Raw genomic sequence first — 288358 nt, 5'->3', positions numbered from 1 at the left:
CTCTCTCTCTCTCTCTCTCTCTCTCCTCTTCCCCTGCCTGTGCTTTCTCTCCCTCTTATTAATAAATAACCTACACACACACAAAAGTAAAAACAAGAAAGAAAGGGGTGTCTGGGTGGCTCAGTTGGTTGAGCGTCAAACTTTGGCTCAGGTCGTGATTTCATGGTTCATGAGTTCAAGCCCCACATCAGGCTCTGTGCTCACAACTCAGAGCCTAGAACCTACTTCAGATTCTGTGTCTCCCTCTCCCTCTCTGCTCTTCCCCTGCTCATGTTCTGTCTCTCAAAAATGAATAAAGATTTTTAAAAAATTGAAAAAAGAAATTAGGTAAAATAAAAGGTTTAAATGAGATCCAGGGTCTCATAATACCCAAAGTTTCAAAGTTTCAATGAAAAAATTCACTCACCATACCAAAAAATAAGAAGATCTCAAACTGAATTTAGAAAAAAAAATCAATATATAGCAATACAAAATGGCAGAGATACTAGAATTAAATGAAAAAGATTAAAAAATATATATTTAAATGTTTATTTTATTAAAATATATGTATTTAAATGTTTATTTATTTTTGAAGGAGTGAGAGAGCATGAGCAGGGGAGGGGCAGAGAGAGAGGGAGACACAGAATCCGAAGCAGGCTCCGGGCTCTGGGCTGTCAGCACAGAGCCTGACATGGGGCTCAAACTCACTGGTTGTGAGATCATGACCCGAGCTGAAGTTGGACGCTTAACTGACTGAGCCACCCATGCGCCCCAAACATTAAAATATTTTAAAAGCTATCATCATAAAAATGTTTCAGTGAACAAACACATTTGAAACAAATGAAGAAAATAGTAACTTCTCCTCAAAACAAAATAGAAAGTCCTAGCAGAGACAGAGAAAATACAAAGAACTGGGGCATCTGGGTGGCTCAGTCAGTTAAGTGCTCAACTTCAGCTCAGGTCATGATCTCATGGTCTGTGAGCTGTGATGACAGCTCAGAGCCTGGAGCCTGCCTCACATTCTGTGTCTCCCTCTCTCTCTCTGGCCCTCCCCTGTTCATGCTCTCTCTCTCTCTCTCTCTCTCTCTCTCTCTCTCTCTCTCAAAAATAAATAAACATTAAAAAAAATTAAAAAAAAGAAAATACAAAGAACCAAATAAACATTTTAGAACAAAAAAATACACTAACTAAAAAAACCAAAAAAACCCAAAAAAACAGTGCATGGGCTCAACAGCAGAATGGAGGGACAGAGGCAACAATCAGTGAACTTGAAGATAGAACAATAGAAATTACCCAATTTGAAAGAAATATACTGTATCCTGATAGAAATTGTCTTGTCTGTTCAAGTGGCTATAGCAAAATACCACAGATTGGGTAATTTATAAACAACATAAATTTATTTCCTATAGTTCTGGGTGCTGGTAAGTCCAAGATCAAGATGCCAGCTTGGTCAAGGTCAAGTGAAGGCCTTCTTCTGGGTTTCACACTTCCAGTTGTATCCTCACATGGTGGAAGGGGCTAGGGATCTCTCGGGAGCCTCTTTTATAAGGCACTAATCCCATTCATGAAGTCTACCTTCATAATTTAAGCAGCTTTCCAAAGCCTCACCTCCTAATATCACTATCGTTAGGGTTAGTTACTTCAACATATGAATTTGGCGGGTGGGGGTGGGGGACACATTCAGTCCATAGCAGAAATGTACTGTTATCTTGACTATATCAATGTCAATATCGTTGTGATACTGTATAGTTCGGCAAGATGTTACCATTGGCATAGTTCGGCAAGATGTTACCATTGGCGGAAACTGGCTACTCTGTATTATTTCTTGCAGAATGTGCATGTGGATCTACAGTTATCTTAAAATCAAAATGTTTTTTTTTTTAATGTTTATTTTTGAGAGAGAGATAGGGCATGAGTACACACAAGTGGGGGAGGGACAGAAAGAGAGAGGGAAACAAAGAATCGGAAGCTGGCTCCAGGCTCCTAGCTGTAAAGCGCAGAACCCCATGCGGGGCTGGAATCCATGAACCATGAGATTGTGGCTTGAGCTGAAGTCAGATGCTCAACTGACTGAGCCACCCAGGTGCCCCTAAAATCAAAATATTTTACTTAAAATAATTTTTTAAAATGTTTTATTTTTGAGAGAGAGAGAGAGAGAGAGAGAGAGACAAAGAGAGAGAGAACGAGCCAGGAATGGGCAGAGAGAGGGAGACACAGAATCCAAAGCAGGCTCCAGGCTCTGAGCTGTCAGCACAGTCTGATGTAGAGCTCAAACTCATGAATGGCAAGATTATGACCTGAGCCGAAGTTGGATGCTTAACTGACTGAGCCACCCAGGCACCCTTCAAAATGTTTTATTCAAAAAAAATCTCAGATGGGGCTCCTGGGTGGCTCAGTTGGTTAAGCAGCCAGCTCTTGATCTCAGCTCAGGTCATGATCTCACCTTTCATGAGTTCCAGCCCCTTGTGGGGCTCTGTGCTGACAGTGCAGAGCCTATTTGGGATTCTCTTTCTCCCTCTCCTCCTCCCCTGCTTGCGTGTGCTCTCTTCCTCTCTACCTCAAAAATAAATAAACTTAAAAAAAACATCTTGGGGGTGCCTGGGTGGTTCAGTCACTTGAGTGTCCAACTTTGGCTCAGGTCACGATTCCACGGTCATTGAGGTTGTGAGTTCGAGCCTCGTGTCAGGCTCTGTGCTGACAGTGAGGAGCCTGGAGCCTGCTTCGAATTCTGTGTCTCCTTCTCTCTCTGCCCTTCCCCCACTTGTGCTCTGTGTCTATCTCTCTCAAAAATAAATAAACACTTCAAAAAAATTTTTTAAGTGACCAACTCTTGATCTTAGCTCAGGTCTTGATCTCAGAGTTGTGAGTTCAAGCACTGTGTTGGGCTCTGTGCTGGGTGTGAAGCCTACTTTAAACAAACAAACAAACAAATAATGAATGAATGAATGAATGAATGAATGAATGAATGAATAAATAAATATCTCATTCCATAGGCACTTGGTTGGCTCAGTCTGTAGAGTGTGCAACTCTTGATCTAGGGGTAATGAATTTGAGCCGTATGTTGGGCATGGACTTAACTTAAAAAACAAATAATAAAGGGGTGCCTGGGTGGCTCAGTCGGTTAAGCGTCTGATTTCCACTCAGGTCATGATCTCGAGGTTTGTCAGTTGAAGCCCTGCATGGGGCTCTGTGCTTATAGCTCGGAGTCTGGACCCTGCTTCACTTCTGTGTCTCCCTCTCTCTCTGCCCCTTCCTGCTTGTGCACATTCTCTCTCTCTCTCTCTCTCTCTCTCAAAAATAAACATTTAAAAAAATTTTTAAATAAATAATAAAAATAAAGATGAAAAAAATTTATCATTCTGGACAGATTTGAGTCAACCTTCTGTGCTTTCATTCAGCTGCCTCTGGAATAAACCCTTTCTTTGATGCATTAAAAAAAAAAATCTCATTCTGACTGCTTTGTACAGTTGGACTGAGGGAGAGCAAGAGTGGTTGATCAAGTCTTTCATTTTAAAGAGGTCATGTGACTTTCTAAGATTTATAGGATCAGTAAGTGAAATGGCTGGGCTATTACACCCAGATTATCCAGCAATTTTTCGGGATGACTTTTTATGATTTCTGCCTTCCAAAGAATACTGGGACAGTGTGGGTTCCAAAGGGTAATAAAGGAACTGTTGCTGGTAACCAAATCCAGAGCTAAGGTGGAGGGGGGGTAGTGTGTGAGGAATGCCAAAGGCATTTAACCCCATTCATCAAACACAAGTTTTGTTACATTGTTGTGAGAGTTTTAACATCTGAGTGATGTGCAGCACACAGTCCCAGGAAGAAATTCTAAGGGTCCCTCCCTGCTAAGATTTTCATTTCTGTGACTTTGAAGTTGGGGCAAACCACCCCCCCCCCAAAACAAACAAACAAACAAACAAACAAAAAAACCTGGCAAAAACTTGTTTGGCAAAGCAGACATTTTTGCTGTTCATAAGATCGTATCTCAGAGCAAGTGTCTGGCTACTTCCGTTTATAATTGCTATCAATTTTGTTTTCTTTAAAAAAAATTTTTTTTTAACATTTATTTATTTTTGAGACAGAGAGAGACAGAGCATGAACAGGGGAGGCGCAGAGAGAGAGGGAGACACAGAATCTGAAACAGGCTCCAGGCTCTGAGCGGTCAGCACAGAGTGGGGCTCGAACTCGCATACCGCGAGATCGTGACCTGAGCCGAAGTCGGATGCTTAACGACTGAGCCACCCAGGCGCCCTTCAATTTTGTTTTCTTATTTACACTCTGGTAGATTGAATTATTGACCATTTGTCCCAGTTCTTCACACCTCCCTGTATTAAAATATTCATGTTCTTTCCTATATGGCTTTGTGATTCTTCCTATTATGGGTAGAATATTTTCTTCTGTTCTGCTGATGTTGAGGTTGGCCATATGATGTTGCGGTTGCTCCACAGAGCAAGGAATGATATGAGGAGAGCAGAGGCCTTAAATGTGTTTGTGTGGTCTGGCTAGGCTTTCTTGCTTTGGGGAGCTATTGGTGCAAGGAGTGTGAGAGATCCTAAACGAAACTAAACTAGAACCTAAACTATGGCAAAGCCCACCTGATCTGAAGTTTGAAGCAGAACCACTGAACTGAGCCCATTCTAGATCAGCCAAACCACAGTTAATCGACAGCCCCATGAGCATGATAGTAAATGCTCACTGTTGCTTTCCACTAAATTTAGGGTGGTTTGTTATGCAGCAATATCGCAACAATGGTTCACTAATACACCCTAGGAATGCATGTCTAATTTAGATTTCGTACATACAATGTATTCAATTCAAGTTTATATAGTATTTTTATGATTTTTCTTTCCAAAGGAGTTCTTTCAAAACCTGTAACTTTTTATCTTGCTCATTTTTATTTCAGCCTTAATCTTGCCAAAAATCTTAACATTCTGGAATGGCCGGTTTGTTTTGTTTTGAGTTTTGATGGGGATTTATTTTTGAGAGAGATACAGAAAGTGTGCATGCATGTGGTGGGGGAGGGGCAGAGAGAGGGAGACAGAGACTCCCAAGCAGTCTCAGTAATGTCAGCGCAGAGCCCAAAGCGGGCCTCAATGCTCAATGTCACAAACTGTGAGATCATGACCTGAGCCAAAATCGAGGGTTAGATGCTTAACCAGTTGAGCCACCTGGGGCCCCTGAGATGGCCAGTTCTTTAAAAGAAAGTTTCCTCTGAGTTTTGGAGATGACAGATGTATCACATTTCATCACACCCACCTGGAGTGTCACAGAGAAATGAGTCAATCTGCTAAATGAGGAGGTAGTCTCTTACTTTGAAAGTTCTTTTTCTTCCAAGGCCAAGAAGAGGTATCAAGACTTTGACCTCTATGTGCATATATTCATAATCCTTAATTGGAAAACCCATTGCCTTTCTAAAGCAGAAGTCCCCAGACAATTCCTGCTCTCCTTCAGTAGACTGCACCATCTCTCTGAATCCCTATTGGTGCAGAAATTCCCCAATTACATTTCTATGATGGTCTACTCTACAGCAATGGAAAGCAATGACCTAGATCTATGTTACCAACCTGAGTAGGTCTCAAAAATGAAATGTCAGTTGAAAATAACCAAGATGCTAATTGACACATACTAAGTATATGATTGGTGCATTTTATTTTATTTTTAAAATTTATTTTTATTTAGGGGCACCTGGGTTGGCTCAGTTGGTTAAGCAACCAACTTCCTGGTTTGTGGAATGGAGCTCCATGCCATGCTCTGTGCTAACAAGGTGGATGGAGCCTGCTTGGGATTCTCTCTCTCTCTCTCTCTCTCTCCCCGTTTATTTTTATTTGAGAGAGAGAGAGAGAGAGAAAGAATGAATGAATGAATGTGTACGAGTGGGGGAGGGACATAGAGGGAGAGAATCCCAAGATGGCTGGGAGCTATCTGCACAGAGCCTGACCTGGGGCTCAATCTCATGTACCATGAGATCATGACCTGAGCCCATGACCAGAGCCGAAATCAAGAGTCAGACACTTAACGAACTCAGCCACCCGGGCACCCATGATTGGTGTACTTTAAAAACAAAATACCTATCCTTTCTGCCCTTGGATGCCAGCAAGTAGGCATTGTTCAAGTTTCTCCTCCTTCTGTGCTCATGTCTAAGTCAGTCTTCCAAAGATTCTGAGCAGCTGCAGAAGCTCTTCATGGAAACTTTGAAACAATCAATGGGTCTGAGGAGCCATTTTGAGCAATGGGGAATGCTCATAGACTGTGTGGTAATGGTAATGAGAGATCCAAACACCAAGTGCTTCAGGGGGAGGTGGATTATTTAAGAGTTGTGGAACTAAAGAGAAGATTGTCAAAGACTTGTGCTCACTTAACTGTGAAAAGGATTTTTTTGTCGGTGGCATTAAAGAAGATGCTGAAGAATATCACCTAAGAGATTATTTTGAACGATATGGGAAAACTGGAGTGATTGAAATCATGGCTGACTGAGACAGTGGCAGGAAGAGAGGCTTTGCTTTTGTGACCTTTCATGACTGTGACTGACTAGACTGTCACTTAGAAATACCATACTATGAATGGCTACAACTGTGAAGTGAGGAAAGCCCTATATAAGCAAGAGATGGCTAGTGCTTTGTCAAGCCAAAGAGGTTGAAATGATTCTGGAAACTTTGATGGTGATCATGGAAGTGGTTTTGGTGGGAATGACAACTTTGGTCATGGGGTGACTTTGGTGGCAGCCATGGTGGTGGTTGGATATGGTGGCAGTGGGGATGGCTGCATTGGATTTGGTAAAGATGGTAGTCACTTTGGAGGTGGCAGAAGCTATAATGACTTTGGCAATTCCAATATTCAATCTTCAAATTCTGGACCCGTGAAAGAAAACCACTTTGGAGGCAGAAGCTTTGGGCCCTTTGGTGGTGGAGGACCATACTCTGCCAAACCACAAAACCAAGGTGGCTATGGCAGTTCTGGCAGTAGCTATGGCAGTGACAGAAGGTTTCAATTTCTGTCAGTAAATAAAGCTTAGCAGGAGAGGAGAGTCAGAGAAGTAACAGGGAAGATACAATAGATTAGTGAACTCAGCTAAGCACCACTGTGGCAGAGCCTAGCTGCTACAAAGAAGATACGTTTTAGATAATATTCATGTGTATGGGCAAAAAACACAAGGATTGTATTTGTGACTAACTGTATAATAGATTATTTTGGTTTCTGTTCTGTATAGAGTTGAAGTATTCCAACAAAGGGTCTTAATACGGATGTTTTGTTTTGTTTTTTTGCGCCCGTACTGTTGATTGCTAAATGTAATAGTCTGGTAATGATGTTAAATAAATGTGTCTTAAAAAAACCCCAAAAGCCAATATAGGGGTGCTTAGCTGGATCCATCGGTAAAGCATGCAAATACTGATCTTGGGCTGTGAGTTCAAGCTCCACATTGGGAGTAGAGCTTACAAAACAAAAAACAAAACAAATAAACAATGTAAAAATATTAAGTTGCTGATGGAGAGAGACAGAGACAGAGACAGAGAGGAGGTAGGGCACTGAGGGACAAATACTAACCTTTTGATAGTGGCTGTCTCTAGGGAGTGGAGAGGGGATATAAGAGGGACTGATAGTTTTGGGACTTCAGTGATCTGTAATGTTTTATTTCTTTAAAAAATTTTTTTATAAAAATTTTTTTTTAAACGTTTATTTATTTTTGAGACAGAGAGAGACAGAGCATGAACGGGGGAGGGTCAGAGAGAGAGGGAGACACAGAATCTGAAACAGGCTCCGGGCTCCGAGCTGTCAGCACAGAGCCTGATGCGGGGCTCGAACTCACAGACCGCGAGATCGTGGCCTGAGCCGAAGTCGGCTGCTTAACCGACTGAGCCACCCAGGCGCCCCTCAAAAATTTTTTAATGGTTATTTGAGACAGAATGTGAGCAAGGGAGGGGCAGAGAGAGAGACACAGAATCTGAAGCAGTCTCCAGGCTCTGGCCTGTCAGCACAGAGCCTGATGTGGGGCTCAAATTCACAAACTGTGAAGTCATGACCTGAGCTGAAGTCAGATGCCTAACTGACCGAGCCACTCAGGTGCCCCATGTAATGTTTTATTTCTTTTAAACATGACTGGAAGCAATTTGGAAAATATTAACCCTTGTTAATTCTGAATGACAGAAATATGGGTGCTTGTTATGTTGTTCTTTTCTCTTTACTGCAAGTTTTACATTTCTTAATTAAAAAAAATCTGTCTTGGGGTGCCTGAGTAGCTCAGTTGGTTCTTTTTTTTTTTTTTTTTAACTTATTTATTTTAGAGAGAGAGAGAGCAAGTGGGGGAGGGGCAGAGAGAGAGAGAGAGAGGGAGAGAGACAATCCTAAGCAGGCTCTGCACTGCCAGCACCAAGCCCAACATGGGACACGAACTCATCAATTGTGAGATCATAACCCGGATGCTTGGGGGCACCTGGGTGGCTCAGTTAAGCGTCCGACTCTTGATTTTGGCTTGGGTCATGATCTCATGATTCCTGGGATCAAGCCCCACATCTGAGTCTGTGCCAACAGAGCAGAGCCTGCTTGGGACTCTCTCCTCTTTCTCTGCCCCCCACTTTCTCTCTCAAACTAGATAAGCATTTAAAAAAACCTCTCTATCCCCACAGCACTTCTCTCTGTATTCTAAAACTCTCCAGTTGGGCTCCTCTCAGTTCCTGACCCATGTGTCTGTCTCCCCTACCTGTCCATGCCCTTCCAGAGGACTGGCTTGATAGTTTTGTGCCCATGGTACATTGATCTGTTCAATAAGCAGTGACTGAGCACCTGTGTGCCAGGGATGTGCAAGGGGCTAGGGATGGCAAACAAGACTTCACTCTTTTGAAGCTCACTGGCAAAAGGGGGAACCTGAAGAGTGAGCAGACAATTCAGAGGGTGGAGAGTGCATGGGCTGAGGAAGCATCTAAGAGGGGTGACTATCAGGGCGGTGGCAGGGGGCAGAGTGGGAAGGGGCTAGGGAAAGCCCCCAGAAATCTGAAGTAGAGGCAGTCCAATGAAGGGGTGGGAGAAAGAACACTTCTGGCCAAGGTCACAGCTTTCGTGTAAAAGCTTCAAGGCAAGCGACAGCATGGAGGATCTGAGAAACTAGAAAAAATTCAGGGTAGTGGAGCATCAAAGGGAAATGAAATAGAGAGAAAGATGTGGACAGAAACGTTGGGTTTGGTAGTACCATGGTCAGGAGTAGATGTCAGCTTTAAGCCTGTTTCTTCATCTACAAAGCGGGGATTAAAAATACCTACTTGAGAGGTGCCTGGGTGGCTTAGTCTGTTAAGCATCTGACTTCGGCTCAGGACATGATCTCGCTGTGAGTTTGAGCCCCACATCAGGCTCTGCACTGACAGCTCAGAGCCTGGAACCTGCTTTTTCTGTCTCCCTCTGTCTGCCCCTCCCCCACTTGTACTCTCTGTCTCAAAAATAAATAAACATTAAAAAAAACCCCCAAAACCTACTTTAGGTTGCTGTGAGAATTCATGGAGGTAATAAGCGCAAAATGCTTGGCCCTTGGTCAGGGCTCAATAAATGGTAGTTACTATCTTTATTTGGGGGCGAGGAGAAAGGAACAGAGAGATTTTAAGAGGTGGTTCTGAGAAGTGTGAAATTGTGTTTTACCAGGATAACTTAGGCAGGCAGCAGTAGGGGAAGGACGAGGGGCAGCCAGACTCATCCCATTCTTTGGGGTATGTTCGCACTATTTCAGGGACCATTTCACCATCTTCAAGAGTCTGACATTAAAAATGCAAAACAGGGGGCGCCTGGGTGGCTCAGTCGGTTGGGCGTCTGACTCCAGCTCAGGTCATGATCTCACAGCTCGTGATTTGAGCCCCGGTCTGTGCTGACAGCTCAGAGCCTGGAGCCTGCTTCGGATTCTGTGTCACCCTCTCTCTCTCTCTCTCTCTCTGACCCTCCCCCGTTCATGCTCTCCCTCTCTGTCTCAAAAATAAATAAACATTAAAATTTTTTTTAATTTTTGATATATATAGAGAGCACACAAGCAGCGGAGGGGCAGAGAGAAAGAAAGAGACAGTTGCAAGCACGCTCCAGGGTCTGAGCTGTCAGCAGAGCCTGATGAGGGGCTTGAACGCACAAACCGTGAGACCGTGGCCTGAGCCAAAGTCGGACACTTAATGGACTGAGCCACCCAGGTGTCCCACAACAGAGGACTCTTAAATCAGCTTGGATCAGTCCTCTTATTCTCAGGAAGCCTTACCAACACTGAGACTCTATAATGGGAGATACTAGAGAAATAACACGTAATAGATGATTAGCCTTTCCCTTCTAAACAAAGAAAATGTGCTCTTCTCAAAGAACTGTGAAATCTAAAAAGCAGAAACATAGCTGTGAGGCAGAATGCTCCCCAAATTCTGTTGTAGAAGCCATGAATTGGAAAAGGCCAAGCAGGGACGCTGTACACTGCTTTTCCTCTGGACAAAGGAAAACCATCCTCAGAAATCATGCTTCTTCCTGGGACATGTCAGTATGGTGTTTGAGAGCCATGTTTTTAGTCATTCTTTCACTAGTTGCCATCATCTCACTAGAGAACTGAGAATAGAAGACTCATAGCCTAACCTTGTGTACAGCTGGGAGGATATGTGATAAAAGGCAAGCCTCTTTTTTTTTTTTTTTTTTTTTTTACAGCAAATGAATGTACTCCACCACATTTACACTCTCCTTAGTAGTCTCATTAGCAAGTGAAGCTCTTACTCCAAATAGGTTGCTAATATTTGAAACATCTTATGACTTGAATTTATAACTGCTTCTTCCCCCTTTGCCAAATGAGAAAGTTGCACTATTTAAAAATCACACCTAAAATACTTACTCAGCAAACCTACTGCACTTAAGTGGGTAGGACTCAGATCTGAATGAGTATTGGCTGTTTCCAAATACCAAATTCCCTCAAAGAGATGATTTGCTGCCACTGAGTAAATTTAAAAAGATTCATCGAAAGCTCAGAAGGCCACCCAAAGGTGGAGGCCTATACATGTTCTGAGCACAGGACAGTCCTCAGAAAATGGTGAAACCTCATAACGTTATAGGTAAACTTTTAACGTAAAATAACAGGGGCACCTAGCTGGCTCAGTTGGAAGGGCCTGCTACTCTTGATCTTGGGGTTAAGTTCAAGCTCTATGTTGGGTGTAGAGCTTACTTAAAAATAAAATCATAAAAAAAGAGAATAGACTAACAGCCTTGACAGTTATTTGAAAGGTTTTCCCAAAAAAAATTTATTTTCATAAATTAACACACATAACAGTGGGAATTTAGAGTCACAAACTACCAAACAGAAAAAGAACTGCAGGGGCATCATGTATGCCAATGTTACCAAAAATGTACAAATTTCACTGAACTATATTGACCATGATAATATATAAACACTTCAGGCAGCTATTTACTGGCCCAGACCAGCCCAAGGAGATGCTGAGGCCTCTCACCAAGAATTCAAATCCAACTCAGCACCAGGGAGGGGCTTGTGAAGACACACAATGAATAAGCATCAAATCTGAGAATATGCTGTGCTAGATGGTGGGCTACATGGGGACCCTTACTTTATAATCAAATTAGCGTCTGCTGCTCAATTTGTAGCTAGATGATATCAAACTTTGATTTTTGTAAAATTAACTCTTCCTCTGCAGCCAGCTTTTTATATCAAGAAGTGCAGTTGTGGTAAGGAGCCCTTCTTTTGCATCAATCCAGGAAAGGCTACTCCCTACCTCTGGCCAATTATCTAGACTTTGGATACAGCCACCCAACAATGTGGTGTTTAAGAGGTCCTTTCCATGATACGAGGGGAAAAGCTTCCAAAACAAAACAAAAACAAAAACAAAAACAAAACAAGGGAATTAAAAGAAAGCACCAACTGCATACTTCTCCCTCAGGTAATGGGAGAAAAGCATCACTGACTAAAAGTTGGTCTTTCACGGATCTCCATGTATGTGGTATTAGGAGATGGAATCCCAGCCTGGGGACCAAGTGCCAGCTGTGCTTTCCATCAGGCTGCACTAGAGCCTTGGTGCTGCCGCCCCAGTACTGCACACCCTATGCTGCTCTTGGTCTGGTGGGCAGGGAGTGAGCCCTGCGGGGGGAGGGATCGTGCCCAGATGGTAGGATCTGGAATTTACCTCAGGTTGGCTCTGGCACCCGCGCAAAAGACCCTTTCAGGCAAAACTGTGACAAAATGTCATGATTTTCACAGCTCTTAAAGGAGCGCTGAGTTTTGGGATTCACAGCATGAGTTTCTAAGCTCTTCAGGCTCCACGTAAGGCAAATGCTACATGTCTTTCCACTGTACCTCCCTCAGCTGTAGCTCTTAGAGTAAGGTCAGTAAGAAAAAGTGGACATAATCTGTTTTAATAGGTATGATGAGGTACATTTAAACTAACGAAGAAATGAAACTGGAAAGGTGACCAAAAGAGAAGGAGAAAGGGGGCAGGAAGCAGATGAGGGGCAAATATAGCTATAACTGAAAGATGGAAAAAAAAAAAACATAGTTGAAGTTTCAGTGAAAAGCTGATAGGCAGAACCCTGATTGGACCTGAGATTTCTCCTCTCTTTCCCATATTAAAAACACTAAGCCTCTGGAGTTGAATTATAGTTGAGTAAATCATAGTTAACTGTAACTTCCCACCATTTGGGGTGGGAAGTCCCCATACTCAGAAACTACCAACCCCCACCCCAGAAAGAGACCTCCTGTAGCTCTGAGCAAGTGGTGTGCCAGCAGCCGATGCCCCCCCCCCCCCCCCCCCCATCGTGGGCAGGTTCCACAGGCTCCGAGGACCACAGATCTAGCCTTGCAGCTGGCCAGGCCAATGGTGAAAACAGATGCAAAGACAGGTGTGGCTGAGCACAGCTAGAACTTGCTGTATCGGTTTTAGGCAAGCAATTTCACGTTTGCAATGGGGGCCCCTTCTTAACTTTGGAGCAGGGGAAGGCCCCGAGCCAGAGGGCAGGCCAAGAATTTCAAGGATAGGCAGAGATGCCTCAGAGCTGCTTCTCTTCCACATTGCCAGGACAAGGAGGGAGCCCAAGCCTCCACTTACTCCATGCCTCCAATGTTCCAAATCATTCTTCCTGGCTCTTGCAAATACCGTGCCTACGTATAAGGGCAAACTTGAAATTATATCTCTGTAATGGTGGTGATGCCACAGCTGTGCCCGTTCAACTTCAGTCTGCTGGATGACATGGGTTGTTGCCGCATTGCTGACTCGTCTACACCAGCAACGGAGCTGGCAAACAGGGCTCTGCTGAGTTGCTGGGAGTTTGCAAGCTGTCCAGCAGCACTCCCTAAAAATGTTTGTCAGAGGGTAAAATGGAATACTAATCCCCACTCCCTTAGGCAAAAAGACAGAGAAAAACATTTAGTGTCTAAGGACCCTGTCCCAGGATGGGAGAGGTACTGAGGTGAAACACAGGTTGTGTCTATACAGTCTGGGCAAAGCAGATGTAGAACAGCGGAATCTGGTTCACATTCCAAGCCAGTGTGGAAATGCGGCTCTCTTCAATGCTATTTGGCCATGGCCTTAGAAGCCTCTATGGGTTACCAGATGTGTATTTCACTTACTAAATGCTATGTCTGAGGCAGCGGGCCTAGAAGACAGATGTGGCATTTTTTCTTGCTCATGTCAGTTCTTCTGCTCCAGTGTGGCACAGACTGTCAACCTGCAAAGGAAAGGCACATAGAGACCCCCTGCCCCCACCCCATCTTCCCACCCACTCACAAATGGGGAGACAAAGGAACCCTAGGAGACACACCAGGACGGCACCACTCACTCTAACAGACTGACTTTGAAAATATCTCTGGAGCTCTGACAGTCTCCTTGGGTGGCTGCTTCCTAGCAGTGGTTCCTAGGAGAATGGGAAGAGGTGACCAGTGTCCTGAGGCTGGGTGTAGCATCCCACTCACCAGCCAAGGAATGTTAATTCTCTGAACTTTTGTAATGAAAGCAAGAGAGAAAGAAAGATAAAACACAGGGGATGGTGGTGGCGGGGGGGAAGCAGGGCAAGGGCACATAGGAGTTAAGTGGAAAACAAATGACACCTCTGGGCCTGGCCGACCCACACAGCATCCTTCTGCCCACAGACTCAAGCAGGCACAGATGAAGGAACTGCCAACTCTGGCACTCTGCAAAATTTCCAGTAGGTTTGACATAGGAGCCCAGAGTACGATGGGTGTTCTCAGAGAGGGCTGGCCATGGAATTTCATGATCCCCCTGCAAGGATGCATCACTGGGTCTGAACCACGTGCCATCTCACTCCCCACTCTTGGAGCAAGTTGCTCTGACAGCTGCAAACACTCTGGGTCGGCCTTTTATCACCACCTGAGCTGCCGTACCCAACTTTGTTATAGACTACCACTTCAGATAAAACCCATTAAGACCACACCCAACCTTCACATTTTTTTAAATGATTGGGAGGAAAACTTGCTCTTACTTCTATCATTAAAATAAACACATCTACTTAGTGGGCAAGAATGAGAACACAGATGAAAAAGTACTCCTTCTAATGAGCTACACTGGAAGGTGGAAATGGGGAAGGGACTGCTTGAAACACATAATGGGAAAATGTCTCACCATTGTCCCATACCATGCACTGATACACTGGGTCAAATGCCTGTCATATATTCTTAAGACATTATTGTCTTTCTCCTTGATGTCTTAAAATTTTGTTTTAAAATCACATTTAAAGGCTCCAAACATGCAGCAATAATACAAAAAAAAAAAAAAGAAAGAAAAGAAAAGAAAAGAAAAATAAAAACAAATGAAAATAACACCACAACATTAAAAAGTGCAACTTACTTTGAAGGGGGCCTGGACGGGCTCCTCTGGCACTAGTGACCCATAGTCACAGAGGGGAGAAAATGATGGGGAAAAGCCACACACAACCACACACACACACACACACACACACACACACGCACACGCACGATTCTGGGCAGACAGACTCAAAAGGATTAGGAAACCCAACAGCTCATCTTTCCTCAACTACTGAAATGAGCTGGTGAGACCACAAAGAACAGGACGCCAGGTCCCCCTCCCTAGGCCACGTCTCTAAATAATCTTGGTCTAGCACCACCGTAAACAACGCAGAACTTTCACACGGACGTGCAAATGCTATGAGTCCTTGGAATTCTAGTGTTACTGAAGGTATGCTGAGTCCTCCTCCTGTGGATGGCGAGTGTGAGGAGGAGGGGGCCAGATGGTTTTCAGGACCATTTCCAGGAGAAAGGGAACATTCCTGAGGTTCAATACTCAGCAGTAGAAGTAGAGGACCCTCCTTCACCATTTCCTAAAAAGGTTGCACCTTAAAATAGGTAAAATCCACGGACTGCATTTTGAGTAGTTTGGGCGGTAGGGCAAAATTAGGCAACTTCTTCCAAGGAGACTGGAAAATCTAAAATTGAGACCCCTAAACCAAACTGCTTTTCAACAACCAGATGATCGCTCCTGCTCCTCCTCTTCCTTGGCAAAAAAGGTCTCCAATTCCATTAGTTTCTGTATCAACAGAGCATCCAGCTCTCGACTCTGCAGAGCTGCCTTCTGGGCCCTGGTAAAGCTGCCTGCCACCTTGACTTTACCACGAGCTCTCCTCTTTCGTGGGACTGTAAAATCCTGAAATTCTAGAACTCGTTTTCTCTTCTGTTGGCTGATTGAGATTAGCGTACCATTTCGTTCCTTAGGTTCCTCAAAGATGGTCTCCAAACACCTAAGGGTGGAGCACAAAAAAAGAATCACCAATACAATGACTCACGTGGCCCATCTCCTAGGTCACCAACCCTTCTGGTCAACTGGGGCTAAAACAACTAATGACTACTTACTTGACTGCTTTCTCTGGCCAGTATCTTTTTACGTACGAAGAAAAATATGTATTTATGGATATGTAATATATGAACACCCAGTGAAAAAACTGACACTGAGCAAAAGGGTAAGGAATAAAGACCAGACCCCATAGGCAACACGAGCCACTTTTTTATGTATTCACAAAGTCATTCAATCAGAGACATGCATAAATAAGCATATATTACCAGAGATCAGCCCTTTTGTGTGAAGGGACAGGTAGGAAACATTTTTAAATTAATGAGCACATAGGACTCGATTATATTTTTTGTTTTTAAACAACCCTTTAAGAATATAGAAACCTTTTTTTTTTTTTTTTCTCACAGACTGTAACAAAAAAAGAAAGGAAATGGGCCACTCGCTGAATGTGGCCTATAGTCTGCTAACCCACAGCATATATCCTCCACTTTGGTTTTCTTCTTGTGTTCAAATGGTAGCAAACCACATACACTGCCCTATACACTGTGCCTCTCTGATCTGTCAATAACTTTTTTTTTTTTTTTTGTCAATAACTTTTAAGATTATTCTAATTCAGTAAACAGGTATCTGATTCATTCCTTTTAATGGCTACAGTGTATTCCATTATAAGGCTGAATCATAATTCAATTTTAAGTTGTTTCCAATTGTTTCCTATTATTTAGCAATGCTGCAATGAATAATCTCGTACAAAGGTCTTAGAGCAAATGCTCACTTTACAGGATAAAATCCTAGAACTCTCCTGCTACAACCTGGACACAACAGGAATTTAATAAATGTTCCCTGACTTGAACTGAATTCACACTCAAAGGTAGCCATGTGAAACACTGTCTGTGTTTGGATTTGGAATCATATCTGAAGATCAATGATTACTAGTCCTGAAAAGGACAGCCAGGTTTTTGCTAAAAACACAAATACAAACTGAAAGGAAATGGTGTTTTCTGTACCTACCTAACTCATCACACATTTCTGTCCCATCCTACCACCAACCCCAGTTCAAGCGCTGGGAACTAAAAATACCAATTCTAGTTATTTCCAATAACTTCCTTTCTAAAGTGAATGGATTGGAGATTTGCATCGATCATTTCAGAAGCCCTCCCAGTCTATTCACTCCTACTCATGTACCCACCTGTTTGCAGGAGGAGACTTATAATTCTTGTTGGTATATATTTCTTCTAAACTAAACTCCTTTTTCTTTAATCTGAAAAGAGAATAAAATAAATTCTTCATGTTCTCTTAAGAGAAATAAAATTGGCTTCCCAACTTGATGAGTCCTTTTCTTACAGGCCCTCTGGATTGAGATTGATCGATTTTTTTTTTTTTAATGTTTATTTTTCAGAGACAGCAAGACAGTGCGAGCATGCACAAGCAGGAGAGGTGCAGAAAGAGAGGCAGACAGAGGATCCCAAGTAGTCTCTGCACTGACAGCAGAAAGCCTTACATGGGGCTAGAACCCACAAACCACGAGATCGTAACTTGAGCCGAAGCTGGACCTTTAACTGATTGAGCCACCCAGGTGCCCCTGCAATGAATTTTGGATGTGTCTCACATGTACAACATGTACCAGATTTTCTTTTCTAGGCTGCCAATCTTCAGCTTTATGAAATTTAGTCCATTTATACTTACTGGCAATGATATAGCTGTATTTGTATCTACTATTCATATTTTATAGCTTCTTTTACCTTTTCAATATTTCTTTTCTTCTCCTTAACTGACTGCTGCTCACTTCTCTTTTATCCCCCTTTCCTGGCTTGGAAATTATACACTTCTCTTTCAGTGGTTGGCAAGAATTTTAAGAAGTTTTCTTGACTTGGAAACTGGACTGCATCAATATTTTTACCCTTCTCCCAAACACCAGTCCCTGGAACTTTTTAATTCCAATCAATACCATCTCAATTTATACATTACTAGTGTTCTATTTTGTCTCCTTTTTTATTTTGTCATTTATTTGAAGAAACCAGGTTGTCTGACCTGAGGCTTCCCCAGTCTATATTATGATTACACCCACAAAATATTATTTAACCCGTTCCTCTGAACCAAACATATGGAAAATATTACAGGTATTTCCTATAGATTGACAATTAGATATAAGAGGCATAATCAGATTTAGGTGTTTTGATAGGAAGATTTTTATTTTCTTCTTCTTCTTCTTGTTTAATGTTTACTTATTTTTGAGAGAGAGAGACAGAGCATGGGCAGGGGAGGGGCAGAGAAAGAGGGAGACACAATCTAAAACAAGCTCCAGGCTCTGAGCTGTCAGCACAGAGCCTGATGTGGGGCCCTAACCCATGAACTATGAGGTCATGACCTGAGCCAAAGTTGGATGCTTAATTGACTGAGCCACCCAGGCACCCCGATAGGAAGAGTTTTAGATGGTGGTGTATACTTTCATCCCGAGGGAAAGGATACCTGTTGTTGATCTTTTTAAAATATTACTAGCCACTGAAGAACACTGACTGTATTTATTACTTCTTTAGGGCCATACTTAATGATAGTCTAGCACTCCTTCTCAATTCATTTGCTAGAATTCTTCTGTCTAAATTGAAACTTCATGTTCATCCATTACTTAGTAACCCTGTAGTACACTTTGCACAGGAAAAACAGCTCATGCTTGGTTCTTTCCCTTTATTTACTGATTTCCAAACAATTACTTGGTTCTCTAATCTCATCCAAATATGGCCAATGGATTGTTTTAAAAGTGTCATTATAGGGGTGCCTGGGTGGTTCAGTCGGTTAAGCATCCAACTTCAGCCCAGGTCATGATCTCACAGTCCGTGAGTTCGAGCACCGTGTTGGGCTCTGTGCTGAAAGCTCAGAGCCTGGAGCCTGCTTCAGATTCTGTGTCTCCCTCTCTCTCTGCCCCTCCCCTGCTCATGCTCTGTCTCTGTCTCAAAAATAAATAAAAACATTAAAAAAAAATTTTTAAAAAGTGTCATTATAAACTATTCCATTTAAACATATTTCTTATGCTCCAATCTGTTGCAGTTATTATTCTTTTTGATGCTCTGTTTCATCTGTGGCCAGTGGGAGTTCCAAATTGGTTTCTGAGTCTCTTTGACATGACTTTAGTAGTCTTTGAGAACTTCATCACTTTCTGGTAGGACAAGATATTCTACACTCATCTTGTGCATTTCCTGCTGTAGACCTTTGATCAGTCCTCAAAGAGTTTTGGTTGACATACCATAAAACTTACCCTTTTATTTACTCATTTGTTTATGAGTATACTCAATTCATTTGTTTATTATTCATCGTTGCTACGATGTGGAAGATAATAGCTTCAACCCTCAGGTCACCACACTTATATCAGTAGAAACTTACTGTGATAACTTTTATATTAACTATTAATAGTGTTAACTTATCACCACAAAGTTTCTGTATTTTAAACCTGTTTCATTCAGATAAGAAAAGCAGAGTCTGAAGAGCATGTTAATTAACTTTTTGGTGTCATGTTTTAGTTTCTTTATGAGAATCTTAACTGAGATTCGGTTTGGTTCAATTCCAATTCAGCAAAGAACATGCTTGTGGAAAATATACATAAATAATAATATGTATACAAAATATCATAGTGACTTAGCACTGGCGTTCCAAAAGAGGACAACTACTTTGCTTCTGAGCACTACATTAAAGATGTTGGATGGGCAATCCGAGAGTGAAAGATGAGCCTCCCAGTCATTCTGACTTTGCAAATCAGGGTAGTATGTATCCACATTGTTTCCGGACTGAGGTGAAGGTCTGTGAGCAGAGCTCAGATTCTGGAATTTCTGGCCTCTCAACAAACTGGCTTCTTCAGCGAGACTACATTCACTGGAATGGCACAGTCTGCCTCAAAAGCACAGACACTTTCCGTGGAAAGCCCATCTTGCCCAGGGTGGTTTTGGAGAAAGTCTACATTTGAGTGTCTTCCATCTGCTGGGTCCTCTCTCCCTCATCACTTGATCTGTTTTTTACGATTTCCATCATAAGGAAGGCAGTTTCAGAGCTAACATCAAAAACTCTTTGCATAAGGTGTGGTCTTGAGCCAGAGATATGCTGATATATACACTAAGCAGAATATAGCAACAATTTTTGAAGGTATCTGTTTTCTGGCCTAGAAAATGACCAGGGGACACTTAATACCTAAGATGACCAACTGCTTCTTGAGTAACAATGGCTTTTATACTCTCAGGTAGAACAAATCTATAAATATGACCAAAGAGAAAACATCAGGCATTTGGGGGTGGGTTCAAATTCTGATTTTGAGCAACCATGTCTCTCATTTACAAATGTTTATAGAAGTCATGGCTGCAGAAGTGGTCTATATAAAATAGAAGTCTTAGGGAATTTCTATTCCCCTGAAACCTCCACTATTTTACACAAATGACAGCACTCTATAGACAATTTTGGCTCTAGCATAACATTATCTTAAGATACTGATTATACAAATATATAAAGCAGTGCATCTTGTTTTGTGTGTGTTGTGTGTGTTTTTTAATTTTAGAGAAAGAGAGAGCATGTGCGAGCAGGAAAGAATCTTAAGCAGGATCCACACTCAGTGCAGAGCCCAACACAGGGCTCAATCCCACAACCCTAGGATCATGACTTGAACCGAAATCAAGAGTCTGCCTGGGACTTTCTCTCCCTCTCTCTCTGCTCCTCATCCTCTTGTGCATTCTCACTCTCTCAGAATAAATAAATAAGCATTAAAAAACAAAAACAAAAACAAAAAACAATGAAATTTCCTGTGGGCAGGGGCGGCTGGCTAGCTTAGTCAGTGGAGCATGCAACTCTTGATCTCAGGGCTGAGTTCGAGCCCCACGTTGAAGTTGGAGTTTACATAAAAAAACAAAATTCCTATGGTTTCGTTAAGTATTCTTACAGTCTGATTTGTTTCTATTTAAATTTGATTCATTTGGGATTTTTTCTGGTGAAAGGTCTAAGGTACAGATCCAACTTTATTACTCTTAAAATGGCTACCCAGTTGCCCCAATAGCACTTTACTGAACAGTCAGTCCATCTTTTTACCACTAATTTGAGGGGATACCTTTGTCACATTCTATATTTCTCTATGTAGTCATGTCTACTTCTGGACTTTCTATTTTGTTTTACCAATTTGTATGTTTCTGCTGTGGCATCACACTTCTATTTACTTAGTTATATATATGTATATATTTTTTAAATGCTTATTTATTTTTGAGAGAGAGAGACAAACAGACACAGAGTCTTAAGCAGGCTCCAGGCTCTGAGCTGTCAGTGCAGGGCTCAATGTGGGATCCGAACCCACGAACCATGTGACTATGACCTGAGCTGGAGTCAGAAGCTTAACCAACTGAGCCACGCAGGCATCCGAGTTTACAATATGTTTTAACGTCTCTTAGGATTAACACCTCTCTCATTTCACTCCTTTTCTGAATTTTCCTGGCTATTTTTGCTTCTTTATTTTTCCATGTTAACTCTGACTGTGTGAAACATAAACCTTTCCATTTATTCAAATCTCTTCAGCTCTTGGTCGAGTGAATATATTCAAAGTTTTGTTTACTGGCATGCGCCAGTTATATTATAACTTCTTAGCTCAAAATGTACCCTCCAGAACCTGCTCTGTGAAAATGGAATCCTGGACTCTTGAAGCATTTCTTCTTTAGAGTAAGTATGATGCTAAAAGCTCCGGCAAAAAGAAGGCATTGGGGGAACACTGCTAAGAGGAAAGGAGCTTCTCTTCCTGGTTCTGGTGAACTTTTCCCCCCCATCACTGGTGTATGTTTGTTGGCGTGTCAGGAGGGGGTCATTTGGAGGGGGCTCTGCCCTAGCTGTGTGGCCAGAGTACGTAGTCCCTCAGTGCTCTGGCAACCCTAGCCTGGTGATCATGCCACATGCTTCCTGACACATGTGGGGCACTCCAGGCCATAAGCTTATACCCCAACTTCCTGAGGGCTGTTTCCTGTGGCCCTCCTGAAGGAAACACCACATGCTCCAGGCATTACATCCACAGAGACACCCCTAGTCCTTTTGCATGCCTGCCTGCCTCAGCTCATCTGCACCCTAGAAGTTGTTTGCTATTTCCTGCTTGCCTAGATCTGGCCTTAGCAACCCAGCCATCCAATGGGCTGCACCCATACCCTCACGAACAAAGTCAAAATGCCAACACAGAGGAGGTGGCCCCCCTTCCAAGTTTGTCCTACCTTGAGTACTTTCCCTCAGTCTTAGGGTGCCCTTCAGAATACTCTGTACATCTTTACGGTTACTCTATTTTATATTAAAGTTCCCTTATTTGGGGATCCTGGTTGGCTCAGTTGGTTAAGTGTCTGACTCTTGGTTTCAGCTTAGGTCATGATCTCATGGTTTGTGGGTTTGAGCTCCGCATCAGGCTCCACGCTGGCAATGCAGAGTGTACTTGGGATTCTCTCTCTCTCCTTCTCTCTCTGCCCTTCCCTCCCCTCAAAATAAATAAATAAACTTAAAAAAAATTATTAAGGGGCGCCTGAGTGGCTCAATTGGTTAAGTGTCTAACCAGCTCAGGTCATGATCTCACAGTTCATGAGTTTGAGACCCACACTGGGTTCTCTGTGTCAGCACAGAGCTCACTTGGGATCCTCTGTCTCCCCTCTCTCTGCTTCTCCCCTGCTTGTTCTCTCTCTCTGAGAATAAAGAAACACTTAAAAAAAAGTTTTAAAAAATTATTAAAAAAAAAAAAAGTTCCCCTATTTAAAATACTATGTAGTTTGCAGGGGGACTTGGGTGGCTCAATTGGTTGAGCGTCCAACTCTTCATTTCGGCTCAGGTCATGATCCCAGGGTTGTGGGACTGAATCCTATGTCAGGCTCTGTGCTGAGTGTGGAGCCTGCTTAAGATTCTCTCTCTTTCTCCCTCTGCCCCTCTCCCTTGCTCAAGCTAAGATAAAATTGACAAATAAAATAAAATACCGTGTAGTTTGTCTCCTGATTGGACCCTGACTGACACATGAACTCCCCAGAGCTAAATAAGGTTGCTACTAAATACCCTAGACCAGTGGTATTCACACTAGGGTACCAAGACATGCCAGAGTACATGAAATCCCACTTTTAGGGGAATTAATCTTCCAATCTTTAATTTCCTAGAAGTCATATGTTTGAACACTCATGCAGATTTCTCCATTTCCACAAATTCTTGGGAGAGATGTTGTGTTATTTTTTTTTTCTTTTAATTTTTTTTAACGTTTATTTATTTTTGAGACAGAAAGAGACAGAGCATGAACAGGGGAGGGGCAGAGAGAGAGGGAGACACAGAATCGGAAGCAGGCTCCAGGCTCTGAGCCATCAGCCCAGAGCCCGACACGGGGCTCGAACTCACGGACCGCGAGATTGTGACCTGAGCTGAAGTCGGATGCTTAACCGACTGAGCCACCTAGGCGCCCCGAGATGTTGTGTTATTTTAAAAGTAGGCTTCACACCCAGCACGGAGCCCAAAGCAGGGCTTGAACTCACGACCCTGAGATTAAGACCTGAACTGAGACCAAGAGTCGGATGCCTAATCAACTGAACCACCCAGGTGCCCCTTGCACAAATTCTTTCAGAACAGCACCTATACACCCTGAACTCTGCTTTGGTATATGAAACAAATAACTAATCTTGCTAAGCTCGCTTAGTAAGTTATGAAATTACTGTAAACCTGTATTGGACTTGTCTTTCCCCATTAGGTATAGTTCCCATCACATACAAGAGAGGAGTGGCCTCAGAAATAGGATACTTTGGGTGGTGCCAGAATATTCAGATTTCAAATATGTTGTGGAATGGGTTTGTCAGAGTGACTTTGCCTCATTTATCTCCCGATTATCATCAAACAATGCCTCCTGGCCCTACTTATGAAAGAGAGCTTCAAATATCAATACAGCCGGCTCATGTATTTAATTGTACCCTATGTTTTTTCCAAACTATTCTCAATTCTCATTGACAGTCTGTTACCACTTAGAAAGAAAAGTTCCAATCAACAGCCAATCCTTTCCTTCCTTTTTAAAACATATAATTGAGGGGTGCCTGGGTGGCTCAGCTGGTTAAGCGTCGACTTAGGCTCAGGTCATGACCTCGCCCCATGTTGGGCTCTGTGCTGACAGCTCAGAGCCTGAAGTCTGCTTTGGATTCTGTGTCTCCCTCTCTCTCTGCCCCTCCCCCACTTGAAAAAATTTAAAAAACAACACATATATAGCTGAAATGTTTACTAGGACTATCAAACATTTGAAGATGAAGTGTGTAAAACCCACAGATGAAAAATTTTAAGTAATTTCATTCAGTTAAGGGATAAACTTTTAACAAATTATATAAAGAAATATTTAATCCAATTATTTAATCCTTACATTATTTCATCTTATAAAATGTTATAACTTCTACTGTTAACAACAGCAAAAATTATGATACTGCCATGTCAGTTGGTTTCATAATACACTATTCTCCTACATTAAATACTGAAGCAATCCTAAGATTTACATAAATTAATAGCTTTATTTCTGATTTTTTATGACTCTTAATTATTCCAGAAGTCCAATAATAGAGTTTGTTTCATGCATGCATACACATTTACCGAAGCAATATCATGCTTTCTACCATACTCCTCACTTTGTAATTTATTATTCTAGCTACACATTAGTTTGTTACAAATTCAGGATGAGAAATAGCATTATCACGTTGTTTTAATAATGAATTATTAAAATGAATAAATTAATTATATTTGTTGCATATGATTTTAATTTTGGCTTATGGCTTTCACAAATCTACCTTACAATAAGTTATAAGGATGTGTTCCATATAATAAGGAGTAAGATGTGTTTCATAGTTTATTTCTCAATGGTTTGTATGGTTTTCTTAAAGGTACAGATCAACACATTTACCTGAGTTGGAAAACAAAAGTTAGGAAGAATAATTTGGCAGATGGGCTTGAGTAACAAAAATTGCTTTTGCCAATTAAGTTAATATGTCAAGGGGTAGGGGGATGTAGAAAATGGGTGAAGGGGAGTGGGAGATACAGGCTTCCAGTTATGGAATGAATAAGTCACAAGGATAAAAGGTACAGCACAGGGAATACAGTCAATGGCATTATAATAGTACTGTACTATCGCTTCTTGGCCTTTTGGCTAAGATCAAGTGTAACAGTACTGTACTGTGACAGATGGTAGCTACACTTGTGGGTAGCACCATATATTGTATAGACCTACTGAATCACTATGTTGTACACCTGAAACTAATGTAACATTGTGTCAAGTATATCTATTTTAAAAGTATTTATTTATTTATTTGTTTATTTATTTATTTTTAACGTTTATTTATTTTTGAGACAGAGCATGAACGGGGGAGGGTCAGAGAGAGAGAGGGAGACACAGAATCTGAAACAGGCTCCAGGCTCTGAGCTGTCAGCACAGAGCCCGACGTGGGGCTCGAACTCACAGACCGGGAGATCATGACCTGAGCTGAAGTCGGCCGCTTAACCGACTGAGCCACCCAGGCGCCCCAAAGTTTTTATTTATTTTGAGAGAAAGAGTGTGAGTGGGGCAGGAGCAGAGAGAGGAGAGAGAATCCCAAACAGGCTCCACGCTGCTAGTGCGAAGCCTGACTCAGGGCTCAAACTCATGAACCACGAGACCATGACCTGAGCTGAAATCATGAATCAGATGCTTAACCAACAGAGCCACCCAGGCGCTCCCATTGTTCAAGTATATTAAAAAAAGAAAGAAAGAAAAAGAAAAAAAGTTACATGTCAAGGTTTTTTGATAAATATAATGCATTAAATCTATAACTTGAAGATTTTTTGACAAAAGAGTATCTGAATAGCTCATCAAAAGATATCTTAGGCAAAGGTTTATTAAAAATCTTATTTTTTCAACCCCTTTCACTGTATTAGATTAAAGTTATCTCTAAGTGAAAGACCAACATACAAATTATTAGGCATTTGACACTTACTGGTCAGATCTTTTTGGTGTACTGCCCATACAATGAGATACTTGCTCCTTCAATGCCTGGTAACAGAACCTATGTAAGTCAGCACTTTTCAATCCTTTGCTTTCAAAAAAATAGGTGATAAATCATTAAATATAATTTGATGATAGATCACTGGGTGATTTTTTGGCACTTACTTGAAAGAAGTTCAAAGGACTGAATGTCATTACTATATTAAAACTTTCTCCACTCCCAACTACTTACTTATATATACATAAAAGATTTTTTAGAACTTCTATCTACATATACATGCAAGATAGAATATATCTGATTCTGAATCCTATTTCATTCACTAGTAGTAAGTACTATTCAACCTAGGATATCTGAAATATTTTAAACATTTCTCTTATAAAGACTTGATAGGATGATCAATAAAAGCAGTGTGAGATAAAAATATATTAAGACAAGACCACTTGGGAAATGTGGAACGTCAATTATGATCATAGTAACAGTAACTATTGCATTTGTGTTGTGTGAAGCAATACAATAGGTACCAGTACACATTTTTTTTCCTTTTTCTTTTGAAAGTAGGCTCTATGCCCAATGGGGAGGCTTCAACTTGAACCCTTAAAGAGTTGTAGGCTCTACCAACTGAGCCAGTCAGGTGCCCCCACATTTTTTACTCAATTGGACTGCATAGTAATCTTAAGTGTTGGGAATTCTTACCCACATTTTACAGATGTGTTCTTGACACTCAGGAAATTTCATTAATTTACCCTGGGGTTACTAAGGAACCAGTGTTAGGCTTCCATTTGCCAATGAGAAATGGAGTGAAAACCACCACAAGAGAATATAACTCTGGAGATCTTTTTAAAATACTTATAATTTCACAGTGTGTCTGTATAGTACATATTACAACAAATACTAATTTGGTAATTTTTTCTTTCCACTTCTCTTTACAGGATTAGCAAATTATCTCTGTCATAAAAAATAAATCTTGGGGCGCCTGGGTGGCTCAGTCAGTTGAGCGTCCGACTTCGGCTCAGGTCATGATCTCGCGGTCTGTGAGTTAGAGCCCCGCGTCGGACTCTGTGCTGACAGCTTGGAGCCCGGAGCCTGCTTCGGATTCTGTGTCTCCCTCTCTCTCTGCCCCTCCCCCACTCATGCTCTGTCTCTCTCTGTCAAAAATAAACAAATACTAAAAAAATTAAAGGGGCGCCTGGGTGGCTCAGTCGGTTGAGCGGCCGACTTTGGCTCAGGTCATGATCTCACGGTCCGTGAGTTCAAGCCCCGCATCGGGCTCTGTGCTGACAGCTCGGAGCCTGGAGCCTGGAGCCTGTTTCGGATTCTGTGTCTCCCTCTCTCTGACCCTCCCCCATTCATGCTCTGTCTGTCTCTGTCTCAAAAATAAATAAACGTTAAAAAAATAAATAAATTAATTAAAAAAAAAAATCTTTAGAAGCCAAGTTTTTAAAGGTCATGATATAGACCATAGCATGGATTTGGCATTTTCTGAAAGAAAGAAAGAAAGAAAGAAAGAAAGAAAGAAAGAAAGAAAGAAAGAAAGAAAGAAAGAAAGAAAGAAAGAAAGAAAGAAAGAAAGAAAGAAAGAAAGAAAGAAAGAAAGAAAGAAAGAAAAGAAAAGAAAAGAAAAGAAAAGAAAAGAAAAGAAAAGAAAAGAAAAGAAAAGAAAAGAAAAGAAAAGAAAAGAAAAGAAAAGAAAAGAAAAGAAAAGAAAAGAAAAGAAAAGAAAAGAAAAGAAAAGAAAAGAAAAGAAAAGAAAAGAAAAGAAAAGAAAAGAAAAGAAAAGAAAAGAAAAGAAAAGAAAAGAAAAGAAAAGAAAAGAAAAGAAAAGAAAAGAAAAGAAAAGAAAAGAAAAGAAAAGAAAAGAAAGAAATTTAACTTCTTTCCCTCATGACCTTTAGGTCCCTCCTCAACTTTGCATATAGAATGCTGTGAGCTTGGGCTGTGGGGTCAGGTAAAACCTGTGTGAGACGGAAACCACCTGTGCCATGACTGATACATGGCCTAACACAGGTGTCATAACCACTCAGCCTCAGCACCCTCATCAAAACTTGGGGGTGACAATAGTGCTTACCTCCCAACACCACTGGGGGATGACCAGACTATGTATGCGAAGGGACAGCATAATATCTAGCATAGTGAGCTTGATAAAAATGATTAAGAATGCATTACAAAATCCCTGGCACATAAACCTCTGGCCACATTACCAATTAATTCTTTTGGATAACTTCCTAGAAGTATGATAAATAGCTCAGAGTATATAATTATTTAAAAGCTCATTATATTGTGCCAAACAATTTTCCAAAAATGTGAACCTATGTGTATTAGAGAAGGAACTCACCTTTTGGGTCGAGGAAGGCCCATGGGGGTAAGATTAGGGTCTGGTTTAGGAATGGTTTTCCGGATACGAATCTGTGAGACTTTCTTTGGCCTCTTCTCTGGCTCGGCCTATTTTTAAGGGTTAAGAAGAAAGACGGTCAAGTTATAAGACATTTAAAATACATGAAGTCTCTTTTGACACTCAAGATTTTACTTCCTCAGTTTATAGATGGCTCTAGTAAGTAGTTGATGACAAAGCTCCCCTTACTCCCGCTAACAGTGTTTTCAACAACTGCTCCCTTATACTATTGGAAGAGAATCACCCATTCAGCTCAGATATTGAGATTAGCAATATGAAAGTCTATCAACTGCTGGAGACAGAGACAGTTTGCAAAATTGAAGAACATCATTGTTCACTCATCTTTGAATGCATGAAGCACCTCGTTGGTCCAACTCACTCTCTAAACCCTGTTAAATGTTATCATCAAGAAAAAAGGATCTGGAAAACAATGCAGATTAAGAGACCCAATGTAGCTTTGGTGGCTAAGGAGAAAAACTCCTGCCTTGGTAATCTTCAGCACTCAGCTGAAGCTAACGGTGATAAGGAAAGACACTCAGAGGCCTGTGTACCAATCATGTGATCTGTAGTCCTCAGTGGACATGCCCAGTAGCACTCACAACTCCATCAGCACTTTACATTTACCTCCTTCTGTTCTGGAGGACTGCTCTGTGGATGGGGGCATGCTGCTGCCACATCATCTAGCTCATCAAATCCAGGAACCGGGAACTCGGAGGCTGAAAGCAGGAGCTTGGTGACAGCTGAGTCTGTTACTAAGCAAGACTTTGGTACCAAGGCAGGGAACGGAGGCTCTAGTCTAGCACCATGGACAGAAAAACAAAGAAGAAAATATGAGATGGGTTTCACTTTCTATCTTGGCACATTCAACTTCTTAACATCAGACTAAGGTTGAAGATCTTCCCTTTTTCAGCAATGACATTTCCAGTCAACCTGTTTTCTAGTTCCTTCTGGACACCTCCTGTGTCTACATATGTAAAAACTTCCAAGAATGCAATCAATTTCATTGGTATGGAGCAGTTTTATAAGGAAAGATATAAAAGGACAGACTTTTTGGAAGAAAAAGACATTTAGTGAACTGAACAATGAACTGTGCTCAGATGAGATCAATCCCATCCAGACAATGAAGTCGGTTGCATGATTAAGAAATAGCTTGAGAGGGAACTTGTAGTACAATGAGCTGACTAGTTTTTCTCTTTTTTTTTTTTTCAATAGCTAGTATTGATTACATATTCTTAGTTAATACTTATAAAACATGCCTGAATCTTGGACCAGGTTTAGGAGAACAAGACATCAGAATCATGCTACACCAGACCCATGCCATCAGCTAGTGTGCTCTCTCAGGTGCTGTGCTCGCTTGCACATTCACTTTCCTCTCTCTCTCTCTCTCACACACACACACACACACACTGCAAGCCCTTATGTTCCAGGCACTGCTGCAGGCTTACCTCATCTGACTGCCATTGGTGTTATAAGTAGCTTCCATGCCTGGAAGAGGCACATACGGTAACATGGTGTGGCTGAAGTGAAGCAAAAGTACAGAAGCAATTAGGGCAGTAGAACAACAGGAAAGTTTTGATGCCATTGGGGGTACTCAAAAGGTTTTGATGCCATTGACGGCACATGATGCTTGATTAGGCCCTAGGAAGATAAGAAATGTCATTCACTCAGAAAGAAGCCCACCCCCCACCCCCATCCCAGTGATGAGAATTACATTTACGTGCCCATCACTGGAATGGAGGCAGGCTGACAGAAAGATTATTTTCTAACTTACCTTAATTATTTTCTAACTTAAAAAGAAGGTAGAGAGAGAAATAAAGAAAGGACAGTAACAGGAGGGAATAAGAATGACTTGGAGTCTTATATCTTCTAATGAAGTTGTTGAATACATAAATTAGAGATTTAAAAAAATAATTTACAGCTAAAAAAATTTGTATTATTCATCTCTATGTTAATACCATTAACATAAAGTCTAACTTCTATATCCTTACAGAAGAAACTTTTTTTTTTAAAGTTTATTTTGAGAGCACGGGAGTAAGCGGGGGTAGGGGAGGAGCAGAGAGAGAGGGAGTCAATCCCAAACAGGATCTGTGCTGTCAGGGCAGAGGCTGATGCGGGACTCAAACTCATGAACAGTGAGATTATGATCTGAACTGAAATCAAGAGTCAGACGCTTAGCCGACTGAGCCACCCAGGAGCCCCAAAACTCTTTTCTTTAAAGCCAAGTTCACGTAAAACATGGTTATGTAGAAGAAAACTGTTAACAGGGTTAGCTCCTTTGTAATCAAGCTTTTATTTTTATTATTGAAGCAATGGTATTCATCACTTATAGCTACATCAATATGTGATGTTGGAGAGCTTTTTGTGCCTCTCAAAGTAAAACCTGCATCAGTTTCTATTGAATTTGGAACTCAGTATAGGTTTAATCAGTGAGGCATTGGTATGATGACCATAATACAATCCATCTCCTCTTAGAAGTAGATTTGTTCAAGGTCTAGGAAACACAAATAATTCAGATTTTTAGGATGTTTAGCACCAACTCAGGATTCCTTGAGGGCTACTGATAAAAGGAAAGAGGTGGAATGGTACACTGAAAAAGCAGCTGACCAAATCAGCAATCAGGAGACCCTGGGTCTAGATCAAGCTCAGCTGAAATACTAACCAGTTGAGTGATCCGGGTTAGAAAAAGCCACGTGTCTTAGGCTCCTCATCTATAAAAGCAGCAAAAAGGAGGCCAGTTCAACCTATATTATAGAGTGCTGAAGGTCCAAATAAGAAAATTCTATTGGGGAGGCGCTTGGCTGCCTTTGTTGGTAGAGCATGCGACTCTTGATCTTAGGGTCCTTGAGTTGGAGCCCCATGTTGGGTATAGGTTACTTAAATATATAAAACCTTAAAAAAAATTCTATGGAGGGCACCTGGGTGGCTCAGCCGTTAAGCATCTGATTTCGGCTCAGGTCATGATTTCATGGTTCGTGAGTTCGAGTCCCACATCGGGTAAGCTTGAGCCCTGCTTTGGGTGAATCCGGGCCCCAATTTGGTGAGCACAAGCCCTGCTTCACGTAAAATAAGAGCCCGCTTTGGGTGAGCTCCATTCCTCTCTCTTTCTCCCCCTCCGTTCTTCCCTCTGCCCCTCCTAGGATTCTTTCTCTCGTTCACTTGTTCCCCAACCCCCCCCCCCCCCCAAATCTATGGAAACATAAATTAGCACAGAGCCCGATGTGGAGCTTGAACTCATGAACCATGAGATCATGATCTGAGCTGAAGTCAAGAGTTGGGTGCTTAACCGACTGAGACACGCAGGTGCCTGTATCATGTGTAACATTTCTAAATGTGTTTAAAAGCAGCAAAGTTCACGGGGCGCCTGGGTGGCTCAGTCGGTTAAGCGTCCGACTTCAGCTCAGGTCACGATCTCGCGGTCCATGAGTTCGAGCCCCGCGTCAGGCTCTGGGCTGATGGCTCAGAGCCTGGAGCCTGCTTCCGATTCTGTGTCTTCCTCTCTCTCTGCCCCTCCCCTGTTCATGCTCTGTCTCTCTCTGTCTCAAAAATAAGTAAACGTTAAAAAAATTAAAAAAATAAAATAAAATAAAAGCAAAGTTCTAAACTCAAAGCCAAGGTATATAATGTTAAGGCACTTCTAGAGCCAACAAGAAGGAAAAGTCCCTACAAACGCTTCCATTAAAATAAAAATTAAAATAAAATAAATAAAATAAAAATAAATAAATAAAAATACTAGAGATAGGAAGGGGGAGAGAATATATTCCACACTGGAATACACAAAAGTCAGGAGGGAAAGAGTTCTCAAGGAAGAAAGAGCCAAAGGGCCACACATTTTCACAGGGTGAAATGAAGAACTAGTCTGTACTCTAACCTCAGGCATGAACATAGTTAAAAAAAATTTTTTTAATGTTTGTTTATTTTTGAGAGAGACAGAGACAGACTGCAAATGGGTCAGGGGCAGAGAGAGAGGGAGACACAGAATCTGAAGCAGCCTCCAGGCTCTGAGCTGTCAGCACAGAGCCCGACATGGGGCTTGAACTCACAAGCTGTGAGATCATGACCTGAGCCGAAGTAGGATGCTCAACCTACTGAGCCACCCAGGTGCTCCTGGCATGAACATAGTTTAAAGAAGGTAACATGATTTAAAGCTGCATGTCACACACTGACCAGAGAGTGCTTATGAGAGTATAGAGGCATACTGACAAACTAGACAAAATAAAAGCAGTATACCATCATTTAAAACAATTTGATTCATTCTAATGTATTTTTTTTGTGGCTGCATTATAAGAACATTTTTCTATTAACTATAAGATAAGTAGTTATGGTAGCATTAGTCTTTCAATTTCAATCAGCCATGTTGAGGTTCTGGGGTGTTTTTCTGAAACGTTTTTATTTACTTAGGTTTCTGCTAAGATGCTCAAGGAACTTTCCAATATGTGCCAGACAGCTTTATAGTGACAGAGAATGACTCTACATAAGAGATTGCACAGATATACAAAGAACAAGGCCTCTACCAGGCTGTTTGGAATTTTGAGGCTTGGTGGGTGTTGAATTTTTAAACTATAGCAATGATAAGGGCCAATTTAAAAAAAAAAAAATTAAGTTTCTGTTTATTCGAGGGATTACAAACAGGAAGATTTATCTATCATGTCTAAAGCAGATTTTTAGGGATATAATTCAATAATTTTTTTCCTATTATTTCTAATAAGAAGGTAAAATGATATTGAAATCATTTTCAACTATTCTAAGGGGTCAAACCACTCTTTTCCCGTTCACTTAAAATTCTACAAATTGTACAACTATAGTATGAAAATGCCAATCTTTGAAGCCTTTCTGCTCTAAAGAGAAATCCAGAGGTTCAGGAACTAGATTTGGTGATACCTACATAATTACTTTATTTACTTAAAGAGTACTTATTCTGTGCCCTAGTTATACACAAAATACTCAATTAGGTGCTGACTGTATATTTTATGAACAAGGTATCATAAGCCATTATTTGTCACTACTTGCAAGTCTTCTAACTTGTAATGGTATTTGTTTTTTGCAAGGTGTGGGCAAGGATAGAAAAGCAGAGAGTCAAAAGATTTGATAGTTTGCAGAATGAATTGGACAGAACAAAGAATGGTAAAAATACAGGGGTAGATCCTGCAGGAAAACTAGAGGGGTCTATGCTTAAGAACTATGGCTACATTTTCTCAGCATAGATTTGGCACAGAAAACAGAAAATATAGGCACGAAGACTCTAAATAGCCTTGCAGTTCCAGCCCTCAACTTTCCTCAGAGGTTGGAAAGCAAACATGGGACATTTGCAAAGAACAGGAGATGGATTTTACCTGTTTGTGGTGCTCAGAGTTGGCTGCCTCTTGCTGTGAGTGGAATGAAAAGTAGAGATTTCAAAGGGGCAGGTAGAAGGCCCACGCTGGCTCCAAATGGATAGCACTCGGCCCACCGAGTAGGGCAGAGAACAGAAGACCTTGTCTGCTATGGAGGCTGGAGATCTTAACCCCTTTAAGCCTTGTGTAAACTGGGTCATGAAGAGCCTCTGCATTGTAGGCATGTGACTGGAGAAGCTCCGTTTTTTTGTCCAGATTCGGTAACATCCAGGAGAACAAAGTGCTAGAAGTGTGTGAAGGCCAAGGACAGAGCAGCCTGCTCTGGTCTGGACTATGGCGGTGCCTCCATAGTCTTGGAGAGGACCTGGAGGCTGTGAAGGAGCCTGGGCATATGCCTGACCATGGGGGCCAGTGTCTTCCCTGAATGTGGCCATCCCAGGGCAACTGTGGGATAAGAAGAAAGAAAAGGTCCATTTGGGAGGTTGAGACAGGCACCTAGGGGCCTCTCCTAAGGCGAGCCTGGCTGGAGCACAGTGCTCAGGAAAAGTCCTTGGGGACTCAGTCATGCACTCAGAGCCCGATTTCATGTGAAAAGACATCGGGAAAATTTCGGAACCAAATAGCAGTGATGGCACCTTGTTGCTCAAATCTATGAAGCTCATTTTGATGGCTTCGAGCGAATAAAGTGTCAAGGGCTTACTGTTAGGTCTCTTATCCCATCCACTAGATGCCAAATATGGATTCAGCTGCATTGTATTGTATGAAAATCCATCCAGAAACCTTTTGTATCTGAGCCGCTTGTAGCTTTTAGCCACTGGAAGAAGTTCAGAGGAACATCGCCGATATCTTAGTTTCTGGGTCTTTGTGGCGGGGACCAGTCTGGAGGCAAGAATGGACAGCTTGTTTAGTAAGGCTGATTCTTTGGTAGGCTTCCTAACATTCAGGCTCCTCAAGGAATGGCACGGAGTCACCTTCTGCTTTGGTATGTGGCTCATTAAGCTCCTGGTTGGTACTGTTTCAGGTTCCAATTGTGCGGGTGCAGACATAGCACATGAACTGAGAAATCTGTGTGCTTTTGTGGGAATGGTTTCAGAGGAACTCTTTAAAAAGGCAGAACTTCTGATTTTACTTATTTTTTTCCCAATGTTGACTTGCTCCTGATAGGAAACTTTCTTACATGTTCGATGGGGCTGCTTCTTTAAGGGAAGCACTCTTTTCTGATATGAAGTGTTCCCAAAGGCACCGTGTATTTCATCACATCCAGCAGAGTTGGGGTTTTGTGCTTTCTGAGGGGCACCACGAAGGCAAGGATCTGTGTATGACACCATGTCTGTTTTTAATGGATGGCACAAGCTTTCCTCCTTTGGATTTTCCAGCTTCTGAAACTGTGCAGCAGTGCTGCCCTTGGCTAGCTTTGCTAGAGTGATTTCCTTCATCATGGTGGACTCACCTTTGCAATCCTTAGTTTGGTTCTTATCTTGCACTTCATCTGACAACACATTAGATGATGCACATTGTTCCAATATCCTGTGTGCGTCCTTTTGACGTAGATATTCCTCTTCATTCTGTAACATGTAGTCCAAAGCCCTCTGGCTTTGTAGCTCTTCAGTATCACCAAGCATCCTCTGGGATTTAGAGTGGGTCTGAGAAATCTCTCTCCCTTTATTATTACCAGCTTCTCTGGTGATCATCTTCTCAGACTCTTCACTGACAGTTAAGTAACCCAGGGGTCCCCTCTGATGTGCTTCAGTTTCTTCTCCTTTCAACTTAGTTTCTGTTTCCATTGTCAAAGGCAAATTTTGCATACTGCTGTCTATTCTGAGTCCTTCACTAGAATTACTCCCATCCCCTGGCGCTCCTTCCTTTGTCTCAAGCAGGACTGTGCGGTGCTCTATGTTTTCACAAAGGATTTTACCATCTTTTGGTTTAAAAGGTTTTTTCAGCTCAGTTTCTCCACTATTAACATTACTTTCTGAATTTTCTTGAGAAAACAGATACAAAGGCATTGTCTCAATGGATTTCAGGCTCCCTATGGGAACAGGGCTCTCATCCGGGCATCCAGAAGACAGTAACTCTTCTGAGGAAATTCCAAAGGTATTTTCCTTGTCAAACTCAGAATTTATTTCCAGTCTTGATCCTTCAATCATTCCTTGTGTTTCTCTCAGGGATGCTTCTTTAACTTGCTCTTCATGATAAGTATTATCTAAGGACACATTTATACCATCCAATATTTTTGTATTTGATTCATGATCTGCAACAGACTCTATCTCACTGGCACAAGAGTCTGGACACACTTCCACTTCACAATCTTTTAATGATCTGCATACTTTCTCTTCACATGATTTTTTCATTTCCAGAGGCTCCACTTTAGAGGAAGTAGCATCTGGAAAATCTGAGTCCTGGTCAATCATTCTGATAAATGCAGCATTCAGTTCTCCTCTCTGAGGCAGAGTACTCACTGAGGTATCCTGTAACGTCAGTCCATCTTGTCCTGCACCACCATCAAGGGTACTAGATGTCTGTAAGTCCAACATGCTTTCTGTAGACTTATTACCACAGTCTGTGTAGACAGTGTCTACCATGCCATCTGTGGACTCCTCACAACCAGAAATATGTCCATCGTCTCCTTTCAAATTGCCTTTCTTTGAACTACCACCAGACAAAGGGTTGTTACTGCCTGAACCAACTAACAGATCCTTTTGATTGTTGCTTACCTCTCTGTTAGGTTCTGTAACAGTCTCCCTCTCATCACCATGTAGTGTCTGCTTAGCTGGTTTATCTTCACTTCTGCATTCATCTGGTCTGTTTTGGTTACTCTGGCAGTCAAGAACTTTATCTCCTTTTTGATCAAGAGTTTCAACTGCTTGGCTCATGGTTTTGAAACTGGAGAACATAATAGTAGGAGACTGGTCCAAAAATTTTTCAGGGCTTGGAATGTTTGCAGATAAATTTAGTTCTGGTGTGGAACAGTCAGAGATGTTATACTCGCAAAACACGGTCTCTTTAGGTACATCCCATTCCTTTGCTTTCAGACTTTCCTCACGGGGCTGGGTGTGACTGGTGGTAGGAATGGTTTTGTCTGAAGCTTCACTACTTAACATGCCTACTGGTGTATCGTTTCTGATCTGATTTCCTGGGAGGCTGCCTTTAGTTTCTCCCCTAGCAAGTTCACTTTCTTCTGATGTGTAACCCACTTTATGGGTGCTACTTTCCGTGCAGACTTCTCTTCTTTGGGAGTGGTCACTGCTGTGCTGAAATGCATCTTCACACTTGGTTATTAAAGAGTTTTCAACTTCTAGGATGATTCTGCTGGACTCAAACTCAGCACAAACAGAACACATGCTCTTTTCTCGTGCATTTTTATTTACACAATGACAGCTAGAGAGATCCTGAGATTGAACACTTTGACATTCCATAGCAGAGACCTCCTGAGGCAAGACTGCGGATTCTTTCTTTCTTGAGAGAAGGCTGGAATGTAGATGTACTATTCCTGAATCAGCCATCTTGTCTTTTCTTTCTAGGCTTCCTGGTTTGATGTTTAAGGTGGGATTGTTTGAAGAGGCACCACAGGTTTTGTCACCTGATGGAGAGATGTCTTTCATTTTTGTTTTGATGGGAATGGTCTGGGTATCAGCAGTGACATCTGCTCCATCCTCTAATGGAGGGTGATGGCTCTGTTGGGAATCCTCGCTTGTTGCTAAAGACATCTCTTTGTTAGCTGACAACTTTGCATGGTCTTGAGAATTAAGCGGCACTTGATTTAAAGCACATTCACTTTCTATTTTGTTTATAACCAGTTCATTGGTACGAGGAAGTTCATTCATCTCACAGGCAGTGCTCTGCTCATCTAAATGTGAACTATCGTCCAGTGAGGTCTGTACAGCTTGTTCTGACTCAGGTCTGTAATCAAGTTCTAGGGATAGTGGTAACTGAGCAGTATCTTTCTTGGGTTTTGACACCTCATTCATAGGACTTATCTGGTCCTCTGGCATTAAACTCACAAGGGATTTTCTTTCATTCAGAAATTCATTACATGATGCTTCATTTAACGGGGTGTTGCCTTCCAGATTTTTCTGGGTGCAGACTAAGGAGTTAGAATCTTTACTGTAAATCTTTTCAGTTACCATATTGGGCTCTATAGTGGTTGTCTGTTCTGGCTCTTCAATCTGCATTAAGGAGGAAAAACTGTTCTCTTCAGAGTGTCTGCCTGGATGGCTCATATCTGTAGAAGTTCCTCTATGGTCCTCATGGTTTGTCAAGCTACCTTGAGTGTCTAAAGTGATTTTTAAGTCATTTTTTTTTAACGTTACTTCCGTGGCTTCGGTGAAAGAATTGGGCACTAAAGAAACAGGGCTGTCTGTATGGATACTGTCTTGAATGCAACAGTTACCATGAATATTCACTTTTGGGGAGGTAACAGTCTCTTTTTCACCAGGACAATGACCATTAGCATCCTCTTCTGGTTGCCTGGCATTAACAAGAAAGAGTTCCCCTCTTTCACTCCTAAGGTTCAAAAACTGTTCATTTTCTCTTCTAGTAGCCAAGTTCTTGCTTTGATCACCCCCATCAAAACAGGAATTGTCTGTCTTCTTAGCAGATCCCTTCAGCAAGCCATCAAAACCACATGTTTCTAAGGATGTTGTTCTGGATTCTGGACCAGACAAACTTGATGAGAAATATGAAATGTCAGAATTTTCTTCTAAGGGTTCTACACAAACTACATTTCTTGTGGCCCTGGGACTGCCATGGGCAAAACTGTGGTTTTCATTATGGTGGCCGAGAATCTGTTGGTGATTGTCATCTGCTTCACAGACAAGGTTTAACTTAGACAACTCTTCCTTCTCACTGTCCACTTTGGAAATGGCACTGTTCCCTGGTAATAATGACAACCAAGAAGGACAAGTTTTTAATTCTTCACATTCTTTTTCTTTAGAAGATGCTTCTGTTAATCCAGGGTCCACAAAGATTAAAGGCTCTAGGGAAACTAATGTGCTGGTTTCTGAAACCTCACCACTGGTCATGGTTTTGTCTACTTCTGGGTATTCGCTGCACCCAGCTGAGAGACCTTTACTCACATTGCCATTCTTGTGTCCTTCATTATAATCCGTCTTAGTCCCATTGACCTTCATACCTTGTACTTCTTCAGTAGATATAAGCAGAGTTCCAGTTGTAATTTGTACATTTCCTTCTGCCCAAGAGAAATAAATCCAAATAAGTATGCAATCATAAAAAAAACAAAACCGTGTGCTATACTTTCATGAATTTAATCATGCAACCAACAGTGACAAAAAAGATCCAACTCAAAAAGCAAATTACAAAGTTAGTACACTGTACCATTGGTTTTGTTCTTTTATGCAAAATATGACAGAGGGCCACAAGTGTACTTGGCAGAAAATAGATAATTTTGAACTAACACCCTTCTCTTGGTATTAGTAATTTAAACGTACTTACATACCTAGATAATTAACTATAATAAGGAAACTTATATGTAATCCAGAGTCTTAAGAAGCTTCCATTCTAAAACATTAATAAAGAAGACCCACAATAATAGCTTATATTATTCAATGACCATCTTATTACCTGAATAATACTAAATTAATCATAAATAAATTACCTCTTTGAAAAAGAACAGTTACACACAAAACCTATGTTAAAGAGATTAACATATAAGTTGAATATTAGTTTTGAACCAAATTACTTACAGTAACTGCTTCCCTACAAGGCTGGTCATGAGCTGGTAATTATTGAAGCTGAGTGACAGATACATGTGGGTTTAGTATACTCTCCACTTCTCAATAAATTAAAAACTTTCTACTATGAAACATTAAAAAACAAACAAAAAACTTTCTAAGAATGTAAATGCAATTCATAAAGAAGTTTTATTGTTCAGAATTTCTCTGAAATCCTAGGTATAAGATGCAGTATGAAGTTCCCTGAACTTGTTAAACTACAAAAAAAATTTTCTTCCTTGCTCTTTTTAGAAAACTAGCACAAAGTTATATACATGTAAATTATGTACATATTTGCATGCATACACATATGTTAACAAAATACCTGCACTAAACAGATAAAGCTAAATGCAAATCAATCTTCAACCTAAAGAACTAATTCTCACTAGAATATAAACTCCATGAGCGTAAGGGTCATGTTTATCTTGGTCTCTCCCTTTCCTTATTGCCCAGCCTAATACCTGGTATATAATAGCACTCAATAAATCTGTGGAATTAATAAATGAATACAGTTAGGTCAAACCAACAAATGCTATCACTAGTGTCTTCCTAGAACTTCCTTATCCATTTCTCAACTGATACTGACAGCAGCAATTCTGAGAGAAAGAACAGCAACTCTGAAGGCAGGTGGGTTCTGTGATCTTACTTACCTCACTGAGTCTGTTTCCTCCTTTGAAAAAGAGGAGAAGTACACTTACCTCAGTGCTACTTTGAGGATTAAATTAAATAACACATGTAAACCACCACCTGGTACAGTGCCTGCCATTTAAAGAAAAACTGCTTTTCCTTTGCTCTGCTTTCTTTCTTATCTTACTGGACCTGAGAATAGTTAAAATGATAAACTTAATGACTATGCTAGGATAGGACACAATGTTTAAAAATGTTTGGAGTCAGCAAATACTTGATGGATAAATGCATATTGGATTCCACAAGTTTGTACAGATTCCAAAAACATAAGGTAGTCTCAAAATCCTAATGCCCTACATGGTATTTGTCTTTTTGAAACCAGCCTACTTTCTACATCATAGCAGACAATTCTACCCTATTTAGAAATTCCTAACTGCATTTACCCCAAATGGTTTAGTGTATCTCTTCTCCAGACACTATGGCATTCATTAAACCATTTGTGTAAATTCTGGGCTTTTCTACTCTGTTCCAGCACCATCTTAGTTGAATCCTTCATTATAACTTCTCAGGAAAGCTGTAAAACTCCTCCCTCTCCAAACTGTTCACTGTGCAAAGCCCTTAAGGCAAGATTCTCCCTCAGAGCCCTTACCTGCTGGAAGAATACCTGTTCTCAACTTAGTTGAGAATCTTAGGGAGGAGGTAGGGGAACACTCATTTCCCAGGTGGTATAATGCTGAAGGCTGGCTGGGGAACAGGGGTTGTGTACTGCTTGAAAACAAAATGATACTCTGCTTACTCCTTTACTTGACTGATTGACTGACTGACTGACTGACTGACTGGGGGAGCAGGCAGAGAGAGTAGACAGTCCCAGGTAGAGGATGTGGGACTTGAACTCACAAACTGTGAGATCATGACCTGAGCTGAAGTCGGATGCTCAACCAACTGAGCCACCCATGTACCCCTCTTTTACTTGTGGTTTTTTGTTTTTTTTTATGTAGAGACTTTTTTTTAAAGTTTATTTATTTTGAGAGAGGGAGAGAGGGAGAGAGGGTGAGAGGGTGAGAGGGTGAGAGACAGACAGACAGACAGACAGACAGTGGGACAGGGGCAGAGATAAGGGAGAAAGAGAATCCCAAGCAGGCTCTGTGCTGTCACCACAGAACCTGATGCAGGTCTCGAACTCATAACTGCACGATCATGACCTGAGCTGAAGTTGGACACTTAACCGACTGAGCCACTCAGGTACCCTCTTTTACTTTTTAATTAACCACATTGACTTTGAAATCTCAAAGAATTTCATTTCATTTTATTTTACACGTTTATTTATTGACAGAGAGAGAGAGAATGCAGGAGAGGGGCAGAGAGAGAGGGAGAGAGAATCCCAAGCAGGTTCCACGTTGTCAGTGCAGAGCCTGACGTGGGGCTTGATCTCACCAACCATGAGATCATGACCTGAGCTAAAATCCAGTGTCAGATGCTTAACTGAGCCACCCAGGCTCCCAAAGAAGCAGGAGTTTAATGATCACTGAGGACCTAATACCCAACACTGACCTAGGCACATATCAGGTCAATGATAGATGTTGTCTGAATGAAGTTAGGAAAGTTGTTGAAAGTATTAGGTATACTCCCATCCAGCAACTTCACTTCTGGGTATATATTGAAAAGAAATGAAATCACTATTCTAAAAAGATATGTGTACCCCCATGTTCACTGCAGCATTATTTACAGAGTGAGACATGGAAACAACCCTAAATATCCACTGATGAATGAATGGATAAAGAAAATATGGCTCATAAAAAAAAAAAAAGTACATATGTATATTGGAGGGTGAAACGTATTCTGTGAGGTATGCGCCCATTTTAGAATCACAGGCATTTCATTACCTCAGCTGAAGGTCCTTAGATTTGTAGTTTTATAACCATTGAAAAGGTGTTTATGTTTGCAGAATTTGACAAACTAACCCTGAAACTCAAATAAAAATGCAAGGGAAGGGCACTTGGATGGCTCAATCAGTTAAGCCTCCGACTTCGGCTCAAGTCATTATCTTGCGGTTTGTGAGTTCCAGCACCATGTCGGGCTCTGTGCTGACAGCTCGGAGCCTGGAGCCTGCTTCAGATTGTGTCTCCCTCTCTCTCTCTGCCCCTCCCCTGCTCTCACTCTGTCTCTCTGTCTCTCTCAAAAATAAACATTAAATTTTTTTTTTTTTTTAAATGCCAAGGGACACATAATAGCCAAAATGATCTTGAAAAAGAACAAAGATGGGAGACTCATGCTTCCTTTTTTTTTTTTTTTTCTAAATTTTTTTAACGTTTATTTATTATTGAGAGATGGAGAGACACAGAGCATGAGCAGGGGAGGGGTAGGGAGAGAGGGAGACACAGAATCTGAAGCAGGCTCCAGGCTCTGAGCTGTCAGCACAGAGCCCAAAGCGGGACTCGAACTCACAAACTGCGAGATCATGACCTGAGCTGCAGTTGGTCGCTTAACCAACTGAGCCACCCAGGCGCCCCTCATGCTTCCTGATTTCAAAAACAAAGTTGCAGTAATGGAAACAGTCCAGCCCTGGCACAGGACAGACATAAAGAGCAAGAGAATTAGAACTGAATGCCCAGAAATAAACTCTAACACATATAGTTAGTCAACAGATTTTGACAAAGCAGCTTTTCAACAAATGGTGAATGGTGCTGGGGTAACTGGATACCCACATGCAAATGAATAAATTTGGATCCTGTCTTATACACAAAAATTAACTCAATGTAGATCAGAGACGTAAATGTAAGAGCTGAAACTATAAAACTCTTAGAAGTAAACACAAGAGTATTTCTTAATGATATTGGTAAAGAGTTCTTAGCTAAGATGCTGAAACACAAGTGATAAAAAGAAGACTGATAAATTGAACTTCATCAAAACTAAAATCTTTTGTGCTTCAAAGGAAAACCAAGAAGTGAAAAGGCAGGCAACCCACTGGTGGGGGAAAATATCTGTAAATCATCTATCTGATAAAGGATCTATATTTAGAATATATAAAGAATTCTCATAACTCAATAATAAAAATGGGCAGAGGGAGTGTAACTCCCCATTCCTTAGGTACAGGCATAGTGACTTCCTTACAAACAGAACAGTATGGAAATGGGGTGAGGGAAGTAACCTGACAGTGGAGAACACTCACAAACACTACTTCATGTTTATAGTATGTGCCCTTGATATGATGTGATGAAAATGGCACTTTACCTGTGTAATTTTCCTCCCCCAAACCTGTAACTCCACTCTTATGATAAAAACATAAGATAATCCCAATGGTGAGCCATTCTACAATATACCTGACCAGTAACCTTCAAAACTCTTAAGGTCTTCCCAAAACAAGGAAAGTGTGAGAAACTGTCACAGTCAAGAAGAGCCAAAGGAGACCTGAGGACTGAATGCAATATGGTACCCTGGATGGGATTCTAGAACAGGAAAAGGATATTAGGTAAAAACTAAGGACACTTGATTAAACTTCAGTTAATAATAATGTATCAACATTGTACAATAACAAATGTATTTACTAATACATTAACAATAGAGGAAATTGTGCATATTGGGGGTGGGGGTGTGGTTAATGGAAACTCTGTATTATCTGCTCAGATTCTCTGTAAATCCAAAATTCCTCCAAAAATAAATTATTAATTTTTGAAAAGTTAAAAAAAAAGCAAAGGCTTCAGACATTTTCCCAAAAATATACAAATGGTCAATGAGCACATCGAAAAATGCTCAACATCATTAGTCATCAGAGAAAAGAAAATCAAAACCACAATACCACTCCACATGCATTGAAATGGATATAATTTAAAACAAATCAGAAAATAACAAGTGTTGGACAGGATGCAGAAAAACTAGAACCTTCATGTGTTGCTGGTGGGATTGGAAAACAGTGCAACCATTTTGGAAAATAGTTTGGCAATTCTTCAAAATGCTGAACAGAGTTTCCAATAACCCACCAATTCTACTCCTAGGTATCTACTCAAGAGAACTGAAACCTTATATTCACACAAAACCTGTACATAAATGCTGACAACAGCATTATTCGTAATAGCCAAAGAGTGAAAACAACCCAAATATCCATCAGATAAATGGATATGATTAAATATTATTCAGCCATAAAAATTAATGAAGTACTTCAAAATGCTAGATCATGGATGAACCTTAAAAATCTTTATGCCAAGGGGTGGCTGGATGGCTTGGTTGGTTGAGCATCTGACTTTGGCTCAGGTCGTAATCTGGGTTCATGGGTTTGAGCCTCGCGTCAGGGTCTGTGCTACAGCTCAGAGCCCGGAGACTGCTTCTGATTCTGCATCCCTTTCTCTCTGCCCCTCCCCTGCTTGTGCTCTGTCTCTGCCTCTCAAAAATAAATAAATGTTAAAAAAAAATTAAAAAAAAAAAAAATCTTTATGCCAAGTGAAAGCAGTCACAAAAGACTGCACATTGTAAGGTCTCATTTATATAAAATATCCAGAACAGGCAAATCTATAGAGACAAGAGCAAATTAGTAGCTGGAAGAGATTGGGGGTAAGGAAGAATGGGGAACAAAGAATGAATGTTAAGGGGTACAAACATGTTTCTTTAGGGAATGATGAAGAACTGTGGTGATGGCTGTGCTCTATATTTTTTTTTTTTTAAATATTTTTTTCAACGTTTTTTTATTTATTTTTGGGACAGAGAGAGACAGAGCATGAACGGGGAGGGGCAGAGAGAGGGAGACACAGAATCGGAAACAGGCTCCAGGCTCCGAGCCATCAGCCCAGAGCCCGACGCGGGGCTCGAACTCACGGACCGCGAGATCGTGACCTGGCTGAAGTCGGACGCTTAACCGACTGCGCCACCCAGGCGCCCCGGCTGTGCTCTATATTTAAGAAAACCACTGAATTGTCTATTTCAAACAAATGAACTTTATAGTATGTAAAAATTATACCTCAATACAACTGTTTTTAAAAGAGCACTTACTCCCTGATCGTAATACAAGTAACATAAAAAAACTTAGACTTTTTTTGGTGTTATCTCCATATAACCATAATTAGGGACAGACATGCTGGAGGTTGACAAGGATTTAACAGTATTTCTGTCAAAACCTTTTTTTCCTGGATCAAAAAATCAAGTGGTGAGACTGGGGCACTAAATATGACATTCATTTTGGCATATCCTACATCTTGTCCTCAGAAAAATGTGCCAAGGTTAGCAATATTGTCATGTCTTATAAAATGAAGCTCTCCTGTGGGGAGGCTCACAGTGGTAGGTAGGAGGACAGTGGCAGACAACCCTACAAACTTTTGTCACTTCCTTAGCTTCTTCTGACCACTGAACATGTGATTTTCTAAATTACAAATGAATTAATAAAGGAGTTGAAAAAGGATCCAACTGCTTATCTGGAACTCATATATTGCTGGTAGGAATCCCAAATGGTATAACCACTCTGGAAAACAGACTGGTAGTTTCTTTTTTCTTAAAAAAAATTTTTTTAATGTTTTATTTTATATTTGAGAGAGAGAGGGAGAGCGAGCACAAGCAGGGGAGGGGCAGAGATATGGAGATAGAATCTGAAGCAGACTCCAGACTCTGAGCTGTCAGCACAGAGCCTGATGCAGGGCTCGAACTCACAAGCAGTGAGATCATGACCTGAGCTGAAGTTGGACACTTAACCAACGGAGCCACCCAGGCACCCCTCTTTTTTTCCTTTTAAACTTTATTTATTTACTTTGAGAGAGAAAAGGGGGAGAGAGAGAGAGAAGCGAGTGTGCACTCCAGCAGGGGAGGGGCAGAGAGAGAGGGAGAGAGAGAATTCTCTTGGGAATGAATTTGCGTCCCCTGCACTGAATCTTGGGATTCTCTCTCTCCCTTTCTCTCTGCCCATCCCCTGCTTGCTCTCCCTCTCTCTCTCTCAAAATAAAGAAAAACATTAAAAAATGTATCTATTCCCTCAAATGCTCTTCCAATTTCTTGTGACCCTCCTGATTTCAAAGAATTTCCAAATAAGCTTTCACAGAGATTGCTACTGTGGGAAGTAAGTGCCATATCAACCCACTTCCAAGGAACTCTTAGAAAGAAAACACAACAATAAACCCCTGATAATGTCAGTTCTATAAAATATTACACAGAATTACGAGGAAACAGTCATACTAAAACTCGGAACAGTGGAAAGGAGAGGCACCAGTCAGTATCTGACAGAAGGACACTCTCCCTTTGTGAAATGGCCCCTCAACTACCAACACCCATCACTGCTCCCCCATGCCCTCTTCTCACAAGTCTTCCCTACAGCAATCAAAAAATAAGGAACAATTGGGGTGCCCGGCTGGCTCCATCAGAAGAGCACGAGACTCTAGATCTCAGGGCTGTGAGTTCAAGCCCCATGCTGGGTATAGAGATTACCTAATTAAATAAGTAAAACTTAAAAAAAAAGAAAGGAAGGAACGATGGAAGGAAGAAAGGAGGAACAATCTGTGAAATAGAACCCTACCAATTAAAGATGACTTTTGGTTAACACAAATGTTCTTTTAAAGGGTTAAATTTGTTCTAATTTCACCTAATTGAGCCACAGCAGACATGACTGTAAAGAACCTCAAAATTCTGAATACCATGCTAACTTGGAAGTATCGTGAATGGGACATTTATTTAGAGAAGAAAAAACAACACAGCATAGGGAGAATGTGGTAGCCTTAGGTTCACCTGCTGAACACCTCAGTGCAGGGGACCCAAATTCATACCTCAGCAAATTTATAAATTACTGCATAGTGCTGACCTTTGAGGTGCCCCCCCACTCAGAGGAAGCAAAACCAAATATAAATAAAACTACGTAAACAATTTACAGTGTACCACAGAGCAGACACTTAAAACAAAGGTATCAAGGATATACCAGTTTTCATCAGGAAAACTTATATCTAATATGTGCAGGACCAGGATATGTGTGGGCAAAGTGAAAATTCTGGCAGCTGGGGTCCCCAGAGGGAATGTACAACCAAGCTTCCAAGAAACATCATTTATTTCTCAAGTCTGTAGTCAATGACAGGTTGACAGATGCTTGACCTTAACCCTGGCAAAGTGAGCTGAGATGCTGGCCACACTACAGCAAAGTACGTGCGTCTGTTTGACTGAAATCCACAGTGGCAGCCTGTGTGTTCAATTGTTTCAGAAGCCTACCTTCATAGAACCTTCCTTTCTGCCTTGCTATGACTGGCTAGGTCTCTGCACAGCAGACCTTGTTTCCTCATGTGTAACAAAGGCACACCTTGGAAGGCTCTTTGGGGATTGAATGGAAGAATATATCATAGTCAGGCACTGGGTCACTGCTGCTGAAAACTCTAGTAGAGGTGCTGTTTTCAAGTTCCTCCATATCAAACTGAGAATACTGCACATGACTTTGGGGGGAAAAACAATTCATTTTCCCAATTTAAGTCATTAAAGAAGAATAGTTATCAGGACAGGAAGAAAAGTGCCCCAAAGTAGTTTATCTGAGGATACTTTTCAGATGAGCTCATCTTACCCACGTCCATTGTGGACCAGACTTTTAGGTGGACAGAAACCAGGTAAGTCTGGGAAGGCAGATTTCCTCAGAAAAGTATTCCTCAGAAAATAACTGATTCTTCTGTCTCCTCTCCACCTTTTTTTAAGCATTTATTCATTTTTGAGGGAAAAAGAGACAAAGTGTACGTGAGGGAAATGCAGAGAGAGAGGGAGAACCCAGAATCCAAAGCAGGCTGCAGGCTCTAGGCTCCGAGCTGTCAGCACAGAGCCCAACATGGGGCCCAAACCCACAAACTATGAGGTAATGACCTGAGCCAAAGTCAGACACTTAACCGACTGAGCCACCCAGGCACTCCAGTTTTTTGTTTTTTTTTTTAAATTAAGTAATCTATGTGCCCAACATGGGACTTGAACTCACAACCCTGAGATCAAGAGTTGCGTGCTCTACCAACTGAGCCAGCCAGGTGCCCCCTGATTCTCCTGTTTAAAGGCCAGTTCAGTGTTAAATGTAAGTGTAGTTCAACAGACACTAAATTTTGTGCTAAGATGTGGGTGAAAATATACCAATATACCGAAGACTCAATATAGCAATACTGAAGCCCCACTGAAAAGATATTTGGGGGTCGTAGTGCTAAAAACGGTCCCAAATAAAGCCCTAGGAACTGGGGGAGACATGTAAAAAGAACATTTCTGATCTTCAGAATTTTAACCTATATTGGACAGCCAAGCCTTTAAGCCACAAAGGAAATCTCCAGCAGCAGGAAGCAGGGTAATAAACTGGGACAAGTGCCCTTTCTCATAAGGACGATTTGTGCTTCCTTTTCTGTCTGGGCTGCCAAGAAGCAGAGTAGTCAAATCTGATGTTTTATCACAGTAACAACATGTTCGTATAATCAAACATACTTATTGTATTTTCTCTTTTTTTGGTGGTTTTGATTACATTTTTAACCTTAATTGCATAATATATACACATAGTCCTCTCTAAAGTTACCCAAGATTACTTTAAGCTGGGGACTGGGGAGAAGAATTTTGGCTCAGTACTCTGTGTCTCGGCTTCCTCCTCAATTAGTCAATCTAATCAATCTAATCAATCAATCTAATCTAATCAATCTATCAAACTAAAAGTGGTATCTCAGATGCCTATATCTATTCATTGTTTTGAGGAGCAAAACAATATTGGAAATATAGTTGCTTTGACAATTCTCAAGGTGGCCTGGAGTGAACCCTTTCTCCCATCCCTGCCTAGGGGAAGAACAGAATGCACTCCACAGCACTGAACTGGGCAGGGTCAATTCCTCCCCATCCATGTTAACCCTTCCGAGGAGGCAGTTCAGTTTTATAAAATCAAATAAAAGATTTCACATCAGCAATTAAGGTTCAACCCCCCATCAATAAGGACTCATAAAAAAAAGTGCGAGGCAAACTGCTGTCAAAACGAAGGCACTGCTTTGGGTGGCTGGCTGGCTTATACAGTAGAGCATGTGACTCTGTCTCTGCTGCAAGTCCCACGCTGGGGGCAGAGTTTACTTAAACAAACAAACAGGGGCACCTGGGTGGCTCAGCTGGTTAAGCGTCCAACTCTTGATTTCGGATCAAGTCATGATCTCATGGTTTGTGGGATCGAGCCCCGCTTCACCAAACCTGCTTGGGATTCTCTCAAAATAAACAAACATTAAAAACAAACAAACCCCCCAAAACCTAAGACATTGCTAGGTGTCTTCAAGTATGTCCATGGGTAATATCAAGAATTTCTACAGTTAAGTCCATCTTGCAAGCCAGGGACTTGCATTCCCAATGCACAACAGAAAATGTGAACTAAAACAGTGTGTGTAATAAGTGGAAAAAAGAAAAGAGTGGAGAGAGATAAATACCTTTGTTCCTCAAACAGTCTTCAGGGAGCCCTGTGCATAAATGTTCTTTGCTTGACTGCATCAGGAGGTCTTCCTGCAGGAAGAAAATCCAGTGGTCAGGGAGGATTCAGAGATGCCTGAACTCATGAATGCAAATTACCATCTGAGAAATTTCTTTATGATTCCTGGAAATCCGCTAGCAGTCACAAAGATTGGCAGCTAAAAGAAACCTCAAATTTAAAGAAATAAAATCAATAAAAACTTCCACTTTTGGGAGCACCTGCAAGGTTCAGTTAAGCGTCTGACTCTTGATTATGGCTCAGGTCATGATCTCACCATGGTGAGATTGAACCCTTCATCGGGCTCCACTCTGAGTGTGGAGCTTGCTCCCTATCTGCCCCTCTCCCCCATTCACACTCTAAAATAAAAAATAAAAAATAATAAATAAATAAATAAATAAATCATCAACAACAACAACAGAAACCTTCCACTTCTCTAGAATTTGAGCTCGAAACACCAAGTTTTCTAAGGTCTGGACAATAATAGAGGCTTATTAATATGTTGACCTGCAGGTCCAAACAAAACCCCATTAATACCTTCTGAATCAAGAAACAAATTGCTGCAACATAATTTTAATTTCATCTGAAAGGAAAATAGCAACAAATTGGATTTATGTCAGTCCTTAACCATTCTAAAGATCATGTACTCATTTTCTTTCCAAACTTCTTAAAAGGGTTATTTTTTCTTTTCATCCCCCTTCATTTAAGGGAGAACATCCAAAAGAGGACACCATCACTGATAACCAGTTTTCTCCTACAGAAGGAATTCAGGAAAACGGGAGGGGGTAGTGGCAGAAAGTGCAGGTTGCAACAGCAAATGGCCTCAAGGCCTATGAGGTAAGGGTTGACCAGCTAGGAGACACTGACAGACCTAAGATGGCTGTTACACGAAGCTCTCCTGAGTCACCTCTTTTCCCCTGCCTTAAGATTACATTTTTTTCACGCTGATTTAATTGGTAAGTACAAGATACTGACATGCTATGTATCTAAATCTATAGACACTGGTATTATTACTACTTCTCATCATTTTTACAGCACTTCAAACCAACCCAAAGCAAGCAAAAGCCATTTGGAGCCTGAGCAAAGTTCTGTGGTGGAAACAGAACCCAGAACTGAGAGGAAAGATAAAAGCAATGGTAAGCACAGGTAGATACAGGAAGAAATAAAACATTATCATTGCAACTGAGAGCATAGACTATTATATGTGAAGCTGGACTATTCTTTCATTTCCTTAGTGTGGAATACTTTTGCAAAGCATGAACTTAAAAACAAGTATCTCCCAGATAACTTATGGTAACACTACCATGTTTGACAAAGAAGTATGAGTGCTAGCATGATGTCAGACCCAACTTATTTGTAAAAGAGAACGGAAAGCAATTACTTACCACAGAAGGAATGATGGAATTAGAAAATCACCACTGAGCGACCATCATAGTAATAATTACCTCAACCAAGAATCACCAATGGCTGTTAAAACTAGTGGTTAAAAGTTTGAATGAGAAACAAATATTTACATAGTTTCAAAATATCTCTCCACAAGATACTTAATAATTCCATTGGGGAAAATAGTAAATTCACAGTGGAGAAACCTGGCAGACCCCACTTGAACAAAGTGATGGACTTCATCTCCCCAGGAATGAAGCACCCCAAAGCCATGTGCCTCCTGAGAGGATATACCAAGAACCAGCATCACTTCTGTGGGAATCCTGCTGCCAAAATGCAAAATCAGAATCTAATCATGAGGAAACACCACACAAGCCTAAATTAAGAGAAACTCTACAAAATAAATGGCCCGTACTCTTCAAAAGTGTCAAGGTTAGGTTGAAAAACTGTTACATATTATAGGAGATTTGAGACATGCCAATTGAATGCAACAAGTTCTAAGGATTTTTCCTAGACCAAAAAAACCATTTTCTTTTCTTTTGCTATATCAGTGCAACAATTGGTCAAATCTGAATATGGTTTGTAGATTAAATAAAAGTACTTGGATCAGTGTTAACTGCTTGATTTTGATCACCATACTGTGGTCACATAACAGAATGTCTTTGTTTGCTAAGGAAATACACACTGAAGTATTTAGGCATCATATCTGCAACTATGCTATCAAATTACTCAGAATAAAAAAAGCAAATGTGGTAAAATGTTAATATGTGAGGAATCTGCATGAAGGGTATATGGGAATTCTGTGTATTATCTGCAACTTTTCTGTAAGTCTCAAATTATTTCACAATAAGAGGTTAAGGAAATATCTTTATTTGTAGTTACATTTGATCCTTTTTCCAAAATGACACTTCTCCTGGCTCTTCCAGTTCTCAGGCTGAATGTTTTGGTGTGACATTAGATGTATTTAGAATATTTTTTCAGGCTAATACCTTATGGAAAAGACAGAGTGCTGGAATAAAATATTACGGGATGAGGAATCAGACAAGGCTCTGTTCCAACTTCAGGACTCCTACAGACTAGCTATATAATACTAAAGTACAAGCTAAGGTGGCTTTAAGAATAAATGGGGGCCATGTAACACCTAGCAACACGTCCCATCAGGACTGGATGCTCCAAGAACAGAAGCACTGATCATCTGTTAGACCTTAGACACTTGTTATCCCTTTCTGTGGGAAAAGCCAAATAGGACTATCACCAATAGATCCTAGTATATGTCATGTGGAGTGACTAAGCTTTTCTGGGCCTAAAAGGACCTCTGCAAAGTGAGAGCTGAGCTCAGGTCAGCAATGTACAGGTTCCATACAGTTCCCTCAGATTGAACTGTGATGAGTTTGTACAACTAACCCTATCAGCTCCAGCTCCTGGAGCGGCTGCTGGGATTTTAGTTTTGTTCCACCTGCTGCTCTAAGGTTCTTAGCTGGAGGACCTAAAATACCCTGGTGGAGTGCCAAGCCAACTGCTTCAGCCATGTCCCTTTCTTCTTGGTTAGTTACAACTTATAACAGGGAAGGAGAGAAGCAGAAGCTAAGAGTAAGTGATTTCCTTTTTCCTCTGCCTTGCTGACTTCTTTTAAAAAATTCTGAGTTAAGAACCCTCAGATGGTTGGAGACCCTGTAAAGTTTAAAGTCTCAAATATGATCAGAGATTGACTAGGTTGACAAAGAAAACAGAGTGTGAAGCTGAGGTCAGAAGTGAGAGACGCCTCCTAACCACCACCAACACAGTGGTGGGTGATCTCCATATTAGGCGGGAACTCTACCAAGTCTGGGCCTCAAGTGTGGATAAGAGGAACAGAACAGCCCACCTGCAAGCAGTGGACATAATGATCCTGTGACTCCCCCGTGCCCTCAAGGTCAGCTAATAATATAATAAACACTTGTAGAAATTTATCAAATTTTTTCCTATAATATTTTACCTGCTACATATTTGAACTTTCAGGATTTCTAGATGTAGAGTCCTAAACATTTTCTCTTCCACCTAAATTCTGCAAAATCTATTTTGAATGAATCAACTTCCAAGATGAAAGTTTACATGGATCCTTCTTTCAACATCAAGTGAAATAACCACTATAGTTTATAACACGTTATTAACTGTATAAAATAAGAAATGCCACAGGACAGTACAAAGTCATTTTCCAAACTGCCAGCAAACAAATTCTCTGCCTTGCACATCCAACAGGTCATCCTTCTACCCACTGCTTGGAATCAAAACCAACTTCTGATACTTCCAAGTTTTGGCAGATTTTAGAAAGGTCTTGAAAAACCATTCTTACTGTTCATCTGTAATCTTATTTCCCATTAAAAGTTTTATGTCCTAGAGGGGCGCCTGGATGGCTCAGTCGGTTAGGCGTCCGACTTCGGCTCAGGTCACGATCTCACGGTGTGTGAGTTCGAGCCCCGCGTCGGGCTCTGTGCTGACTGCTCAGAGCCTGGAGCCTGTTTCAGATTCTGTGTCTCCCTCTCTCTCTGACCCTCCCCCGTTCATGCTCTGTCTCTCTCTGTCTCAAAAATAAATAAACGTTAAAAAAAAAAATTTAAAAGTTTTATGTCCTAGAAAAGATGCAATTCTCTGATTCATTCCTGTGAGACTCGTTTGCTTAGTGTAGGAAACACAAATATCTAAAGGAAGAAAACAAATATACATCAGACTCTTCAGCTTTTCTAAACAGGGTAGTTACAAGCTCCTCAGGGCCTGATTTATCTCTGAGCTGTGAGCCCTGCTTGTAACTGAACTCTGCTGAGCTTCTCTAAACCTGAGCTGCAGGCAGAAGCAGATGAATAAGGAAGGGCAGTGACTGCCCCATCTTCAGATGGGACTGCCCATACACTGAAGTGTGCAATGATGGGGACAACAGTATAGAGCAAAGGAGATACTTCCTACTACCTGGCATTTGTGGAAACGGCCATGATTAAGTTCATACTGAAGAACACTCTGAAAATAAAAGAAACTTTTATATCTCTAGATTATTCTTTCCCTTTCCTACCCTTGCATATTTAGAAAGGAACAGCTGTAGAAGAGTAATTTTAAAACATCTTTACAGAGCTTAAAAAAGGAATTTTCCGGGGTGCCTGTGTGGCTCAGTCAGTTAAGCATCTGACTTCAGCTCAGGTCATGATCTCATGGTTTGTGAGTTCGAGCCCCGCATCAGGCTCTGTGCTAACAGCTCAGAGCCTGGAGCCTGCTTTGCTTCTGTGTCTCCCTTTCTCTCTCTGCCCCTCCTCCAATTGTACTCTCTCTTTCTCTCTCAAAAATATTTATTTCCTAAAGTTTACATGGATCCTTCTTTCAATATCAAGTGAAATAACCACTATAGTTTATAACATGTTATTAACTGTATAAAATAAGAAATGTGATTTCTTTCTCAAAAATATTTTTAAAAACTCTCAAAAATATTTTTAAAACTTGTTTAAACATTAAAATAAGTTGCTTCATAAAACAACACATATTTTGTTGATTTTTCTTTTAACAACAAAAAACGATGTTTTGTTTTTTTTTTAAGTTTATTTATTTTTGAGAGAGAGAGGGTGAGCAGGGGAGGAGCAGAGAGAAATAGGAACGAAATCCAAACAAAGCAGGCTCTGCTCTGACAGCAGAAAGCCTGATGCAGGGCTCAAATTCACGAACCATGAAATCATGACCTGAGCTGAAGTCAGAAGCTCAACCGACTGAGCCACCCAGGTGCCACAATGATGAGTTTAAGAGATTAGATGAAGGGTGCCTGGGTGGCTCAGTTGGTTAAATGTCTGACTTCAGCTCAGGTCATGATCTCACGGTTCAGGAGTTCGAGCCCTGCGTCGGCCTCTCTGCTGTCAGCACAAAGCCTGCTCTGTATTCTCTGTCCCCCTCTCTCTCTGCCCTTCCTCCAACTTGTGTGCTCACTCTCCCTCTCTCAAAGTAAATAAACTTAAAAAATATATTAAAGACATTAGACAAGTGAATGAAGTGGATATTTAATATGACAGTTCATCAGAAACCACGATGTAGAAAAGCGCTTTTATTCCTAAAAACCAATGTAGTTCTCCTTGAACTGGGAAATTCACCAAGCTGACTGAACTTAGTCAAATTCATTTGACTCCTACAACGAATGCCCTAGAAGCCTAGGTGGCTGTCTTTCAAAATTACAGCAAGTTCTTATTGCTGGAGTCGGGCTCTGTTGAAGTCACTACCTTTTCCGTTGTGACAGATTTTGGTCCATAGGAAACAGAGAGGAGCGGGTAAGTTGTAATCTTTGAGTACTCTTTCCCAAACCCGAGTCAGTGCCCAACTGTGGGCCCCCTGCTGGTTTGACATGAGGAACAGCTGAAGGAATAAAACTTTGAAGGAAAAGAACTTTGTGGAATGTTGCTAAAGGCAAATCAAAGAAAAATCACAGAATCTTGGGATGGGAAAAGAACAGTTCTGAGATTGATTGTCTAAACTAGAATCTCCTCTGCTTTATTTCTGACAGTCACTCAGCGTCTTCATAAACATGACTTTCCCGCACAACCTAATCCATTTCTAGACTCATCTAGACTGGTCTAGATGTTAAAATAAAATGTACCTTTCCAATGGACTTAAATTTTGTCTCCCTCAACCAAGAAGGTTTTTTTTTTTTTTTTTTACCATTATATTTTGAAACTTTAAATGTTTTTTAAACAATTTAGAGATGTTTGATATACAAAAGTTTGCAAATATGGTTCAAAAAATTTCCTGTCATCTTTATCCAGCTTTCCTTAGTGTTAACATCTTACATATAACCACAGTATAGTTATTAAGGCCAAAAATTAATATAATACTATTAACTCTAGAATTTATTCAAATCTTAATGGCTTCCTCAAGTCCTTTTTCAGGACCTGAATCCAATCCAGGCTCCCATGTCTTAGTTAGTCAGTCCATGTGTTAGTTATCATGTCTCCTTATGTTCTCCCTTAAATGGAGAGATAGTTCCTCAAGTATTCATCTTTTGTGACTTTGACACTTTTGAAATGAAAGTCCCTCGATTCAGGTTTGATGTTTCTTCAAGATTAGATTCTGATTATGCATTCTGGGGGCAGGAATCTCACAGAAGTGATGCTGGTTCTTGGTGCACCCTCCCAGGAGGCACATGACTTTGAATGGAGTGTCTCATTGCTGTAGAGGTGAACTTCCATCATTTGGTTCAAGTGGGTCTGCCAGGTTTCCCCACTGTGGAGTTACTATTTTCCTCTTTGTATACCTTGTAATGAATCTGTTACTCTGTAATCTTATGGGGGAGATATTTGGAGACAGTGTAAATATGTGTTTCTCATCTACACTTTTAGCCACTAGTTTTTTTTTTTTTTTAATGTTTATTTATTTTGAGAGAGATACAGATAGTGCAAGCAGAGAGGGAGAGAGAGAATCCCAAGCAGTCTCCATACTGTCAGCACAGAGTCTGACTCAGGGCTCGATCTCACGAGATCATGACCTTAGCTGACACCAAGTCAGATGCTTAAACAACTGAGCCACCCAGCTGCCCCTTAGCCACTAGTTTTAACATGCACTGAGGATTTTTGCCTGAGACGATTATTACCATGATGACTGCCAAATGGCAATTTATTTCCACAATTCCTTTTACATTTATTAATTGGAATTCTTCAAGAGCTTTCTTTTCTCAAGTTATTTATTTCATATCAGCACGGGTTCACGATACCTGTTTTATTCTATAGGTTGTAATTCATTACTACCATTATTTAAGCTCAAATTGTCCCAATCTTAGCCACTGGGAGTCCTTTCAAGTTGGCTCCTTTTGAGTCCTTTTGATATGTCTCCATAATTTTCTGAGCAATTCACCACAAACTGTTCCAGGATCATCTTGTATTTTTTCCTGGGCCAGCCCCCAAAACATTTCTCCAAAAAGTCTTGGTTCCTTTAATTGGAAGATCTTATTTAGAAACCAAGAACTGAATGCTAGGTGTGCTCACTGCTATGTGTTGCGGCTTCTAGACCCCACCTCAAATACCCATACACGTAGAGTATTTCTGTTAACTACCTGTGTATATTAAAAACCCTAAGTTCATACTGCTAACTCCAATTCTAGTTCCATACCACCCAGGGTTCATTCTAGCCCTCATCCCCCTATCTGTAGTTCTGTTCTGTTAGTGAGAAGCCTGGCTCTCATCCACAATATTTACTCATTCACTCAATCCTAGAACACATATGCAGTTTAGGAATTGCTAGGCCACACACCTGTGAAAAATAATTTTATTAAAATGTTTTGAGTTTTTTTGGATTTACACTTAGGAAGGTATAGTCAAAACACTATTGCCCAAAGATACTTGGGTTACTTTATTTCTTCATCCCCTTCCTCCCTCAGTGTAGTTTCATTATTCATTTGTAATATAGTTAAGAGTCATTTGCCAGGGTTTTTATTCAATTTTGGGTTCCCCTCCCATCCTGGCTCTCTAATTAGTTATTTTTCAAGTATGGCCTCAGAACTCTACAAAAAGATGTACTCAGGGAAGTCTACTTCCTCCTGTTCCTTCTATCTCATTCCCACTCTTTCTCCCCTGCTCCCAATGGCTTCCTATAGGTAAGTAAACCCATTCGTTTCTGGTTTATCCTTCCTGGGTGTACGTGTGTTTTATACAAATGAGCAGATACTTGTATACTTATCTCACCTTCTTTCTTGAATGGCAGGGAGGATACAATAGATATTTACTTGCCCTCTGCTTTTTTTTACTTAACAGTACATCCTACTTTGCAGAAAAGAATTAACAGAGCAGTCCTGTTATCCTTAGAAAGGCCTGCTTGCAAGGGTGGCCTTGGCTCATCTGGGAACTTAGATTTTGGGAGAGTTTCCAACATTCCTTAATGATAAGAGTGGCTCAGAGCACCCATACAACAATGGGGTTTATGTTGAAACACCTGCTTTCCTTCTGTAAGTCTGGAATTTTGGTTTGTGCCAGGGAGAGGATGCCCATGTGACCAGCCTCCAGTAAAAACCCTGGGCTCTAACAAGTTTCCATGGTAGACCACATTTCACATGTGTTGTTACAATTTGTTCCTGGAGGAGACTGTGTGTATGTGACTACACTGGGAGAGGATTCTTGGAAACTAGCACCTGGTATCTTCTGGACTTTGCGCCATGCTTCCCCTTTGCTGATCACTTTATATCCTTTTGTTGCAATTAATCTTAGCTACAAATATGACCATGTGCTGAGTCCTGCAAGTTCCAGGGAATCACCAAACCTGGAGGTGGTTTTGGGGAGCCCTGACACACCTGGAAAGCACTCCATATCAGTACATGGAGATCCTCCTCAACTCCTTATCACAGGTGCATGTACTGCATATATGGACATAAAATACACATGCTACAGTTTATTCAACGTCTCTCCTCTATGTGGACATTTAAGTTGCTTCAAACATTTTGTAGTAATAAACAATACTGTAAAAAATAACTTTTGGTATATATATTTCCGCAGTTTTGGAGGTGTATATTTGGGGTAGATTCCTAGAAATGAGAGTGCTGGGTCAACAGGTCAGAGCATATACATTCTGGTTAGGTGCAGCCAAATTCCTCTTCTGAAAGGTTGTAATCAGTATGCATTCCCACCAGCAAATATGTGAGAACACTATTCCCTCACAACCTTGCCAACCAGATATGTTTCCACAATTTTTCATCTTCTCTGATAGGTAAAAAGTGGTATTTTGATTGCTTAAATTTGCATTTCTCTAATTATAAGTGAGGTTGACCAACTCTTCATGTGTTTCAGAACACATACATTCATGCACACACACAATGAATCATCTATTCAAGTCTTTCTTCATTTTTCTAATGGGTTTTCCATTCCTCAATCTACAAGTTCTTTATACATTAGTAGGGTACCTAGCTGGCTCAGTCAGCAGAGTACATGACTCTTGATCTTGGGGTTCTAAGTTTGAACCCCACGTGGGTGTAGAGATTAATTAAAAATAAAATCTTGGGGCGCCTGAGTGGCTCAGTCATTTAAGCGTCGACTTTGGCTCAGGTCATGATCATGATCTCACAGCTTGTGAGTTTGAGCCCCATGTCGGGCTCTGTGCTGACAGCTCAGAGTCTGGAGCCTGCTTCAGATTGTCTCCCTCTCTCTCTGCCCCTCCCCTGCTCGCATGAGCGCACGCGCTCTCTCTCTCTCTCTCTCTCAAATATAAATAAACATTTAAAAATTTTTTTTAATCTTAAGAGGCACCTGGGTGGCTTAGTCGGGTAAGCATCTGACTTCGGCTCAGGTCATGATCTCGCGGTTTGTGGGTTTGCCCCACACTAGACTGTGTTGGTGGTGCAGAGCCTGCTTGGGACTCTCTACCACCACCCCCGCTCCTTCCCCTTCCCCACTTGTGCTCTCTCTCAAAATAAATAAATGAATTTAGGGGCGCCTGGGTGGCTCAGTCGGTTGAGCCTCCGACTTTGGCTCGGGTCATGATCTCATGGCTTGTGGGTTCGAGCCCCGTGTCGGGCTCTGTGCTGACAGCTCAGAGCCTGGAGCCTGCTTTGGATTCTGTGTCTCCCTCTCTCTCTGCCTTCCCCCACTTCCCCTGTCTCTCCCTCTCTCAGAAAAAATAAACATTAAAAAAAAAAAATTAAAAAAAAAAAAAAAAGAATTTAAAAAAAAGAATAAAAAAACTTAAAAAGGAAAAAGGAGTTCTTTATATATTAGATAAGCCCTTTATCTGTGATACATGTTGCAAATATGTTCTCCCAATTCACCAGTTGTGTTCTGTTTGTGGTGTTTTGCCAATCTACCAAGAATTCTTGAGGTCCAAGGATGTCTGGTCTCTGCAAACTTTCTCAAATAGTAGTCTGCTTTCCTGAGAGGTCCACAGCATTCATTCAGACTTTCTTAAAAAAAAAAAAAATTTTAATGTTTATTTTTGTGTGTGTGTGTGTGTGAGAGAGAGAGAGAGAGAGAGAGAGCGAGCAGGGGAGGAGCAGAGAGAGAGGGAGACACAGAATCTGAAGCAGGCTCCAGGCTCTAAGCTGTCAGCATAGAGCCCAACATGGTGCTCAAACCCACAAACCGCAAGATCATGACCTGAGCCGAAGTCGGATGCTTAACCAACTGGGCCACCCAGGTGCCCCAACAGTTCTCCAAATTCTTGAAGGCTTCTCTTGATTCTTTTTTCATAGGACATACCCAAGCAACTGGCTTCCAACGGCAGATTTTCAGGTTTTGTCATTAGTGTGAATTCTTTATCAGGAATGCATTCCTGTTTTTCTATACTCCTTCTACACATGAGACATATGACACCAGGCTCAGCATGGGGATGAGGAGATAGGACCCCACTTCAGCCAGTGACGCCAGTACTGATAATTCCTTCCTTCCCCTCTGGCCTCCCTAACCCCAGAGGCATCTTGAGGTCATCTGAGTGCTGGGAGGAGAGGGGACTCTGAGTATGATACTCTAGCTACAGGCTAGCTAGCACACAACAGCATACAACTGCTACCTCTCAAGTCCAGGTAACACATTTCTGTTAATGTGCTAAATTAAGAGCAAACTGGCTTTTCTGGATGGCCATTCCACAAAGTCAATTGTAATGAACTAGCTAAAACCTATAGGTCTTTTGTTTCTCCAAAGACACTTCTGCTTTTTTCCCCCCACTTGTGAAGTTCACTTTTTGGAACAAAGTAGAAAATCTTACATTTATATCTATTAAGTTTCATTTTGGTTTATGTAAATCAAAATTGTATTTATCTCTGGTGGAGCTGGGAAGGACAAAGGACAGTAATTTTCTTAGATTGGAAGACATATATGTATACCTATTTTTATTTTACACCAAATATTACATGAAATTTTCAGTAAATTACAAAAAATTTTTACCTTGTTAGACTGAGCCCACCAGATCAAGAAACTTTTAGATCCTCAATCTGTTACCTCACTTCTATTTTTAAGGTTAGGACATCATAGCATAAAATCTGATGTTACTTAATTATTCCTACCTGAAAAGATTAATCTGTTCCTAACCTTGGTCAATATATGAAGCCTACTAACAACAATCAACTGTTCTGTAACCTGTGTAAAGAAATGACGTATTTATAAGGTGGGAAATGGAGCCTAGCCCAGAAAACCCAAAGAATATGAATTTATTTGTGGGTCTACAGCAAGGGCTGGCAAACTACAGCCCATGGGCCAGATTCTGTGCTCATAAAAAAGGTTTACTGAAATACAGATACTCATTCATTTTTATATTGTCTATGTCTGCTTTCATGCCACAAGGGCAGAGTTGAGTAGTTTTGACAGAGACCTTATGACCTGCAAAGTCTAAAATATTTACTATACGGCCCCCTACAGAAAAAAAGGTGTCTGAACCCTGGTCTAAGGCACCATCCAGAGGAGAAAGTAAATTTTCTAGTGTACTTGACAGGTATAGTCTTACAGGAACCTGGGTTCCTCAGACTATCACAGCTTGCTAATCATTAGTCTTACCTACCTAACCCCTATTACTCTAATTTCACACTTACAGAAAGAAATTTGATCTTGCCTACAGGGAGAAGACATACTGACCAGCCAGTGTGACCATTCCTACCAAGTAATGATTCCCCTTTTCACTGTGAATTAAACAACTGACTTTGTGATTTATACTTTAGTCTCTCATGAAGTGGATTAACATGGGTCAGTCCTTTGGAGACCATCACCTCTAATATACCAAAAAACAAAAGTCAAGTTTCTAGACCTGCAAAGCTAAGCACCAGCTCCTGAAATACGGAGATTCCTCTAGGGTATCCATCCTATGAAGCAGACTCCCTCAGAGATCTCTCTGTGACATGTCACTCCACCCTATTCATGATACTACCAAAACTTAAGGAATGAGTATCCATCATTTCTTAAAATCAAATGCAGAAATATCACATGACTATCACAGAGACTCAACATTCCACATATGATGGCTGCTTCAGAGAAGTGACATTTTTTCTTTAGGTAAGCACTTCCTCCTCTCTTCAAGTGTCTGCTGTGACACAAATGTTTTTAAAAATTATCAAAAGAAAGTTAACATCAAAATCAACATTTTGGAAGTGTTTCCAGAACAAATCATAAGCTACCTGTCAGCATCTGTCCTTTATTATGTGAAGTGTTATTCTGGAAAGCTGTCATTCACACTCAACTCTTCTGAATTGAGATGTCATGTCTTACCTGACTTGGGCTGATCTTTTCTTCAGCAGCTGTGGAATGTTGATGTGGGTCTTCCTTTGCTCCCTCACAGGGGTCTCTTATAATTTCCGCCTGGTCCCCTTGATTTCTGAAGACCTTTAGCTCCATGCTCTTGGTTTTCTCTTCCCTATCCAAGATCCCAGAAGCCACAGAACCTCCTGCTGTGGTGTCCACCAGCCCACACCGCCCAGGCTCACCCCCATGATCCAAGGTGCCAGAAGTTTCTTCACAACAACTTTCTGCACAAGTCCTCTGCAGCTCCAAGGGCACTGCCCTACTCTGACTTATAAGAGAGCTTGAGGCTGCGGGTTTTACATCTGGAATCACACTTGGCTCAGGGTCAGCATGAAGCTCTTTGGAGACACTCACTGGGAGTTCAGAGTATAATTCCTGTACCACGGCAGACATGGAGGAATCAAGTGGAACTGGCTGAGTCTCTACTCCGGATGACAGCATTAGGGCAGATGGAAGATTATGGAGTCAAGTCTTTTACATCAAACGGTTCACCCTGACACAAATCAAAGGAAGGGATAAAAGTTTAAAACCTTGCAGGGTAGAAGAAAGTTGTTTCAGCTAAAACTGGCTAAAATAAGGACAAAAAAAATTCTACCTCAAATGCTGGCGACATCTGACACCAAAACATCCTCCTTAAAGGCTGTGAATTAGTAGAAAAATAAATGCCTTAAATCTTTAATAGACATCTACCTAGCCTCAATTCAAATACTGCCTTATAAACAATTCTCAGTGTAAATCTGGAGGGCCAGTGAATGTAGATGAGAATAAGACATGTCTAAGCATCCAAGGACAGACCTCATGTAAAGAAGATAAAGACGATTTTCTACTTGTTTTCAGGGTATGAACCTTGCCTGTTTTGTTCATTGCTATATCCCCACTGCCTGGAAGAGGTGCTTGGCACACAGAAGGTACTCAGTAAATATTTGCTGAATGAATATATATTGTAGGATTCTGAGCAATTTGGTATACTGACTTTTCCTCAAAAGAATTGTGTATGAAAGAAGATATAGAGACAACAGAATTCCATTCCTTTACTGCTTACCAAACTTGAGCTGATCTACCCAGACTGGCACAAGATACCACTAAACCAGCTCTTTAGAAGAATCCTGACTTTTATTCAGCATCTTGAGATTTTCCATGTGCCTTCACAAACACCACTTAGATTCTCCCAACCCTGTGAGCAAAGTCGAGCAGCTATCACCATCCTGTTACAGAGCCTAACATCACACTTACAACGTAAAAGTGACCTGCCTAAAATATTACAGGATTATCTGAGGAAAGTGGGGGATGCTCAAGGGACTTCCATGGTGTTGGGAATGTTTCACTTCTTGCACTGGGTAGTCGAAACATGGGTTATTTGCTAAAATATGTATATTTGTGTAGTACATTGTTAAAGTTGTCGACACACACGTGCATGCAGGTGTACACACACACACATAGCTAAGGAACAGTACACCTGGAACCAGGGTTTCCTGGCTAGTAACTTTTCCATTTTAGTTTACCAAATGTGTGCAGTTTCCACAACAAAACCCACTTTGACCCAACCAAGGTGGAAACTGGTTAACCAAGTAAGATACCACATGCTCTCATTTTTGATGCTCTCCTTAATCCTAACAAAAGGTGAGAAATTTCTAGCAAGAGTTCAGAACAAGGATTTATCTGAGGTATTGGTGGCAAATCCCTTTGGCTAAAAGGCCCATAAGAAATGATATTTCAGAAAGCCAACAGATTTCTACTCCTACCACTTTCTAACATCCATCTTTTCCCAAAATACACATATTACAAGCAAAACTCACTGCAGGCTACCAGACTGTTTTGAATATCAAACTGTCTCACCTTCTCTCTACGGACCACATTCAGATTTCTGAGCAGGAGGAACTCTCCTATACACCATGTAAATCTTTACAACTCAGTTTCCTTACCCTGTCTCTATTCCTGTCCTGATTTTCCAGGGGAGCCCACACATGTCGCTTACACAAAAGGCACTTGCTCTGCCTCCAGGTCAAGAAGCACCTACCTGGTGGTCCTTGAATATTTCTAGGTATATATAACCCTCCCTCCTTGCACAGAAGGTCCCTCCTGCCCACTGACCCATGCTATGAAGACTGAAGCTGGGGGCTTAGGTAGGACAGATGATAGGTCCTTTCATTTTGGACCATTTTGTCTTTCCTGGTTTTCCAATCTATGTTCGATAATTTACTTACATTCCTACACTTTCATCCACTGGGTGTCCTTAATGTTTTGAAGGAATCCTCTCCACAAATAAAAGTAGACAACATTATACTACTAATTTAAATACTAGAAATTACAGGAAATCAGACTGCTGGTCCATCAAGTTTAGATAACACAGGAGGGCTGATGAAAAAACTTGAATCCAAAAAGGCAGCAAAGAGAGATAAACAGTTGTGTCCAGAGTATGGTGAGAATCAAATGAGACTCTTTCATAAATGGTACTGACAAAAATCATTTTTGGACCTCCAACCTTCCCCTTTCTCCTCTAGCTCCTGGATATTTCTAGGGGCGCTTAAAAAAATTTTTTTTTTCAACATTTACTTTTTTTTTTTTTTTTGAGAGACAGAGAGAGACCAGAGCATGAGCAGGGGAGTGGCAGAGAGGGAGTCACAGAATCCAAAGCAGGCTCCAGGCTCTGAGCTGTCAGCATAGAGCCTGACGCAGGGCTCGAACTCACAGACCACGAGATCATGACCTGAGCCAAAGTCGGATGTTCAACCGACTGAGTCACCCAGGCACCCCTCTAGGGGCACTTTAGATTCTGGTGTATGTATTGGGGGTCAACAGCTAAAGCAGAATTGCTATTTGATGCTAAAAAAAGAGAGGAGATGTTCAATTTTCATTTGGTTCAGTTTCTCTTTCCCAACAACAAACACTCCGGGTTTTGACTGTCACAACACATACAGACTGGAAGAATAAGTGTAGGAAAGGATACTGTAAAAGAGCAGGTTTGTTGGTGGAGATCAGCTCCATAGGTCTCTCTGCTACCATGTGCTTAAGAGCTCCTTGCCCTTGCCTGCCACTGAGGTGTGAGTGTTCTCAAAAGTTTAATCCTTGACATGCCTCCCATTCCAGGCTTCACTTTTTTGATGACCTCACCTTTTCTTGCAGCCCTTCTGCTATGCCGATGACTCAAAACTATCACTTTAAGTATAGGTGACCACATGACCCAACAATTCCACTCCTAGGTATACATGCAAAAAAAAGTCCACACAAAAACTAGCACACAAATGTTCACAGCAGCACTATTCACAATACCCAAAAAGTGGAAATAGCTTTCACGTCCATCAACTGATGAATGGATAAACAAAATGTGGTAAATCTGTACAACTGGGTATTACTCGGCCATAAAAAGAAATGGAAGTACCGATTTGTGATACAACATGGATGAACCTTGAAAACATTATGATAAGTAAAAGAATCCAGCCACAAAGGACCATTACAAGATCCCATATATATGAAATGTCCAGAGTAGGCAAATCTATGGAGTTGGAAAGTAAATTGCTTAGTGAGAGTTGGAGAAACTGGGAGTGACTGCTAATAAAATTTCTTTCAGGGGCAATAAAAATATTCTGAAACTGATTGTAGTGATAGTTACACACCTCTGTGACTATGCTAAAAACCACTAAACTGTACAATTTAAGTTAGTGAATTGTATGATATGCAAATTACATCTAAAAGCTAATTTAAACAAAAAATAAATAAAAATACCTGTTCCCAACCCCATCATCTCTCAAATTCCTAACCTATGTTTCATTTATAAGAATGGCACCCCTCTAGGGGTACCAGGGTGGCTCAGTGGGTTAAATGTCCAACTTTGGCTCATGATTTCAGTTTGTGAGTTTGAGCCCTGCATAAGGCTCTGTGCTGACAGGGCCTGGAGCCTGCTTCAGATTCTGTGTCTCCCTCTCTTTCTGCTCCTCCCCTGCTCATGCTCTGTCTCTCTCTCTCTCTCTTTCAAAAATAAATAAACATTTTAAAAGAATTAAAAAAAAAAAAAAAAAAAGGGATGGCAACCCTCCCAAACTTAACATGTCCAAGATAGAACCCATTCAACCCAGTGAATAATTGAGTCTTACTACACACAAACAGCTACGAGAAACAAAGATGAATAAAATGTTCTCAGTAAACTTACATGCTTATTTTTTACACTGTTGCCTTTCTCAGTAATAACACCCCCACTATCCTAGAGCTCACGCTTGAACCACCAGACACAACTATATCTGACCTTCCACTTTTGTTCAATTAGCACTTGGAGCCCACAGACTCCACTCCTGCAGTGTCTCCAACAAATAACCACTCCTTTCCATACCCATGGTCCTAATTAAACACGCACAAATACACACTTACTAATAAACACAGTGTATCATGAAGAGGCAATATTGATAATCACACAGAATGCTCCAAGATATTCTTCAAGGAAAACAATGCTATTATGTTTCCTATGCATGCATCTATGCTGTAAACTGGCTTTGGCCAAAACAGAATTTTAAAGCTTTGGTTCTCCCCCACCCCCCTCCAAAAAACCTTCCAATTTACAAAAGCCAGACACCACAATGCCATCATCACTTGAAACTTCTGTTTGGTAGAGATATTATTCTAAAAATTTTCAACCTGTAAAACAACTAAGCACATTGGCTGTTTTACAGGCATTTACAGACTTTCTTTCCTTGTCTCCTAGGCCCATCCTGGGTCCTTGAGTTTCTGAGCAGTATCTGCAGTTGAGACACCCAGAAGAGGTGAGTGCCTTGGCTGGAACTCTCAAAGTTGAAGTAATATTTTGATGCAAGCCTACAGTAGCAGATTAAAATTATTCTCAGCTCACTAGCTTGCATCATCAAACTCTCATTCTAGACATTTATCAAAATACTGGTAATGTCACAAGACTGCAGAAACAGAAGGACATATTTTAAGACATTCATGTTCTTTAAAATTAAATTTCTAAATACATTGAAACAATTAAAAATGATGGTGTAGAAAATTAACTCTACACAGAAAGTTGCCTGGGACAGTTTATCAAACTAAACATTAGAATTCTCTTATTTTGATAAAATATGCACATAGGAAAACTGAAAGAATATATGTATTTTTTTTAACGGTAAGTTAAAAAAAATTTTAGGGGTGCCTAGGTGGCTCAGTCAGTTAAGCGTCCGATTTTGGTCCAGCTCATGATCTCACCATTCCTGGGTTCAAGCCCTTAGTGGCGCTCTGTGCTGACAGCTCAGAACCTGGAGCCTGCTTCAGATTCTTTGTCTCCCGCTTTCTCTGCCCCTCCCTTGCTCATGCTCTGTCTCTCCCACTCTCTCAAAAACTAACTAAATAAATATAAACATTAAAAAAATTTTTAAATTTTAAACATTATTTCCCAAGATCCAAATAGGAATAAAAAATAACTGGTAAATGTATTATCCCTTTATCTTTCCAAACGTCAGCTCTCTGCCTCAACTATAAAAGTTTTCACATTAAAGTGTTAAGTAAACTTGAAGTAAGAGGAAACACTGAGTAACACAGACTTGTAAAATGAAGGCAGGGATTTATAGCTTGATCCTTGCTAACAACTTATAACCAACCTACTGGGTGAGGACACTAGGTAATTATCTAGTTTGAGGCAGAAGCAAAAAACAAACCACAGATTCACAAACAACTCATGCCAGCTGCTACTGGCTTGTCATCTTTACTGTGACACAAATAAGAATTCGATTGTTTAAGGAATGGATTTATCCCTGAAAAAAGACCAATAATTATAAGGAGTATGCAGTAACGTTATCCTAATAAAATTAGAAATTCTTTTCTTTTTGAATTGAGAACAATCCTCTCAAAACCTTTCTATGTCAAACGCAATAGTGAAGCCGGGAAGCAGTCTAGTTGCTGGTCTCCAAACTGGGAGACCTGGGTCTCTATCCTGCTAGCTGCACGACCTTGAATGTATCACTTAATTCTCCTGGGCTTGTTTTTCACACGTAAAATGAACAAGTCAAACAAAATAACCTCAAAGGGTCCTGCAGCCCATAAAAATCCCATGAGTCTAAATAACTTTTCTGTTTCACAGATCTACAGATACCAACAATGGTGGTAGAGTTCTGACTAAGCCCCACTGCACGTACTCAGGGCATAAGAGGTAATTTAAAACACTTTACACACACAAAAAGATGGAACACTTTTTCTTCTTTAGTGGCAGCAGTAGTGTTAATTCCTATCCCACCAAACAACAAAAACATGAAAAAAAAGAAAACAAACTACCAGTGAAAGATTAACCCCGCGGCTCTCAATCTCGTTAGAATACATTTCATAACACTAAAAACCTGACAAAGTGGCCCTTCCACTTTAGTAGTTCAAACACTCCCTAATACAAAAGTTCTGGGAGCACAAAGTTTACAGCAATAAGTGAAACGGAGAAAAAAGAAACAAAGAAAACAACAGAACAGAAAACCATGTGCCCAATAATCCCGAGTCTGAAGGTCTCCCCTCCCTTTAATTCCAATGTAAAAGGGCTGCTCAAAATGAAGAACAGTTAGTAACACTGGGCGCTGCCACACTCGTGTCAAGGGACAATACTCACAATATCGATCAGTCCCTCAGAAGTTCACAACACTCCTTTCACCTTGAGAAAGGGGCTTTCTTTTCCAAGATTCGGACACTGTAGCCAATGCCTCCATGAGGGCATTCGGAGAAGGGGCCTCTTCTTGAGGGACAGAGAAAGAAGAATCTTTTAACGAGATCTCTAGACAAACAGAAAGTGGGGTAGGGAAGTCTATATACTAAACAGGGCCCAGCTCTACAACATGGAGTGTGCAGGAAATCTCAAAAGCATCAAGCACTGTTTCCTTTTTCCTTCCTTTATTAGCATGCACAAAAAGGATCCCTCTGTCTCCACATGGGGAGTGAAACAGCGAAAATGCTCCTGATTTCTGACAAAGACTTTCTGCATAAAAAAATTTCATTTCTTTTTCAAAGGAAGAGGAGAAGGAAACCATCTGTGCCATTCTAAATACACTGCAGGAAAGAGTCCTCCTCTCAAAGGTAGAGAGTCTTATTTTTCTTGGGAGAGCAAGAGAAAAGAAGTTGGACGTTCCCTCTTTGAGGAGGGGGAGGTGTGCATATAGCAGGAAGCTTTTTAATCACTACAGCAGGTAGGGGGAGTGGGAGAAGACATCGCTAACCAGTCAGGAAGAAGTGATAGCTTCTGTGGACAAAGGGAAGGCTGGCTTTTGGTATCAATTCTCTCTCCCTCTTTCAGTACAGACCTGTTTCCAAAAAGTCTTTTCTCCTGATTATTCTGAGACCCTCTTTGTTAATTTGGGGAGCATGGAAGGATTTAAAGGGAGAAGTGCCTCTTTCTCCACCCCAGGGTGGGGAAAAGTCTCCTTTCCAGTGAGAAAGGATGAGTTAACACCTGTGATGTGGGGGTGGGAACGGGAGGAGGCATGCATGGAAAAATCTGGGTCTCTATAAAAGATACTAGTTTTCTTTAGTAGGAGTAAATAGCAACAATTTACCAAAAGCTTACTATGTACTAAGCGCTTATACAAATTCTCCCTTAGCCCTCAAGACAATGCTTTACAAAGAGGACCCAAATTAGAGATAGGCTAACTGAGACTCCGAAAGGTTAAGCAATTAGCCAAGGTCACAAGGATGGGAAGTGGGAGACAGACTAACAACTACCACATTCCAGACGCCATGCTCTTAACTGTGCAAGGGAAAGCTCATTGCACACCAAGAGACTTCAGGGAAGAGTCTTGTGGACATTACTGGGGGAGGGGAGAAAGACTGATTTCTAATACCATAAATAAACTCAGGGTCTTCATCTTTACATCTAGGGGTAGAGGTGAAAAATAAAAGAAGGAAGGTAAGTCTCTCTTTTACAGGAAAGGAAGACCCCCCTCCCTCCTAACACTTTTAGGCAACTTGAGTCTCCCTCTTCACCTGGGGAGCGCTGACCAAATCGAGGGAAAGGTCTTGTTCGGGGTTACGTACTACCCCTCCTTATTAAAATAAGTTTAGAATCGCCCTCTCGCACCCCAGGAGCGGGTCTCGCGCCGCTGACAAACGCACAGGAGCTGGGGAAGAGCGTACGCCCACGACAAGGGGCGTCGCCCTCCTCGAGAAGTTGGGGGTCCCCCGCCGCATCGAGGTTGAAGAGGAGTATCTCTCCCCCGTCGGAGCCATGACTCGGAGAAGCCGTTTCCCCCTCGCGACGCGGGCCTGGTCTCCTCCCTCTCCCCGGGTCGTTCCGCCGCCCGCAGAGCAGCCTCCGTTCCCTCCGGCGCCCCAAGAGGGAGGGGGGCCCGGGCTCCCCCTCAGCCTGCAACACCCGGCGGAGGGTCCCCTCAGGGTGGTGTGGGGCGGGGCGGCTACGCCCGAAGCCTTCCCGCCCCCGGCCTCTTACCCTGAGGCCTGCTCCGCGGCCCGCGCTCGCCCCGCCAGCCCGGCCTTTGCAGCTGCAGCCCAGTCGCCGCCAAAGCTACCTGAGCCTACCGAGCCGAGAGAGCCCGGGGCCGCTCCAGCCACCGCCGCCTCTTCGTCTCTATGGTCTTCTTCCTCCTCGCCCCCCCACCCCGCACTTCCTCATCCGGGGCCCGAGCCAGCCATGCGGGCTCACTCAAGTCCCGCCCACGCGCGGCGCGCGCGCAATCCTAGGGGCGGCTCTTCCCGCGTCAGGCCTCCAGCCAGGGCCCGGCCACAGCAGCCCTCTGCCCCGCCCCTACGGCCGCGATTCTTAAAGGGGAAACACACCTTTTGCCAGGCTCCTACGGAGCCCCAGAGCCCATTGTCTCCACTGCTACTGGCCCTCCCCAGTCCAGTATTTTCCTGGCCTGAATGGCTGCAATTCTAGGAGCCTATCTTTGGAAGCCCAGGAGATCCTTTTATAACTTGAATAAGTATTTTAGGTCATGTCACTCCCCTGCTCCTTTGAATCACACTGATCAGTAAATCTAAATGGCACCTCTGCCTCCAGTCCTGTATGGCATCTTGTTTTAACTTCTTCAAGGCTTTATTTAACATTGGATGAAATTGCCACGTTGCATTCATTTATTGACTAATTCATCATCTGTCCCTTCCCAGGCTTGTTCATCATTCTGTGGTCAGCACCTAGCACCGTGTCTGGCACAAGCAGACATCCAACAGACATTTGAAGGAAGGAAAAGAAGATTTATTAAAAAGGGAATTAAGGAGGTTCAGAGAATTGGGGTGCCTGGGTGGCTCAGTCAGTTAAACGTCTCTTGATTTCAGCTCAGGTCAGGATCTCCTGGTTTGTGAGGTCAAGTTTTGCACCCCCTTCGGGCCTCTCTCTGCCCTGAGAGCAAGAAGCCTGTCTGGGATTCTCTTCCTTTCTCTCACCTCCACTGCTAACGTACACGCACATGCCCTCTCTCAAAAATAAATAAACTTAAAAAAAAAAAAAAAAAAAAAAAAAGGAAGTTTCAGAGGATGGAGTCAACTTGTTCCATTTCACACAGCCTTGTGTTAAACAGAAATATGTTGCTTTTTGGGCTTTATTAACTGGGCAGACTAGAGAGCTAGAGGTTTGGATGTTTGAGAGAGATTTTAATTCTCTCTTCTTTGATCAGGGTATCTTTTGAGCTAGTCAACATTTTTGCCAAAATAGTGGTTTTCCCACCTTTGGTTAGGGCTGGAGATATGTAAACCCAAATGCCAACCCTATTGTTTTATAGCCTGTGAATCCAGATATCATCCCATACACGTGTACAATTAACACAGGCTACTACAGATGATTTAATTAGACATTGTCTCTAAAACATTTCTAAATTTACAGTATCTACATCCTCCAGTACTTTCTCAGGCAACTACCGGCCTATAGAAGCGGATCTGAGAAACCCAGTATTACTAGTTTGTCTTTTTGCCTCAGCCTCTAACATGACTGCACAGCACCATTTTTGATCTTGTCTTTATTTTAAAATGTGATATTTTGTTAATAGTGGATTTTTGTATTATTTTAAAAATTATAATAAATATTATTTATTTTGTTCCCTTGAGGTTTTTTTTTTTTTTTTTTTGACGCTTCCTTAACATTTTGTGCCCTAAGGGAAGTGTCTCACTAGCCTTACCCACCTTATCCTACTCCTAACCCTGCTCCTAGCTCTGTATTAGGCACGGAGAGGTTCAAAGGAAGCATCATACATATTATGCAACCCCCTAATAGTCGAGGAGAGCCAATTTCGTAATGAATTCCATGCTTTTGGTTAGTCAATAATACTCTACATTTGGGGTGCCTGGATGGCTTAGTTGGTTAGGCATCTGACTTTAACTCAGGTGGTGATCTCTCTGAGCCCTGCGTTGGGCTCTGTGCTGACAGTTCAGAGTCTGGAGCTTGCTTGGGATTCCATGTGTCCCCCCCCCCCTCCCCCCCATTAGTGCTTGGTCTGTCTCTCTCCTCCCCAAGAAAAACAAACAAAAAATACATTAAAAAATATAATTCTCTAGGGGCACCTGGGTGTCTCAGTCAGTTGCATGTCTGACTTCAACTCAGGTCATGATCTCACAGTTTGTGAGTTCGAACCCTGCATCCGGCTCTGTGCTGACAGCTCAGAGCCTGGAGCCTGCTTCGGATTGTGTCTCCCTCTCTCTCTGTCCCTCCCCAACTCACACTCTGTCTCTCTCTCCTTCAAAAATAAATAAAAGCATTAAAAAATACATATATATAATGTTCTACATTTATACATAGCATTTTAAATTCTTTTAATTTCAATGACCTAATGTAACACGTTCCTCATTTCATTTGACCCTCAAACACCTTGTGAACAAGGATATACATGTACTTTTTATTCCCATCTGACAAGGCAGAAAACTGAGAAAAGAGAAGGATCTGGTGCAGTCACACTGCCAAAAACAGGCTATTGTGCAGCTGGTTGTAACATAGTGATCTTAGAACCAAGGATCCCCTGGACTAGATCCCCAGTACAGGAGCTAACTGCTCCAGCCTCCCCTAACCTTGACCAGACTTTGACAATTTTTAAAAAGCTCAAAACCTGTCAAAGATTTTTACTAATTTTTGCCAAGTTAAAAAGTGAAGTATTTGCATTTCTAAGATAAAACACCAGTCATGGACATCTCTCAGAAGACAGAAATCAAATTTCCTTGAAGGCCAGGGAGAGAGAATCCCATTAGTCCCTCTGGGATGGAAGAATTTCCTACCAGCCACTGCTGCAGATAAAAGTCTGGGGAGATCTGAGCGGGTCCCCTGAATTAGCAACATTAAAATGTTATTTATATTTAACATTTTATCCCTGAAAGTCTTTTTGCAACTGTTGCAGTACACTTGATTTCATGTTTTAATATAAAAAATTACAATATAGTCCTTCAACTTCTGAACCCTAAAGTAAAATATGGATGTTTAAGGAAACTCTTGTCTTGCCAGAGCCTCTTCTCCCCACTCCTTTGTGGTATGTGACGCTTTTTTCTTTAAACATTCAGAAAATTTCCAAAAGCCGTAAGTCAATTAGATGGAGATGGCAACTTGTCAGGAGCTCTTGGAGAGTTTCAGGTACAGCCGAGGCAGTTCTGATTTTCTCAACAGAAAGATGTCCTGACAGGGGCTTAGACTGAGCTCTGGCGTGTAACAAGGATGCTGGTTAAACGCTCAGCCTTCAGAGCCAAGTTGGACTTGATCGGGTCAGGAGCTTCCTTCCGAGGAGTTTAGTGTCCCCTGTTCACCCGTCTGTGAGAGTATCAGCCACCTAATAGGGACGTGACCATTTCATAAGGGCGTCTGTGAAAGCTATTGTAGCTATTAACAACCAGAGAGGTACAGAATATCGTTTGGGGTTTGGAGGGACTTGAAAAGGGCACCCAAATGAATACTTCCCAGCACTGTCCATCGCATTAAATTGCGAGTGCTCAGCTTTTGCATTTTACAAAAGTTCTCCAGGAAACTATTTTGTGCTATTCACTAGCCCGGTGAGGCCAGGCGAGGGTCCATTAACACCGTTAATGGATCCGGGGAGACTCGCCTGAGTTTGCCCTGTTGAGGGACTGAATCGGAAACGAAGCTCCCGGTACGGATCTATGTGATAATGTCTGGGAATAAAAGGATTTTCTTTCTAAGGCTGGCTGCGGTCGGGTCACCGGGCGGGAAACGCAGGAGGCCCCCGGAGTTAGAGGCCGCACACGACGCCCCGCCCCTGGCGAGAGCCCCGGATGGGGAAGTGGCGCGGACACCGAGATGAGGAGGAGGCCCGGCCAGAGCGGCCCGGGGCAGGTGGGCGGGAAGGGGGCGGGGCCCCGGGGCGGAGCCACCGGAGCTGCGCGGGTTCTCAGGTGAGCGCTCTGTGGCTGGGGCGGGCAGGCAGGCTCCTCGAGGTCCGGCACGGAAGCCGCAAGGGCTGTGGGGCCGTAGGCGGGGCGTCCCGAGGAGACGCAGGGGACCTCGGGAGGGTTGGGGCCTCGGAGTCCCGGCCTGAAGGGGGAAGGGGCTCCGGAGCTGCGGGTGAGTGGGGCTACTCGCCGGGCCCGGGTTTGTGGAGCCTGAGGGAGGGGGCCGTGACCCAGGTTCGAGTCCACTTCCCACTCCCCAGCCCGCTGTGTGATCTTAGACAAGTCTCCATCCCTCTGAGGTGCAGTGACCACTGCTGTGAAATGAGGGTTGGGGAGGAGGAACCGCCGAGAGTGTGTACAGATGGACGTTCGGAGAACGAACTCCTGCCTTCCTCCTGTTTATACTCTCCTTGCCCAGGAGATTGATCGCGGAACGTGGACGGTGGGAGTGTCTCAGTGTCTGAGTGACCTTGGGCAAGTCCCTTGCTCTGGCCCTCACTTTCCTCATCTACAAAATGAATGCGCTAAACCTCTTTCAAGATCTCTTTAATATTTGGGTGTTATTGTTTTAGATAGAGACAAGGTAGTGAGTGCCCAATTCACTACAAGGTTTCCCTTCAGGGTGTGATAGAATATATTCTTGGAAGTTAGAATCCACCCTGGCCTGAATTCCCCTTTGTTCCCAGATTTTGTGGTTGTTTTCTGTTTTTTGTTTTTTTTGTTTTTGGTCCTCCAACCCTCCTCGTAATTGGAGGAGTGATTTCATCCAAGAGTTGGTGCTGCCACTCATCTGAACAGTACTGGTATATTCACTGGCCTAAAACCAAAGAGCAGTTGCAAGGAAAAATCTGACATCCCAGCCTTTTTGTGTTTCAGTGGCAGGGAGGCAAGATGACTTCTCTCCCCCAAGCTTGGAACAGCTGAAGGAAACAACAGTACAAGATGAGAACAACAAAGGTCTACAAACTCGTCATCCACAAGAAGGGCTTTGGGGGCAGTGGTCAGTATTGATCCGTTTTGGGGGGTTGCGTAAGTTGGCTGAGGTTCTAGTGTGTCCAGTGCTTCAAAAATGACACACTGACTCGTGACAATAGAGGCTGGAAGTGACTTAACTGAGCGAAGCAGCAAGTGTAATACAGTAGCAGGGAGGGCAGTAGCATGCGAGAGCACAGGCCCCTTCTAAAAGCACTTGTGTTCTGATTTTTAAGGAACGATGTGAATGTTGCCAGTTTACTACCTTCCATTTATTTGTATTTTATATTATGTATTTACTATATATGTTCTATAAAATCCTAGTCTGCACTGGTTTGGCAGATAAGAAAAACTTACATTCATTGAGAGCAGTAGTAAATATACATTAGGTATGATCAAAGCATGAACCTTTGCCTGGTTTCCAGGCATAGTAAGAAGGAGCAGGACACAGCATATTGTTCTGTGCTAAACGAGATTTTTCAGCTCTGCCTCTAACTTTCCCTGTGACCTCAGGCAAGCCCCTAGTTTATCTTACTTACAACCTCAAGCACATTAGAACAGTTTCTCTGTTTCTCTTAACACCTTGAGTCTATAAATATGCAGAATAGGATGGCAATTAGTAATACGATTTTTTTCTTTTTGTAAAGAAATAATTTTCCTTTCTGTCCTAACAACCTTATTTGCTTCAGAAATTGGAATTAACAATACGATCAGTCATTTAAAAATTATGTTTTACTGTGTATTTGCTCTTATGTATGTGTAAGTCTCCCAAGGGCAAGGACTACCCAAAAGGGAAAACACTAGTTTCTATATCATAAAGTTTGTGGAGATTGAGTAAGATGATGTATGTAAAGTATTTAGCAGAGTACCATGCTCAGTGCCACTCAGTAAATGTAATCATTATAATTACCAGGACAATATATACCAGGCAGTTGCTATATTTAAAATACAATTTTTGGGGCACCTGAGTGGCTCAGTCGGTTAAGTGTCTGACTCTTGATTTCAGCTCAGGTCATGATCTCATGATCTGTGAGAGCGAGGCTCTGTCGGGTCTGTGCTGACAGCACGGAGCCTGCTTGGGATTTTGTCTGTCCCTCTGTCTCTGTGCTTCCCCAGCTTGTACTCTCTTTGTCTCAAAAATAGATATTTAAAAAAACTACAATTTCTGCTAAAATGCAGACCTTTGTTAATATTAGACTTTGTATTAATGTCTATTAATGATAGATGCTGCCTAAACATTTGTGGAATAGAATTGAATAGACAACAGAAATAACTTGTCAGAGGGAAGGATGCAAGGCTATAGTATGTACAGTGTATATACAATGTATGCAAGTCTACTATGCAATGTATAGTTTACTATAGCTAGGTGCTATACCCAGTCTCCTTCAAGACTATGATTAAAAACACATCCAACAAACTTAGCTGCGTATCTATGCTAAACATAAAGGTTGTGAATATGATAAGGTCCCTTGTCCTTAAGGAGCTTTCAGCTTGATGTGACAGATATGCAAAAAAAAAAAAAAAAAAAAAAAAAAGATAAAATGAAACAGTGGAATTTGTGCTCAGTGCTCAGGGAGTTTAATTCAGACTATGGAAGTTAGGGGAAGGCATCACAGAGGATTTGGCATAAAACTTTCAATGGAAGCAATGTACCAAATAAAATTTGGTATTAACCCAGTGCTTTGCCATCCTAGGTTGAATTTTTGTTGGATTTGATTATATTTGAAATTTAGATATACTTATTTGTCATGGATTTTAGCATAATTAAAGACCATATCTTTCTCTCAAAATTAAACCAGAAAAAAAAAATCACTCTGTCTTTATGGTTCTGAGTTTGTTATATAAGAAAGAGTTCTCCCCACTCCCAGTGAGGGTGGGGGGGGAGAAACATATGAAATTATGTCTTCCTTGTATTTTAAGAGTCTCATTGGACCCTAATGTGAACTGGTATCCAAAGTTTCTCCCTGATCAAGTGCTGCCTCCTAAAATCTAAGGCATTTTATTTGGCTTGTTTTTTTTCTTTTTCTTTTTAATGACATGAGAGGTGGTAGGCTTTAGGCAGAAGGAACCCTGGACTAGTAGTCAGTCTTGGTTGTGCTGTTATCAGCTGTTTACCCTTAGGCCTGTATCACCTACATCATTTCTTCACTTCTGTTACATCCGAAGATTTATTATGAGGATCACATTAAGACAGTATTTTTGGAAATTCTTTGAACACTATATAAATGTAAAGGATTGTGCTGTATCTGTGGCACCCAGACGGTTTGTTCCCGGTGTATGCCAGGTATGTGATAACTCAAGGGAGTAAGGTGTCCCAGAGGTTTAATTTCCAGAGAGCAAGGACTGCTTTTTCCCTGGGATCGTTGGGGTGGTAGTAGAAAGAACATGATCTCTGAGGACAAAGGTCCCCAAAAGTTGACCCACTCATCTACTCACTAGCTTTGTCCCTGTATGAGGTTATGATGACCCAACCTGAGAACGTATACCATAACTGGTTGCCCACATGAGTCTCTATTCTAATTGAAATTGCCCAATTATCTTTCAGATGATGAGCTAGTCATGAACCCCAAAGTGTTTCCTCACATCAAGCTTGGAGACATTGTGGAGATTGCTCACCCCAATGATGAATACAGGTAAACCTCTCATTAGGATCAAGGGAACTAATTGGACAGGCTGATGTTTCTGAATATTTTGTTTAAGGGGCTTGATGGGCAAGACAGCTCTTAGCTTTTACATAAAAATGTTCCTGTTCTCTAGGATTTGATAAACCGAGGATCTTTTAAAAAGTAGTCTATTCTTTCGTTTTTAAAGCTGAAATGAGAACTCTGAAAATTGTGTAGCATTTATCTGTTTCCTTGAGTGCAAGTGCATAGTTTCTTTGTTTCTAAGAGAACTTTCTCCCCTTGTTGTGCTGCAGGTTACATTATGTCCAGAGGGATCTATTTGCCTTTTGTTGGGGGGTGAAGAAAGCTGGTTAATTACCGCTTACAGCATCCCATCTCTTTGTTGCTTTTTTCTCCAGCCCTCTGCTTTTGCAGGTCAAATCACTTAAGGAAGATTTACAGAAAGGTAAGAATTCCATCTGTCTTCTCTAAGATTTTTGTACTTAGAGAAACTGTTTCAGAAACTGTAAGAAATGTCTCTTCATAATCTCAGGGAATGTGGGCAGCGTACTTCTTTCCTTATCAAATTGTGTTCCCTTAAAAAAATTGTCAGATATTGAAACTGCCAAGGAATGTCATTTGTCAGCATCTTGAGGGCACTGAAGGAATCATCATCTTTTTTTTTAAGGATTTATTTATTTAAGTGATCTCAGTACTTAATGTGGGGTTCAAACTCACAATCCCAAGAGCAAGAGTTGCATGTTCTACTGACTGAGCCAGCCAGGCACCCCAAGAAGCCATCTTTCTTGTCAGGGGGAAAGTTAACCTGCATAGGTGAAGCTTTATGCTTAACTCCAAACAAAACAAAACAAAACAAAACAAAACAAAACAAAACAAAACAACTGTTGGCAAAGCATGCTTTCCTAAATATTTTTTCACAAGATGTGTGTGAAGTGCCTACTCTGGGTGAGACAGGATAAAGAAACATTGATCATTACCTATCACAAATGCAAGGCATTGTGCTGAGAGCTTTTTGTAATGTCTCTTTCTTTTTGTCTTCCCACACAACTCTTGACTGAGTGAGGAAACTTAATCTCAGCGAGGTGAATTAGCTTGTCTGAAGTCAGTAAGTGGAGGAGGCAGAGCCGCCATTCTACTTTCTCATTCTGGATCTGATCCCCTTACCATGGGGGATCAAAGAACCAAAATGTTAATTGATAGCAAATAAAGTAATTCCTTAAATAGTACTTAAAAGAAAAAAAAATTATAATGTATTCTAAAGGATTGTGATGTCCATTACAATACAATATGATGGGGAAATATTTTATAAAATCCAAATCCTAATAGTTTCTTCCTTACCCTCACCATCCCATTTCCTGCCACCTGTTATGTTTTTTATTTACCAGATGTATGGGTTCATTGAAAAGTTTGTTTCTCTCTTATCTACCTTCTCTACTTTAATTCCAAGTGAGAAATGATCTCCTTCCTCTTCTGAACTTTCATAGTTCTTTGAACTTTTTTTTTTTAATGTTTTATTTATTTATTTTTTTAAATTTTTTTTCAACTTTTTTTTTTTTTTTTTTTAAATTTTTGGGACAGAGAGAGACAGAGCATGAATGGGGGAGGGGCAGAGAGAGAGGGAGACACAGAATCGGAAACAGGCTCCAGGCTCCGAGCCATCAGCCCAGAGCCTGACGCGGGGCTCGAACTCACGGACCGCGAGATCGTGACCTGGCTGAAGTCGGACGCTTAACCGACTGCGCCACCCAGGCGCCCCTGTTTTATTTATTTTTGAGAGAGAGAGAGACAGAGTGTGAGCAGGGGAGGGGCAGAGAGAGAAGGAGACACAGAATCCGAAACAGGCTCCAGGCTCCGAGTTATCAGCACAGAGCCTGATGTGGGGCTTGAACTCACAAACTGTGAGATCATGACTTGAACCAAGTTGGACACTTAACCAACTGAGCCACCCAGGCGCCTCAGCAGTTCTTTGAACTTTTTGAAGTTGCTTCTTAAATTCGTTATTTTCCTCTGTCTCCATTTCTGTCTTATTTTATTTTATTTTATTTTATTTTATTTTATTTTATTTTATTTTATTTTTTATTTTATTTTTTTTGCACAGAACCCGGTGTGGGGCTTGATCCCACGAACCATGAGATCATGACCTGAGCTGAAGTCAGACACTTAACTGGCCCAGGCACCCCTCTGTCTTTCTCGTATTTTAATTGCTAGAGGCTCAGGCTTATTTCACCTGCTTGCTTCACCTAAAAAGCAGAGAATTCAAAACTTTAAGATGCTGGAAGGCAGAGAATATTTCTTGCCCATGTCCAAGGATCATTTGTGTTGCATGTCAAATGAGTATTTATAGATTAGAAACTTGGTTCTTTTGAATATGTTATCTGATCCAGATTTCTTCTGTTTCAGAAACTATTAGCGTGGACCAGACCGTGACTCAAGTGTTCCGTCTAAGACCTTATCAAGATGTTTATGTGAATGTTGTAGACCCTAAGGTACGTTTTGGTTCTGGACTTGAATATCTTTTGGGAATGATTAATACCATTCCTAAAGGTTAGGTCTCTAAGGTAATAATGAGTTGCTTAAGTATAGTGTTGGACTATTAAATATGTGGTTGTATATAGGTCATTTAGATTATAGGTATTATGTAGGTTTCATTTAAAGTCCTCACCCGGGGCGCCTGGGTGGCTCAGTTGGTTGAGCGTCCGACTCCGGCTCAGGTCATGATCTCACAGTCCGTGAGTTCGAGCCCCACGTTGGGCTCTGTGCTGACAACTCAGAGCCTGGAGCCTGTTTCAGATTCTGTGTCTCCCTCTCTCTCTGAACCTCCCCCGTTCATGCGCTCTCTCTCTGTCTCAAAAATCAGCAAAGGTTAAAAAAATTAAAAAAAAAAAAAGCCCTCACCTTTTTTTTTTTAAAGTTTGTCCTAAAAAGATTCTATATATATTCTGCTTGTGAAGCTAATAGTAAAATTTTCTATTGAAATATTATAATTTTTGTATGTGTTCTTTTTTTTTTTCTGAAATGAGAAATGATGTTATAATAGGTAAAAATTATTGTGTATAAGATACTATTTACATTCTCTAGAGAAATAAAGCACAGAGCTCAGTGGCCTGTTTATGTGCCAGAGTCAAGACTAAACACAGAATTATTACTTTGGTACTCTTTTCACTTAATCATGATACAGCTGTTGTAGCATCTGTTGTAGACTTATCATCTGTGCTCAAAAGTCTTTCCTGGCAGGATGAAATTCTGTTTGTCAGGTTTCTGTTATTGGATGGTCTTCCAGTAGTTTTTTCTTGCTAAAATGGTTCTTCATGCTTAGTGTGCATTATCTTAAGACTATGAAGTGTGGCAGAGTAATGCAGAAAGATATATTTGATTATCCCTTTTAGGATGTGACCCTTGACCTAGTGGAATTAACCTTTAAGGATCAGTATATTGGCCGAGGGGATATGTGGCGATTAAAGAAAAGTTTGGTAAGATATGATTTAAAAAAAAAAAGTCTCTTACTTTTCCCATTGTATTAATAATCCGTGTTCCTCATAGAGATAGATTTAGTGGAGAGAAGAGTATAAAATCCTTTCCAATTCCAGCATCATAGATAATTATTGTAAATTCTTTGTGTATCTTCTTCCATTCTCTTTTTGTAGTTTTTTTGAGCTTTGATTTGCTTGTTTATAGATTTTTACTTCACATTTTTTTGTTTGGATGGTAAATTATAATATCGTTTTACATTTGAATGGAACTTTAGCTTTCAGATGTTCACATCACCTCCCTGTGGACAGGTATTTATTACCCATATAAATTTATTAACTTATAGATGTGAGAACAGATTGAAAAGGTAAGTGATTACCCAAGCCAAAAAAACCAGTCAGTGGTTGACACCAAGCTAGAACCCAGATTTTGTTGCTTCCAGGTTAGACTGCTTTTTGCCACATCCTGCTCCTGTTTTCTTGGTTTCTTTATTTTGAATTAACATTTTCCACCTAAAATGATCAGTTCATTGCGAGCTGGTACTGAACATTCTTCTTATTAAGCATTTTGAGTATTATGAAGCAACGCATTGTAGGTAGAATTTTCTTTCATACAGTGTATATTTTCAGAAAAAAATGTTTGCTCATTTTTTTATTGGATGGGAGAGAGTTCCATTCTATAAATTGAGAGCTGAAATAAGAAATCAATGTTCTGTAATTAAATGAGTATGTAAATGTAGATATATATGCAAACATGTGTGAAGATAAGTGTATTAGTGAGCCTAGGCGTTTATTCTTACTGTTGTCTATACTTGCCACACTCGTAAGAACCTACTGTTATACCTGCCCCAGCAGGTTTCCCTATGGGGTAAATCTATTACTCCCACATTAATTGAACCTTGGGTTGTTAGAAGAAATTAGAAAGGCAGGAGACTTTCTTTGTGACCTTTTATGGCCTTGATGTATTGTTGAATCTCATAGTCTTTCTCTTTCTGTCTTCCCTTAGGTCAGCACATGTGCCTATATCACTCAGAAGGTGGAATTTGCTGGCATCAGGTAGATATTACATCACTCGTGACTTATCAGCTAGTAAACGGAAGTAGGATCTAGTGTAGTAACTGGGCTGCATACAGCATTGGAGGCATGTGGATGTCTGTATGATAAAATACACAATAGCTTAAAATGTTAGATTGTTGTTGCTGAAGCAAACTGAAAAAAATCCCAAAATGCGCTATAGTGGTTTTAAGATGAGTGGAAGTTGCTGAAGCCACGTGGTATTCTGTAATAAAGGAGGTATAGACTCATAATTTTAGAACTAGAAAAAGCCTTAGATGAATGTATTTAATCAAGCTTTCTCATTTTACAGATTAAAAAACATATTTGGAGATACAAAATGACTAGCACAGTAGTTCCTGGTTTGCTGCCTTTTTAACCATATTGCATGACTCTTGATTTATTATAATTATCCCTAAATTTCAGTTTGTGGAGAAGAGCAAAAAAGGGCCTTTTAATTCAAAGAGCACATTGTCCACAGAATAAGGCCTTCAAACAGTGCAAAAAGGTGTATAATGAAAAACAAATCCTTCTTAGAAAAAATGGTCTCTTTCCTGAAATTCATTATGTATAACACAAGCATATTTACATCTGGTTGACTCACTTTTAATGCCACTAGAATTGACCAGTGGGTTCTGGTGATGTAGTCTGGTCCTCCATTATGAAGTTCCCCATCAACTTTTCTCCTAATGGTTTCACTCATTTATGATTGTTGCAAGATGGTGATTTTCTTTTCTTTTCTTTTTTCTTTTCTTTAATGTTTATTTATTTTTGAGACAGAGAGAGGCAGAGAGCACATGTGCATAAGCAGGAGAGGGGCAGACAGAGGGGAGTACAGAGGATCTCGAGCAGGCTCTGCACTAACAGCAGAGAGCCCGATGCGGGGCTTGAACTCATGAACCAAAAGAGATCATGACGAGCCGAAGTCAGATGCTTAACTGACTGAGCCACCCAGGTGCCCGGGTGATTTTTCTACTTCAGTCATTTCTCCTACCTTTGTTAGCTAGAATCCTTTTTGTAAAGAACTTTTCTTCCTCAACTAGACCTGTTTGATTAATCTGAACTACTGATCCTAAAGGAAAGAAAAGATAAAGGATTATTTTTTTCCCCCAAATGGGGACGTTTTAAAAGTTGGAGGATCAAGGGGCTCCTGGGTGGCTCAGTCGGTTAAGCGTCCTACTTCAGCTCAGGTCATGTTCTCGTGATTTGTGAGTTCGAGCTCCATGTTGGGCTCTATAGTAACAGCTCAGAGCCTGGAGCCTGCTTCGCGTTCTGTGTCTCCCTCTCTCTTTGCCCCTTCCCCACTTGTGCTCTGCTCTCTCAAAAATAAGTGAAAAATAAAAAAAAATTTTTAAAAATGTTGAAGGGTCAAGATTCCTTGAAAAATCTTAGAAGATTTTAAAGCACAGCCCATGAAGTGACTAAGCCTCAAGCAAAACAAGACATGCAACCTAGATTCATGCTTTCCAGTACAAGCTAGTGTCTCCAAAGTGGTGGGCCAGGAGTCAGGAAAGCTGTAATCTACTCCTGCACTGCTGGTGATTAGCAGGGTGATGTGGGCAGGTCAGGGAGACTCTCGAGTCTACTCTGCAAAATGAAGTGTTTGGTTTAGAATCTTTTTCTGTGAAGGACCAGAGAGTAAAGATTTTGCACTTCAGGCCACATGGGTCTCAGGTCTCTGTCCCAAATTCTTAGTTTTTTGTTTTGTTCAACATTTAAAAATATAAAATCCATTCTTAGCTGTGGGCCATACAGACATAGGAGATGGGCTGAATTTGACCTGCAGGCTATAGTTAGCTGAGCCCTGGTTTAGAAACCCACTCAGATGCCATTCATTCTTACAATTCTTGTTTTTCTGCACAAGTGCCCTTATCCATATGGTACCAGATATAGAAATGAAAACTCCTGACATAACGTCAGGTTTAGACTTTTAAAGATCTGTCCTAATATTTTGCTCATTCATGGTTAAATGTAAGCCACAAAATCTACCATTTCTCCAGAAGATTTATTTATAGTCTTCCTATGCTGAATCAAAAGTCACTTTTTTTTTCTACATGGAGGCATGCAAATTAAAAAAAAAAAAAAAAAAGGAAGATGCTCTGGGACCTCATATAAAAAAAGATAGTCATTATTTATATAAAGTCATAATTATTAAATAATTTTTCTGTAACTTAGTCTTTTCACCCGGTAATTGAGTTAATACATAAGGACATATGAGACAGTTCCATTACCTTGAGACCCTGCCTTTGAAATGTCATTTTTCCTTCGAAGGTAAACATTTTGATTTTCTCTGACTAAATTCTCCATGTATTCTTTAATCCGTACTGCAATCAGTATTTTATTTATTTATTTATTTATTTATTTATTTATTTTTGCAATCAGTATTTTTTTAAAAAAGTAAAGTTTTAAAAGAAAAGTATTGTATGATCTCCTAAAAATTAGCATTTTGCTTTTTTTAAATGTGGAACTTAGAAACCTATTTGATAGACTTAGAAGTCTATTTGATCTCATTGTGAACAAATCTCATTTTTCCAGATAGAGTTTTTGGGACTGTTGACTAGCTAAGGTTTCTTTTTTTACTTAAAAAAAAAAAAAAAAATTGTGTGTGTGTGTGTGTGTGTGTGTGTGTGTGTGTGTGTGTGGTTTCCTGTTGGATCTGCCGTACTGCAGAGGATCATCTGGGATCTTCTCTGATTTGAATTTGATTCTCTGGTGGCCATTCGGTTGGAATGTTTTTCCTAGTTATAGAATTAATATTAAGTACCACTTGTTCATCAAATGCTAGATACCAAGCATATGCTAAATATTTTTATATATAATACTTGCTCATTGTAGACCATTTGAAAAACAGATTAAAGAAGCAGGAAAAAGAAACAATTTACCACTCAGAATCAACCACTGTTAACATTTTGACACAGTTCTGTCAAAATGTAGTACCCTTTTTGGCTTGAGAACATATAGTATATATGATTTTATATACAATTAAAAAAAAAAAGAGCCCAAAACAGTTTTCATAATTAAAAAGAAAACATTTATTCTAGAAAATTTGGGTAATACAGAGAGTATAAAGAAGAAAATTTACAGTGGTATATAAGCCTACTATGTGCAGATAACCATGTTTAAATTTTGGTGTGATCTTTTAGCATTTTCTTTTAAAAAATATTTTTTAGGGGCATCTGGTCACTCAGTCGGTTGGGCATCTGACTCTTGGCATAAAGCCTGCTTGGGATTCTCTCTCTCCCTCTCTCTGTCCCTCCCCTGCTTGCTCATTCACTCTCTCAAAACAAAATTTTTTTTTTAATTAAAAAAATTTTTTTTAATGTTTATTTTTGAGAGGCAGAGCATGAGCTAGGGAGGGCAAAGAGGGAGGGAGACACAGAATCCGAAGCAGGCTGCAGGCTCTGAGCTGTCAGCACAGAGCCCAACACGGGACTTGTACTTACCAGCTGTGAGATAATGACCTGAGCTGAAGTTGGACACCTAACCGACTAAACTGCCCAGGTACCCCTCCAAAAAAATTTTTAAGTGATCTCTGTGCCTATCGTGGAGCTTGAACTCAAAACTCCAAGATCAAGAGTCACATGCTCTACGGACTGAGCCAGCCAGGCTCCCCTTAGTGTTTTATTTTCATATATACATACACATGCTTGTATTTTTACTTAGATGGTGATACTATGTGTACTATTTTGTATCCTTTTTTTCCCACTTAAAAGCATATAAACATTTCTGGTGAAGTTAAAACTCCTTGTAAATATTGTTTTAATGGTTCCATGATACTCTGTTTACTTAACTGGTCTGCCATTGCTGGACATTTAGGTTGTTCAAAGTTGTGCTGTGTGGATGACACTACAGCGACCATACTCTGCATTTATTTTAACTTCATATTCACAGAATGATGAAATTTAGCTGTAAAAGATAGTGGAGATCACTGACTCCCAGCAGCTCACTTGATAGAAAAGGGAGGGGAAGTGCCTGCCCAAGCTGCTACATAATTAAGGACTAGTGCCCCCCAGGTCACCTTTACCCTCCTGGGAGTTGGCCATGTGCCATTCTGCCTCTCTTGTAGGAAGCCATGTGCACTCTTGGGTTTTGCCCTGGGGATATGGATTTTACACTTGCATCTGTCAGTGGCTCTGTTTCTTCCCTTGAATCTGCGGAAAAGACAAGAGAAGCTACCTCAGGGCCAACCTCAATTCCTGTTTGGGTAAGAGCAGATTTTAGGTTTAGGAGCAAAGGTCACGATTACATTTTCTCTGTGTGTTATAAAGAACCATTTCCATTGGAATGATAACTGGTTCATAGTTCACCAAGTCCTCTCATTTATAGTATCTCATTGGATCTTCCCAAGAGCTGTAGAAGATGGATGGGGCAGGGTTATTAACCACATATACTGATTTTTCAAAAACTGGTTCAGATTGTGGCTTGACCTCCACAGGGAGTGGAGGTGCAGGAATCTAAGCCCAAATTTTGTAACACTACTTTGTCTATACATACTAGCAGAAGTTGGTGAGTTAGAGCAGTAACAATGAGCTCCATTTAGAGATCTGGTTAATCTAGCATTCAGTAGCCTGTATGCAGAGTACTTCCTGCTAATAGAACTCAGAGATCTTGGGAACATTGCATCCTTCCTTCTGTTAAAGAAACAGAAGTGCCTTCTCAGATAAGGCTTGCTACTTGTCCACTCACAGACACACTGAGCAGAGGAATGCCAAAAAGCACCCCTGTTGCTGAAAGCAGAGCTGGGAAGCATATTTTAATGTTGTTTTTTTTTTTTAAGTTTATTTATTTATTTTGAGAGAAAACACGAGTCAGGGAGTGGCAGAGAGAGAGGGAAAGAGAATCCCAAGCAGGCTTTGAGGAGCCCTATGTGAGACTCAAACCCACAAACTGTTAGGTCATGATCTGAGCCTAAGTTGGACACTTAACCAACTGAGCCACCCAGGCACCCCTGGGAAGCATATTTTAAAAACCATGGGCTTGGTCCAGCTTTCTTCATTTTACAGGTGGGAGGGAAAGCCAGTAAGGCTGACTGATTTGTCCAGTGTTTCTCAGGTAGGCTGACCTGTGACTCATGGTACACAGCATTTTCCTTGCTTTGATTTTATCTTTTCTTCTTTTTTTATGAGGACTGATTGCTTAGGGCCAGACAGGAGATTGCTTTGGGGTTGGTAGAAGAGAAGGGCTTGAGTGGTTGGTTGAGGGATGATTATGAGGTACTCAGATAACAGCTACCACTTCCTTTCCAGAATAGCATTTTGTGTTAATATTTACCAGTGGTATAGTTCTTGCTAATGCAAATACCTGCTAGTACTTACTTGAGCACCTCCTATCCCAGCACTGTCCAGAATAGTTTCCCCACATTATCTGGTTTCTCAGAACAGCTCTACAAAGTAGATGTCATTATCTCCTTTTTTAAGATAAGGACACTGGGCCTCACAGAGTTATTTCCCCATGGCTATTCAGCTAGTTCAGTGACTCTTAGAACCTAGATTCCTGATGGGACTCATTCCACTCAAGTCTGATCTCCTCAGAAGGCCATGTTCTTTGAACTGTCTGTCCATTTTGTGCCCTTAAAAAGTTGCAGAGGAAAAGACATTAAGCCCCCCAAATGCAATACCAAATTGCCATGAAAACTTTTCAGCAGAATGGTCTCCAATGAATGTGAACCCTGTCCCTATATGCCTCCTGACTGCTTGTCTTCTTTATTAAAGTATTTTTTTTTAAGTTTTTATTTATTTACTTTTGAGAGAGAGCAAGTGAAAGAGAGCAAGTGTGTGCACACGCACAAGCAGCTCCTGGGAGGGGCACAGAGAGGGGGACAGAGGATCTGAAGCAGGCTCTGCATGCACAGCACAGAGCCTGATGTGGGGCTCGAACTCATGAACCTTGAGATAGATCATGACCTGAGCCGAAGGCAGATGCTTAACTGACTGAGCCACCCAGATGCCCCCATGACTGCTTATCTTCTAATTCTGATATTAGGATTGATTTTGTTTCTCTTGAAACTCCATGTTCATGAGAAAGTTCACAGAACTTTCACAACTGTTGAAGGCTGGGATTAGCAAAATTATTCATTAGTTCTTCCTAACTGTTTTTGTGATGTGGACCCTTTTGAGATTTGACAAAAGTTATAATTCTCTGCCCAGAAAACTTTGCATGATTTCAGAGAAATCATGGATTTCCTGAATCCCTCCTGAGAATGACATGTTGTTTATAGAGTCCCAGATTAAGAACTGTCATACAAATTCAGTACACTCTGAGAATTCTTTATGTTGTGTAATCTTTTCATGGCTTTCTGGAAATCTGTAACTGGCCAGGTCATTTGAGGATAAATATGAGAGTACAGTGAGCCACCCTGAAGTCATCCCTGTTTCTTCTTGGTTTATGTAAGACTTGTAATAACTCTTGCATGTATATCTTTTCAGGGCACAGGCTGGTGAGCTGTGGGTCAAGAATGAAAAGGTCATGTGTGGTTATATCAGCGAAGATACCAGGGTGAGATTGATAAAATGCGTTTGTGGTTTTGTTTATTCATACTGTTAGGTCTGAGTCCTGAACTCAAAAGACAAAACAGAGACAAGCAAAAACTTGTCTCCTGATGGCTACTCTTCTCAGGTAGATAATATTTTAATATTGTCAAGGATGTCTGAAATTCTACTGTTTTATAGTTGGATCTATCCAGTTTGGGGTTGATCTTCATTTTCTCTTCTGAAAGAGGTCTAAATGTGGAAATGTTGTGTCTAACCTGCAGGCTTCTTTGCCTACGAATACATCGCAAAGGTTAAACTCAGTAGAAGATTACAGTCAGTAAACATGAACAGAGACCTTTGCAAAGGAAATCTCGTTCTTTGGTTCTTTATCCCAGTTGGAAAAAGCCAAACTGAACAACTGTAAACATTACCCATGCTGGTGAAACCACCTGTCTGCTCTTCCTTGTTCTCATCCTCTGCCTCCCTTGAGAGCAGTGGTTTGAACTGAAGGTGATACTGCCTCCCCAGGGGACTTTTGGCAATGTCTGGAGATATTTTTATATGTCACAGCTAGGATTATGTGAAGAATGTTGCTAAACATGATACAATGTATACGACAGATCTCCAGACCAAAGAATTATCTGGTCCAAAATGGCAGTGTTGTGGTGGGGGTGCTGTCTGGTGTACTGTGGGATGCTTAGCAGCATCCCTAGCCTCTGTGCACTAGATACCAGTAGTGCCCTGCAGGTCACGACAACCAGACATGTCTCTAGAAATCACCAAATGGCCCTAGTTGAGAACCAATGCCTTCATAGGTAACTACTATCTGAATTTTATTTTTGTATTTTTCCTTGTTTGCGTAGTGTTAATACATACGTATGTTACTCTAAACAGTTTACTGTATATTTGTTTTGCTTATTTTTAAGCTTTATTAAAGTGAAATTAAAAAAATAGTCCTTTTTAGCTAGCTTTTTTTGTACTTGATACTGTATTTTAAGTCTATAATTAGGAGTATATGGGTTATAGGTAAAATAATGCCAAACTCTTTTTCAAATTCTTTGGACCACTTAGTATTCCTAGTAGCAATATATAAAAATCTGTTGTTTTTCATTTTTTTCCAACACTTGGTGTGAGATTTTTTAAAGTTTCTTGCAGCTCTAGTGGGCATAGATTGGTATAGTGATCTTGTTTTGCTTCTCTCCAGTTTTCTAGAAATTTACTCTTTTTTTTTTTTAAGTTTATTTACTTTTAAGAGAGAGAGAGAGAGCAAGAGCGAGTGCATGTACGTGCTGGGGAGGGGCAGAGAGAGAGGGGGACAGAGGATCTGAAATGGGCTATGTGCTGACAGCTGAGATTCTGATGTGGGGCTTGAACTCATGAACTGTGAGATCATGACCTGAGCCAAAGTAGGCCACTTAATTGACTGAGCCACCCAGGTGCCCCTCTAGAAATTCACTCTTGGGGCGCCTGGTGGCTTGGTCGCTTAAGCGTCTGACTTTGGGTCAGATCATGATCTCATAGCTTGTGGGTTCAAGCTCTGCATTAGGCTCTGTGCTGACAGCTCAGAGCCTGGAGCCTGCCTCAGATTCTGTGTCTCCCTCTCTCTCTACCCCTCTCCTGCTCACTCTCTGCCTCTCTCTCTCTGTCTCTCTCTCTCTCTCAAAAATAAATAAACATTAAAAAAAAAAGATATTACTCTTAAGCATGATTTACAAAGACTAGGATAATTTGGTGTATGTTTACCTCTTCAACCTTATTCATACACTTATAATAAATAATATGGAAGCGCCTCTTGTGTGTCAGCTACTGTACTTTTTTTTTTTATACTTTGTTTTTAATATATTTTTTAAATTTTATTTTAGGGAGGGAAAGAGAGAATCCCATCGTGGGGCTTGAACTCACGAAGCATGAGATCATGACTTGGGCCGAAATCAAAGAGTCGGACATTCAACCTACTGAGCCACCCAGGTGTCCCTACACTTAATTTTTAATGGCTCCTGGCTGGCTCAGTTGGTAGAGCATGCCTCTCGACCTCTGGGGCATGAGTTTGAGCCCCGCACTGGGCGTAAAGATTACTTAAAAAACAAACTGGTACAGAACATTATCCATGAATATCCTTCATTCTAGAGGGGAATTCAGAGTGGGGAATTCCCATTCAATGGGGATGCACAGGTAAACAGCACAAACAAGATCCCTCCCAGTAAGGAGCTTACACTGTAGTGGGGAGATAGATGTAAGTAGATACCCAGTCCATAAATGTGGTAATTACAGATTATGATGAATACTCCAAAGGAAATTAATTGGGTAATGAGAAAGACTGAGTGTGGCCACCTTAGTAAACAAGTGAGATAAATGAAAACTTCTGAGGGAAAGAGATGGGCATTGTGGTAGAGAATAACAAGAGACCTTCTTTACAAAGGTGGGCAGGGAGGTGTCTCCGAGAAGGTGCCAGAAAGGTGAGACTTAGTCAGTGTATGAAGGTTGAGACAAAGAGCGTTCCAGGCAGAAGAAACAATTGTGAGAGGCCAGTGTGACAGAAGCCTAGGATATGAATAGGGAGAATGATGTCGATATGAAGGTGGTCTGGTTCCAGCCAGTTCATGCAGGTCCTTGTAACCAGTGTAGAGTGTATTCTAAGGACGATCTGCTGAAGGATTTTAAGGGGGGAGTGATTTCCAAATTAGGCTTTCAAAAGATTACTTATTCTGTTGGATTTTTTTGTTGTTGTTACATAAGTTAATACCTTTGTTATAGACTAGTGATGTTTCAAATGGTGGAACTTCTACTGGTCTTTGAATTCTTTCAGGGCTGACTTTGCTGTGATGGCAGAAGTGTTGTGTGTCCAGGCAGCATGGGCTATTCTTTGCATACAGGAACCACAGTGCCAGATCCCCACAACTCATCTTCATCTTAGTTTTGTCACAGAAGGAGCATGTGTACTTGTGCTGGCTTTTTTCAATTTTCTTCACGATTTTCCTGAGGGAGGCCCCATAACAGGTCCTGTATTTACCGACAATTCTGATTTTCGTGATGCATTTAACCATGTTGCCACAAACTGGGGCCAAGCTCAGAGAGCCATCCAGTTGGATTTTGTTGAACAAAAAAACCTAAAGTAGCAATGGCAAGCAAAGTCAACTTTTTTCTCTCTGGTAAAATAAGTCATTAGGTAGGCCATTCACTGCTAGGATGGCATTGTCACAATTATTGGTGATCTAGATAGGCTTTTTTTGTCTTCCTGTTCTGCCTTCCTCAGGATTGGGCTTCCATGGTTCAGTTGGAGCTGCTGTAACCACTTCATATTCCAGGTAGAAGAGAGAGGAGCTACTTAGGAAGCCGGGAGGTTTAGTCTTTTGATAGTCCCTTGCCTCCCGGAATAGTGTTGGCTTCCCATTACGTAGGAAGAAAGGATGTGCCATAGGCATCCACAGTATGTGCTGTAGCCACTCTGGCTCTGTGTAGAGCATTGTTTATAGGGGCAAGAATAGAAGCAGAGAAATGGCTTAGGAAGTTAGAAGACTGTGGCATGGACTGAGGTTAGAGCTGTAGCAACGGAGAGATGTGGGCAGACTTGGGATGCGTTTTGGGATAGAGTCTGCAAAACTTGCTGATGCATTGGATATAAGGAGCAAAGGAAAGAGAAGAATTGATCAGCTCGATAGACAGTTGGTGGTGTCATTTATGAGGTGGGAAAGACAGGAGGAGACATTTGGAAGCATTTGGGAAAAGATGTTTGTGAGATACCTGTTGGACTTCTGAGAGGAGAAATCTGGGGAGGCAGTTGAGTCTGGAGTTCATTTTGTCACTTCTGCCATATGTACCCCTCCCCTCCAAACCCTCCCACCCTATCCTGTCCTGCCCTTGGGAACCATTTGCTGTTCCTTAAACATGCCACATTCTCTCTTGCCTCTGTATCTTTGCACATACTACTCTCTCCTGACTAGAGCACTTAGATCCTGCCTTCCCCCCTTACAAGCTACTCATCCATCCTTCCGCACTCCTCTCAGGTTTCCTTGCTTCTGGAAAGCCTTCCTAGTTCCTGAGGCAGTCTGGGTATGAAGGGCGTGTACAATGTGAATTATAATTTATTAGACTGGCAGCTCATCAACTGGCATATCTTAGCCCAGGTTCTACATTTGTAATGAGCTTTTTTTTTCTTTCCCAGGTAGATTTATTGTCCTTTCTCCTATGTTTCTTATGAGAACCTTCATGGAATGTTCGTATATGTTGCTGTCTTTTGCACATCTTAATCCTCTACTATAATTTCCTAAAAGGCAGGGACAGGATCTTCTCTTCAGAGTTTATGATGTGAGGGATGAAGCTTGCTTTTAGAAATCTCATGCCACAATTGAGAAAATCTTCCATCATTGTTTTTTTTTTGGGGGGGGTGGTTAAAGACATTTAAAATTTACTGTCTTATATTTCATTTCTTTTATTTATTTTTTAAGATTTTATTTTATTTTATTTATTTATTTTTTTTTTTTCAACGTTTTTTATTTTTATTTTTGGGACAGAGAGAGACAAAGCATGAACGGGGGATGGGCAGAGAGAGAGGGAGACACAGAATCGGAAACAGGCTCCAGGCTCTGAGCCATCAGCCCAGAGCCTGACGCGGGGCTCGAACTCACGGACCGCGAGATCGTGACCTGGCTGAAGTCGGACGCTTAACCGACTGCGCCACCCAGGCGCCCCAAGATTTTATTTTTAAGTAGCTCTGCACCCAATCTGGGGCTCAAACTTAGAACCCTGAGATCAAGAGTCACATGGTCTATGGACTGAGCCAGCCAGACGCCCCATGTCTTAACCATTTTAAAGTGTACAGTTCAATAGTGTTAAGTACATTTACATTGTTGTGAAATGAATCTACAGAACTTTTTCTTCTTGCGCAACTGAAACTACATCATTGCTTTTTAATGCAACTATGTTTTTGTTTATTTCAGGTGGTGTTCCGTTCTACGTCGGCTATGGTTTACATATTTATTCAGATGAGCTGTGAAATGTGGGATTTCGATATTTATGGTACTGTCCCTAAGTGATGGTTGTAGCTGCCATTGGGTAGATATATCTGGTTTCCCCCAAGTTGGTATCATTTTATAGCAAGATGTTGACATTCTCTAAAAATGTATCTTGAGATCTTTATAAATCCTCAAATGCGAAAATAAATATATTGAAAGTAAATTTTTTACACACACACACACACACACACACACACACAGACATTTATTTATTTGGTGAATTCCATGAAATGCTGTACAGTATTAATGGAAAATCTGACTTCTCAGATCTTTAATTGTTCTGTAAGTATAGGTTGAAAAGTCATAAAGTCACTCTGTGGGTAGGAACCAACACTTTCTTTGATATCTTTCATTTCTCTTCCTGTCACTCAGAGAAATCTCCATGTTGGTCTCATTTTATTAGAATTACTATGTAATGAGTAGAGGGAAGAAAAGCTGCTATGAGGTGTGGATACTGTGTCCAACACACCAACCCTATAGTGCATGTATTTCATATTAGTGTTTAGCAAATTATAAGCGAATTTGTGCCATGGGTCATCAAGGTCACTCAAGAACAGCAAGAACTGCAAATAATAATTCAGTGAATGCCCAGGGTCCTCTTCTAATCAACTTTGAACGTCATTGTGAAATACTCACATTTAGTATATATTCTTCGTCTCATTCTGAAGATAACACTGTATTTTTCTTTTTTAAAAAAAGTTTATTTTGAGAGAGAGAGAGAGAGAGAGAGAGAGCGCACACACACGCGGGCGCGCGAGAGAGACAGACAGACACCCTAGCAGGCTCCATGCTGTCAGCTTGAACAGTTTGGGGCTTTAACCCATGAACTGTGAGACCATGACCCGAGCCGAAATCAAGAGTTGGACACTTAACTGACTGAGCCACCCAGGCCCCCCAACTCTGTATTTTTAAATCATCAAAGTGTTTCAATCTTGGATGTTACCTTGGAGCCATGGCCTCTTAGGCAGATACTAAATTTGGCTTGGTAGAAAGTCTAAGTTGAACACTTCTATACATCTGGCTTTTAGGACCTTGTTTTAAGATACAGCAGAACCCACCTTCTCTTTGGTCTCATTCCTGCTATTTTACTGAGAGAAGATATTGTGAACAAGAAATAAAGATAATCTTCACCCTCTTCTCATTGCTTTTCAGGGGATCTATATTTTGAGAAAGCTGTGAATGGTTTCCTTGCTGATCTCTTTACCAAGTGGAAGGTATGTTTTTTATACAGTAAACCTCATTACATAAACTTATTCATTGCAGATTTTAGAAATACACTGTTTCTACTAAGCTGCCTTTAGTTAAAGTATCTAAGCTAAAGCCTAAATTGATAAAACTATAGATTTAATTACTTTAACTGCCTCAACATGATAAAGGTCATTTATGAGAAACCCACAGCTGACATCAGACTCAATGGTGAAAGACTAAAAACTTTCCTACTTAAGATAAGGAACAAGGTGGAGTGCCTGGGTGGCTCAGTCGGTTGGCTCATGTCATGATCTCACAGCTCGTGAGTTCAGACCCCGCGTCAGGCTCTGTGCTGACAGCTTGGAGTCTGGAGCCTGCTTTGGATTCTGTGTCTCCCTCTCTCTGTCCCTCCCCTGCTCACACAGTCTCTCTCAAAAATAAACATTAAAAAAAAAATTAAAAAAAAAAAGATTAGGAACAAGGTGAGGATGCCTGCTGTCACCACTGGTGTTCAGCATTGTACTTGAAGTTCTAGCCTCAGCAACTAGAAAAAAAATAGAAAGCATACGTATTGGAAAAGAAGAAATAAAACTATTCTATTGACAGATGATCTCCTATATGTAGAAGATCCTAAAAAATTCACCAAAAAACTATTAGAGCTAAGAAATGGATTCAGCAAAGCTGCAAGGTTACAAAATCAACACAAGCAATCAGTTGTATTTCATCAGCAATGAACACTCTGAACAAGAAATTTAAAAGCAAAGAAATAAATTGTATGTATGTATGTACTTATTTAAGTAGGCTTCACACCCAGCACAGAGCCCAACAGGGGGTTTGAACTCGCAATCCTGAGATCATGACCTGAACTGAGATCAAGAGTTAGACACTTAACCAACTGAGTCGCCCAGGCTCCCCCAAGGAATTAAATTTTAAAAAGAGAATTAAATTGGGGCACCTGGGTGGCTCAGTTGCTTGGGTGTCTGACTCCTGGTTTTGGCCCAGGTCATGATCTCATGGTTCGTGAATTCGAGCCTTGTGTCAGGCTCTGCACTGCTGGTGAGGAGCCTGCTTGGGATTCTGTCTATCTCCCTCTTTCTCTGCTCTTTCCCCACTCACTCTCTTTCTCTCTCTCAGAATAAATAAATAAAATTAAAACAAAAATTAAAAAGAGAATTAAAAAATTCCATATACAAGAGCATCTGAGAGAATAAAATACTTTCAATTAATTTACCCAAGGAGGTGCAATATTTGTTTGCTAAAATCTATAAAACCTTGCTGAAAGAGATTAATAAAGATCTAAATAAGTGAGAAAGAACCAACCCATAATCATAGATCGGGAGACTTAATACCGTTAAAGTGGCAATACTACTCAAACTATAGTTCAGTCCCTATCAGAATCCCAGTGGCCTTTTTTTGCAGAAATGGAAAAGCTGATTGTAAAATTTATGAAGAATTGCAAGGGATCCTGCATAGCCAAAACAACCTTGAGAAAGAACAATAAAGTTGGAGGACTCTTACTTCGTAATTTCAAAACTTACTACAAAGCCAAAATAGTCAAAACCATGTGGTACTGGCATTCAGATAGATTTGTAAATCAATGGAATAGAATTGAGAGTACAAGAAATCAATCGATACATCTGTGGTCAGTTGATTTTAGACAAAGATGTCAAGTCCATTTAATGAGGGAAAGAAGAGTCTCTTCAACAAATGGTTCTGAGGCAACTGAATATCCATATGCAAAAGAATGAACTTGGAGTCTTACTTTGCATCATATACAAAAATTAACTCAAGGGGGATCAAAGACCTAATGTAGGAGAGCTATTTGAGGTCACATTATGTTGTGGCAAAGAGCGTGGGATTTGGATAAAAATGGACAGGGTTTAAAATTATGATTCTGCTCTGATTAGCTTTTTTTTTTTTTTTTTTAATCTTGGAGAAGTAGTCAGTCTTTCTGAGCCTCTGTTTTCTTTTCTGCAAAATAGAGATTATAATAGTCCCTGCCTCACAAGGTGTTTTAAAGCATCTGTACGTAGTAAGGTCTCAGTTGAGTCTAAGTACCGTCTTCCTACCTCAGCAGTATGGGGGCACTATCCATCAGCTGTGAAGGGTATGGAAATAGATGACGCTTGCCTTCAGAGAACTTACGGATCTGCTGGGGAGCTTGCATCTACATATTTGAAACAATAGAAAGCCATATGTTTTAGGGTTTAGAATTTTATTTACTTTTGAATTTGGACCTGAAGACTGAGGAAGGTTTGGATGGTTGGAAAGGAAGATGGAGAGGGTATGTCAGATGAACAGTTTGAACAAAAGGGTGTAGATGAGCATGAGAGTAGGGTATGGTCTTAGGCAACTTCACAGAGGGTTAGTGTAGGGAATAATTAAGTAGTAAGATAGATTCAAAGGATGGGGTCACATCAAGCCAGGCAGTTTGGACTTGACAGGAAGTGTGGGAACTATTAAAGATTCTCAAGCAAGTGGTCAATATGATCAAAGCTGGGGAGAATTTGAGGAAAGAGTAGTCCAAGTGGCCAGGAGCAGTGTGGTGAAGTGACACATGGAATTAAGCAGACCAGCCAGGAGGCTTCTGCAGTCATGTGGCTTAACAGTGATGGGGTCTTTGTGTCTGCCTGAGTACAGGGGCTAAAGTTTGAGATGGACTAAATAATGGTCACCTTGGACCACATAGTGGCCATTTCAGTATTGGGTGTGTGAAAACCTCCATTTCAAGTCTGGCTCAGTGTCCCTTAGATGTTCCCTCACCCTACAGTCTATGAATGGACTTTTGATTAGATATAGGGGTAGGGTTTGGCATAGGCCTAGTCATTAGTTTATAGGACTTCACTCTTAGGATTTGTTAATTTTTTTAAAGTCAAGAACTTGGTTTTAAAGCAGGAACTTGAAAATGAATTAAAATAACTTTCTGTAGCCACTCTGTATTGATTTAATGATATTTGGTGAAGGTGAACGTTGTTTATACCTTTTTACAGTTTTTTTAAGTTTATTTATTTTGAGTGAGAGAGAGAGAGTGAGCAAGCAGGGAAGACACAGAGAGAAAGGGAGAGAGAATCCCAATCAAGCTCTGTGCTGTGCTGCACAGAGCCCAACATGGGGCTTGATCCCACAAACGGTGAGATCGTGACCTGAGCTAAAATCAAGAGTTAGTCACTCAACTAACTGAGCCACCAGGCACCCCGGTTGTTCTTTATGCCTCCTATTGAATAACTTACAGCTAACACTGTGGACAGCAGGATTGAGCATGGGAGTTCATGAATTCATTTCAGAGCCCAAAATATAGTAGGGGTGGGGATAATAGTAGTAGTCCCAGTTAACATTCATTGAGTATTTTGACATACCTAGTATCATGGTATGTGTTTTGCCTACATTATCTCACTCAATCCTCTTGCTCCTGTTAATACTGGTAGGAAAAGTACAGCTCAGTGAAGTTGGGTAACCATGATCAACAGCATGTGAAAGCAGAATGAGGATTCTCATCTGGTGCCCTCCATTCTCCCAGAGCTACCCTGAGATCGTGGCCTCTGTGCTATCCTGTCTGTATTATTACCCCAGGCCATGCCACCTGTTGTATGTTAGCCCCACTGTCACATGAGTTGAGAGGCTCATATACCCACACCAGTCCAATCATTGTAAGGCATTTATCCTTATTTATCACTTACACCAAAGTAAGATAAATTTGGAGTTGAGTTTGGAGCACTGGGCATCCAATAAATTAGTAGGTGACTAATGAAGATTTGCTGTTTCCTAGCACTCTGCTCTTGGTGCTGTTGCTTGTATTTAGGAATTTCTGTCCACTTGAGATATATCCATGGGGGAATATAAGGTGGCATGTTATGTGCATCATGTTTTATATATACCTTACATGGTAAATGCTGAATTGTGTAGTCAGTTAACATGGTGGGTTAGAGATGGGGTTGGTCAGTGGAAGCACTCATCTTCGAAGATCCGGGAGGAACTGAAACTGGGCTTGCTGGCTTACTGGTGCAAGCCACATTTCATGCTATCTGTAAACACCCTGTTTCCAGAATGTTGATTTCCAGACTCCATGGAAATGTTTATTCTCACTAGTCCCCATCTCAATCCAAAGGTACTATGACACCTTGGCTTCAACTGCTGCATCTTGAGCAGCTCCCAACCCTGATTTTATGACAGTGGTAGGATGTGGGGGGTGTATTTGATTCTTACATTCAGCACTATGCGTTCTGTTCTTGTTCCTAAACTATGGTTCTGAAGAAATTTTAAAAACACCATGAAGCAGGTACAAATAGCATGATCCTTTGATATTGGGTTCATCTAGTTCATGCCAAATCAAGAACAGAGATAGTGACCCATACGTATTGATGATTTGCTGTTTTCAAAGCACTTTTTGCATTCCTGGGACTATTGCCCAAGGTTACATAGTGGTAAATTTCCGGGCCAGGACTCAACCTGCATCTTCTCACTCCAGCAGTGCTCTGTTCACTGCATCATGCAACCTACAATGATGTGACATCATCCAATACAGTGTGCTGCCACTGAGTCTCCTAGAATTGAGAATGTTATGTTAATGCAGGCTGCTTCATCATGAAGTGAATGAAATAAACTTGAGCTGCTTTTTCTCTACTCATTCCTAGGAGAAGAACTGTAGTCATGAAGTGACAGTGGTCCTATTTTCTAGAACTTTCTATGATGCAAAATCTCTTGGTAAGTCTTTCTCCTACAGTTCCTTTTTTAATGCTAACAGTTAAAAAAAATTTTTTTTAATGTTTATTATTGAGAGACAGAGAAAGAGCATGAGTATGGGGGGGGGGGGGCAATGAGAGGAGGAGACACAGTATCCAAAGCAGACTCCAGGCTCTGAGCTGTCAGCACAGAGCCTGACATGGGGCTTGAACTCACAAACCGTGAGATCATGATCTGAGCTGAAGTCGGACGCTAAACCGACTGAGCCACCCAGGCGCCCCCTATAGTTCTTTTTATTAAGCTTTCCATCCATTCTTTACCATCTTTCCCTTTTTCATCTTTCCCACTCATCTTTCCCACTTTTTCTCTAATGAGCGTAGGGTAAAATGGAAAACAGCACAGTCCATTAGTGGATGCAAGAAGTCTGTGGGCCATGATTCATCTTAAAGCCAACTTGATATAATTTCATTCATTCATTTGTTCATTTATTTTGGTAATGCAAATCTTCAACCCAGAAGGAGGAGCAGATAAACTGTGAATTTCTCTTCTCAACCTGATCTACATGTGTTGTTTTCTCTTTTTCAGATGAATTTCCTGAAATAAACCGAGCCTCAATTCGACAGGATCACAAGGGACGGTACTATGAAGACTTTTATAAGTATGTTTGAGGCTTTGCTATGCCCCCCCCGCCCCCCCCCTTTTCTTGGCTGTTTCTTTCCTAACTTAAAAAAAAAGTAACCCTTTAATTTTGGCATACTAGGTTTACAGAATAGTTGCAAAGGTAGCACAGAGAGTTCACATATACCCTTCACCCAGTTTTCCCTGTTAATATTTCCTAACTATGGTACATTTGTCAAAACTATGAGATTAGCACTGGTATAGTACTATTAACTGAGTTCAGACAGTTCTCATATTTCATCAGTTTTCCCACTTTATGTACCTTTTTTCATTCCAGCATCCAATCCAGGTTACCACATTGCATTTAGACTTTTCAAACTTTGTACTGTGAAAAATTTCAAACTCACAGAAAAGAAGAACAAATAATATAATAAATTCACACACCCAACACTTAGATTTAACAGCTATTATTATGCCGCATTTGCTTCATCTGTTTTTTGGCTACATTTTATTTTAAAGTAAATTATAAATATGACATTTTGTTCTTATGCATATCTAAAAGATAGGTTGATTTCACATATAACCACAATATCATGGTCACATTGGACAAAGTCAATTCTATAATATCATCTAATATCTAGTACGTATTTAGGTTTCATTAATTCTCTGATAACTTCTGTTTAATCTGCCTGTTAAGTCTTAATCTAAAGCAATTTCACCCTTCCTTTTTGTCCCCAAACACGTGACATGTTGAAGACTCTGAGTTGGTAGTTCTGTAGTACTGTGTTTTCCAAACTTCCGTGTGCCTATGAACCTCCCCTGGGGATTGTGCTGAGTCCAATCAGTTCAGGAGTCCTGGGGTGGGCCTGAGATTCTGCATGTCTAACTAGTTTCTATGCTTGCATATGTTGGTTTCTGTACCCCATTTTGAGTAGGGAGGCTAAGGAGGACCCCTTCTGGATTTGTCTGATTGCATCCTTGTGGTGGTACTTATTTTCTGTAAATCAGAGGTTACAACTGGGGCAATTTAGCTGCCCTCTCCACTCACCCCGGGCATTTGGCAGTGTCTAGAGACTTCTTTTTCCTTTTGGTCAAAATGGTATAGGATAGGTAGGAAGGGGAGGTTGTACAACTGATACCTACTGTGTAAAGGCCAGGGATGCTGCTATGCATCCTGCAGTGCTCACAGGACAGCCCCCGCTGCAAAGTTATTTAGCCCAAGGTAACAATGGTACTGAGGTTGAGAAGCCCTCTCTAAAGACTTGATGGGATTTAGGTTGGACCTTTTTTGTAAGACTTATCAGGAATGCTCATCAGTCCAGATGTGCTGACAGTGCCCCTGAATAAGGGAATGCTTTGTGAGATGATAGAAGCGTAGTAGATACAGTCGGATGGGTTGCACTTGGGCCTGGAGCTGAAGGCCCTTGATCTTTTAAACTCTCAGATCTGTGGAGAAGTTTATTATGTGATTCTTGGCGCTTCAGGTGGAAGCTAGAGTGGATCTCAAAACAGACTTTAAAAACCCTTTTGTGGGTGCCTGGGTGGTGGCTCAGTCGATTGAGTGTCCAACTTCAGCTTGGGTCATGGTCTCATGGTTTGTGAGTTCAAGCGCCGCATTGGGCTGTCTGCTGTCAGCACAGAGACTGCTTAGGATTCTTTCTCTCTCTCTCTCTCTGCCTCTCCTCTGCTCATACTTTCTCTCAAAAATGAATAAACGTTAAAAAAAATAAAAAGAAACACTTTTGCTTTGTAGATTTTAAATGGATTATTTTATTCTTGCCTGAAGTAACCAAGATTTTATGTTAAAGTAAAAACCAAGTCCTTTGAGGGGCGTCTGGGTGGCTCAGTCGGTTGAGCGTCTGACTTTGGCTCAGGTCATGATCTCACAGCTCGTGAGTTTGAGCCCCACGTCAAGCTCTGTACTGACAGCTCGGAGCCTGGAGCCTGCTTCAGATTCTGTGCCTCCCTCTCTCTCTGCCCCAACCCACTCTCATTCTGTCTCTGTCTCTCTCAAAAATAAATAAACATCAAAAAAATTTAAAAACAAACAAACAAACAAGTCCTTTGAAACTGAGCACATTTCATCAACTAACTATACTTGTTAAAGCCCTTAGAGACTGCTTCTCTCAAATGCACTACTCTGTCATTGGTTCAGTCTTGCTTCCTTAGACTGTTTCCTTCTGTAACCCAGAGGAGGAACCCTTTGCTAGTTTCCCTTCCTATCTTAAACTCTGAAATACAATGTCTTTGTGTTCTACAGTAACAGTTTACTTTGTGGGTTTAGTTTTTGTGTCAGATGGCCAATCCTCTCCCCTCCCTCCCAACCTGGAGCCCTAAACATATTTCTTTGTAGCTAGTTCCCTCCTAAGTCTGAAGCCAACACCAAATGCCAATTTGTATTTTTCTCTCCCTTCTCAACTTTGTAATAGCATTTCTAAAGAATAAATATTCTTTAGTAATTATATATATTTTTTAAAAAACCGTAAATTGTGGATAAGCACCAAAGAGTGACAAATTATGAAACTTTTTAAGGCTGTTTTTGGAGTAACCTTTTTAACTTTTTATTTCAAAATCTTTTCAATTATGAGAACATTGAAAGAGGAATATGATGAATCTGTATACTTTTCACCTAGATTTACCAATTATTAACATTTAGTAGACACATGATTATCTTCTACTTCATTATCATCTTTTAAGGACCAAGGACTTTGTAAGAGAATGTAAGATTTTGCCAATTGTCCTAATATTCCTTATTGAAATGTTTTTCCTGATCCAGATTTCTTCCTAGAATCATGCATCATTATTAGCTTAATCTTTTGTGTTTGTTTTTACAATATGAACAACATGGGTTCGAACTGCACGGATCCAGTTACATGTGGATTTTTTTTGATAGCTACAAGACAGTACTATAAAGGTATTTTCCTTATGATTTTCTTTTTTATTTTTTCTTTATTTATTTTGAGAGAGAGAGAGTACAAATAGGGGAGGGAGGGAGGGAGAGAGAGAGAGAGAGAGAGAGAATATCCCAAGCAAGCTTCACACTGCCAGTGCAGAGCCCAGCTTGGGGCTCAAACTCACAAACCACAAAATCATGATGTGAGCCAAAATCAGAGTCAGATGCTTAATCACCTGAGCCACCCAGGCCCTCCCCCCCTCCCCCCTGACTTGTGATTTTCTTAATACCACTTTCTTTTGTCTAGCTTGTTTTATTGTAAGAATATAATATATAATACCTATAACATACACAATATATTAATGGACAATATATTAATGTTTAAGTTATCAGTAAGGCTTCCAGTCAAGTTTTCAGGGAGTCAAAACATACACGCAGATTTTCTATTGCACAGGGCAAGGACATCACTGCCTCTAACCCCTATGTTGTTTAAGGGACAACTGTATTTCCTTTATCACTTGTTGGATTACCTTTTTATATCACTGAAGAAATAATGCATCTTTGTTGTAGAAATTTTGAAAAATCTATAAAAGAGCACAAGATAGAAAATAATAGTGGCTTCACTATTGAGGTGAAAATAAGATGGTAATAATTATCATTTGTATTCAGGACTTATGTACGGGGCCTGATTCTAAGCAATTTAGGCATCTTTGTTTCATTTAAATATCACAACATTCCTTGTGATAGTTACTCATCTCATTTTATAGGTGTAGACACTTGGACACAGAGTTTAACTTATCCAAAGCCCATGGAGGATTAAGTGACAGAGGATGCAGTTGACTCAGTCTAGTTCAGAGTCTGTACTTTTGACCACTGTATTCTTCAACCCCATACTGATCTTACTTTAAATTATTTGTTGATCTTCTTTTGGGTCCTGTATCCCTGTGAGAATTTCATGAAAGGATGGGCCATTTCTTCCCCCAACATTATTACCATTTATCCCTTTACACTGATAAATTCTTTAAAACACTTCAGTGGATTCCTGGAACCTTTTTATTATTATTTTTTAAGTAATCTCTAGATCCAGCATGGGGCTTGAACTCACAACCCCAGGATCAAGAGTTGCATACTCTACCAACTGAACTAGCCATGCACCCCTGATTCCTGGACCCTTGAGAGCTCTTGTGGCTTAAGAGTACATGAAGCCATTTGTACATAATGAGTATGAATTCATTTGAATATAATTATGGACATATTAAAACATTATATAAAACATGAATGTATGAGTTATGAATGTAGATTTATATATGCATATGAATATATCATTAATATAAATTTCCTAGGGTGCCTGGGTGGCTCAGTTGGTTAAGTGTCAGACTCTTGGTTTTGGCTCAGGTCATGATTTCAGGGTGTGTGGAATTGGGCCCCGTGTTGGGCTCTGTGCTGACAGAACAGAGCCTGCTTGGGATTTTGTCTGTCCCCTCTCTCTCCCTCTCTCTCCCTCTCAAAATAAATAAACTTAAAAAAAATTTCCCCACATCATTAAAAAGTCATCCACAACATTTTTTTATAGCAAAAGAAGCTTTGGTTGTGTTTTTCCTTCTATAAAAATGATATAGGTTTATTTTAGGAAAATCACAAAGTATAGTTAAGAGTAATTCAAAACACTTTAAATTCCACCTCCCAGATGCAGTCATCATCACCTGAGATCATCAAACCCACTTCTCTGTTTACAGAGACAAAAAACAGTTTTCACAGAGATGTCATTACAGACTCCCATGCTTTTTTTTAAAACGGCATTTTCCAGGGCATGGGGGTGCTCCTGGGTGGCTCAGTTGGTTAAGCATCCAATTTCGGCTCAGGTTGTGATCTCGTGATTTGTGAGTTTGAGCCCCACATCTGGCGCTGTGCTGACAGTGAAGAGCCTGCTTGGGATTCTCTTTCTCTCTTCTCTCTCTCTGCCCCTTCCCAAATTGCACACATTTTCTCTCTCTCTCTCACAAAATAAAAATAAAATAAAATAAAATAAAATAAAATAAAATAAAATAAAATAAAATAAAATAAAATACTGGCATTTTCCACCTACTATATCACAAATGCCATTTGATGTCAAATATTCTACTTCCACAGCATCATTTTTATTGCTATGTAGACATTTCATTTGATTGCCAACTATTATTGAACATTGAGGTGATTTTCAATTTTTCACTATTGTCAAAGTTCTACCAATGAATGATCTTACAGTCTGTAAGCATAACCTTAGTTATAATCTTAGCATAACCTGATGACCTTAGTTATACCCTTATAACTTGGCATAACCTTCAGCATACACTTAAGATAAGTTCCCAGAAATGGAGGTATGGGGTCAAAGATACTTTGTTTTTGTTCAGACTTTTCATTTTTATAGCCAAATTGCCCTCCAAAAACATTGAAGTGAAAAATCCTGTTTTCCCAGTAACCATGTTATTTCTCTTTTTTTTATCAATACTGAATACTATTTTCTTCCTTTTTCTGACTCGTTCCCAATTGGAGTGGGAAAAAAGTTATCTCACTGAGTCTTAATAGTCATTTCTTTTATTACCAAGAGTGAATATTTTCCTATACTTATTGGCCTTTGTATTTCTCTTTTATGAGTTATATATTCATCTTCTTAGCTAATTTTTTCATCTTTTTTTGTTTTTTATCTTACCCTCTGTCTGATTTTGCAATCCAAAGGGAAGTACTTTTAATACTGTGTGAACCACCTGGGTGGTTCAATTGGTTTAGTATCCAACTCTTGGTTTCAGCTCAGGTTATGATCTCATGGTATGTGAGTTCGAGCCCCGCATCAGGCTCTGTGCTGGCGGTGCAGAGCCTGCTTGGGATTCTGTCTCTTCCTCTTACTTTGCCCCTCCCCAGTTCACTTTCTCTGTCTCTCAAAATAAATAAATAAACTTCACAATATAAAAATAAAAATAAATACTGTGATATATATTTCTCCAGATCTTTTTCTGTTTAGCCCATTTTAAAATCGGATGGTTTCTTTGGCTTGTTTTACTTATTTATTTTTAATTTTTTTAATGTTTTATTTTTATTTTATTTAAAAAATTTTTTTTATGTTTATTTCTTTCTTAGACAGAGAGAGACAGAGCATGAGTGGGGGGGGGGGCAGAGAGAGAGGGAGACACATAATCAGAAGCAGGCTCCAGACTCTGAGCTGTCAGCACAGAGCCCGACACGGGGTTCTAACTCACAAACCGTGGAATCATGACCTGAGCTGAAGTTGGTCGCTCAACTGACTGAGCCACCCAGGTGCCCCTGTTTTATTTTTTGAGAGAGAGAGAGAAAGAGAGAGAGAGAGAGAGAGAGAGAGAGAGACTGAGCATTGAGCATGAGCAGGGGAGGGGTAGAGACAGGAAGACACAGAATTCGAAGCAGGCTCCAGGCTCTAAGCTGTCAGCCCAGAGCCTGACGCAGGGCCCAAACTCATGAACCGTGAGCTCATGACCTGAGCTGAAGTCAGATGCTTAACTGACTGAGCCACCCAGGTGACCCTGGCTTGTCTTATTTTTATTTTATTTTATTTTTTTAACATTTATTTATTTTTTGAGAGACATAGAGAAACAGAGCATAAGTTGGGGAGGGGCAGAGAGAGAAGGAGACACAGAATCCGAAGCAGACTCCAGGCTCTGAGCTGTCAACACAGAGCCTGACATGGGCTCGAACCCACAAACTGTGAGATCATGACCTGAGCCGAAGTCGGACACTTAACCGACTGAGCCACCCAGGTGCCCCTGGCTTCTTATTTTTAATAAAATCAGATGTATTGTGGTGGAGAGAATAGCATTATGAGCCTTCATATACCCATTACTCATATTAAACAATTATCAGAGAATCATATAATTTTTGGTAGTTATATAATAGTTTGTCATAGTCTAAAATTTTATCATAATTTAATTCCTTATTGTTAGATATTTAATATTTTTCTAATTTTAAAATTGATCTATGTAGCACTGTGTATCTATGTATCTATATAAATACATATATAGTTATGCATTTTGAATGTTTCTTGTCTTTTTTTTTTAATTTGACTATTTTTTTTAGAGCTGTTTAGGTTGATAACAAAATTGAGAGAAGTTACAGGGATATCCCATACACCTCTTGTGCCCACACATACATAATGCCCTTCCCCTTATTATCAACATTCCTCACCAGAGTGGTGCATTTGTTACAATTAATGAACCTACACAGATACACCATAATCACTGAGAGTCCATAGTTTACCTTACGGTTCACTCTTGGTGTTGTATATTCTGTTGGTTTGGACAAATATATAATGACATGTCTCCATGATTATGGAGTATTTTCACTGCCCTAAAAATCCTTAGTGTTCCAGTTATCCCTTCCCCCCAACCCCCATCCCCTGGCAACCACTGATCTTTCTAGAGTCTGTACAGTTTTGCCTTTTCCAGAAAGTCCTAGAGTTGGAATCATATAGTATGTAACCTTTTCATGTTGGCTTTTTTCACTTAGTAATATATTTAAGTAATATTCATGGCTTAATAGCTCATTTCTTTTTAGCACTCAGTAGTATTCCATTGTCTGGTTGTATCACAGTTTGTCCCATTCCTTTACTGAAGGGCATCTTGGTTACTTTCAAGTTTTGGCTATTATAAATAAAGTTTCTATACTCGTGTAGGTTTTTGTGTGCACCTAAGTTTTCAACTCATTTGGGGAAATACCAAGGAGTATGATTGCTAGATCATATGATAGGAGTATATTTAGTTTTGTAAGAAACCACCAAACTGTTTTCCAAAGTAACTCCATTATTTTACATTCCCACCAGCAGTGACTCAAAGTTCCTATTGCTCCATATCCTTACCAGCATTTGGTATTGTCAGTGTTCTAGATTTTGGCCATTCTAATGGTCACTTATTGCTGTTTTAATTTGCATTTCCCCATATGACATGATGTGAAGCATCTTTTCATATGCTTATTTGCCATGTGTATTTCTTCTTTGGTGAGGTGTCTGTTCAGGTATTCTGCCCATCTTTAAATTGGGTTGTTTATTTCTGATTGTTGAGTTTTAAGAATTCTTTGTGTTTTTGGATGATAGTTCTTTATCAGATGTGTCTTTTGCTGACATTTTCTTCTAGTCTGTGGCTTGTCTTCTAATTCTCTTGTCATTGTCTTTCCCAGAGCAGAAGTTATTTAATTTTAATAAGGTCTAGTTTATCAGTTTTTCTCTTTCATGGATTGTGGCTTTGGTGTTGAATCTAAAAAGTCATCACCCTAGGAGCGTCTAGGTGGCTCAGTCGGTTAAGTGTCCAACTTGATTTTGACTTGGTTCATGATCTCATGGTTGGTAAGTCGAGCCCCATGTCAGGCTCTGTGCTCACAGTGTGGAGTGTGCTTGGGATTATCTCTCCCTCTTTGCCCCTTTCCTGCCAGTACCCGCACACTCTCTCTCACTTTCTGTCTCTCAAAACAAGTAAATAAAACTTAAAAAAAAAAGTCATCACCCCAACTAGTGTCATCTGGGTTTTCTGGTATGTTATCTTTTAGGAGTTTTATAGTTTTACATTTTATATTTAGGTCTATGATCTGTTTTGAGTTCATTTTATGAAGGGTGTATAGTCTGTATCTAGAATCTTTTTCTTTTCTTATTTTTTGCATGTGGATGTCCAGTTGCTCCAGCACCATTTGTTGAAAAGAATGTCTTTGTTCCATTGTGTTGTCTTTGCTTCTTTGTCAAAGATCTGTTGGGGTGCCTGGGTGGCTTAGTCAGTTAAACATCTGACTTTGGCTAAGGTCATGATCTCATGGTTCGTGGGTTTGAGCCCCGCATCAGACTCTGTGCTGACATCTCAGAACCTGGAACCTGCTTCAGATTCTGTTTCTCCCTCTCTCTCTACCTGTCCCCAGCTTGTGCTCACTAGCTCTCTCTCTCAAAAATAAATGAACATTAAAAAAAAAATCTGATTATATTTTGGGGGTTCTGTTTCTGGGCCCTTTATTCTGTTCCATTGATCTATTTATCTACTCTTTCACCAATGCCACACTATCTTTAGCTTTATTTGTAGCTTTATAGTTAAGTCTTGAAGTTGGATAGTGTTAGTTTTCCACCTTTGTTCTTTTCCTTCAATATTGGGTTGGCTATTGTGGGTCCTGTATGTTTCTTTAGGATAAATTCCTAGCATACACACACATGCAAACCTATATGTATGTATGTATACACACACACACACACACACACACACACACACACATATATACACACACATTTATTTTTATTTTTTGTAATACATTCACATGTATTTTTAAGGTTTTTAAGGTTCACAAGCTCTACAGTAAACAGATTCTCACCTATCCCTTTCTACTAATGTAGTTCCCTGTCATAGATTTGTTTATTAGATATATATGTAAAACCTACATATAGATGTTTTATTTTATGCTTCTTATATACCACCTAATTATAATTCATTGTATGAAGATTTCATGTTCCTGCTGAATACTAGGCATTAATATGATTTCAAGGCAATTTTTAAATATTTTCTTACTTTTTGTTTTCAATCTATATGACTATTGATAATACAGGTCTTTGTTAATGTTTGTTACATGCACTTGGCTTTAATACTTATTATTATGTGATAAATTACCTTAACCCTGGAAATCTCATCTTCTCCTTTCTTTTGAAATTCTGTGAGAGACCTGATGTATGTAATAGCTGCTCAATGTCTATTTTATGACAATATTCCTTTCAGAGTGGTGGTGCAGAATGAGAGGAGAGAAGAGTGGACATCACTCCTTGTGACCATTAAAAAACTCTTTATCCAGTATCCAGTGTTGGTGCGACTGGAACAGGCAGGTACTGCATTCATAATGACAGAAAGTGCAGCAGGGAAAGGAGGTGTAGGATGGAGGCTGGGAGATGAGAGGTTCATGCTTGCTTCTTTCACAGTGCTGGACAGAGTTTCTGCTTCTGGTCAGGTTTCTATTTCCAGTTGGGTCTAATTTTTCATTACATATGCAGTAAGTTCAATAGTATACCTACTACAGGGTAGGGGGACCTATGGAGCCAGACACTTTCCACTTGTTCTTTAAGAGTTCATCTTTCATGGGATACTTTTCCTTCTCTTATGTCTTTTGCTTCAGAGGGCTTTCCTCAAGGAGATAATTCTACCTCAGCACAAGGAAACTACCTAGAGGCCATCAATCTGTCATTCAATGGTGAGTAAGGACACAAGCCGTGGTGATCTGGCATCTTGTTTACCACATGGCTGTGAACTTCTTTTTACTAATGTCCAAAGACCCAGACCCAGTTGAAGATCTCCCCACCCATGTATTCCAAAGATTAACTGAAAGAAGTAACTTCTGATTGGATGGTTTTAATGGCCAACATTTAGCTCTTAGATCTTCCACTGGGAATTAACTTGCTATTCTCATCTGCTTCTCATGGTAACTTGAGAGTAAAGAGCTGGAGGGAATCTTCCTTGGGCTGTTTTACTACAGACTATATTCTTACTGTTTTCTATGCTATCCCTCAATTGCTTCTAAGTAATTTAAAAAAAATTTTTTTTTAATGTTTTTTTGTTTATTTTGAGAGAGAGAGAGAGAGAGAGAGAGAGAGAGAATACCTGCAAGTAGGGGAGGGGTGGGGAGAGAGAGAGAGAGAGAGAGAGAGAGAGAGAGAGAACCCCAAGCAGATTCCACACTGTCAGTACAAGCCTGATGGAGGGCTCGAACTCATGAACTATGAGATCGTGACCTGAGCCGAAGTTGGATACTTAACTGACTGAGCCACTCAGGCACCTCAAATCTTTTTTTTTTTTTTTAATTACAAAAGGAACCCATGTTTTAAGAATTCAAATAATCAGAGGTATATCAAGTAAAAATGAAGATCTCCCTCCTTCCTCTACTGTCATTTCCCTTCTAAGAGGGAACCTTCTTAACAGTGTGGTGTGACTTCTTCCAAATGCTTGTCCCTGGATGTGTTAGCTGATATGCTTTGTTTGCAAACAACAGAAACCTACTGAATTGGTTTACGCAAAAAAGAAAAATTTACTCTTAGGATATAGAGACCTGGTGGGCCGTCAGGAAAGGCTTGAATGTTATGCTGAAGAAGGTGGGGACCAAAGTGGCTCTAGGAACTGCAGCAGCAGGTATTCCTGGAGCAGTGTTCAGCTCCCAGCTCTGCTGTCAGCTCTCTGCTCTCTGTTCAGAATTCCATGTTCCCAGCAGAGAGTCTGATTGGCTCAGCTCTGGTTAGGCATCCATTGACACTCGCCAGTGGTGGAAGTAATGATGTGTGGTCACTTCACACGTATAACCTGCCTGTGCTGGCAATTCTAAAGCATGGGTCTTTTTATTTTTGTATTTAAAAAAATTTTTTTTAATGTTTATTTATTTTTAGGAGAGAGTGCAAGCTAGGGAGGGGCAGAGAGAGAGAGAGAGAGAGAGACAGACAGACAGACAGACAGGCACAGAATCTGAAACAGGCTTCAGGCTCTGAGCTGTCAGCATGAATTCACGAACCATAAGATCATGACCTGAGTCAAAGTCAGACACTTAACAGACTGAGCCACACAGGTGCCCTTCCCCTTCTTTTAAGTTTATTTATTTTGAGAGAGAGAGAGGGAGAGAGAGAATGCCAAACAGGCTTTTCACTGTCAGCATGGAGCCCAAGGAGGGGCTTGAACTCATGAACTGTGAGATCATGACATGATGTCATCATGACATGTCAGTCAGCCCAAGCATGGAGTCTTTTATTTATAAATCTTTTTTTCATATTGGAATATGTTTGGTTTTCCAAAGTAAGGATTGTACAGGACAGAAATAAAAATTAACTTGCCAAATTTACAAATTCACCCCAAGTTTCTTGTCCATTCTTTTGAATATTGTCTTAAATTAATATTTTTGTAGGGGCACCTGGGTTGCTCATCGGTTAAGCGTCAGACTTTGGCTCAGGTCATGATCTCACAGTTCGTGGGTTTGAGCCCCACGTCGGGCTCTGTGCTGACAGCTCAGAGCCTGGAGCCTGCTTCAGATTCTGTGTCTCCCTCTCTCTGCCCCTCCCCACTCACATTCTGTCTCTTTCTTGCTCTCAAAAATAAATAAAACATTAAAAAATTTTTAAAAAATTAATATTCTTGTCAGTTTCAGTACAGACTCATTTATGGATTGTTTAAACTAAAGTCATGAAGGGGCACCTGGATGGCTCAGTCGGTTAAGCATCTGACTTCAGCTCAGGTCATGATCTCATGGTTTGTGAGTTCAAGCCCCACATCAGGCTCCATGCTGACAGCTCAGGGCCTGGAGCCTGCTTCAGAATCTATGTCTCCCTCTCTCTCCACCCCTCCTCTGCTCATGCTCTGTCTCTCTCTCTCTCTCCCTCTCTCTCTTTCTCTCAAAAATAAATAAACATTAAAATTAAAAAAAAAAAAATAAACTAAAGTCATGAAATTTGAGCATTTAAGACAACACAAGGCAAGTAGTAGGCATTAATGAGGGGTGTTAACAAAGGCAACATTGGCATAGTCTTGTGTTCAAGCAGTTCTTAATGTAGAAGGGGAAAGGAAGATGTGCACACGGCTAACTAGAATTCAGGTCAGAACTGCAATTGCTGCAATAGAAACATGGACAAAATAGTCTGAGGGCATAGAGAGGCTTGCAAGTGGCTGGTTTCTGAAAAGCTGTAACATCTGCATTGGAGAACTTTTGCTTTCTTTCAAGTGTTTGACAAGCACTACATCAACCGCAACTTTGACCGAACTGGGCAGATGTCTGTGGTGATCACACCTGGGGTGGGTGTGTTTGAAGTGGACCGTCTACTCATGATCTTGACCAAGCAGCGAATGATAGATAATGGTAATGCTCCCTGGTTTGCACTGTCTCTGAGTGTTTATAGCCTCACTTACCTTAGAGCTCTGAGCTTTCCCTGGCTCTGTGCATCGGAGATCCTGGGGATGTGAATAATGTTAGGGGACAAAAAGCGTTCTGTGGTCAAATCGGTTAAGGAAATGTTGGGTCATAAACAGTTTAGGCAGATTCCCTAATTGTAGGTTTTAATTTGTTAGTGTATCTTGTTTATCTCTAATGGGTGTAACAGGTACTCAGAGTTTTCCAAACATATCTGACACTGGAGAGCTCTTCGGAGGGATCGTTTCAAGGAACCAGTGTGTCATCAGCCCATCTTGGGGACTACCATCAGATTGTATGATCTAGTCCTCCCTCTGTGGTGTGCCATGCTTTCCCAATTTGTAATTCTGGTTCCATTAAATTTGGGCTTCCAAAAGATGGGGGTGGAGTGTAAATCCTGGATTGTCAATTAAGAAGCTCTGTTAAATGGTATGGATTGTTTTGCTGTCTTACTGAAATTTCAAGATTCCTTTTCCTTTCTGGTCATGAAACTTTAGCAATAGAGGCCTGGGTTGTCCTTTTGACAAATCATGGTCTACAAAGCAGTCCAAGGCTAATTGTCAAGCACTGAATAATGTCAGGTGTGATGAGACCTGGTAAAGAAGAAACAAACAAAATGCATCTCTTTTCTTCTTTGCTGTGTAGGCAGCCCTGTGAGGTTATAAATCTTAGGATGGGAAGTCGGTTTTGTTTAGTTAAATAATATTGTTAATAGATTGGGACACTTATCTCTACTTCTTCCCACCCCCACCCCAAACTCTTTTTGTCTTCTCTTTTTTAGGAATTGGTGTGGACTTGGTGTGCATGGGGGAGCAACCATTACATGCTGTCCCATTGTTCAAGGTAATACAATTTTGGATTGCTTACTAAAGGCCAGTCTCTAGTACTGGCCTAGAGTGATCTTGAGAATACTTAAAAACAGAACAGTTGGAGCAGTTCCACATCCTACTTGTTTTCTAGCTGATCTGTGCACTGGCTTTTTCCCTTCCAGCTACATAATCGAAGTGCACCTCGTGATTCTCGGCTGGGCGATGACTATAATATTCCTCACTGGATAAACCACAGGTGGGTGTAACCTTGATTCACAGTTGAATAACTTCCTTGCCATTTTCTCTTCACATCTGTTAAGTTCTTACTATGAAAACTTTTGTCAAGAAAATGTGGAAACTAAAGTTCTAACATTTGCTTAGAGCCTGTGTACATTTAAAGCAGTGGCAGTAACATAAGAACAGTCTAGAGTGAAAGAAAATAAAAGCAAATTTTGAAGGACTTATTTTTATTATCCCCAGCTCCTACTATTTCCAACTCCCACAGACGATAGCAGACAGCATTGTACCTGGCATCCTCTATTTGTAGAAAAATCCCTGTGTCTCTTCTTCACATGGGACAAGGCCTCAGTGTTTCTGCTGATTGGGGCTCAAGGATGGTGTCTCTCATGCCTCTGTCAGAGCCACTGCCTTATCCCAGTCCTCATTTTTTTTTTTAAAGTTTATTTATTTTGAGAGAGACAGAGACAGCCTGAGTAGGGGAAGGGCAGAGAGAGGGGGAAAGAGAGAGAATCCCAAGCAAGCTCCATGTTGCCAGTGCAGAACCTGACATGGGGCTCAAATCCACGAAACTGTGAGATCATGACCTGACCTGAAACCAAGAGTCAGAGGCTTCACCGATGGAGCCACCCAGGTACCCCCAGTCCTCATCTTTTTTGGATGATAATCTTAATAGTGTGTCTATTTCTGATCTCTCTCCTTCAGTCCTTCCTTTAGAACAGGGTTTCTCCACCTGGACTCTACTGACATTTTGGGCCAGATCATTCTTTTGTTGGGGCTGCCCAGTGAATTGTAGCCTGTTGAGCAGCATCCTTGGCCTCCACCCTCTAGATGCCAAGAGCACCCACCCCCAGTGTGACAACCAGAATGTCTGCAGGAGGCATGCCTAAGTGAATTTTCCTATCAGAAAACCTGGAGAGGGGCGCCTGGGTGGCTCCATCGGTGAAGCATCTGACTCTTGGGACTCTTGGTTTCAGCTCAGGTCATAATCTCACAGTTCGTGAATTCGAGCCCCACGTCAGAATCAGTGCTGGCAGTATGGAGCCTGCTTGGAATTTTCTGTCTCCCTCTCTCTCTGCCCCTTCCCCTCAACTCTCAAAATAAATAAATAAACTTAAAAAAAAACAAAAAAAACAACAAAAAAAACCAAAACCAAAAACCTAGAGAAAGTTAAATTATTTCTTTGAAATACTGCAGGTAGAGCTCATACCTCCTAGAAACTTACTATGAGAACTAGAATATCTTCAAGTCTGCAAAAAATGAAAAGCCTTGGACTATTTTTTAATGTTTCATGATTTTTTTAAGTGCTTGCAGGTTTATGGAGAATTCAGTTGAAAATGTTGGAAACTGAGGAGAGAAATAATTTAGACTAAAAACAAAAAATTCAAAAAACTAAAATGTCTGCTGCATTGCCACATGCCTCCTGGGTGGCAGATTCCCTCTGCCCCCATTGACAGTCACTTCTTTAGACCAGTGGTTTTCTTCTTTCCTTTCTAATTTTTTTCGTTAAGCAACAGGGCCCTTTTTTTAAGTAAAGATCTTACTTGCAACCAAATATACAATAGTAAAAAGTTCTTTTTTTTTTAAAGTTTATTTATTTTGAGAGAGAGTGTGAGAGAGCAGGGGAGGACAGAGAGAGAAGAGAGAGAATCCCAAGCAGGCTCTGTATGGTCAGTGCAGCACCTGATGTGGGGCTCAAACTGACAAATTGCAAAATCATGACCTGAGCCAAAGTCGGATGGACACTTGACCGACTGAGGCACCCAGGCACCCCAATGTTACTGTTTATTTATTTATTTATTAAAATTTTTTTTAATTTTATAAAATTTATTTTTGAGAGAGAGAGAGACAGCACGAGCAGGGAAGAGGGAGTGGGGGACACAGAATCCAAAGCAGGCTCCAGGCTGCTCAATGTGAGGCTCGAACTCACAAGCTGTATGATCATGACTTGAGCTGAAGTCGGATGCTTAACTGACTGAGCCATCCAGGCACCCCATTGTTATTTTTTTTAATGTTTATTTTTTTAGTTATTTTGAGAGAGAGAGAGCAAGTAAGCATGTACAGGGGAGGGGCAGAGAGAGAAGGAGAGAAAGAAATCCCAAGCAGGCTAGGCTCCACGCTCAACACGGAGCCTAATGGAGGGCTTAGTTCCACAATATGAGATCATGACCTGAGCCAAAACCAAGAGTCAGATGCTTAACTGACTGAGCCACCCAGGTGCCCCTGCTGTTACTGTTATTTTAAAAATTTGGTTTGAGTAAAATAGTATTTTGAACTTTTTTTCACTTATTTCAGAGACCAATGTATCTTCTTTTTTTTAAAGCATTTTCTTTTTTTTTTTCTTTAGAGTTTATCCACTTGTTCTGAGAGAGAGCATATGCGCAAGTGTGCATGAGCAGGGGAGGGGCAGAGAGAGAAGGAGAGAGATAACCCCGAGCAGACTCCACACTGTCAGCACAGAGCTGGATGTGGGGCTCAATCCCACGAACCGTGAGATCATGACCTGAGCCAAAATCGAGAGGCAGATGTTCAACCTACTAAGTCCCCCAGATGCCCTGATGTATTTTTTTATCAGCCCTCTCATTAGATTTGGATTTATAATCTTATTGTGCATATATATATGTATATATAGAGAGGGAGAGAGAGAGAGAAAGAGACAGAGAGGGAGGGAGAGAGAGTGAGAGTATGAGATGGGGAGAAGGCGGAGGGAGAGAGAGTGAGAGTATGAGATGGGGAGAAGGCAGAGGGAGAGAGAGAATCCTAAGCAGGCTCCATGCTCAGCACAACACCTCAAATGGGGTGCATTCCCATGACCCTGGGATTGTGACATGAGCTGAAATCAAGAGTCAGTGTTCAACCAACTGAACCACCCATGTGCCCCTGGATTTGTAATCTTTGAATAGGTATTCAGATTCTTTAAAAATATTTTTTTTTAAATTTTTTTTTTTTTTACATTTATTTTTTGAGAGACATAGAGCACAAGTTGGGGAGGGGCAGAGAGAGAAGGAGACACAGAATCCGAAGCAGGCTTCAGACTCTGAACTGTCAACACAGAGTCTGATGCAGGGCTCAAACACACAAACTGGGATCATGACCTGAGCCAAAGTCAGATGCTTAACCGACTGGGCCACCCAGGCGCCCCCCCAAAAAAATTTTTTTTAATGTTTATTTATTTTTGGGAGAGAGAGTGTGTGTGAGTGGGGGAGAGGCAGAGAGAGAAGGAGAGAGAGAAGGAGAGAAAGAATCCCAAGCAGGCTCCACACTGCCAGCACAGAGCCAGATGCAGGGCTCACCCCACGATTATCTGAGCCGAAACCCAAGAGTTGTACACTTACCCGACTGAGACACCCAGGTGCCCCTGAATATACATTAAGATTCTTTTGCCCATAAGAAAACAGCTGCTGTTTAATTATACACCATATTTCATTGTTTTACGTTTGGTTTAGGAAATAATTAAGGGAGAGAGTAGCTATCACACACAAAATTGTATATGAATTTAAACACTGTAATTTCCTCAAATGTTAATTAATAATAACTTGAAGGTTTCCTGATTTATCACTGTATTTTTCATCCCAAATTGGCTTTCTGATACCATTTAAAATGGACGATGATTCACACATGTATGACTTCAGAATCTGAGAGCTGGGATGGCCTGAGGCCTGCTTTTCACATCTCACTGTGAATCTTGTTTGCTTGAGCCACTCATAGACAGGAGCAAAGAGGGCTTGTGGCCAGAGGTGCATGGCTGCTTGGAAGGGCCATTGTTCATATCCTGTCCACTAGCCTCTTCAAAATCATTCCACAAGGCCAGAGACCTTACTTGAAGCATAATCAAATTATCTTCAGTGAAAAGTTATTCTCCCAAGTATTATTGGCTAGTCATGAAAATTGATCCAAAAAGTAAATTAATAGCAGATACATAAGAGTTATAAAACAGGCATTTGAGGATGCCATAGGCATCTGGAGTCTGTTTTAGAGATCATAGAGACCCTCCAGTCATACTGTATAGGTGTTCCAGGAGGGTAACTTGACTTGCCAAAGGTTGAGCAGCAAGTTCATGGCAAAGCTGAAGCTGTTGGTTTAAACCATTTGAAATTGTGATTTTTACACTGGGTTTGACCTTCAAACACAGCAATTTCATGTAGATACATCTAATAGAAACCCATTCTTCTGGCTAATATCACTTTAATACTCAGATCTTTTGCAATTAATGTCTGGAAAGCAAGCAGCATCCTCTACTTGTACTTTCCTTGGTACCACTCTGAGGAGTCAAGTCCCAGGGGCTAGTTGGACTCCAGGTCTGATTGCAGTTGGTATTTTTTTTTTTTTTTTAATTTATTCAATTTAAGAGAGACAGAGAGAGTGAGCAGGGGAGGGACGGAGAGAGAGGGAAAGAGAATCCCAAGCAGACTCCGCACCACCAGCACAGAGCCCAACACAGGGTTTGAACTCATGAAACGTAAGATGATGACCTGAGCTGAAACCAAGAATTGGATGCTTAACCAACTGAGCCACCCAAACGCTCCTCCTTTCTTTTTTTAAAGTTTATTTATTTATTTTGAGTGAGAGAGAGAGAGAGCACAAGTGGGGGAGAGGCAGAGAGAGAGGGAGAGAGATAGAATCCCGAGCAAGCTCCCTACTGACAGCACGGAGCCCAGAGGGGGGCTGGAACCCACGAACTGTGAGATCGTGACCTGAGCCAAAGTTGAATGCTTAACTGACTGAGCCACCCAGGCACCCCGCAGTTGGTATTCTTATGTTATGCACATAATGCATAATGTGTTAGTTACTGGATTGCCCTACAGTTCACTGGTTATCTATTGATAACTTTTTTTTTTTTTTTTGCTTATGATCAGAGTTATAATGGAAGATGGGGATTGGTTAGTGTTCAAAACATCTTTCCCATAAGTTAATTATAGATAAAAGAGACTACAGAGACATGCCTAAGATGGAAAAGTCTGTTTAGCCTCTGTTTACTCATTAGACCCAGGGCAAGGTTGGGTTTCCCAATTTTCTTGTGTGTCTGACGTGACTGCATTAAGATATGATTTTCAGGGGCACCTGGGTGGTTCAGTCAGCTAAGTGTCCCACTCTTGGTTTTGGTTCAGGTTATGATCTTGGGGTTTGTGAGTTTGAGCCCCGTGTCAGGCTCTGCACTGACTGTGTGGAGCCTACTTCGGGTTCTCTCTCTCTCTTCTCTCTGGCCCTCCCCTGCTCATGCTCTCCCTCCCTGTCAAAAATAAATAAACTTAAAAAAAAAAAGATATGATTTTCAAAGAGATAACAATTTGATGATTTGTGCCATATTTTCTTAAGACCATTTTTTTTCTTTTCTTGCCTGACTTATTCTTGCTTACCAAGTGCTGTTCAACCCAAGAGTGATAAAGACCACACTTGGGCCCAGCATCGTGCCAAGTATCAAGATGCAAAAGTATCATGGTGTAAATAGATGTAATCTCTGCCAGGAGGAGGAGATTCTCATCCAGTTAGGAATCAGGACTAGTGTGAAACAGTTAACAAGGGAAAAAAGAATAGAACAATAATTAAAACCATATTTAATATTTTGTAGTAATTACAGAACAAGTTAGAATTGGAGGAATCAGTGAAGCCTGAGACATAGGCAGTCAAGAGAGGACTAATCCATGGCTGGGGTTTCAATTTAAAGTTTAAAATGCAAGGAACTTATGGGGTGCCTGCGTGGCTCAGTCGGTTAAGTGTCTGACTTCATCTCAGGTCATGATCTCACATTCATGAGTTTGAGCCTCGGATCAGGCTCTACGCTGACAGATCAGAGCCTGGATCCTGCTTTGGATTCTGTGTCTCCCTCTGTTCATGCTTTGTCTCTCTCTCTCAAAAAATAAATAAATATTAAAAAAAATTAAAAAATATATAAAATGGAAGGGGCTTAAATTAATGACCTTTTTTCTTTCACAGTTTCTATACGTCTAAAAGCCAGCTCTTTTGTAACAGTTTCACCCCACGAATAAAACTGGCAGGAAAGAAGGTAGGTGTCACCAACCTGTAGAGCCTTCAGGGAGTGTCACACACCAACATAGTTATTTTGATCCCAGGATATGCCCTTCTTCCCCATGGTCATGAGTAGAGTTCAAGACATTTGTCTTAGAACTTTATGATTTTCCACATTAAATACATCAACAACAAGACAAACCTCCAGAGTATAAGAAATATCTTTGGGAAAACTATGACAACTCTTTTTAGTTCTTTAATAATGAATATTTTTGTCATGATGTGATTGGTTTATTCAGATACTGGGACTGCTCAGATACCTTTGGGGACAAAGACATGGGCACGCATTGCAGCAAAGGGGAAATATGATGTAAAGATCACATCTTGGCAGTAGTTAAAGAAATGCAAATTCAAACAAGAATGGAGATTCTTTTTGTTTACCAAATGGGTTTATTTTATTTTATCAAGATTTTATTTTATTTTAATATTTCTTTATTTGAGAGAGAGAGAGAGAAACAGAAACACAGAATCCAAAGCAGACTCCAGGTTCTGCGCTGTCAGCACAGAGCCTGATGTGGGGGCTTGAACTCATGAACCGTGAGATCGTGACTTGAGCCGAAGTCAGATGCTTAACTGACTGAACCACCCAGGTGCCCCTAAATATTTTATTTTTAAGTAATCTCTATGCCCAACGTGGGGTTCAAACTTAGAACCCCGAGACTGAGAGTCATACGCTCCACTGACTGAACCTGCCAGGTGGCCCTGCTTATCGAAAGGTTTAAAACAAAACAATTATACCAAGTCCTGGGAAAAGTGGTGATATTGGTGCTTGAGTACCTGGTTGGTGTACAATACTTACAAAAAGCAGTTCAGCCATGTGTATCAAGGACAATGAAAACGTTCATGCCATTTGACCAGACAATTCCATTTTTGGCTATATGGTTTAAGGAAATAATTTGAGGATATTGAATGCAAATAGGATCTTTATTTATAATAGTTAGAAGTTGAAAATAATAGGGAAATGACTAAACCATGAACTACACTCCATGTAATATATTGCCAGTCAATAAAAGTGCCAGTTTTAAGAACCTTAAAACGTGTTTTTGATATAAGGTGAAGAGACACACAGACTGTTGGGTATGTAGGTGGCATACCAGGTACTCTCACCCATCCATCTGCCTGTTTCTAGCAGAGTTAAACTGTGAAAGCTGCTCTATTGTGGTCATGTTAGTAGTATCAGGGCCATTTTTTCCCTTTTTTGGGAGGGGTAATGGGTTAATGTTACTCTTCTAATAAGGAAAATATTAATTGCGAGGACTACGAAGACTCCTTCTAAAATGGGCTTTGTCAAGTAGTGAGGTGCTAGGAGAAGGGACTCTTCCCAGAAAGGGCCACCTCCTGCCCTCTGAGGTTTTATGCCTTCATCTCAACCCTTCTGGGCAAAGTGGAACATGGAGGAACTTCTCTATACATGATGATTTTAAAGAAGAAAGAGTGAGTATTGTTAGAGAAGTTTAAAGGGTCCTGAAAAAGACTTGTTTGGAAGAGGAAAAAAAAAGCTCTTTGTGTTTTCTTTCTACCTCTGTAAAGCATTTCAGCAAACTGGGTGATCTCTTATAGGTGTAGGCAAACCAGTGAGAGCACTGTAGTGAAGGGGGCCATGCACATGAATGGTTTGGGGGCAGGTAGGATACACATACCACTGGACTGACTGAGAACAGGAAGGACTGGGCTTGGATTTTGGCTCTGCCACCTGTTTTGTGACTTTGAGGAAGTCCCTTTTTCTCTCTAGAATTGAATGCCCTCACCTATACGGTGAGGATAGAGTTTTGAGGGCAACCAAGGTGTGAGGTGGGCCTGGTAGGGCCTGACACTGCGGTAGGTAGGCCTCAGGTGTTTGCTCCTGCCTTTCCATCAGCTACAGGGAGGGGTAAGGCATGGTCTCTACCCAGGGGAGCAGCCACCTACATACTGTGCCTTGTGATAAGTTCTATTTTAGCAGAGGAGGAAGTGATTAATTATCTATTTAATTTTACAGCCTGCCTCTGAGAAAGCAAAAAATGGCCGTGATACATGTGAGTATTTTGGGGACCTCCTTTTGTCCCGTTTAAAAAGAGTCTGCTAACCCATGGCAACAAGATTATGTGAGGTCGCATAAGCAGTTCACAGCTAAGTTGGGAGACCTGAGTTTCCCTCGGAAAGTCCTTTAACTGCCTTGTATATTTTCGTCCTGTCAGCTGTGAAACAGATGCTGACAAACCTTTTCTTTTCCATCAGTCAATTGTAGGGATCAGGCAGAAAGTTTTAAAGTACTAACCGTACCACATATTAAGAGGATCTTTTTTAAAAGTGGGATCACAGAAGAGTGAAATACTACCCAAACTTTCCCCTTATTTAGTGCTACACTCTTTTCTATATCACTTTGACATGTTAGTCATTTAATTTCAAGAACCTGATGAATGGGTTATTATCCCACTTTTTTCAGGGAGACATGATGGTGATCACCTGTGTCTTGTGGATTTTGATGAAAGCCCTCTGAAGGCATCTGGTTGAAATGTATTTTAATGACCATTCACTTGATTTGTGTATTTCAGCTCTTGGGACTCCAAAAGAATCTGAGAACGCCCTTCCCATCCAAGTAGATTATGATGCCTACGACGCCCAAGTGTTCAGGCTGCCAGGCCCATCCCGGGCTCAGCGCCTCGCTACCTGCAGGTTTTTTGCCAGATTCACTTTGGGGTGTATATGAAAATTGCTTGGGAAAACCTTAGGGCCTGCAGGGACCTTCATGAGAGCAACCTGGAAAATGTTTTAAATTAAAATTAGCCAAATGGAAACTATACCGTGTAGATCATTAAGGGTTCTGTTTCAAGGTTCTCTGGCCCACCCATTTTGTTAGCTATATTTGTAAGAAATGTTGTCCCCAAATAGAGTGTTCTTCTAATCAAGAGAAGCAATTCACAAATTCTAGAATCTTCTTACTGGGCTGCTATTAATGTATATATATAGATAGATCCTAGGGCCCATAGTTTCTTTGGAGTATTTTATTCCCAGTGGGCAAGAGACTTTTCTGTCTTTAATTCTTGCTTTTTAAGTGTGTTCCATGTTATTTTTGTCATATGATAGTTTTTAATTGTGCTGTAGTTGGATTTACCAATATATTCATTTCTGAGTCTTATGTAAAAAGGCGTCCCATCCCAGGGCTGTTTTTTTTTTTTTTTACACCCCTAGTGGACTAAATGCCATGAGTCCATTTTCCAAATTTCTTAAATATGCACGTTTATTTAAGCACAGTGATTGGAAGAATATTCCATCTCTTTTTTTTTTTTTTAATTTTTTTTTTTTAATGTTTATTTATTTTTGAGACAGAGACAGAGCATGAATGGGGGAGGGGCAGAGAGAGAGGGAGACACAGAATCGGAAGCAGGCTCCAGGCTCTGAGCCATCAGCCCAGAGCCTGACACAGGGCTCGAACTCACGAACTGTGAGATCGTGACCTGAGCTGAAGTCGGACGCCCAACCAACTGAGCCACCCAGGCGCCCCAATATTCCATCTCTTCACATTGGCAGTTGAGCTTATAGTAGCCACATGATTGTCTTCTCTCCTTTCATCTCGTCCCATCTTAAGATGAAAACATTTAGGGGCACCTGGGTGACTCAGTTGGTTAAATGGCTGACTTCTGCTCAGGTCATGATCTCTCTCACGGTCTGTGAGTTCTCTGTGCTGACAGCTTGGAGCCTGGAACTGCTTTGGATTCTGTGTCTCGCTCTCTCTGCCCCTGCCCACTCATGCTCTGTCTCTGTCTCTCTCTCTCAGAAATAAAAACACATTAAAAATTTTTTAAAAAAGATGAAAACATTTAGAGCTCAGACATAAAACATTTCCTAAATGTTTAGAACCTTTAGTGCCATTAACTACAGTTCTCTTATACATAGATCTGCTTAGGGATTTGGTAGCACTTTCCTCCCGAGTATTTAAAAATGCTTTCACACACACACAAAAATAAAAAAAAAATAAATAAAAATGCTTTCACAGTCGAAGATCTTTGGTTTTGTTTTTTCTAAACAAAGATGGCAAGACATGGTATTTCAGAAACTTAGGTCTTATGTTTCCTGAGGGAGCCGCCTGTGTCTTAATTGGTACTCTGTCTCCCTGCACAGGACTAAGCATACATTGGTGCCCAGATATTTACTGTTGCAATAATGTACATGCAGTCAGCCCAGGGGATCTATTTTCAGGCTCCATTTAAGCTCTGACTTAAGACAAAATCCTTCCAGGCGGAAACAGAACAGCTCTGATACCAGAGGAGGAGCCCTATCTGTAGTTGCTAACTCTTACATTCTGAATTTTTGCCTCCCTATTGGGCTTCTCCCTTTTTGATCCTTGCTCCTACTACTTCCAGAAGTTTTCTCCTTAGGGAGTTTTATGTTTTAATAAGGATAAACTTTTTAAAACCTTTATTAAGGAAATGTTCAAACATACTCAAATAGAGTAGTATAATGAAGAGTGATCAGTGTCTTGTCTGCCTCATTTCATTGCTTTCCCTACATTTTACATTTTGTTGGAGTATTCTAAAACAAATCCCTTTTTTAACCTGTAAATGTTATAGTGTATGTCTTTAACAAATAAGAATTAAAAAATAAAGTATCCCAAGTACCAAAATTAACACTAATTCTTTAATATCTTCTAACAGCTAGTCTATATTCAAATTTCCCAATTGTCTCAAAAATGTGTTTTTACAGTTGGTTGATTTGAATTGGGACCTAAAGAAGATGCAGACAAAGCATTTGGTTGGAATGTGTTTTTTCTGTGACTGTAGATTATGTTGCTTTTTTCATTTGGCTGATTGTTTTGTTATAATGTTTAACTTGTCCTCTCTTCTCTGAATTTCCTGTAAACTAGCAATTACCTCTAGAGGCCTGATTATATTTAGGCTCAATTTTTGGTCCAAGAAGACTCCTGAGGTGGCTGTGTACTTTCTCTTGGATCATATCATATCCTGTCTAGTTGCCCCATTTTCAGTGATATGAGATTGATTGGTGGGATCAAGTAGGGTTAGACTGGAATAGTGACTCCTTTACAGCTATGACCCCAGGACTTGGGCCAATTGCGAGCTGTCAGTTCTTATGCAATATCTCAAGCTGGTCGAGGGGGAATACCCCCTACATTATTTCTCACTCATAGAACACAGTGGGGATTTTTGTTATTGGTTTCCCAATTAGCTTGGGCTGGTGACAGGTTTTGGTGCTTTAATTCTAGGTGGGGCACCATCACTTGCTTGTTGGTAACTCATTGTTTCTCACTTGTCAGATCTGTGCGAGAGCGGGAGAGTCATAATCGAAAGAGCGCCAGCTCCTGTGATGTCTCATCCAGCCCTTCCCTGCCCAGCCGCACACTGCCCACTGAGGAAGTGCGGAGCCAGGCTTCTGATGACAGCTCCCTGGGCAGGAGTGCCAACATCCTGATGATCCCGCACCCCCACCTGCACCAGTATGAAGTCAGCAGTTCCTTGGGCTACACCAGCACTCGAGGTCAGAGGGCTGAAGAACGGGCACAGCAGGGCAGAGCTGGGGACAGCTCTCTTCCTGCAGCAGGGGATGGGAGGGAATGTGACCAGATGTGGGGTATAAGTCCCATATCTTATTATTTCCATGCCAGTGCAAAGTGTATAAGTCACCTGAGATGTACGTATGTGTATATTATACTATTTTTGTCTCTAACACTTTTTCCCCCTTCACTGTAACTATATACCTTTCCATATGTTAATGCAGAGCTTTTCTTAGGCCTAGGGTCAAAGGTGTTTGCTTATTTTCTTATCATTGCCATTTGTGTCATGCCTAAAACAGCCTCAGTCCCATATTGTATTTTAAGATTTCTCCTCACAGTTAACTTGCTAACCCGGCTCACATTAGGGAGTACAGGTGCTACTTTTTCTGTATCTTATTCTGCCATCCAGCAGCACCTGCAGCTAGAGTCTACAGGTACCTCCTGACTTTTTAAAAAACTTTTAATTTTGAAATAATTATTGATTCATGGGAAATGACAGATACACACACACACACACACACACACACACACACACACGGAGGGCCTAGGTACCTTTCACTCATTTTCACCATAGCAACATGTTGTATAACTATAGATAACATCAGACCAGGAAACTGACATTGGTACAAGCCACAGAGCTCATTCAGATTTCACTAGTATTACATGCACTCATTTGTGTGTGTGTATTTCTGTGCAGTTTGTTTTGTTTTGTTTTTTAAATGTTTATTTATTTTGAGGTGGGGGCAGAGAGGGAAAAGGATACTCCCAAGCAGGCTCCATACTTTCAGCACAGAGCCCAAGAGAGGGCTCAGTCTCATGAACCATGAGATCATGGCCTGAGCTGAAATCAAGAACCAGACACTTAACCTGTTGAACCACCCAGGCATTCCATATTTGTTTGTTTGCTTGTTTGTTTATTTATTTATTTAATTTATTTATTTATTTGTTAAGTAAGCTCTGTGCCCAATATGGGTCTTGAACTCATAACCTTGAGATCATGAATCATATGCTCTAATGACTAAGTCAGCCAGGCGCTCCTCTATGCATTTTTATCACATGTGTACATTTATTTATTTATAATTATCATCATAATTAAATACAGAACTATTCCATCACCACAGGGCTGTCTTGTGTTACCCCTTTATAGCCACACACTCTCACTGATCATTCTCTTGCTCTATAATTTTGTTAATTTCAAGGATGTTATATAAATGGAAGCACAGCCTTCCTGACTTTTGATCACTGACTTAGGAATGTTGTATACACATAGCTGCCCCCTGTTGCCCTCCTGGAAGGATTCCCAAAGGGTGAGGAATGTTTTCTATGACCCAGGGTGTTGAAGGTGAAGCCATCAGCTCCAGCACCATATATACTATGCCAAGGGCATAGTTTTTGACTATAGAAAAAATTTTGCTTGTTTTGTAACTGGTTCAAAGTATAAATAGGAAATGCTAAAAAAAGAGAAAGGAGCAGATATTTAATGACATGAGTATAGTATATCACCTATGTCACTTAATTAGTTTCAGCACTCAGGAATTTTAATACATTTGAAATTTGTAGGTTAGCATTTCCCCACTTTCTGGAAATTTCTAAGTTCGTGTGACAGTTATCCCCATTTTTCTGCAAATATTCTTAGTAGGATCTGTAACAAAAGCTAAATTACACTAAACGTTAGTTCTTCCAAAACCCTTGTTGCTCTAAAAGCCAGATCTCTGAGGAGATAATGTTGTAGCTTTGAAAGTAGCTTTGAAAATAGTTTTCTTAAAAATTTATCTGAATAGTAGAATTGATTTCAGTGTCCTTTAGTGATATTGGGGAGTTTTTTGGAAAAGCCAAAAAGCAATTCACTAGAATATTATAAGGCAGTACAATCTATAGGCCCTTAGTTTACTGTTTCTCTAGTGTGTTTAGGGGGTCTCACCCATCTACCTACCCAATGTAACATAGAAAACATTTCCCCTTTCCTCTATACATATTTTTTTTTCTATAACATATATTTAAAAAAATTTTTATTTGTTTTTTAAATTTACATCCAAGTTAGCATATAGTGCAACAGTGATTTCAGGAGTAGATTCCTTAATGTCCCTTACCCATTTAGCCCATCCCCCCCTCCCACAACCCCTCCAGCAATACTCTGTTTGTTCTCTATATTTAAGAGTCTCTTATGTTTTGTCCCCCTTCCTGTTTTTACATATTTTTGCTTCCCTTCCCTTATGTTCATCTGTATTGTATCTTAAATTCCTCATGTGAGTGAAGTCATGTGATATTTGTCTTTCTCTAATTTCGCTTAGAATAATACCCTCTAGTTCCATCCAGGTAGTTGCAATCTATATGTATTTTTGACCCACTTTATCCCTTAGTCCTTTTTCTTTTCTTTTCTTTTTTTTTTTTTTTAAGTAGGCTTCATGCCCAATGTGAGGCTCAAACTCATGATGCTGAGACAGAGTCGCATGCTCTACCAACTGAGCCAGCCAGGCACCCTTATCCCTTAGTCCTATTTCTCATCCTTTTCAAAGCGTTAACTTATCTTTTTTTAAATTGGATTTTCTCCTTTTATTTTCATGATAACTAACTAGACCATTTTCTTTTTTATTTGGTAAACCTGAGCATCAACTCATTAATTAACAGTGAAAAAATAGGGGTGCCTGGGTGGCTCAGTCAGTTAAGCATCCTACTCTTTGATTTCGTCTCAGGTCATGATCTCACAGTTGGTAAGTTGGAGCACTGCATCGGGCTCTGTGCTGATAGCATACAGCATAAAGCCCGCTTGGGATTCTCTCTCTCTCTCTCTCTCTCTCTCTCTCCCTCTCTCTTCCTTTCCCTCTCTCCCCCTCTCTCCCTCCCTCCCTCTCTCTCTCTCCCTCCCCCTCTCTCTGCCCCTCCCCACTTGTGCTGTCTCTGTCTCCCTCAGAATAAGTAAATAAATAAATAAATTTTAATAAAACAGTGAAAAATATAGCTTTCATAGATATCTGAATGTTCCCTTCTTGCATGCAAATCAGCTTTAAGGAATTAGCTATTACTATATACCAGGTTCTTTGGTAGGCATTGGCTAAATAATGGTGAACAAGACATATTCCTTGATGCCATGGAATTTGCATCTGCTGGACCCATTTTCTGATGTGGGTGATTGCTTTAGTGAACGTGGGATGCATACCAGGGGAGCTGGTTGTGGGTTTTAGCTCTTTGATCCACTTAGGTTATGTAGCATGTTACCTCCATCTCTATAATGGGAGCCTGTCTGCTGTTGGACAAGACAGGTTGAGTCTGTATGTCATGCCACCTCATTGCCTGGTCAATGCTGGATGCATCCATTTCTTCATTCTTTTCTCCCAGGAATTTTTTTTTTTAAACATAGTAATATTTGCTTACTTATATCCAGGTCACTGAGTCAGTGGGAGGGGTTTCTGATCCACCCAGTCATTCAGGGCCCCAGGCTGGGATGGTATGATCATTAGCACTGGTCTCCAAAGTTAGCACAGTAGGGGAAAAGAGAATGGAGATCATGAGTAGAGATATTTGTGGTCCAGGCCTTCATTGGAGCATGCCATTTCCACCTGTGTTCTATTGCTTGGAACGAAGTTATTATTTTTATTTTATGTCATGTCATGCCATGTCATGTCATGCCATGCCATGCCATGGCATTTCCAGTGTAGTTAACATACAGTGTTATGTAAATTTCAGGTGTACAATATAGTGACTCAACAATTCCATAAATTGCTCTGTGCTCATCACAAAATATACACTCCTTAATCCCTATCACCTATTTTACCCATCAGCCCACCTCCCTCCCCTCTGGTAATCATCAGTTTGTTCTCTTAACAGTCTGTTTCTTGGTTTGTCTCTGTCTCTCTGTCTCGTCTCTGTCTCTCTTTTTCCCTTTGCTTGTTTGTTTTGTTTCTTAAATTCCCCATATGTATGAAATAATGGTATTTGTCTTTCTCTGACTTATTTCACTTAGCATTATACTCTTTAGCTCCATCCATGTTGTTGCAAATGCCAAGATTTCATTCTTTTTTTTTTTTTTAATTTTTTAAAATGTTTATTTAGTTTGGGGGGGGGGGGAAGGCACAGAGAAGGAGAGAGACACCGAATCCAAAGCAGGCTCCAGGCTCCGTGCTTATCAGCACAGAGCCCTACGTGCAGCTCAAACTCATGAGCCATGAGATCATGACCTGAGCCGAAGTCGGACACTTAACCAACTGAGCCACCCAGGCACCCCAAGATTTCATTCTTTTTTATGTCTGAATAATATTCCATTGTATACATATACCACATCTTCTTTATCTATTCATCTATTGTTAGAGACTTGGACTGCTTCCATAATTTGGCTGTTGTAAATAATGCTGCTATAAACATAAGAGTGCATGTATCCCTTTGAATTAGTGTTTTTGTATTCTTTGAGTAAATACCTATGGCGATTACTAGATCATAGGGTAGTTCTATTTTTAACTTTTGGAGGAATCTCCATTTTGTTTTCCACAGTGGCTGTACCCGTTTGCATTCCTACCAAAAGTGTAAGAGGTAGAACAAAGTTATTTGGCCCCAGCGTAGAGGGGCTAGAAACTATAGTCTCATGTGCCTAAGAGGAAAATCAAATGGGTTTAATGAACACACTGGCTATCTCTATCAGGGTCTGCCCTTCTGGACACCAAATATCTATTTTTATCGTTCCTCCCACATATAGAATATACCCACCCTATCTCCCAGGGAGGCAACTCAAGTCATTGCATCTAGCTCAAAGTGCAGGGTCTCTAGGTGATGGGTGGTTCTCTCCATCAGGTTTTGGTGTGGCTTTATTGGGCCAGTAATTTAGGAGCCAGAACTTCCTTCTCCCAAGTATTTAAAAAGTAAACAAACCCAGTGTTTCATTTCATTATAGTTGGGTGATTTTACTTATTTCTTTCACTCCCTAACATGTATGACGTTCAAGATTCTAGTCAGCCTTGGCTGATTGCCTAGTCCTGGTTTCACCATGGCTCTGTGCTTTCTCTTTATGCCTCAACTCCACAATAACTGACAGATGTCCTGGAGAACATGATGGAGCCACCACAGCGAGACTCTAGTGCGCCGGGAAGGTTCCATGTAGGCAGCGCAGAATCCATGCTGCATGTTCGACCTGGGGGATACACACCCCAGCGGGCACTGATTAACCCCTTTGCCCCGTCACGAATGCCCATGAAGCTCACATCCAACAGAAGGCGCTGGATGCACACTTTTCCTGTGGGTAAGTTGGTTGCTCAGGAAAGAGCCTTGTGCTGGGAGCTGCTAGTCCTGGTCCTTGTCACTAACCAGCCGTGTGGCCTCAGTTAAGAATCTCAACTTCTCTGCAACTCCAGTGCCCCACCTCTAAGATGGAGCTATCCATTGCCACTCTGCCTACCCCAGGGGTTCTTGTGGGGATCCTTGAGGACACACTTGGGAAGTGACTGTGTAAACCTAAGGGCTTTTCTTCTGTTTGAAAGGGACTGTACTTTGTCATCTGCTTTCTTTCCTAAGAGTAATGCTGCTTATCCTTGTTCATTCCTTCCTCTCCTGTCTCTCTCTGGATAGTGATATTAATGTCTTGAATACACAGAAGTTATATTATTTTGTTTTTTCTCAGGAGTCTCTGACAACTAAAAAAAAAAACACAATTTTTGAGAAATGGGTGAGCTGGTTGTTTTGTTTTTGTTTTAGTTCAAATAAGTTGAAAAAAAGAGAAAGGATAGAATAAGTGGTTTTTTTAAATACGAGATGCTATACAGAAATGAGAATGAACTACAACCACATCCAAATTTATGTTTAAGTTTATGGACATAATGAAAGAAGCCCAACATAAGAGTGCATTCTGTATGATTCCATTTTTTGAAAGTTTGAAAGCAATCAAAACTTAAAAAGACATTTTCTTCAATCCACTGTTTTTCCTAGCCTGTCCTTTTTGATCTGTGTTTTCTCCTACAGAGGATGACAGTACGGTTTTATAAAGCTGTGGCTAAAATTAACTTCAGCTTAATGGGCTCTGACTGGGCTGGGAAGGAACAGATGCATTAAACTCCAGGGTCTTTTCATGGAAGCCAGCCCGCTGAATGCCTGAAAATGTCTAGTTACTTCCTTTTCCACTTGCTTTTAATGTTAAAAGTTAAATCGATGAGAGATGAATCTGGTTGTGTAGGCCATAATTGGGGGTCACTCCCAAACTCCTTTTTGCCCCCCTTATCCCTGTCATAATTACAGGATTTTTTTCTTTCCACTGTCTCTTTCTTTACATTGTTATCCCTACGGGCTCCCTTCGAGTTCTCTTAGGAGAACCATTGATGTGTCTTTCATGGCCTCCAGCTCACCTTGCCCCCAACCGTTGGGCACACTTTACTAAAACAGGACTCTCTGGTCCTGCTTCCTCTGTTTCGTCCCCATGCCTGCCCAGTCTGCTGATAGCTGAGGCCCTCCTTTGCCTGGCTCCCCAACTTTGCATCTCCTCGCTCCCATCCTCAGAGCTTCTGTTCTTTCCCATGCTCATCTGGTGGTCTCCTGCATGCCTTTTGCCTCCTCCACATTTGAGATTTCACACGTATTATTTCTTCTGCCCAAGTGCCATCTTTTTCCATTCCTACTAACCTTGCCAAACACTCACCTCTGAAATTTCTTCCCCAGGAAGCATTTTTGAATAGACTTGACTAATTGTGATTTCTCTCCCACCCACCTGATGTCTTTTATGCACTTGCGCATCCTCTGCTTCTTGGAGTCACAGCTGTCAACGTCTTATGTATTAACAGAGTCATTGACGTTTCACTCATGTGTTCCTTGTTGTTTAGTTTGTGTCATTCCTTCTGGGAGGTGCCCTCTACTCCTGTACTTCAGTGTTTCTCTATGGCATCTCAGTTTGACATGCATGAGACAGAGACTCCTGAAGTGTTTTTAGGCTGAACAGGGTGACAAATGTGAGGCCCCACAGGAAGATGAGTCCTGCTTAGAAGAGGAGATGTTCTTTTGGGAAGCTGGAGGATCACATGTGTAATATTACCCTTGGTGTGCTTTCCTTCCGGTCTCTCCCAGCGCCCACGTCTCAGCAGCTGGAAAGAAGGAAGAGTAAAGCTAAGTACAAAGCACTAGCTGTTGGGTGGGAATGATGCTCAGTGGATCTTTGTCTGGGTAGGACCATCCGGAGAGGCCATCCAGATCCATCACCAGACCCGACAGAATATGGCGGAGCTGCAGGGCAGCGGGCAGAGGGACCCAACTCACTCCTCTGCAGAGCTGCTGGAGTTAGCGTATCATGAAGCTGCTGGAAGGTGAGGATGTGCATAGGGCTCCAGAAAGTACCTTGAGAAACTCTGCGGTACCCAGAACCATGGCAGAACAGTCTGCTTATAAAATGTCATGGTTACAAGACTTGATGAGACAGTATGAGATCAAGCCCTTCCTTTGTCAGTTCCATCCCTTTCACTGGGCCAAGTGCAAAGCAAACAGCCTGACGCTGTGCCACACGTTACCTAGGCCTTGCTTTAGCTTTAGTTCAAAGCACACTTTGTAAACCTCAAACATGAGTTTTGTCTAAACCTCAGCCAAGAGTGAAAATGAGTGCTGAGACAGGTTGTTCATGCTGTGTGTTCTGGGAAGTCTGTGACTTTTGTCATTTTGGCCACCGAGAAATCCCCCTGTTGAGTTTAGAAGTTGTTTCTGCTAAAAGCAATGGAAATCAAGGCCTGTGTTTATAGAAACAACTCTTGTTGAACCAGAGTTCTGAATGCATTAGAAAGCATCCAAGAGAGTCAGTGCAGGAATAAAGTCACTTACTTGACAGACATGAGCTGGGGATACAACTGGCCTCACTGTTCCTGTGATGCTTTAGGAAACACTTTGCAAAGGGCAGTCTCTTTGGCCCCTTTTTCAATCATCTCGACATCCCATGGAATGGATGAGAGATATGGGCAGGACATGACCCTCTTTGTCAGCTCACTTGGTACCTCTTTTCATTCACTTTATAGCCTCCTGTCTGTTTTAGCAGTGGGGAGCTGAGGATGAGGAAGGGCAGGCAATCCAGTATGGCAGTGGGAAAGCAGTTTTTGAGGTGCCAGGCCAGGACAAGCAGGCCACAGGAGACCAGATCTGGCACAGACACCAAGCACTGAAGTCCAGTAGCCTGTGGTATGGCTCCCAGTTGTTGCCAACCTGTGTAGCTAGATATTCAGAGCTGTTTTTGATCGAGACTCCTGGGATATGGGGTGAACAGGATAAAAGAGGTAATGCTCTGCATTAAGCCAGGTGGCTGGGCTCTGTTCTCTGCAGGCACAGTACTTCCCGCCAGCCTGGTGACAGCATGTCCTTCTTGAACTTCAGTGGAACAGAAGAGCTTTCTGTCAGCCTGCTTAGCAACAGTGGTGCAGGTAACCAATCCAAGAGGTAACAGAGTTGGGATGCTCAGAGTTGCAGGCTTACATCTAGAAACGACACAGGGACCAGAAAAGCAGGTCCATGTCTATTTTGGGATCATTTCAGCCACAATTTTGGGTGACCTATTTAGAAGCAGTGCTGTATAATGCATGGAATTATAAATGGGCTGCACGTTACGTTTTTAGCTGAGAACACATTGGTCAAGCCACATTCATCATCGCCCTGTCAGTGAGTCGTGACTGTGGGCCCCTAATGAACTTGGTGTCGAGGGTAACACTGGGGACAGCAGGAGTAGCCTCTGCTCTGGAGGAGCTTCTGGTTCTGCTAATGGGGGGCTTACCCAGCAGCAGGTACATAAACAATCAGGAGAGACCCAGAGGGGAACAATGTGGTTCCAGTTGTGAGATCAGGAAGGAGAACGGTGGCATTGTAGCTTCGAGAAGTGGGCATGCGCCTCAGACTTGAAGCCGTAGGATTTGGTTACCTAGAGAGGTAGCAGGTGAAGGTTCTGGGTGGAGGCAGGGAGGCAGGGACAGAATGGACTTCCACTAACACAGGTTACATGCTTTCTGGAAGACCATGTATATCTACCATGTCATGCAATCATCCTAGGAGGGCATATACTATTAAGTATGTTTTGCACATGGGGCAACTTAATGTCCTGAGGTATAGAGATATTAATTGAATCTCTCAAGCCTGTGGCCAGGTGTCCTGACTCAGACTGCTGTTCCTCATTTAGACCACACCATTCAGAGTATCTTTATGATGTAGGGGAACAGGAGTTGGGATGAATAAGGGCAGATTTTGGAAAGCTCAAAGGACAGATATTGTTCAACATGAGTGTAAAAAACATTAAAACTTAGTTGGGGGTGGATATGGGGCTGCTGCTCTATGTCTTAGTTTTCTATAACTAACTTGCGTTTCTGAAACTTAGCTTAAAGAAGGTATAGTGAAAGTGAAGTGGTATGAAATTGGTTAATGAATTGTTCCTTCATTCATTGGTTGCTTCATCCAACAATATTTCTAGAGGTCAGTAGCTAAGTCTTGAAAACTGGTTGGCAATAAGAGAATCCCTAAAGGATTGTCATTAATTAACTTCTTCCCTCCTTCCATCCTTTCTTTCTTTTTTCTCTTCCTCTTTCTCTGTTTCTTTTGTTCTTTTATTATTTCTCTTTAAATGAGAAGACAAATTGGATAATAGTTTGGTGATAAGATGCATTTTATGTCTGCACTTGGGGTGCTTAAAATGTTACTTGGCTGCCAGACTCTTGTATCAAAGGCAATCTTTCCATTTTGCTAAACCAAAGAGCCATTTTATAGGAACCCAGAGTTTGAGCTTCCTAGGGTGTGTGGGATGGAGTTGTACCGAGGAGGGGCTGTTCTTGGGCTCACAGCACTACAGTTTGAGCTAGTTTTACTGCTGATCTGAAGCAGAGGGATTACAGGTGCAGATGGTAAAAGCACCAGGATTTACCCTGACTAGTCCTGGAGTGGTTCTGGGCCTGGGATAGCTTAGGTAGACCAGATGATTCCTCGGCAGATGAGTCTTTTGGAATTTTGAAATTTACTTTGAGGAAGAGAGGGAAGTTTCAAAGAATCCTTATGTGGGGATGGTTGTGGAAGATCTTCTAATGACACCATCATGGAGTCCTCTGAGCTAAAGATTCCCTGGTACACATGCATGGGAAAAGCATTTGGTGCAACCTGGATCTCTCATTCACCCTTCTCCATCTTGGACTCTTGCGCCATAGGTCCATGCACCTGATGGACCTCTCTGCTTGGATAACTCCCAAGTACCTCATCCTCAGTATACTGACAAGGAAAATCATCTCTGGTGGCTCCCCTACCCACTCTCCCTCTTCTGTTCCCTCTTTCTTCTGACTCTGGCCTGTCCCCTCCATTCTCACTGCTTCTGCTTTGGTTCAGACCCATGCCATATCTGGCCAGGATTATGACAGCAATTTTCTAAGTGGTCTTCCTGCTTTGTCCCTGCTCCCTCTGATTCATCTTCCATACTGTCACCAAGGAGATATTTCTAAATACAAATCTGATCAGCCCCTCCTTCCCACGTATAAAACCCTCCCGTGGTTCATGGCCTGTAACACTAGTCATGACCCATCTGCTGCCTGCCTTTGCATCCTTATTGGCCACCACTTCCACACATCACTGTATACAGAAAGAACTCAGGCTCTAGACTCTTCAGATGTGAGTCCTAACTCCACTTCTAATGAGCAGTGAGGCCCTCAGGCCAAGTTACCTCTATGTGTCTTACTTTCATCATCTGTGAAGAGGATTTGTGTGAATATTAAATGTGATAATCCATGTAAAGTGCTTGGAATGGTTCCTGGCACAGTCAGCAAGTAAGAGCTGCCTTTGTCATGTGTGTTATGATACGTGCATGTGTTATATTCCAGCCATTGCTTGTGGCTCCTCCAAAGATCTTTGTCCTCATATTTCTTTGCATGAACTAGCACCCCTGCAGAATATGCTTTCACCCTATCTTCAACCCTGATTCTGCCTGGCAAACATCAGCTCAGTCTTTTTTTTTTATTTTTATTTATTCATTTTGAGAGAGAGAAAGCATCTGAGCATGAGCCGGGGAGAGGCAGAGAGAGAGGGAGAGAGAGAATCCCAAGCAGACTCTGGACTATCAGTGCAGAGCTCAACACGGGGCTCGAACTCACAAACCATGAGATCATGACCTGAGCTGAAACCAAGAGTTGGGTGTTTAACCGACTGAACTACCCAGGCACCTCATCAACTCAGTCTTTATGATTCAACCCCCAAAATACCTTCTCTTTGAAGCCCTCCCTGGCGGTTCTCCCCATGCCTTCCTAGGAGATTTTAGGCATGTTTCCACATCGTTCCATATGCATAACCTAATTGTACTACTTGGCATATCATGATCCCGCTGTTTGTTTCTATGTCTGTCTCTGCACTAGACTGAAAGAATTTATCTTTATTCATCTTCTCCCCACAGTGTTTAGCACATTTATTGACAAATGAATTTGTGCTTCCACGACCAAGCTGCCATATGTGAGAAGCATCTGAACAGCCCACAAAATTATTCTCTTTAATTGGTATGCAAGTGCGCAATTACATAAATATATTCTAGAATGTGTAGCTTCTTGGAGAAAGTGTGGGCTCCTCAGACTTTTTCTAGTCAGGCCAATAGAGTTAAGTAGGATCATCCTTACCTTTGCCTATTCCCTTTATGACCAGTAGCATGTGATTTCAAAGGGGCCAGGGGTCACATGGGAATTGAACTCCCATCTTTGATCTTGTACTTCCCGATCGATTATGTTAGCCAGCCACAGAAAGGATTAGATAAAAATCATTATAATTTTTATTACCATATTGCCATTTATAACCAATTAATGTCAGATCTATGAGGATATATCCCAAATCTTTCCATATGTCATCACCTCTACCAGTCCCAGCCCTAATGAAGGTACCTTCATCTTTCGCCTGGATTGTTGTGATATCCCACTAACTGGTCTCTTTTTGCCCTTTGATATAGTTTATTTCCAGCACAGCAATTCAGAGTGACCCTCTGAAAATAGAAGTCAGATCATGAAACTTCTGTGCACAAAACCCTCCAAGGGCTTCCCAGTGCACTCGGATCAAAAGCCAAAGGCGTTACAATAGCCGACAGAGCCCCCTCCCTCTTGCAACCCTTTGTTACTCTCAGACCTCGTCTCCTGCTTTCCCCTCTCACTTTATTATTGTAGGGGTTTCCTAAATGTATCAGGCACGCTCTGAATCTGAGGTGCTTTTTCCTGCTCTCCCCTCTGCTCTGCCCTTATACTGGAGAGCTTTATGGCTAAGGTCCACATGCCTGAGTTTGCCCAGGACAGTCTGGTTTGAATTCATTGTCCTGTGTAATTATTAATAGTGTCCCTTTCACTCTAAAGGTGTCCTGGATTGGATGATAAATGATATGGCCATCCTACGCACAGCTTGTTCTGTTCCTTCCTTTAGGTCTTACCCAAATTGCCACTCTCTACCTTGGCACTCCCGTCCATCTTCCCTGCCTGCTACTTCTACATAATGCCACCTGTCATACTAGGTCTTTTAATTTTGTGGTTTTTATTGTAAGCTCCAACAAGGCAAGGATTTGTGTTTCGCTAATGACTATATCTTCAGAACTTAGAACAGTTCCTGGCACATATCAGGTAGTTGAATGAATACTAAAAGTTTTCTGAGGTTAGCTTTCCCTCCACTGAAGAGTGCTTTTCTTCCCTGTCTTATAACCTTGTTGAACAATTAACTGGATTCCTTTTCTCGAAGGCTTGGACAGTCTTTTTTCTGCCTTGCTTGTTTTTGAAGTGACTTTCCTTTCAATCCATCCTCAGTCTTCATGGAATATGGTTTGCTTTCTTCAAACTCACTATACTCTCACTCATTCCAGAAATGTTTATTGAACTGTAGGCACTGTGCTAAGGTCTGAGGAGAAACAAAATGATTAAGGCACCACTTCTCCTCACCTCGGGGAGCTCTGGCTCTCCATTCACTTGGGATTCTATTTGAAGTAGTTTTGTGCAGGGTAACAATGATGAAAGGGAAGCCCTCTCATGGGGAGCTGGACTTAGTGGTTCCAGTGATACCATGCGGTTTGAACATGTGACCTCTGCTGCCTTATGATACATGAGGGAGTGTCCCAGTCCTGCCCATCATGGTCTTTGGAGTTTAGCATTCAGCCTTTGCTGCTGCTCAGGTTCATCATCTGTATAATGGGCATAAAGATCTTCACCTGCCTACCTGCTTCACAGGGTTGTTATAAGGAGCAAAAGTAGATTGGGCTCCTTAACGCAAAATTGTCACACTAGGTTCTTGTTTGGGGACAAAGTGAGGTCTAAATAAATAATTAGTTACCTTTTCATTTGTTAAAAAATTGAAAAGAAATGAGAGAACCTCATCTGTGACCCCACCTTCACCTCCTGGGCCTGACAGTTTGTACCATCTGCAGGCACTCAAGCGTGACTCAGATTTTCTCTTGCATTTGGACATGATTCATATGTGAGTCACGATTCACAGGAGTGGTGTCTCTGTGGGTTTCCCTCCTGGCCCGTAGACTTTCATTTTGAGCATTGTTGGCTAGAGCCTTGTACCTGTACTCTTGTTTTTCACCATGTTGCCCAGCAGGGACCAGGTGGTCAATGGAACTGGGGAGATAGCGTGTGTGGGTTTTGTGTGTGTGTGTGTGTGTGTGTGTGTGTGTGTGTGTGTAATTTTAGTTAATATAGAGTGCAATATTGGTTTCAGGAGTAGGATTCAGTGACTCATCACTTACATACAACACCCAGTGCTCATCACAAGTGCCCTCCCTAGTATCTATCACCTGTCTCCCACTCCCCTCCCTCCTGGGGAGATAGTTTTTATCCCTCTGTTTCTTTGAGTGGGCACCCATTTATAAGACTTCTCAGCCACTGTCATTCCCTTCATTGGGGAATAAGTGCTCTAGATAGTTTTTGGAAAAGAAAATAACTAGATGCCATGCTTTCTTTCCCTGTGATATTAGGACTCAGAATCTGCAGCTTGGTATTTGTGTTGAGTATTAGGTACATGTAGCAGCCTGAGAGCTGAAGTAAAAGTAAAACAGCACGCTGAGACTGGAGGAAAGGGCCTCAGAGTCATTCACTCAGGCTGGGATTTTTTTTTTTTTAACATTTATTTATTTTTGAGACAGAGAGAGACAAAGCATGAACGGGGGAGCATCAGAGAGAGGGAGACACAGAATCTGAAGCAGGCTCTAGGCCCTGAGCCGTCAGCACAGAGCCCGACATGGGGCTTGAACTCACGGACCGTGAGATCATGACCTGAACCGAAGTCGGACGCCCAACCGACTGAGCCACCCAAGCGCCCCACAGGCTTGGGATTTTTGTGGGAAAGTGCCATATCTGTAGTCCAGAGAGGAGAAATGACTAGTCCCACACACAGGCTTCTAGATGTCACCCAGGGTCAGTCCCACAGGTCCCACATGGATTACCCATTTTGGCCTGAGGTTAGCAAGCGAAGAACATGTTCAGACTTCTTGACTCTGAACAGATGTCAAAAGGCCAAGCTAAGATGGTGACTTTCAGCATTGGCTCCCCAAGGTGAATGTCTGGCTTTGAATGTTGAGAGTGAGGTCTCATTCACAAATATTAGGTTAGAGCAGAACTGACTGACCGTGAGGTCTCATGTTGGTCATCTCAAGTTGTGGGACTTGTCATATGCCAACAGCCAGCACGTTTGACTGAAAATAAGTCTCATAGGCAGAGCTGGTGGGAGAGGCAGTATGTTAGATTGAACTGCAAGGAAACTGTGTATAAAGAGCCTCATGAAAGAGCCTAAAATATTTCTTTAAATATTTTTCATTGTTTTTAAAAAGTAAAGTGTGTGTGTGTGTGTGTGTGTGTGTGTGTGTGTGTGTGTGTGTGTGTGTGTAGCATAAAAGACTGGCGGCCTTATATGTGCTTTTGTCTGTTAGAGATGGTGCAGTTCTTGTCTAGGATCCTATTGGTTGCCTCTTTGAGCTCAAGGAATTGCCCACAAAATTATAAGTTGAACTGTTTTTTTATTAGTCTAAGAATTTCAGTTCTTACAGACCAAGTCTGGATTCAGTTTTCTAGAAAGAAAGAGAGAGAGAAAGAAAGAAAGAAAGAAAGAAAGAAAGAAAGAAAGAAAGAAAGAAAGAAAAGATTCTCTAATGACCAAATTTAGCATCTCAACTTGTGAGGTAATGTATTTAATAATTTCCTATTGCTCAGAATGCTTTGAGAATTCTGATTTTGTAAGTGCCTTCATACCAGTTCTCAGGCTAAACAAGAAAATCCACTTCGTTACTTCTTAATAGTTCGTTTTGTGTTTGCATGAAAATGGATGTTGTCAGCCAGGATAGCTTTTTCAGAAAATTTAGCTCCAAATGGCTTTTGACTGTTGACAAAGAAGAGATAACATTTTCAATAGCTGAAAACTGGTGCCCCAGATGGAGAGTCAGGAAATAAGACGTCTGTAGAGTTGAGCAGAGTCTAAATGCTGGTTTCACCTACTTACTGTGTGATCTTCAGTAAGTTACTTCACTTCTCTGAGCTTTAGTTCATCTGTAGAAGGGGAATAGTACCTTCTTCATATCTGCCTCATAGTAGGGGTTTGAATAAAATGAAACACTATGCTTATTTGACTTAATAAATCAGTTGTATCTTATTATGATGAATGGTAATAAAAAAAAAAAATCTACTGAAGGCAGTTCCAAAAAAGAAGTTCTAAAATTGTTTGGCCATGTGATATCTCTTTTTAAATTCTTAAAAATTTATTAATTTTAAAATTTACATACAGTAAAATTCACTGTTTTTAGTGTACAGTTCTGTGAGTTTTGACAAATGCATGCAGTCATATAACCACCAACACATCAAGATACAGAACATTTCCATTTCACCCCACATTCTTTTGGGTGGCCCCTTTGTACTCAGCCACACCCCTGTCCCCTGGCAACCGATGATCTGTTCTCTCTCCCTTTAGTTTTGTCTTGTCCCAGCATGTCACGCACATGGAATCATACAGTATGTAGCTCTTTGAGTCTGGCTTCTTTTATTCAGCATAGAATTCATTTGAGATTCATCCAAGTTGTTGAATGTTCATTACTTTTTATTGTTGAGTTGCATTCCATCATATGAATATATTAGTTTGTTTATCCCTTCATTTGCAAAATATTTGGACTGTTTCCAGGTTTGGGGAACTATGAATAAAGCTACCGTAAACATTTACATAACAGTTTTTTTTTTTATTTCTCTTGAGTAAGTTCGTAGGCATGGAATTGCTGGGTCAAACGGTAAAATATCTGTTTAACTTTTATTTTTACGTATTTATTAAAAAAATTTTTTTAATGGTTATTTATTTTGAGAGAGAGAGTGTGTGAGCAGGGGAGGGACAGAGAGAGAGGAGACACAGAATCCAAAGTAGGCTTCAGGCTCTGAGCTGTCAGCACAGAGCCCAATGCAGGACTTGAACTCAGGAACCATGAGATCATGACCTGAGCTGAAGTTGGCTGCTTAACCAACCTTAACCTGATCAAGAGTCACATGCTCTTCTGACTGAGCCAACCAGGCACCCCTATCTGTTTAACTTTTTTTTTTTTTTAACTTTTTTTTTTTTTTAACGTTTATTTATTTTTGAGACAGAGCATGAATGGGGGAGAGTCAGAGAGAGGGAGACACAGAATCCGAAACAGGCTCCAGGCTCCGAGCTGTCAGCACAGAGCCCGACGCGGGGCTTGAACTCACAAACCATGAGATCATGACCTGAGCTGAAGTCGGCCGCTTAACCGACTGAGCCACCCAGGTGCCCCTGTTTAACTTTTAAAGAAGCTGCCGTGCTGACAGCTCAGAGCCTGGAACCTGCTTCAGATTCTGTGTCTCCCTCTCTTTCTGCCCCTCCCCTGCTCATGCTCTCTGTCTCTCAAAAATAATAAACCGTTAAAAAAAAAGTTATTATTTTTTTTAAACTGTTTTCCAAAGCCGTGCACCATTCTGCATTCCTACCATCAATGAATAAGGGTTTCCATTGTTCCACATCTTGTTCACACTTGGCATAACTTGTCATTTTAGCCATTCCAAGAGGTCTGCAGAGGTATCTGTACTTTTAACTGGCCATTTCCCTAATGGCTGAGGAAGTTGAGCATCTTTTCATGTGCTTATTTGGTTTCTGTATGTGTTCAGTGAAATGTTCAAATCTTTTGCCCTATTTCTCATTAAGTTGTGCTCTTATTCTTGAGTTTTGAGGGCTACAAGTCCTTTGCTATATAGGTGATTTGCAGATGTTTTCTCCCATGTTGTGGCTTGTCCTTTCAAAGACTCCATGAGGGACTTATACGTATTTATTCTTGTTATAAAAGATTCAGATGACACAAAAGTATCTAGAATAAAAACTGTAAGTTCTGGTTTACCTCCTGTCACCTCCCCCACCTTTCTCCTTGGAGGTAGCCACTGTTGACAGTTTGGTGAGGATTTTCCCAATCTTTTTCATAGTACCATAATTTTCTAGTAAGTATATGTGTCTAGAAAGGGACCTTTAAACATTGATATGTACTTTGGGGCACGTGGGTGGCTCAGTTGGTTAAGCGTCCCACTTTGGCTCAGGTCATGATCTCGAGGCTCGTGAGTTTGAGCCCTGTGTCAAGCTCTGTGCTGACAGCTCAGAGCCTGGAGCCTGCTTCGGATTCTTTATTTCCCTCTTGCTCTGTCCCTCCCCCGCTCACACTCTGTCTGTCTCTCGCTCTCTCTCTCTCAAAAATAAATAAACATAAAAAAATAAATATTGATATGTACTTTAAAATTAGTTCTGTTACTTTTCAGGCAATAAGTTGCATTTCAAAGATCTTTCTGTTTTTTCTTTCAGACACTTATAGGGAAAATCATTGTTTTTCTCTTAAAGTGGTGAGTTTTAATATGTCTTAGGTCATATTCCAGAAAGCTATGATTTGGAGAAGGAAATTCCAGATAATGATGACTGATAAGTGAAATAAACTTTAAATAGGTCATTTTGTTTTTGCTAAAGATTTATCCAATTAGTTGAAGTGACTTTGAAATATAGCCATTTTCTTAAAATAAATGGTGGATTGCTTTTTGCTAGTGTGTGTGTGTGTGCGCGCGTGTGCATGTAAGCCAATGCTAATGGTCTCATTGGGCAAAGAATGGTATTGATAACCTCAGAGTAACGTTCTGGATCATTCCCAAGTTTTAGATTGCTCATTTTTCTTTGATTGATTCTTTTGTGCTGTTTGAAATATTCACAGAATTTGTACTTGGTTCACATTTTTATTTTTAGCTATGATTTTGGGCTTTTTCAACCATAACTGGCCAGTACTTTCATTTATTTCTTTATTTTATAGAATGAGCCTCATTAAGCTGTTTTCATCTTTCCATAGGTATGAATCCTAGGACCCAAAACAAGGATTCTCTAGAGGACAGTGTTTCTACCTCTCCAGATCCAAGTAAGAGGGAGCAGCTGACTGGGGTGGGGTCAGGGCGGGGGTGGTCAGAGCATGAGGAAGCAAGGGGGAGCTCTGTGGGAAGTCCACACATCTCTGGGTACCAGAAGGCAATGTGGTAAAGGAAAAATTTTCAGCCTCTCCAGTGGAAAGTGAAGAGAGGAGTGGCCAAATAACCTCTTCTCGAATGTGATTCGGCAGCACGTGGGAAGGGTAATGGAATTCCCATGAGGTCCTTACGCCAATTCAGAACTGGCCTTAGCCCTTAAAGGCCTTGTGATGGCTCTGGGGAACAAAGGAATAAGAGGGACTAGAACCGTTTACATACTTGTAGTTGAAATTGTTTGACTGGGTTGCATTTTTTTTTAATCATCTTTATCTGTTGAAATATCTGCAGGAAGAGCACATCTAAATATCTATAATAGCAGAATACCAAAAAAAAAAAAAAAAAAAAAAAATCCTACCACCTGGTAGACTTTATTTTACTTAGCTGTGACCAGTAGATATACATCACTGAATCTTTCTTCCCACTTATAATTAACTAAATAATCCTTTTACTACTTCTTCTGACTCCTCATATTAGTCATTTTTTTTTCTTTTTCTATTATTTAAAAAAAATTTTAATGTTTATTTTTGAGAGACACAGACCAAGCATGAGTGGGGGAGGGGCAGAGAGAGAGGAAACACAGAATCTGAAGCAGGCTCCAGGCTCTGAGCTGTCAGCACAGAGCCCGATGCAAGGGCTTGAACTCATGAACCACAAGATCAAGGTCTGAGCCCAAGTTGGATACTTAACTGACTGAGCCACCTAGGCACCCCTCTTTTTTTTTTTTTTTTTGAGAGAGAGAGAGAGAGAGAGAGAGAAAACGCACTCATGGATGCATTGGAAGGGGAGAGGGAGGGAGAAAGAGAATCTTAAGCAGGCTCCACATCCAGTGTGGAGCCTGATGCGGGGCTCGATCTCACAACTATGAGATCATGACCTGAGCTGAAATCAGGAGTCGGATGCTTAACCAACTGAGTCACCCAAGAGCCCTTAGTCATTTTTTTAAATGTTTTATTTTGAGAGAGAGTGAGCATGAATGCGCACATGTGTGCACACGTCGGGGAAGGGCAGAAAGAGAGGGAGAGAGAATCCCAAGCAGGCTCCACGCTGCCAGCACAGAGCCCAATGTGGGGGGGTCAAACCCAGGAACCTCAAGATCATGACCTGAGCTGAAACCAAGAGTTGGATGCTTAACCCACTGAGCAACCACGTGTCCCCCTGCTAGTCATTTTTAGTGACTTAGCACATGTATCAAACACATTACATCCCAGTTTGAAAAATCATTTATTATTGGGGGTCATTTTGGGTGGTTTCTAGTTTTTTAGCAATACTATTGAATACAGGTATAGTACATGGTGCAGTGGGTATATCTTTTCTTTCAGTTCACATCCTGGAATATATTTCCCCCAAAGTATGGTTGGCAGGATGATTATTTTCCAGAATGCTGCCAACAATGAATAGATGAGCCTATTCTTTCTGTACAACCCTAGCACTGGATTTTGGAATCCATGTTTATCGTTGTTAATTCAACGGTTCTGTTGTGGGCCCTCTTCAGAGTCCTTCTCTATAGGGCGTAAAGATATTGGAGTTAGAAAAGAGGCCACACTGTTTGCCCAAGGAAAAAACATCATTAAACTAAGAATCAGGAACTTTTCTCACCATGGGATTTTGGACCAGACATTTGAATGTTTGTATCTTGGTGTGTGCCCAGCAGAAAACATTTCTGAAGGATGTTTATGATCCAGAGGGTCAGGAAGCTAATGAGAGCCAGAACGATCTAAGACAGCATATTCAATTGTCTTCTGCTTCTGGCTTCCCACTGTAGTTTTGATTGGGTGTCTTCCTTCTGCTCCTGGTTCTAACTGGGAACTAGGAACAAGCTTACTCCTTCATCTGCCTTATTGGGAAATTGGGGTGATCAATTAGGTTCTTTTAGATTGTGATTTTTTAATTCTTGAAGTGTTAATGAGTTATCAAGGCCTGTGTATAGTCAAACTCACAGAATCAGAGAGTAGGTGGTTGCCAGGGGCTTGAGGGGAGGCGGAAGTGAGGAGTTGCTAACCAGTGGATATAACGTTCCAGTTATGCATGATGAATAAATTCTAGAGATCTGCTGCACAACGCTGTGCCCAAGTTAGCATTCCTGTGTTGTACTCTTAAAATTTTGCGAAGAGTAGCTCTCATGTTAAGTGTGTTTACCACACTAAAATAGAATTCAAACAAACAAACAAACAAATAAAATACCCTAGACCTGTGTAGATCAGGGAGTTAGTTTTGTTGCAATTTCCTAAGGCAGTGGTGCTACATGGGGTGTGTTTCCCACTATGACTTATCACATGCGTCAGGTCCTCTTCTTGTCCTTTAACTCTAGGTTCAGTGGGATTCTGTCGTATTGGGTAGTGTGTGTGTGTCACTATGTGGTGGAAAGATCCCTAAGCAGAGAGGCTTCTGATTGAGTAACTTCTGGGAGGTTCAGCTTGGCCAGGTGTTTAAAGGGGTCAGTGATGTTGCAGTACCTGCTCCGAGGAGGCCATGTGTCAGCTGATGAGATAGGGTGAATGAGACAGAGGTGAATCACAATGTAAGCTGCATTAGCACTGTGCAAAAGATAAGGTGCTATTTATTTATTTATTTACTTACTGTTAGAGAGGGAGCGCGCACATGTTCATGCGAGTGTGAGCTGCGGAGGGTCAGAGAGAGATGGAGACAGAGAATCCCAAGCAGGTTACACACTCAGCGCGGAGCCCAACGTGGGGCTCAGTCTCACAACCGTGAGATCATGACTTGAGCCGAAATCCAGAGTCGGATGCGTAACCAACTGAGCCATCCCGGCACCCCAAAGATAAGGTGTTTAAGGTGTCCCTTGCTTGATACTCAGAGGCAAAGTCATGGAGTGTTTTTGCTTCAGATTGCTCCCTTGTATAAAGATTTGAAAAATAATATTTGCTTAAATTACTTAAAGAGATAACTTCCCTATTACCTTAAGTCAGTGATTCTCAACTGGGGATGATTTTGCTCCCTGGGGGGACATGTGGCAACATCTGCAGACGTTTTTGGTTTTCACAACCAGGAGATGCCACTGGCATCTAGTAAGTAGAGTCCAGGGATGCTGTTCAAATCCTAAAATACAAAGGACAGCCCCCCAAGACAAAGAATTTTCCAGTCCAAAATGTCAGTAGTGCCAAGGTGGAGAAACCCTGCTTTAACCAAAGAGCAGGCGATTCAGGACAGATCCATGTGATTGGGCCCACTCTGCTGATTGCAGCTTTCGTTTCTAGATTGTTAAAGTCTGTCTCTTGAAGTTATGGCCTTGTAACTTTCCCAGACACCCTTCTTTGATTTCTCCTCCTACCCTTTTGGATCTGTGACCTATTTTTGCAATTCTGAAAGTATTCCTGAATTCTGCTACCATGTGCTGATTGCTCCAAAACCTGGCTGAGCTCTTCTTTCCCCACCGGCCACTCTGCAGTCCTCCAGAGAGGCTCTGGCTTGAGCCTGTTTTCTGCTCTTGGAATGTTGATTTGCTTCGATGCATAACACTGCCTGTGCTACCCTGCCGTAACCTCACTGGCATTGTGGCTGTTAGCTGAGGATCGGCAAAAAATGAAAAATATCAGCTGTGAATCCCATTTGCATGATGGGATTGGATAAGCACTTGCACTGCATTATCTAACAAACTCTGTTTCTCTCTTCCTCCCTCCCCCACCCCCTTTCTTCTTTTCCATCCCTTTCCTGGCAATTTTGTCACCTTTCATTCCTCTCCCCCACCCCACCCATGTCCCACACCTGCCCTGGTGACCACATGTACCTTTCTCTCCTGTTACACGAGGCAGTTCTGACACTGTCTGCTCCCCCTGTAGTGCCAGGCTTCTGTTGCACAGTTGGAGTGGACTGGAAGTCTCTCACTACTCCGGCATGTCTCCCCCTCACCACCGACTACTTCCCTGACCGCCAGGGCCTGCAGAACGACTACACGGAGGGCTGTTATGATCTCCTCCCAGAAGCAGACATTGACAGGTCGGTGTCAGAGGAGGGTTTGGGGTATGCATCAAAACACTGCATTTTCAAGCTTGTGTCTTCCTTTTCTGTTTAGAGAATTTTATTGAAGCAAGAACTGTCGATTTTTTTTTAGAGTTCCATTGACATGCCTCCTTTAGCCATTTGTCCTCATTGATCCTTTCTCATATTTCTCTATTGCATTTGTTCTGGACACACTAAATCTCTTTAAAAAATTTTTTTTTAATTAAAAACTTTTTTTTTTTTTAAGTTTTAGAGAGTGCACTAGCTGGAGAGAGGGGCAGAGGGAGAGAAAGATAAATTTTTTTTAATTAAAAAAAATGTTTATTTATTTTGAGAGAGAGTATGTGCACAAGCAGGGGAGGGGCAGAGAGAGAGGTGGGGGAGAGAGAGAGAGAGAGAGAGAGAGAGAGAGAGAGAATCCCAAGCAGGCTCCATGCTGTCAGCACAGAGCCCGACATGGGGCTCCATCTCACGACTGTGGGATCATGACCTGAGCCAAAATCAAGAGTCGGAGGCTTAACTGACTAAACCACCCAGGTGCCTGAGATCACCTACAGCCCTGAGATCATGACCAGAACCGAAATCAAAAGTTGAACGCTCTACTGACTGAGCCACCCAGGCATCCCTGATCTTCTTTTCTAAGATTGGCAATTAGCTTTTATTTGCCTTCTTCTTCTGCCTCTTTTCAACTGATCATTTCTCCCAAAACTGGTTTATAGATTGATAGTTTTATGAACCACCATACAATGGTTATCAGGGCTGGCTTGTGGGGTCAAAGCAAAAACAGAGGATGGGAGTATAGACTCTGAGTGTCACTCTGACCTGGGCCAAGCACACCCATGTGAACAACCGTCTGTTTTCTCAGGAGGGATGAGGAAGGTGTGCAGATGACGGCCCAGCAGGTGTTTGAAGAGTTCATCTGCCAGCGTCTCATGCAGGGCTACCAAATCATAGTGCAGCCCAAGGCACAGAAACCCAACCCTGCTGTCCCACCCCCGCTGAGCAGCAGCCCACTCTATAGCCGAGGTGAGTTTTTCTCTGGGGACTTGTATTTTTTCTTTTCAACTAAATTTGTATGAGTACGTTCTCAAGATGGTAGGGAATAGACAAATTTAGGAGTAATTATTTTTCAACACAAAATTCACAAAATTTTACTTTACATGAGGAATATAGTCTCCACTAGGCCCAGATTTATCTTAAAATTTTCTTTAATCTACCACTCTCCTTTTAAGGAAGAGGATATGACCCAGTTCAGGAATGTTATAGCCTGGCTTTGGCAATACCCTGTAGTAGCAGGCAGCTGAGCCAGGACTGAACCGTCAAAGTACATAGTGCATATTTTAGACCCAATATACTTTTTTTAATGTTTATTTTTATTTTTGGGAGAGACAGAGACAATGCAAGTGGGTTAGGGGCAGAGAGAGAGGGAGACACAGAATTCGAAGCAGGCTCCAGGCTCTGAGCTGTCAGCACAGAGCCCGACACGGGGCTCGAACTCACAAGCTGTGAGATTGTGACCTGAGCCAAAGTCGGACACGCAACCGACTGAGCCACCCAGGCGTCCCTTTAGACCCAATAGTTATTTCTAGCACAGTACCTGGCACACAGCAGGTTCTCAGAAGTTTTGTAAACCTGAAGTTTATACTTCCCGCCCCCCCCCCCCCCCCCAATTCTGGATTCATCTTCTCTTACTTGTTGGTGAAGCTTAGCACATTGAAGCAAGAATGGATCATCTGTGAGTGGCAGGCACTAAGTGACAGAGACTCAGTGATGCCAATTGAGTTACAGCCAGGCTCCGGAGAGCTCTTCTGAAATAAGTCAGGTAGAGAGAATTAAGTATGGGTGCCTAGAACCAGAAAGCAGGGATCATTTTCCAGAACAATCAGTAAGTACCTGTTAGGCTCCTGCTTCCTCCTTGCAGCTAATGAGATTCCCCACTTTCCTAACCTCCCAGCTCAAAACCTCAGATCATCTTTGACTCCATTAGAGTGCCTCTGGCCAGAAAATCAAAGAAGTATGGATCTGTGATAGAGAGCTTGGTGGTCTATCCAGTCCAGGCCTTGTTGCTTATGATGAAGCTTTGGGCTCCCTCTGGATTTTCTTGGGAGCCCATTATGTTATTTATCACTTGTTGTCTTCTTTTTATTTTCTAGACTGTACTGAATAGTAATCTTCTTGAGTTCCAGGACTATATCAACCTCACGTTTTTATCCTTTACATTGGAGACTACCGTGCCTGGCATACAACAATATGGGTTGATAAATATATTCATTCATTCATTCATTCATTCATTCACTCAACAGTATTTTTGAAGCCCTTCCTCTGTGGGGCATTTATAGCCCAGTGGGGAAAAATAACATTAATCATACTATGAAATAATATAATTCCTTGTTGTGATAAAGACTGTGAAGGAAAAATCAAAGGGCTATAAGGATATTTAATATTGGTCTTGATCTAGTCTGGAGGGTCAGGGATGGCTTCCGTGAGGAGGTGATGTTTGAGGTGAGACCTAAACTATGTGCAAGAGTTACTAGGAAGAGAACCAGGTTGGGAGTGGGTAGAAGTATATGGGAAGAACATGCCAGGCAGAGGGATTAGTATGTGCAAAGGCTCTGTGGCAGGAGGCACTGTGACACTTTCTGGGCAACAAAAAGAAGACTGGTGGGATGGAGCACAGGGAGTAAGCTGGAGATGTGGCCAGACATGTCAGGAGACCCAGGCCTCACAGGGCCATGTGAAGGATTTTGTTCTTTATCCCAGGAATAGTGGAATGAATTAATCTTTATTTAGCGTCAGTGGGCCCATCTAGGCTTCCTACCTGCTTTTCTCTAGAATAGCCCTTAGAGGTTCATAATTCCTCTGGCATCCACTTCTGCTCTGGTCGATTCATGAGTCTCATGTCATGGCTAGTTGGCCAGTCTACTCACCTGACCATACTCTTTCTGGCTATTTTTTCCTGTGATAAATTTAATCCTTTTATTTCTGTAGTAACAGAAATGGTATCATTGTTGTTTATTAGTTATTGGAAAAGTGACTATCATAAGTGAGATTGCTTCTGATTGAAGATTTGTTGACTACTAGTTATGAGGGGGACCTGTTCCAGTAGTGAACAGAATAGCCTCAGCCCTGTCCTCAAAGTTTATTGTCTACTGGGCAAAACAAGCATTAGACTAAATAAACCGCAAGTATTTATTTGATCACAGATTGTCAAGAGTGCTGTGCAGGATAAAAACAGGAACCAATTAATTTTTTTCTTTCCTTTTTTTAGTTTATTTATTTATTTAATTAATTTATTTAGAGAACAAGTGGGGGCGGGATGGGGTGGTGGTGCAGAGAATCTGAAGCAGGCTCTGTGCTGACAGCAGACAGACCAACGTGGGGCTCCAGCACATGAACTGCGAGATCATGACCTGAGCTAAAGTTGGACACTTAACCAACTGAGCCACCCAGATGCCCCAAAACAGGAACTAATTTAGAGTGGGGTCTCAGTACTGTGCTAGGTGCTCATGAACATTATCCCATGACTTTGTCTTCCTTACAGCCAGCAAGGGGTTGTTGCAAGAAAGAAGGAATGCAGAGATGGGGGCCCTCAGACACACTCTAGTTGCAGAAAGTGAGACTCAGAGAGGTTTGGTACCCAAGGGCACACTGCTGACAAATGGAAGTGATGGGGTTTAACCTAGGGTCCTCTGAGTCAAACCCTGTCCTCTTATATGCAGCCTGACTGCCGCCCCTCACTATCACCTGGGAAATTTTGCATTCCTAGTGAAGGTCCTTTCAACCTCTGCCATCCTCTCATCCTGACAACTCCCATGCTGCCTGCCCTATGTGACTGTCTCTCAGAACTGCATGAGGGCACCCGGTTTCATTTCTAGATCACAAGAATCTTGTCTTTGCTCAGTTGTCCATCGAGGCACTATTTTTACTCTCTTAAAAGCTTATAGTTTTCTTGATTCCTCAGAATTTCTCTCTTTCTATGCACAATTCAATTCACCTAGTATGTTTTCGATACCTGCTGTGGGCATGGCATTTTGTCAGGTGCTACAGAAAATTTAAAGACAAACAAGATTTGGGCCCTGGCCTCATGGAACCTCCACTTTGAAAGGGTGTGAGACACGCACATGTGGAGCCACATCCAGGGTAAAATTCATACTGCTGATGGGATCTGCTAGCTTACTGGAGCAGTGGCAATTTTGATGGTGACCGTAAGTGATCTGTGGGATCTTGATGGCCCAGAAAGAGAAGGCAGAAAAAGCAACAGGAGCAAATGTTTAGAGAAGAAAATTACAACTGAAGCATGGTTTTGGGTGCCTGGGTGGTTCAGTTGGTTAAGCCTCTGGCTCTTGCTTTCAGCTCAGGTCATGATCTCATGGTTTGTGAGATGGAGCCCCACTTGGGGCTCTGTGCTGACAGCATGGAGCCTGCTTGGGATTCTCTCCCTCTCTCTCTGCCCCTCCCTGGCTTGTGCGTGCTCCCTATCTCTTTCTTTCTAAATAAATAAATAAATAAACTTTAAAAAAAAGACCAAAGCATGGTCATAGTGTGGGAGTCACGGAAACTAAAGGTAGGTTGGCTGCCACACTGGGGACGAGGACCTTAACTGCCAGAGTGGCAGCTTGTGCTTGAGTGGAGTGGAGTTTCATTTCAGTCCCAGAGTTGAGTCTTGGCCCATTAACATCTAATCCAGAGCTTTCCTTCTCCAAGGCTGAGGGATCAGGCTCTTCAGCTTTGAGTGTGTCTTCTGGATGCTGTCAGCACCCCGGGCTCTAATCTGCTGCTGGCTGGTTTAGTAACAGAAAATTTCTGCCAACTTCAGGACTTTTTTTTTTTTTTTTTTTTTACCAAAAATAAGTCTTTTCCATGAAACTGGCCCTGAAAAGAGTTGCCTCTTTTGTTTCTCCTTTTTCTGACTGTATATGGAAGAGAAGCAATTGCCTGTTAAAGGAATGATCCTCGACTAGATGGAGGAAATGATTTTAACCCCCCCTCTGTTAGGCCTTGTGTCCCGAAACCGCCCTGAGGAGGAGGACCAATACTGGCTGAGTATGGGCAGAACGTTCCACAAAGTGACGCTGAAGGATAAGATGATCACAGTGACACGTTACCTTCCCAAGTGAGTCCTTGGAAATTTAAGGTTTTCACCTACTGTCCTGAATTGTGTCCACATTACTAACTTGTGTTTGTAATGCATGCTGTGCACATAATGACTTATGTGCATGACATAATTCAAGATAGGTTGAGTGGTTGGTCTTCCTTTTCTTGGAATTACTGTTTTGCTCTCTAGGATTATTTTATGGTTATAGCTCACCTTCCTCTAAAAGGGATTATGATTCAGCCTATGATGTTTAGCCTGATTCCTAGAAAGCCAATTAAAAATAAAAAATGGGAGGGTAAAAGAATGACAAAGTTTAAGAACTAAGAAATTTCCGTTTCCAGTCCCTTGGGATGAGTTGGTTACTGCACTTGAGGGTTGAAATGCCAAGGATGGTGCTAAGTATATGGAGATGGAAAGGTCCAGAAGAATTGGAGGAGAGGGAATTCTCTTTTGGACTTCTGGGCATGCCCTTTGTTTTTCAGGTACCCTTATGAATCCGCCCAGATCCACTACACCTACAGCCTCTGTCCCTCCCACTCGGACTCAGAGTTCGTCTCCTGTTGGGTGGAATTCTCCCATGAGCGGCTGGAGGAGTACAAGTGGAATTACTTAGATCAGTATATCTGTTCTGCTGGGTCTGAGGACTTCAGGTCAGAGAGTGTGCTTTGGCTTTCCGTCTGGCTGCCTTGGGTGTACCTGAATTTTAACACGTCTGTCCTTTTTTCTGATTACAAGATGATGTTTGTTTTAGAAATCATGGAAGAACAAAAAGCACATCTGCACTGGGTTACAAAACTCAGTGAGAAGGTGGGTGGTGGTGATGGTTGCACAGCAATGTGAACGTACTTGATGGCATAGAAGTGTACACTTCAGGATTGTTAACGTGGCACATTTTGCTATGTATGTTTTACCACAGTACAACAACAGAAACTTTAGTGATGAAGTGCTCTTTGATGAAATGTCAGCATAGATCATGTTCTTAACCTTTTCCTGACTGCCTGTGGTGTCTCATTTTTGATTTTTAATTTTTATGTGTGATTTAAAAGCCACAACCCCACCGAGTCTGGCAGCACGAATCATTCTGACATCTCTGGGATATAAACTAAAAGCACGTTTCATAGCCTACCTCCAAAGCTTGTGTTTTATTTTTTATTTATTTATTTATTTATTTTTTAATTTTTTTTAACATTTATTTATTTTTGAGACAGAGAGAGCATGAACAGGGGAGGGTCAGAGAAAGAGGGAGACACAGAATCTGAAACAGGCTCCAGGCTCTGAGCTGTCAGCACAGAGCCCGACGCGGGGCTCGAACCCACAGACTGCGAGATCATGACCTGAGCCGAAGTCGGACGCTTAACCAACTGAGCCACCCAGGCGCCCCTAAAGCTTGTGTTTTAAATGAAGCCATGAGATGTAGCATCAGACGAACACTTATTCAAGGGGAGCTTGCTCGTCACATACCGACTCTGAGGACAGGGTCAAGATGGGGTGTTCATTAGGCGTGCTTTTATTGTCTGCTTTTGCTCACCCCACCCCCTTTTCTCCCTTTGGCCCTCCACAGCTTAATTGAGTCTCTGAAGTTCTGGAGGACCCGCTTCCTGCTGCTGCCAGCCTGTGTCACTGCCACCAAGCGCATCACAGAGGGGGAAGCCCACTGCGACATCTATGGGGACAGGCCCCGGGCGGATGAAGAAGAGTGGCAGCTCCTGGATGGTTTTATCCGCTTTGTGGAGGGTTTGAACCGGATCCGCAGGCGGCATCGCTCAGATCGCATGATGCGGGTAGGGCTCTGTGGGCCCCGTGGGGGCTGTGCTTGGTCTCCTCCTATCTCAGGGGCCTCTCTCTGACTGGTTTATTTACTCTGCAGTTGCATTTATCTTAACTCTGAAACAGTGAGTTCTCCTCTAGTGCAGGGTGAAGGAGGGAGGGATAGGGTACAGGCAGCCAGTGGGTAGTGTTCTGTGGCACAGGACCACCCTTGCCTACCTGAGGACACACAGCTCCTTCGTGCATTCCCCAGGTGAGACCCTATGTCAAGCCCAGCTGCTTCCTCTGGATTACTGAGTAAAAGTCACTCGAGGGTAGTGGCAGCGATACTTGTTTAACTCTCATTACTTTTGGAATTTCCAGCACCTTGGGTGTGTTCAGCCCCACACCACCCAGTGAGGATACTGAGGCTCATGGGGTTATGGGATATGCCCCGCCAGTACAGGGCAGATCTGGGATTCTGTGTGTGTGTGTGTGTGTGTGTATGTGTGTGTGTGTGTGTGTGTACAGGTCTGTGAATTTTAACAGAGGCATAGATTCATGTAACACTACAACTACAATCAGGATACAGAGTAGTTCTATCACTCCCAAAAAACTCCCTCGTGCCACCCTTTATAGTCACATTTTGCCCCCATCTATAACCCCTGGCAGCCACTGGCCTGTTCTCCATCACTGTACTGTTGCCTTTTCCAAAAGTCATATACACAGAATCATATAATGTGTAACCTTTTGAGAAGCTGCCTTCTTTCACTCAGGATAATGCCCCTGGGATTCACCCAAGTTCATACAATTTGTGGCTTGTATCAGTAATTCATTCCTTTTCACTGTGAGTAGTGATGTTTCATTAGCTGTGTTTTTAACCCCAAGTTCCATGTTCTTCCCCCCACACTGGCTACCCTTTGTAGGGTAGCATTGCTTATAATTAGAAACATTTCTGAAAGACCTTGCATGGTAGAAAGAACTTTGGTTTTGAAACCAGATGACTAGAGCTTGAACTCTAGCTTCAGTGGGATTTGGGATAGGTTACTTAACCTCTCTGGGACTCAGTTTCTTCTTCCGTGATTTAGGTAGAACATTATTTACTTCCTGGTGGTGCGACAAGGGTGAAGTGATTTGTGGAACCCACCTCAAGGAGGCAGTTTGTTTTGAGTTGACAGGCATTTGAACCGTCAGTTGAAGTGAAAAGCTGTTCTAAGCATTTACTGAATAGCAGGAACCCATGTCACTTGCCTCTGTTAATTGGATTCCCAGAGCCTCAAGCACAACAGATACGGCAGGCACGCTCTGGGCTGTGAGTGGCATCTGCTAAGGGAGCCCACTGAGGCTGATGGTCTTGTCTCCTCTTCTCTGCTTTAGAAAGGGACTGCCATGAAAGGCTTACAGATGACCGGGCCCATTGCCACACACTCCCTTGAGTCTACCGGCCCCCCAGTTGGCAAGAAGGGAACATCAGCTCTGTCCGCCCTGTTGGAGATGGAGGCCAGTCAGAAGTAAGTGCCTGCTCAGGGAGTGACTCGTCCCCACCAGCAGGCTCCAAAGGTTTTGTGAGTGGAGGTGAAATATTGTTTCTGCAAGGAGCCTGAAATTAAGAAAAACACACATACATGAGAAAGCTGTGTTAATACCCAGTAAGTGTCAAATAACATGAAATATGCCAGAAATTATAAACTTGCAATCTGGGACTTAATTTGAACTACAGATACATTTGGTTTGGCCTATAAAGTGGGGTTTCTTTGTTTCTTTTAGTTTTGTTTTTTTTTTATAATACATTTTGTAATTTAGAGCAGTTGTAGGTTCAAAGCAAACTTGAGTGGAAGGAAGAGAGATTTCTTGTATACCCCCTGTCTTCATACCTGCACAATCTCCTCCATTGTCAACATCCCCTACCAGAGTGGGACATTTATTGTAATTGATAAACCTGCATTGTCACATTATCACCCAGTATTTGTAGCTTACATTACAGATCACTCTTGGTGTTATACTTTCTATGAGTTTAGACAAATTTGTAATGACATGTAGCCACCATTACAGAATAGTTTCACTGCCCTCAAGATACAAAATATTTTTAAAATATCTGAGCTGCATTTTTTTAGTTTGAAGATTTCATATACAAATTTGGATTTTATTTGAATTTGTATATGAGAAGTTGTATAGTATATACAACATGATACATGATTATATTATTCATAAAACAGTGTATCGCAGATACTATGACACAACACTGTACTATAGATAATAAAATCTAGCCTTTCTAGAAATAGAAGAGCCTCAGTTATAGTACTGGGTCCACATGCACAGCCAGCCATGGGAAGGCTGGCACTTTGGAATGAGCACATGCCCTCTGTTTTACCAGAGAACAGCCACACCCTCTAGTCTTGGACTTGTCTTGCACCCTCAGGCATGTGACCTGGCCAGCTTCTCTAAGCATTTGTGTGGTCCCTTCATAAACAGTATGTGCTCCATTTCCCAGGATATTGGTGGGGCTACATCTTGCCTGGGAGGGCAGTGACAGTGTCCCAGGAGGTGGGATTTGAGTTGGCCTTGAAGGGAAGAAAACATCTATAGAGAGAGGCGAGGGGGAACTTGGGCAAGAGGAGAAAACACCTCTGTGTGCAGGTGGCCCTCACTCTGGGAACCTTCCCGGCCCCCTCACCCTCCCAGCCAACTCAGATTCTGTGCTTCCTGTCACCCCAGACCAATATCCATCAGAACCCTTAGTGGAACTCTACCAGGTTTACTCACATTCCCCCTGACTTGCCTGTGCTCTGAGGGCAGAGGCTGTGTGTTGTGCTTGGCACATAGTATGTGCACAATAGATAGTCATAGAATGACAGAGGAAGGGATGTTGAAGTTCCTTATACAGATGTTAGGGGAGACTAGACCTTATCTGTCTGGCATGAGGGACCATGTTGGGCCAAGCAGGAACCTGTGTACATTAGGCTTTCCAAAAGTAACATGGAGTGAGCTTAAGGCATAGTCTAGGTGCAATTGGAAAGACAGGTGGGAAGTTGGATGCCACGCTGTCCTTACATGTTCTTATCACAAAAGGGATCCTTTGCAAGTTTTTTATTTTAATGGAAAATTTCAAATAGGTAAAGTAGACTAGTATAATAAATCCCTGTTTCCTTATCATTGCAGCTTCGATGATTATCAACTCATGGCCAATCTTTTTTTTTTTAATTAAATTTTTGATGTTTTATTTATTTATTTATTTATTTTTTAAAAATTTTTTAACGTTTATTTTGTTATTGAGAGACAGAGAGAAACAGAGCATGAGCAGGGGAGAGACAGAGAGAGAGAAGGAGACACAGAATTTGAAGCAGGCTCCAGGCTCTGAGCTGTCAGCACAGAGCCTGATGCGGGGCTCAAACTCACAGACTGCGAGATCATGACCTGAGCCAAAGTCAGATGCTTAACTGACTGAGCCACCCAGGCGCCCCTGTTTTATTTATTTTTAAGAGAGAGAGAGAGATAGAGAGAGCTTGAGTGAGGGAGGGGCAGAGAGAGGGAGACATAGAATCTGAAGCAGGCTCCAGGCTCCAAGCTATCAACACAGAGCCTGATGTGGGGCTTAAATTCGTGAACCCATGAGATCATGACCTGAGCTGAAGTTGGATGCTTAACCCACTGAGCCACCCAGGGACCCCAACTCATGGCCTGTCTTATTTCATTTATATCCCACATGTTCTCACCTTCCTTTTTACTCTTTATTAAGCTTCAGGCATCATATCTCTTCATCTATAATATTTCAATATGTATCACTGAAAGTGAAGTACTCCTTTATACTTTTTTAAGTTTATTTACTTATTCTGAGAGAGAGAGAGAGAGAGAGAGTGCGCGCACATGTGAGCGAGGGAGGGACAGAGAGAGGGAGAGAGAGACTCCCAAGCAGGCTCTGTGCTGTCAGCACAGAGCTCGATGCAGGGCTTGATCCCACAAACTGTGAGATCGTGGCCTGAGTCAAAATCAAGAGTCAGACGCAACCAACTGAACCCCCAGGTGCCCTGAGAAGTACTCCTTTAAAAAAAAAAAAAGTCCTCGGGAGCCTGAGTGGCTCAGTCGGTTAAGCATCTAACTTCGGCTGGTTCATCAGTTTGAGTCCCACGTGGGACTCTGTGCCTATAGCACAGAGCCTGCTTGGGATTCTTTCTCTCTGGCCTTCCCCTACTTGTGTTTTCTTTCTCTCTCAAATACATAAACTTAAAAATTAAAAAAAAAAATTAAAAGTCCTAATACTATAATTTACCTAAAATGTTACAGTCATTCTTTAGTATCATGAAATATGCCATTGGTGTCTTTGGCAGAAGTGTTTTCAGAAATGAGTCCCATGTATAGAAAGGCCTGGCAGGTGGGCCCCAAGAGGCAGAGACCCTTTGGCAGCCTCTCACTAGTCAGGCAAGCGGCCACAGAGGCTGGAGAGAGGGTGATAATAAATGGAAAAGAAGGGACACAGGATGACAAGGGAACCTGGAGAGGACCTGGGGGCAGATGAGAGGAGGAGAGCAGGGGTAGGTTGAGCTCATCACTGAGGGCACTGGGTCCCCTTCAGAAAATACCTTCACCTGACCAAGGGAAGGCCCCAGAACTCAGCCCACCAGGTTCTTCCTGTAACTAATCACAGATCTTTTCCACTGGAAAAAAGAACAAGGAACATATGTTGCTGGGAGGGGTGTGAAGCTGGGGGTGGGGGAATCTTATTTTAATTTGTCAGTGAGTCATCCTTTAATGCACTTGTCCAAGTAGCCTCTTTCTGCTCAGACTGGAAGAGGAAGGATACTTGAGGTGGTAGTGTCCCCCAGTGTGAAGGGAGAGACTCTCAGCTAATCCCACAAGCAGGAGTCAGGACAGAGAGACCTGAGACTTATTCTCTCTCCAGATGACTGCTCTTGGGTGACTTGCTATGTTTTCTCAATATAGGAGGTAAAGCAGAGGGAGCCAGACCTTTATATAATGTTAGCACACACAGCGTTTTTTATTTGTATGCTTTGCTTTTGTTTTTGCTGCACTAAGCTGATCCGATTTTGTTTATTATGAAAAACAATGCTATAGCAATATGGAAAAGAATTTTTAAAGACTTCACCTATACTCCTGCCATCTTACTATAAACTGTCTAGTTTTTCTAGTTTTCTTCTGGTCTTCATCTAAAGTCATGTGTGTTTTAGTCAAGCTCTTGTAGAAGATAGAGGCCCCAGCAGTCTCAGCCTTCTGCTGATTGTCAGCATGGCTGAGACCAGTCTGGGCAGCTGGTGCTGAAGATAACTCAGTGACAACCAAGTCAGAGCAGAGATCACCAAAAGGCAATTGTCACTGCTTCTATGGAGGCTTGGCTGACAACCCCATCCTGGCAGAAGACAGTAGACCTCCATGTTTATTTTCACATATGCATGTATATAGCGTAACTAGTCTTTTGCTGGCAGGTCCCCTCGTGAGCCATTAGATAAGGAGCCTCCAAGGACAAGGGTTTTGGACTCACATTCGAAACCCTGATTCCTAGTCCACAGGTCAGCGCATGAAAGGCAGCTCACTAAATGGGGATTGTCATGTGTATCTGAGGGGACAATGGGGGGTAACCAGGTCTTCCTCTCCCTGCAGCTTTGGGGGAGAGAATGTCACAGTGTGCCTTTGTGGATGAGGCTCAAAGGAAAACACATTTTGATGTGGTAGAGAGAGAGAGTGTGGTGCAGGGACATGGGAAAGAATTGAGCAATTGTTCTGCTTTTCCTATATGAATTACACCTCAGAGTAACCAAGTAATTGGTGTAGGGAAGTTTGTCTTTTTTCAATATTGCAGCTAATAGGTACAGAAGGAATGATAGACTATTACCATGTGTGATCTTTAATGAACTTCTGGATCTAACAGAAATCACCAGTGGCCACTAATATCACCAGAGAGAGACTGCCAGATATTACAGGCCTCCAGATAGATATATATAATGCCACTTAAGAAGAGTTCTTGTCCAAAATTGAACCTGAATCTGCTCAAGCCATTAGGTATAACTCTCAGTTCTCAGGAAGTACAAGGCACAGAGGAATATGATAAACAATAAAGGGATAAAAATCAGCACATCCAGACTATGTACATTTACAGGACAAATGAGCTACTTTCTTCAACAAATAAATTGTAAAGATAGAAGTACAATGAAGAGGAACTTATAGCTTAAAAAAGAGTTAAGAGATACAACTCATTGCAACAGGGGGACCTTAATTGAACCCTGTTTTGAACAAACTGTACAAATAATTTTTGGGAGACAGTTGGGGAAATATTTGATATTAGAAAATTTTAAAAATTTTAAGTATGTTTGAATTATGATTATGTTTTTTTTTAAGTTATTTTCTTTTAATGATAGAGTGGATATTGAAGTTCTTACAGGTGAAATATGTTTTGCTTCAAAATAATTGGAGTGTGTAGGTAAGGAGTATAGATGAAACATGATTGGCTCTATAATTTGGGGGCTGGGTATGTAGGGATTTATTATCTTATCCTTTTTACTTTTGTATATGTTTGAAATTTTTCCATAATAAACTAGAAAAAAAAAGAGTATAACAGGTTACCATGGAAACTGATTTTTAATCTCTGGTATGAGATTACTTGACAATCTGTAATAAACATGTCAGAATTTTAGAAGTGTCACAGACTGAGATCTCTGGGAAGCAGGCTGAGATGGAGTTTAACATGCAGGTTGTTTATTAAGGAGAGGCCTTAGGCTCAGCATGTGTGGGAGGGAGGAAGAAGTAGGAGTGGATAGAGGGAGCAGCCAGGTGCAGTGCAGGCCCAGTGACAGCCTTGGGTCTCCTCACTCAAGCTCTAGAGCTAGAACAGCCTTCAGAGATGAACCCAGTTGGACCAACATGGCCAGATCTGTACACCCCCTTGTTGATCACTCATTGTCTGTGGGCAGCTGGGGGCCAGTGGGGGGAGGAGCTTGAACAAGGCTGCTCTGCAGCTGGGGCTGTCCCCAAAGGGGCTGACAGGTGAGTAGTCTGGACAACATGGCCCACTACTGTGCCAGCAAGGCCATAGCAGAGGGATCTGGGCAGTGCCTCACAGCGTACACCACAAGAAGTGTATGTTACAATAATGATGAAGATTTAAGACTATAATGTGAGTCTCCTGAACTCTACCAAATAGAAATTAAGTGATATGTTGAAGAAATTTGGGGGAGCATTTAAGTTATGACAGCTCATAATTATTTTTAGTATAGGTAAAAGGAAAATAAATGTGGAAATATGATTTTATGTACTTTTATGTACATCAGAACGGAGATGGGATAAGATGTCATAAGAAAACCATAGTTGTCTTGTGTTATGAGATAGTGTCTGTTAGATATGTGTGATTGGGGGTTGGGGAGAGGAGCAAGGATATAAGTGCGTGTATTTGAAAAATTAACATATAAACCTTCAAAATGTATGGGGAGTTGACACATTTCCCCATGTAGTTTATGCCACATGTTAATGCAGCCCTAATTTTCAGAATGTGCTTCTGCTGGTATATTTAATGAAAACCGAGAACAAGTCTTCCCAGAGGATTAAAAAAAGGGTTGTTTGTGGATGGAGTCATTCAAACCATGTCACATGGCTTTTCAAAGTAATATGTAAATACTATAAGCACTGTGACAGTGCTTTTTAAATGGAGCTCTTTTCTTGTTTATCTGGGAGGACTGTTGATTGTTCAGGACAATGAATGCAATGAAGGGTATCATGTTGGGCCTGAAGGAGAAATAAAGAAGGGTGTTTCTGAGGTGACAGCAGTAGTATCTTCATTTCATCTTGGCTAATGTGGGCCCTTCACCAGGGGGCTCCCAACAATCCACAGATACGTGTTTTTCCATCTTTCAGGTGCCTGGGAGAACAGCAGGCAGCTGTGCACAGTGGCAAGAGCTCCTCCCAGCCAGCGGAGAGCAGCAGCGTTGCCATGACTCCCACCTACGTGGACAGCCCACGAAAGGTAAAGGGGGCCACTCTGTCAGGGAGCTGCCTCATGCTCTCAGGGGCCCAACATGGCAGGCCAAATGAATAGCCATTCAAATCCAGGGTTGAATATGCTGAGGATTTGGATGAATTCTACCCTGAACCCTTTTAAGCATTACTATTTCTAAAGAAGCAGTTTCTGCTCACAATTGTAAGGAAGTTAACTGCTAGATAAATGCAGATACAACATAGTCAAGCTAAACTATATTGGTCAAGTCCCAAAATCTGGTTGGAGCTGTGAAATTGGCCATCTGGTTTTCCTTCAGCCACATCCTTGGCTCTCCCAGATGGGAGGGAGAAAGCTCTTGGGGCAGCTTCCATGAGAGCTAACTCTTTGATAAAGAAATTCCCATCAGTTAGATTCCTGAGAAGTACAGTCAAATGGATTGCATCCTGGGCGGATGGGGGAATTAAAACCTGAGGCTTTGGGCCTCTGTACCAAATAACAAGTCCAGCAGAGGGGCCAGAAACTCCATAGATCAGGCTTTTTGTATCTTTTAAAATGAATAAACTTGGCTCTGTCTACTCATTCTGGGAAGTTCAGAATGTGAGATCATTCTAGTATGGGAAGGTAAGCTGACTGCGTTCTCTTACCTGCTCTCTATCACTAGGAGATGAAGGAGATTCAATACATGTATTTCATTTTTCAAAATTGTGGCCAACTTGTACATCTATCTATGTATTTGTTTATTTTACTTCCATATCATGAAAATTTTCTAGTCATTAAATATTTTGTAAAAGTATGATTTTTCAATAATACATAATATATCACCATATGGATTGACCCTCATTGGTAATTTACTTTTTTATTAAAATTGTAGATGGTTTCTGATTTTTAAAAAGGATTTTTGGTAATTATTCTATAAGTTTTTATAGTTATTCTGCGCTATATCACAATTATAAGTAATACTGCAAACAACATCCTTGCACATAATTATTTGACCGCATCTCTTATTATTTCTTTGGGATAAATGAGTAGAATTAGACTACCAGGATGCAGGGGTTAAAATCTAAGAAAGTATAAACTGAGGCTATAGGCAGCTCATATATTTTATAGACTAGTGGTTGGCAAACCTAAATAAATATTTCAGGCTTTGTGAGCCAACAGGCAAGATCAAGGCTATTATGTAGGTACTTCTATCTCCATATAAATTTTTAAAAACCACCCTTAGCCCACAGACTATAATAAACCAGTAGCTGGATTTGGCCTGCAGTCTGTAGTTCCCTCACCCAGCTCTAGGAAGTGACTTTAGGTACAGTCCCAAGGATAGTCTCTGCATAAGGAACGATCTATCCATCCAGGAAGAATCTTTTCACATGTATGTAAACCTCAGCAGCATTAGCAGCTCTACTTCTATATGTTCTAGCAGAGAAGGGACACAAATGGAACAGTGAGAATTCATAAGCATCTTGTGCGCTGCCCTCTAGCTGTTACCCCTACTTATTGCCATCTTTGAGGATTAGAACCAGTGCCCAGGGCCGGACTGAGAAGCAGAGAAATTATAGAACCACAAGCATTAAGGTTAAAATACACCAATGGCCAAATATTAGATTGCCGATTAGCACAGTCTTCTGATTTTCCCCCTGAGCACTAAAATCCACATGGATGGTTATCATTTGTCACAGATGTAGATCCCCAAGTAGTCAAAGAGAAATGTAGATGTTATGAGATGGCCAAAGGGAAGACCTCTGTGTGACATGCTTAGAAATGCCAACAGTTTCCCCAGTCAGCGCATCTTGTGTTAGGATGCAGAGAGGTCCTGAGATTGTATCTCCACAGCCACATATTTCCATGGTTTGTTATTTGAGTTCACAGTGGTTGATGGGAAATGGCAACAGTATTGATAAAATGGGCACCCAACCCATATACTTCAGTGATTCCATTTTGAGAATTGAAGAAAAGTTGTAAGAAAGTAGACCTTCAGATTTATCAAGTGCCATTTCTGAATTTCAGTGGTAATGCATAAAAAAGAGTATTTTGAAGGGACAAGAATTTAAGATGAAAGGAGGGGTCTTCGGGAAAGTCCTCTACGTTGTTTTTGTTTCAAATACATGGCAGCTTGCACCCCACAAGAATAGGTTCAGAGAGGAAGACAGCTTCAGAACTCTCCACCTCCCCACCCTCACCCCCACCCCATGATGCATATGTTTCTGACACTATATGTCTCAGCTTCTTGATATTTTGTTATCCAACCAGGGGAGGAGAAGGTATTGCTGCTTCTGGATCCCCTATTTGCTTAAAAAATTAAGCACGAACTTTTCTTGCATTGAATCCTCTTCTCCCATCTGGCTGCCATGTTTATTAACAGGCAGAATTGAAAGCCTCAAGCCTCTGTCTCTCCAAGAGGGCTGCTGGTCATCCAGCCAGGCGGGAGGCCAGGAAGCGACCCCTGAAACCTTTCCCCCACCATCCCCACCAAGTGGCTTTTTCCTCTCCCTTGACATAGGTCTGAAGGAAGTTCAGAGCTATGTGGGAGGGTGCTGGCCAAGCCAGGCTCTGATGAGACCTGAGGGAGCTTGGACACACCTCGATCCCTGTGCTTGCTCCCACACAGGTGGGATATTCTGCCCAAGAAGGTGTGGATTCCTGCTAATGCTTTGCATTTGGATATGGTCTTTCTGGGTGGATCTACCTTTCTTTCTTTCTTTCTTTCTTTCTTTCTTTCTTTCTTTCTTTCTTTCTCTCTCTCTCTCTCTTTCTCTCTCTCTCTTTTTTTCCCTCCATCCCCCTCACATGCCCTTGTTTCTCTCCTTCCCTCCTTGTTTTTATTTTTATTTTTTTCTTTCATACCCTCTCCTTCCCCTGATGGTTCACCACGGGTCCACATTTGTTCCTTTGCTCCCTTGCATTTGCTGCTGCCGCTGCTGCTTCCTCCTCCTCTGACTTCAGGACGGGGCCTTCTTTATGGAGTTTGTCCGCAGCCCGCGCACAGCATCGTCCACCTTCTACCCACAGGTCAGTCAAACTCCAAGGGCTCTGAAGCCCCTGCATGCCTGTCCCATCAGCAGATGTCTTCTGCTCCGCTCTGAACAGATGAAATTGGGCTGAAGCTGAGTTGGAAGGGCAGCTGAAATTGAATTCAATCTCAGAAGTGTCATTCCCTTCCGTGGGGTTGGTGGCCGCAGAGGGGGATGGAAATGATTAATGTGAGAGAACAGATGATCACATCAGCGTTGATGCATTGGTTTCCCACTCTGCCTGTTTCACAAGGTTGCCATTGATTCTCTGCCACAACAGCAACATCTTCCCTTTTAGGTGTTTTGTCCATATAACATGAAATATGTTTTCTTAAGGACTGAGCACTTACTTTTTTCCTGCCAGTACAACCTGATAAATTCATTAACAGTGTGGCAGGAAGTGGTGAAAAACACAGCAAGCATTTATTAATAGGCGTATGCTTTGTCATAGGCTAATTGTGAGCAACCCTGGGCAGTTCACCTCGCCTCTGGACTTCCCTTAACTCATTTGTCAAATAAAGTGTTGGGACCAGACCTCCACAGGCCTTCCAAGCATAAACATTCTTCAGTTGCTCTGTGCCAAACACATAGTATTCTCTCATGTCATCCTTACTACATGGCCTGTGAGCTAATTTATCCCAAGTTGACACAAAGAGAAATTGGAGCACAAAGAAGTTGTGCTTTACCTAGTACAGGGTAGAGCTGAGATTTAAATCCAAGACCAACAGGCTTGACTTGTGACCTCTGCTCTGTAACTGGCTTTAGTAATTACTGTTCTGACAGGTCCTAGTGGAAGAGAAACTGGGCTCCTTGCCCTTTATCGATGCCCATAAGTATATGAAATTGACTTAGTTACAGAGATTTGAAAGAGTTGAAAGGGTTTATGTAGAGTCAGGCAGACTAAGGAGAACAAGACTTGAGAAGTTCAAGGGCAAAGGTTAAGGGATCCCTGTTTGGTGGAAGTCAGAAAAGCAACATTGAATACTCACTCTGCCAGCTGCTATGCAAAGGGCTTTGCACACATAGTCTTCACAACAGTCTGTGAGGTGCAGGTATTATCACCCCATTTTCCAGATGAAGAAACTGGGCTTAAATATATTACCTAGTCAAAGGCACACAAGTCATGAGTGGCTGAGCCCCTGCACCATGTAGCACAGTGTGCCTGGAGGGAAAGGGGGTAGTTAGCGTTGGGAGTCTTCCCTTGCTTAAGAGGTCACATGGTGCTATGCCTGTCTGTGCAGGTTTTCAGAGATCTGCGCATGCCATTTCCCAGGGAGCTGCATGACCCTGGGCAAATCCCTGTCAGGATCTCTGAGTTCTAATCCAAGAATCTCTGATCTTTAAGTGTGGAAAGCATGCTACATTTTTGGTTTAGAACAAACTTGGGGTGGACTTTTTAACCTTTTACTTTCTAATTAGAGACCCTCTCGTGAAAAATTTTAGGCTTAGATTAGAAGTTAGCATGAGAAAAATCAGCAGAGCCAGAAGAGAATTGTCTTATAAGTCCTATAATAATATAGCAGTCCACACAGCTTCACATGGTGAAATTCCAGGTGGAACAAGAGTGAACAAGTTCCCACAATGAGCTGTTAGGAGAGGCACACGAATAAAGTTTATATTACCCACCAGGTGTGTTGTTATGCTTACACATAAATCAATAAATTGTCTCTACTCATATGTAGTAAGGGAGCCTCTATACTTACACAAAATGAAATTGTGCTTTTTTAACTTTGTTTTGTTTATTATTATTGTGTTAAAATATACATAACATGAAATTTGTGGTGTTTGTTTTCTAACGTGCTGTGTGGGGAATGGAGAAAGGCCAGTGGAGTCAGATGACTCCTTTAAGATTTCATCTTCAGCACTGTACCAGGGAGCTGCTTTAAGCATGTTAATTAACCACCTGAACCTCAGTTTCCTGATTTGAAGGAAATTAAAATACCTTCCTTGTAGGATAGTTTTGAGGATTAGAAAGAATATCTATTTCTCAACAGACTTCAAGGGAGTGAAATCCCATAGAGCACATTTCTGAGCACCATGCAATTAAGTTACAGGTAAAGGACAACTGGGTAACTAGAAAAGCCCCACATATTTGGAAACTAAGTAACACTTCCAGTAGTGAATGCATGAGGCAGCAATAATATTGCATGTTGCATGGGATGTGGTGGTTGGATACTAGCTAGGATTAGGATAGGATTCCTACCGTGCCAGGTTTCGGTGTCCATTGCAAACATCTGTTTATTAGTGCCTACTCCCTATTCCTGCAGCCTCTGCTTGCCACCCTAATTCCAGGACCAGGAAGCACAAAGAGTGGGTTGTGTGCTCTTTCAGAGAATGGGGCTGCATGTTAGAAGACTGTCAGGGTGTAGGCTCTGGCATCAGACTAGTTGTGAGCCTTTGGGCAGCTGCACTAACCTCCCTGAACCTCAGGTTTCTCATCTGTAGAATGGGACTAGTAACTGTGTTCTCCTTGTAGGATTGCTGTGAGAGGGACCTGATATGAAGCATGTTTGTGGTTAGCTATACCCTGGCATGTAGTCAGTCCCCCAAACATGTACCTCTGTGTGGGAGAGGGGAGGGAGGACAGGGGCCAGTGGGTACAGGTAGTGAACCAGCTTGATTGGTCCAGTCAGCTGTTTTCCCTGTGTGTGTGTGTGTGTGTGTGTGTGTGTGTGTGTGTGTGTGTGTGAAAATGCACTGGGCCTGGGTGACCTCTCCTATGCCTTTGATCTCTGAAATTCTGGGGTGACCCTGTTGGACCTTGCAAAGTGAGTCCTCTACCTCTGGCTGAGTCGCAAAGGTAATGCCTGTAATTTTTGGCCACTGATGACAGCTCTCTGCTGAGAAGGGGTTCCTCTTGGCCAAGCAGGAGAGCAGCATCACCCTAGACTCTAACTCTGCTCTGGGAAGGAAGTGCCTGTAAAATTAAAACAGCAGTGCACAGAGGGTTGCAGGGAACAGGGCCATGCACCAGTCTTGGAAAATGGTTCTTTGTGCCACCAATTCATCATTCTAATGATAATGAAGGTGTCACTCTGCCTGATAAGTGGAACAGAGCTACACAGTTCTCTCCGTGCCCTGCTCTCTGGAAATCGATTTTTATCATCACAAGTTTACAGAAGAATTTGGAGAGCATGAGAAACCCTTGGTAATGAAATTTTCCTCAGAAGTCAGCCTCATGATATCATTAGTCTGCAGTTTGGAGCCTGAAGGAATATCATGGTCGAGGGGGACAGGTCCCTGCCACCTGAGGCCTGAGCCGGTGCTAGGGTCTCTTCCCTCCCCTACCCCCTGACCCCCAGCTAGTTATTCTTACAGGAATGTATGGCTCTCAGCAGCTCAGCCCCGTGTGAAGTCACTTGTCACTTCTATCACCACCCCCCAGCCTCTGTCCCTGTGACCATTTCCCATCTTGGTCCTGAGGCAGACTCCAGCATGGTCTTCTTGCTTCCATCCCAGCCCTCTCTAGTCTGTTCCCCAGCCTGCATCCAGGGTTTACCTTTCCACAGTGTATTAGCTGGGGCTGCTGTGACAAAACACCATAGACTGGGGGGCTTAAGCAGCGCATTGACTTCTCACAGTTCTGGAGGCTGAAAACTCTAAGATCAAGGTGCTGGCACATTCGGTTCCTGGTAAGGGCCCTCTTCTGGCTTCCAGCTGGCCACCTTCTCGTTTGTCTTCAGGTGGCAGACAGAGCGAGAGCTGTGGTCTCTCTTAGGATAACGGACATTAATCCCATCATGGCTTTACCCTCATGGCCTCATCTAAACCTAATCAGTTTCCAAAGGCTCCACTTCCAAATACAATCACTTTGGGGGTGAGGGCTTCAACATATGAATTTTGGGAACATACATTCAGTTCATAACATGTGGCTTTCTTTCCTTTAGGGTAAAAGCCAAAATCCTTACAAAGGCCTGGAAGGTCCCACATGACCAAGGCCCTCCCTCCCTTTCTAACCTCATCTTCTGTCATCTTCTTTCTCACTTTTGGACTCCAATGACATGAGCCTTTCTCTAAACTGCCGTAGGCACCAGGTTTCCTGCCACAGTGCCTTGGCACATACTGTTCCCTCTGTGCCTGGTTAACTCCTAGTCGTCTAGTCAAATCCTACATCTTAGATTTACATAGTGCCCCTCCTTTCAGTTCTTCTGGTTCTACCTTTATATTTGTATGACTGAGTTTGATTAGTGCCCAACTTCATGAGACTAAGCTTCCACAGGGCAGCGGCCATGTCTGTGTTGCTCACCATTGATTCTTTAACACCTAGCCTGGCACTTGGGAGGGGCTCTGTAAATACCACCTCCGACATACTGATGGTGGAGATAGACACAAAAATGTTTATTTGAACAATGGAACGCTTTCTTTCCCAATGGATAATTTACACCAAACTCTGAACTGTAACCCAACAAACATGGAACCATTCTGGCTTAAGTATGTGGGGGATTGGAGAAGTCTCCCAGCCCCCAGCAGTTGCAAACTGTGATGGCAACAGAGATGCTACCACAGGCCCCCAGGCTTTTGCAGGATGCACTTTGAAGCTGTTAGGACAGTAGTGCACAGCATGCTGGTGGGAACCCTGGAAAGTCAGAGTCAGTGTGACTAAAAGTAGACTTTTCCCCCTTTGATCTGTTGTGCTTTTTTTTTTTTTTTCTTTCCTCTTTGGAAACTTGAGTGAACAAAAGGCTCACATCCCCCGGGGGCTCAGTCCCCCGCCCCCCCCCCCCCATGCCTGGAGGACTCTAGGGTCACTTTAATCAACCATTGTCCTAACCTAAACCCTCCACCATCAAGGCAGGTTCTTATCAGAAATCTATGTGTCAGACTTCTGCCAAGAGCACAGTTTTCCCTGCAGGACATTCATTTCATTCCCATCTCCCAAAAACATGTTCAGCCTTGCTGTGCATTTTTAATTTTTGAAGTGGTTGGAAATATTTTAAAAAATCAGGAGATTTCATACACAAATCCAGGTTTCTGTCTTGTATTGTGAAATAAGCTAGACACTGGGTCTGGCTTCCTTCCCAGCAGTGGTCACATGGCCTTGGAGCAGCCCATGGCCTTTAGTCAGGTGTGCTAATATATACCTACTGGTCCTTGTACATATTTTTGTTTGCCACCTTTGCTCTAGAACAGTGTTGTCCAATCAAACTTCCTGCTATGATGGAAATGTTCTGTATCTGTGCTGTCCAACACAGATGGTTAGTCACACATGGCTAGTGAGCATTTGACAAGTGGCAACTGAGGAACTGAATTTTACATTTTATTTTAATTAATTTATATTTAAATAGCCACATATAGCCAGTAGCTACTGTACTGCATGCCGCAGGTCTAGACGTTTAAAACGTTATCATCGAAGTACTTACTTAGATTCTAAAATTTCACTTTTCCTACCCTTGTTTTCTCTTTCTCTCACTTTTTCTATCCTTTTCACTGGGTTTTCTTGTGTATTTATCTTATTATATGTCTAGTTATTGATAATGTCTTTTCTTTTTTAGAGTGATGTTAAGATATAAAAATATAAATAAGCATTGAGAATCAGGGGTTGGGATGGACATGTGGAGGAGGGAGGCTGTACCTGTGGAGATAATCCAGTTTAATTGAGATGGCAAATCCCAAACTCCTTCTGGGCATAGAGCTGTCCTAATATGGGCATTCCTTGTCTAATGTCTGTTTTTCCTTCCCACTCCCAGATGGTAAACTCCATGAGGGCAGGTGGAAGAGATTTGATTTGGGAAGATATTCTGTCCTTCTCTGATATTATAAACCTTGGGAAACCTCCTGGCTATGGAGCTGGGAGTTATTCCCAAGCTGTCTGAATATGAGATTCTGTCATGGGTCCCTTTATGTTGCCTCTAAATGCCCTAAAGGAGTCAGGTGAGGGGAATCCAGGAACACCACTTAGCTCATTTTGTCTCCAGGTAAGACAAAGCAATGTGTTCTGTCTACCACCCTCAAGGTATAGTTGGAGAGCTGGGCTGGCAGCTTCCTTGTGGCTGATTGTCCTCCAGCCTAAGAAAGTAGGGCTCTGACAGGCACATGAGTTGGAGGGTCCTAGGAGGTGCCTGTTGTGGACGGTATTAACCTGTAAGGCATCCCTGGCAGAGCTCCCCCCCTCATCTTCTCCCATGGCTTTGGGTGTATAGGAAAAGAGAAGGAGACTGGGGATTGCTGTTGCTGAAGAGGGTTTCTTTGTTTAATTGACTAAATACCAGACTTTATTTGGGTTTCACCAGTTTTCTATGAATGCCCTTTTTCTGTTCCAGGATCCAATTCAGGGCACCATGTTGCATTTAGTTTTCATGTCTCCCCAGTGCCCTCTGGTCTGTGACAGTTTTCTCAGTCTTTACTTGTTTTTTGTTTTTGTTTTTGTTTTTATTTATTTTTATGACTTTGAGAGTCTTGAGGCTCCCAGGCTAGATATCCTGAAGAATGCCTCTGAATCTGGGTAGGTTTGATGTTTTTCTCATGGTAGAGTTGTGGGTTTTTGACAAGAATACCTCAGCGGTAAAGCATGCTCCTTATCACTACATAATAGCTGGTATATGGGACCCATACAACATCGCCGGTCACGTGAACAGCACGTGATGCGGTATTTGCCAGCTGTCTCCATTATGAAGTTACTGTTTTACCCTTGCTATACTCTGTTCTTTGGAAGCAAGTCCCTAACTGTAACCTACTGAAAAGAGGGAGAGATTCAACTGCAGCTGCTGGAAGCAGGGTATCTATGCAGGTTACATGGAATCCTTCTGGAAGGAGGATTTTGGACAAGGCTCTTAAAATGGAGTTGCATCTGGGGTGCCAGGCTAGCTCAGTCAGTAGAGCATGTGACTCTTGACCTCGAGGTTGAGTTCGAGCCCCACTTTGGCTATAGAGGTGACTTAAAAATAAGATTTTTTTTTTTTAATTTTTTTAATGTTTATTTATTTTTGAGAGAGACAGAGACAGAATGCGAGTGGGTTAGGGGCAGAGAGAGAGGGAGACACAGAATCCGAAGCAGGCTCCAGGCTCTGAGCTGTCAGCACAGAGCCCGACGTGGGGCTCGAACTCACAATCCACGAGTTCATGACCTGAGTCGAAGTCGGACTCTCAACCAACTGAGCCACCCAGGCGCCCCAAAAAATAAGATCTTAAAAAAATGAATGGAATTGCATCCAACACCAAGCACCTCCCTCCACTTGCCTCTTTCCAGGCCTCTGCACAAAGACTGCAATTCAGTCTATCCAGCTTTTCTTGTCTTTTTGTTTATTCTGAAAAGTTAATTCAGGTGGATTATGGAAGTAAATGGAACCTCCAAAATAAAATGTGACTAGATGGGGAAATAAAAGAAAAATACAAGATACTACATTATTTGAGGACTTATAAAGTATCTAGAGTTTTGTGCTAAATTCAGTCCTGTACTATCTGGGAGCCAAAGAAAAGTGGGAAACATCTGTTCCACGATTCAGAGTGGTAATAAGATAAAAAGACAAACCATTTGCTTGGAAGAAGCATAACCTTTCCTGGTATTAAGATCTAAGCAGCCTCTTAAAAGATGAACATTGTATGATATAAAAGTGAGGTCAGGAAACGGGCAAATCTGACTCACCATCTGCTTTTATACATAATTCTTATTGGAAGATGGGGTGCCTAGATGGCTCAGTCGGTTAAGTGTCCGACTCTTGATTTCAGCTCAGGTCATGATCTCATGGTTTGTGAGTTCGGGCCCCATGTTGGGCTCTGCGCTGACAGCATGGAGCCTGCTTAAGATTCTCTTTCTTTCTCCCTCTCTCTCTGCCCCTCTCCCTCTTTCTCTCTTTCTCTCTCTCTCTCAAAATAAAGAAAAGAAAAAAAAGAATTCTTATTGGAACAGAGCCATGCCCATTCATTTACGTTGTCTGGCTGCTTCCATCCTTCAAGCAGATTTGAGTAGTTGCCTTTTTGTTTTTTAATTTTTAATTTAATTTTTAATTTTAATTTAATTTAAATTTTTTTTAATTTAATAAAAATTTACTTATTTTTGAGAGAGACAGAGCATAAGTGGGGGAGGGGCAAAGAGAGAATGAGACACAGAATCTGAAGCAGGCTCCAGGCTCCGAGCTGTCAACACAGAGCCCAACACAGGGCTCGAACCCACAAACCATGAAATCATGACCTGAGCCACAGTTGGACACTTAACTGACTGAGCCACCCAGGTGCCCCAGATTTGAGTAGTTTTAACAGGCCATCTAGCCCACATAGCCTAAAGTAGTTACCCTCTGCTCCTTTACAAAAAATATTTGCCAATTTCTGAATTAGAAGGGACTCCTTAACCACATCCCTGCTAAAAGAAAGCTGTAGGAATCATGTAGATTTCTGGCAGTTTAGGCTGATGGGGCAATTCTCAGGTGCCATAGATGAGAGATGACCCCACTACAGTGGTCTGGAAGGCAGCACCTAAGAATTGGGTCTAGCTTCCCTCAATTAACTTCTCATTTAATATTGTGGCATAGTACCTGTTCCTAAGTCTTGCTAGTTAGGGGCAGATGGTGATTGGTAATTGCAAGCTGCTGCTTGCTGCATTTCTCCATGTATTTATGTTGCTAGCAAAGTCTGTCTGGGCCTCTTTTTGCAAATCATTGAGTCTGATGTAGGAGATGGTTCTTTAAGAACTGGGGACAACTTTGTCTCTCCTGGGGCACATTTGGTTGTATCTGGAGATATTTTTTTAATTGTCACAGCTGGAAATGGGGGGCAGTGATGGGGGGATGGTGTTACTGGCATCTAGAAGGTGAAGGATGCTTCTCAACATCTATTTAAAAAAATTTTTTTTAAATGTTTATTTACTTTGAGAGAGAGAGAGAGAGAGAGACAGAGAGACAGAGACAAAAACAGCATGAACGGGAGAGGAGCAGAAAAGAGAAACACAGAATCTGAAGCAGGCTCCAGGCTTCGAGCTGTCAGCACAGAGCCCGACACGGGGCTTGAACCCATGAGCTGTGAGATCATGACCTGAGCTAAAGTCGGATGCTCAACTGACTGAGCCACCCAGGCATCCCTGCTCAACATCTTATAAGGCACAGGACAGGCCCCCCCCCCCCCCCCCCCCCCCCCCACCAAGAAAGACTTATCTGGCTGCTAATGGCAATAGTGCCAAGGTTGAGACACTCTGTTTTAGAAGGAGTGATTTTTATGATACCCAACAAAATATTTGATAATATAAGACTCTATTCTGAAGTACTCAAGAGCCCCATGTAAGAGGGAAGAGGGACTAAGTCATTTTTCTTGAAGTGCTCTGGAAGTCTTGCTATTCTCTCCACAGATATTTGCTGTGCAGTGCAACTTTTCTAGGTGAGCAGGTCATGGTCTTGTGCTCTTAGATGTTTAAAGGGAATGAGACCAATATAATACCATTACATGAAGCAAAACCTGGCAGCTTCCAGGAGAGGGGTTATAGAGGTCCAAAGTAGACAGACAGAGAGAGATGATTTTCATTTGGGGGCTGGGGTGAAGTGAGTCAGAAAAACATTTTACGAAGACAGCAGCATTTGAAATGGTCCTCAAGACTGATGGGTTTTTAGCCTGTAGTTGTAGGGAAGGGCACCTCAGGTTGGGGGAACATACAGACAGGATTAAACACACAGGGTTTGATTTGGCTGGGAATGTGTATGTGGGTGAGTGGCTGGCAGTGTGGAGTGATCACAGGTCAGGGCTGTTTTTGCTGGACTTGCAAGACCCTGTGAGCCTGTGAGCCTTATGGGGAGACCTGAAAGATTTCAGAGTCATGGAGCGGTGGGATTAGAACTGTCTTTTTAGGAGGATGAAAAAGGGAGGTGGCTGGCAGGTAGGGTCTTCAGGGGAGAGGCTGCAGTCAAGGCAGTCGGTTAGGAGGCTGTTACAGCCTTCCCCTGGTGGGAAGAGTGTCACTTGGAGATACATGTGAGTCAGCTGAGGGGAGGCCACAGGACTAGGCCTCTCTTTAGAGGTGAAACTGGAGAAGGAAAGGAGCTCTCAGGTGCCCCTTAGGTTTGGACCTGGGTGCTTAGAAGACTGTTTGACTGACAGCTATGGGAAAGGAGAGTTAGAGTGGAAAAGGATGCCCCATGGTAAGCGAAGGCATTTGTTGGGATCTTCACCCATTTGTCTCTAGTTGTGTTCCTTCTTTCCTATTTCTCAGTCTCACAGGAATGATTCTGACTCCCTTACTCTTTCTGTAGAGAATTTTCTTTAGTTTAAATCTGTGGTTTGAGTTAGGTGCTGGTGCCATTTCTTTGGCTCTGGGGATTTCACTGTGAATGGTGGTTTCCTGTCAGCCTTTGTGTGGGGTGCACAAATTCTTATTGCTCTGGTCCACCAGGGCTCACTGAGGCCTGGGAAGGAGAGAAGAATGGAGTCGTTTACATGTATGTAAATAACCTTAAAGAATTTTGTTTTTGTTCATTTTCAAATCTCCTACAGGTATCTGTGGACCAGACAGCCACCCCGGTGTTGGACAGCACCAGTCTGGGGGTAAGCACAGGCCAGTCTGTGGACAGAGGCAGCAGCCAGGCCTTTGGGAACTCCCAGAATTCAGGGGAACAGAGCTTCCTCTCTGCAAACTCCAGTGACAGCAGGTGAGGTTCAGTATGGCCGAACTCATGCTTCTGGACAGTGGGGATTGTCTGGCCTCAAAGGCTACGGAGCTTGGGAGGCCAGAGTCCCAGGCCCAAATTCTTACGTGGCTGTGACTTCTGCCTGGGAGCCTGGGCCACTCAGGCCTTGCCAGCACCTGTTTGATAGGGCTAATGATCTGTGTCCTGCCTTCCTTCCAGAATAGCTAAAAGGTGCCCACAGAGACACAGAAAAGTATCAGGCATGTGCAGGAGGAGGCTTTGGGAAGGGGGCCCGGACAGAGTCTATCCTGTTCTCTGTGGCATCTGGCATACTGCCTGGCACATGATTGCAGGCAGTCAGTATCTGCCACTTAAGGAAATGAACGAACAGCAAATGAGTTGCTGGTTGTGCCCAAACATGGCTGTTCTTTCCTACTCCTGAGTATCCAGAGGAAAAAGAAGCTACTTGGACCTTGTTTACTTGAGAAAGAGCTCCAGCTTTTAATGCCATTTGTCAAATCTGAAAAACTTCTTTTTTAATTCCTTCCCAGCTGTGTTAGCTTATAATATTCTGCCCAATCTGGTCTTGTTGCCTCACTGTCCTACTGACTGAGCTGTCCTTAGCTGAATGTTCTCAGATTTGACTTTGGCTTGTCTTCATTTGAGAGCACAAGGCCCCCTGTGGCACCTTGCCTGCCTGGCCCTTGCCAGCAGTCACTCAGTTTCCTTTCTGTCACTCAGTCTGTGTCAGTTTTACCTGCATCTAGTGCACTGCACCTCGCTTACTCTGGGGATGATGATCACTTCAGAGGCAGCAGGCAGCCTGGACTTCTGTAGTCTCTTTTGTCCCCCCAGGCCTGCATTCCCATCAAGTCCAGCTGATTTTTCAGCTCTGGATGTGGAGGAGATTGGAGGGGCTGCCTGGTGCACAGGGAGGGAGTGCATTTCTCTGCTTCCTCATTGAGCAGCAGGTTTTGTTCTGCTTTTGGAAGAGAAGGGGAACTGGGGATGCTTAGGCTGGAGGTGAGAAGGCCAAAAATGACACGAATCAGGACCAATGACGAAAATTACAAAGAACAGGTCCCATTTCATGATAAAGAACTGACTAGTGGTTGATACTGCTTCAGGGAAATGGACTGCATAGAGGAGCTACATTCTCTGCTGTTGAAGACATTCACACAGACAGGATAGCCTCTTGTCCAGGCTGTTGTAGTGGGAACTCAGGCAGGCATTAGAAGGAAGTTCACTTCCGGGCAGGGAGAGGAGAGGGGAGTGGTCTTCACAGTTTTTGTTTTGTTGTTTAAATTTTTATTTATTTATTTTTATTTTTTATTTTTTAAAATTTACATCCCAATTAGTTAGCATATAGTGCAACAATGATTTCAGGAGTAGATTTCTTAGTGCCCCTTACCCATTTAGTCCATCCCCCCTCCCACAACCCCTCCAGTAACCCTCAGTTTGTTCTCCATATTTATGAGTCTCTTCTGTTTTGTCCCCCTCCCTGTTTTTATATTATTTTTGTTTCCCTTCCCTTATGTTCATCTGTTTTGTCTCTTAAAGTCCTCATATGAGTGAAGTCATATGATTTTTCTCTTTCTCTAATTTCACTTAGCATAATAGCCTCCAGTTCCATCCACGTAGTTGCACATGGCAAGATTTCATTCTTTTTGATTGCCAACTAATACTCCATTGTATATATATACCACATCTTCTTTATCCATTCATCCATCGATGGACATTTGGTCTCTTTCCATACTTTGACTATTGTTGATAGTGCTGCTATAAACATGGGGGTGCATGTGTCCCTTCGAAACAGCACCCCTGTATCCCGTGGATAAATGCCTAGTAGTGCAATTGCTGGGTCATAGGGTAGTTCTATTTTTAATCTTTTGAGGAACCTCCATACTGTTTTCCAGAGTGGCTGCACCAGCTTGCATTCCCACCAACAATGCAAAAGAGATCCTCTTTCTCTGCATCCTCGCCAACATCTGTTGTTGCCTGAGTTGTTAATGTTAGCCATTTTGACAGGTGTAAGGTGGTATCTCGTGGTTTTGATTTGTATTTCCCTGATGATGAGTGATGTTGAGCATTTTTTCATGTGTCGGTTGGCCATCTGGATGTCTTCTTTGGAGAAGTGTCTATTCATGTCTTTTGCCCATTTCTTCACTGGGTTATTTGTTTTTTGGGTTTTGAGTTTGATAAGTTCTTTATAGATTTTGGGTACTAACCCTTTATCTGATATGTCATTTGCAAATATCTTCTCCCATTCTGTCAGTTGCCTTTTAGTTTTGCTGATTGTTTTCTTCGCTGTGCAGAAGCTTTTTATTTTGATGAGGTCCCAAGTTTTTATTTCTTTTTTGAGAGAGAGAGAGCAAGTGGGCCAGGGGCAGAGAGAGAGCAGGACAGAGGATCTGAAGTGGACTCTGTGCTGGCATCACAGAACCTGATGCAGGGCTTGAACTCATGAACTGTGAGATCTTGACCTGGGCCGAAGTCAGATGCTTAACTGACTGAGCCACCCAGGTGTCCCTTCACAGGCTTTTTTTAACTTGAGATCCTGAAATGTTCCACTGAGTCCTGGACCCTCCAAATAGGAGAAGGCTGAGGCTGAGGAAAGAGAGAAGTTTTATGGACTTGAGCTTCTGGAACAAGCCCCAGATTTAGTATAGTACGTGGCATGAATGTCCCACACCCAGTGAATTGGGCTCAGCTGCTGAGTATTAAGCATGTTTAAAGGTACCATCAGCCCAGGGGAGTCTGGGTGGCTCAGTTGGTTAAGCATCCGAGTCTTGATTTCAGCTCAGGTCATGATCTCATGGTTCGTGAGTTTGAGCCCCATGTCAGGCTCTGTGCTGACAATGCGGAGCCTGCTTGGGATTCTCTGTCTCCCTCTCTCTCTGCCCCTCCCTCACTCTCTCTCAAAAATAAATAAATAGACATTTTAAAAAATAATAAATAGGGGCACCTGGGTGGCTCAGTCGGTTGAGCGTCTGACTTCGGCTCAGGTCATGATCTCACGGTCCGTGAGTTCGAGCCCCGCGTCAGGGTCTGTGCTGACAGCTCAGAGCCTGGAGCCTGCTTCAGATTCTGTGTCTCCCTCTCTCTCTCTGACCCTCCCCCGTTCATGCTCTGTCTCTCTCTGTCTCAAAAATAAATAAACATTAAAAAAAATAATAAAAAATAAATAAAAAATAAAGGTACCATCAGCCCATTGAGGAAGAACTCAGGCAATAGGTGGTAGAAAGATACGGGCTCTGGAAGCAGTCAGACCTGGATTCAAACCTGGACCCTGATACCTCTCAACTCTTTGACCTTCATCTGCTCCTTTAATCTGAGTTTCAAAAGGTTGTTGTTATTATATTCAGTAATGTTTACCTTTTAGGGTTTTGTGGGTATCAGCCCTAGACATGCTATTTTACATGCATTAGCCTCACAACAACACTGAAATCTAGGAATAGTATCATCCCCCTCTTCAGATGAGGAAACTTAGGCCAAGAAAAGTTAGAGCCCCTCCAGCTGGTAACTGAAGATACTGGGCTTCTGTCCCCATGCTCTTACCTCATTACCTGGCACTCTCTGGTGAGGTTAAATGATGGGGAGGGCCTTGGGGGCAAAATCAGAACAGTCCACGGAGATCTCTTGGAAGTGCCTGAGGCATTATTAAAAGGGGAGGTGCTTATTAAGGAAAGCAAGTCTGAACACAAAACCACTTTGATTTTTTTTTTTTATCTTAATGTGTACGCTTTGAAAGCAGGAACCCCTCTGAGATATCCCTAAGGATGTAGCTGTCTAGCATTTGCTTGAACACCATCAGTATCAATGTCATCTTTGGCCTCTAGCTCTGTAAGAAGTAGAGGGAGTAGTTCCTAAGGTTCATGCTTATGACCGTGAATGTGCCTTTTTGCTTTGCTGACTGGACACTCTGTTTACAGCTCTCAGCAGTTGGCAGCAAGCTCCTTAACCTCATCCTCCACCCTGACGGAGATCCTAGAAGCCATGAAGCACCCCTCGTAAGTGGCTCATCATGTGTGTGAGTGCAAGGGCGGGAGGATCCCACAGGCCTGAGCCATGGTGATGCACAGGCAGTGTGATTTGGTGGATTCATACCTGGTTGTATTGCTCACCAGCTGCGAGACCTTGCACAGGTTACTTGACCTCTCTCAGCCTCTGTTATCTTGTTTGTAAAATGGGATACTAGTGGCTAAGTCACAGGTTTGATATAAGGACTAAATGAAATAATTATGTAAGTTACCTACTATAATGCCTGACAAATATAGGTAATGCTCTGAATGTCAGATCCTTCTTCCTTCCTCTTTTCCTTTTCCCCCTATAACACCTTTTGTTCTGTCTTGCGGATTTCTGTGGGTTTAGGAATAGTGTAGAGAAATTGTGCTGCACAGGTCCTTCCTTCAGATATTCAATGCTTTAGTGGGAGTCCCTTCTTTTTCATGTTCTCTTTCTGCTTGTTGCCCTTGTGCATACATACCCTGCTTCCTGCCCGCCACGTTGGAATTCAGGACAGGAGTCCAGCTGCTCTCGGAACAGAAGGGCCTCTCGCCATGCTGCTTCATCAGTGCGGAGGTGGTGCACTGGCTGGTGAACAATGTGGAGGGTGTCCAGACGCAGGCAATGGCCATCGACATCATGCAGGTGAGAGAGTGTGGGCAGGACCCACAGAACTGTCTGCTCAGACCCCCATGAAATCAGAGCTGGTCTCTGAAGCAGCTGCCCTTTTCAGTAATGTGATCTGTAGGTTGGGGTGAAGCTCTGTTTTTAGTAAGTGTGAGGCCTGTCTGGAATCAATGAACCCACAGGTTTTGATTTGAAAGACACTATACCTTGACTTAAAGATCTGTCAGAATTTATCATGAGCTGAAATGTTCTGGATGGAGTCTGCACTTTTGAACCTTGGAGGAATCTCTGTAAAAGATTCCCAGGAAATGCCTTCCCTCTGACCTTGAGCCCCTATTTCCCCCCTGGTCAACTCCTGCTCATTCAGGATCCAAGGCTCTGCCTCATGGACCTTCTGGTGCCCTGTATTTACTCTGTCATAGCACTTAGCACAACAGAAGGAAAATTCTATCTCATTTCATTTGTCTCCCACCTTGACCAGACTTCTTGAGGGCAGAGCTATCTCTTCTTGTCCATTTGCATATCATCATGCTGTTTGGCACATGGTGTAGGCATGTAGCAAACACTTGCTGAATTTAATGACATTGTTTAAGCTCGAGAGGAAAAAAATAGGAAAGGTCAAGTTGGCTGATGTGGTTCACACCATTCTGTCCACACAGAGCACCCCACTAGAAATAACTACCATGCTGACCAGCTGGCTTGTCATCACTGAAATGTAAAATCAGTAACTGACTTAAATATGTATGCAGTCTCTGGCTCTGTGCTGACAGCTCAGAGCCTGGAGCCTACTTTGGATTCTGTGTCTCCCTCTCTCTGCCCCTGCCCTGCTCACACTTGCGTGCGCTCTCTCTCTCTCTCTCTCTCTCTCTCTCTCTCTCTGTCTCCCTCAAAAATAAAAAAATAAACATTAAAAAAAATTAAAAAAAATAAGCATGCAATCCTCAGTTGTCTCTTTGGGCGTCGTAATAGGCAGTTTTGCATGGCCTGTGCCTTATTACATATACTCCTGTCTCTCTAAGAATTGAATTTTCTTATTTGCACATTGGAATGTTTCTACAGCAGTTAGAAGGAATGAGCTGGAGGGACACATGTCAACATGGATAAATGTCTGAAGCATGATGTTGAGTGAAAATCCAATATACAAAATAACAATAGTATTATGTCCTTTATTTAACATTTAAAATCTCATGAAAATACCTCATATTCTTTATCAATACATGTCTATATAATAAAATTATTAAAACCTGCATGAGAATAACATTATACTACATTACACTAATGCAACATTACACTAACCACTTATTTGGTGGTTTGGTGAGAGAGGAGGAGGAATGGGACATATTAGAGTCCATATTTAAGATTATTTTTGAGAGAGAGAGAGGAAGAGTGGGGGGAGGGGGAGCAGAGAGAGAGGAAGAGAGAGAATCCCAAACAGGATCCATGCTGTCAGCACAGGTTCCACGCAGGGCTCAAACTCATGAACTGTGAGATCATGACCTGAGCCAAAACAAAGAGTCTGGTGCTCAACTGACTGAGCCACCCCTCTCCCCCTTTCTTTTTTTATAAAAATATCTGAAGTCAGGGCACCTGGGTGGCTCAATCAGTTGAGTGTTTGACTCTTGATTTCAGCTCAGGTCATGATCCCAGATTTGTGGGATCATGCCTGAGGTCAGACTCCATGCTGATTGTAGAGCTTGCTTAAGATTCTCTCTCTCCCTCTTCCCCACTCTCTGTCTCTTTCATTCTAAAATAAATAAAATGAACAAAAAAAAAAAAGGAAAGAAAGAAAGAAAAGATCTGAAGTCAATATAAGCAAAATGTTCACTTTGTTCGAGTTGTGTGGTGGTGTACCTGGATCTTCTTTATATTTTTCGTATGTTTGAAATAATTGATGGTATTATAATATGTATTTGCATTGTGTAATATAATTCACGTCAGGAACAACATTTATCATAGAGCAATCATCATGGCTGATGAGGGGTGATGGGTAGGGTCTCCTCGATGTTTTGTCACTCCCTTGACTCCAGCATATAAATGAGGGCTATACCTCTAAGATGTCCCTCCACAGGAATTTTAGAGTTTCAATGTCTCTCCTTCTAGAAAATGCTGGAAGAGCAGCTCATCACACACGCATCTGGTGAAGTCTGGCGGACCTTCATCTACGGCTTCTATTTCTACAAGATAGTCATGGACAAAGAACCTGACCGAGGTCAGAGATGAGGCGAATGCTGTTGCCCAAAGGGGCAAGTGTTTTTCCTGTTGGCTTGCTCTTTAAAGTGATGGTGCTTCTTGAGTTCCTTGTGTGACTTTGTATTCTAAGAAGACAGATCTGTCAGCTTCCTGAGCATTTGTACTTAATTTAAGCATAATCGGAGTGACAAGTATTTCTTAAAGCTATACTATGTTCTTCGTCACAGCAGTGTGGATGGAAGATAAACCTAAAAGAGGCCAAGGGATCTGATGTGAGGAAATCCCCACGGGCCATTTTTTGGTTACCCCTTTTAATTACAGTGCCCCTCTCCACCCATCCAGTACAGGTGGTTCTGAGTATAACATGCCAGGCTCTAATCAGTAACTTACAGCACTTTTTACTTGTTAGACTCCATTTCTTACCCCAGAAAGACTATTAAATCCTAGCATGCTTTCTAAGATACAATTTAAGTCTTTTTTTTTTTTTTTTTTTTTTCCTTTTAATGAGAAAACAATTCCCAAGAGGGGGACCAATTCCAGCAAGGTCAGAGCTGGAGACACTCGCTTGTCCAGTCCAGCCATTGCCCACCAGGACCTTGGCTGGAAGTGACCCCCTCCTGCAGACAAATGGCTTCTCAGCCTCTGGGTTTCAGGAATCATACATGCATCAGATGAAGCAGCTAGTGCCCTCTCTCTATGCTCTCTTATCCAAGAACGTGTCAGAAGTGGATCTGTGCAGGTGTTTTTCTGGTAGCCACTGATATGTCTGCTGCCACCTCTTCCCTTATGTTCCCAGTTTGGCCAATAGATACCTCTTTTACCTTCAAGTAGAAAAAAACCTGGTTACTATTACCTGCTCTGAAAGTAGAGGTCTGAAACTGAGGATATAACATATTTTTTTAACTGAAGTAAAATTCATGTAACATAAAATTAACCATTTTCAAGTGAACACTGGCATTTAGTACATTCCCAGTGTTGTGCAACCACCACCACCTCTGTCTAGGTCCAGATCGTTTCCATCACCCTGAAAGGAAACCTTGTGCATGTTAACAGTCACTGCCAAACTTCTCTTCCCCACTGCCCCTGGCCACCACCAATCTGCCTTCAGTCTCTAAGGATTGGCCTATTCTGGACATTTCATTTAAGTGGTATCGTGTAATATGTGATCTCTTGTGTATGGCTACTTTTACTTGGCATAGTGTTTTCAAGGTTCAGCCTTGCATCAAGAAAATAAGCACTTTCTCTCCCCTTTGCTTTTCCCAGTGGCCATGCAGCAGCCCACTACCTGGCACACGACAGCAGTGGATGACTTCGCCAGCTTCCAGCGCAAGTGGTTTGAGGTGGCCTTTGTAGCTGAAGAACTCTTGCACTCCGAGATTCCTGCTTTCCTCTTGCCCTGGCTGCCCAGCCGGCCAGCCTCCTATGCAAGCAGACACAGCTCTTTCAGCCGAAGCTTTGGGGGGCGGAGCCAGGCAGCTGCACTTTTAGGTAGATGCTCGACCCAGATGGGACCTGGGGATGTGCTGGTGGGTGGCTGAGGGAGAGTGGCAGCCAGCCAAGGGAACAATGCCGTGTGGACCAGGATTAGAGCCACTGCAGCTGTCATACTGGTACTCTGTTCGTCCGCATGGTGGGCTCCTGCACTAGCTCCCACTGGCTGCATGGGTCAAGCTCATTGTCTCAACCAATAAACAGTGTTAGACAGTTCTTAAATCAGGGCACAGTGCTAACCCTGCACAAATAGGAGAGAATAGACAATGTGGCCATTTTTCCCAAGAAGCATCCAGAATACAGGGGATATGAGCTGGTGCTTGCTTCTGGTTTAGTACCCACCACAGGCCTTCCTAGGATCTTAGTGTCCTAGGATCTCTGAAGAAGAAGGAACCTTGAAGTTTATCCATTCTAAACACTCAGGCTGAGTGCAAATCTGCCCTCTGCCCTTCCTCCCCAAATGTACTTACCACATTGAGGAATGTAAACTAGGAGTCTTCCTGCCTTTCTTTGGTCCCTGCAGCTCCAAGATAGGGACAAAACACCCACTTATTGAATGGTGGTGGCCTCTGGTAGGAAATGGGACCCCTGTTCTCAAGGACTGGACTGACGGGTTGGCATAATGTGTGCTCTAGGCAGGGTGTCATGAGGTTTGTCTCAATAGCAGGTTAGAGAGAGAGATCCTAAAAGGCCTCTAGAAGGAAGAAAGGAAGGAAATGTAATGTAGACTAGACTGCAGTGAAATAGCACCTTCTACTTAGTTTGCCTGGCGGTGCCCAGCTGCTAGAATGGAAATGTTAATAGGTATTACAGTTTCCAGATCCTCAGATTCACTTGGATCCAGACAGCTTTGACCTCACCTTATAGCCTCACCCCAGCACTGTGAAAACTGGGGCATGGAGAAGACAAAACTGAAGAGAGTGGCTCCTCTGTCCCCCAGGTAGTCACGCCTTCCCCTCTGCCTTGTTTTGCATTTCTAATTCTCCACCTTCTTGAAATCTTTTGGAAAGAAAGAGGCCACATACTCCCTACCTGCTAGTTACCAGTAGCACCCCACCCTCAAGTGTGACAGAATATCTCCTGACATTGCCCAACGTCCCTGCTTACTCCTTGGTCTGAGTTACTGCTCCTGGAAAATGCTTAGGAACTTTTCCCTTTGCGTCATCACCCTGGTTCTGGAGGCTATCTTGACAGTTTCTGTATGAACATCCTCATTTCCAGAGTCTCCTCCAGCAGGCTGGTAGAACTCTCTCTTGCCCACCATAGTCCCAGGCTCAAGATGAGATTCAAATCATTTCAGTTTAGCTTTGGTTAAAAGATACTTTTAACCAGTTTACTTCAGAAAATTGCACATAAAGAGGAGCAGCATATGGAAAAATAAGTCATCTGTCCAAAACATAGGGAGAGTAAGGGAGAAGAGAGGATTTATGTCTTTGGCAGGTAGTTTATTAAGCAGGCATTCTTCACTGGTGTCTGCACATGGGCATTAGGGGGTCAGCATTGATTCTGAAACTAGACAGTCTCACATGCATGCATATTTTCTTGAAGATATCCCTTTATTAGCTTTCCAGTGGCTCCCATGATTGTTACAGGGGAATTTCACTCATCTGCTTCTTTTCCCATCACCCCTCCAACAGGAAGTGAGTTTCTTGTCCTTTTAAACCTGACACAGCATTATTACTGCTAATTCTATCTGGTAACACCCCTCAGACCTTTGTGTTAAAATATGAGATACTTTTCCCCATCTTTTTTTTTCAGATTAGAATATAGACTTCTGCTGTGTCATTTACCTAAGTGAGAAAGATGAGTTGTTTTTGAATTGGACTGTCTTCAGTGTTGGGGTTTTTCCTCAGGAAAAAAATTAACATGATTTATAGGGGGAAAAGGGCCTATGTATCATTTATGACCTGCTCCCTTTTTTGTTTGTTTTGACATGTTCCTCTTTAAACATTTCTGATTCTTAACTGGAAAGCTGTCTTTCTCAGCAGAAAGCTGTTTTAATATGCCTGATGGTGCTGCACAGTCCTATCTGCCCTGGCCTATGGTGACTCCCACTCCCCCACTCATGTCACCCTGTGTCACTGAGCTATGAAGCCATAGGGGCATCTGAGACTCTGGAAGAAGCAGCACCAAGTCCCTTAAGCCCACGCAGATACCTTTTACTTCTCAGCTTTTTCTTGATAACCCCACTAGGTCTCAGGGTCAGAAGAGGCTGCTGAGCATCTTGGTCCAAATCCTGACGTGTGAATATTTTCCATCCCACTCCTAATAAGTGGGGAGCCAGCTGCTCCCTGAAAACTCTCAACAGGACACTCACTCTTGTGACTACTCTTCCTGTTATTGGGCAGCTCCGGTTGTTAACGTTGATCTCCAGTGTCCTACCTGAGACTGCACTCTTTCCTCCAGTGGCACTGATCCCCTGCCCAGGTCATTGCTAGCCCCCTCGCTGTGACCCTGGTAAAGGATGCTCAGTCTGCTCCTTCTCTGGGTTTGTACTTATTTACTGGGACTCACTATATCTCACTGTCCCCAGGTGAATAAGTCTGTTCTTATGGAAGTAAGGAGTGATTCAGAAAAGGCGCTGAAAGCTGCAACTTGGCTGGGGCTTACACCCTTACCAACATCGCCTGCTGGCCGCATCCATACTGTCAGATCTCACTCCTGAAGTATGAAGCCAGTGGTATCTTGAGCCTATAACTGTTTACTTGGCTGAACAATATACTTCCTTGGGGTTCCTCACACCAGCCTGTTCTGAACTGAATATGCCAGATGGGAGAAAAGAGATGTGCGAGATCACTGCTGGTGTTTGTCGAGTGCCCTTTCTTTTGTGACCTGGACTTTTCACACGGGGGAGGAATATACTGTCCAAGACCAGAGAACAAAGCTTTCCTCCCTTGATTGAGGCTATTAAGTGAAAGGCTACTGTGGTTGGGCTATGAATCAGGAACACAAGGCAGAGATAAAAATTAGTTTTGATGAGACTTTTAGCATTGGAGTTGCCATGTTCTTTAGCCTGAAGTGTCACAGATGGCTAAGCAGTATCCATGGGAGTCATTGACAGGCCTCAGATTGAGCACTGGTGAGCTTGTAGCCTAAATGGGGAGGAGGGAAGAACACGAGAGCTGCAAGTGAGGTGGCTAAAGGAGAAAGCAGGAGGTAATCTGTGACCCCTTGGCAGCCATGTTTTACTTGATCCTCACCCCTACTCTGTGAAGCAGCTGGGCGGGCACCATCTCAGTTTGCAAACGAGGAACTAAACCAGGGAATTGAAGAATGTTCTCGGGCACACGGCTAAATGGCAGAGCTCAGATTTTCCAACTCGACATCAAGAACATTTCCCATTTTACATGTTCTGGTTTTGAGAGAATGATAAGCTGTATACCCATTCACCATCCTAAGCCATGGCTCCACTGCCTCCCAACAGAAGTTCATGAAAATTGCTGACTCAAGAGCTGTTTTGTCCTTGTCAGTGATAAAAGCCACTCAGGGCTTCTACCTGCCAAATGCAGAACTAAGCTGACAGCTTCAGATAAAGAGATACCATTGGATTCACGGGGGCGGGGGCGAAAGGAGCTGATAATGGTTTGTAGAAACCCTAGGTCTAGCACTGCCCAGTCAGGCAGAGCAGAGCCCTGATCTTTTCATTACTTCTGAGCCTGTTTAGTGCTATTAGTCTGGTCAGGAGCTTGAGTGATCCATCTCTAAAACACCCCTATCTTGGGTTTGAGTATGATTTCTGAGCAGGAGTTCCAGACAGGATGAGCTAGTCTGAAACCGACCTGGGATCTGAAAGCAACACAGTCAATGGAACAGGGTGTTGAGCTTCATTATGAGGTTTCATTTCTTGAGAACATATTGTAGAACTATTGCCTTCCTGGGTTGAAACCAGAAAATCAAGACTTCCTCCTCACTGTGGTCTGTGCTGTCTGTCCCATTGTGTCCTTCTGTGGGTCACTGGAATGAGAAGATCTGGAGTTCAGCCTGAAGCTGAAGCTCTGACTCTGGTCTTGGGCAAGGCATTTCCCTTCCATGGGCTACTACTACTTCCTCATCTGTAAGTGAAGGAGTTGGATCAGACTGGGGGAGGCAAACTGTGGCATTATTAACCAGCCAAATCTGGACTACCATCTGTTTGTTTGTTGTATAATAATTTTTATTTTTAGAGCACTTTTTGGCTCACAGCAAAATTGAGTAGAAAGTACAGAGTTTTCATATACTTCCTGCCCCAACACACGCTCTATCAATGCCCTGCTCCAGAACAGGGCATTTGTTACAATTGAACCTACATTAACATGCCACCACCCAAGGTTTCCATTAGAGTTCACTCTTGGTGTGTACATCTCGGGTTTAGACAGATATGTAATGACAGGTATCCACCATTGTAGTATCATACAGAATAGTTTCACTGCCCTAAAAAAAAAATCCTTCTGTTTTTGTAAATAAAGTTTTACTGGAACACAGCCCAACCTATTCATTTACATAACATCTCTGGCTGCTGTGCACTATGATGACAGAGTTGAGTAGCTGAAACAGGGAGCACATAGCCTGTGAAACCTAAAATATTATCTGTCCCTTTATGGAAAAAGCTGGCCGACCTCCAGACTAGATGATTTTCAGGAAGCTTCTAGAATCTGTGATTTTCTGTTAGGTAATTCTGCATTTTGTTCTTCCTCTTCATCCCGCTCCTTCTTTTCCCTCTCTCTCTTGGGACCCCTCCAATGCTCTGACATAGCTGCTACTGTCCCGGAGCAGAGGACTGTGACCCTGGACGTGGATGTGAACAACCGCACAGACCGGTTAGAGTGGTGCAGCTGTTATTATCATGGCAACTTCTCCCTGAATGCAGCCTTCGAGATCAAGCTCCACTGGATGGCGGTGACCGCCGCCGTCCTCTTCGAGATGGTGAGAACCTCCTCATGCTGTGGTCAGGGCCTTGGCTCACCATGCAGAGGGGGACAGTGGATGCTTGGTAGAGATTCATGTCACTTTTTGTTTTCTTTAGTTCAGGCTCCAGTTACCTTTTACCTACACTGCTGGAATAGCCTCATACAAAAAATTTAAACACAGTAAAAAATTCAAACAGCTTAAAGGGAATAGGTTGGGATTTCTCAGCCTTGGCACTCTTTTTTTTACTTTATTTGTTTATTAAAAAAATTTTTTTTTAATGTTTATTTACTTTTGAGAGAGAGAGAAATAGAGTGTGAGTGGGAGAGCGGGAGAGACACAGATTCCAAAGCAGGCTCCAGGCTCTGAGCTATTAGCCCAGAACCTGATGTGGGGCTCGACCTCACGAACCATGAGATCATGACCTGAGCTGAAGTCGGCAACTCAACTGACTGAGCCACCCAGGTGCCCCTCAGCCTTGGCACTCTTGATATCTAGGGCCAGATTATTTTCTCTTGTGGGGGGGCTGTCCTGTGCATTGTAGGATTTTGGGCAGCATCTGTGGCCTCTACCCTAAATGCCAGTAACACAACCTCCTTGTGACAAACAAAACGTCTGCAGGTATTGCTACATATCCCCAGGGAAGAGGAGTATTGCCCCCAGTTGAGAATCACTGGTCTAGAGTGAAAAGTCCCTCTCCCAGCCTTGTCCTATCCTGTTCCCTGGGACTCCCATCTAAAAGCAACCACCCGGGGCACCTGGCTGGCTCAGTCAGTAGAGCATGCAACTCTTGATCTTGAGGTCGTGGGTTCAAGCCCCACACTGGGTTTAAAGATTAAATAAAATATTAAAAAAAAATAAAAATAAAAGCAATACCCTACCACTTTATTGAGTGTACTTCTAGAGAGATTATATGCATATACAAAGCTTTGTTGCCTTTTTTTTTTTTTTTTTTTAACATATGGTAGCTTGGACTACATACTTAGTTGACACTTGAACAATGGAGGGTCTGGGGATGCCGACCTTCCATGCAGTAAAAAATTCAAGTCTAGCTTTTGATTTCCCAAAAACTTAACTACTAATAGCCTATTGTTAAACTGAAGCCTTAATGATAACTTAAACAGTCAAGTCACACATATTTTGTATGCTATATATATGTATTACATACTGTGTTCTTACAATAAAGTAAGATTTCCTTTTTTAAAGGAAGTCATAAGGAAGAGATAATACCTTTATAGTACTCTTCCATATTTATTAAAAAAACAAAAACAAAAACAAAAACTCATATATAAGTGGACCTAAGCATTTCAAACTAGTGTTGTTCAAGGTTCAAGTGCAACTAGTGTTGCATTTTGTTTTGTCCTATTATATATCCTCAGTATCAGCAAAAATAAGTCTGCCTCATCGTTGTGTTTTTGTTTTTGTTTTTGTTTTTGTTTTGCCTCATTGTTTGTATCATCGTTTACTTAACCAGTCCCTATCAATGAACATGACTGCTTTTAACCCTACCTCTCAACAGGGGTTGGGCGAATGTGCAATTTTGCCCCTGTGGGAGCATTTGGTAATATCTGGAAACAGTTTTACTTGGCAGAAATGGTAGAAGAGTGCACCCACTGGCATCTAGTGGGTACAGGCCAAGGATGTTGTGCATCATCCTACAATGCATCTCATAGGACAGTCTCTAGGGCAAAGAATTAACCAGCCCAGATGTCATGAGTGCCAGAGCTCAGAAGCCCTCTTTTAATTGGTCTTCTGCCTGTCTTTCCTCCTCCAGTCTTCCCTGGCCTGTCTAATCAGGTCACTCATTGCCCACACTCAGGCCACTCCCCACCCTCAGTCCCAGCACCTGTGGAACAGATACTCCGTAGCCAAGCTGTCAGTATCTTCCAGGTGCTCTCTTTAACCATCTTTGCAGTCTGCCACTCACTTTATACACTCTCCCCTTCAATCCAAAGGAATGTTTTTCTCAAGCTTTAACAGGGTCCCGCTCTCCTCCCACACTGGCTCAAACATCTCATCACGGAGCTGAGAGCAGCCAGAAAGTTCAGAAAGACTTTATGGAAAGCTAGGAGATGGCCAAAGAGAGTGAGCACAACATCAGCTGCCAGCATATAGTTTTTCTGTCCAGGGCTCAGAGGCCTAGTTTTGTCCCACAAGACATGATATCCTGGGGAAAAGGTTTGTCTGGGTCTCTGTCTGTCCAGCCCCAGTCTGCCTGCACATGGCCTTAGTGCCCCTGAGGACCCCTCCCCTGGAACACTGGAACATACTTAAGGTCCAAATCAAAAAAGACACCAAGCCACCTGTCTGGTTCAGCTTATAGAAGTCACTGGCACTTCCCCAGCCAGTCATCACTGGGATGACCACTCCCTCCAGGCAGAACTAACCCTCTGACCTAATAGGCTAAGCATTCTCCTTGGAAGCCCTACTGATAGTCCTATCTCAGAACATGACCATAACATTCATGGACATGCACATATAGTCACAGTTTGGAAGAAAGAAGAGTATTTATCTCCTCAGGGGAATATGGCAACAGTCTTTTCAAAATACACTTTTCACACCAATTCATGTAAAACCCACGGAAAGCTGCTAATCCCTTTATCATTACAGTTTTGAGCCTTGAACAACACAGGTTTGAACTGCATGGATCCACTTATATGTGGATTTTTTTTTTTAGAAGTACAGGACAGGACTATAAATGTATTTTCTCTTATGATTTTCTTAATAATGTTTTCTTTTTTCTAATTTTATTGTAAGCATAAGTTTTTTGGGAGCCAAAAGTTATATTCAGATTTTTTACTGCATGGGGTGGTGGCATCCCTAACCCCATGTTGTTCAAGAGTCAACTATATTTTGTTAGGTTGTTAGGTTTTTAGAAATCTCTAGTGTAGATTAATTATTATTAAAAAAAATTTTTTTTAAGGTTTTTTTATTTATTTTTGACACAGAGAACATGAGTAGGGGAGGGGCAGAGAGAGAGGGAGACACAGAATCTGAAGCAGGCTCCAAGCTCTGAGCTGTCAGCACAGAACCAGACACGGGGCTCGAACCCATGAACTGTGAAATCATGACCTGAGCTGAAGTCGGATGCTTAACTGACTTAGCCACCCAGGCGCACTGTAGATTAATTATTATTTTAAGGTAGTGTCCAAATTTGTTATAAATCACATTTTATTAGGGTAAATATTATGCACATATTTATATTATATAATGTTTATAATATTATAATGCATATTTATAATATAAAATATGACATTTAAAAATATTACATAAAATAAAAAGAGCCTTAGTGTTAAGTGTCTGACTTTAGTTCAGGTCATGATCTCACGGTTTGTGAGTTTGAGCCCCACATCAGGCTCTCTATTGTCAGCACAGAGCTCACTTTGGATCCTCTGTCTCCCTCTCTCTCTCTGCCCCCTCTCCACTTGTGTTCTCTCTCAAAATAAACTTAAAAAAAAATTTTTTTTAATAAAATCTTAAAAAAAGTTATTTTGGTTGAACAGAGATCTTGGTTTTTGTTGTTGATATATTGTTGTTGTTACAGGTGTTTCTGGGAAAACAGCTAAGAGTGGTCCCCTTCAATTTTTGACATACTCATATTTGTTTAAGTCAAGTTATGGCTCAAACTAGATTTTTTTGAAATAACATTTAACACAAATCTCTTCTGTATGCCAGAGCCATGTGCACCAACTTTTTTTTTTTTTAAATATACACAGTTTTATGGTTAAAAAAATATCTTAAAATGTAGAAAATTGCCACTTTTCTCTGAGAAAATGTTATTGATGGGGAGGTTTGTCTTGCTGCCACAGTTAACTTTTGTTCTCAGTCAATCTTTGGACAGACAGCTTTTGGGAGTTTGTGGGAGAGTGGCTCTCATTCTGCCAGGTCAGGGCTTATCGCTTTTGGCCAGAGGCCACCACAGTCATCTCGCACCCTGCGTCATGTCCCTTTCAGCCAGCTTGAGTGGATTGTTTTCCTATTTGATACTTTGGACTTAGTAAATTTTTGATAAAGGACATAATTAGAAGGACTTAACTTATATCCTGTGACCTTCCTACAACATCCTGTAGAATGAGAAGGCGATTTAGGAGGCAAGAAATAGCTCTCTCCAGTCTCTTCCTTCCAGAAGAAACACTTAAGATGCATAAAGCTGTGAGGACGAGCTGTGTGCTTAACTCACAGTTTTTCAGGTATTTGTCAGGAGGTTAAACTGTGCATTTTCCTGACCAGGATTGGTTTGGATCCAGTGAACATTAATAAATGAACATGCCAATCAATATGTATGCCGCCACTGTGGCGGCTTCGCTCCTTGGGAAGTATTTTCTCTTGTCTGAATTAACTTGGAGATGACACTGTTTCTGTGCTTCCCACCAGGTCCAAGGCTGGCATCGAAAAGCTACTTCCTGCGGCTTTCTGTTGGTCCCCGTTTTGGAGGGTCCCTTTGCGCTGCCCAGTTACCTGTATGGCGATCCACTTCGAGCTCAGCTCTTCATCCCACTCAACATCAGCTGCCTGCTCAAGGAGGGCAGTGAGCATCTGTTCGATAGTAAGAGATACTCCCCTCTGGAGGTTCTATCTCCATGAGTAAGGCCACCTCTCTAGGTGTCTAATTGACACAGCCTAGTGCACAGAGGGAGCCTTTGGACAAGGGATCAAAATGATCTAAGTTTAAAGCTGGTTTTTCACTTAGTGGCTGGGTAACCCTGGGTAAGTCACTTAATGTCTCTGAGCTTCAAATTCCTTATCCCTCAAATGAGAGCACATAAAGTTTAAAGCTGCCTTGCCAACTCAGGAAGACCCTTGTGAGACCTGGAGCAGATGGTGAGAGGGAGAAGGTATGATACACTGTAAATCACGAGTGGCACTGGTATTCTCCCCACACTCTCCTTTCTGTGCTCCAGCCTTACTGGCTTGGGCTGTGGGAATTTGAACCTTAAGGGAGGCATTGAAAGCAGAACAGGATACAGCGTCCTATTTTGCAAAGCTGTACTGTGTCAGCACCTGGAACACTACATGTGGCTCGAGTCCTGCGTCGCAAGGAAGACAGAGCAGGAGGGGGCTCATAGGAGGACAGCAGGGCTCTGAGCCCTTCCCCTGAGAGGGCTGTCAATCTAAACGTGGGGAGACAGTGGGCTGAGGCACCCTGCTGCTCCACCTGAGCCCAGCCGATCTCTGAGGGCAGGTGTAGGACAGACAGAAGGAACAAGACTTACTTCACACAGCACAGAACTTTTTATCACCAATTAGTTGCCCATTGTGATGAACGTATAAAGAGCTCCTCCAGAGCTCTTGGTGAACTCACAGATGACCTTTTTTAAAATGAAAAGTTAAAAAAAAAACAGTAGCCCTTTGGTTTCTCAGATGTAGAAATTGTAAGTGTGAATGGAAAAACTTCTGGTGTAAGGGAAGTGGTTTCTTCTTTTGTCCATGTAAGTCTGCATCATGGTTGGTGGAAGAGAACAGCCCAGGGGTGAGAGGTCCCTCCAGGTCAGGGAGACCACACTAAGTGTCCCTGCACCTTTCGTGACAGGCTGCCCCGGTGGTACAAACAGCTTGTGTTCCAAAGGCCTGTCTGTATATTCTTTGTTTACATCTCAGAAGACATTTTTATGTAGACACAGTGTTTCCAGTGATGGCTGGGGTTCCAGGTGGGCCCCACAGAGCCACTAGAGGGCATAGATCTGTGATCCTTAGAGTTGACAGAGTGCTCTTCACACACACATACACACACGCGAGCACACACACACACACACACACACACACATACACGCACATTCTCTAACCTCACAGCAGCTAAGAGGACCATTACAGTCCTGAAATGCCACATGATTATATTCGTATCTGATGATTTCAAGCCAGGCAACTGCCTCATGCTACTGTTTTTAATATGCTCAGGAGACACTTCCCCCACACCAGCCAGAGATTCTTCTGGGGTTTTCCACCTTCACTGTAACAGCACAGGATTGCTGGCAAGGCTGGCATTGGAGGACATTTTTTGTGTGAGCTGATGGTTTTCCCTGCCAGTTGTAACCCAGGCTTTAAGACCAGCATCCTCTGTTGGTTGCCATGGTTACATGGTTACCGCTGAAGAAAGGAGGCCTAGTTTAAAGGAATAAGGGCTTAAATCTAAAAGTCGATTTTCTTGCTTCTGTGCTACTCTCTTCCTATTATCTCCCCTTCCAATAACAGTGGATACAAAATCTTAAACATCTGATGAGGAAGCTGCTGTACGTGTTTTTCCTATTAAAGCCAAAGCCTTTTTTCTTTCTTTTTTGCTCTTTAGTTGCCTAGAACCTTCAAATGTATCCTAGATAGAAAATTCCAAAACGTACAGAGCCCCTGTTTTCATGTCTCGTGAAGTTGCACCTCCAGCCGTCAGCATCTTGGTCCCAAGAGCAGTGCTGGTCCATTGCCTGTTGCTGTGTGACACCTGGCCTCAGCCTCCACCTCCTCATCAGCTCTCAGTCTTCACACCAGCTGTGCAGAAGAAGCGAGGCTGGAGCAATGATGCGGGCAATGGAGAAAAGGCACCTCTGTGCCCTCCTGCCCTCCCCAGCCTATCACTTTTCCAAAAATAATTTTCGTATTTATTTGCTTCGATTTCCCCATTCCTAAAATGGAGCTTATAATATTGTCTTTCCTTGTAGGGAAATGGAACATTGGTAATAAAAAAAATTTTTTTTCTCCTTAGAAGCAGATAACACGCATGTAAAGCTTATCTTTTGTTTGTACTTTAACATCATGTTCCTTTCCACTTTGGGTATAGGGAGTCATTAGAACGAGGCTTACATCAAGTTCCGGTAGCTCACACTCATTGCTGAGTGTGAGCAACGAGTGCCTTTCAGAACCTGATAGAGCTTTGGGGAAGGGATGGTGAGAAAACACAATTGGTCCTTGGGACAGAGGCTGGTCTTTCAAAAGCAGGTAGTGTGGAAAAGCGTGCTTAAGGACAGGGGAGAAATGGCCAAGAGAAGTGAAGGTTACAGAAGGCCAAAGCCAGGAAGAATTACAAACCTTGGAATCACACCCCTGCTTTTATTCTTTTCTCCTTTTAGGCTTTGAACCGGAAACATACTGGGATCGAATGCACCTTTTCCAGGAAGCCATTGCACACAGGTTGGTCCCTGAGCAAGAAGGTATAGTGGGAGGGCATCAGTGACTATCCAGCAATTACCAAACCCAAACCCAGTTTGTTTCATTTCTGGGGAAACGGATCTGGCCCACCAATGACAGCCTTGCTGCTGACCTCCAACAGGACCCTTTGCCTTGGTTTCAGAGATAAGCATTACCTGTCAGTTCCTGTAGCTATTGTTTTTCGGACCTCATTATTTTCTTCCAGTTGAAGGGAGAGCGTAGAGCTCCCTCCTTAGCCTCCAACAAGACCCTGGTCCAAGCTGTCCAGGAGATGACATAGATGAAAAACTGTAAAACGTGTTTCAAGCCCCTAGACACACGTTGAAAAGATAATGAAGGGTTAAAAAGCAATAGATAAGTCCATAGGTTTTTACTGGCGCCTAATATGTGTGCCAGGAAAGGGCTTTCCTGGGCTTAGCTGTCTACCCCTCAAACCAGTCCAGCTTTGTCTCCAGAATGCACTAGGCAATGTCCACTTCATGTTAATCATGGCAGAAGTAAGTCCTCTGTTCCTGCTTCCATAATCCTCTCTCTGCACCTTCTTCAGTGTCCTGTCATCTTATTCAAACATCTTAAGCTGTTACCACCCCACCATGAACCTCCCTCCTGCCCCCTGCCCACCATAGACTGGCTGCTTCTTTCAGCAGGAGTGGGTGCTGATTGGGGGCAAAAGGTGGGGAGTACAGTGGATTGGTGGCAAAGGGCCTCGATGCAGGAAGCAGACAAGCCTGGTTCACCTCCGCCTCCACCAGCATCTGGCTGAGGAACCGTGAACAAGTTTTGGAACTGCTTCACCTTCATTTTCTCACCCTTCACTGGGTTGTCGGGAGGGTTCTCTGGAGTTCCGAGCACCTAAGAAGCTCTTGGTAGGCAGTAGGTATTATTAGGAAGACCCCAGCCAACTGACAAGTTTATAAGCAGGTCTGATGCTTCCCATGGATATCATTGGGTGGTCGTTGGATTTTGGTGACTAGATGTCACTCAGGACATGGCCTTTATTTGTCAGATGTGCTTTTTTCTTCACAGCATTCCCCTCCTGATCCAAACTCATCTAGATCCTAGTCATATCTAAACTTTGCCCTGTCCTCTTCAGAGTGCTTTTTCAGCCTTCAGACTCTTCACGTCTTCTATTCTGTGTATCACTGCATGGACTCTACTGTGTGTCCCTATACCTAAACATGCTCCCCCTTCCCCACCTCACCCTGCTCCCCCTTCTCCACCCAGACCCACCTTACCCACTAAACCTTCTCCCCTAAGCCCCCACCCCTGTTCTACACCTGTCAGTCTTGTTCCACCACAGATTCCCAGGTCTCTCCTCTCTAAATCCCTCCTTTTTTTCCAATACACTCTATCCATCTATTACACTAGTTCAGGGGTCCCTGGGGGACAAGGGTATGAATTTTTCTCATTTTTGTTTCCGTTTACGCACCAAGGCAATGTGCCTTGCCCAGAATAGCTTTTGCACAGAATGGAACTCTAGGTTGGAATGTGGCTCCAAAAGGAAACAGCCCATCCATAACATTCATCTCGGATGGAGTTAGAGATGGGTCCAGAGAAGCTGATCCATCCATCCTACCCCTGCTGTGGCTCCCCAGCTCCTCCTTTATTTTTGTCTGGGTGGGACTGAGCACCCCCCCCCGCCCCGCCCTCACCATAGTCCTGGCTCATGTGCTCCCCAAGTGGACAGTGAGGGGGCCAAGCACCATGTGTTTAAATTGCCTTTTTAAACTTAAAGGTCTTCCTCGTGATCTAAAGAAGAAATGAGGCAAGAGTCTGGTCAGGCTGATCTATGCTAGTAAATAAATAGCCTTAATTGGAAAATGGAGAGGAAGAAAGGCAAAATCCAGAGCCATTCCTACACATGATAGGGTCAGCCTATACATGACAGAGCTTTGAGTGCACATTAGCTTGTCCATTTAACTTGCATATTTGATTTCATGTGTTCTTTGATAAATAATTAGTGAATGTCAGTGTAAAGCTGACAGCTTATATAGAGGATGCAGTGAAAAGGAGACAGGTGTTTTACCTCCTTTAGTTCTACCTACATTGCTGCCTTCATTACATAAACCTCTCAGACTCAGGGCGAGAGCCACATCTGTTAACGTGTCCTTTACAGCACTTAGCAGGTAGAGCTGTAATAAATGTGTGTGATGGAAATAGAAAAACCCGGAATAGAACAAGCCATAGATGAGAAGCAGAATCTAATAAGTCATAGATGAAAAGTGGCTCCTCTTGCCCATTTCTAGAACACAGCAAAGCAGAGAGCCCTAGAATCGTGTGCCTCATTTTTAAGAAGAGGATTTCAGTTAAGATAATTTATTCTATTTCAATTCAGAGCCTTGTTCGAGGGCCTACTATGTGTTTGTCTGGGAGAACTAAGGGAAAGAGGTGTGGCTAGGTGAATTAAGATAAGGACCTTCCCCTCTCAAGCATGTGGATGGGCACCTTGCCCCACATAGGGCGTGATGTGGATTCCAGTGAGAGGCAGAGAAGAGGTACGGGATGGGAGAAAAGAAGCAGCCATCTTTTTTTTTTTTTTTTTAATGTTTATTTTTGAGAGAGAGAGAGAGAGAGAGAAAGACAGAGCATGAGTGGGGGAGAGGCAGAGAGAGAGGGAGACACAGAATCTGACGCAGGCTCCAGCCTCTGAGCCGCCAGCACAGAGCCCAACACGGGGCTCAAACCCGCAAACTGCGAGATCATGACCTGAGCCAAAGTCGGACACTTAACTAACTGAGCCATGCAGGCGCCCCTTGAATGTTCCATCTTGAAAGAGATCTTTCCAGGCCCCTCTAGCTCAGGCTGTCAGTCCTCTTAGTCACATTTGTTCCCCTTGTCCCTTTAGCTGAGGAGGCCCTAATCTGTGTGTCTTCCCGTCCTTCCCTTAGGTTTGGGTTTGTACAAGATAAATATTCTGCTTCTGCTTTTAACTTCCCTGCCGAGAACAAGCCTCAGTACATCCATGTTACAGGTGAGACCCTGCAGGCAAAACGTGGGGCAGGTGGGTCCCTGTGGCAGGAGCCTATGCTCGGGGGCTTCTTCTCTTGATTGAGCCTATGGTTGCAGAGCCACCACATCTGCCCTGGGAACCCTCCCCGTGGTGGTGGTGACACAGGGCATCTTGCTTCTCAGGAACGGTGTTCCTGCAGCTGCCCTACTCCAGGCGAAAGTTCTCGGGGCAGCAGCGACGTCGGCGAAACTCCACCAGCTCCACTAACCAGAACATGTTCTGTGAGGAGCGGGTTGGCTACAACTGGGCCTACAACACCATGCTGACCAAGACGTGGCGATCTAGTGCCACAGGGGATGAGAAGTTTGCTGATCGGCTGCTCAGGGATTTCACGGACTTCTGCATCAACCGCGACAACCGGCTGGTCACGTTCTGGATGAGCTGCCTGGAGAAGATGCATGCTAGCGCCCCGTGAGGCCAGGGTGCACCAGGGCCCACAGCACGGGGAGGATTCCACTCCTGCTGTCCACATCCAATAGCGGCAGTCAGGCTCTGGGTGGCAGGCAGCAGGGCCACCGTCGGTGAGTGGGAGCCATTGCTGCTGCTTCCTCCTCCCCCACAAAATGTTCTTCCACTCGAGGAGAAAGACTCAGGAAGAAACTAGCGCTGAGAGCAGGTGGGAGGTCCAGATGGTCCGTGGGAGGGCCTCAGTACTGGGGAAGGGGGCGTGCAGCCCCCGTGAATGTCTTTGGAGTGGGGGTGGCTCCAGTGAGCATCCTTTCCCTCCACTAGCCGTGGGCTTTTCAGAGCAGTCTGCCACTTCCCGCCCAGAAGTGTGCACAGGATGTAAGATAATTTTGTGAAATAGTGTACCATAGGCTCACACCAACTGTACATACCTGTATATATCAGAAGCAGGAATAAAGTGCCATGTGCGGCATCTCTGGCCCAGCCTGGTTCCTGGCAGCAGCGACCCCATCCTTGGCTGGGCAGTCGGGCCCCGTCGCCAGGGACGTAGTGGCAAATGAGGCAGCCACAGAAGGTGAGGAGAATTCACTGTCTTGGAGAGTCTGGTGGTGGATTTACTGAAAGATGTCTTTTTACAGGCCTTTGGGCAGGAGTAAAATAGTTTCTTTCAGACTTAATGAGCAAATAATACCATACGCAATTGCAGGCTTGTGCTGTTGGAGTGAATGTTGCTAAGTGGGTGAGCCCAGGTGTGGCACATGGATGTCATGGCATTCCAAAAAAAACAAAGTCTCTATTGACTCCAAGGTTTAGAACCCACTTCTTACAGAGATAAGATCTAGCATGGTGCCTCAACTGCAGCACCTTGCCCTGATAGTAGGGGTGAGGGGCTGCAGGCCTGGGGGTACCTGACAGGTACTGCCACTGCCTCCCCCTCCATCTCTCCACACAAGCCCTGTGGATTTACCTCCTCAGTAGCTTTCAAATCTACTCACTTCTTCCCAAGTCCTCTGCTACCACTCCCGGCCCAGCCCTTCTTCATCTTCCTTTTCCTCTCACGTGGCTAGGAGAGCCCCCTAACCCACCTCTGCTTTCCCTCCAGGCCATCCTCCACTTAGCAGTTAGAGTCTTATTTAAAAACCACTCTGGGGGTGCCTGGGTGGCTTAGTCGGTTAAGTGTCCCACTCTTGATCTCGACTCAGGTCGTGATCTCATGGTTCGTGGGATAGAGCCCTGTGTCAGCTTGCAGCACAGAGCCTACTTGGGATCTCTTTCTCTCTCCCACTCTCTCTGCCCCTCTCCTGCTCACATGGGCATGCGTGCACACAGACACACACACTATCTCTCTCTCTGTCTCAAAATAAACTAGAAAGAAAGAAAGAGAAAAGGAAGGAAGGAAGAAAAAGAAAAGAAAAAAGAAAAGAAAAAAAAACTACTCTGATCATGCTCACCACTTACCTGGTCCCAGGCTATTATTCCTCTAACCACCCGGAGCATCATAAACTCTTTAGCAGCTCAGATCCTTTGCACATGCTGTTCCATCTGCTTAGAACACTCCTCCTTTCCAGGCTCACTCTGCCCTGCTAACTCCTGGTCATTGTTCATCTGCTCTTTGCTCAAATGCTTCTCCAGGGAAGCACAGTTGGCTACCTGTCAGGTCTTCCCTCAGCACCTTGTACTTCTCTGGCAACGCTTGGTACATTTACAATCTAGCATGACAGAAGCTTGCCTGTTTTGTTTACCTCTTTGTTCCTAAATGTGCAGCATAATAATAGATGCTGGAGAAATGGTATCAGCTGAATATGTGGAGTGAATGAATGAACTCTGGACTCGAGAGCCTGGCACTGGGCGTTGCATCTGAATCTCTGCACTGGGTTCTTAAATTACTTAATGGAGGCATTTCCTCATCTGTAAATTGGAGCTATTAATAGTACATGTAGAGATTTTGAGAGAATAGATCTGTTAATACATGTGAAAACACAGAGGTTGATTCCTGGTGAGGAACAGGTCCTTGATAAAAATCCATTTTCTTTCCCTTTCTCACCTTTCCTTCCCTCCGACAAACCTTTACTGTTTTTCAAGCGTCAGTGTCCTTCATTTATGGGAGGCTGTCTGCTAGGATTGTGGGAGGACCAGAAGATAGATGTATATGAAAGCACTTATTACCTAGCAGGCTGTAAACAAATGTCAGCTGTTCTGACATTCCCAGATGCGAAATCCTCTGCCATGTTTCTGAACCAGCTTCCTGCATGATGTTGCTGGACACGGCAGCCACTGGTCTGTTCAGATTGGATCATGTGGCATAGTCATGTGTGGTCCTCAGTATCCTACTTTCCTCCTCTCTTCCAAAGATGACCTGAGCGAGGTGCCTGAGTGGCTCAGTTGGTTAAGCATTGACTCTTGACTGAAGCTCAGGTCATGATCTCATGGTTCGTGAGTTCAAGCCCTGTGTCAGGCTCTGTGCTTACAGTATGGAGCCTGCTTGGGATTCTCTCTCTCTCAATAAATAAATAAAAAACCCAAAAAACCCACAAAGATGACCTGGGAAAAGAAGGCCCAGAGAGTGATTTGGTGGAAGAAGAGGTGGCTAGAAGAAGCTAGAATGCTAGCCACTCACCCTTCAGAACTGAGCCTGAAATATTCATGCCCTTGAACCCCAGTTCCCCCAAATTCTTCCTTTCTCTGACCAGCACCTCCTTCCACCCACTCATCCAAGCCAGAATCTGGGAGTAGAACTCAGTCCCCCTCCAGCTCCATCCTAGTCCTCCCCATCTGCCCCTCAGGCCTGTCCATCTCCCTCCATGCCTGCTGCCCAGGTGCAGAGAAAGCCTGGCCTGAGGAAGTGTGTGGTTTGGTTAGACATGAGGGATGTGTGCATGCATATTGGAAGCCTCACACCAGGTGTATAAATGTGAATAACCATTCCTCAGTGGAGAGAGAAGGGCAGGAAACTTGGGGCTAAGAGGACCCAGGTTTAAATTCCAGTCCTGCCATTTCTTCACTGTGAGAGCTAGGAATGTTCTGCCTCCCAAGTGTGGTTCCTCACCTGTTAAATAGAGATGACATAGCCTCACCTTTCTTCCCAACCCCCACCCCTCCCCCCCCCCCCCCACACATAGACTTCCCTTGAGTGTTGCTCTTCTTCTGTGCTTGTGACAATGCAATTATTTGCTGACCCCTTTTAGCATCCTAGGTTGAGAATTTCTTTGGCACACTCTCCAGTCAATGAGAATTGAGTGAATGAGCTGGTGAGACCAAGGGAGCAGATGCACATGGCAGAGCCCCTCACAGGGCCCGGCCCAAAGGAGGAACACATGGACTGTAAGGAAGATCTTCATGGGATCGTCAATCTCTTTCCCTAAATTAAGTCATGGAGGGCACTTATTCATGTTGAGAAATAGGCCATCAAAACCCAGACATGTGCATGACATACTTGGGTCACCCCAGTGTAGGAGAGGATGAGGGTGGTCCCGTAAGACAAGAGCCTTAGAGCAGAGGGGTTCTTGGTGATCTAGTCCAACCCTTTCATACTCTCCTAGTTAAGGAAACATGGAGTGAGCTGCTCCAGGGTCTAGGTGGAACTGGGATGAGGACCAGGTCCTCTGGTTCCCAGGCCCAGTGTTTTTCCAGGCATTTGGTTACAGTCAGTAGTGTGGCAGTTAAGGGGGCAGACACAGGAGGCCAGTGTCTGGATTCAGATTCAGGCACAGCCACTTGCTGGCATGTGCATCTGAGTAAGTTACTGTACCTCTCAGAACCTCGGTTTCCTCATCTGTAAAATGAGACACTAGTACCACCTCACAGGGTCTTGAAACCACAGGAGAAAATGTGGGTAAAGAGTGTGGACAGTGCCTGGAACATTGTGCCCTCCTTAAACATCAGCTGTTATGATGATTACCCCAGACTCTGTGAACCCCAGGAGTTTAGAGAAGGGAATAATCAGAGGGCTGGAGTGGACAGGCTAGTCTTCAAAGAGGAAGTAGCCTTGGGCCTTGTGGGATGTATAGGAGTCAGAGTGTTCAAGAGGCTGAGCCCAGTGTCCTACTTGGGCCAGAGGGCTTGTACACCACTAGCTGCTGTGGTCATGCTGCCTTATCTAGGTCCCAAAGAACCTCTGCTGGGAAGTTTTTGCTGTTGGCAGAGGTGACACATTGCCAAGAGCAGGAAGAGGACCTTCTGACCATGCTGTCCTGACTCCTCATCATGAACAGGGTTGTTGCCTGAAGCTGAGCAGCTCTGGAGACATTTCTCGGTTTTGTGGTTGTGCTGGGGTGTGCCCAGGCCCTAGTACACTTGGGGCAGCACCAGTTGGCCTCCTGAATGAGAAACAAATTTGGGGTGGAGAACCACACAGAGTGTGAGATGCAGAAAAACCCAGTGGGAAAAGAAATGAGATAGAGTAACGCCCTTACCCTCTACCAAAGGAATGGAAATAAGCCAGGGAGGCTTCAAAGCAGAAGTAGTAGCTGTCTTAGGCCCCCACCTGTGGTTCTCCAATGCTCCTATGTAAAAGAGCTCACATAATTTGCAGATTCCAGAGCTTCTCCCAGAGATTCTGATTCATGAGGTCTGGGACTCTGCACTATAAACACTGCTATCCATGGTCCATTTGAGAAACCCTGTTCCAGATTTCTTCTCTGGGCTTCTTACTGAGTACTTTATATCCAGTGTAACCACCCTGGAAATATGATTCTCACCAAAAAGCAACACAGTAGAGGCAGAGAACTTGACAGCTGAGTAAAATGACAATTGACAGCAAGATGGCAGTGGGAGCAGACTGAGAGCTACACAGGCCGCCCAAGGCTATGCAGCTGGGCCAGCAACTGCCAAGTACTACATTGAATAGGTATGGAAGCCCATATCCCCTTTTGTAGGAAGAGATCCGTCAAAAATAATTAAAATGGAAACTTCGGGTATTACAAGGAAGAAGTACATGACTTACACCTAAGACCCTAAGGAAGTCTGTGTGGCTTTGCTAACATGGATGGAAAATAGAAAATAGTGTGCATGTGCAGAAAATAGAAAATAGTATGCATGTGCACACAATAGAAAATAGTGGGACAGAAAGATGAATAGAAGCCAATTTATAGTTATCCTGAACATTTCAGGTACATATAATAACAGTCACTTCATTTCTTGAGCGTTTCCTGTGTTCTGGGCAATGTAGCGTACATTATATGCCACTGCATCATGTAACCTTATCAACCACTGTCATACCAGATGAGAGTGGAAAGCCCAGGCAGTGGAGTCCAGGGCCACACAGCTAACAGCGAGGCTGGGAATCAGGTCTGGGAGACCCCAGAGCCCAGCCCCCATTCACTGTGCTGTCCCCATCACCTCCTGGTGGTGCTGGGTCAGTGAGGCATCACCACTGCTCTAACCTGGACCTCTGGCCAGGGGCCCCTTATTCCATTCAGTTGACTGTAATGTGTGTGTGTGGTACAGCCCTACTGGTGTGCAGATGCATGTAGCATGTGAACAGCCTCACATACAGGTGCTCTGGTGGGAAAATGCAGAGACTTTGAGCGGGTGCCAGTGGCTTTTCCTCTCCCCCAGGCTTCTATCTGGAAGGCACTGTCTGCTCCTTCCCTTCCGGCCCGCAGCCTCTGACTTCAGCCTGCAAGTGTGTCCGGCAGCTCCTGGACCTCAGGCCATGCCACACACTTGCCTGAAGCCTGGCCTGGAATGCATGGGTGGTGGGGGGCAAAGCAGGTGCCAAGAACTCATTCCTACCAGTCTTCAGATTTGTTCTCCATCTGCTTCTCTGGCTGCAGCAAGATTCATCTGTTTCCTCAGTGAATCAGCACATAGTCCTTCCAGGAAGAAAATCTCTTCCCACCCTGGTGATAAGGGGGAGGGGGTATGGGGAGTTGCTGTGTGACCATCAGCAAGCACACCCCTCTCTCTGAGCCCTGGCATTTTCATCTGAATTCCTCTGGCAATGAATCTGGGAGAAACCTTAGGAATCACAAAATTTCAGATCTTTCTCCTCCTTGACCAACAGGAATGCTGAGTGCCAAGAGGGAATGAAGGTCCCTGTCAGTCTTTCAGGCAGCTGGTGACAGCTGTGATAGGAGCTGAGTCTCTTACCTCCTCTCTGTGCACTGTGGATTATGTCAGACTGCTTATCCATGCTCACTTTCTCCCTGTTAATCTTCAGGTGTCTCTTAAAGAGACAGAGAGTTTTTAAAAAATTGTTTTTTAACTTAAAGTTCATCTATTTTTGAGAGAGAAAGAGAGAGAGAGAGAGAGTGAGCAAGCAGGGGAGGGGCAGAGAGAGAGGGAGACAGAGGATCCAAAGCAGACTCCACACTGACAGCAGAGAGCCTGATATGGGGCTCGAACCTATGAACCGTGAGATCATGACCAGAGCCGAAGTCAGACAATCAACTGAGCCAACAAGGCAACCCCAGAGAATTTTATTTTTAAGCCCAGGGCATCCTGGAAGAGAAACATTTCCCTAATGTCTTTGTTGTTCATCCAATCCTAGTAGCTCACATTTTGGGTTCTTCTCCTCTCCACACTCTGGGAGCATCAGATAGGTGTGACCATGTACTGTCCTAGGAAAGACGCCACTTTACAAGGTGAAATGTCCTGCCTGTCCTCATCCTGAATGTCCTCAGAAGCTGAACAGACACAAGCTTGAGAGGGTTGGCAGGGGTCTGCCAGAGGCAAGCCTGTGAGACTTTCGTCCGGATGCTGTTCCAAAACCCCCACCCCTTTTCCAGGTCCTTGGATATAGCACTGGAGGAGAACCAGGAGCTAGCTAGTGGTACCCAACTAGCCCCCATCTGAAGGACATTTGGCAATGTTGGAAGACACTTTTGGTTGTCACAACTGTGGTAAGCATCTCCTTGGTGCTTTTAAACACCCTATAATGCATAGGACAGCCCCTACAAAAAGGATTATTCAGCCCCACATGTCATTAGTGTCAAGGTTGAGACAACCTGAACCAGATGCTGATTGGGTAAAAGGTCTGGATGGCGAGCCCCTCTTTCCTGTGACTTTGGAAGAGAAGATAGATGCCACTTGCCCCTGGTTATGGATTTTAAATCCTTTCTTGATGGCAGCCCCATTCCCAATCTCCTATAGCCATTACTCTTTCTAGGTGCCAAGGCCAGAGTGGCTAAGAGAACTGCTTAGGGCCACACTACAAGTTGTGGACAGAACCAGGATTAGAATCCTGGTCATATTTAGTGTTTACATGCTGTGGCACTGCTCTTGTGTTTCTCTTTCCTTGTACATATAGCTAGGCTCTCCAATAACATATGATCTCCTTGAGGGCAGAGAGCACATCTTGCTCATCCTTGCGTCCTCCACTGTAAGTGCCCATCACACGTAGGTGCTTATTTAGAATTGGTTGAATTCATTCATTCAGCTGACCAAAGCTGAATGCAAAGCTTTGGCTTTATGCAAAGCCAAATCAATGTCGGTCTTTCATTCTTGGTGGAGGGAAACAGGTAAAGCACTACAGAAATAGAGGTGGGGAGCTAATTCTATGTAGGGCAACTGGAAGACTGGAGAAAGGGGCATTTGGGCTGGGATTTGAAGGTTGTGTAAGAGTTCTGGGTAGGTGAGGAGGATGGGTTAGAGAAGGGATTCTGGAGGTCTGGAGGGCTTTGTCACCAGACCAAACAAGAGAACATGACTGCCTAAAACCTGATGGGGGAGAAAACTGGAGAGCAATTTCTCCAAACCTGCCCTACTAAGGCCGAATTTTCAACAACTGATTTCCAGAGGGAGGTATGTTGGTGTTGTCAAGTTCCAGAGTATAAACCAGAGTGACAAATGGTCCATTGTCTGGAAGCCCTGTGCCAGCCTGGACTCTGGGGCTGCACCCCGGGTGGGGGGCAGGAGGGGTTGGTGGAGGGACAGAGCCTCGACACCTTGCTCACCTGTCTGGCTTTGTTCTTCCTGGTCCTGGATCTGGGTAGAACAGGCTTTTTTTTTGTTTTTAATGCTTTTTTAAAATTTATTTTTGAGAGAAAGAGCAAGTGAGCACAAGCAGGGGAGGGGCAGAGAGAGCAGGAGACACAGAATCTGAAGCAGGCTCCAGGCTCTGAGCTGTCAACACAGAGTCCGACGTGGGGCTTGAACTCATGAACCATGAGATCATGACCTGAGCTGAAGTCGGATGCTTAACTGACTGAGCCACCCAGGTGCCCCTGGGTAGAACAGGCTTTAAATGTACCAGGCTTCAAGGTGGTGGCAGGCCTCTCAGATGGGGCAGACAGGGAATGATCCTTTTTCATTGTCCTCTTTCTCTTCAGTGATCCAAAACCCTGCTTCCAGGTTCAGCCTGCCATTTCTTCCTTTGTGTGACCCTGCCCAAGCTTCCGAAAGCACACTGAGTCTGGGGGATTGGTGTGAGACCCCAGGGGATAAGTGTTACAGAATATTTTGAGACCTTGCACAATCAGGTGAAGTCACTACAGTTCTTGTTTGACTTTAATGCTGACTACCTGTGCGATCCTGATCCTGAGCAAGTCTGTTCACCCCACTGGACCTCAGGTTTGGGGGTGGGACAATGACAGTGTTTCTTCTGCCTCCTTCAAGGGGTCACAGTTGAGGATCCAATGCCATCAGCTTTGCAAAGTGGTTTGAGTGATGCAAAAAAATTCCATAACTTTAAGGCAGCCATGTAAACACTCCCCTAATGGAGACCAAACATTCTGTCTTATTTTTTAATGTTTTATTTATTTTTGAGAGAGAGAGAGAGAGAGCGTGCACACATGCACGTGCAAGCAGGGGAGGGGCAGAGAAAGTCAGGGACAGAGGATCTGAAGCAGGCTCTGTGCTGACAGCAGTGATCCCGATGCAGGGCTTGAACTCATGAACCATGAGATCGTGACCTGAGCTGAAGTCGGATGCTTAACTGACTGAGCCACCCAGGCGCCCCCAAACCTTCTGTTTTGAATGTGTCTGGCAGGCTCGCCAGGAACCTAGTCCAGCACCAGCTAGTCTGAAGCCTGGGAAGGGAGAGAAAGAAAGCAGAATAACAAGAGCTCTTACTCTGAACCCCAAGCAAGTGTGCACCCATTGTCCTAGTTCTAGAAGTCTGAGAATAGCCCTGAGGGAGGTGGATAGGTGGTGGTACCCCACTCCTCAGAGAAGAAACTGAGTCTTAGGGAAGTGGAGCAACTTACCCAAGGTTGCTGAGCACACACATGGCAGGGGAAGGATTGAATTCAGGGATTCTCCACCCCCAGGACTCTTCCCTTAGAAAGAGGTGGGGCATGGGAGAAAGAAGCCCACTAAACGTGGCTTCCATGGTGGGTCACCCACGTCCTGGAAGGAGGAAGGACAGGGCTTGGGGCCTGGGCTCCCTGCGTGGCGATGAGGGCCATGTTCCCAGGCTCTCCAGTGCCTGATCTCCACACTGGCTGCTGTTGGTGGTTGGCTCCAGGAGGACAGGAGCACTCTGGGTGGTCTGACACACAGGATGTGTCTCGCCTCAAAGCAGAAGTGAAACAGGGCGCACTTCCCCTTGCAACACAAGAGGCAAGTCTGACCACTGCCCCCTCGTCACCATCTCCTGCAGGAACCCAAAGACTGGCTGCCACTGCTGGGGTCTGAGATTGGGGGTTGGGGGCACAGAGAAGCCAGTTTGGTCTGGGGACCTAACTCATGCTGGCAGCTGGGTATCTACCTCTCAGCACACAGTTTGGGGTCTCTTCACACAAGCCTCCTTGGGCAGTGTCCACATGATTGGAAGATACTGTTTCTATCAGTTTCTGTGATTTAGATTCCGAGCGAGATGGCCCTTTATACAAATGTTCTGTCTCCTGGCCGGATCACAGCCAGCTCCTCTCTGCAAGAGGGAGATTCATTTGTGGCTCATACTCTCATTCATTGTTCACACATTTGGTTGTTCTCCCATCAACGAACATATTAAGAACCATCTCTGTGCCAAGCATCGTGCAGATACAGGAAGGAGAAGGATGGCAAACAAAATATTACACAGATCACTATTGTTATGGTTGTGAAGTAATTAGTCATGAAAAGTGCAGCAAAGGCCACAGAGAGTTCACTGTAGGGGGTTAAAGGGGAGACCCCAACCTAGTCTAGGACTCAGGGAAGGCTTTCTGGGCATTTCTATGGAAAGCTGCGGTAGAGTTCCTGGCTGAAGACCCTGAGACTGGGGAGAGGCCGGGGGCCCGTGTGGCTGGAGAAGGAAGCAGAGACCAGATCACACAAGATACAGGCTACATAAGGCTACAAACAGGGTCCCTCCTGTTTGACATGTCTTCAGGAGAAGTATCCGGAAGGCCTGGTGACTTTAGGCAAGGCTTTCTCTTCTCTGGACCTCAGTTCCCTCATCTTTTCAACAGGAACAGATTCACCATCCATGCAGGATGCCTGAAGAGCCCTTAGGTAAAGCACTAGTTCGGTGTCTGGCACAGTGGAGGTGCCCGATGAGTGTTGCTGTTAGTCTAATTGTTGCAGAGCCGGTCTAGGAATCCAGTCTCCAGGCCCAGCTCCCCGACTCCAGTGGCTGCCTTATCCCCAGGGCAGCTTCTAGGAGACATGGAGCCAGGTCACCGGGGCCAAACACATTGGCCCAAGCTCCAACTTGCTTTCTGTTGCAGTATCTCCCTACTGTCCTATCATGGCCCTTTGCCAGCCAAGTTAATGCACCCTGGGAAGAGGCTCCAGTCTACAGCTATGGCCAGCGGTAGAGGCAGATGCCCCTGTCCTGCCTCCCAGACCCACAGGGCCCCAGGCTCCTGCTGGTTGACTAGTCAGTCTTTGCAGACTCCACCTGCCATGCAGGTGCGGGGCGGGGGTGGCACAGAGCTGGCAGCCCCAGGGCTGAGCGGCAGCAGAACTGCGTTGTTTTGCAAGGGTCGAGCCACCCTAGAATCCTTTTCTTCTGATTCATGGAAGAAATCTTCCTGAAGGAGAAAGGAAGTGGCATTGACCAGATGCCTGGAGCTGTGTGGGGTGCTTTGCTTGCTGCCTGACTTATTTCTAGCAACAGCCCCTCACAGTGGGTATTATTGGCTGCCTTTTACAGATAAGTGACTGTTAAGGATCAGGATTGCCCAAAGTCACCCGAGGTCATCAAACTGGCAAGTGGCAAGATCTGGATTCTATGCCAGGTCCCATACCCTTGCCCTGCCCTGGGCCCCTTGGTAGTGGGCCATTGGGCTATGTTTTGTTGTATTTTGTATTTCACCCAGCATGAGCCTGTTGTAAGAGGCCTGGAAACAAAGTGGTCAGGCCTGAGCTTTGATTTTTCTTTTTTTTAATTTTTTAAATTTTTTTAATGTTTACTTATTTTTGAGAGAGAGACAGAGCAAGTGGGGAGGCACAGAGAGAGAGGGAGACACAGAATCTGAAGCAGGCTCCAGGCTCTTAGCTGTCAGCACAGAGCCTGACGTGGAGCTTGAACCCACGAGCTGTGAGAGATCATGACCTGAGCCAAAGTCAGAGGCTCAACCGACTGAGCCACCCAGGCACCCCTGAGCTTTGATTTCTTCATCTGGCAAGTGGCTACAAGAGTATACAGAATGATCTAGGGGGAGCTACCTCAGCGATGGGTAGGGCCACCCCCCATCCCTGTTTACAAAAAGGAAACTGAGTCCTAGAGATGGGGAAAAAGCTGCCTGAGATGACATGTCATGTTTGTCAGCAGAGAGCTGGGCCAGGCCAGATTCTCCTTGCAGACTGCTTCTCTAGCCACCTTCCTCACCCTCCCTTGCTGGCCTCCATGCCTCTGCCCAGTCTCCACACACTGGAGCATCCCAGTCTGTGGTCCCTGGACCTTTTTTTTTGCATTTCCTTCCTCCAGCGACCCAGTCCCGTAATTCTAATCACCATCTAATTACCATGCCTGTGTGTCTCAACCTGAGCTCTCTGGCCCTGACGCCAGCTCTGAGCTCCAACCTGTCTGTCCAGCTGCCTTGTTGGCCTCTTCTTAGTGATCTCAGAGAGTAACAAACTGGATATATGTACAACACAACTCCTGATTTAGCTGTGTCCTCCCAGCTCCCACCCAAACCTTCTCCTCCCACAGTCTTCCCCATTTTAGTCACTGCACCATCATCTACCCTGTTTTTCAGGCTGGAAGCCTTGGAGTTATCCTGTATTTCCTCCCCTCAACCCTTCCCTCAACCCACCCACGCCTAATCCATTAGCAAAAATATATTGTAATCTGACCCTTCTCACCACCTCCACCTTCATCTGATGCAGCCACAACCTGACTGGTCCTGCTGCATCCTCTTTTGCCTTGAAGAACATATTCTCACGCAGCCAGTGCACTCCCTTTTAAACATAGAACAAGCTGTGTCATTCTCCTGCTTGAAACCCTCCAGTGACTTCCCATCAACTCGGGATGAAATCCCAGTACCAAGGCTCTAGGGGCCTGGGTTTCTGGAAGCATCTGTCTCCATTCTCATCTCTTCCTTCTCACTCAGAAGGATGCAGCATCTCCTCTTTCTGCTCCATGAACACCCCAAGGTTGCCCCTGCCTCAGGGCCTTTGCACGACTCTTCCCTCTGCTTGGAACCCCCTTCCTAAGATCATGGCTCAATTACTTTCTCATTGTTGGTGTCACTTGCTGCCTTCTCAGCAAGGCCTTCCCTGACCACCTTGTCTAGAGAGGTACCACCCCTCTGCCTGTCACTGCCCATCACATTACCTTGTTGTCTCTCCTTTATAGCCCTTTTTGTCACCTGACATCATCTGCGTTGTTTGCCCACTTATGCATTGTCATTTGTCCACACTGGGATGTAGTAAGTTCTGGGACTGTTTTTGTCCCTGCCAAGTCCTCAGTCCTTACCACACGTGCATAGCACATGGTAGGTGCGTGATGAGTGCTTGTTCACAGAACCAGCCACATGGACTGGAGGCCCAAGTTACAAATCAAGTTTATTCCAGGTTGCTGTCCCCAGAGCTCTCTTGCATAGGACAGCATTTCCCTGTCCTTTGACTTCTTTTTTTTTTTTTTAATGTTTATTTATTTTTGACAGAGAGAGAGAGAGAAAGACGGAGCACGAGCGGGAGAGGGGCAGAGAGAGAGGGAGACACAGAATCCGAAGCAGGCTCCACGCTCTGAGCTGTCAGCACAGAGCCCAACGCGGGGCATGAACCCACAGACCATGAGACCATGACCCGAGCCAAAGTCGGATGCTCAATCGACTGAGCCACCCAGGCGCCCCTCCTTTGACTTCTTTAAGAGAGTAATTTCTTTAGGTGCTCAAAGTTCACTCCCTTATCTGCCAACTCTACCACCTAAAGCTAACAAGTTACTTATTCTTTCTGTGCCTCAGTTTTGCCAGCTGTTAAATGGGGATCTTAACAGTGGCTGTCTCACAGGGCAAACATGAAGACTGAAGCATACTTAAAGCAGTGCATGGGATGTAGCATTCAGGAACATTAGCTCTATTATTATTTTTATCAGTATTATTATCACCACCACCACCATCATCATCCATTTCTCAAATTGAGATATACTTGATGGGTACCTGGATGGCTAAGTCGGTTAAGCGTCCGACTCTTGATTTTGGCTCAGGTCATGATCTCATCGTTCGTGGGATTGAACCCCACATCCGGCTCCATGCTGATGGCTTGGAGCCTGCTTGAGATTCTCTCTCTTTATCGCTCTCTCTCTCTCTCTGCCCCTCTCCTGCATGCATTCTCTCTCTCTCAAAATATTTATTAAAAATATAAAGAGATATACTTGATATATAACATCATATTAGTTTCAGTCATACAATATGATGGTTCAATATATGTATATGATGTGAAGTGATCAGCACAAAGTCTGGTTAACAGACATCCCCAGTTTGCCTCTCTGCTGTTGAGTAATAATACTTACCTTGTGCCACTTTGCCTGCTCAGTATCCTCTATTGGTTTCCTATTTCACTTAAGAAAAAGACCAAGTGCAATAAAAAAAAATAAATAGATTAATTAAATTAAAAAAAGAAGAAGAACAAGTGCCTTTAAGGAGTCTATGAGCCCCCCACCTACCTCTCTAGCCTCATCTTCTTGCACAGCTTTCTTTTCCATTGCTTTCCCCTCTGTGGTCACACTGGCCTTATTTCAGTTCTTCATGTGGTGGATGCTCATCCTACATCAGGCACTTGGCCTGCAAGTTGCTTTCCCTCCTTCTTCACCTAGTCAATGCTGGCTCTTCATTCCCATCTCAGCTTCGTCACTACCGTCCTAGCCTCCGTGACCACTGACTAGGGGAATTCCCTTATTTCATGCTCTCGGGGCAACACATGCCTCTGCCCTAGCACCTGTCACAGTTGTAAGTTTGCACCTATCCCTTACACTTGGGTTACTATCTGTCTTTCATAATAGACTCTGAGCTCCATGAAGACAGAGACCAAGTCATTCTTTGCCCACCTTTGCACTCCAAATGCGAGCCCAGTGTTTGCGTGCAGTAGGCCTTCCATGAACATTAAACGAATTCGGGAAGCCTTTGGGTTAGAGGCTTTGATCAGATCAAGCACAAAACTGCCCCCAAAAGAAAATCTGCTGTCTTTGCATAACTGACCAGGCTTTTAAACTGGCCTTCTGCCACTGAGCCAGAACAGTCCTCCTGACTTCCAGTACATTCCACTTGGGAGTGATGTGGTCCTGGGCAGCTCCTGCCTGCTGAGCTGCTTTCAGGGTGCCTATAGAGTTACAAGAGTAGGAAAAGGCTTTGCTCATCTAATCCAAGATAGAAACTGGACGTGACGCTGTGACACAATGGAGAAGTCTGTCTTGTTTCCTGAGCTCAGCCACCTCACCATGCCAGACACACTCAGCTTTTCCTTCCTTCTTGAAATAGGGTAATATGGTGTCCTGATGGCAGAGTGCCCTGTTCTGGTTTTTCTGGCTGATGGTGTTTTCTTTAATTGGTTGGAGCAGAGGTCCTTGCAGCCTGCAGACCTGGGCCAGTCCCCCACAGGGTCTGTACCAGGACACGGTGAAATGAGGGAAATAGGGACAATGTAGGGAATTTTCATAAAGCTAAATTAGTTCTCAATTGCCCTACTTTTCATGTGTCAGGATGCCCTTTCTTTTATGAAACAAGGGTGATGAGAGGTGGTGATAAGGTTTTTTGGTTTTTTTTTTTAATGCCCTTGCTTGTCAAATCACCTACTTAATTTTGTTTTGAAATGTACTGGTCTGTGGACAGTGGCTGAGCCAGGTTAAGAACACAGGCTCTCTACTTCCAGAGACTAGTTCCAGCACTCTCTCTCTGAAGCTCCTCCCTGGAGACAGTAAGATGTAGGGGAGACATGAGAGCTGGTTGTAAATTATTGACAAGCAGCCATGTGGAAGAGGGGACATGCTTGTTCTGGTTGCACAGGGGGCATTATTGGGGTCACTGGGTAGCAGTTTCAAAGTCAAAATGTGCCCGTCTGAAACTGCTACCCAGTGACCCCAAACTTCACTCTGGCTTAGAATAAAGTTTCTGAGAGGTGAGTATTCAACAGTTGGCCGGGGCTTCCCCACTCCAGTAGTATTCAGGCACAGGTGGAGCTGCTACATCCGCTGTTGGAGAAAATATTCAGGCTGGGGGTAAGTTCTAATTAAGGACCTTGGCCTTTGATTCAAACCCACCTAGCAGCACTGGCTTTACCACTTACTATCTGTGTGAACTCAGGCAAGAGAGTTTCCTTCAATTGAAAATAGGGTAGGGGTGCCTGGGTGGCTCAGTCAGTCTGACTTCGGCTCAGGTCATGATCTCGTGGTTTGTGGGTTCGAGCCCCGCGTGGGGCTCTGTGTCTCCTTCTCTCTCTGCCCCTTCCCCACTCATGCTCTGTCTCTCAAAAATAAATAAACGTTAAAAAAAAATTTTAAATAAACATTAAAAAATATATATATAGAAAATAAAATAAGGTAATCATGACTCCCTCAGGCTCCTGTAAGAGTTATGTAAGGGGGTGTGTGTACAATGCCCAGCCCACAGATTGGCCTTCCCTGTGATGTGAAGCCTATGCCCAGGAAGCTTACTTAGAGTCTGGTAGAGTGGAAGAGACTCACAGAAAAAGGATAACATGATGTAGTTTATGAACAAAGACCAGCAAAGCTTATGTGCTGGGCAGTTCTGAGGACAGGAAATCAGGCCCAGGCTGGATGATCAAGGAAGAATTCTTGAAGGAAGTAATACCTACATTAACCCTTGAGACACTGCTAGGCTCTGGATAAGTAGAGAGGAAGAAGTATGCTTCCTAGGAGGAGAGCATACGATGGTCTCTGGCACACAGTAGTGTTAACTGGAAGTAGCTATTATCTAAATTTCAAGGACCTGGTGATCCCTCTTTCCTTGGGCTCTGACAGCACTGTGGGCACATTCCTGGCACATCAGACATGCTTGGTGTATGTTGAATAAATAGGGGGAAGATTGACTAGTAGAGGGAGAAATGATTAGGTCTAAGTAAGCTGGGGAAAATTAGAGTATCCTTTCACCCATTTATCTACTCACCCATCTATACACTCATCTATCATCCAATAATACCTACTTACATATATATGCCAACCCACTCACCCATCCATTCAGCCATCTTTTCCTGCACCCATTCATCCATTGCACATTCATCCATACTCCCATCCACCTATACTCCTTCCATCCATCCATCCATCCATCCATCCATCCATCCATCCATCCATTCACCCACCCACCCATATATACACCTGTTCATCCATTCATCCATCCACCCATCTGTATATTTAAGGCATAGAACAAGATAAAGTCACTGCCTTTATGAAGTTTATATCAAGTGGGGCCCCTAAGGCTTACAGATATGAATCAAATAATTATGTGGATAAGTGTAAAACTGTAACTGTGATATGTGCTACAGATGAAAGTCATACATTGTGCCAGGAGAGCCAGAAATGGGAATTTGACCGATTCAAGGAGGTTAAGAGGGCTCCTCAAGTTCAAGAAAGTGGCCATTGAACCAAGAGCCAAAGGGTGAGTAGGAGTAACTAGTAGAATTGGGGGTGTGGTGGCGGTCAGAATGTTCCAGACAGAGCAGAATACATGGAAGGGCAAGATGAAATTGGGGGTGTCGGTCTGATGATGCAGGCCTCTGGGGCTTATTAGGATGTTGATTATTATACTTAAGGCTCTGAGAAAGCCTCAGGTAACATGATCAGATTTGTATTTTTAAAATATTGCCTGGCTGTGGCTAAAGAAAATGGAAGCAGGGGATGGGATGAGCAAGTGCAAAAGCAGGAAGCCTGTGAGAAGCCAATGGAGAAAGCAGTGGAGGGAGGAGGAGAGGAAGGGTGTAGTGGACGATTCAAAGGCCATTTTGGAGATAAAATGATTATACAGTGGGTTTAGTGGGAATGGATGAGGGTGAGAGAGGAGTCTAGGATGACACCTAAGTTTCTAGATATAACTGTTGCTAGGCAACAGAGTGACGGACCGGAGAGAGGGGGAAAGGGTTGGACACACTTTTCCTTGAAGTTGTTATGCCTGTGTTTGCCAAATAAGGGGTATGGGAGCATGGGCATACAGAGCTCCCTGGTTGCTCGCACAGGGGTGAAAATGCTGGTTTAAGAAGGTCACACATTGCAAGCTGAAGAGCTGGGCCTGTGAGTTAGGGCTTCTAGCTTTGGCTCTGCATCCAGCTAGCTATGTGACCTTGAGGGGGCAGCTTCACCCCTCTGGGCCTCAGATCTAAAACCGATGGCCTTGCTGGTCTGGCATTTTAAGGGCACAAAGCAGCTTGAATCTTATTTGTGTCCACTGTCACTATTTACAGGGCTCCCCCTTGGAAAGTTATTCCTTGTAGATACACTTTTCCAGAGCCTGAAGATTGAAATAGAATAAAGTCTAGAATGTGAGATCTGAAAGGAATCATAGAGCCCATTTGCCCAATCTTCAAAGTTCACAGAGACAGGCAGCACCTGTGCTTGACCTTTATCTCTATCCTCCTCCACACCCTGTACCTGGGGGAAGAAGAGGGGCAGTTTGTGCAAAGCCACAAAGCTACAGGGCAGAATAGCATCCTTTGTAGGTCATCCCCATGTTCCTTTTCTCTACCTTGGGTGTTTTTTTTTTTTTTTTTTTTTTTTTTTTTTTTTTTTTTTTCTGCAGCCTACAGCCATTTCTTAGGACAGATGGGGCTAGGTAGATCTGTGGGGATGGGCTAAGATCAAAGACAAGTGATGCTGAGCATCTGGGGAAAGCATAACGAAGGGAACAGCTGAAGCCATGATGTGCTAAGCTGGGGTCCTTTCTGACTCTTTGAAGATGCCTCTTGTCGTGAACCCCTATTATGACTCCTGAATGTCCTCCTGGGGCTGCAAGACGCTCTTTGCCAAAAAGGAATGCAGAAAACCCAGCCTACCCCCTGCAAACAAGGCATGGAGACAAAACGCAGTTGGAACCTCGGGGCTGAGGTTTCCATGGTGGCCCCACTCTGCTGCTCTTCCCATTGGCCAGGCGTCCTGCTCCAGCTTTAGCAACAGAGGCTCAGATACCCATCTCCTTCCTGATTGGCCAGGTTGTGCTGCAGCGCCATGGCAACAGGGGCAGAGGGACCAGTTTCTGCAGAACGACTTGAGTCACCATCTACCTGGGGTGGAGCTGAGATCCAGAGGGGCGCTTGCAGGGGATGCAAAGGGAACAGGTAGCCCCCACCTCAGCTCACAGTCAGGTGGGGAACCCTTCTCCATGGGTTGTCCAGGGGTTTGGGAGGCTGGTGGGCTTCATCTCTTTATCACATCTATCTTACATCTTACAGCATCTTCCCAACCCTTCTCTTGCCCCAGTGCTCTTGTCACCTGCAGAAAAAAAAAAAAAAAAAACCACAACAAGCCCCTAGCAGTGCCAGAAGTTAACTTGTTTGCCCTGAATCATGCAAATTGCAAGCTAGAATTTGAACCCATATTATATTACTTAATTTTAAAAGCTTTAGAGGGTTTTTGCTGGAGAATCCAGTTTTTTTAAAAAGACTTTATATTTTAGAGCAGTTTTAGGTTCACAGCAAAATTGAACAGAAGGTACAGACATTTCCCATATTCCTTCCAGTTTTAATAGTTTTATTCATCAAACAGCTAATGTTTTCCAAAGCACTCTTGCCTCTGAATCATTATCTGATCCTCCCAACCACCCTATGAGTTGGTACTTCAGGGATGAATGACCCATTTCATAGATGAGGACACTAGAGCCCAGAGAAGTCAAGTGATTTATTCCATGTCACACAGCTTATTAGTGCCAGAGCTGGGCCTCCAACCCAGACCTCCTGAATCCTTATCAGGGCTCCAAACCATTGCCTAATCTATACCAGAAGGCCTCCAGGAGGAGTGGAGGGCTGCTCTGAGGGGTCCTCTCCTAAGGCTAGATAATGATGCTGAGTAGAACCAGGCATTCTAATGTTTCCAGCCTGGACCAAGGGTTTTGCACTGTATCCCCTACTCCCTGCCAGGCAACCCCTAAATGTGGCTCTAGTCCCCAGGAAGGGTCTGTGTTTCACTCAAACCTTGCTCTGCACACCATGGTCTCTCCAACCCTACCCCTGCCAGCACACAGGTAAAAAAACACTCTGAATAAGCTGAACTATAATCCATTTAACATTTCTGTGTGCTTGAAGCTGTGTTGAGTGTGACTCATCATCACAACCTTAGATGTTAGGTCTTCATTGTCCACCATTTATAGATGCAGAAGCTTGTGCCCAGTAAGGTTAGGGAGCATGCCAAAGTCACACGGCTACTTGGCAAAGCAGCCAGAATTTCAACCTGAGACCACCTGGCTTGAAAGCAGCCTGGTTTGGACAGTGGTGATGCAGAATGGTAGCTTGAAGAGGCATCTGAGAGCAGATTCCTTAGCTGTTGGGTGTGCATTTTTTCCTCAGTTGAGTCTGTGGCTTTCCCTAATTCTTGGCACTGGAGAAAGCAGGCTCAGAGGATCTGTTTTGTGTTAGGGACTCAGAAATGCTTGGCCCCTGAGGAGTGACTTGGTGTCCTCAACACTGGGTCCCATTGCCTGGATTCTCACTTTGTGATCTTTCAGGAGAACATGGCTGGGCTGCTGGGAATTGGCAAAGGAGGAGAAAACGGTGATCTCCTTGGTCTGAATCTCATCCCCTGCTGGAAATGAATGTTTTGGCAGTTTCCTCTCCTTTCTGCTCAACTCGGGCTCCCTGAAGCTCTTGCCCCTGAGACACAGTCCAGCCACCTGGCCAGCCTTCCTGCCCTCCCAAGAGCATGGGTTTTGGAGGATACGGCAAGGTGGGAGCTCATGCCTGCCATTCTGCCCCACTAAGTGCCATACCAGCAGGGGGCAAGCACACAATTTCACCACCACCACCAACGTGTGGCATCTTCCCTGTGCCAGACCTCACGCAGGTGCTAGGGAGACGGCAGGGAACAGACCATTATGGCCCCTGACCTCATGGGACCTGCTGCCTAGTGGAGGAGATGAACAATAAACCCATGGATGAGTACATCATGATTTCAGTTAGTAATACACGCCTAGGACAGGATGAAACAGGATAATGAGATAGAGAGCGATTGGTGGGGAGTATGCTGTTTTAGCCGGAATGGCCAGGAAAGGACTCTCTGAGGAGGTGACATCTGAGCAGATAAATGAAGAGGAAGCAGCTATATCAGTTATTGATGTCCATGTAATAAACCCAAACTGGATAACAAACCCCAAAACTTTGTGATTTACAACAGCCGTTTATTATTTCTCATGAGTCTGTGGTTGGCCTGGGTGGTTCCTCTGCCCATTTCTCTAGCATGTAGCTGGAGACACAACTGGGCTGGAAGGTCCAAGAAGGCTTCTCAGTCATCTAGTAGTTGGTGCTGGCTATTGGTTGGGGAACTCAGCTACCCATCACCCAGCCTCTCATCCTGCAGTTTGCAACACCAGCTGCCTTACATGGTGATCTAGGGGCAGCATTCTAAGAGGGTGGCGACAAAAGCTGCATGGCCTATTTAGGTCTAGGCTCCGAACTCCTAAAGGGTCACTTCTGCCACATTCTGTTGTCCAAGCAAGTCACAAGGCCAGCCTAGATTCAAGGGGCGGGGAGAGACTTGCCACCTCTTGAAGGGGCAAGACACAAAGGATTTGTGGCCATCTTTAATTTGCTACATCATCCAAGTGAAGATCTTTGGGAAGAGTGCTTTGGACAGAGGGAAGAGCAGGTACAAAGGCCCTGAGGTAGAATGGAATCAAGACAACTGAACCAGAAACAATTGGGTTCCTCCATTTCCTCTGTTTGCTGTTCTGTCAGGTGGGAACTACAGATGCCCTCAAAGATATTTCAGGGCAAGGTTAGGATTTTGGTTAATCTCTGACTTGGAGTAGAATTAAACACAGGAGCTTGGTTTAGCATCCTCCAAACTCACTGGCATTTTTTGATCACCATCTGGCAGGAAGGCACAGTGCTGGGCACTGCAGGTCATAGGAGAGCCTGAGGGGTGCTGATCTTGCTGAGCTTATGGGTTGAAAAGATTGCTTGTTGTGATGGATGATGACTGAACTGGCAGGATTGGGCCCTGGGGAAGGCCCAGAGGAGGTAGGATTCCAGCAGGGCCTTGGAAGGCATGTAGGATTCAGCTGAAGGAGGGAAACTATTGATAGTGGAGATGCAAGGGGCTGTAGAATTTAGCAATTCAATGCAATAAATGTTTGCTGAACTTCTGTTCTGTACCAAGTGAACAAGACAGGCAGAGGACCTGCCCAAGGTCCAGTGAGAACCTAGAGGAGGCATCATCCGAGCTTGGAGAGCCAGGGAGCCTTCCAGGAGAAAAGCAATGCTTCAGAAGCTTTAGGATGGGTCAGGCCAAGCACAAGTGGGGCAGTGAAGGAGGAAGAGGTACCTTACCAAGAAGTTCCCAGTGGAACTACAGCATCTGCAAAGGCCAGCGGGAGGGAGAGCTTGGGATTCTCCAGAAAAGGCAACAAGTTTTGTCTGAAGCAGAGAGTTCTGTCGAAGAGAGGCAAAGGAGGAGGTCTGGGCTAAAATGGACCTCTGACCTTTTTCCTAAAGGCTGTTTGTGTAGGATTGCCAGATTTAGCAAATAAAAATACAGGTTGTCTGGTTAACTTGGAATTTCAGATAAACAATGAATAATTTTTTAGTGTAATAATGCATGCATTATTTGGAACATTCTTTTAAAAAAATTTTTTAATGTTTATTTATTTTTGAGAGAGAGAGAGAGCACGAGCTGGGGAGGGACAGAGAGAGAGGGAGACACAAAACTTGAAACAGGCTCCAGGCTCTGAGCTGTCAGCACAGAGCCCAACATGGGGCTCGAACTCACAAACCGTGAGATAATGATCTGAGCTGAAGTCAGACGCTCAACCGACGGAGCTACCCAGGAGTCCCTGGAACATTCTTATACTGAAGAATCATTTGTTCTTTATATGAAATTCAGTTTTAACTGGGCCTCCTGTATTTTCTCTGGCAATGCTAAATGTGAGACCACAGAAGGGTTTTAAGCAGGGGCTGCCTTGGTTCGGATTTACATTTTGGGAAGCTGCCAGGATTTGTGGGGAAACATACCAGAGGGAGACAAGGAAGGGGTGGAGGATGAGGGTCCTGCTTTGTCCAGGTCAGAGAGGCAGAGGCATCCATCATCAATGGGGGCATCTCATCATCATCACTGGTGGGGAAGGCTGGCAGGCAACTGCAGACCAGGTCACCTCAGCTCTGCTGTGTGAGCCTCTGTCCCCTCCTGGGCCCTCAGCATCCTTGTCTGTCTAATGAAGGGGTCAGATGATCAGAAGAGATGGTCCACAAGGGCCTCTCTCTTCCTGTCATCCTGGCCAGTGAATGCATGAAGCACTTTCACATCTCCTCTCTCTAACCTCAGGCCCCTGAGGTTTGGAGAAGCATTTACTGAGGTCCTAGTAAGTACTGAGCTGAGTCCTCTCCATCACTTGTTTTATTTAATCCTCACAACAGCCCCTCAAGGAAGGTATTATGCCCATCTCACAGATCAGAGAACTGAGGCTCAGTAGTACAGTTGCTACCCGGTCACACAGCTGCACTGTGCAAACCTGGAGTAGAGTCCAGGTCTGGCTGGCGCCAGTGCTCACCCTCCCACAGTCTCCAGGAAATCTCCCTCGGAGCCCCTAATCCCGCATATATTTATCACTTGGGCTCAGTCAGCAGTCTCCTTGTCCTACTGCAGGCACATGCTGTTCTGGCTCTTTCTGAGTTAAGCCAGGGACTAAAACGGGCCAGTGTAATGCTCATCTGCTGGGGGCTTTCCGGTTTATGAAGCCGTTTTCCATCTGTGCCCTCCTCACGACCCCATGGAGATGGTGCACAGCCCCCTCCAGCTCTTCTAGCCTGCAGCTCTGCCGCAGCGGAGTCTACATTAAATATTAACGGGGCAGCTCCTGGCACTGCTGTGACGTCAGTTACTGGGCTGCTTGGTGAGGGCTGCGGTTGCCTTTCCAAGGTGAAACAGTGACCGGAATTCAGCTGGCTCAAATAGCGTCCCAGGGGGCTGGCTGTCAGGGCTCAGAGAAGATGCTGCTAATGTAAGGCATGGCAGGAGTCCAAACGTTTTCCTCCCATGCCCTGGCTCCCTCAGGGCCTGGGTGGCATCCTGATACTGACAGGATGCATTCAGTCATTTGGCAAGTATTGATTGAGCACCTGTTGTATGCCAAGCACAGTGCTAGGCTCCGGGGATACAGCTGTAATCCTGACAAGGTCCTTGCATCATGAGACTTCCCAGCTGGAGGAGGAGAGGGAGAAGTAGTCTCAATGCAGGGGCCCTCCCCAGCCTGAGGCTGAGGGATCCTTCCAGAGAAGGTTATACTGAAACCTGAGGAAGGATCCCCAGTTAGGTATGGAAAGAGGGGGTAAGTGTCTCAGGCAGAGGGATCAGGATCAGAGCTCAGACCCTGGTTCCAACCCTCCCCAGCCATTTATCTGCAAATGGAGTTCCCACCTCACAGGGACACTGTGAAGACTAAGTGAAACCATGGCTGATCATAGCACAGGGCTCGGGGCATCGCGTGAGCTCAGGGGTAGCCGTTAGGAAAAGAGCCCCGTGCCTTTATGTAATCCCTTTGCTCTGCCAGGAATCCTTACCTCCATTTGGTGAATATGGAAACTGAGGCTCAGAGGGGCAACCTGACATCCTCAGGGTTATATTGTGGATTAGACCCCAGGTGAGACACATGACCCCAGGCTTTTTGCCATTTGCCAGCCATTGGCAATGCAAGCAGTTGTCTCAGCTCAGTGAGACATAGAATCTCACCAGTGATCCCAGTAAGGTCCTCAGCTGCATTTCCAAAGCCCAGTTTGGCCTTTTGAGGTAAGGCTGCAGCTGTCCAAGGATAAGCTCAGGTCTTGGTTTTGGGAGGTCTGGGCATAGACCTGGTTCTGCTGCTAACTTGCTGTGTGACCATGAGTGAATTACTTTCCCTCTCTGAGTCTCAGTGTCCCACAGTTAATACTGGCTGTCATTGCCTGGATCTTTGATCCTCTCAGCAGAGCTATGGCAAAGGCATTATGTTTAATTCCATATTAAAGATGAGGAACCAGTCTGGGAGGGGCAAAGTGACACATATGAGGCTACACAGCAAGTGGGGGCTGGATTTGGAGTCAGGCCCAACTGCTGGCAGAGCTGGCTACCATTCCACTACCCTGTGCTGTCTCTCAGAGTGAGAGAGCCAACCTGAGTTGTCTGGAAGACTTTTATTGTGGGTCTCTGATCCTGTGAGTTCCCTGCTGCCCCCAGGCCTTCAGGGCGCAGTTATTTCATGGGGAGGGCATTTTAGGGTGGCTGATCCTCCAACTGTCACAGTAGGCAGCACCTACTCTCTCCCTCAGCACAACCTTATTCACCAGGAGGTCTAGCTGTTGCAAGAGGCCCATCTTATGAACAAGGAAACTGAAGCTCAGAGAGGTGCAGCCAACTTTCCCAGGCTTCTCCAGCTACTGTGGAAGAGCCAGGATTTGAGGAGAGTCTGAGTGACTCTCAAATTCAACCCAGGAGCCCTCCCTTGCCTTTCAGCCTCCTCTGACCTCCTTGCAAACTCCCCCTTGCTCTCTCCCTTATCTTATCTTCCACTTAGCTGTCAATTAGTCAGTTAGCTGTCAGCCAATTAAAAGTGTTCCACCTCCTGAATGACCTTGCCACTCACAAAGAGGGCTCTAGCAACAGAATTTCTGCAGTATGCACAAGGTGTGATCAGATTCAATTCAGCACTCCACGAGAGGCATGCCTGGCGGTGGGGGCTCAGATGAGGAATGATTCCCCACTGTTTACATTCTGAAAAGGAAATGGCAACTCCCTAAGAAAGTGGGAAGCAGGTGGTATAAGTGACAAAGAGCGTGAACTTGATAGAAAGACCTAGGTTCACATCCTGACTCTGCCCCTACTAGCTACATACTCTTGTGTACGTGAGCTTTAGTTCCCCCATCCATTTATTGATTTTTATTTCAAGTTTATTTATTTATTTTGAGAGAGAGAGAGAACTAGAGGGGAAGGGGGAGAGAGGATCCGACGTGGGCTCCAAGCTGACAGCAGCAAGCCTGATGCGGGGCTCAAACTCATGAACTTTAAGATCATCACATGAGTTGAAGTCAGACACTCAACCTACTGAGCCACCCAGGTGCCCCAGGAAAAGATGTTTTTTAATACAATTGACTGTCAGGAAACCTGGATAGAAACTCAGCTACCCTCTCCCTTACTTCCCAAGGTATGGCTTCAGCCACAACTGAGGACAGTTATGCTCAGAGCCTAATAACCAAAAGACTCTCAGAAGGTTAGGGACAGCAGTGAAAAGAATGGTGAAGGTGGAGTAGGTCTTGATCCTGGCTCCCACCCCCTGTTGTCTGTGTTGCAGTTGAGTAAGACACTTAATCTCTCTGGGCCTCAGTTTCCTCATCTGTAAAATTGGAACAATACTGACCTTACCTTAAACAAGTGGAAGTGTGCTGGCAAACACTGCCCTGTGGCCTGCTATGGAGTAGCTCCTTGTTACCCTCTTCCACTCCACGTTTTGACATGGGATCCAAACACTGATCCTCTGAAGCATCCCTGTTTTATCCTCTTGAGTTGCCATGCCGTTGTTTGCCGAACCTCCCATGGTGAAATATCCTGGACCTTCAGAGCTAAAAGAAAGAAGGAATGCTGCCAGCCATTAATGCAGCCTCTTGTTTCACAGATAAGAAATCCAGGGCTCAGAGAGGGGAAGTCACAGCACTCTAATGCTTTGCCCTCCAGCTTTCCCAGGCCACACAGCCCAACCCACCTGGTTCCACCTAAGTGGGAATCACACAGAAGCTTGAAGCGATTACCTAGATGGTTCCAGCAAAAGGATCTAGAAAATTCTGGCTAAGAAACACAAGCTCCTTGACCACCTGCATGACTGAAGCCTTTTTGCCCTTATTCTAACTGCGGTTCCATGGGTGACAGCTTTGCCTTCTTCCTTCAGAGCTGAGCTCCTCTGCACAAGCTTGAGGGGGACGGGTGCTAAGAATGGGCTCTGAGCTCCACCGGCTCACAGACTGCAGCTACCAAGACACTTTCATTCTTTGTAATGCCAAAAGCTGCCTTTGGGAGCTGATCTGCTCCCAAAGTGGGCTTTGGCAAAGTGATGGAGGACTCTGGATGATCCTGAAACCTGTGGGCTCAGGCTGATCTTGTAACAGGGTGGGGTGGGGGGGAAGGGTTGGGGTGGAATTTGGTATCAGCAAAAGGACACTGGGGCCACAGCAAGTGGCAGAATGTAGGCATGAGTGATGTGGGTGACCTTTCTAAGTCTCATTTTCTTCATCCATATAATAGGGATAACAACCTCTTTCCAAGAGTTGTAAGGATTTGGTGAGATAACATATGGGGGTAAAGTGTTGACCTTTGGCCAAGAGCACCTGCTGCTGCTGCTGCTGCTGCTGCTGCTGGTGTTATCATTGGCTCAGAATCAGCAAGGTTACCTGGGCAGCAGGAGGCCTGAATTTGGAGAAAAAAACCCTAAAATTCTATCTGGCTGACACTAATCTGTAGGCAGATTATCTGTAGGCAGGCAGCCCCTCCTGCTCAAGATGGTAACAGTGTGAAAGCCATCTCTCCAGAACAATACCCAGGTCTCCTTTGTAGTATGTCCCTTGGTGTCCAGACTTCTCAGGGAGCTCAGAGTGTCCCAGAGTACCCAAGGAAAAAAAAACCAGGACGTGCCTTTTCTGGGTCACCTATTCACTGGGCTCTGGAGGAGGGTTCTGGCATTGCTTTGGAAATCCAGTCCTTTAAGGAGGAGCAGTCCTTACCCCTGGCTCAGGCTGGGATGCAGCAAGGAATTATTTATTGTATGGTTGTGATGGCTGGTGCCTCCCGTGTGTTGGCCCTGTGAAGGTGAGAAACATACGAACTCTTGCTGATCTGCAACCCTAAGAAATAGGTGTGATTAGTCCTGGGCCCAATGATTAGCCATTGCCCAGTGGTACTCAGCTAGTAACTGATAGAGTAGAATTTGAAATTAAGTCCAGATCCTTCTTCCTCATCACAGCACTCACATGTCCTCAGGTAGCCAGGGACACTCTGGTCTGAGTGAGACCCTGTACCAGATGTAGATGCAGCAGACCTGGCCCTTGCACTGAGGATTTGCTCTGAGCTCTGGGCAACCAGTGTGTTTGGCCTTAATCATTAGTCCCCTTTACCTGGTTCAGGGACTCTCTTTGGAGTTGTTCAAAGGTGACATTTATTGATGGGACTTAGAGCTCTGGGAGCAGATGTCCTGTCCAAGGCGGTTGCCCTGGGTTTTATTTATGAGGCTATGGAAGTTGGCAGCCCTTTCCAAAGGGTGAAGATGGGTGCTGGTCAGAGTGTAGCCTACAGGTAGCGAGGTTTATGTGTACTTTTTACAAGCAGAATGACCCTGAAAGGGAGTCACAACTTGAGCCCTTTTCAGCTGACACCACAGGGAAGTGTTGGGCCATCAGGTTTGGGAGTCTGACAGACCTGAGTTCAAATCCTGACTCCACTGATTACCAGCTGTGGACTATTCAAATCCTGGAACTTTTTTTTTTTTTTTTTTTAAATCCTGGGACATTTTTGAGCCAGTTTCCTCATCTGTAAGAGGGGGATGGAAATTGTACCTACTTTACAGGGGAATCTTGAGGAGAAAAAAATATACCCATTCCTGCAAAGCTCCTTAGCCAGAGCTGGGAATGTGGCATATGTTCCCTTAAGAGCTGGCATGGATGAGGTTGCCCAGGATAGGACAGAGTAAGAAGAGCAGAGGGCCTGGGGCAGAGTCCTGTAGTACCCCAATATTTCAGGGTAGGCCAAGAAGACAAGCGCATACAGCAGACCAGAGAAGAGGAGCAGCAGAGCAGCAGAGCGAAGCCAGGAGGATGCAGGGTCATGGAACCTTAGAGGAGAGCCTGTCTAGGAGGGATGAGCAGTTGTGCGCAGAGCAGTCACATGGGCCAGGAAGGTGAGGACTATAAAATGACCTTGAATTTGACAACAGTGGGCCACTAGTGGCCACAATGAGAGCTGCCTAGGTGAAGGAATAGGGGCAGAGCCAGAGTGCACTGGGCTCAGAGGTGGGTGGGAGGTGAGGAAGTGGAGACACTGAACTTTTTGGTGAGAAGGAGAGAAAAGCTTCATGGGAGAACCAAAGTATCTCCCATTTGACATTTATAAATTAGAAGTAGAATGCTCTAGTCTACCTAATTTTCACTGTTTTGAAATCAATCTGAGTCCAAAATGATCAGAAAAGCTAGAAAGGCTCTAATTTCTCTAAGAGCTGGAAGGAATCATAGAAATCCCCCCAGCGCTGGCCCTCCTCCCACCTCTCACTGGAACCCCATTTTCATGGAGGGCGGGGTGGACAATTAATTACTATCTACCATGCTCTGTAAAGATATGCACCAGGGGAAAGATCAGCCTGGTTTGTTAACCTCAATTCCATTTGTAGTCAGCAAAGGTGACACTTCAAAGCATGGTGGAACCTGGGGTGGGAGGCCTTCTCCCAAATTCACATTCAAATCCTGTTTCATGGATACCAAGGTCCTCATTTTAGAATCACAGCAGGGAGAAAAAGGCCCAGAGGCAGGAGAACTGGTATGGAGGACCCATCTCTGCTCATTCACTGTGCAAACTGGGGCTAGCCTCTCCTCCTCAGAGCTCTGTTTCTCCTTATGTGGGATAAAGGGTTGGATAACAGTGACTCTAAGTGTCCTGCCATCTCGAGCATTTCAGGATTTCTATTCTACAATGCATTTGACAGTCCTTCGAGTCCAATTTCCAGATGGTAAAACTAAGGTCCAATCAGTCCCTCCCTTCTCCCTTCAAATGCATCTTACTCCCCAGAGTAAGATTCTTGGCTTGAAATATGGCTTCCACATCTCTCCTGGTTCCCAGTTACCTAAGGATAATGATTCAAATAATCAGGCTGGCATTTAAAACACTCCATGATCTTGTTTTGCCCAGCCTCATTGCCCACTGCCAGGCCTGTCTTCTCACCATCTTTGATTTTGTTTCTATCCTTGCTGCCAAGCCTTTGTCTGCTGGACCCCACTCCTAATACCTTTTCCCTGACTCTCATCTTCCTCAGGGTCCAGCTAAACTGTACTTACACGTATTTAGATCTACCTTATGAGACAAGAGAATGTATCTTACTTATTCTATAGTTACTCCTTCCCCCTATGCTGAGCATGCAATAAAATTCTCAGAGAACCTAAGGTCCTCTCTACCGTGCTGCCCTTGGCATTTGTACTTAAGTGGGGCTGTGTTTTAGCCATTGGAATTTTCCTAGTTTGTCCAACGCCCAGCCACAGGCCTGGTATGAGGGACCCTCAGGCACGGAATGCCACAACTGGGATGAACTTAGTGAGCAGCCAGTCCATCCACCCCACCCCACCCCCCTTTGCCACAGAAGGATGTTCAGTCTGGGTTTGAACTCAGATCTGCCCCACCGCTTACAGGATGTGTAACCTGGAGTCACTAATCTGACTCTGAAAAATGGGGAGACCAACTGTGCCCACCTGTGAGGTGGGTTGTGAGGATTAAATGTTTATGTCTATACAGGCTTAGCAGTGGGCTGGCTCCTAGTAGGTATGTGCTGAATGTTACTAATCACAGCCAGACTACTCTGTCCCTCCTCTCATGGAAGGCACAGTATACCCAAAGTCACTTCTCAAGGTGGGAGCGCAGCTCTGAAGCCCGCTGTATGTGAATGTGTATTTGGGGGTGGCGGGAGAGGTGCTGTCCCCAAAGTACGGATCTGATCCGGCCCTGGCCAGTGCAGACCCAAGCGCAAGGTGTGTCCCAAGGCCTGGTCCACCAGCCTGGGGGCTCGAGGAGGGCGGTCTCGGCCCGCCCCTCGGGGCACACGGCCTCCTGGCTTTTCCGGACAGTAGGGTTATTTGCTTTTTGGGAACTTCTCAAGCCAGATCTCCAACCTGGCCTCAGAGGCACGCTTCAAGGAGGAGCTGTGACACTGAGCTACCTACGCAACCGCATCACCGCGCCCCCTCCTAGGGATCCGCAGTCCCCACCCCATTCTCCCTTCTCCCACCTCCACCTATGCGGCGGTAAAATGCAGCACTCACAGGGCGCCTGCGCAGCTCTCGGGCGGGGCCGTGGCGGCGGCAGCTATTTATAGTAGGTGACGTCACCTTGAAATAGACCGTTAGGGCCGGCCCGCCCTTCCCCCCCTCCCACTCCCGCAGCTCTCCGCCGCCAGGCCTGGTTGCTCCCACTGCGCAGGCGTCCTCCGTCCTCCCATCCCCCCCGCCCCGCGCGGCCGCCTCTCCTCCCTTGGCGGCGTCGGTGGCGCGAGCCACAGCGTGCGGGGCGAGCCAGCGAGAGGGCGCGAGCGGCTGCGCTGCCTGCAGCCTGCAGCCTCCGGCCGGCCGGCGAGCCAGTGCGCGTGCGCGGCGGCGGCCTCCGCGGCGACCAGGGAGCGGACGCACGGGCGGGCGAGCGGGCGAGTGGTGCGGGAGTGAGGCGAGGCCAAGCCACGAGCGACATGGGGGACCGAGAGCAGCTGCTGCAGCGGGCGCGGCTGGCCGAGCAGGCGGAGCGCTACGACGACATGGCCTCCGCCATGAAGGCGGTGAGCGCGCCGGGAGGCCGGGCGGCCGGCTGGGGGGCCCGGCGTAGGGGAGGGATGGGCGGCCGGGCGGCGTCTCCCTCCGGGCCCGGGGCGACCCTTCGACCTCGCTGGGCGCGGCCGCCCGCCGGCAGCCCGCGCTTCCCGCGCCCGCCCCGCCACTTCCTGCGGCCGGGCCCGGGTGGGGTCTCCGGGGAGGAATGGAGCCCCACGGGGACGGGTGGGTGACAATACCCTCCTGCGGGCGGGGGATAGTGCCCCCTTTCGGGCGGGCAGGGGTCGCGGCATCCCAGCTTGGAGCCTTGGGTTGGGGGAGGGGGTGCCCGAGGAAACGTGAGAGCCGCATTCCTCGTTCTAGACTGTTCTGCTCAACTTAGGGGCACACCTTCCTCTCGCCTTCCTCTATACCCCAACTTGTAATAAAGAATCACCTAGTGAGTGGCGCCCTGTCTCTCCTGGTTTTCTCTGCCACTACCTGAAGTGTGTCTGATTCCGATCTGTTTTGCCCTGCTCGCCGGGATCATTCTCGTTCCATCTTCCCATACCCGGGGTCTGGCTTTGTGTGCGAAGACCCCCCACCCTGCGGTCTAGACGTGGACGCAGGCGGGAGGGCGGGGGGGGGGTGTGGGGCCCGATTACCAGGTTTGACGTGGGGAGCATCTGCCTGGAGATTAAAATGAGACGTGACTTGTTGGCGAGACAGAACTGTATGCCTTTGCCTTCCCGAGATCCTCATAGATCCTTATAGATTGATTCTGCAGCTTGATTTCCGGTGAAAGAGTCGTGCCCAGCCACACCCTAGCAAATACCGTGGATTAGACACCACCTGCATTTCTGAGACTAAGAGTTCCGGTTATCCTCGCACTGTCCCTGCCTCTTAACATTATTTTACGTTTTTTTCTAAATGAACGATACTTCTCTGCGTCAAGGTCACATAGTGGTACAGCTACAGCTGGCGGCCCCCAGCCTGCTATGTTCATCCAGTGTACATCCTCCGGAGACCTGGGAGGATCCGCCTTAGACATAAAGATTCTGCAACTCTAGGATTGGGACTCAGAAATGCACCTTAACCAGTGCTCATGGCAATTTTTAGCGGGCTGAAGCTTGACAATTACTGGCCTGAATTATGGCTCATTTGTCCTTTTGCTGGACTTGTGAGATTTCTTAGAAATCTACTAATGGAGAGACTCCCTAAAATTTCAGAATCATTTGAAAGCCTTTTCAGGCTTTTGATATTAATATCATATGAAATGCATTGTTGAGGTCAATATTTAGAAGTATCCAGCTAAGAAAGACAGTTGAAGAGGTATCTTTCCTGTACTATTCTTGTTACACCTTGCCCTAAGTGTGTTTGAAAAACACCACTACCACTCATTTGTTGATTCATTGGTGATCCCGATTTGAGCACTGGCATGCTGTCACAGGCTAGATAGTCTTAAACCAGGGACAATCTAGGTCTGGGATCTGAAGTCTTTGTAATTTAGGGGGACCTCTTTAAGGACACAAATGTAAAATCTATTAATTTTGCAGGTTTTACAGAAACAACGGAATCCATTTCCTCTGAAGGAATTCTGAGCTTAATTTTCTTTGGGATAAGAAAGTCACTTCTGTCCACACAAGTCACACTTGAGTGAGCCTCTTCTCCCCCCAGTAACAGAGTAGTACTGGGATTGTGCAGGCTGAGGCCTCTCTGGACATTTTAGTGAGGTCCTCGTTCACCTTGTGAGTGGGGCTTGAAGACCTCAGTGTTAGGAGCCCTTTGGGAATAAAGGAGTTGGTCTTGAATAAAGGTGAATTGAGGTTAAGGAAAAATGACTACAAAGAACATTCTGGAGCTCTGGGAAATCTGAGGCAACGTGAAGTGGAAAGTAAGGAAAGGATTGAGAGATGTAACCAGAATGAAATAAACTATTTGGGGAGAGAAAAAGATTGGTTTTCTGCTTTTTGTAAGCAGTCTCGAATAATGCTTTCCTGCAGCTAGCTAGAAACTTGTGTTCACAGTTTTTTTCTGAGACTTTTAAGGTAGCATTTTGCAAACTCATGGACCCTTCCATGTGTTGGGAATCTGTAATAGCTGTATCTTAAATGATTGATGGGTTGGATAAGCCATCCAGCATTTAAAAATCAATCCAAGCTCTCATTATGTCATCTGAGAATTGTGATAAACCATTCCCTCAAGGTAACTCCTTTTAAAAAATCCAAGTTTTTTTTTGTCATCTAAATTAATGGAATATATTCTTTGGAAAGGACTTGGCAGGGGTCAGTGGAAGACCATTTCTTAATGTTTTATCTTTTGGTATTTGTGCGTTAAATACTTAATGTTATTGGGAAAAGACTCAGTCCCATTTTATTAATATTGTAGACCTAAAGTAGAGCTTCTGGAAAAAGAGAATTCTAGTAACCCTCTGGATTTATGTGGGATTTCTTCGGGTGGTGGAAGGGCAGGTAAGTAGACTGCTCGCGGGTAGACCCTGAGTGAGGAGATGTTCTGATGCCACCACTCTTGTAATTTTGAAACCTAACATCACTTTGCTTCAAGTCCTTTGAAATGTAAAACTAGTAATGTTGGTATTAATATCAAGTCAGTTTTCAGTCTTCATTCTAACTTGTTTTCTGTTTTCTTTATAATTTAAATGGTCACCTAATAATGCCTGTCTGTAATCATTGATGTTCCTTGTGCTACCAGCGTCACCTGGAGGATGGTGTCGGTAAGCTTTAAGAAAAATCATGCTTTAAGAAAAGCTTTAAGAAAAATATTGGAAACAGTGGTGTTGCCTCAAATCAAGGCAGTTCCCTGCCTCACCCCATAATGTGAAGAGGCAAGAAATGCTTCTGAAGTAAAGGAGCATCTTCAAGATCTCCTCATCTCATACATACCTAGCAGCTTGCAAAGAATGCAACAGTGGGAAGAAGCATTGTGAAACATTGTAGAACCCAGGTCCTTTCCAGGCGGGGGTTGGAACGACCTTACAGAAATCGTAACCTCTGAAAAATAGGTATTATAAAATCTTAAGAGAAAGTAAAATAAACCTATAAAGGAGGATAAAAAAATGTCAGTGCATTAGACTGAATGATTTAAGGAAAGAGGGTAAATAACCAGATTTCTGGTGAGTACTCATGGATAGACGTGATTCATTCATGTCTCTTATTGCTGTAAGTCATCTATTTTATATTAAAACATAGAAGTAGTAATTGTGAATTTAAAAAACATCAAAATATTTGGGATAGCATGGTGTGTTTTAACATTTTTACATAGTTGATTACAAGGTTGACAAAGGACAGAGAAAGTCTGAAGGACTTGAATATCTATAAAAATCTTAAGTGTAGGAAACAAAGCTGCAGCTTAAAGAAACAGTCTGAGAGGAAGAGGCACTTGGCCCAACCAGGGGCAAAAGGCTCTTATTCCAACAGCTGTGAGATTATGGGAAGTGGAGGAATGAGCAGGTGGTATATAAAAGGAGAGCTCGGCTGAGTGGCTCAGGGTGAGACATAATGCTGTGTTGCAGGTATTAAAACTAAAGATGATTTTGAGGTATACCAAAATTGTGGTTAGTGTGAAATCTTAAAGCCACACATCAGTACTGTAGTTTGGAATATGAAATAAACTAGAGAGTCCTCTTTCCCACTAAGTGCTCATTTGTAATGTAATTATTGCTTTGCCATATTTTGGCTGAGGAAGAAGAGAAGGTTCTGGATTCTTGCAGTAGCCTGAATTAAAAGGATTTCAGATGGTGAACAGTTCACAGAGCTTTGTCTGGAATTTCATATTAGTATTAGAATGCAGTGTCACGCTTCCAGAAATATGGTTTAGGAGGAGGTACCCCAAATTTATTTTCTGTGTTGCAATTCACCAAGTTTATGGAACTTACCATTTTACTAATTAGGCATTCAGTAAATGGTTAGCTGTTACTCCCATGTGTACATTTTCATTTAATTTTCATAACAACTCCAGATGGATTAACTCTGGATAGTTGTTAACTCCATTTTACAAAGGGATTTAAAGAGGTTAATTTTTTCGAGGTCAAGTTGTAAAGCCAAGAATTGAACTCTGGAAAGTAGAACTGTAACTTTAACCACTGTATAATAATGGCCCAGGGATAATATCTCTAGTATACATTCTAGTATACTAGTCATCATTGGTGACTGACTTCTAGGCCCTTTACACAAGTGGGTTTAGTGAACAAATAATTTCATCTATCAGATGTAAGCCATTTTTGCCAAATTTGATTAAAAACAATCTACTGCCTATGGGTCTTAGCTATAGCAGGGGAACATAAAAGGCAAACTCACACATCTGGATCTTGCTTGTTCTGAAGACCAGGAGGGGTTTTTAGTGTAAGAAACAAAGTTTTAATTGAATTTGAATTCCTGCTATGAATTAAGAAGTGCAGGACTCTGTTAAATTATACTTGTGGTATTTTAAGAAATTGTTTCATATCCTTGGTACCAGTTGTTTCTACACATGGCTTTTAGTATATTTTATAAGCCTATAGGCCCTAAAATTTCATTGTCTAGGTTATTGGTAAAATTCCTCTTAGTGTCCTGGTTGAGGCCACCCATCTTCTGCCCCATGGTTTGGGTGCTCTTCCCACTCCTGGCTGCAGCAGCTTTCCCCTGTGGTGGTGGGTGTTGGCACTTCCCTGCGATCGGAACTTGGCACAGCTTCTGAAGCTTTCAGCACTGGTGCCTCCAGGGATAGTAGCATGCAGTAACCATTCAGATGGGTTGTATTTAATCCTTGCCAATCCCTACAAAAATGTTCAGTTATGTCAAGAGCAAGAAAAAGGCAGTCAGTCTCTCCATGATACAGAGGTAGCTATTTTGACTAATTTAAGCTTCAAGTGGATATTAACTACCTGAACTCATCTGCTCTGAGCTTGAAGTTTAGCTTCTCTTTGGCCATCTAGGACTGCAGCCTTGCCCTTGTGAGGACAGGGAGTGGTCTTTCCAGGCCTGGGCAAGTGGTGACAGGTGGGTGCTTTATCAGCTTGGGACCAGCCAGAATCCTCACTTTGAGAACAGTAACTTGGGGAAGAGTCAGCCAAAAAACCTTTCATTCCTCTGGCTCATCTTTTTTTTCTTTTTCTTTTCTTTTTTAAAAATACATACAAGGTTCTGCCAAAGAAGCTTAAAGATTTTATGATGTGGTTATTTTTACTTAATTATACATGAGAGTCGTTTTTTCCTGTTGTAAACTCTTTTATCAAAAGCAAGCTTGTTGGTAGCAAGTGGGTGTGGGTAACTATAAAAGATGGGATAGTAGTGTGTGCATGTAGCTCTGAAGGATGGGAGTGCCCTTCAGGAGAAATAACGTTTACCCTGACTTCGGCAATGTGGCCTGGCAGTCCATGGGGTGGCATTTTTTGTTTGCTCAGTATTACTTTTGAGGTTGGATGTTTCCCAGATTAAGAACTTTAAGTTTTCCCAAATAGTCCCTGTGCTATTTTTGGCAGTGGATCTATTTTTACTCACAAACACATAGTTTATTGCCTGGTGAGTTAGTGGGAGGAGGCCCTTAGGAATTTTTGAGTAAGCGAATGGTGTCATAGGAAGATAAATGAGTTAGTAGCCTGCCGGCTTATTTGTAACTTCTAGTACTGCTGTGTAGTCCCAGAGCGGAGAAAATGGGGTGGAAGTGAGTGCCCTGGGCTGGGGTTGGCACAGCCATGGCAGTATGGTAAGGCCATCAGTCAAATGGCTGGCCTGGAGTCCAATCCTTAAGGGAGATGGAGACATGGGCCTTTATAATAAATGGGAATGGTCCACCAATTTAAGGTTTTCAGAAGGAGTGTAAGTAGGATTAAGTGGAGTGGGAGGTGGACAGAACAGGAAGGCAGAGAGGCTGTGTGCAGAGTTGAGGAGCCCCTTAGATGTGGTGCAGCCACATGAAGACTTAGTGTCTGGAATGGCTACCCTGAAGGCAGCTGATGTGTGGCAGAAATGAGGGTGTGTTGAAACTGACTGGAGTAGAAAGCAGGTTGAGAACCATTGTGCAGGTCTCTTTATCTTGAAAATTCTGTGTCTTTGCTTCATGTTCCCAGTTAGAAGCCATTTGGAAACTTATAATTGTAGAGCTGCACTAAATCATCTGCATAGAATATGCATGCAGATGACCATCTGGCTGTGGTTGGGACTAGTAGCTCTTTTCCTTTCCATTATACTACATTGCCTCCCAGTGTCTGCTTCTCTTAGCATATCACCAGACTTGCCTTAGCTCTCCTGCCTCCAGTAGTCTAGAATTTAAAATATTGGGAACTGGTGCTAACATTAATGAAGGTTATTTGCAGTATGTGTCACCAAACAAGACTGGCTGTAAATCCTGTGTATTTGAATAGGCCATTTGATTGCATTTTGCTCTATCATTTTCCAGTGTGGGGGAAGCTCAGTTTCCTTTAGTTATCCAATCAAGTAGTAAAACGATCTTCCTTCCATAAGTTTCCCTTTCGTAACTGAGTTGTAACCCAGGAGCATAAAAAAATACTATATTTAAACATATCCAGTTATTTCCTAGTTAGGCCCTGGCTGGGGTTCTAAGAACAATGCTTGCTTAGCTGTTAGTCACACTCAGCTGATGCTGATAGTGATTCATTCAGACTGGCAGGAAACCAGATGATTGTTATATAAACACTAATAATCCTAGTAAATGGTTTTGCTTGTGAAGGTGTGATAAATATTGCCCAGTACCTTTTTGGGCAGTTTATTCCTGATGGAGAAGAGCTGCATGAATTCCAGAAACCTGTGGATACACCCAAATTTCTTTTAAACTAATATTATCAACCTTGTGCCTTTCCACACCTCTTATTGTTGCTCAGGAAAAATGGAATCCTAGAATATTAGAGCTGAAGAGGCCCTTGGAAATCGTTTAGGCTGATGCCCCTTGTTTTACTTTTGATTCCCAGGCAAGGTCACACAGCTAGCTCAGGCTAAACTCCAGATGTCTTATGGTGGTTTTGTTTTTTAGTAATGATACTGTCCATTGTACAAACACCGTATGTGATATATAAACATATTTCACATGCACTCAGTTTTAACGATACATTCTGGGGAGTTAACTTGGGTCTTTGTGGCAGTCTTAATAAGCATCTTTATTAGCCACAGGGTGAAGTATATAGTGACTCTTTGGATATTGTTGAATCTTATTTTATTTAAAAATTTTTTTGGATATCGTTTGCATTTTAATGTCAAGTGCCTTAGATTTACTTCAGGATCTAAGGAGCTCAAATTCTGTGCTTACCTCATATTTGTTTCACTGAATATTGCCCTGAAAAAGTGAGTCATTCAAGAAGATTCAGACATTCTGAGATTTTTCAGAGGATTCAAGATGGAATTTTGATTTATAAGGGTTGCTTCCTTAAAAGACTAAATTAACAAATATAAAGTCTCTTTATATTTCTAATGAACTAATGTATGTGTTTAAAGGAACTCACTGGAGGAGAAAACTGGTGGGGTTACAGGTCTTCAAATGGATTCGAAGGGAGTATGGATTTTGGATTAGTAGAGAGAAGATTGCCCTGGACTGAGGCGGATCATTGAGAAAAGTGTGGAGACCACTCATGTCTGTGAGGAGGAATGAGGAGCCTGGTTTGCAGGCAGCCATCCTACTGAAGGGCAGAGGCAGCCTGTAACCAAAGGCCACAGTGAAGAAAAAAGTGGAGTTGGGTTGATTAAGTAGTCAGAGGAGGAGAGACAATCTCGGGCTGGGGGTCTGTAGCAAAAGAGTATGGGTAATGGGGACGGGAATGGGGAAATTAGAAGACAGAGTTGGTATTTTTATCTTGTCCAGGGTATGTTGGTGGGGAGGAGTTGCTGGTAGACAATGAAGAACTTGGCACAAGTTTTCTAATTTTACACATAATGATTATATTTGTGCTTACGTTCTTGAGTTAATGTTTTGGTTCTTTTTTAGAATTTCTGGTTCTCCACTGCTGAGTCTGTTCAATCCGTGTTAAAGCCTGTCTGTTTTAATATGCTGTTAATAACTTTCTCCTTTGCCCCTGGCCTTTCCCCCTTCCCCTCACTTACAGGAGTTCTCTCCTTATGGTTTAAGTAATATTTTTCTTTGCTTAGTGTTTTATGGTTTCCTAAGTGCTTTTCCTTTTTTCTGAAAATTAAAGACTTTTACCAGTAAGTCATATAATTAAGGAATCCCCCTACTTTTTAAAAGAGCCTGATTTAGCAAATTAGCAGCTTTGGGGGACCCAGACCAAAGTTTTCTGATTCCACATCTGTATTAGTTTCCTTGGGATGCCAAACAAAGTACCACAAGCTGGGTAGCTTAAAACAAATTATTTTGTTGCAGTTGGGAAGGTTAGAAGTCCAAGATTAAGGTGTCAGCAGGGCCGTGCTCCTGAAGGCTCTGGGGAAAAATCCTTCCTAGCCTCTCTTTTAACTTTTGGTGTGTCTTGGCAGTCCTTGGCCTTCCTTGGCTTGTAGACACATCACTCCAGTCTCTGCCTCCATCATCATATGGTGTTCTCCATAGGTCTCTCCAAATCTCCCACTCCTTTTAAGGGCACCAGTCATTGGATTTGGGATCCACCCTAATACAGTATGATCTCATCTTGACTTGATTACATCTGTAGAGGTTCTGTTTCCCAATAAGGTCACATTCATAGGTACCAGAGGTTAGGACTTCAACATAACTTAAGGGGACGCAATTCAACAACACAAAAGTCCGGTGCTCTTTCTACTAACTACATAAGCTGGCTTGCTTAGAGTTGGCATCATGGAGAACTACCTAAAGAAAGCTACAGCTTGTGAAGTTTAACATTTCCACTTAAAATAATTGGTGCTTCCATCCTCGATGGCCAGTCAGGGTTTCCTGTCAGGTAAGTCAAAGTAGAGCTTACTGCTGAGTAACTGTGTTTCCTTTTAGCAGAGGCTGGGGCACATTACTGTCACTCATGCATCCATTTGGATTGGGGGAGGTCTGGGTGTACCAGTGGGATTCTCTGTGTAACCACTCAGGGCAAAACTCTGGCCACTTGATCTGTGTTTGATCTCATAGGTGAAGCTCTTACCTATTAATAATGTGTTTGAGGGAGGTGTGATTGGTTCTTTTTAGAATATACAATTGGAAGCAGAATCTGGAATGTACTTCCAGTCTATAATCCTTGAACATTTGGCAAAGGAGTTGTTTGATCTCATTGTTGACAATACTTTTTGCAGAATAGCTGAACCTCAGGACTTTTTCATCCACCACTGTGTACCACCACAGTCTTTCCATGATTACCTTTATCCCTATATCTCTACCAAGACTAAGGCAACATCTTAAATATGAATTTCTCATATCCCTTATCACTGAATATTTTATTTCAAGTATTCTGTTTATATGAGTGTGGCTTGTCCATGATCCTGTTTTTGAGAAAGTGTTGTTGATTAGATTCAAAGGAAGATTTCTAATATTTTTGGATTCAGATCTCAGTGTTTATCTTTTTGGGATTTTTTTTGCAGGTGACAGAGCTCAATGAACCTCTCTCCAATGAAGATCGAAACCTCCTCTCTGTGGCCTACAAGAATGTGGTTGGTGCCAGGCGATCTTCCTGGAGGGTCATCAGCAGCATTGAGCAGAAAACCATGGCTGATGGAAATGAAAAGAAATTAGAGAAAGTTAAAGCTTACCGGGAGAAGATTGAGAAGGAGCTGGAAACAGTGTGCAATGATGTCCTGGCTCTGCTTGACAAGTTCCTCATCAAGAACTGCAATGATTTCCAGTATGAAAGCAAGGTATTTTACCTGAAAATGAAAGGTGATTACTACCGCTACTTGGCAGAGGTAGCTTCCGGAGAGAAGAAAAACAGTGTGGTCGAAGCTTCTGAGGCTGCCTACAAGGAAGCCTTTGAAATCAGCAAAGAGCACATGCAGCCAACGCACCCCATCCGGCTGGGTCTGGCCCTCAACTTCTCTGTGTTCTACTATGAGATCCAGAATGCACCTGAGCAGGCCTGCCTCTTAGCCAAACAAGCCTTTGATGATGCCATAGCTGAGCTGGACACACTAAACGAGGATTCCTATAAGGACTCCACGCTCATCATGCAGTTGCTGCGAGACAACCTCACCCTCTGGACGAGCGACCAGCAGGATGAAGAAGCAGGAGAAGGCAACTGAAGAGTCTTTGGGTCCCTGGCCCTTCCTTCACCCACCACCCCCATCATCACTGATTCTTCCTTGCCACAATCACTAAATATCTAGTGCTAAACCTATCTGTATTGGCAGCACAGCTACTAAGATCTGCTCTCCTGCCCCTTGGGAAGCAGTTTCAGATAAATCTTCATGGGCATTGCTGGATTGATGGTTGCTTTAAGCCCACAGGGGCTCCCTTTCCGAATTGTGCAGACAAGTGGGTTCTGAATGAGGCATTCTGTGCCTATTAATGTATGTGAAATCCAAGCAAAAGTATTGGGGAAGTTTAGAAAGGAGAATTAGCCAACACAGGCTACAGTTGATATTTAAATGATCCATTTAAAACAAGCTGATAGTGTTTTGTTAAGCAGTACATCTTGTGCATGCAAAAAATGAATTCACCCCTCCCACCTCTTTCTTCAGCTAATGGAAAACTGTTAAGGGAAGCTGATTACAGAGACCTCTCTCCTTTCCATCAGCTTCTTAATGAACTGTTTAACGTGAGGTTTCAGTAGCGCCTTGTTTTGCCTCTTTAAATTATGATGTGCACAAACCTTCTTTTTCAATGCAATGCATCTAAAGTTTTGATACCTGTAACTTTTTTTTTTTTTTTTTTTTTGGTTGCGATTGTTTTAAGAATCATGGATTTATTTTTTGTAACTCTTTGGCTATTGTCCTGTGTATCCTGACAGCACCATGTGTCAGCCCATGTCAATCAAGATGGGTGATTATGAAATGCCAGACTTCTAAATTAAATGTTTTGGAATTCAATGGGTAAATAAATGCTGCTTTGGGGATATTCTTGTCTACATATGTGTTTTTCATTTTTCCCCTTCTGAAGGAGCTATTTAATAGGTTACCATTTTGAATTCTGGTTTTAGTCTCTCAACCACTGAAGCATTTTTAAAAACAGGTTTTTTTTTGTTTGTTTTTTTAAGTTTATTTATTTTGAGAGAGGGAGAGACAGAATCCAAAGCAGGCTCTGTGCTATCAGTTCAGGGCTGGAATTCAGATGAAGAGTTGGACCCCACCCAGGTGCCCCTAGCACAGTAAGTTTTCTCGCTCTCTGATTCCATTATAACATTTTGCAGTATATACATAAGACTCATGAATTTTAAATTGTTTTCTGTGAACCTAGTCAGCATAGTCTCTCTGACCCACTCTTCCTGACACCGAGTGGTTGTATGGGAGTTGAACAGACCAAAATGCTGTCTTCCTCAGTGTAGCACCTGACCACTGAAAGGTCAGGTCTGTGTTTAACCTGGGAGGGTGTAGCTTGACCTACCCGACTGGAGTGTTGGTTGATATTTAACCAAAGTAGATATTGAGCTTATACCTGTCCTCAAATTTTCTGAATACCCTTACTGTATTAGATATAATAAAATGTTAATTCAGGGCACAACCTGGATCCCTGAAATAATCTAGTGATTATTACTAAGAAAGCTTTGAGTATTCTTTAAAATAGAGAAAAAAAAAAACAACCCTCTGAGTTTAAAGAAGGAAAAGGCCAGACCCCTTAAGCTATTTCATCTGTCTTCACCCCAAGGCTTCTCTTGAGGCTTAGCATCCTCAGCTACACTCATTCTCTGGTGATGTGGACTTGAGCCCCTCACAGGTTTTACCACCTGCAGCTTGGTGTCCAGGACTCAAAGTGCTTGTTAAGTGGATTGGTTCTGTAACACATAGGTCTTAGGATACCTTAATCCTGACTAAGCTTGACACTAGACTGGTGAGAAATGCCATCACCCAGTCTCTGTCCTTGAACTTCCGTTGTGGAGGCACAGACCTTTTTAGCTTGGAAGTTTAACCTGTTTTCTCTTTCTGAAGTAGAGGTATGACCCTTGTGCTCCTAAAATACTGTTGCAGGTTGACCTAATTGCTAGCTAAAGTGGTTATTGACTTTCACTTCAGTTAGTAAGTCAGGTATCTTAAAGTAACCAGCTTTATGTGGCCAAGACACTTGGCTTGATAAACATGTAGACATTAGAACTTTATAAATTTGAAATGCCCTTTACAGGAAGAGCTTTAGGAAGAGTCACATTTTCATTACATAGCTGGCTTATGAAGGGTTTTGTCCCCACCTTGCAAATGAGGAAACCAATGAGGTTGTGGACCTCTGGGGTTCACACAGCTGTTAAGTCCCAGAGGACAGCCTGTCTACGGCTTCTAATCCATCCAGAGTTCTAACTGCCGTCTCTTGGGGGTCTGGCAGTGCCATGCTCCAGGCAGCCTTGCCAAGCCACATAACTTTTTGAGACTTAGCGTCTCTCAGTTTTTATTAAGTGTAGGATTTGTATTGTTTTCATTCAACTCAAAGTACTCTGTGTAAGGCATCTTTGGTCTGGGAATGGGGAATGGGGATGCAAAGACACACACAATTAAATTTTAGCCCCATAAGTGGTTAGTGGGATTCTTTGAGAGCACCTCAGGGAGCTACAAATTACATGTGCCATAGACCTGGAAGGCTTCTCTACTGCATAATTTTAAAGCTTACTTTCCAGTTTTGTACACTCATGTTTTAAAATTTGTCAAGATAAGCTTATGAAATGACAGGGTCATCTCAATGTTACAGCAGGGGAAACTAAACTTCAGGGAAATGAGATGGCTTTTCCAGAGTTACTGGAAAATTGGGAACAGAACCTAGACTAGCATTCAGATTCTTTAAATTTTTGTTCATGGTTCTTTACACTACTATGCTCTTGGGATTGAGAAGAAAAAAATGGATGTGGCACACATCCCATTCTGGGGACACCTTCAGTGCTTTTAATATTTTCACTTAGAGTTGAAGGGATTATACTTGGATGTTTAAATTTATTGGTGCTTGCTGCAGATTTTCAGTAACTCAAACTGCTCAAAAATCATTTGTTTCAGTTGGTGGAAAGGGTATAGGATTCTTTTTTTCAAGTTTTTATTTTAATCATCTAGTGCTTATTGTGACAAGTGCCCTCCTTAATCCCCATCATCGATTTCACCCATCCCTGCCACCCACCTCCCCAACTGGTAATCATCAGTTTGTTCTCTACAGTTAACAGTCTGTTTTTTGGTTTGTCTTTCTCCCTTTACTTGTTTGTTTTGTTTCTTAGATTCCACATATGAGTGAAATCATACAGTATTGGTCTTTCTCTGACTGACTACACTTAGCATTATAATCTCTAGCTCCATCCATGCCATTGCAAATGCTAAGATTTCATTTTTTATGGATGAATAATATTCCACTATATATATAAGCCACATTTTCTTTATCCATTCATCAATTGGACACTTAGGCTGCTTCCGGGCTCTTGGTAATAGAGCTATTGTCGGGTAAATACTTGGCTGTCTTAAATCTCTTCAGACTGGGGAGTTTGGGATGCCTCTTAGCTTATAAAATGAACTAGGTTGCATTCCGAATGTTGGGCCCTCCATACCCCCTATACGTCCTTACAGACTTCTTGCCATTCAAGAGACCAAGAGTGTACTCAGTTCTCAGGAGACCCTCCATCAGGGAAGCATAAAAATGGATTCACAGCTGGCTGGGACTTAACATCATCTTCTATTATAAAGCCCAGTAATTAGACTGATGAAAACAACCATTTCAAATATCTACTTCGTTCGCACTTCAGATGTGTGGTCTCTAGATCTTTACAGCATCCCTGGAAGGTAGGAATGATAGTCTTTTTGACAGACGAGAAAACCAGGTTATCAAGTGGTATGAGGTACATAGCTAGTAAGAGTAATAACACTGAGATCAAAACTGGGGCAGTCCTCCAAGGCTCTTTCCAGTACACCATGGGTTTTTTGATCCCTATCTGGAGAAAAGGAGTCCCAGAAAAGTTACAATAGTTTGCCTCCCTGCCTCTCTGGTCTCTCTTCTTCCTTATTCAATCTATCCAACGTCCCACCCAAATCAAGGCCTAATGAAATACTGTCTCATCTGAAACCTCTCATCTGTCTGGGAGCCTCCTGCCTGGTGACTTTGGGTCAGACTTTGCATTATTATTCTAAATTTTTAAAAACATTTTTATTTATTGGGAATGCAAGCTGGTGCAGCCACTCTGGAAAACATATGGAGGTTCCTCAAAAAACTAAAAATAGAACTACCCTATGACCCAGCAATTGCACTACTAGGCACTTATCCACAGGATACAGGTGTGCTGTTTCGAAGGGACACATGCACCCCATGTTTATAGCAGCACTATCAACGATAACCAAAGTATGGAAAGAGACCAAATGTCCATCGATGGATGAATGCATAAAGAAGATGTGGCATATATATACAATGGAGTATTACTCAGCAATCAAAAAGAATGAAATCTTGCCATTTGTAACTACGTGGATGGAACTGGAGGGTATTATGCTAAGTGAAATTAGAGAAAGACAAAAATCATATGACTTCATTCATATGAGGACTTTAAGAGACAAAACAGATGAACGGAAGGGAAACAAAAATAATATAAAAACGGGGGGACAAAACAGAAGAGACTCATAAATACGGAGAACAAACTGAGGGTTACTAGAGGGGTTGTGGGAGGGGGATGGGCTAAATGGGTAAGGGGCACTAAGGAATCTACTGAAATCATTGTTGCACTATATGCTAACTAATTTGGATGTAAATTAAAAAACAACAACAACCACGAACTTCGAGATCATGACCTGAGCCAAAATCGAGAGTTGGACACTTAACCAACTGAGCCACCCAGGAGCCCCTAAATGGGGCTTTACATACACTTAAAAAATAAAACCCAAATCCCATGAACGAGTTTGTAGCTATAATCGAGAGGCTCAGAGAGAAAACAGACTTGCATATAGTCACACAGCTAAGAAGTGACAGCACATGACCTTGTGCAGGGTTCCAAAGTCTTTGTTCTTTTCATGAGTATGTTGCTTTCAGGTAGAGGCTGGAAGCCTGACATTTCAGGTCTTTCTTGATGAGACCCTTTCCTTCCTTATCAGCCGGATTTCTCTCAGTTTACTTTCTTTACACTCGCCTCTTCAGATCAGTCTCTGCCCCGCCCCCACCTCCAGCAATATTCAGCAACATGGAGTTTAATGCCTTTCTTCCTCCTAATCCTTGGAGCTCATTCTTCCAGAAGAGGAGATGCCTATCGGTGCTATAGCAACAGTATGACCCTAAAGAGGTAACCAAAGCACCACTAGGTGAAATCTCTATGCAGCTGGACCCAAACTGTTCAGCCAGCTCTCATTTTGGCTTAAGCCATTACTCTTCCTTCCTTTCTGGAATGGCTTTCTTCTCTTGGCCTATTCAAATCTTATCTGTGAAATTCCATCTTCTCCCTGACAGCTAACCATGACCTTCTCTCTGGACTCTAGTACTATGGGTCTGTACCACACAATGGCACATCACCTTCAGTCACCCAACAAACACAGGTAGACTGGGCAGGGTGCATTGCCCGTTGTCATGGGGCTAACACTCTAGTGGGGAGGGGGTACGATAAACATAAATAACCCTGAAAATGTCATTCAGGTTTTTCTCTGGGCCTAGCACACAGTTCACAAGAATTTGTTGAATTCATGAACAATTGATTTGAGACCAGAATTTTTAATAAGAAATGACCAAAAGAATCCTTTATTTCACCACCCAAGTCTACTGATGAGCCACATAAGAAATGGGAATTATGCCTTGGGCTTTGTTCTAACATCACTTGTAAATTGGCAGTGTGACCTTGAGCAAGTTCTGGCCTGTCAGCAGCCTCTAAAAATGAGGTGGGTGCTTTTGGTGGTCTTTGCGTGCTTTTCCATTTCTGATTTTCTGTTATTTTCAACTGCTCTGGGATGGTCCCCATCCTCTTCCTGGCCGTTTTTCCTGTACTCCCCGCCCCCCCCCCCCCTTCCTTCCGCCCTTCACATTTGTCCCTTCTGTATCCGCCCTCCACCCCCCTTCACTTTCCTGGCCACCCCTAGTTTCACTGAGATGGTTGCCATGGCAATCACCTCCGGGAAGTGACATCACTCATCTCCTAGGCAACTGTTTCCAGGGCAGTGACATCATTCAACTGCCATGGCAACCCTCCAGGAGGACAGTTCTGCAGTGAAATGGGCAAACAGAATTCTTATGTATTTCTGGGGGTTAGAGCAATGCAGGGAGATTATTAAAAGAAGAAAAACATTTCAGGAGCAACAAGGAAAAGCTTTGGGCTTGTAGGGGAAAAGTGGGAAACCAGTGTGGGGCTGTGAAAAAGCAGAAATTCTGGGGTGAACCTCTTTTTTTCAATAATTAGACTGACCAAACTGGGGCACTTGGGCACCATTGGAACATGGGCACCATTATTTTAGTATGCCCAAATAACAGACGAACACTGGGTCTCCCTAAGAAAACCAGGGAATGTGGCCCCCACCCATAATCTGACAGGTGCCTAACCTTACTCCCTCCCCTTGTTGTTCATCCAACAAGCATTGATTCAACTCAGTGTGGGCACCGGGGAAGTCAAAGTGAGCAAAACCAGCCTGGATCCCTGGCCTAATGGAGCTCACAGTGGTGTGTATTCTGGAGCTGGCAATAAGCCTTCAGTCACCCAATGAATGCTGGGGTGCGGACAGTGCAGTACTGGGAAGGAAAGGCACAGAACACCAGGGACATGTTTAACAAAAGTACACAAAGCAGCCAGGACAGGAGGGGAGTTCACTAAGGGGGATTGGGATGGGGTGGGGAGAAGTGTGGGGAACAGCATGTGCAAAGAGAGTGTGCAGAGCACTGGGAACTGCAAGGAGGCCAAATAGCCAATGTAGAATTGGAGGGAGCTTGGGTGGGCAGTGATGATAGAGAGGGTGTCAAGGACCAGGCTTCATGGGCCCTTGGAGTACCGGGAAGCCCCACGGAAGTGTTTTGAGGAGCGGGAAACATGATCCTGTTTGCATTTGAAAAATCTTGCCCTTGCTTTTGTGTGGGACAGAGTGGGAGAGCAGGTTGCCCAGGAGGAATACTGGGTGGTGGGGACCTGGGTGGTGGCAATGTGATGGAGAGACATGTTGGGTATGTTTTGGAGGTAGAGCTGACAGGATTTGCTGAAGGACTAGATAATATGTGAGGGTGAGGAAGGACTTGGGATGACAGTTGGGACGGCACGAGTGACTTGGGTTGTGGGTGTAGCTCTGTTTTCTCTCAAAGAAGGAAGCAGAGTAGGCAAGAGAGGAGCTCAAGGTGCAACATATAAGGAGGCATGCAGTGTCAAGGACAGCCTTTAAAAGGAATTCCTCCTTCAAAAACTTCTTTGATCTCGGCCACAACAATTTCTTACTCAACATGTCTCTGGAGGCAAGGGAAACAAAAGCAAAAATGAACTATTGGGACCTCATCAAGATAAAAAGCTTCTGCACAGTGAAGGAAACAGTCAACAAAACTAAAAGGCAACTGATGGAATGGGAGATGTTTGCAAATGACATATCAGATAAAGCATTAGTAACCAAAATCTGTAAGAATTTATCAAACTCAACACCCAAAAAACAAATAATCCAGTGAAGAAATGGGCAAAAGACATGAATAGACACTTTCCCAAAGAAGACATCCAGATGGCTAACAGACACATGAAAAAATGCTCAACATCACTCATCATCAGGGAAATACAAATCAAAACCACAATGAGACACCATCTCACACCTGTCAGAATGGCTAACATTAACAACTCAGGCAACAACAGATGTTGGTGAGGATGCAGAGAGAGAGGAACCTTTTTGCACTGCTGGTGGGAATGCAAGCTGGTGCAGCCACTCTGGAAAACAACATAGACGTTCCTCAAAAAATTAAAAATAGAACTACCCTATGACCCAGCAATTGCACTACTAGGTATTTACCCAAGGGATCCAAGGGTGCTGTTTCAAAGGGGCACATGTACCCCAGTATTTATAGCAGCACTATCAACAATAGCCAAAGTATGGAAAGAGCCCAAATGTCCATTGACAGATGAATGGATAAAGAATACGTGGTATATATACACAGTGGAATATTACTCAGCAATCAAAAAGAATGAAATCTTGTCATTTGCAACAATGTGGATGGAACTAGAGAGTGTATTATGCTAAGCAAAATTAGAGAAAGACAAATATATGACTTTGCTCATATGTGGAATCTAAGACACAAAACAGATGAACATAGGGAAGGGAAGCAAAAATAACATAAAAACAGGGAGGGGGACAAAACATAAGAGACTCTTAAATGCAGAGAACAAACTGAAGTTTTCCGGAGGGGTTGTGGGTGGCAGGATGGCCTAAATGGGTAAGGGGCATTAAGGAGGACACTTGTTGGGATGAACACTGGGTGTTATAATGTAGGGGATGAATCACTGGATTTTACTACTGAAATCATTATTGCACTATATGCCAACTAACTGGAATGTAAACTTAAAAAATAAATAAAATAGAAAAAAAAAAGAAATGCCTCCTTAAATGCTGAGCCCTGGAAATAGCAGGGTTTATTTTGTTTTGTTTTTTTAGGGGGTGGGGGACCACGTCTGTGGAGCAGTAATAAAAACAATCTCTTGTGTTTATAGCATGGAGCCTTCATTTTCACCAACCCCCTAATAAATGTGGAGACAGAAGGCTGTGGGCCTGAGGCCTGAGTGCCAATGCATGCCAGCTGCTTGACTGTCCCCACAGGAATCTGGTGAGGGAGCTCCTCACAGATGAGGAAACCAAGGCTCATATTGACTCTAGGACCTGCTGAAGGTCTTGCAGTTTACAAGTGGCTGCACCAAACCTCAGACTCAGGGTTGCTGACTCCTAAGCCTATTCTCTTTCCCCCAGACCATGTTTACCAGCCTCTCCAGTTTCCTGGTGGAAGGAAGGAAGGAAGGATGGAGGAAAGGAAGGAAGGAAGAGAGGAGAGAAGGAAGGAAGGGAGGGAGGAAGAGAAGGAGGAAGGAAGGAACAGAGGGAGGAAAACCAAGTGCTTTCAGGCCAGCCAGCTCCTTGATCTTCACCACCCCTTTTGTGCTGGGGAGCAGAGGGTCTGAGAAGTGATGAGACCCTGCAGCTCAGTGGAGTTTCGCCATCAGAGTCACTTTCTCTCCGCCACAGCTGTTCTCAGCTGACCTTTAAGGATCTGCCCTGGGCATGTCTCCCCAGGAGGAGGAACAGATGTGAGGCTGAGAACATGACTCTGTGCCTCAGCCTCCTTCTCTGTAAAATGGGGATAATGACAGTGTTAATTCCCACACCATAGGTTGGTGCTGAGGTTAAAAGAGATGAGGAAAGCGCCTGGCCTGATGCTCCAGCATAGATTGTAATTGATGAATGTTAGTGGCTGTTAGAATCAGGGCGGGAGGGCAGGAGTGTGGGTGTGTACATGACACATGGCCTGTGGATGGAGGCGGGAGAGACAGGGTACAGCGACATGTGGGCCAGTTGGTTGCTGAGGGAGAAGCCTCCTCCTCACCAGCTGGCTCCCAGTGAGACAGCATGGTTGTACCCCTTATTCCTGATCCTACACCTGCTTAGGGTGAGGTGGAGGAGGAGGAGGAGGAGGAGGAGGAGGAGGAGTCGTCGTCTGGTCTCCCCTGGGGAAAGGGGACTGTAGAGAAAACCCAGAAGCAAGCAGGTCACATCCATAAGGCAGAAGCCTGGGGCAGGGCTGGTGGAAGGGAGTAAGGGGCCTACACCTGGGCCCTCCATCCCCATCCACACTCTAGCCCTATCATTAAACAACCAAGTTGGTTTTGCTACAGCCTCCAACTCCAAGACTCCAAAAGGCACAAACCACCCTGAGCTTAAAAAGGAGAGAATAAACATGAAGACTAGGCTCTGTGATCCCAGCATGTGCCTGTGCGCGCAAACACATACAAACACACACACACACACACACACACACACACACACACACACAAACACACACATCCCTCACTTCCTCTGGATATTAGTCAGCATTCAACAAAAACAATGGTACTAGTAGGAGATGCATATGAAGACATTTATTGCAAGGAGTTGGCTCATGACTGTGGGGCTGGCTAGGCAAGTCTGAAATCATTAGGTACAGGCTGGAACTCTTGCCAGTGGCAAAAGCTGTTGTCCACAGGCAGAATTTCTTCCTCAGGGAACCCTCAGCTCTGATCTTATGGTCTTTTAACTGATTGAATCAGCCCTACCAAGATTATCTAGAATAATCTCCCTTAAAGTCGATTTATTTAATTATATCTACAAAATACCTTCATCACAATATCTAGATTAGTGCTTGATTGAATAACAGGAGTGTAACTTGGCCGAGTTGATACATTAAAAAAGAACATCACACTCAGATCCTGGCTATGTGTTGTCTTGGTGGCCTGTGGAACGCTGCTTTACTTTATTAAATCATTGACTATTTACTGAGCACTTAATAGTTGCCAGGCACTGTGCAAAGTGATTTCCATGCAGCATCTCATTAATCCTCAAAACAAACGATGAAGCAGGGGTCCTTCTTGTCCCTAATTCTACAGGTAAGGAAATAGAGCCTCAGAGACGTGAGGAGGCTTCCACTGTCACACCGTTGGGACGGCAGATCTCAGTGCTTTTGTGCTCTGAGCCATCACTTTCTATGGACTCTCCCTGTTAGACTCTCCTGTTTCTGCCTTGTCTCCTCTTCTTCTGGGGCAGGAAGTTAGAGTTCAAATCGCTGCGTGACGTGAGCATGTTCCTGACGCACTGGACTTCAATTTTCTCCTCTTAGAAGTGACTCCATCCTTCCCAGCCTTTCTGGGATTAGAGCGGAACGAAGGGACCTTTTTGGGACAACTTTCCCGGGCCTTTGCTGCCACCTAGGGGCTCGATAGTGTTCACCATGCTCCAGAAATGGCCCTCTGGAAGGTAGGTGGGTTTGCACACGAGCCGCTGAGGTCTAGGCGGATGGCAGGAGGGGGCAAGTGGGGAAGAGGGGCAATTTTGGGCCTAGTAACAGAGACATTGCAAATTTCACTGGTTCTCCCCCCCGCTTGCTCAGTTCCTCCCCAGGGCGATGTAGAGTCCTCAAAGATTTCTGGGGGCCCGGGGGTAGTAGGGGGTTTCTACCCTTGACGTGCTCTGCTGCCCGTCTGGCCCCGGAAGGGTCCCGCGGTCCCCCGCCCCAGCGGGGCTCTGCAGCGGTGGGGATGCCCAGGCTTCTAGGGGATCTAAGGGGCAGCCGTGAACTTCTCTCGCCCCATCAGGTCACCGGACGGGTCCGCAGTGCGACGCAGGGTCCAGAGGGGGCCCGGCTACCCCGACTGGGAAGAAGGAGAAGGAGACCCAGCGGGAGAACCAAGGGGTTTGAGATCCGGAAAAGCGGGTTCTGGAGCGCCGGGTCACACCCCTTCCCGCCGCTCGGCCCCTCCCACCCAAGTCCCGCCCCGGCCCCGCCTCTCCCACCATTGCGGGTCTCCAAGCCGCGCGTGGCTCCGGCGGAGGAGAGAGTAGCGTCCGTCAAGCTCCAAGCTCTTTGGTTTAGGAACAGGTCGGTGGCGGTAGAAGCGGCGCCGTGAGCTGGCGTGAAGTGAACGAGAGGTGGAGGGCGAGACTGAGACAACCCACGACGCTCGCAGCCGCCAACCTGCCAGTCAGTCTAGATGGCCGGCCCGTCACTACAGCCAGCCTGTCAGCCAGCCAGCCGGCTGTCATTCCCGTCGACCATCCTGTCAGCCAGTACAAGCAGTCCGCCAGTCAGCCTGTCAGCCAGTCAATCCTGCCAGTCAGCCCGCCAGTCAGCCCGCCGATCAGCCCGCCAGTCAGTCAGGCTGTCATTCCCGTCGACCATCCTGTCAGCCAGGACAAGCAGCCCGCCAGTCAGCCTGTCAGCCAGTCAATCCTGCCAGTCAGCCCGCCAGTCAGCCCGCCGATCAGCCCGCCAGTCAGTCAGGCTGTCATTCCCGTCGACCATCCTGTCAGCCAGGACAAGCAGCCCGCCAGTCAGCCTGTCAGCCAGTCAATCCTGCCAGTCAGCCCGCCAGTCAGCCCGCCGATCAGCCCGCCAGTCAGTCAGGCTGTCATTCCCGTCGACCATCCTGTCAGCCAGTACAAGCAGCCCGCCAGTCAGCCTGTCAGCCAGTCAATCCTGCCAGTCAGCCCGCCAGTCAGCCCGCCAGTCAGCCCGCCAGTCAGTCAGGCTGTCATTCCCGTCGACTATCCTGTCAGCCAGTACAAGCAGCCCGCCAGTCAGCCAGTCAGCCAGTCAGTCAATCCTGCCAGTCAGGCTGTCACTCAGTCAGCCAGTCAGCCAGTCAGTCAGCCAGTCAGTCAGTCAGGCTGCCAGTCAGGCTGTCAGTCAGCCGGTCAGTCAAACCTGTCAGTCTGTCAATCCCATCTGCTATCCTGTCAGCCAGTCCGGTGAGTCCATCGGCAGGCGGTCGAGTCACAGCCAGTGTCTCCGTCGGTCCCTCCATCAGTTGTTGAGTGTCCTGCTGGGCGGCGAGGGGGCACTCACGGTGTCCTTGTCTCCCGTGTCCTGGTGTGCTGGCCCCGTGCACGGTGAGGGTGGTGAGGGAGGAAGCGTGCGGACCCTGGGCCTCGGCTCTTCCAGGCCCTCGGGGAGGAGTGGCCCGTGGCGGGGCGAGGGTCCTGAGTGCCGTGGCGCTCGCGGGGCGCTCGCGGAGCTCCAGTGGAAGGGCCAGGCCCGCGCTCAGGTGGCTGAGCTGGAGACGCCTCCGAGTTCGGCCCTTTCCGTGCAGACGGCGGCGTCTGACCCGGGAGAGGCGGCGCTTGCGGCCTAACCCGCTCGCCTCCTCGGACTTCGGAGCGCGCCTAGGGTGGCCCCGAGTCTGCCTTCCAGAAGGCTCAGCGGCAGTGGGGCCCGGCCCTGAGTGGGGAGAGGATTCCTGGCTTCCGGTCGTGGTGTTGCTTCTGCCTCGCTGTGTGTCCTTGTGGGAGCCACGTAACCATTCTGGGCTCAGTGTTACTGTGCACCTCTCTCAAGTGGGGGAAACAATCTCTGTACCCCACCACCGACTCCCAACTCTACTCCATACTGTGGGTTGGAGATGAGACAGAGGAGGTGAAAGCCCGGGTGTGAAGAGGTCACGTTGTTTTTTTGAGGTGAGGGAGGGGGTGTGGAAGAAAGAAGAGCGGAGGTGGCCTGAACTGTTGGGTTACAGTGGAGCCCAGGGTTCTGGCCTTGGGTTTGTGACTCTGGGCAAGTCCCTGCTCCTCTCTGGGCTCTTGTAAGATGAGGAGCTTGGATTCCATGACCTCCAAGGCCTGACACTTGAGTGGAAGTAAAATTCCTGAGTGGGGAGCTCCCGCAAGGACACTGTGGAATTATGACCAGCCGTAGTGTGGAGATTGGGAACAGACCCTGTTGCTTTTTGTTCTGGTAAATGGAAGGGTTAAAAGTGCCTGGCCATATGTTCAGACTGCTGGGGGTGGGAGTAGGTACTTGGGAGGGTGGTAGCTGGGTTTCAGGAGTCAGAAACCTTCCCTCTGCCCAGCATGGTGAGCTCTTGGGACCCTCGTTGGGAGGAAGGCTCTGCTGACCCTGGGAGAGGGAGGGAAGGAAATGGACAAGCCTTAGCCATACTCTAGGGACAGCTTCATTCTTTTGGCTCCAGTCTCTCCCCTTACTTCAAAGTTGGGTACCCAGATCATATCATGCCCAGGCTTCCTCAGTGGTCCAGTAAGGTAGGAGATGCAGTTCCTGGAAGCCGGAGAAGACCAGGTAAGGCAGGCTTCTTATAGGGATCTGGTAGGATACCCCTACTAGGTCGCTTACCTGGGCAGGGCTGGGAGCCACCAGGAAGTGTTGGGTATTCATTCAACAGGTATATTGGGCATCCATCACATGTCAGGCTTGTGCTGGGTGGTGGGTGACAAGAGTGAACTGCACAGATGTTGTCTCTGTTTCTGAAGTACAGAGTACAGAGTAGTATTAAGAGCAGTCTCAAGAAGGGGTGCCTGGGTGGCTCTGTCAGTTGAGCATCTGCCTCTTGATTTCTGCTCAGGTCATGATCTCACAGTCATGAGATTGAGCCCCATGTCAGGCTCTGTGCTGGGTGTGGAGCCTGCTTAGATCCTCTCTTTCCCTCTCCCTCTCCCTTTGCCCCTCTCCCCTGCTCTCTCTCTCTCTCTCTCTTTCTCAAAAAAAAAAAAAAAAAAAAAAAGCAGTCCAAGGAAGACAAAAAAGAAGGAAAAAAAAGTCAAATTGGCTATAGTTAAAAATGTGTTATGAGTGTAGCAATGAGGATGCTGAGATAGAAAATAAGTATAGCAGTCTGGGAGGTTCTCTGGGAAAATGACACTTAATGTAAGACCTGAGGGAGAAGGAGCCAGCCATGGAGTGGAGAGAGTGTTCCAGACTGAGGGAATAGCACTCATTCATTTATTTGTATGTTACTCTCTCTCAGGTATTGTTCTAGTTGCTAGAGGAAGAGAGATGAACAATAGAAGGAAATCCTTTCTCTCATAGAACTTATGTTATAGTGGAAGGAGACAGAAAACAAAACAATTTCAGGGAGTGATGAATGCTATGAAGAAAATGAAAACAAGGTTATGGGATAGAAAATAACTAAGGATGAAGGGACTATGACAGATAGGGTGGTAAGGGAAGGCCACGCAGAGACCTCAATGGTGAGAAAGAGCCAGCCATGCAAAGGTCTGGAGGAAGAACATTCCAGACGGACCAGGAAGTGGGAATGAGTTAAACAGGTTTGAAACAAATGGCTGCTGGGAAAGTGAGGTGGAGGGAGCAGGTAATGAAGGACATGGCAAAGCTAAATGAGGAGGTGGATTTATTAGAAGGCACTGGGAAACTGGTGGAGGGATGTGGGCAGGGGAGAAATCTGATCCTCTGGCTGCTCTGTGTGGTTGTGGAGTGAGGTGGTACAAGGGGAAGAGTGGAAGCAGTTAAGAAGTTACTCTAATCGTCCAGGCAAGATATTATCGGCCTAGGGTAGTAGCTGTGGAGATGGAGGTAAGCAAACAGATATATCTATGGGCTGTATTGAAAGGATTTGCTGACTGGATGCAGGGCAGAGGTGAAGGAAAAGGATGACTCTTTGGATGTTAATTCCAGCAACTAGATGGGTGGTGATGGCACTGACTGAGTTGGAGTGGGTTGTAAGGATAGATTTTGGGATAGAAAATGAGAATGCAGTTTTGCAGACCTTGCAAAGATTTCTGTTAGGCAAGTGAAGATGACAAGCAAGCAGCTGGGAAGAGCCTGGAGCTCAGGGGAGAGGATTAGTCTAAAGGTAGTATTTGGCTTGGGGCCCAGGACAGCACTGGTCAGGCCAGCAGGGGCAGTGCTGTTCAAGGCATTAGAGCTAAGTTGTCCAGTATAGTAGCCACTGGCCATATGTGGCTGTTGGCACTTGACATATGGCTTGTCTGAATTGAGGTGACCTGCAAGTGTAAAATACACACCAGTTTTAGAGGATTTAGTATAGAAAAGGAATATAGACTATAAAGGACTATATAGAGTATAAAGACTATATAGACTATAAAGACTATATAGACTATAGAAAAGGAATATAGAATATAAAACTCTCATTAAGAGTTTTTTTTGATTACATGTTGAAATGCTAATATTTTGGACCTATTGGATTAAATAAAATATATTATTAAAATTAATTTCACCTGTTTATTTTTACCTTTTAAAAAAAGTTTATTTATTTATTTTGGAAGAGGGGGATTAGTGGGGGAGGGACAGGGAGAGAGAGGGAGAAAGAGAATCCTAAGCAGGCTCCGTGCTGTCCGTTCAGAGCCTGACGTAGGGCCCAAACTCACGAACTGTGAGATCATGACCTGATCCAAAGTCATACATTCAACTGACTGAGCCACCCAGGTGCCCCTCTTACCTTTTTTAATATGGCTACCAGAAATTTAAAATTACACTTGTGGCTCACAAAATATATCTATTGGGCTGTGCTGCTCTAGAGGGTAGGGCTGGTGGGACATTGTAGGCTGTGGCTGGTCAGGACACCAGGGGGCAGCAGTGGTTAGGAAATTGAAGGGCACCTTCAAAGAGAACAATCCTACATAAAACCCAGTGTGGGGCCTATTGGTCTGGTTCTTCCTGTGACCTTGTGAGAGCAGAACTGCAGCACACCCCTCTGGACTTCCCACCCCCTTGCCTGTCTCAGAGTTGAGGAAGGGGCAGAAGGGTTCCCAATATGGTGACAGTATGAAGGATTCAGAGGGTGCTGGTACCTCAAATACTGAATTCTTTTCCCCTTCATGTCACCCCTGCCTCACATCACCCTGCTACGGGAACATTTCTACCCCCTGGGCTGAGCAGGGTATGCCAACCAATAGCTGGGTAGTCAAGGCAACCAAGGCCATAAAACTCATTTATAATTTATATGAAACGAATGTGGCTGCAACCCATTTTCATCTATTAACATTCTAAACACCTTGTTCAAACTGCCCATAGTGTTTCTAGTTGGCAGGATAACTGCCATTAGTGGAAAAGAGCAGTAAGATGACAAGAGATTGAATTCACTTCAGTTAGTTTGATGTGACTTTTGTGAGTACCACTGTGTGCCAGATGCTGTGCTGGGTGCTTTGGGTTGTTTTATGTGCTGTCCTTAAAGAATATATGTCCAAATACCTTCATATAGGGACAAATGCATGGAGAAATAGAGATGCACAAGAGCTCAGAGGAAGCAAAATTGAGGCGTGTGTGTGTGTGTGTGTGTGTGTGTGTGTGTGTGTGTGTGTGTGACTTTGAACTCAGAGAAAGTGCCAGGTGGTATCAGAGCAGAGGGACAGGATTTGGCTATGCAGTGGAAGGGTGGAGAAAGGATTTTTGGCACATTGGACAGCAGGAAAGGGCATGATTCAGGAAAGGGCAGGGAGAAATATTTGGCTAGGATGTTGGCATGTGGAGCAGAGTCCTAGGAAAAGAAAGTTGGAGGTAGATCTTGAGAGGCCTTGACTTCCAGGTTAAGGAGATTTGGCTTTAGATTGTAGACACTTGGTGGTTATTGCAGTGGGAATGAGCTGGACAATGTTGTGCTGAGGGAGAAGAAAACGCTTGCCTGGAGCTTTTGAGGCTCAGAGAGCAGGACAAGGCAAGGAGAGTTTGTTTGAGGAAAGGAGAGACGCAAAGAGCCCTTCTGGGATTACCTTGCAAATAAGACAGTGTGGTGTAATGGTTAAAAGCCTTAGTTTTGGACATGGAAAGACCTGGATTTGAACTGTAGTCTTGCAATTTTTTTTGGTAGTAGCTTTATTGAGATATAATTCATATACCATACAATTCACTCATTTAAATTTTTAAAAAATTTTTTATTTATTTTTGAGACAGAGAGAGACAGAGCATGAGCAGGGGAGGGGCAGAGAGAGAGGGAGACACAGAATCTGAAGCAGGCTCCGGGCTCTGAGCTGTCAGCATAGAACCCAATGCGGGGCTTGAACTCACAGACTGTGAGATCATGACCTGAGCCAAAGTCAGACACTCAACCGACTGAGCCACCCAGGCGCCCCACAATTCACTCATTTAAAATATACAATTTGATGGTGTTTGGTATATTTGTAGACTCATACAACCATAACCACAATTAATTTTACTTTTTAAAAATTGAGATATAATTTATACAGTGTAAAATTGACCCTTTGAAATATACATCTCATTGGTTTTTAGTATATTTGAAAAGTTTTGCAAACACCACTAGTATCTATTTCTAGAACATTTTTACTATTCCTAAAAGAAACTCTGTATCTGTTAGCAGTCACTTTCATTCTCCCTTCCCTCAATCCCTGCCAACCAAGAATTTACTTTCTGTCTTTATGGATTTGTCTGTTCTGGACATTTCATGTATGTGGGATCACAAATATGTGGTCTTTTGTGTCTGGTTTCACTCAGGACAATATTTTCAAGGTGCATCAATATTATAGCATGTATCAGTACTTCACTGCTTTTTGTGGCTAAATAACATTCTATCATATGGATATACCACATTTAGCTTATTCTTTCATCAATTAATGGACATTTGGGTTATTTTCATCTTTTGAGTGTTATGAATAGTGCTGCTATGAATATTTGTGTGCAAGTTTTTGTGTATATGAATGTTTTCAACTCTTTGGGGTATATACCTAGGAGTACAATTGCTGGATCACATGGTAATTCTATGTTTAACTTTTTGAGGAGCCACCAAATTATTTTTCACACTGGCTATATCATTTTATGTTCCTGCCAGTAACACTTGATCTTAGCCAAAAGGCTGAGAAGTGATCTACCAGTAACATACAAGAGTTTGATTTCTCCATATCCTCACCAACACTTACTTACTTATTTATTTATGATTATAGCCATCCTAGTGGGTGTGAAATGGTATCTAATTGTAGTTTTGATTTGTGGTTCCCTAATGACTAGTGATGTTGAACATCTTTTCTTTTTTCTATTTTTTAATTTATTTTTTTATTTTTAATGTTTATTTTTGAGCGGGGGGAGGGGCAGAGATTGGGGACAGACAGAGGATCCAAAGCAGGCTCTGTGCTAACAGCAGAGAACCTGATGCGGGGCTCAAATTGATGAACCTGAGATCATGACCTGAACTGAAATCAGACGCTTAACCGACTGAGCCAACCAGGCACCTCTGTTGAACACCTTTTCATCTTTTCATCACCTGTTCCACACTAGTCTTGAGCTGCGTCAAGACCTGATGGATAGAACTATATCATCCAGAGTTGTTTCTTAGATGTGCCTGTAGTATAGGTTAGAATTCTTTTGATATTAGTTTGGTGAAGTCTCTGCCAGGTGCTATAGGAGAACCTTGCTCTGTCTGAGTTCCCTAAAGGGCTCTGGGGAAGAGCGAGACTTAGACATTAAATGTGGAGTTTAAGTGCCTTCCCTGTATCCTGGTAACCCCTTCTCTACCTGGCCTCATCCCAGTCCTTGCCTCAGGCTTTGGGCCTTTTCTTCTGGCTACACCATTCTCAAGGGGTAATAGTTGTGTCTGTGGGAGCTCTTCTCCTTTGCTCTGACAGATTCTTTATTGCTTGTTTATCTGAAGCTTATCCACTGTAGCCGATGTCCACTTTGGCCTCATTGAATTATTTTCTTCACTGCCTACTCATTCCCAGTTATCTTAGATAACTTAGATAACCTTGGCCTCCAAGGTTTCCTAGACTCTCGCTTAGTCCTGGGTAGACTGGGATGACCAACTTTCCAATGTGGGGGGCCCTCCTGCTTTGGCACAGCTAGAAGAAAAGTGGGAGACTGGCTGGGTGTCAGGGTGGCAGATGATTCATACTTAATTTCTCACCAGAAATGGTAAGGAGGTCTCTGGAGTGCCCTGGCTGTGGAGTAGGAGGAGGTCACCATCTCAACCCTCATGGTAGGAGCATGACTATGATGACAAAATGTATGTCATTTGTGGGGTGGTTCAGTTGGGGCTCAGAGGTTCCTTTTTTCTGTAAGATGGCTCTCACATTCTCTGATCTCTCACTCACTCACATTCAACATATGTTTTCTGAGTGCCATCTCTGCAAGGCACTGTGCTAGGCCCAGAGACTATAAAGCTCAGCATTTGAGGACCTCATAATTTAGGGAGATAGACAAACATATAAATGCAATATGATGTGATGTGGGTTATAGTTGAGGTGTGTGTGTGTGACATACAGTGGGAATAACTGAAGGAGGAATACTTTTGCCTTGAGAGAAAGATTGGGTAGCTTGAGCTTCAGGGAAAAGGTGACATTTGAGCTGGGTCCTAAAGGGGGAGAGGCTACTATAGGGGAGAAAGGCATTCTAGGTAAAGAACTCAAGGATTCTTTGCATAGATTCACATCAAGTATGATTCTGGGAGAAGCTCAGAAGCCCAATGCATTTCCTTTCTGTGTCTCTCTCTTCAGCTGTACTGGGGAAACCTTGAAGTCAAGAGACCCCGTCTTCCAGAGAAGTGGCCCAGGCCCCAGACTGTCTCTTGGCCTCCCACATGAGTTCATTTGTCCTATATCCCACCTGCTCTAGAGGTAGCCAACTGATGTGAGAAACTCACTCATTCTGTTACTGGGAATGGATGGGTTAGTCAATTAAATAACTCCACTCATCTAGTATTTAATTTGGTTTACTATATACAAGGCATATGCAAGATTATAGTGTGGTGCTTAATAGTCAGGACTAAAATCAGAATGGTTTGGGTTTGAATTTGAATTCCATCACTTAATACCTCACTTAAGGTATTTAACCTCTCAGTTTTCTCTTTGGTAAAATAGGAATAATAGAGCTCTATAGTGTTGTGGAGATTGAATAAGATAGTATGCATACTAAGCATGGTGTCTAATATGGTAAACATGAATTAAATGCTGGTACATACATTATATACATATAAAATGTATTATATATACACCCACAGTATATACATATAAAATATGTATACAGCATATATATGTAAAACCTCCCTACTCTTAAGGAGTTTAAACACTTCAAATAGGAGGGAAAATTACTCAACTAAACTATAAAATAATACCTATGGAGCACCTGGGGGGCTTAGTTGGTTGAGTGTCCAACTTCAGCTCAGGTCGTGATCTCACAGTTGATAAGATTGAGCCCTGTTGCTGGGCTTGGTGCTGTCAGCGAAGAGCTTGTTTTGGATTCTCTGTCCCTCTCTTTCTTTGATCCTCCTCTGCTCACGCTCTCTCTTTCAAAAACAAAAATAAACATTAAAAAAATAGAATAATGCTATATTTTTTCCAGCTTCTGTATTAGCATTTGAAACAGGGACCTTCTGGAGGCATTAACGAAAGACAGTTATGCCGAGGAAGATTAATTTTTTTGAAAGGGAAAGTAGGACTAATGAGTGGAGGTTGCCAGGAGGTAGAGTTTTGTCCTAATATAAAAGATAAATTTTTAAGAGAGCATCTTGGAGGTAAGTGAGCTCCTCATGCCCTGTGAGGCTGGCTGATTTGTTGTTAGAGAGGCTTTTTGGATCTCTTAGAAGGCTGCAGTGGGGATGCTGGGCTCCTAAGGAATATTTTGCAAGGGCTCTCTTTTTTTACCCCTGTTCCCAAAAGCCCTTGTCCTCTCCTGTTTTGGTGCCTTCCTCCTTTGGTAGGACCTGGAACCCTGCAGTGCCAGTGGAGGCTGTCAGAGCAGATGACTCCAACAGGTGACCTGGCATCTTATCTTCCCTGCCCTCATCTCTCCCCTGCCTTTTCTGGCTTACCTAGAAATAACTAGAAATAACCCAGGGCCAAACATTAACTGTGAAGCCATAAATACACGTGGAACTCAGGTGGCTTTCAGCAGGCTGGACTCAGTGCCCTGTTATTAGGTGCTGCCTCACTTCGCTATGGGTGGGGAGGGTGGAGTGTCTGGCTGGAATGATGCAGCCAAGTACTTCAGCCTTCCACCCTGGCAGAGCAGAGTTTAGAAGATGCCTCTATTGCCCAAGACTCAGGTGAGGTCTGTTTAAATCTGATCCTTGGGACTTGGGGAGAGAACACAGCAGCATTTTTCAGCACTAAAAGTTGATGTGCTCTCACTTATAGATCAGGAACTCCCTTGCTTGATGTGGGCCCTGATGTACACATACATATGCGTAGTGATTTCATAGACAGCTACATAGTACTGAAAAACACGTCTACCACTCATGCATTGTTGTGTATTCCCCTCCATTCTGTGTCTTATTCATGACCAGAACCTTGCACAGTGCCTGCAACATCAATACATCTTTGTTGAACTGATGGGTGAATGAGCAAATATTTATGCCCACTCACATACTCATCTGCACATATACACATTTTCAGGAAGGTATCTAGACATACGTGGATGTTCACATTATATCAACACAACACACACACTAAAACATAACGCAGTAGCATAAATGCACCTTTCCATACACACCTACACCTAATAGCCATATGTATATGAATTTGTGCATATATTTACAGATTTCTGAATGACCCTGCTAAACAGCACAGGTGGCTATTATGAGAGAATATGGTTCCACCGGTGCTGAACAGGGCAAAGATGATATTTTGGATGGGAAGCTCATCTCCAAGTTGTGTATTGGGATGATTGTCCACACTAAAAGCTTTCACCCACCTCTTCTTCCCTGGAACACAGTGGGGGGAGGGTAGGGGATGAGGGGGAACATACTAGAGTAAGTAGGTTCAAGTTCAGTGTCTTCTGGCCTCTTGTAATCTCTTTGAGAAAATATATTTATCTGGCTGGGAACTGCACTGGGCTGTTTTTCCCTTAGAGAATGATGATAAATGAGGGCAGAAAAACAGCCCTAGGTTTAAAGAGGTGAAGGCCCAACAGGCTGGAGCCAGCATGAAGGTGCTTATAAAGTGCATATGTGTTCATATGTTGATATGAGGTGACAATAGCCTGTAGTTTCCCAAAAAGAGAGTGTGGCCATGGTTTCACTGTGTGCTACATATCCTAAAGCTCAAGAATGGTGGTCAAGAACTCTGGTGTGTGGTTCGGGCTCTACCACCAACTTGCCAGCTAGCCTTAAGGAGATTGCTTCACCTCCATGTTAGGTGCTTCACACTCCAGTTTAGTGGTCACCTGCCTCACAGGGTTCTTGTGAGGATCTAAGGAGCTAGGAGAGCTTACCAGTGCTTTGAAGAGCACTAAGAACATTTCTTAGTGGTCAGGGCTTCTCAGCTTGGTGAAAAGCATTTCAAGTGTTCCAGCACCCTCAACCAATGAACCTGTGCATTCATGAATTTTAGAATTGATCTAGACCTAAGAGGCCATTGGATCTAATCTTTCATTCAGTGCTGGAATCCCCTGTATAAAATCTTAGCTAAGTATAGTGTCTACTCCCAAGGGGAGTAGCCAACTAGGAAGAAGTATCTATAAGAGATGTCACTAACCCCCCTGATAGTCGGTGCTAAGTGCATTATACTGGGATATAGTATTGTATAGTGAGGTGGTCAGAGGAGGGTGTGATCATGGGGCCTTGGGGAATCAGAAAAGGTTTCATGGAGGAAGTGAGGATTGACAGAATTTAGTCAGGGGGAAAAGGAAGTTGGGAGGGGGAAACTGAGGACTCTGGGTCGAGGACCAGGTGATAGCACATGGACCATGGAGGCTGGAGAGGGCCAATGCTCACCAGAGTTACTAATGGTAAAGATTAAAAGAGAAAACGGGAATAACCAGGTTAATTTTTGAGTACTTTCTGGAACTAACCCAGCTCAATGGTTTATCGTTTGACCCTTTAGGAATTACTTGGACCCTGTCCCAGGCATACATACACACAGTTGGAGGATCCAGAGTGGCCCAGAGCAGAGCTGAGGTGGAATTTCGAAGTCAGCTTGTCCAAGTCTGGCTCTTTTCCAGGGGCAAAACTGAGGCCAAGAGAGGACAAAGAGAGGGACTGAGGTTTCCTAAGGAGTCACTGGCAGAGCAGGGATTTGAACTCAGATCTCCTGAGTCTAAGTTGTCATCACCTGGGTCTTAAAAGTGGGCTGGGTTTGGGAGGCTTTTGCCTAGTGTTGGTTAAGCCTGCAAGTTTGGATCCTGCTTTGTAAGTGTAGCTCTATGTATTTGTTAATTTTTTCTGGTTGCAGAGGCCAAGATTTCACACTGGCTAGGCTCCTGCAAGTAACTGATGTAGGCTGTTTCCTCTGCTTGGGGATTTCAAGGGTAGCCAGAAAGCCCTCTGTGTTCCTACCTGGTTAACTGATAGCTAACATTCCACTAGTAGACCTTTATGTCCACAGCTCTAGGCTTTGATCTTTTTCGAAAGGCTGTTTTGCTCTGGGAGGAAGAACGTACACAGTAATCTGTGACTCAATTGACAATAACTCAGTGTAAATGGGCCGAACAGATCCTTTCCTGAGAGCTAATATCAATGGGGAAAGAAAGCATGAGGGTATTCAGAACTACATAAAGATAAAGGCAGCCTGGGAAGCCCAGCCCTCATAATCTAGTCTAGAGGTTAGGAGCTCTGTTTTAGAATCAAGCAGGTTTCTCCCTGCCCTCCCTGCCCCCCATTAAAAAAGCAGTATCCCCTTACAGAAGAATCAGAAACATGGAGGGTGATGACAACAGAAGGCATAAACTCCAGTCTCATTCACCCCTTCCCCCTTAGGTGACCATCATTAATATCTAGGTATATGTTCCTCCAGTGCCTTCTCTATGCCTATTTTGTGTGCATGTGGAAGTGTATATATGTGGATATTATTTACAGTTGATTCTTGAACAGTGCTGGGGTTAGGCCAAACCTAATTCCAAACCTGCACAGTTGAAAATCCAGTATAACAGTCAGCTAGCACATATTTTATGTGTTATATGTATTATATACTGTATTCTTACAATAAAGTCAGCTAGAGAAAAGTAAATGCTATTAAGAAAATCATAAGGAAGAGAAAATACATTTATAATACTGTACTGTATTTGTTGAAAAAAAATCTATGTGTAAGTGGATCCACACAATTCAAACCTGTGTTGTTCAAGGGTCAGCTGTATATGTACACTATATGCATATAGATAAGAGATAATACATATTCACCTTGATTTCACTATGTTCTGGGAAGTACATGCCTATGGACATCTCAAATCAGATCCCTTTCTGCTTAACCGTGATGCCAGTTTGTTCTAATATCTTCTCCTTGTCATTCTTCATTACCCAGAGTAGGGGCTTGGCAAACTTTTTCTGTAGAAGGTCAGAGAGCAAATATCTTGTTTTATGGGCCATATAGTCTCTGTCAGACAAGTACTTGACTCTGCTGTGGTAGCATTAAAACAGTCATGGACAGTATGTAAATGAATGGTGTGGCTGTTCCAAAAATACCTTATTTAGAGACACTGAAATTTGCCTTTCATATAATTTTTACATGTCACAAAATACTCTTAATTTTTCAACCATTTAAAAATTTAGAAACCATTCTTAGCTTCTGGGCCATATCAAAACAGGTGGTGGGCTGGATTTAGCTCATGGGCCTCTAGAATAGTTGTATCCAATAGAAGTTTTCACTCTGATGTGATTGTTCTATGTTAGTGCTGTCAAATACTGTAACAATGAACCACATGTGCTACTGAGCACTTGAAACATGACCAGTGCAACTCAGGTACTGAATTTTCTTTTTCTTTTTTTCTTTTTAGAGAAAGAGAGAGCGCAAGCAGGGGAGAGGGGCAGAGGGAAAGAGAGAATCTTAAACAACTTTTTTAATGTTTATTTATTTTTGAGAGAGATAGAGAGACAGATCATGAGCAAGGGAAGGGTAGAGAGAGAGGAAGACACAGAATCCAAAGGAGACTCTAGGCTCTGAGCTGTCAGTCAGCACAGAACCCAATTCAGGGCTCAAACTTACCAACCATGAGATCATGACCTGAGCTGCAATCAAGAGTTGGACGCTCAACCAACTGACCCACCCAGGTGCCCCTTAACTAAATTAAATTTAAATAGCTACATTTGGCTTATGACTTTTGTTGGACAGGGTATTATTTTCTGAGGGCTGCTCTAACAAATTGCCACAAACTGGGTTGCTTAAAACAACAGAAATTTATTGTCTCACGGTTCTGGAGATTAGAAGTCTAAAGTCAAGGTGTTAATCAAGGGTCATACTGCTTCTGAAGGTTCTAGAGAAAAATTCTTTCTTGCTTCTCTGCTAGCTTCCAGTGACTCCTGGTAATCCTTGGCATCCCTTGACTTGTAGATGTATCTCCCCCTCTGTTGTCACATAGTGTTCTTCCTATGTGTTTATGTCTCTGTTTCCTTTTCTCTGTTTATAATGCTGCTACTAGTCACTGGATTTAGGGTCCACCCTAATCCAGTATGACCTAAACTGATTACATCTGCAAAAAAACTCTGTTTCCAAATAAGGTCACATTCTGAGGTTCTGGGTGGTCATGAATTTTGGGGGAACACTAATCAGACCAGCATAGATAGAATAGCTCTAAAGAGTGGTTCTCAAGTATAGTATGCATCAGAATCACCTGGAGGGCTTTACTGAGATAAATATTACTGGGCCCCATCCCCAGAGTTTCTGATTCATAAGTCTTGCCTGTCTGACAAATCCCAGGTGATGCTGACCTGCTTTTCCAGGGACCACACTTTGAAAACCACTGCTGTAGAAGGCTTCTGTTAGTTTTCTATGGTTGCCATACAAAGTACCACAAACTGGGAGTCTTAAAACACAGAAATTTATTGTCTCACAGTTCTGGAGGCTAGAAGTCTGAAACCAAGGTGTCAGCAGTGTTGGTTCCTTCTGAGAGCTGCGTGGAAAGGATCTGCTCCAGGCCTCTCTCCTTGGCTTATAGATGGCGGTCTTCATGTTCTCATGGAATTCTTCTTGTATATATATCTCCATGTCCAAACTTCTCCTTTTATAAGGACACTACTCATATTGAGTCAGGGCCCACCCTAATGGCTTCATTTTAACTTGATTACTTCTGCAAAGACCCTATCTCCAAATAAGATAACATTCTGAGCTACTGGAGGTTAGGACTTCAACATATGAATTTTGGAGGGGACACAATTCAACACATAGCAGAGCTTGACTGTGCATTTGGCAAGAGCCAAAGGGTATCTTCTTGGAGGCCCTGTGTACAAGAAGACCTTGCTTCTCTTGCCCTTGAACTTTTGACAGAAGCTGTCCTAGATGGGAACTGAGGAGGCAGAAGTTTTGTCTTCCAGTTCTGCTCTGTTGACATCAGACTGGGGATTTTGGATAAATCACTATCTTGAGACCTTAGTATCTCCAAGTGTTTGGTTATTTCTGGCAATCTATGATTCCCAGGTGGCAAGACAAGTTTAATTTTTGGTTAAGTCTCAGCTTCTATGCTGTCTTTTTGAACTTTGATCTGTGCTAATGAGATCAAGGTTGGGGAATTTGGTTTGTGAGGGACTCATTGACTTTTTTTCTGTGCTTTATCAATTTTTCAATAATTAATCTATCAAACATTTGTTGGGCATCTGTTGTGTACCAGGCATTGTATTCAATGGGACAGGGTCCCAGACTTTCTGAGCTCAGTCTGGCAGGGATATAGATATATAACCATATAATCAGAAACACATTTGTTGAGGACTGTAGCTGTGTTGTAATTGTCATGTGCTGTGGGTCCTTAGGAGAGTGAGGTGGACGATTCTGTCTGGTGGCAGGGAAGGCTTTAGCAAGGAAATGAACTATATCTTAAAGATCGAACAGTAGTTCTATAGGGAGAGAGGGCCAGAAGAGGAATTCTAAGTAGAGGGAACAGCTAGTGCTGTTCCTGGTAGTAGGGAAGAGTAATTTGATATGGCTGGTGCTCTGAGACATGTGGACGGGTAGTGGGAGACAAAGCTGGAAATATGACTTCAGACCTCACCATGAAGAATTTGCCAGGCGAAGTAGTTCATTTATTTACTTTTAAGGAAATTATTATTATTATTATTATTTAGAGAGAGAGGGCACAAGTGAGCAAGGGGTAGTGAGAGAGAGAGGGGAAGAGAGAGAGAGAGAGAAAGAGAGGAAGGAAGAGAGAAAAGCAGGGCTCGCTGGAAGCAGGGCTTGTGTTTACTGCAAGTGGGGCTCGGGCTCACCTGATGTGGGGCTCGTGCTCACCTGATGTGGGACTCGAACTTGTGAACTGTGAGAGCATAACCTGAACCGAAGTCAGATGCTTATTGACTGAGCCACCCAGGCACCCTGGCAGGCCAAGTAGTTTAAACTTCATCCTGAGACAAAGGAGGAACCATGAGGGGTTTTGCACTGGGGGAGTTACGTGTTTGCATGTTTGTTTTGGGGATCTCTCTGACAGCAACGTGTCAGAGGTGCTGGTGTTGGATGTGAAGGGGCTGGAGACAGGGTGAACAGTTAGGATCCAGTCCAACAGCTCAGGCCAGTGGTGATGAGGTGTGAACCAAGGCAGGAGTCATGGCAATAGAGAGAGGACAAATTCTGGAGATACTTAACAAGTTTTTAGTGTGGGCCACTGGGTGTTTGGTTGTGCAGTGGCTGGTCAGTGAAGAGGAGGGGAGTTTGGCTGGAAAGGGTAATGACTTCTTTTAGACATACTGCATTAGGGGGTCTGGGTACCACCCAGGCAAGTCTGTGCAGTCAGCTTGTGAACTATACAGATCTGGAGCTCCAGAGAGGGGCAGGGATTGTCTCATGTCATCTCCTTCTGTTCATTGCTCCAGCCACACTGCCCTTCTGTCACTTCTTAGATCATGCCAGCCGAAGTCATTCCCACCTTCCCACTTTCATTTCACTCTTCCTCTGCTTTTCTCCATGGCTGGCTTCTCTCATTCTTCAGATTCTCATCCTCAGCTGGCTCCTCAGCTCCATGAAGACAGGCATCTTGACTGTTCTGTTCAGTGCTGTATCCTCAGGGCCAAGCACAGATCTGCTCAATAAATGTTTGTAGCTGCTCAGTTAATGTTTGTTGAATGAATAAGTGAACCATAGCTAAAGTCAGGGAATGAAACAGGGGGAAAGGATGCACATTAATATTAAAGGAATCTTAGAGGAATCTTTGGGCAAAGCAATTTTTTCTACAGTTGGAGGGGAGATAATGGAATCCTTTCTGCTATTATTGTTTTGATAACAAAAATATTAAAAATAATAGTGTCAGGAAGAGCTTGTGTTCAAATTCTCCTCTTACTAGCTTTATGGCCTTGGGGCGGTGCCTCAGTTTTCTCATCTGTAAATTGGGCATAATAATGGTAACTACCATCTGGATTGTTGTGTGGATTAAATGAGATGATGCCTGTGTAGACAGGCACAGAGTAAGTGTTCAATAAATAGTAGCTGTTATTATCAAGTGAACATTACCTTATATTAGGAACTATCCTCAAGACTTTCAATGCAAGTTCTTTTAATACAGTCTGTGTATTTTCTTTCTTTCTTTCTTTCTTTCTTTCTTTCTTTCTTTCTTTCTTTCTTCCTTCCTTCCTTCCTTCCTTCCTTCCTTCCTTCTCTCTCTCTCTCTTCCTTCCTTTCTCTCTCTCTCTTCCTTCCTTCCTTCCTTCCTTCCTTCCTTCCTTCCTTCCTTCCTTCCTTCCTTCTTTTTTAGTACAAGCCAGGGAAAAGGAGAGGGAGAGAGAGAATCTTAAGCAGGCTCCATGCTGGGTGTGGAGCCCAATGCGGGGCTCGATCTCATGATGGTGAGATCATGACCTGAGCCAAAATCAAGAGTTGGACGCTTAACTGCCTGAGCCACCCAGGTGCCCCATCAATGCAAGTTCTTAATGAATTTCTCCAATAACCTGGTGAAATAGGAATTGTACTTTTTAAAAAAAAAATTTTTTTTTCAACGTTTTTTATTTATTTTTGGGACAGAGAGAGACAGAGCATGAACGGGGGAGGGGCAGAGAGAGAGGGAGACACAGAATCGGAAACAGGCTCCAGGCTCCGAGCCATCAGCCCAGAGCCTGACGCGGGGCTCGAATTCACAGACCGCGAGATCGTGACCTGGCTGAAGTCGGACGCTTAACCGACTGCGCCACCCAGGCGCCCCCTTTTTTTTTTTTAATTTTTTTTTTCAACGTTTTTTATTTATTTTTGGGACAGAGAGAGACAGAGCATGAACGGGGGAGGGGCAGAGAGAGAGGGAGACACAGAATCGGAAACAGGCTCCAGGCTCCGAGCCATCAGCCCAGAGCCTGACGAGGAATTGTACTTTTTAAAAATAGTTTCCATAGTGGAGGAAATGGAGGCTCAGGAAGAGGAATTCACTTGTCATACATTTACCAGCTAGGCGGTGGAGGAACTGGGAGGCAAGCCCAGGTTTCTTTGACTTTAATGCAGGTGCATTAACCATTGTACCACACTGTACCTCTACAGGGTGATCCTGGAATTCTGGTGTGGTCAAGGGAGCAGGCTGCAGTGGTTGATCAGAACTCTGGGATTCTGTCTTCTAGATGTTAGCTATCTTGTGTTTGCAGAGGGCCTCTGTGGAAAAGCAACAGAAAGCCCATCTTAACACAAGGAATACCCCAAGATCAGTCTTCTTACCTTTAACTGGGAAGTCTGTGCAGGGAACTTGGGAGACCTCATGGCAGTTATAGCCTGTGACCCTTACCAACCTATAGACTGGAATGTTTATAACTAGTCATCACATTTCTCTCCAATATCTAAACCTTTGGTTTGGATAAGAGATTTCAGTTAAAATACAATCTTTCCCTTTGACCAATCAATCTAATTATCTTTCCACTCACTAACCTTGGTTGGCATCGTGATAAGTAAGGGGAAATGGCTTTTGAATTACCTCATTGACAGCGAAGTCTTATAAGGAAACTGTTTTATATATACACAGATATACATGTATATATGGCTCAGCTGCAAACACATGTCTTTCAAGACATGTGTCCATATACTCCCGGGAACACAACCTTGTAAGGAACTTGCTGCGTGTGCAAGGGCTCTCATCTATCCAACTGTGCATATGTAGCAAAACCCAAAATAACTACACATATAGGCAGACACACACACACAAACCATCAGATGACTCTTAAGTTTGGAAGGATAAGGCTAAGTAGAAAAATAATAAGAATATTAGTTTCCATTCATTTTGAGTGCTCACTGAGTGCTGGGGATGAAGTTAAGCACTTTACATATACTATCTCACCTAATTTTCACAACAAGGGCATGGCCAATGGAGCTGACCATAGCTGTCAGCATCCCCTTGTTTTCCACAAGGAGACTGAGGCTCTGGAAAAGTTTGGATGCCCCAAGGGATTGTATGCACAACAAAATTTGGAAACCTTGTGGTATAAGTTGCTCAAGGTCACACAACTAGTAAATCATAGAAGCAAACATTGAATGCAGCTCTGTTCTGACTACAAAACCTTTGTTCTTAACCAGTAAGATCTTATCAGTCTGTATTTCCATGACAGGGACAGGGAGAAGAAACATGTCATTAATTTTTACTGCATAGCAGCATGAGACATCTTCCATAGTCATCATCTTCAGCTTAGAAGGAGCTGCTATTTTATCTTATTTTTATTTATTTTATTTTGATTTTTATTTGAGAGAGAGCATGAGCTAGGGAGAAGGGCAGAGGGAGAGAGAGAGAATCTTAAGCAGGCTCCATGTTCAGTGCAGAGCTTGACCCAGGGTCGATCCCACGACCCTGGGATTGTGACCTGAGCTGAAATCAAGAGTCAGACATTTGACTGACTGAACTACCCAGGTGTCCCAAGAAGCAGCTATTAAAAAAAAAAACCAACAACATTGTGATAAAATATACAGAATGTACAATTAGCCTATTAAATCATTTTTTAAGTGTATAATTCAATGGCATTAGGGACAGTCATGAAGTTGTGCAACCATCACCACTATGTATTTTTTTAAAAGTTTATTTATTTTGAGAGAGAGAGAGTGAGCCCACGAGTCGGGGAGAGGCAGAGAGAGAGAGGGAGGGAGAGAATCCTAAGCAGGCTTGAGTGGGCTTGATCTCACAAACAGTGAGATCATGACCTGAGCCAAAATCAAGAGTCAGACGCTTAACCAACTGAGCCACCCAGATGCCTGACCACTATCTATTTCCAGAACTTTTTCATTATCCCAGACAGAAACTCTGTATCCACTAAACAATTAAATTTCCCGTAACTCCTCCTCCCTAGCCTCTTGATAACCACTATTCTACTTTGTTTCTACAAAGTTGCTAATTCTAGGTACCTCACATAATGTTGAATGTTTTCAAGATTCACCTATGTAGTAGCATGTATCAGAATTAGAAGGAACATCTTGAAGATAAATAAAATGCCAGAAAGATGTCTTCTTTTACTGGGCAAAGAGTTCACATGGCGAACATTATCCCAAAGTGATGCTGTAGTTGGAAACTCAAGCAGGTTCACTGTGGGTTTGGACACAGCCTGGATGAACATTCCTGAACTGGTTAGAAAGAGGAATTCAGGAGGTTTGGGGAATGCCTTCATGAATAAGGATGGTCCCAAGATGGACACCCAGGCTTTTCCCTGGATGTCTGGCTGAGGTCTTCGCTCCAAACAGCCTCTGCACTATTCCTTGCTGCAACCCTGGTAGGTTTTTCTTAGGAATTGGGAGGGTCTGGTCAAGAACTTGACTCTTGCCTGAGGTTGCCTGAGGGTACAAAGAAGTCAGTGTGATGTAGTGAAAATAGCATCAGAAAAGGAGGTCTTCAGTCTGGCTCCCTCATTCTTCACTATGTGATTTATGACATTTCTCATCATTGAGCCCTGATTTCCATCTACAGAGGATACTACTACAGGGAATGTTGTTTTGAGGATCAAGACCTCTCATTTTTTTTTAAATGTTTATTTATATTTGGGAGAGAGAGAGACACTGCATAAGCGGGGGAGGGGCAGAGAAAGACAGAATCTGAAGCAGGCTCCAGGCTCTAAGCTGTCAGCACAGAGCCTGATGCCGGGTTCAAAACCACAAACTGTGAGATCATGACCTGAGCTGAAGTCAGACACTTAACCGACTGAGCCACTAAGGTGCCCCTGGACCTCTCCAGTTTTATTCACTGAAGGTACCCATTCTCAGGCCCCAGCATTCAAATTTTCCTAGAAAAGGTATGGGAAGATAGGTTGTCCTTCTTGCTTCAGACTTGTGAGCTGGAGGAGGGAAGAGGTTTAGGGGAGAAGGTGGTGAGGTATTTTCTCCTCTCCTCTTTGGTGAGGTATTTTCTCCTCTCCTCTTTCTTTCTTTCATTCAACTTTTTAATTTATTTTTGAGAGACAGAGCATGAGTGGGAGAGGAGCAGAGAGAGAGGGAGACACAGGACCCAAAGCAGGGCTCCAGGCTCTGAGCTGTCAGCACAGAGCCCATCGTGGGGCTCGAACCCATGAACCATGAGATCATGACCTGAGCTGAAGTCAGACACCTAACTGACTGAGCCACCCAGGTGCCCCTCCCCTCTCCTTTTTAAAACCAACTAGGAGTTTGGGGAAGATAGTTCAAGTGAGAGAGAGGCAAGGAAACTTGAACCAAGGAAAGGCTAAGCTTTAGTGTCCTCATCTGTAAAATGGGTGATAATGTTTTTGTCATGTTGTGTATGTGAAAATTAATGAGGCAATGAATATAAAGTGCCCTGAAAGAGAAAAAAAAGCATCAAGTTAAGTGATTTTTATGAGCTTTCTGATTGGCTTAGCAAAGGGGCTGGAGGTTGTGTGTGTGTAGAACCTGAGCAAGAAGGTCATTTGGAAGCCTAACCTGGAAGTTCTCAAGGATAGGGACTACACTGTCTTACCCTCAGCTTCTAGTACAGTGCCTGGAACATCGAAGACCCTCAAGAAATATTTGTTGAATCAAAGAATGAGCTAGAGTTGAAAGATTATAAAGTCAAGCCAAGTTTCCTTCTATTTTTTTTTTTTTTTTTTTTTTTACTGGTACCTTTCTTTACTTTTATTATGCTCCTTTTCTTTCCCGCCTCTGTTCCTCCAAGAAAACATTCTTAGAGCAGGACCTAATGAGAAACAGTGTGGAAAGAGCCCTGGACTAGGAATCAGGAGACAAGGGTTTCACCCTAACTTTGACACTGGATGATCATGGGTCAGTCTCTTCAATCTGGGCTTATGTTCTTGTATTGTAAGAAGTTTGGTTTGGCTAATATTTCGGTTTTGTTCCAGTTTTGGTGTTCCAGATTGGATGCTATTCTCACACTAAGGTGACAGTGTTACTCTTCCAAGAGTATTTGCATTTAAAAATAGAATAGAACCTTAGTCCTGGGGAAGGAAGGGCTGACAGTGGAATGCTAGGCTTCCTTATGTGGTTGGGAGAGGTATTTCCCTGTCATCATGCCACCTAGGAAAGTACAGATAAGGTGGGTCTGAACCCAGCCCCTGAAACTTGCCAGCACTTGAGTTTAGCCCTGACTCACACTCAAGGAAGTGGTGGAGGACATCGTGGAGCAATCTCTGAGAGCTCTGCACTTGATTGGTCTGAATATCTGTGACAGATGGTACGAATAGGCCTGGATTCCTGGACATTCCCTGGGATTCACTAGGGATTAGTAGGCCTAATGGGTAAGAAAGAAAGTGTTGCATGGAAACAATTGGTCATTGGAGAGCAGGAGTATTGGGTTTGGATCTGAGTCTGTTGCTTGCATTGGTAGTTTGTGACTTGAGCAAAGTCCCTTCTCCCTGGGCATAAGTTTCCTCATATATAACACAAGGGAGGTGAAACCTCTGGTTTCTTCCATGCTTTGGCCACATGGACCTTCCAATATCCCAGATGCACCACAGTCTCTCTCTGTGGGCATTTGCCCACCTGGAACACTCCCTCACCCCATTTCCTGCTCCATTTACCTGATTCTCTCCTCATGGAATGTTTTTCATGGTCCAGACTTCCCTGATGTGTAAGAGTAATGAGCAGAACTCAATATGAAGTGGTTCTTACCACTGTGGTAAAGCAGAGAGTACACGTCCTACTGAAGCTATTAAAAACATGGTGCTGGCCAAAACAAGTGTCTGTGGTTGAATTTGTCCCAGGCACCATGAATTTGCAATCTTTGGCCTACAGATATGTAAATCCCCTTCCTAAGGCTCTCCTGGCATCCCCTTCCTAAGGCTCTCCTGGCATCTGACTGGCACTTGTATTATCTCATACTCATATATAGTCTTAGATTTTTAAGACCCTTCAAATCCATGGTCTTTTTTTTTGTGAAGTAGACCTGGAAGGCATAAATTATCCTCATTTTATAATGAGAAAAACTGAGACTTGGAGAAGGTAGAGCTATGTAGAGATCTACAGCAACAGAACCTTACCTAGAGTAGGTGTATTGTTATTCCTCCCTCCCATACATGAGACAGATGTTAATCATTAGTGGTCTTCTTTCCACTGAACTTAAACTCTGTCTCAGAATCCTACTTAATGCAGCCATCATGTAGTTGAAGTTGACACTTGAGATGAAGGCTGTTGGCCATCTGCAGCTGGTAATCCCTGCTTCTGATATCAGGCAGTTATTTATAGAAAAAAGTTCAATTTATTTTTCAAGAGGGTCTGAGGCTCATAAATAATCAATACAAGCTCATTCTGCCACAAAGGAATGTCAATGGTATTACACTATTCCTTCTGTCTGCCCCATTTCAATAGCCTTTCAGGCTTTCTGATGTTGGCTGTTCTGATCATGCCAGAAGTATGTTAGGAAGAAGGGAGGCTTCCAGTACTTCAAGGGAGCCCCAGAACAGAGCCTCCTGACTCCTGGTCATGTCTATTGTTTATTCTAGTTCTTAGCTTCTGCTGAGTCTCACCCACATCTAATGAATCCGGACTCAAATAATGCACAGCTCCACTGAAGAGCCTTGGGGGAACCATCTCAGGGAAATGCTGGGTATCACCACAAGGTGGCGCTGTAGCTTCCTTTGCTTTCAGTTTCTACCTTGAAGGAAAATGTTTAAATTTGCACACTACTCAACGAATAGAACTGACTAATGATCAGCTTCACGAATTAAATAGATGATTTAATTGACTATTCTATTTCAAGTTCTATCAGGTTTCAGATGGTTAAAAATATTTTTGTTTCTTTGCTGTGCTTTTAAGATAATGGCAGTGTGTTACACTACAAAGGGTGGGGGCTCTAAACCCTAACTCTAACCTTGCACATATGGACTTTCCAGAACTTTCTGCTATACCCTAGGTTTCTTTCTATAAGTTCTTTGAAAAAGAGGCAAAATGGAGGCAATAATCTAGTCCTTCCTTCCTCTTGCAAAACTCTAGGGGTCTTAGGCCTCTTAGATGACACTGCTTTCATTCTATCCTTTTATTGGTTGAATATGTGTTTGGTATATGCAAGATACTATCATATATGTAGTGAGGCTATGAAAAAGCAGAGTTTGGCGCTCAAGTTGCTCATACAGCCTGGAGAATTTTCCAGCAAAATAAGTAAATACATAAATAAACATTACCCTCACCTACTGGAAGAATCCTATCATTCTCTCCCATTTCTTCACCTCAGCTGCTTGGGGTGACCTGGCTTTCCCCAGTCTCCTTTACTGTTCACATCTCTATGCCTTTGCTCATGCTTTCCCTCATCCTCTCAGGCTGTGGAATCCTACCCATCCTTCAAGGCCAGGCTCTAAGCAGTCCCCTCCATGAAGTCTTTCCGGAGCTTCCCAGGCTCACAAATCTTTCTTTTGTTGTAGCTCTTGGCATGTTTTGATATTATCAAACTCTCTCTTTGTGTGTGTTTCTTTGGTTCACATCTCTTTGTCTTTTTAAAAAACAATTAAGGGGCACTTGGGTGGCTCAGTCGGTTAAGCATCAGACTTCAGTTCACGCCATGATCTCGCGGTTCATGAGTTTGAGCCCCGCATTGGGCTCTGTGCTGACAGCTCAGCCTGGAGCCTGCTTCAGATTCTGTGTCTCCCTCTCTCTCTGCCCGTCCCCCACTTATGCTCTATCTCTCAGAAATAAATAAACATTAAAAATTAAAATAATAATTAAATTGTATAGCTTCAACTAAAACTCTGCTCTTCAACCTTTCTTCCTGCTTTTCCAGAGGTAATCACTATCTCAAAGTTGTCATTTATTATTCCTATGTTTATTTTTATACTTTGTTTCTACATGTATATGTACCTATAAACTTTTTCTTTTTGTCTCTCAGTGTCTGTCTGTCTCCGCATACACACACATATAGTTTTGGGTGCTTTAAAATACATATGGGGGTGTCTGGCTGGCTCAGTTAGAAGAGCATGTGACTCTTGATCTTGGGGTCATGAGTTCAAGCCCATGTTGGGTGTAGAGATTACAAAAAAAAAACAAAACAAAAAACCCTGAAAAAAATACATATAAATGGAAGCATACTGTAAGATTCTTTGCAACCTTGTCTTTCTCACTCAATATTCGGTTTTTGAAATTTATCCATGCCAACATATATTATGGTTATTTGATATTCCCTTCTAAGGATAACTGATTTACAGTTATGTTTTGCTTTTATTTTTTTGTTACTACAAACAGACCTGCAATGAGCATTCTTATGTCTATCCCTTTGTGCATATGTGTAAGATGTAAGAGTTTCTTTAGGGTAGGTACCTAGAGGTGGAAGTGCTTAAAGCTGTATGCATATCTTTACCTTCACTATGTATGATCAGATTTTATCCAAAATATTTGTACTAATTTATGCTCCCATCTGTAATGCACTAAAACTCACACTTCACATACTTTCTAATACCTGCTCTTGTTGCCAGCCTTTTTTCTTATTGGCCGATCAGATAGGTATAGAATGAAGTTTTGGGGTGCCTGGGTGCCTGGGTTAAGCATCTGACTTTTAATTTTGGCTCAAGTCATGATCTCGAGGTAAATTATAAATTCCAGCCTTGCATCAGGCTCTGTGCTGACAGCATGGAGACTGCTTGGTATTCTCTCTCTTTTCCTCTCTCTTTGCCCCTCCCCTGCTCGTGCTCTCTGTCTGTCCCTCAAAATAAATAAATAAAGTTAAAAAAAGTATTTCTCTTATTATTGAGGTGGAGCATCTTTTATATGATTTTTGTCCCTCTAGGTTTCCTCATTTTTTAAAAGTTTATTTATTTATTTATTTATTTATTTATTTATTTAGACCAGGGGAGGGCCAGAGAGAGGGAGAAAGAGAGAATCCCAAGCAGGCTCTACACTGTCCCCATGGACCCTGACGTGGGGCTCAAACCGATGAACCATGAGATCATGACCCTAGTGGAAATCAAGTGTTGGCTGCCCAACTGACTGAGCCACCAAGGAATCCCTCCTCATTTTGAATTGCTTCTTCATATCCTTTACCACCTTTCTCCTCATTGGGTCATTTTTTTCTTATTGAATTATAAAAACTCTTTATATATTCTGGATGTTTGTTTTTGTGCATGTTTATTCTCCGTCCTCACAGACTTCACAGTCAAATGAAGAGAATAGGCAATGGAGTTTAAAGGGTGCTATGAGAAGTACACAGGGCTAAAGGTGTATGGGGATGGCACTTAAACCAGATTTCAGGGGAAGTGGGAGGATTCCCAGAAGTGACATTTAATCTGAGATCTAGGGGGATGAGGTAGCCAGTTGGGGAACTGAGCCATATCTTCTTTTTATCTCCCAAATAACAATTTTTCTGCCCAGTACTTTCTACTTTTTGAGCATTATTTAGCGTTTGTGGAAGTGAAACGGAATTTCAGGCAGAGGAGAGGTTTTGGGCAGGTAGGACCTGTGGGATCTGAATCTCTAAAAAGTTTATTCAGCTGAAGAGTCTAGGGGAATTCAGCTTTCTCTGTGCAGTGCTTGGAATTTCATGAATTTTAGAATAGATGCAGACCTAAGGGGCCACTGGATCTAATCTTTCACCCAGTGCTCAAATCCCCTGTAAAAATCTTAGATAAGTGGTTAACCCATTCTGCTGTTTAGTCTTTGAAGCTCATTCCTTCATTAGGCATCCCATTCTATTTGCAGATTAACTATTGTTAGAAATCTCTTTCTTATATTGGGCTCTGTGCCCTTTCCACCCATTGTTTCCTGTCTGCCCACTAGAAACACAAAATATATCTGTTCTTTCCACCTGATCACCTTTCAAATACCTAAAGACAATAACTTTGTGTGTTTTAAGACTCCTTTTCCCCAAATGAAACATTTCTAGTGCAGTCAACCTCCACTTTCATTTTAAGGCATTCACGGATCACCTTTTCCAAGTCAATGAGTCTTTGTTACTGACTCCTGAAGTGGGAGGGGAGACTTATTTTCTTGGGGAACCTGGGAAGAAAAAGTAGCCCTAGGGGATCTATATACACTTGTGGGAAAATAACTGCCTTGGGCTATGGTTTTTAAACTTTATTGCATATTAAAACCACCTGGGGGAGTTTTTCTCTTATTAAACTGTAAAGAAATGGTAGTTTGTTAATTCACTTTTGCTATAAATCACAGATCTTTCACTGTATTTCAAAAGTTATTATTATTATTTTTTAAGATTTTATTTTTAAGTAATCTCTGCACCCAACACGGGGCTCAAACTTATAACCCTAAGATCAAGAGTCACATGCTCTACTGATTGAGCCAGCCAGGCACCCCTAAAAATTATTCTTAATATACATGCACTAAAATTCACTTTTTGGTTGTTTAGTTCTATGAGTTTTGATAAAAACATGGAGTCATGTAACTATCACCACAATCAAGATACAGAAAACTTCCATCACCCTCGTCCCCACTTCTGTCCATTTGTAGTAAACCCCCACCCCCAGCCACTGGCAACTGCTGACTTGTTCTTCATTACTATAGTTATGTGTTTTCTAGAATGTCATATAACTGAAATAATTCAGTATATAGCCTTTGGGCTCTGATGTCGTTCACTTAGCATAACGCATTTGAGATCTTTAATGTTTTTGCATATATCGATAGTATTTTGTTAATTTTTATTGATGAAATAACAATCCATCTTATGAATATACTATTGTTTGTTTATTTTTTCCATAGTTGAGGGACACTGTGTCCAATTTTGGCATGTATAGGTTTTTGTGTGAACATAGGTTTTCATTTCTCTTGAGTAAATAGGTATGAAGGGGATTTCTGAGTCACATGCTAATTATATGTTTAATTTTATAAGAAACCACTAAGCTATTTTCCAGAGTGGCTGTACCATTTTACATTCCCACCAGCAATGTATGAGAGTTCCAGTTGCTCCAAATCCTCTCCAACACATGGTATTGTCAATTTTTTGAAAAAATCATTCTAACGGGTTTGTAGTGGTATCTCACTGTGGTTTTATTTTGCATCACTAATGACTAGTGATGTTGAGCATCTTTTCACGTGCTTATTTGCTTCTGTATCTTCTTTGATGAAGAGTCTGTTGAAATCTTTTGTCATTAAAAAAATTGAGTTTGTTCTCTTATTCTTGAGTTTAGAAATATATTCTAGATACAACTAAATCCCTTGTCAGATGATGTGATTTGCTAATATTTTCTCCTAAATTATGGGTGTCTTTAGAAAACAAAATTTAAAATTTTGAAAAATCCTATTTTATCAATTTTTCTTTTAGACTGTGCTTTTGGGTCATAGCTAAGAACTCTTTGCCTAAAGAAAGATCACAAAGATTTTCTCTTTTGATTTCTTTCGAAGGTTTATTACTTTTACATTTAGGTCTATGATCCATTTAGAGCTTTTTTTTTTTTTTTTGTATAAGGTTTGAGATATAAGTTGAAGTTCTTTCTTTTGAATATGGATGGTCAATTTTTCCAGTACCACGTGTTGAAAGTACTATTGTTTCTCCATTGAATTGCCTTTGTTGCTTAATTAAAAAATCAAATGGAGGGTGCCTGCCTGGCTCAGTCAGTAGAGCATGAGACTCTTGGTCTTGGGGCTGTAGGTTTGAGCCCCATCTTGGGTGTAGAGATTACCTACAAATAAAATCTTAAAAAAATTCAAGCGGGGGGCGCCTGGGTGGCTCAGTCGGTTGAGCAACCGACTTTGGCTCAGGTCATGATCTCACGGTTTGTGAGTTCCAGCCCCGCGTTGGGCTCTGTGCTGACAGCTCAGAGCCTGGAGCCTACTTCTGATTCTGTGTCTCCCTCTCTCTCTGCCCCTCCCCCACTCATGCTCTGTCTCTCTGTTTCAGAAATAAATAAACATTAAAAAAATTCAAGCGGACATGAATAGCACTAAAAACTAATGAGGATGTGGAGCAAAAGGCACACTCATTCACTGCTTGTAGGAATGTAAAATGGTACAGATACTTTGGGAGACAGTTTAGAAGTTTCTTATAAAGCTAGCCATAGTTTTACCATAGGATCCAGCAATCGTTCTCCTTAGATATTTACACAAATGGGTAAAGAACTTATGTCTACACAAAAATCTGCACACACACACAAAAAAAAAATCTGCACACAAATGTCTATAGCAGATTTATTCATATTGCCAAAAATTGGAATCAGCCAAGATGTCATCCTTCAATAGGTGGATAAAGAAACTGGTACATCCATACAATGGAATATTATACAGTAATTAAAAAAATGAGCAATGAAGTCATGAAAAGACATGGAAGAAACTTAAATACATATTGCCAACTGAAAAAACCCACCTGTAAAGGCTACATACTATATGATTCCAACTATTTGACATTCTAGATAAGGCAAAACTATAGTGACAGTAAAAAGGTTAATAGTTGTCACAGGTTGGGGAGATGGGAGAGGTTATGAATAGTAGAATATGGGATTTTTAGGGCAGTGAAACTATTTTGCATGATACTGTAATGGTGGATACATGATATTATGCCTTTCACAAAACTCATAGAATTATACAACACAAAGAGTGAACCGTAATGTAAACTATGGACTTTAGTTAATGATAATGTATCAGTTGTAACAAATACCACACTAATGCAAGATACTAATAATGGGGCAAATTGGGATGAGGGGAGAGGGAGTATATGGTAACTCTTTGTACTTTCTGCTCAATTTTTCTGCAAACCTAGAACTTCTATAAGAAATAAATCTATTAATTAAAAACATAATGAATTCACCATATTTGCATGGGTCTATTTCTAGACTTCTTTTTTTTTCTTCTATCTCTATCTATCTATCTATCTATCTATCTATCTATCTATCTAATCTATCTATCATCTATCTTCTTTCACCAATACTGTCTTGATTACTGTAGCTTTTTATAAGTTAAGTCTTTTTTTTAAAAATATTTTATTTTTAAGTAATCTCTACACCCAGTCTGGGGCTCAAATTCATAACCCTGAGATCAAGAGTTGCATGCTCTTCTGACTGAGCCAGCCAGGTGCCCCTATAAGGTAAGTCTTGAAACAATGTAAATTCTCCAACTTCGTTATTCTACCTCAAAATTGCTTCGGCTATTCATATTCCTTTGCCTTTCTAAATTATAAAATGATCTTGTCAATACCTAGAAAAAAATCTCTCTGGGATTTTTGACTATGATTGTAGTGAATCCATAGATTAATTTGGGAAGAATTGACTTTTTAACAATATTGAGGTTTTTAATCCATGAACCTGTTAAAAAAGACAAAACAGGGGGTGCCTGGGTGGTTCAGTCGGTTAAGCGTCTGACTTTGGCTCAGGTCATGATCTCGCGGTTTGTGGGTTCGAGCCCTGCGTCGAGATCTGTGCGGACAGCTCAGAGCCTGGAGCCTGCTTTGGATTCTGTGTCTCCCTCTCTCTCTGCCCCTTCCCTGCTCACACTCTGTCTCTCTCTCTCAAAAATAAATAAACATAAAAAATTAAAAAAAAAAAAAGAGAGAAAACAGACACAAATTGGAGTCACTTGTGCTAAGCCCACATTGCCATACTGAGACTCAATACCTAATTGCAGTTTCAGTTTCTTCCAGGAATGCAACCTTAACCAATCAGTCTGTAACTCCTTGGTTAGCACTAGTGAGGTAATCTGACTGATAGACCCCCTGTCTTCTTCTAAAGGAAGATGACCTTGCCTGAAGAAATCTACTCTTTGCAAGTAACTTTCTTGTTCCACCCCTTTCTGCGTATAAAAGTGGAAGAATTCCATTTTCATTTTGTACAGCTCCTTGGAGCTTCTGCTAGGTGAGAGCTTCATGAATTGTGGAATAAAGCCAGTTAGATCCTTAAATTCACTCAGTTAAATTTAGTGTTTTTAGCAAACCTGATCTATTTCTCCATTTATCATTTATTTCATCAGTGTTTAGTAGTTTTCAGCATACAGATCCTGCACATATTTTGTCAGATTCATACCTTAGCATTTCATTAAAAAAGTTTTTTTGATGTTTATTTATTTTTGAGAAAGAGAGAGAGAGAGCCAGAGACAGACAGAGCACGAGTGGGGGAGGGGCAGAGAGGGAGGGAGACACAGAATCCGAAGCAGGCTCCAGGCTCTGGCTGTCAGCAGACAGAGTGCCCAACGTGGGGCTCGAACCCAGGAACCGTGAGATCATGACCTGAGCTGAAGTCAGATGCTTAACTGACTGAGCCACCCAGGCTTCCCGACTTCATGAGATTTTATATGTTAAAAATAATATTTCAACTTTTTCAATTATTTAAGAATAGAGAGTTTTATTTCTTTTCCAATTAATCTTTATAACTTTTCTCCCTCCTTCTTTTCCTTCCTTTTCTTCTCTTCTACCCCTCCCTCCATCCCACCCCTCATTGTGCTTGCCAGGACAGTGGTGAATAGGATTAGTGAAAATGGACATCCTTGCCTTTTTTCTGATCTTAGGGGGAAAGCGTTTGGCCTTTTACCATTAAGTAAATTGTTAGCTGTAGGATTTTGGTAGATGCCTTTTATCAGGTTAAGGAAATTCCCTTCTATCTTAGTTTGCTTAGACTTTTAAAAAAATTATTAATGGAAGTTGAGTTTTGTCTAATTCTTTTTCTCCACCTGCTGAGGTCATCATATGGTTTTTCTTCTTTAGTCTACTAATATGGAGAATTACACTGATTGATTTTTTCAAATGTGAAATCAGTCTTCCCAGTATAAATCCTACTCTGTGTGATGTAATATCCTTTTTTTTTTTATATGTTGTTGGATTTGATCTGCTAGTATTTTATGGAGGATTTTTATATTTATGTTCATGAGGGATATTGGTCTGGAGTTTTCTTTTGTTGTAATGTCTTTGTCTGGTTTTGGTGTTAAAATACTGTTGGCTTCATAAAATGAATTGGGAAGTGTTCCTGTCTCTTCAGTTTTCTGGAGCAGTTTTGTAGAATTGATATTATTTCTCCCTTAAATTAGTTTGGTAGAATTATGAAACCATATGAAACCGTATGGGCCTGGAGTTTTCTTTGTTGGAAGGTTTTAAAACTATAAATTTAATTGTTTTCAACAGATAAATGACTATTCAGGTTATCTCTTTCTTTTCTTTTTTAATGCTTATTTATTTTTGAGAGAGAGAGAGACAGAGTGTGAGCAGGGTAGGGGCAGAGAGAGAGGGAGACACAGAATCTGAAGCAGGCTCCAAGTTCTGAGCTGTCAGCACAGTCTGATGTGGGGCTTGAACTCATGAACTGGGAGATCATGACCTCATAAGCTGTGAGATCATGACATGAGCCGAAAGTTGGATGCTTAACCAACTGAGCCACCCAGGCGCCCCTGGGTTATCTCTTTCTTGTTTTAGTTTTGGTAGTTTTTCTCTTTCAAGGAAATGTTCTGTTTTGTCACAGTTAAAAATGTGTGTGTATAATTAATAGTTGTCTCTTATTACACCTTAAATGTCTTACACCATTAATTACACCACTAATATCTTTAGTGATATCCTCTCTTTTATTTCCAGTATTGGTAATTTGTGTCTTTTCTTCTTTTTTTGGTTGACTTGGCTAAAGGCTTAATTTTATTTATCTTTTAAAAATCCAGGTTTGCTTTCATTGATTTTTTTCTATTTTTCTATATTTAGTTTCTTTTTTCTCCTATATTTATTATGTTATTTCTTATTTTGGTGTATAATTTGCTCTTCTCTTTCTAATTTCTTAGGAGGGAGGTGTTGAATATTGATTTTAGACCTTTTTTTCTTTTCTAATATAAGCACTTACTCTAGGAATTTCCAACTAAGCACTGTTTTACCTGCATTCCACAAATTTTAAAAGTAAGCTTTAAATATAATTGTAGGTTCACAATGTAGTTGTAAGAAAAAATACAGACAGTCCATGGACGCTTTACCCAGATTCTCCCAATGGTAATATCTTGCAAAACTATAGTATGATATTGACCTTGACACAAGTTAAACTACAGAACAGTTTCATCACCACAAGGATCCCTTATGTTGCCTTTTTATAACCCCCCTCCTTCCCTTTCTTGGCCCTATCCTTTGGCAATTATGAATCTGTTCTTTTATTTTTGTAATTTTGTCATCTCAAGAATGTTATATAAATGCAACTATACAGTATTTAATTTTGGGGATTGGTTGTTTTCATGCATCATGATTCTTTTGAGCTTCATCCAAGTTGTTGTGTTTATCAATAATGTGTTCCTTTTTCTTGCTGAATAGTATTCTGTAGAATGGATATACCATAGTTTGTTTAACCATTCACTCATTGAAAGACATCTGGGTTATCTCCACTTTTTGGCTTTTACAAATAAAGTTTCTACGAGCATTTATGTACAGATTTTTCTGTAAATATAAATTCCCATTTCTTTGGGATAAATTTCCAAGAGTGAATTGCTGGGTACTATGGTAGTTGCATGTTAATTTTAGTATTTTTCTTAAAAACGAAATAAACTGTTTTCTACAATGCATGTACCATTTAAGTTTCCACCAGAAATGTATTTTTTTTTTAGAAAAAAATTTTTTTTTGAGAGAGGGAGAGCGTGAGAAGGGGAGGAGCAGAGGGAGAGGGAGAGAGAGAATCTTAAGCAGGCTCCATGACCTCACAACTGTGAGATCATGACCTGAGCTGAAATCAAGAGTCAGATACTTAACTGACTGATTGAACCACCCAGCTGCCCTCTCCCCCACCCCAGCAATGTATTTTGATTCAGTTTCTCTGCATCCTTGCCATCATTCAGTGTTTTTGCCATTTTTAATTTTAGCCATTCCGGTAGGTGTGCAGTGATAGATCACTGTGGTTTCAAATTGCATTTCTCTAATGACTAATGAAGTTGAACATCTTTGCATGTGCTTATTTGCAATTTGCATATCCTGGTGAAATGCGTCTTCATGTCTTTTGCCCATTTTCCAATAAGTTGTTTGTTTTTATTATTGATTTATGAGTTCTAGATACTGGTCTTTTGTCAGATATGTGGTTTGCAAATATTTTCTCTCAGTCTGTGGCTTATCTTTTCATCTTAACAGAGTCTGCAGAGCAGTTTTTAACTTTGATGAGGACTAACTTATCAATTTTTATTTTTATGAATGCTTTTGGTGTCAAGAGCTCTTTGCCTCACCCTGGATACTGAAGAGTGTCTCCTATGTTTTAAAGTTTTACATTTACAACTATGGTCTATTTTGAGTTTTTATATGAGGCGTGAGGTTTAGGTTGAAGTTTATTTTTCTTGTGTTTGAATGTCTAATTGCTCTAGCACCATTTGTTGAAAAGATTATCTTTCTCTATTGTATTGCCTGTGTTTCTTTGTCAAAGATCAGTTGATTATGTTTACATGGTTCTATTTCTGGGCTCTCTATTCTGTTCCATTTACTTGTCTTGTCTTTACTTTCACAAGTATCACACTGTCTTTCTTACTGTAGCTTTGAGTAAATTCTGAAGTCAGGTAGTATCAGTTCTTCAACTTTGTTCTTCAACTTCAATATTGTGTTGGCTATTCTTGGTCTTTTGCCTCCATATAAACCTTAGACTCAGTTTGTCAATATCCACAAAATAACTTACTGGGATTTTGATCAGTATTGCATTGAATCTATAGATCAAGCTCAGAAGAATGAACAACTTGACAATATTGAGTCTTCCTACATGTGAACATGTAATATTTCTCCATTTATTTAGCTCTTCTTTCATTTTCCTCATCACAGTTTTGTAGTTTTCCTAATGTAAATCTTGTATATATTTTGGTAAGTTTATACTTAAGTATTTCATTTTTTGGGGTGCTAATGTAAATGTTGAGTTTTTAATGTCAAATTCCACTTGTCCATTGCTGGTATGTAGGAAATTCATTGATTTTTGTATGTTAACCATGTATCCTGAAACTTTGATCTAATTGCTTATTAGTTCCTTCAGCACCATTTGTTGAAAGGTGCAAAAGGCTATCTTTCCTTCTTTTACACTTTTGTGAAAAATCAGTTGGGTATATTTATATGGATCCATATCTAGTTCACTATTCTATTCCATTGACCAGTGTGTACTATCCCTCTGCCAGGACCACACTCTCTTGATTTATTATAGCTATATAGTAGGCCTCAATATCTGATAGAGTGATTTCTCTCACTTTTCTCTTTCAAGACCCTATTCTGGGGTCTATGCCCTTCCATATAAATTTTGGAATGAACTTGTTTATGTCTACAAAAAACCTTGTAGGGATTTTGGCAGGAAGTATATTAAACATATAGATAAATTTTGGGAGCACCTGTGTGGCTCAGTCAGTTAAGTGTCTGACTCATGATTTTGGCTTAGGTCATGATCTCACAGTCGGTTGTGAGATCAAGCCCCATGTTGGGGCTCCCCACTCAGTGCAGAGCTTGCTTGGGATTCTCTCCCTTTCTGCCCCTCCCCCAATAACACATGCATATACTCTCTTTTTCTTAAAAATAGAATAAAGTGAAATAAATTTTTGGGAGAACTGACATCTTTACTATGTTGAATCTTCTAACTTATAAACATAGATTTTAATTTATCTATTGACTTTTTGACTTTATCTCCTTGTATTTTTTAATTGATTGTTCTAGGGATTATAACATACATACCAACTCTTCACAGTCTGTTTTATTTTAGAAAAATATAGAAACCTGACCACTATATAGATTCTGTTACTTTCTCCCCTTTATATTATAGATGTCATCTGTATTAAATATATATACATTGAAACTCCCCCAGACGTTATTATAATTTTTGCTTTCAAAAGTCATACATACTGGGGCACCTGGGTGGCTCAGTTGGTTGAGCATCTGACTCTTGATTTTGACTCAGGTCGTGATCCCAAGGTCATGGGATCAAGCCCTGTGT

The 288358-nt window shown here is 42.9% G+C and overlaps 3 protein-coding genes and 1 pseudogene across 23 annotated transcripts; 2 read left to right on the top strand and 2 right to left on the bottom strand.

Annotated features, from left to right (window-relative positions):
• Positions 1 to 11185: 11185 nt before the first annotated feature.
• Positions 11186 to 70316, bottom strand: PRR14L (proline rich 14 like). 9 transcript variants are annotated; one of them, XR_008422165.1, is made up of 11 exons: positions 70160 to 70315; positions 68333 to 68455; positions 61729 to 62254; positions 49140 to 49212; positions 33422 to 38609; positions 29537 to 29608; positions 28716 to 28887; positions 28035 to 28141; positions 16924 to 16995; positions 14781 to 15687; positions 11186 to 13644 (listed from the first exon to the last, which is right to left on the bottom strand). XR_008422165.1 is itself a non-coding variant. In XM_019426780.2 (10 exons), the coding sequence occupies exons 3-10, from the start codon at positions 62200 to 62202 to the stop codon at positions 15408 to 15410; spliced, it is 6438 nt and encodes a 2145-aa protein (XP_019282325.2). In that variant the 5' UTR covers positions 62203 to 62254; positions 68333 to 68455; positions 70160 to 70315; the 3' UTR covers positions 11186 to 15407. The 9 variants fall into 9 exon arrangements, 8 of the variants coding, with proteins under 8 accessions (XP_019282325.2, XP_019282327.2, XP_019282326.2 ...); XM_019426780.2 differs by having other exon boundaries at positions 11186 to 15687; XM_019426782.2 differs by lacking the exon at positions 70160 to 70315 and adding an exon at positions 69826 to 70093 and having other exon boundaries at positions 11186 to 15687.
• A 3633-nt stretch (positions 70317 to 73949) lies between these two features.
• On the top strand, positions 73950 to 200443 carry DEPDC5 (DEP domain containing 5, GATOR1 subcomplex subunit). 13 transcript variants are annotated; one of them, XM_019426791.2, is made up of 43 exons: positions 73950 to 74049; positions 74923 to 75046; positions 77564 to 77651; positions 78041 to 78087; positions 80043 to 80128; positions 81029 to 81112; positions 82116 to 82165; positions 88588 to 88657; positions 93570 to 93648; positions 94797 to 94858; positions 99464 to 99533; positions 100098 to 100170; positions 109767 to 109870; positions 110158 to 110232; positions 112735 to 112869; positions 113702 to 113763; positions 113912 to 113985; positions 119901 to 119970; positions 121972 to 122008; positions 122528 to 122648; positions 125245 to 125465; positions 130505 to 130708; positions 132617 to 132752; positions 133750 to 133847; positions 143762 to 143827; positions 147704 to 147887; positions 148756 to 148916; positions 152886 to 153003; positions 153468 to 153635; positions 154547 to 154766; positions 156109 to 156242; positions 162589 to 162697; positions 165611 to 165676; positions 176089 to 176243; positions 180155 to 180232; positions 180740 to 180872; positions 182955 to 183063; positions 184308 to 184532; positions 189268 to 189437; positions 193794 to 193965; positions 196475 to 196535; positions 199442 to 199524; positions 199686 to 200443. In XM_019426791.2, exons 2-43 carry the CDS (start codon positions 74989 to 74991, stop codon positions 199976 to 199978), a joined length of 4809 nt encoding a protein of 1602 aa, XP_019282336.1. In that variant the 5' UTR covers positions 73950 to 74049; positions 74923 to 74988; the 3' UTR covers positions 199979 to 200443. The 13 variants fall into 13 exon arrangements, 10 of the variants coding, with proteins under 10 accessions (XP_019282336.1, XP_019282337.1, XP_019282335.1 ...); XM_019426792.2 differs by lacking the exon at positions 73950 to 74049 and adding an exon at positions 74072 to 74218 and having other exon boundaries at positions 147731 to 147887; XM_019426790.2 differs by lacking the exon at positions 73950 to 74049 and adding an exon at positions 74072 to 74218.
• Positions 91415 to 91676, bottom strand: LOC128777109 (60S ribosomal protein L37a-like; annotated as a pseudogene).
• A 30223-nt stretch (positions 200444 to 230666) lies between the features above and the next one.
• On the top strand, positions 230667 to 241884 carry YWHAH (tyrosine 3-monooxygenase/tryptophan 5-monooxygenase activation protein eta). The gene is made up of 2 exons (XM_019426799.2): positions 230667 to 230966; positions 240417 to 241884. Exons 1-2 carry the CDS (start codon positions 230880 to 230882, stop codon positions 241068 to 241070), a joined length of 741 nt encoding a protein of 246 aa, XP_019282344.1. The 5' UTR covers positions 230667 to 230879; the 3' UTR covers positions 241071 to 241884.
• Positions 241885 to 288358: the final 46474 nt, after the last annotated feature.

The sequence above is a fragment of the Panthera pardus genome, unplaced genomic scaffold (assembly GCF_024362965.1).
Source record: "Panthera pardus isolate Hobbes unplaced genomic scaffold, ASM2436296v1 HiC_scaffold_15, whole genome shotgun sequence".
Classification (NCBI taxonomy): domain Eukaryota; kingdom Metazoa; phylum Chordata; class Mammalia; order Carnivora; family Felidae; genus Panthera; species Panthera pardus.
This window is presented reverse-complemented; position numbering and strand designations above follow the sequence as displayed.

Coding starts and splice junctions, on each gene's coding strand:
- PRR14L (XM_019426780.2), bottom strand. CDS start 62,202: ATGCTGTCATCCGGAGTAGAGACTCAGCCAGTTCCACTTGATTCCTCC. Junction 38,610..49,139: donor AGACTGTTTGAGGAACAAAG/GTATTTATCTCT, acceptor TCTCTTGGGCAG/AAGGAAATGTACAAATTACA. Junction 16,996..28,034: donor GGCCTTCCTCGACCCAAAAG/GTGAGTTCCTTC, acceptor TTCTCTTTTCAG/ATTAAAGAAAAAGGAGTTTA.
- DEPDC5 (XM_019426791.2), top strand. CDS start 74,989: ATGAGAACAACAAAGGTCTACAAACTCGTCATCCACAAGAAGGGCTTT. Junction 112,870..113,701: donor GCAGCGAATGATAGATAATG/GTAATGCTCCCT, acceptor TCTCTTTTTTAG/GAATTGGTGTGGACTTGGTG. Junction 199,525..199,685: donor TCAGTACATCCATGTTACAG/GTGAGACCCTGC, acceptor CTTGCTTCTCAG/GAACGGTGTTCCTGCAGCTG.
- YWHAH (XM_019426799.2), top strand. CDS start 230,880: ATGGGGGACCGAGAGCAGCTGCTGCAGCGGGCGCGGCTGGCCGAGCAG. Junction 230,967..240,416: donor TGGCCTCCGCCATGAAGGCG/GTGAGCGCGCCG, acceptor TTTTTTTTGCAG/GTGACAGAGCTCAATGAACC.